Genomic DNA, 288,358 nt, shown 5'->3' with positions numbered 1-288,358 from the left:
AATGACGCCCCCTGCCGTGCTGAATACACGTTCAGACAAAACGCTGGCTGCCGGGCAGGCCAGCACCTCCAAGGCATAAAAGGCTAGCTCTGGCCACGTGGACAATTTAGAGACCCAGAAGTTGAATGGGGCCGAACCATCAGTCAGTACGTGGATTGGTGTGCACACGTACTGTTCCACCATGTTAGTGAAATGTTGCCTCCTGCTAACACGTTGCGTATCAGGTGGTGGTGCAGTTAGCTGTGGCGTGTTGACAAAAGTTTTCCACATCTCTGCCATGCTAACCCTGCCCTCACAGGAGCTGGCCGTGACACAGCTGCCTTGGCGACCTCTTGCTCCTCCTCTGCCTTGGCCTTGGGCTTCCACTTGTTCCCCTGTGACATTTGGGAATGCTCTCAGTAGCGCGTCTACCAACGTGCGCTTGTACTCGCGCATCTTCCTATCACGCTCCAGTGCAGGAAGTAAGGTGGGCACATTGTCTTTGTAGCGTGGATCCAGCAGGGTGGCAACCCAGTAGTCCGCACAGGTTAAAATGTGGGCAACTCTGCTGTCGTTGCGCAGGCACTGCAGCATGTAGTCGCTCATGTGTGCCAGGCTGCCCAGGGGTAAGGACAAGCTGTCCTCTGTGGGAGGCGTATCGTCATCGTCCTGCCTTTCCCCCCAGCCACGCACCAGTGATGGACCCGAGCTGCGTTGGGTGCCACCCCGCTGTGACCATGCTTCATCCTCATCCTCCTCCACCTCCTCCTCATCCTCGTCCTCCTCGTCCTCCAGTAGTGGGCCCTGGCTGGCCACATTTGTACCTGGCCTCTGCTGTTGCCAAAAACCTCCCTCTGAGTCACTTCGAAGAGACTGGCCTGAAAGTGCTAAAAATGACCCCTCTTCCTCCTCCTCCTCCTCCTCCTCCTGGGCCACCTCCTCTTCCATCATCGCCCTAAGTGTTTTCTCAAGGAGACATAGAAGTGGTATTGTAACGCTGATAACGGTGTCATCGCCACTGGCCATGTTGGTGGAGTACTCGAAACAGCGCAACAGGGCACACAGGTCTCGCATGGAGGCCCAGTCATTGGTGGTGAAGTGGTGCTGTTCTGTAGTGCGACTGACCCGTGCGTGCTGCAGCTGAAACTCCACTATGGCCTGCTGCTGCTCGCACAGTCTGTCCAGCATGTGCAAGGTGGAGTTCCACCTGGTGGGCACGTCGCATATGAGGCGGTGAGCGGGAAGGCCGAAGTTACGCTGTAGCGCAGACAGGCGAGCAGCAGCAGGATGTGAACGCCGGAAGCGCGAACAGACGGCCCGCACTTTATGCAGCAGCTCTGACATGTCGGGGTAGTTGTGAATGAACTTCTGCACCACCAAATTCAGCACATGCGCCAAGCAAGGGATGTGCGTCAAATTGGCTAGTCCCAGAGCTGCAACGAGATTTCGCCCATTATCACACACCACCAGGCCGGGCTTGAGGCTCACCGGCAGCAACCACTCGTCGGTCTGTTGTTCAATACCCCGCCACAACTCCTGTGCGGTGTGGGGCCTGTCCCCCAAACATATGAGTTTCAGAATGGCCTGCTGACGTTTACCCCGGGCTGTGCTGAAGTTGGTGGTGAAGGTGTGTGGCTGACTGGATGAGCAGGTGGAAGAAGAGGAGGAGGAAGCCGAGAAGGAGGAGGTGGCAACAGGAGGCAAAGAATGTTGCCCTGCGATCCTTGGCGGCGGAAGGACGTGCGCCAAACAGCTCTCCGCCTGGGGCCCAGCTGCCACTACATTTACCCAGTGTGCAGTTAGGGAGATATAGCGTCCCTGGCCGTGCTTACTGGTCCACGTATCTGTGGTTAGGTGGACCTTGCTACAGATGGCGTTGCGCAGTGCACACTTGATTTTATCGGATACTTGGTTGTGCAGGGAAGGCACGGCTCTCTTGGAGAAGTAGTGCCGGCTGGGAACAACATACTGTGGGACAGCAAGCGACATGAGCTGTTTGAAGCTGTCTGTGTCCACCAGCCTAAATGACAGCATTTCATAGGCCAGTAGTTTAGAAATGCTGGCATTCAGGGCCAGGGATCGAGGGTGGCTAGGTGGGAATTTACGCTTTCTATCAAATGTTTGTGAGATGGAGAGCTGAACGCTGGCGTGTGACATGGTTGAGACGCTTGGTGACGGAGGTGGTGGTGGTGGTGTTGGTGGTACATCCCCTGTTTGCTGGGCGGCAGGTGCCAACGTTCCTCCAGAGGCGGAGGAAGAGGCCGAGGCGGCAGCAGCAGAATAGGCCGAGGCGGCAGCAGCAGAAGAGGTAGCAGGGGGAGCCTGAGTGACTTCCTTGGTTTTAAGGTGTTTACTCCACTGCAGTTCATGCTTTGCATGCAGGTGCCTGGTCATGCAGGTTGTGCTCAGGTTCAGAACGTTAATGCCTCGCTTCAGGCTCTGATGGCACAGCGTGCAAACCACTCGGGTCTTGTCGTCAGCACATTGTTTGAAGAAGTGCCATGCCAGGGAACTCCTTGAAGCTGCCTTTGGGGTGCTCGGTCCCAGATGGCGGCGGTCAGTAGCAGGCGGAGTCTCTTGGCGGCGGGTGTTCTGCTTTTGCCCACTGCTCCCTCTTTTGCTACGCTGTTGGCTCGGTCTCACCACTGCCTCTTCCTCCGAACTGTGAAAGTCAGTGGCACGACCTTCATTCCATGTGGGGTCTAGGACCTCATCGTCCCCTGCATCGTCTTCCACCCAGTCTTGATCCCTGACCTCCTGTTCAGTCTGCACACTGCAGAAAGACGCAGCAGTTGGCACCTGTGTTTCGTCATCATCAGAGACATGCTGAGGTGGTATTCCCATGTCCTCATCATCAGGAAACATAAGTGGTTGTGCGTCAGTGCATTCTATGTCTTTCACCGCTGGGGAAGGGCTAGGTGGATGCCCTTGGGAAACCCTGCCAGCGGAGTCTTCAAACAGCATAAGAGACTGCTGCATAACTTGAGGCTGAGACAGTTTCCCTGGTATGCATGGGGGTGATGTGACAGACTGATGGGGTTGGTTTTCAGGCGCCATCTGTGCGCTTTCTGCAGAAGACTGGGTGGGAGATAATGTGAACGTGCTGGATCCACTGTCGGCCACCCAATTGACTAATGCCTGTACCTGCTCAGGCCTTACCATCCTTAGAACGGCATTGGGCCCCACCATATATCGCTGTAAATTCTGGCGGCTACTGGGACCTGAGGTAGTTGGTACACTAGGACGTGTGGATGTGGCAGAACGGCCACGTCCTCTCCCAGCACCAGAGGGTCCACTAACACCACCACGACCATGTCCACGTCCGCGTCCCTTACTAGATGTTTTTCTCATTGTTATGGTTCACCACAACAACAAATATATTATTTGGCCCAATGTATTGTATTCAAATTCAGCGGGATATAAATTTGAGGCCTAGTATTTAGGCGCTGGGTGACCGGTATGGATTTAGTGACAGAATTAGACTTGGAAATGCACAGAAGCGTGTGTGTGTGAAGTTATTCTGAATGACCCAATGTGCACCTTGAATATTATATACCCTTTTAGGGATAGATTTCAAATAGCTCTGATATAGCAGAAACCACTAAATTATGAAATTGCTAAATTGGGAATTGTATTTCAACCCAGAACAAAAAATGTGCTTTGACGGACACTAAATAACTTTCCCAGCCACAACAGGACAGCGTTAACGAGAGATTTAGCAGGATATAAATTTGAGGCCTAGTATTTAGGCGCTGGGTGACAGGTATGGGTTTAGTGACAGAATTAGACTTAGAAATACACAGTAGCGGGTGTGTGTGAAGTTATTCTGAATGACCCAATGTGCACCTTGAATATTATATACCCTTTTAGGGATAGATTTCAAATAGCTCTGATATAGCAGAAACCACTAAATTATGAAATTGCTAAATTGGGAATTGTATTTCAACCCAGAACAAAAAATGTGCTTTGACGGACACTAAATAACTTTCCCAGCCACAACAGGACAGCGTTAACGAGAGATTTAGCAGGATATAAATTTGAGGCCTAGTATTTAGGCGCTGGGTGACAGGTATGGGTTTAGTGACAGAATTAGACTTAGAAATACACAGTAGCGGGTGTGTGTGAAGTTATTCTGAATGACCCAATGTGCACCTTGAATATTATATACCCTTTTAGGGATAGATTTCAAATAGCTCTGATATAGCAGAAACCACTAAATTATGAAATTGCTAAATTGGGAATTGTATTTCAACCCAGAACAAAAAATGTGCTTTGACGGACACTAAATAACTTTCCCAGCCACAACAGGACAGCGTTAACGAGAGATTTAGCAGGATATAAATTTGAGGCCTAGTATTTAGGCGCTGGGTGACAGGTATGGGTTTAGTGACAGAATTAGACTTAGAAATACACAGTAGCGGGTGTGTGTGAAGTTATTCTGAATGACCCAATGTGCACCTTGAATATTATATACCCTTTTAGGGATAGATTTCAAATAGCTCTGATACAGCAGAAACCACTAAATTTTTAAATTGCTAAATTGGGAATTGTATTTCAACCCAGAACAAAAAATGTGCTTTGACGGACACTAAATAACTTTCCCAGCCACAACAGGACAGCGGTAACGAGAGATTTAGCGGGATATAAATTTGAGGCCTAGTATTTAGGCGCTGGGTGACCGGTATGGATTTAGTGACAGAATTAGACTGGGATATGGCCAAAAAATAACCACACTATTGCTGGTTAAATGCACTTGGTGATGGGCGCAGCTTGCCCCTGATGTAGTATATGGCCAAAAAATGAACAGACTATTGCTGGTTAAATGCACTTGGTGTCACAGCTTGACCAACCACACTACTGAGGGTTAAATGCACTTGGTGACGGGCGCAGCTTGCCCCTGATGTAGTATATGGCCAAAAAATGAACAGACTATTGCTGGTTAAATGCACTTGGTGACGGGCGCAGCTTGCCCCTGATTTAGTATATGGCCAAAAAATGAACAGACTATTGCTGGTTAAATGCACTTGGTGTGATAGCTTGACCAACCACACTACTGAGGGTTAAATGCACTTGGTGACGGGCGCAGCTTGCCCCTGATGTAGTATATGGCCAAAAAATAAACAGACTATTGCTGGTTAAATGCACTTGGTGTGACAGCTTCACCCTGATGTAGGCTTTAGCCAAAAAACAAACGCACCATTGAGGGTTAAATGCACTTGGTGACAGGCGCAGCTTGCCCCTGATGTAGTATATGGCCAAAAAATAAACAGACTATTGCTGGTTAAATGCACTTGGTGTGACAGCTTCACCCTGATGTAGGCTTTAGCCAAAAAACAACCACACCATTGAGGGTTAAATGCACTTGGTCGCAGCTTGTGCTGGCGCACCACAAGACACAAAATGGCCGCCGATCACCCCAGAAAAATGTGACTGACAAACGGTCTGGGCAGCCTAAAAACAGTGAGCAATTGAGGATCAGCAGCTCAATGATCCACAGCTGCAGATCGATCAGTTAATCAAGTCCTTTGGAGGAGTTAATCTGCCTAATCTCGCCCTACTGTCGCAGCCGCAACCTCTCCCTACGCTAATCAGAGCAGAGTGACGGGCGGCGCTATGTGACTCCAGCTTAAATAGAGGCTGGGTCACATGGTGCTCTGGCCAATCACAGCCATGCCAATAGTAGGCATGGCTGTGATGGCCTCTTGGGGCAAGTAGTATGACGCTTGTTGATTGGCTGCTTTGCAGCCTTTCAAAAAGCCCAAGAAAGCGTCACAAAAGCACGAAGAAAGCGACGAACACCGAACCCGAACCCGGACTTTTACGAAAATGTCCGGGTTCGGGTCCGTGTCACGGACACCCCAAAATTCGGTACGAACCCGAACTATACAGTTCGAGTTCGCTCATCCCTAAGTCTAGGTCTTTCTGCCATTTCTTTACGGCAAGCATTGTAATTGTTTTTCTTTTTTCCTCCATCAGGATCCTATATCTCTTTGCAGTTATTCCACCTCCTTCTCCTGCTACAATAAACTTGTCCAGCATATCTGATATTTCCCTTCTATACCTATCCTCCTGTACCACTGTCCGCAATGCATTCCTAAGCTGAAAATATTTATACAAGTCACTATAGGGGATCCCGAATTCCGACACCATTATATTAAAGTCCTTCAGCTTATCTCCCACGAAAATCTGTTCTAGATATTTCACTCCTTTTTTTTCCCAATCTATATAATCCCTTATTGTTTTCAGTTCCTTTAAATTAAGATTTTTCCATATCGGTGTATATTTCAAAAACCCTTTAATCCCCAATATCTTCTTAATTTCCCCCCATACGTATTCTAACAAGTTGAATATCCTATTACTAGTATTTTTTTTCCCAAAAAAGCCTGACTCCAACACCTCTAAGTGATTAAGTTTTTCTTTCCATCCCCATCTATTTAATTCTTGTCTACCCATCTGACTATCTAAACTATCCTTTATATTCCCGTATTGTGTTATTAAATAATAGAAAAATAGATTAGGAAGCGCTAATCCTCCTTCTTTCACTTGGAGCTGAAGGACTTCCTTCTTTATCCGAGGAATCGCACCTTTCCACATAAAATCCCCCATTAGTCTATCAAATAGTTTAAAAGTATTTTGTGGTATTCTTACTGGGGCGTTTTGCAATACATAAAGTATCTTTGGGAGGAAGACCATTTTTATTAAGTTTACCCTGCCCTGCATTGACAATGGTAATCTTTTCCATATGTGTATTTTAGTTCTTAATTCTTTTATTAAGGGGAGAACATTTCATTTTTCATATTCTTCTATGTTTCCGGAGATTTGTATACCGAGATATTAAAAATTTTCGTGCCTTTTTAAAACGTGCACCCGTGTGTCTCTCTATAGTTGCCCCTCTCCTAATAATAACATGTGTGATTTACCCCAATTAATGTTTAGGCCGGAAAAAAAACCAAACTTATCTATTATCTCTACTATTTTGTTAAACTGTTCCCCAGTGTTTTGCAAAAAAAGTAAAATATCATCTGCATACATCAGCAATTTTTCTTCTCCACCCACATATGTAAAACTTTTAATCTCCCTATCATTTCTTATTATATTTGCCTGGGGTTCAATTGCAATTGCAAATAGCAATGGGGAGAGAGGACATCCCTGCCTTGTGCCACGTGATAGGGCAAACGGGGGGGATAGGCTCCCATCCACAACCACTCTAGCCCTAGGGTTATGATAAATTAGCTGAATCCACCCTATAAATCCTTCTCCTATGCCAAATCTCCTTAATACTGCCCATAGATACTCCCATTCAACGCAATCAAACGCCTTTTGGGCATCCAATGAGAGTATCGCTTTTTCCCCTGCGTCTGATGTATTAGCTTCAATATTAAGGAATAGCCTTCTTATGTTGGAATATATTGTTCTACCCGGTATAAAACCTGTCTGGTCTTTATTTATTATTTCTTTAATAACCCTAGAGAGCCTGTCTGCTAAAACTTTTGCCAAAATTTTCGCATCCGTGTTCAATAGGGATATAGGCCTATATGAGCCGGGGTCTGTTTGTTCCTTCCCCTTTTTTAAGATTAATGTAATAATTGCTTCCTTCATAGAACTCGCAGAAACAAATGAGGAGAGAGCTCATATTTAGAGTTGAGCGAACACCTGGATGTTCGGGTTCGAGAAGTTCGGCCGAACATCCCGGAAATGTTCGGGTTCGGTATCCGAACCCGATCCGAACTTCGTCCCGAACCCGAACCCCATTGAAGTCAATGGGGACCCGAACTTTTCGGCACTAAAAAGGCTGTAAAACAGCCCAGGAAAGAGCTAGAGGGCTGCAAAAGGCAGCAACATGTAGGTAAATCCCCTGCAAACAAATGTGGATAGGGAAATGAATTAAAATAAAAATTAAATAAATAAAAATTAACCAAAATCAATTGGAGAGAGGTTCCATAGCAGAGAATCTGGCTTCCCGTCACCCACCACTGGAACAGTCCATTCTCAGATATTTAGGCCCCGGCACCCAGGCAGAGGAGAGAGGTCCCGTAACAGAGAATCTGTCTTCATGTCAGCAGAGAATTAGTCTGCATGTCATAGCAGAGAATGAGGCTTCACGTCAGCCACCACTGCAACAGTCCATTGGCATATATTTAGGCCCAGCACACACACAGGCAGAGGAGAGAGGTCCCGTAACAGACAATCTGGCTTCATGTCAGCAGAGAATCAGTCTGCATGTCATAGCAGAGAATCAGGCTTCACGTCAGCCACCACTGCAACAGTCCATTGGCATATATTTAGGCCCAGCACACACACAGGCAGAGGAGAGAGGTCCCGTAACAGACAATCTGGCTTCATGTCAGCAGAGAATCAGTCTGCATGTCATAGCAGAGAATCAGGCTTCACGTCACCCACCACTGCAACAGTACATTGGCATATATTTAGGCCTAGCACACAGGCAGAGCAGAGAGGTCCCGTAACAGACAATCTGGCTTCATGTCAGCAGAGAATCAGTCTGCATGTCATAGCAGAGAATCAGGCTTCACGTCAGCCACCACTGCAACAGTCCATTGGCATATATTTAGGCCTAGCACACAGGCAGAGCAGAGAGGTCCCGTAACAGACAATCTGGCTTCATGTCAGCAGAGAATCAGTCTGCATGTCATAGCAGAGAATGAGGCTTCACGTCAGCCACCACTGCAACAGTCCATTGGCATATATTTAGGCCTAGCACACAGGCAGAGCAGAGAGGTCCCGTAACAGAGAATCTGTCTTCATGTCAGCAGAGAATCAGTCTGCATGTCATAGCAGAGAATGAGGCTTCACGTCAGCCACCACTGCAACAGTCCATTGGCATATATTTAGGCCTAGCACACAGGCAGAGGAGAGGTTCATTCAACTTTGGGTAGCCTCGCAATATAATGGTAAAATGAAAATAAAAATAGGATTGAATGAGGAAGTGCCCTGGAGTCCAATAATATATGGTTATGGGGAGGTAGTTAATGTCTAATCTGGACAAGGGACGGACAGGTCCTGTGGGATCCATGCCTGGTTCATTTTTATGAACGTCAGCTTGTCCACATTGGCTGTAGACAGGCGGCTGCGTTTGTCTGTAATGACGCCCCCTGCCGTGCTGAATACACGTTCAGACAAAACGCTGGCTGCCGGGCAGGCCAGCACCTCCAAGGCATAAAAGGCTAGCTCTGGCCACGTGGACAATTTAGAGACCCAGAAGTTGAATGGGGCCGAACCATCAGTCAGTACGTGGAGGGGTGTGCACACGTACTGTTCCACCATGTTAGTGAAATGTTGCCTCCTGCTAACACGTTGCGTATCAGGTGGTGGTGCAGTTAGCTGTGGCGTGTTGACAAAAGTTTTCCACATCTCTGCCATGCTAACCCTGCCCTCACAGGAGCTGGCCGTGACACAGCTGCCTTGGCGACCTCTTGCTCCTCCTCTGCCTTGGCCTTGGGCTTCCACTTGTTCCCCTGTGACATTTGGGAATGCTCTCAGTAGCGCGTCTACCAACGTGCGCTTGTACTCGCGCATCTTCCTATCACGCTCCAGTGCAGGAAGTAAGGTGGGCACATTGTCTTTGTAGCGTGGATCCAGCAGGGTGGCAACCCAGTAGTCCGCACAGGTTAAAATGTGGGCAACTCTGCTGTCGTTGCGCAGGCACTGCAGCATGTAGTCGCTCATGTGTGCCAGGCTGCCCAGGGGTAAGGACAAGCTGTCCTCTGTGGGAGGCGTATCGTCATCGTCCTGCCTTTCCCCCCAGCCACGCACCAGTGATGGACCCGAGCTGCGTTGGGTGCCACCCCGCTGTGACCATGCTTCATCCTCATCCTCCTCCACCTCCTCCTCATCCTCGTCCTCCTCGTCCTCCAGTAGTGGGCCCTGGCTGGCCACATTTGTACCTGGCCTCTGCTGTTGCCAAAAACCTCCCTCTGAGTCACTTCGAAGAGACTGGCCTGAAAGTGCTAAAAATGACCCCTCTTCCTCCTCCTCCTCCTCCTGGGCCACCTCCTCTTCCATCATCGCCCTAAGTGTTTTCTCAAGGAGACATAGAAGTGGTATTGTAACGCTGATAACGGTGTCATCGCCACTGGCCATGTTGGTGGAGTACTCGAAACAGCGCAACAGGGCACACAGGTCTCGCATGGAGGCCCAGTCATTGGTGGTGAAGTGGTGCTGTTCTGTAGTGCGACTGACCCGTGCGTGCTGCAGCTGAAACTCCACTATGGCCTGCTGCTGCTCGCACAGTCTGTCCAGCATGTGCAAGGTGGAGTTCCACCTGGTGGGCACGTCGCATATGAGGCGGTGAGCGGGAAGGCCGAAGTTACGCTGTAGCGCAGACAGGCGAGCAGCAGCAGGATGTGAACGCCGGAAGCGCGAACAGACGGCCCGCACTTTATGCAGCAGCTCTGACATGTCGGGGTAGTTGTGAATGAACTTCTGCACCACCAAATTCAGCACATGCGCCAAGCAAGGGATGTGCGTCAAATTGGCTAGTCCCAGAGCTGCAACGAGATTTCGCCCATTATCACACACCACCAGGCCGGGCTTGAGGCTCACCGGCAGCAACCACTCGTCGGTCTGTTGTTCTATACCCCGCCACAACTCCTGTGCGGTGTGGGGCCTGTCCCCCAAACATATGAGTTTCAGAATGGCCTGCTGACGTTTACCCCGGGCTGTGCTGAAGTTGGTGGTGAAGGTGTGTGGCTGACTGGATGAGCAGGTGGAAGAAGAGGAGGAGGAAGCCGAGAAGGAGGAGGTGGCAACAGGAGGCAAAGAATGTTGCCCTGCGATCCTTGGCGGCGGAAGGACGTGCGCCAAACAGCTCTCCGCCTGGGGCCCAGCTGCCACTACATTTACCCAGTGTGCAGTTAGGGAGATATAGCGTCCCTGGCCGTGCTTACTGGTCCACGTATCTGTGGTTAGGTGGACCTTGCCACAGATGGCGTTGCGCAGTGCACACTTGATTTTATCGGATACTTGGTTGTGCAGGGAAGGCACGGCTCTCTTGGAGAAGTAGTGCCGGCTGGGAACAACATACTGTGGGACAGCAAGCGACATGAGCTGTTTGAAGCTGTCTGTGTCCACCAGCCTAAATGACAGCATTTCATAGGCCAGTAGTTTAGAAATGCTGGCATTCAGGGCCAGGGATCGAGGGTGGCTAGGTGGGAATTTACGCTTTCTATCAAATGTTTGTGAGATGGAGAGCTGAACGCTGGCGTGTGACATGGTTGAGACGCTTGGTGACGGAGGTGGTGGTGGTGGTGTTGGTGGTACATCCCCTGTTTGCTGGGCGGCAGGTGCCAACATTCCTCCAGAGGCGGAGGAAGAGGCCGAGGCGGCAGCAGCAGAATAGGCCGAGGCGGCAGCAGCAGAAGAGGTAGCAGGGGGAGCCTGAGTGACTTCCTTGGTTTTAAGGTGTTTACTCCACTGCAGTTCATGCTTTGCATGCAGGTGCCTGGTCATGCAGGTTGTGCTCAGGTTCAGAACGTTAATGCCTCGCTTCAGGCTCTGATGGCACAGCGTGCAAACCACTCGGGTCTTGTCGTCAGCACATTGTTTGAAGAAGTGCCATGCCAGGGAACTCCTTGAAGCTGCCTTTGGGGTGCTCGGTCCCAGATGGCGGCGGTCAGTAGCAGGCGGAGTCTCTTGGCGGCGGGTGTTCTGCTTTTGCCCACTGCTCCCTCTTTTGCTACGCTGTTGGCTCGGTCTCACCACTGCCTCTTCCTCCGAACTGTGAAAGTCAGTGGCACGACCTTCATTCCATGTGGGGTCTAGGACCTCATCGTCCCCTGCATCGTCTTCCACCCAGTCTTGATCCCTGACCTCCTGTTCAGTCTGCACACTGCAGAAAGACGCAGCAGTTGGCACCTGTGTTTCGTCATCATCAGAGACATGCTGAGGTGGTATTCCCATGTCCTCATCATCAGGAAACATAAGTGGTTGTGCGTCAGTGCATTCTATGTCTTTCACCGCTGGGGAAGGGCTAGGTGGATGCCCTTGGGAAACCCTGCCAGCGGAGTCTTCAAACAGCATAAGAGACTGCTGCATAACTTGAGGCTGAGACAGTTTCCCTGGTATGCATGGGGGTGATGTGACAGACTGATGGGGTTGGTTTTCAGGCGCCATCTGTGCGCTTTCTGCAGAAGACTGGGTGGGAGATAATGTGAACGTGCTGGATCCACTGTCGGCCACCCAATTGACTAATGCCTGTACCTGCTCAGGCCTTACCATCCTTAGAACGGCATTGGGCCCCACCATATATCGCTGTAAATTCTGGCGGCTACTGGGACCTGAGGTAGTTGGTACACTAGGACGTGTGGATGTGGCAGAACGGCCACGTCCTCTCCCAGCACCAGAGGGTCCACTAACACCACCACGACCATGTCCACGTCCGCGTCCCTTACTAGATGTTTTTCTCATTGTTATGGTTCACCACAACAACAAATATATTATTTGGCCCAATGTATTGTATTCAAATTCAGCGGGATATAAATTTGAGGCCTAGTATTTAGGCGCTGGGTGACCGGTATGGATTTAGTGACAGAATTAGACTTGGAAATGCACAGAAGCGTGTGTGTGAAGTTATTCTGAATGACCCTATGTGCACCTTCAATATGATCTACCCTTTTAGGGATAGATTTCAAATACAGACGTGGACAAAATTGTTGGTACCCTTTGGTCAATGAAAGAAAAAGTCACAATGGTCACAGAAATAACTTTAATCTGACAAAAGTAATAATAAATTAAAATTCTATAAATGTTAACCAATGAAAGTCAGACATTGTTTTTCAACCATGCTTCAACAGAATTATGTAAAAAAATAAACTCATGAAACAGGCATGGACAAAAATGATGGTACCCCTAACTTAATATTTTGTTGCGCAACCTTTTGAGGCAATCACTGCAATCAAACGCTTCCTGTAACTGTCAATGAGACATCTGCACCTCTCAGCAGGTATTTTGGCCCACTCCTCATGAGCAAACTGCTCCAGTTGTGTCCGGTTTGAAGGGTGCCTTTTCCAGACTGCATGTTTCAGCTCCTTCCAAAGATGCTCAATAGGATTGAGGTCAGGGCTCATAGAAGGCCACTTTAGAATAGTCCAATTTTTTCCTCTTAGCCATTCTTGGGTGTTTTTAGCGGTGTGTTTTGGGTCATTGTCCTGTTGCAAGACCCATGACCTGCGACTGAGACCAAGCTTTCTGACACTGGCTAGTACATTTCTCTCTAGAATTCCTTGATAGTCTTGAGATTTCATTGTACCCTGCACAGATTCAAGACACCCTGTGCCAGACGCAGCAAAGCAGCCCCAGAACATAACAGAGCCTCCTCCATGTTTCACAGTAGGGACAGTGTTCTTTTCTTGATATGCTTCATTTTTTCGTCTGTGAACATACAGCTGATGTGCCTTGGCAAAAACTTCGATTTTTGTCTCATCTGTCCACAGGACATTCTCCCAGAAGCTTTGTGGCTTGTCAACATGTAGTTTGGCATATTCCAGTCTTGCTTTTTTATGATTCGTTTTCAACAATGGTGTCCTCCTTGGTCGTCTCCCATGTAGTCCACTTTGGCTCAAACAACGACGGATGGTGCGATCTGACACTGATGTTCCTTGAGCATGAAGTTCACCTTGAATCTCTTTAGAAGTCTTTCTAGGCTCTTTTGTTACCATTCGGATTATCCGTCTCTTAGATTTGTCATCAATTTTCCTCCTGCGGCCACGTCCAGGGAGGTTGGCTACAGTCCCATGGATCTTAAACTTATGAATAATATGTGCAACTGTACTCACAGGAACATCTAGTTGCTTGGAGATGGTCTTATAGCCTTTACCTTTAACATGCTTGTCTATAATTTTCTTTCTGATCTCTTGAGACAGCTCTTTCCTTTGCTTCCTCTGGTCCATGTCGAGTGTGGTACACACCATATCACCAAACAACACAGTGATTACCTGGAGCCATATATATAGGCCCAATGGCTGATTACAAGGTTGTAGACACCTGTGATGCTAATTAGTGGACACACCTTGAATTAACATGTCCCTTTGGTCACATTATGTTCTGTGTTTTCTAGGGGTACCATCATTTTTGTCCATGCCTGTTTCATGAGTTTATTTTTTTACATAATTCTGTTGAAGCATGGTTGAAAAACAATGTCTGACTTTCATTGGTTAACATTTATAGAATTTTAATTTATTATTACTTTTGTCAGATTAAAGTTATTTCTGTGACCATTGTGACTTTTTCTTTCATTGACCAAAGGGTACCAACAATTTTGTCCACGTCTGTAGCTCTGATATAGCAGAAACGACTAAATTATGAAATTGCTAAATTGGGAATTGTATTTCAACCCAGAACAAAAAATGTGCTTTGACGGACACTAAATAACTTTCCCAGCCACAACAGGACAGCGGTAACGAGAGATTTAGCGGGATATAAATTTGAGGCCTAGTATTTAGGCGCTGGGTGACAGGTATGGGTTTAGTGACAGAATTAGATTTGGAAATGCACAGTAGCGGGTGTGTGAAGTTATTCTGAATGACCCTATGTGCACCTTGAATATTATATACCCTTTTAGGGATAGATTTCAAATAGCTCTGATATAGCAGAAACCACTAAATTATGAAATTGCTAAATTGGGAATTGTATTTCAACCCAGAACAAGAAATGTGCTTGAACGGACACTAAATAACTCGCCCAGCTACAGCACTAAGGACAGATTTAGCGGGATATAAATTTGAGGCCTAGTATTTAGGCGCTGGGTGACAGGTATGGGTTTAGTGCCAGAATTAGACTTGGAAATACACAGTAGCGGGTGTGTGTGAAGTTATTCTGAATGACCCAATGTGCACCTTGAATATTATATACCCTTTTAGGGATAGATTTCAAATAGCTCTGATATAGCAGAAACCACTAAATTATGAAATTGCTAAATTGGGAATTGTATTTCAACCCAGAACAAGAAATGTGCTTGAACGGACACTAAATAACTCGCCCAGCTACAGCACTAGGGACAGATTTAGCGGGATATAAATTTGAGGCCTAGTATTTAGGCGCTGGGTGACAGGTATGGGTTTAGTGCCAGAATTAGACTTGGAAATACACAGTAGCGGGTGTGTGTGAAGTTATTCTGAATGACCCAATGTGCACCTTGAATATTATATACCCTTTTAGGGATAGATTTCAAATAGCTCTGATATAGCAGAAACCACTAAATTATGAAATTGCTAAATTGGGAATTGTATTTCAACCCAGAACAAGAAATGTGCTTGAACGGACACTAAATAACTCGCCCAGCTACAGCACTAGGGACAGATTTAGCGGGATATAAATTTGAGGCCTAGTATTTAGGCGCTGGGTGACAGGTATGGGTTTAGTGCCAGAATTAGACTTGGAAATACACAGTAGCGGGTGTGTGTGAAGTTATTCTGAATGACCCAATGTGCACCTTGAATATTATATACCCTTTTAGGGATAGATTTCAAATAGCTCTGATATAGCAGAAACCACTAAATTATGAAATTGCTAAATTGGGAATTGTATTTCAACCCAGAACAAGAAATGTGCTTGAACGGACACTAAATAACTCGCCCAGCTACAGCACTAGGGACAGATTTAGCGGGATATAAATTTGAGGCCTAGTATTTAGGCGCTGGGTGACAGGTATGGGTTTAGTGCCAGAATTAGACTTGGAAATACACAGTAGCGGGTGTGTGTGAAGTTATTCTGAATGACCCAATGTGCACCTTGAATATTATATACCCTTTTAGGGATAGATTTCAAATAGCTCTGATATAGCAGAAACCACTAAATTATGAAATTGCTAAATTGGGAATTGTATTTCAACCCAGAACAAGAAATGTGCTTGAACGGACACTAAATAACTCGCCCAGCTACAGCACTAAGGACAGATTTAGCGGGATATAAATTTGAGGCCTAGTATTTAGGCGCTGGGTGACAGGTATGGGTTTAGTGCCAGAATTAGACTTGGAAATACACAGTAGCGGGCGTGTGTGAAGTTATTCTGAATGACCCAATGTGCACCTTGAATATTATATACCCTTTTAGGGATAGATTTCAAATAGCTCTGATATAGCAGAAACCACTAAATTATGAAATTGCTAAATTGGGAATTGTATTTCAACCCAGAACAAGAAATGTGCTTGAACGGACACTAAATAACTCGCCCAGCTACAGCACTAGGGACAGATTTAGCGGGATATAAATTTGAGGCCTAGTATTTAGGCGCTGGGTGACAGGTATGGGTTTAGTGCCAGAATTAGACTTGGAAATACACAGTAGCGGGTGTGTGTGAAGTTATTCTGAATGACCCAATGTGCACCTTGAATATTATATACCCTTTTAGGGATAGATTTCAAATAGCTCTGATATAGCAGAAACCACTAAATTATGAAATTGCTAAATTGGGAATTGTATTTCAACCCAGAACAAGAAATGTGCTTGAACGGACACTAAATAACTCGCCCAGCTACAGCACTAGGGACAGATTTAGCGGGATATAAATTTGAGGCCTAGTATTTAGGCGCTGGGTGACAGGTATGGGTTTAGTGCCAGAATTAGACTTGGAAATACACAGTAGCGGGTGTGTGTGAAGTTATTCTGAATGACCCAATGTGCACCTTGAATATTATATACCCTTTTAGGGATAGATTTCAAATAGCTCTGATATAGCAGAAACCACTAAATTATGAAATTGCTAAATTGGGAATTGTATTTCAACCCAGAACAAGAAATGTGCTTGAACGGACACTAAATAACTCGCCCAGCTACAGCACTAAGGACAGATTTAGCGGGATATAAATTTGAGGCCTAGTATTTAGGCGCTGGGTGACCGGTATGGATTTAGTGACAGAATTAGACTGGGATATGGCCAAAAAATAAACAGACTATTGCTGGTTAAATGCACTTGGTGTGACAGCTTCACCCTGATGTAGGCTTTAGCCAAAAAACAACCACACCATTGAGGGTTAAATGCACTTGGTGACAGGCGCAGCTTGCCCCTGATTTAGTATATGGCCAAAAAATGAACAGACTATTGCTGGTTAAATGCACTTGGTGTGACAGCTTCACCCTGATGTAGGCTTTAGCCAAAAAACAACCACACCATTGAGGGTTAAATGCACTTGGTGACAGGCGCAGCTTGCCCCTGATTTTGTATATGGCCAAAAAATGAACAGACTATTGCTGGTTAAATGCACTTGGTGTGACAGCTTCACCCTGATGTAGGCTTTAGCCAAAAAACAACCACACCATTGAGGGTTAAATGCACTTGGTCGCAGCTTGTGCTGGCGCACCACAAGACACAAAATGGCCGCCGATCACCCCAGAAAAATGTGACTGACAAACGGTCTGGGCAGCCTAAAAACAGTGAGCAATTGAGGATCAGCAGCTCAATGATCCACAGCTGCAGATCGATCAGTTAATCAAGTCCTTTGGAGGAGTTAATCTGCCTAATCTCGCCCTACTGTCGCAGCCGCAACCTCTCCCTACGCTAATCAGAGCAGAGTGACGGGCGGCGCTATGTGACTCCAGCTTAAATAGAGGCTGGGTCACATGGTGCTCTGGCCAATCACAGCCATGCCAATAGTAGGCATGGCTGTGATGGCCTCTTGGGGCAAGTAGTATGACGCTTGTTGATTGGCTGCTTTGCAGCCTTTCAAAAAGCGCCAAGAAAGCGTCACAAAAGCGCGAAGAAAGCGACGAACACCGAACCCGAACCCGGACTTTTACGAAAATGTCCGGGTTCGGGTCCGTGTCACGGACACCCCAAAATTCGGTACGAACCCGAACTATACAGTTCGAGTTCGCTCATCCCTACTCATATTACCAAAAATATATAAATTTTATTACAATATGTTAAAAATAACAGAGAAAGAAAGGTAGATTAGTACATAAGATGCCGTGAAGCAAGGTGATGAGAGCGGAGAACAAAAGAGCGCCACCCTGGGAGGAAAAGGCACACGGATATGAACATAAAGAGATCTAATATACATTAATGTCTGACATGGGAAAGAAGAGTCTTGGGTACAGTGCCCAACCCATGAAGTGAGTAGATAGATGATGAAACCATACAATATCAGGTAGAGCGAGGTCAACTCCTGTACCCCCACTGGGAACAATTGCGAACGCAAAAAGGTAGAAGTACATAGCATGAAAGGCAAAGTGCAGGTGGACACAAGTGACCACACAACCAGCGGGGGGCAGGGGGGACCGGAGCTCACCTGAATAAACCGTGTGCAAAGAGACCCAGGGTGGCGCTACCCCAACGCGCGTTTTGGCGTGCCTTCGTCAGGGGGTAGCGCCATCACTGTGAACCGGGTTTAAATAGGTTCTCTTAGCCAATGAAAATGAATACTTACTCGTCCCCCAGGTGTACATGTTACGAAGGCGCGCAGTAATCCTGGTGATCCGCATCCGGCCGCCCCACAGCCGGCGTCCCGCCGGCACGCCTACACCATGTGATAATGTCACATGATCGGGCGGCTTTGACGTAAGGACGCACGGGTGAGAGGCGCCGGAGGCAGCACCCAGGATGACGCGCGCACACATGACAGAGGGGGAGGAGCATAGAAAGACCAGCGGATAACCCAGGGAATGCCCTTCAGTTTTAAAGTCAGTAAACCAGGCCATATCAATAGATGTTACTATAAGTGTGCCGCATCAAAACATCAGTGCGGCATATGTAAATCTGTAACAATATATATATATGCATATACAAAAAAATGATACTAAGGTACGAATACAATATAATGCTTGATTGCAACCGAACATGATTGCAATCAAGTGTGATTAAAAAGCATTACTTATGATCTGAATCAATAAATAGATATATGGATAAACAAATAAATAAACAAATATATGTGATGGTGCAAGTAAGGAACTAATAAAGTTCATAAGAGCTGAGAAGGAGGTGTGAGACATGTATAGTGATTAATAATCAAGCCCTGGTGCAATGGGAGAAAAGGGGAAAAAAGGTGAAACAAAGAGTGGACCTCTAAAAAAAGGGGCCACTATAAATTGTGTATTATCATATCATCGCCAATGGTGTCAATGTAGGGGACAGCACTAGTGTCGACATGAAGGTAAATATGTATGGCTTATGCCCGGAAAAAGTGAAGTGCAAGCGAAGTGCTAGATGCGAGAAGGGAGAACAAATAAAGAGTGAGGACATGTGTAGAAGGAAAACAGCCAATATATATATGATGCAGAGATTGATCTTCTGCAGACACATTTATCCAACATCTGTAGTCCGGAACTTTTGAAGACCTTCCAGGAACAACTGGATACAAAATACCCCGTCTGGGAAAAAGACATTCAGGAGGTCAAAATCCAAAAGTTCTCCAGAGATAACAACGATGCACAACAGAATCGTATATACAAGTGGAAGGGTCGAGACTCCTACAGAACCGGATCCCGAAGCAGATCGTCCTCAGTCTCTTCCATGTCATCTATGGGGGAGTCCCAGTCACAGGGTACCTATCCTGCTCACCAGACTCGTAACAAAAACAACAAAAGAAAAATGGAGCAGGGCGGTGGACCAGGACGGAAGAAACAACCGGAACCAATCACCACCACAAAACATCTGGATAGGGAACCTAAGGTAATTAATCTATCTGATTATACCCTCTCTGGCACAGATATCTCTCTGCTGGAGAAGGGATTATCCTATGTACCTAGCTGTAGGTTCGATTGTTTCTCTGCCACTAAGGATTTGCACCTTTTTGGTCGCTCTCTAATGATGAAGAGATGGCACTGTAGGAGTGATTCCATTGGCTCTCTGAGCTCTGAGGAGGAACAGCGAGCCCTCCATATTTTGGAGGACCTCCTCTTAGAACAGGAGAGACCCACTGCCAGTATTGTCAATGAGATACCATCAGCTATTAAAAAGAGATCTAAGAAATTCCCCCCTTTGTCACTGTGTCCGGCAATCAACCTCTTTGTTAAGACGGTTAGCAAGGACTTTGAACGGATTTCTACATCAGTTCCATATGATAACCTAAATAAGGACCAACGACAGAGCCTTGACAAACTTAAAAACCTTCCGGATGTTATTTACAAACCAGCTGACAAGGGGGGGAATTTGGTGATGTGGCCCCGCAGCATGTATTTGGCGGAAGCCTATCGACAGTTAAGGGACCCCATTTGCTATCGGAAGCTAACCTTCAACCCTACTATTTCTTTCAGAGGTGAACTTCTGAAAATCTTGGATGCTGGACTGGAGGAAAATATTATATCGAAACAGATGTATGAATCTCTTATTATTCAGGAACCATCGATTCCTACACTATATTTACTACCAAAAGTCCATAAGAATTCTTCTGTACCTCCAGGTAGGCCTATTATATCCGGATGCAATAGTATGGTAGAGAATGTTTGTAAGCTTCTAGATTTTTATCTTAAACCCATCGTGGAGACTCTACCATCACATGTTAGAGATACATCTGATTTCCTGCAAAGGATACAGGGTATTACTCTTGAGGAGGATAATATCCTGGTAACATGTGATGTGGAGTCTCTCTATACGAGTATCCAACATGTAGATGGTCTACGGGCAGTGGAGTTCTTTCTTTCTGTCGGTAACTTACCCAGGGAGTTCTCCCTCTTCTTGCTGCAACTTCTCAAGTTTGTGCTGACGAAGAATTTCTTCTCGTTCAATGGGTCCTTCTTCCTACAGCTCCAGGGGACAGCTATGGGCGCGGCATGTGCGCCGGCTTATGCCAATCTGTTCCTGGGGCTGTGGGAGAGGGACCTTTTCCTGTCAGACAGACACGTCATCATGGACCGCGCCATTCTCTGGGCGCGGTACATAGATGACGTCTTTCTGATCTGGCAGGGTAATGAGGAACAACTTCACACTTTCTTTGAATTATTGAATACCAACTCTAGGAACATCAAATTGACTTATACTCACAGCAGGGAGAGGGTTGATTTCCTGGATGTCTCTGTATTCAGGGATGTTGGCGGCCTTCTCAGGACGGATGTTTTTCGGAAAGAGACGGCCGTCAATGCCTATCTACATGCTACATCGTTGCATCCGAGTAGTACTATTTCTGCCATCCCTGTGGGCCAGTTCGTCCGTCGAATTTGCTCGGACGATGCTACCTTTGAAAGACAGGCCAGTGAACTGAAGGATCGTTTTCTTGCCAGGGGCTACAGCCATCGGGCAATTAAAAAAGCCTATTGGCGAGCTAAAATTCAGGACCAAACTCTTTTGCTGCAAACTAAAGGAGATAAGATACCGGATAGCAAAATTAGATTTGTAAGCACATACCACTCACAGTGGACAAGAATGAGGGAGATCCTGGCCTCACATTGGTCCATTTTACTGACGGATCCCATCTTAGAAAAAATTCTATCTACACGACCTTTAGTCACGGCACGTAGGGCTAACACCTTACGGGATAGTCTAGTTCGAGGCTACCTTCAACCGACACCATCTCAACTTTGTATTGGACAAGGTAAGCCTTAAGGTTGGCTTTAGACCATGCGGCAGATGTGCTGCATGCCCAAATATGGAGCGTGCCTCTGACTTTGTGGATTCATCTGGAGCGAGATCCTTTAAAATTCTTCAGTCTCTCACGTGCTCCAGCACACGAATCGTCTATTACGCGGTGTGCCCATGTCCCAAGATTTACATTGGTTTGACGACCCGTGAGTTGAGGGTCCGTGTGCGGGAGCACGTGAGAGGTATTATTAATGCACAGGAGGTGAAGGAGATTGAGACCTTAAAACCCATCCCGAGGCATTTCAAGGAATTTCACTCATGTAATCCAAGATGCCTCAGAGTCAGAGGCATAGACTGCATCCAGGTAGATCTACGTGCAGGCAACACATCCAAGCGGCTTGCTCAAAAAGAGAGCCGCTGGATATGGACCCTTGGGACATTGCGCCCTAATGGCCTTAATGAGAATCTGGGCTTCTCTTCTTTTCTTTAACTGCTGGGCCCACTACTGTGGACCTTATTCCTTTTCTTTTAATTGTGGTCTATATATAATTTGACTGATTCGTATTCTTATGAGTCTTCCATATTTTCATATTTTATCATTGATTACTTTCCCTTCCTTCTCTCTTTAGCCCTCCAATTGATGGATACCCAGCGTTCTTATGTCTATCTGACTTCCTCAAGAATGGATTATTCCCAACATGATGCTATTATTGCTTCTTTTTTTGTGTGTTACGTCTGTGGGACTGACTTATGGACATAGCCATCATATATATATTGGCTGTTTTCCTTCTACACATGTCCTCACTCTTTATTTGTTCTCCCTTCTCGCATCTAGCACTTCGCTTGCACTTCACTTTTTCCGGGCATAAGCCATACATATTTACCTTCATGTCAACACTAGTGCTGTCCCCTACAGTGACACCATTGGCGATGATATGATAATACACAATTTATAGTGGCCCCTTTTTTTAGAGGTCCACTCTTTGTTTCACCTTTTTTCCCCTTTTCTCCCATTGCACCAGGGCTTGATTATTAATCACTATACATGTCTCACACCTCCTTCTCAGCTCTTATGAACTTTATTAGTTCCTTACTTGCACCATCACATATATTTGTTTATTTATTTATTTATCCATATATCTATTTATTGATTTAGATCATAAGTAATGCTTTTTAATCACACTTGATTGCAATCATGTTCGGTATTCTTAATCATGTTGCCATATGCATCTGTTATTGATGTCATTAATTTTATTACTATTTAGTTTATATGTATATAATATATATATAATTCTAATCATGCATTATATTGTATTCGTACCTTAGTATCATTTTTTTGTATATGCATATATATATATTGTTACAGATTTACATATGCCGCACTGATGTTTTGATGCGGCACACTTATAGTAACATCTATTGATATGGCCTGGTTTACTGACTTTAAAACTGAAGGGCATTCCCTGGGTTATCCGCTGGTCTTTCTATGCTCCTCCCCCTCTGTCATGTGTGCGCGCGTCATCCTGGGTGCTGCCTCCGGCGCCTCTCACCCGTGCGTCCTTACGTCAAAGCTGCCCGATCATGTGACATTATCACATGGTGTAGGCGTGCCGGCGGGACGCCGGCTGTGGGGCGGCCGGATGCGGATCACCAGGATTACTGCGCGCCTTCGTAACATGTACACCTGGGGGACGAGTAAGTATTCATTTTCATTGGCTAAGAGAGCCTATTTAAACCCGGTTCACAGTGATGGCGCTACCCCCTGACGAAGGCACGCCGAAACGCGCGTTGGGGTAGCGCCACCCTGGGTCTCTTTGCACACGGTTTATTCAGGTGAGCTCCGGTCCCCCCTGCCCCCCGCTGGTTGTGTGGTCACTTGTGTCCACCTGCACTTTGCCTTTCATGCTATGTACTTCTACCTTTTTGCGTTCGCAATTGTTCCCAGGGGGGGTACAGGAGTTGACCTCGCTCTACCTGATATTGTATGGTTTCATCATCTATCTACTCACTTCATGGGTTGGGCACTGTACCCAAGACTCTTCTTTCCCATGTCAGACATTATTGTATATTAGATCTCTTTATGTTCATATCCGTGTGCCTTTTCCTCCCAGGGTGGCGCTCTTTTGTTCTCCGCTCTCATCACCTTGCTTCACGGCATCTTATGTACTAATCTACCTTTCTTTCTCTGTTATTTTTAACATATTGTAAAAAATGTATATTTTTGGTAATATGAGCTCTCTCCTCATTTGTTTCTGCTATTTCACTCGGGAGCTTTTACCGAGTTAGACTTTAGGTGTATCCCCTGCGGCTATCAAGGGTGGGCACTGTTCCTTACCTGTCCTAGGGATACCCTGGGTCATTTTTGTTTATCTTCATAGAACTCGGTAGTTCACCTAATTTTCGAGCCTCGTCCAGTGTTATTTTTAATTCTGGAACTAATACCTGTGAGAAGGTTTTTTTATATTTCAAAGGGGAGCCCGTCTCCACCTGGTGTTTTCTTGAGTTTAACCTTACCCAGAGCTGAATTTATATCTGCCACCGTTATTTCTTTTTCCAAAAATTATTTTTGAACCTCAGATATCCTATTAAAATCAATCTTATCTAAATAGGAATCTAACTCTTGTTTTGAGTATTGTACTCTGGATTTATATAGCTCTTGGAAATAGTCCCCAAACACTTTTTTTTATATCTTCAGGTACGGTAAGTAATTTTCCCGTTTTATCTTTAATCGCGCAGATCCATGATTTCCCTTTTTGATTTCTCACTATATTTGCTAGTATTTTACCGACCTTTTCACCCTCCGAGGCCGACTTAATCCCCTGAAGGAGCAATTCTTTCCTACTTTTTTCTAACTGATATAACCTCAACTTTTCTTGTTCTTCCTCCCAAACTCTCTTATTGAGTACAGTAGGGTATGTCATACATATCATTCCAGCCTCTTGTAATTTTTTTTCCAATACTTTCCCGTTCTCTCTAGTATTTTTTTTCCAGTAGTTTACTTTTTTGAACAGTAATCCCCTCAAAAATGCCTTAGAAGTGTCCCAGACCACAAGTCTACCGGCAGAACCATTATTTTCTATGAAAAAAAGTTTTAACTCTTCTATTTTACTCTCTTTATCTGAGATTAATAATAGCCAATGGGGGTTAAACTTAAACAACGGCAAGGTTTTATTTTTATTCAGCTCCAACTCCATTACCATTGCACTATGGTCCGATAAAGCCATGGGTATATAGTTTATCCTAATCCTATTTTGAGATATTAGATTTTTATTTCCCAGAATCATATCTATTCTCGACCAGGTTTGGTGTGTTTTTGAGTAGCAAGAATAATTAATTTCATCCGGGTTCTGCACCCGCCAAACATCTACCCAATTAAATTCATACACTAATTTACATAACTCTACATTTTGTGCTCCTCCCCTTCCACTAGACATCCTATCCCTGAGTGGATCCATAACCGCGTTATAGTCGCCGACCGCAATCAACATACATTCCTGTTTGTTCAACATAAATCTATACAATTGGTACAAAACATCTGATTTATATGGTGGTGGAATATATTTGCAAGTACGGTTTTTTTCCCCTCTACATAGCAATGCAGAAAGAGGTACCTGCCACAATCGTCGGCCTCACATGCCAGAGCCTCAAATTTAATCCTATTATGTATCAGAATCGAGACCCCTCTAGAATAGGTAGTATATACCGAATGATATCCCGCCACCATCCATCTCCGCTCCAACCACCTTACTGATTCTTTATCTAAATGTGTCTCCTGGAGGCAGACGATGGCTGGCAGAAACCTCTTGATCCACTCAAGGATAGCAAAAAAAAAAAAAAATTCTCTCTCCACGCCCCGCCCCCCCAACCCCTCCATATACCCTCCCATCCAAGTAGTCCCCCCTTCTGCTGGTCGGCAGTCCGGGCGACTCCATATCTTAGCATATTGGCTCCTATCACCACCTCCCCCCCCAGCCTCAAAGACCCTCCCCGTCCGCCCATTCGCTAACTTCCTCCGGGGTCTGAAAGAAAACGAACTTGCCATTATGTTCCACCCTTAGTTTTGCTGGAAAAAATAGACTATACTTTATACCTGCCTCCCTTAGTCTTTTTTTTACCGATATAAACTCTCTTCTTTGTGCATTAGTACTAAATGAATAATCTGGAAAAAGTTGAATCTTTACCCCCTGTATATAGTATCTTTCCGAGGTTCTAGCGTCGGCTAATATTCCATCTCGGTCCTTGGATAGTAGGCATTTCACCAGTATCGGTCTAGGATAATCTCCTGGTACCCTGTTTTTTGTGGGGGCCCTATGTGCTCTTTCGATGGAAAACAGGGGGGAAAGAATGCCTTCTCTACTGTTTTCCCTTAACCATCTCTCCATAAAATCAGTACAGTTTTCTCCCTCCACCCGCTCAGGGATTCCCACACATCTTATATTTGACCTTCTTGATCTATCCTCCTGGTCTACCAATTTTTGTTCCATCTTAACGTTTATCTGTTTTAAAGATGTCACTTCCTTCTCTAATTTCTGAACGGATTTCTCTAGGGGGGGGATCTTTTTTTCCATCTCTTGCAACCGCTCCATATCCTGCACCATTTTTACATCTGTTTCTGTATATGTCACTGGGGTTCCCCTCTCTCCCTCTCCCCCTTCAACTGACGTCTCATGCCTAGGACCCTGCGGTCTAGAATCCAAAGTGTTTTCTTTTTGTGGAGATCTTGGCCCTGGTGAATTCGGGATCAGGTATTTATTTAGGCCCGATTGTTTAGACCCACTTTCCAAACCTACGGCTGATCTCCTAGCGATGCTTCCCGCAGGGCCACGCGGTTCTTCCCTTTTCTTAGACGGCATTTCAATTCTCCCTTTTTTTTATTTTTATTTTTTTATTTATTTATTTTTTTTTTTTTTTATTCCCTTCCCCTTCTCTTTTCTTTTTTTTTCCTTTTCTTTTCCTTTCCCTTTCTTTTCCTTTCCCTCCGCCTTTCCCCCTCCCCCCTTTTCTCTTCTTTGCCTTTTCCCTTCTCCCTCCCGCTCTCAATACCAGAGCGGTTTAAAAGCCCGAAGGAAACAGATATAGTCCCCCTTCTTAAATTAATCACAATCGGAATATAGACAGTAAATTATTTCCACATTTGAATCGTTTCCAACACGGAAAGTCAATCCGACAACGAGAAGATCAGCTCAAAATCCATCCAGTGGTGAAAAAATCAGTTCAAAAGGGAGAAACGTTAGTGATGTTAGCAATGTCCATCAAGACCCTGACCGGGAGAGGTGGATTCCTTGCAGAGCTGTGACACAGGGCATAAGGTTCAGGCGTATCGGAAGGTACAGGTAGTTAGTTCAAAGAGAGACAGTATCATTAATTATGCAAACTGGGTGAAGACAGGGTTATATATAGTTTTTCCTTCAGTCCGCAATAGCCTCAGACTGCATACCTATCCGCATACTCACAGTCACTGTGGAAAGACAAACCCTCTATCAGCTGCCGGGGGTATCACCCCCACTACTTATACACCTTCACAGTAGAGGCAGACCTAGGGGCAAAAACTAACGTGAGTTGCGGTCGGAGGCAATACAAACTGTACCCCCCGAGTTAATCACCCCTGATGATCCTGTGTCCAAGTTTAAAGGACCTGTCGCTCGACACTATGATCAGATGGTACAATCCAGGTCATCCGGGTCAACCTCTCCCACAAGGGCAACAGGAATCCACTACAGGCTTTGTGGCAGGAATCCACTACAGGCTCAACAGCAGGCTAAAATGGCAGCATCCTGAGCACCCCCTTTTTTTTCAGCACGCCAGCTCCTCCACTCATTACTCTCCTCCACAACACAACCGATGTGGCGAGGGGTCAGGATACAAGCGCCGGCATCAAAAATAGGGCGACCTCAACGTTGCGGCGTCTCGGACTCCCGGTGGATCAGCTGTTCACCTGTATTGTTATTTATTGTCACTACCTCCCCGCGTTGGGAGTGGGTAATTGCCGTGCGCTTGCTTCCTTCCTTCGATTTTTCTGATTTAATAATTTGACCCACATTGCCGCCCGATCACATTTCAGCCATTGACCTCCCTTGGATGTGGTATACCTTTCTCAAGCTCTCTCTCTGGCATCGAACCCTGATTCCTCGTTATCCATGATCACCTTGGTAGGCGCAGAAAAGAACATCGAAAGTTGATAGGTCAGACATCTAAATGGATCGTCGTCGTCACGGAGACGTGCAATAGCCCAGAGGTTATCTAGAGTCACCAATGCGGCAGCAGGTCTTCGCCCCTAAGGTTTTAGAAGGTCAGATCAGCAGGCCCTTGCTCCAAATGTTTTTGAGGGTCACCAGCAGGCCATCAATCATAATTTTTCAAGGGAGTGTATGATGCCCTCCTTTATGTGTAACAAAGGGTGTTTTGGAGTGGCGGTTCCTTGTAATTTTTGGCAGCCCTTTCACTTAGTGCATAAGCTTTATGAGTGTAAGAGTCCCACTACCTGAACAATTGTACCACAATGTGAATGAGGCCCTCCTTTATGTGTTATGCAGGCTGTTTAGGAGTGCCTCTTGCTTGTAATTTTTGCAGCACTTGCACTTTATATACAATTGAATATACAGAAAATAATGTTTCCTAACAATTTTTCTGTAAAATAGATTTTTGGGGGGGTTTTGTGCGTCATTTAGTCAGTCTGTAACAGTGGCGTACAACTCGGACAACATGGTTCCCAGCAGTGACCTGGGAGTCCAAGATGCGTCCAGACATCTTCCCATGGTGTTCCCGATCCATTTTGGTAGTGTTTCTGTCACTTTCTGACCTTTTCCAATGGACCAGGCATCCTCCCCTCTACAGAGCAGGGGGTGCTTGGTCGTCTCCAGTTGACTCCCATTCTGATCATCACCTAGCAACCATGTGTGAAAATCGCACCGCATCTGCACTTGCTTGTGGATGCCTGCGATTTTCACGCAGCCCCATTCAATTCTATGGGGACTGTGTCGTGAAAAACGCACAATATAAAGCATGCTGCGATTTTCACGCAACGCACAAGTGATGCGTAAAAATCACCATTCATGTGCACAGCCCCATTGAAATGAACGGGTCCAGATTCAGTGCGGGTGCAATGAGTGAGGTGAACGCATGCAAATGTGTGAGGTGTGGAAAACTCACCCGTGCGAAACAGGCCCAAATATTCAGTCATATGATGTATGACGGCACAACTACACTGCTACATGCATGGAGGGCAGGTGCCACTATTAAATGGGCGGGCACTGTGGAGTTCACTGATAAATGGGCGGGCACTGTGGAGTTCACTGTTAAAGGGGCGGGCACTGCGGAGGTAATTGTTAAAGAGGACCTTTCACTACAATAAAAAATCTAAACTAAGCATACAGACATGGAGAGCGCCGCTCAGGGATCTCCCTGCTCTTACTATTATCCGTTCTCCCGGTATAGGCTCCGGTATCTTCAACTGGGTGGAGCCTGCCAGTGTCTCCTTCTCCCAGGCTGTAACCCTGGCCAATGGCAGCGCTCAGCTCATAGCCTGAGAGTTTTTTTTTTTCTCTCAGGCTATGAGCTGAGTGCTGCGATTGGCCAGCACTCCAGACTGGGAGAAGGAGACGCCGGCAGGCTCCACCCAGTTGAGCCGAAAATATGAAGATAACAGAGCCTATACCGGGAGAAAAGAGCAGCGCCCAGGGATAATAGTAAGTGAAGGGAGATCCCTGGGCGATGCTCTCCATGTGTGTATGCTTTGTTTAGATTTTTTATTGTAGTGAAAGGTCCTCTTTAAAGGAGTGGGCACTGTTAAAGGAGCGAGTACTGTGGAGCTCACTGTTAAAGCTGGGGCCACTATTAAAGGGGCGGCCATTGTGGAGGTCACTGTTAAAGGGGCGTACACTGTGCAGGTTACTATTAAAGGGGAAGGCACTGTGGAGGTCACTGATGAAGGGAAGGTCACTGTTAAAGGGGAAGACACTGAGGAATTTACTGTTAAATGGGTGGGCACTCTGGAGGTCTCTGTTAAAGGGGCAGCTACTATGAAATTTGAATGTTAAAGGGATGGTCAATGTTAAAGGGGTTAATGGAGGTTATTGTTAAAGAGGCTGGCACTGTGGAGGTCACTGTTAAATGGGTGAGAACTGTGGAGGTCACTGTTAAAGGGGCAGACACTGTTGAGGTCACTGTTAAAGGGGGGGTCATTGTGGAGGTCACTGTTAAAGGGCGGTCACTATTAAAAGGACGGGCAATGTGGAGGCCACTGTTAAAGGGGCGGTTAATGTTAAAGGGGCGAGCACCGTGGAGGTCACTGTTAAAGAGCAGTCACTGTTAAAGGGAAGGGCATTGTGAAGGTCACTGTTAAAGGGGCAAGCAGTGAGGAGGTTACTGTTAAAGGGGTGGGCACTATAGAAGTCACTTTTAAAGGGGCAGGCACTGTGGAAGTCACTGTTAAAGGAGCGAGTACTGTGGAGCTCACTGTTAAAGCTGGGGCCACTATTAAAGGGGCGGCCATTGTGGAGGTCACTGTTAAAGGGGCGTACACTGTGCAGGTTACTATTAAAGGGGAAGGCACTGTGGAGGTCACTGATGAAGGGAAGGTCACTGTTAAAGGGGAAGACACTGAGGAATTTACTGTTAAATGGGTGGGCACTCTGGAGGTCTCTGTTAAAGGGGCAGCTACTATGAAATTTGAATGTTAAAGGGATGGTCAATGTTAAAGGGGTTAATGGAGGTTATTGTTAAAGAGGCTGGCACTGTGGAGGTCACTGTTAAATGGGTGAGAACTGTGGAGGTCACTGTTAAAGGGGCAGACACTGTTGAGGTCACTGTTAAAGGGGGGGTCATTGTGGAGGTCACTGTTAAAGGGCGGTCACTATTAAAAGGACGGGCAATGTGGAGGCCACTGTTAAAGGGGCGGTTAATGTTAAAGGGGCGAGCACCGTGGAGGTCACTGTTAAAGAGCAGTCACTGTTAAAGGGAAGGGCATTGTGAAGGTCACTGTTAAAGGGGCAAGCAGTGAGGAGGTTACTGTTAAAGGGGTGGGCACTATAGAAGTCACTTTTAAAGGGGCAGGCACTGTGGAAGTCACTGATAAAGGGGTGGGCACTGTGAAAGTCACTGTTAAAGGGGCGTGCATTGTGCAGGTTACTGTTAAAGATGCGGTCACTGTTAAAGGGGTGTTCACTGTGGAGGTCATTGTTAAAGAAGCGGGCACTGGGGAGATCACTGTTAAAGGGGTGGGCACTATGGAGGTCAATCTTATGTGGAAAACTGTTGATTTCTTTTTACGACCTAAAGTGAAATAGATAAAATATACCCGTGCGAAGCCGGATCCTTCTGCTAGTCTCTCATATAGGTGAAACTCGAAAAATTAGAATATCATGCAAAAGTCCATTTATATCAGTAATGAAAATTAAACGGAATTGCATCAATGCAGCTTAAAATTAGAATTTTGTGAAAAGGTTCAATATTCTAGGCTCAAAGTGTCACACTCTAGTCAGCTAATTAATCCAAACTTCCTGAGCAAAGGATACCGGTTTCATAAGCTGTAAACCATAATCATCCAAATTATAACAAATAAAGGCTTGATATCTCGCTTTGCATGTAATAAGTCTATATCATATGTTAGTTTCACCTTTTAAGTTGAATAACTGAAATAAATGAACTTTGTACAATATTCAAATTTTTCGAGTTTCACCTGTATATATAAAAATTAGTTTTCTGTCTGTCTGGCTGTCTAAACGTCTGTCTGGACGTTCTTTATGCGCGACCAAAGGACAGGACCGATCTTCACCAAATATGGCAGACAAGTACATCAGGTGTCCGGGAATGGTTTTAAACTGGGTCTCGGCTCTCTTGGACTTACTGTTCCTGAGATATTCCCACAAAATGACCCGCATTAGCCAATAAAAGTCAGCAAGCCTTTCACTTAAATCCAAACTGCCATTTACAAGGTTACATGTCCCTTATTAGCCAATAGAAGCTCGCAAGAAGATCGCAGGCCCTACTCTAGGTTGCCATAACAACTGATCACAGGTTTTAGTAGTTTGCAGGTCCTTAAATATTCAGTCATATGACATATGACGACACAACTACAGTGCTACATGCATGGGGAGCTAAGGGCACTATTAAATGGATGGGTGCTGTGGAGTACACTGGTAAAGGAGCAGGCACTGCGGAGGTCACTGTTAAAGGGGCGGGTACTATGAAGGCCACTGTTAAAGGATGGGCACTGTGGAGGTCACTGTTAAAGGGGCGGGCACTGAGGAGGTCACTGTGTGAGGTAGGTCACTGTTAAAAGTGAGGGCATTGTGGAGGTCACTGCTAAAGGGTCGGTCACTGTTATAGGGGCCGACACTGTGGAGATCACTATTAAAGGGGCGGGCACTGTGGAGGTCTCTGTTAAAGGGGTGGGCAATGTGGAAGTCATTGTTAACCACCTCCCGACCGCTGTACGCGTATATGCGTCCGGGAGGTGGTTGCTTTATTCCTCCTGGACGCATATACGCGTCTTCTCGCGAGACGCGAGATTTCCTGTGAACGGAAGGTAAGCGAGTGGATCTCCAGCCTGCCAGCGGCGATCGCTCGCTGGCAGGCTGGAGATCCGAATTTTTTAACCCCTAACAGGTATATTAGACGCTGTTTTCATAACAGCGTCTAATATACCTCCTACCTGGTCCTCTGGTGGTCCCTTTTGTTAGGATCGACCACCAGAGGACTCAGGTAGGTCAGTACAGTCCCACCAAACACCACACTACACTACACTACACCCCCCCCCAGGCACTTATTAACCCCTTATAAACCCCTGATCACCCATGATCACCCCATATAAACTCCCTGATCAGCCCCCTGTCATTGATCACCGCCCTGTCATTGATCACCCCCCTGTCAGGCTCCGTTCAGACGTCCGTATGATTTTTACGGATCCACGGATACATGGATCGGATCCGCAAAAAGCATACGGACGTCTGAATGGAGCCTTACAGGGGGGTGATCAATGACAGGCGGGTGATCACCCATATACACTCCCTGATCACCCCCTGTCATTGATCACCCCCCTGTCATTGATCACCCCCCTGTAAGGCTCCATTCAGACGTCCGCATGATTTTTACGGATCCGATCCATGTATCCATGGATCCGTAAAAATCATGCGGACGTCTGAATGGAGCCTTACAGGGGGGGTGATCAGTGACAGGGGGGTGATCACCCTGATTACCCTGATCACCCCCTGTCATTGATAACCCCCCTGTAAGGCTCCATTCAGACGTCCGCATGCGTTCTGTGGATCCGATCCATGTATCCATGGATCCGTAAAAAATCATGCGGATGTCTGAATGGAGCCTTACAGGGGGGGTGATCAGTGACAGGGGGGTGATCACCCTGATCATCCCCTGTCATTGATAACCCCCCTGTAAGGCTCCATTCAGACGTCCGCATGCGTTTTGTGGATCCGATCCATGTATCCATGGATCCGTAAAAAATCATGCGGATGTCTGAATGGAGCCTTACAGGGGGGGTGATCAGTGACAGGGGGGTGATCACCCTGATTACCCTGATCACCCCCTGTCATTGATAACCCCCCTGTAAGGCTCCATTCAGACGTCCGCATGCGTTCTGTGGATCCGATCCATGTATCCATGGATCCGTAAAAAATCATGCGGATGTCTGAATGGAGCCTTACAGGGGGGGTGATCAATGACAGGGGGGTGATCAGGGAGTCTATATGGGTGATCACCCCCCTGTCATTGATCACCCCCCTGTCATTGATCACCCCCCCCCCCCCTGGTAAGGCTCCATTCAGACATTTTTTTTGGCACAAGTTAGCGGAAATTTTTTGTTTGTTTTTGTTTTTGTTTTTTCTTACAAAGTCTCATATTCCACTAACTTGTGTCAAAAAATAAAATCTCACATGGACGCACCATACCCCTCACGGAATCCAAATGCGTAAACATTTTTAGACATTTATATTCCAGACTTCTTCTCACGCTTTAGGGCCCCTAAAAAGCCAGGGCAGTATAAATACCCCACATGTGACCCCATTTCGGAAAGAAGACACCCCAAGGTATTCACTGAGAGGCATATTGAGTCCATGAAAGATTGAAATTTTTGTCCTAAGTTAGCGGAAAGTGAGACTTTGTGAGAAAAAAAACAAAAAAAATCAATATCCGCTAACTTATGCAAAAAAAAATATTCTAGGAACTCGCCATGCCCCTCATTGAATACCTTGGGGTGTCTTCTTTCCAAAGTGGGGTCACATGTGGGGTATTTATACTGCCCTGGCTTTTTAGGGGCCCGAAAGTGTGAGAAGAAGTCTGGGATCCAAATGTCTAAAAATGCCCTCCTAAAAGGAATTTGGGCCCCTTTGCGCATCTAGGCTGCAAAAAAGTGTGACACATCTGGTATCGCCGTACTCAGGAGAAGTTGGGGAATGTGTTTTGGGGTGTCATTTTACATATACCCATGCTGGGTGAGAAAAATATCTTGGTCAAATGCCAACTTTGTATAAAAAAATGGGAAAAGTTGTCTTTTGCCAAGATATTTCTCTCACCCAGCATGGGTATATGTAAAATGACCCCCCAAAACACATTGCCCAACTTCTCCTGAGTACGGCGATACCACATGTGTGACACTTTTTTGCAGCCAAGGTGGGCAAAGGGGCACCTTTCGGATTTCGCAGGCCATTTTTTACACATTTTGATTGCAAGGTACTTCTTACACATTTGGGCCCCTAAATTGCCAGGGCAGTATAACTACGCCACAAGTGACCCCATTTTGGAAAGAAGACACCCCAAGGTATTCCGTGGGGGGCACGGCGAGTTCCTAGAATTTTTTATTTTTTATCACAATTTAGCGGAAAATGATGATTTTTCTTATTTTTTCTTTTTTCCTTACAAAGTCTCATATTCCACTAACTTGCGACAAAAAATAAAAAATTCTAGGAAATCGCCATGCCCCTCACGGAATACCTTGGGGTGTCTTCTTTCCAAAATGGGGTCACTTGTGGGGTAGTTATACTGCCCTGGCAATTTAGGGGCCCAAATGTGTGAGAAGAACTTTGCAATCAAAATGTGTAAAAAATGCCCTGCAAAATCCGAAAGGTGCACTTTGGAATATGTGCCCCTTTGCCCACCTTGGCAGCAAAAAAGTGTGACACATCTGGTATCGCCGTACTCAGGAGAAGTTGGGCAATGTGTTTTGGGGTGTCATTTTACATATACCCATGCTGGGTGAGAAAAATATCTTGGTCAAATGCCAACTTTGTATAAAAAAATGGGAAAAGTTGTCTTTTGCCAAGATATTTCTCTCACCCAGCATGGGTATATGTAAAATGACACCCCAAATCACATTCCCCAACTTCTCCTGAGTACGGCGATACCAGATGTGTGACACTTTTTTGATGCCAAGGTGGGCAAAGGGGCACATATTCCAAAGTGCACCTTTCGGATTTCACCGGGCATTTTTTACACATTTTGATTGCAAAGTACTTCTCACACATTTGGGCCCCTAAATTGCCAGGGCAGTATAACTACGCCACAAGTGACCCCATTTTGGAAAGAAGACACCCCAAGGTATTCCGTGAGGGGCATGGCGAGTTCCTAGAATTTTTTATTTTTTGTCGCAAGTTAGTGGAATATGAGACTTTGTAAGGAAAAAAGAGAAAAAAAAAAATCATCATTTTCCGCTAACTTGTGACAAAAATAAAAAATTCTAGGAACTCGCCATGCCCCTCACGGAATACCTTGGGGTGTCTTCTTTCCAAAATGGGGTCACTTGTGGCGTAGTTATACTGCCCTGGCAATTTAGGGGCCCAAATGTGTGAGAAGTACCTTGCAATCAAAATGTGTAAAAAATGGCCTGCAAAATCTGAAAGGTGCACTTTGGAATATGTGCCCCTTTGCCCACCTTGGCTGCAAAAAAGTGTCACACATCTGGTATCGCCGTACTCAGGAGAAGTTGGGGAATGTGTTTTGGGGTGTCATTTTACATATAACCATGCTGGATGAGAGAAATATCTTGGCAAAAGACAACTTTTCCAATTTTTTTATACAAAGTTGGCATTTGACCAAGATATTTTTCTCACCCAGCATGGGTATATGTAAAATGACACCCCAAAACACATTCCCCAACTTCTCCTGAGTACGGCGATACCAGATGTGTCACACTTTTTTGCTGCCAAGGTGGGCAAAGGGGCGCATATTCCAAAGTGCACCTTTTGGATTTCACCGGTCATTTTTTACACATTTTGATTGCAAAGTTCTTCTCACACATTTGGGCCCCTAAATTGCCAGGGCAGTATAACTACCCCACAAGTGACCCCATTTTGGAAAGAAGACACCCCAAGGTATTCTGTGAGGGGCATGGTGAGTTCCTAGAATTTTTTATTTTTTGTCGCAAGTTAGTGGAATATGAGACTTTGTAAGAAAAAAAAAATAAATAAAATCATCATCATTTTCCGCTAACTTGTGACAAAAAATAAAAAGTTCTATGAACTCACTATGCCCATCAGCAAATACCTTAGGGTGTCTACTTTCCGAAATGGGGTCATTTGTTGGGTTTTTCTACTGTTTGGGCATTGTAGAACCTCAGGAAACATGACAGGTGTTCAGAAAGTCAGAGCTGCTTCAAAAAGCGGAAATTCACATTTTTGTACCATAGTTTGTAAATGCTATAACTTTTACCCAAACAATTATTTTTTTGCCCAAACATTTTTTTTTTATCAAAGACATGTAGAACAATAAATTTGGCGAAAAGTTTATATATGGATGTCGTTTTTTTTGCAAAATTTTACAGCTGAAAGTGAAAAATGTCATTTTTTTGCAAAAAAATCATTACATTTTGATTAATAACAAAAAAAGTAAAAATGCCAGCAGCAACGAAATACCACCAAATGAAAGCTCTATTAGTGAGAAGAAAAGGAGGTAAAATTCATTTGGGTGGTAAGTTGCATGACCTAGCGCTAAACGGTGAAAGGAGTGTAGTGCCGAAGTGTAAAAAGTGCTCTGGTCATGAAGGGGGTTTCACCTAGCGGGGCTGAAGTGGTTAAAGGGGCGGACACTGTGGAGGTCATTGTTAAAGGGGCAGGCACTGTGAAGATCACTGTTAGAGGGTGGCCACTTTTTAAGTGACGGGCAAAGTGGAGGTCACTGTTAATGGGTCGGTTACTGTTATGGGGTGGACACTGTGGAGGTCAATATTAAAGGGGCGGTCACTGTGGAGGTCACTGTTAAAGGAGCGTGCACTGTTCAGGTTACTGTTAAAGATGCGGTCACTGTTAAAGGGGCGGCCACTGTGGAGGTTATTGTTACAGGAGCGAGCACTGTGGAGATCACTGTTAAAGGGGCGGGCACTATGGAGGTCATTGTTAAAGGGGCGGGTCCTGTAGAGGTCAATGTTATGGGGAAACTGTTGATATCTTTTTACGACTAATGGAAACCTAAAGTGAAATAGATGAAATATACCCGTGCGAAGCCGGGTCCTTTTGCTAGTCTCTTATACATTTTTCGAGTTTCACCTGTATAAAAATGAGTTTTCTGTCTGTCTGTCGGTCTAGACGTTTGTCTGGACGTTCTTTATGCGCGACCAAAGGACTGGACCAATCTTCACCACTTAACAGACAAGTACATCAGGTGTCTGGGAAGGTTCCTGAGATATTCCCCCAAAATGACATGCATTAGCCAATAGAAGTCAGCAAGCCTTTCACTTAAATCCGAACTGCCATTTACATGGTCACATGTCCCTTATTAGCCAATAGAAGCTCGCAGCTCCTACTCCAGGTTGCCATAACAACTGATCACAGGTTTTAGCAGTTTGCAGGTCCTTAAATATTCAGTCATATGACATATGACTGCACAACTACACTGCCACATGCATGGAGAGCTGGGGGCACTATTAAATGGATGGGTGCTGTGTAGTTCACTGGTAAAGGGGCAGGCATTGCGGAGGTCACTGTTAAAGAGACGGGCACTGTGGAGGTCACTGTTAAAGGGGCGGGCACTGTGGAGGTCTCTGTTAAAGGGGCGGGCATTGTGGAGTTCTCTGTTAAAGTCACTGTTAAAGGGCCGGACGGGGGCGTGGCCTGGCTGCTGAGCGAGATGGCCGCATGTTAGAGGAGCTCCTGCACCGCAGCGACTATTCCGCAGCCAGCCCATAACCATCAGCTTCTGTGTGGCCGTTCTTCCTCCCACCGCCATCGCTGCCGTCCCCTACAGCCATGGGAAAACCGAAGAAGTCCCTCCCGAAGCTACAGTACGGGTCAGTGGACTCTTTCTTCACAAGGGGGAGAGGGAAAGATGGCGCCGACCGCATGACGGAATCCCCGCCGGCATCCCCACTCAGCGCTCCGTCGCCCTCACCTGCAGTCCGCTCCCCGTCTCCACCGGACCATCTGGAGCTGACTCACCTCCTTCATGGCCCCCAGCCATCGCTCCCTCCGACTCCTGCAGACGTCGCAGATCCGGCACATGTTGGACAAGATGGCGCCCGATCCCCCTCAGTCAGCGCGGGCCTCTGCGAGTGGCCACAACTTAGAGGTTCCCAGCAGCTGAACCTGGACCTCGCCGAACCACATGCTGGGCAGGTCAGTGACTTTGTTAGCAAGTCTCCTGTTGCTGAGCAGCCAGAAGACCCGTTCCAGAGTTTCCCTGCTTCTAATAATTTAGTCACTGAGGATTCTCTAAAGAATATGCTGCTGGCCTTAAAATCCTCTCTTAGCACTGATATGGGGAAGCTCATTAACCCCGTGCTCGCCAGAGTACAGACAGCTGAAAGAAAAATTACCCATATTGAAACAAAAATGGGCGAGTTTGCAGCGTCCCAAAACGAGCTTATTGACGCTCATAATGAAATGGCGGATCAGATTGAAGCCATTAATTTAAAGATTGCTGACATGGAAGATCGCTCCAGGCGCAATAACATTAAATTTAGAGGCATCCCTGAAGAGGTGACCCCAGAGGACTTGCAACCATACTTGAAAGGCCTCATGAAAGTGCTCCTGCCTCAGATTCCGGGTCCAGACATGATTATAGATCGAGCTCACAGGATTCCAAAGCCCTCTCATCTAGGGTCCCATATCCCGCGTGACACCCTGGCTCGCATCCACTTTTTTCATACCAAGGAAGCCATGATGTCAGTGGCGCGAAGAAAGCATCCACTCCCAGCGCCGTATGAAACGGTGAAGCTTTTTACGGACTTGTCCCGATTTACGCTCCGCCGTCGCAGAGAATTAATACCTATAACTATGGCTCTTCAGGACAGTGATGTCCCCTACAAGTGGGGATACCCCCTGAAAATTCTTATTCGCAGGAACGGGCAAGTCCATGCGATCAAAAATCTGGATGAGGGGAAACATCTCCTCCAGCTCTGGGGTATCCCTTTATCTGCTAAGTCCACTGGAGATAATCCCCCTGTCTCATTATAACCTTATTCATTCTTCATAGGGACTGTGACGGCCCCTCCATTTGATATATAGCACTCCTGACAGGAATGGACACTTTGAATGTATGGAACCCACCGGATGACGGAACCAACACGGCATTTGGACTCTAATAAAGGGCTATTTTCTATTGCTCACACAGAACCGGTGCGATCTCCTACCTCCTTCTACTTGTTCTCTACCTCGCCAGCCCTGGCAGTGGACTTTCGCCCCTAGTTTGTCTAGGTGACTGGTTAGTCGCCTCCCATCCTATCCCGTCCTAACCCTCTTTCCTTCCTCCCTTTGTCGTCTAACCCTTCCTTCTCTGTCTAGGAAAGTTGTTTTTACATCTGTCATTTTAAGGAATATTTGTCTGATTTTATAGTTCCATTTTGTATTGCACTGAGCTGAAGTTGTATCTCCGTTGCTTTCCTAATATATAGGTGTCCTGCACTGGGTAGAGATGGGTCTCAAGATTATGAGCTTCAATGTCAAAGGCCTCAACTGTCCTCAAAAGCGTACCTATCTCTGGTCTGAAGCATTGGCTTCTCATGCCGATGTGCTGTGCATTCAGGAATCCCACCTACTCCAAGCAGACGCCTTTCGAATACATCATCGCCTCTTTTCAAACGTCTTTCACTCACACTTCTCCAGGAAAAAACGAGGTACTTTTATTGCAGTTAAAAACACAGTAGCTTTCACCCTAATTGCCTCCAAGACAGCCCCTTCTGGCCGATATGTGATCTTAGTGTGCTCCATCAATAATATAGTGTACACTCTCGTCAATATATATGCCCCTAATTCACATCAGTTGGCGTTCCTACATAAAGTCTTGCGCCAAGTTCACTCACTTAAGCAAGGTAAACTGATTATCTGTGGAGACTTTAATTCGGTCCTGCAACCTACCGTGGATTCTTCCTCCCCCTCCCGTAGAACAGATGTGGGTATAGCCCCCTTTTTGCAGTCAGAGGGATTGTATGATGTGTGGAGGGCCCAACATAGCCTGGAGAGAGACTATACCTTTTTCTCGGTCCCGCATCTCTCCTATTCCAGGATAGACCTTTTTATGGTAGACCATACCTCCCTACTTCATACTACTTCCTCAGAGATAGGCTTGATAAAGTGGTCTGACCATGCCCCCATCACTATCACTCTTGAAGAACAGTACCAATCCCACAGGGCCCCAGTGTGGAGAAACAACACTTTTCTTTTTAATAACCCTAAATACATTGAGGAATTGTCTGCCCATCTCTCAGAGTTCTTTCAGTTCAACGTTGGCTCTGTCTCGAGTGACTTTGTTTTATGGCAGGCCCATAAAGCCTTCATGAGAGGCTCCCTAATTAAATTGAATATTAACTTAAAGAAACACAGGGAGAGGGAGATAGCGTTGATCTTGAAAGAAATAGAGGATCTGGAAACTACCAACAAGTTATCCCCCACTCTACACGGCTCTAATTCCCTCCGAGTAGCGCGGAATAAATTGAGTGCTCTATTGATGCAAAACTATCATAAATCTCTTCTTAGACTGAAAGCAAAGTTCTACGCTCAGGGAAATAAGGCCGGCCGTCTCTTGGCCCAGCAGCTTAAAAAGCAACAAGCCAAATCCAAAATCCCATACTTACTTCACCCGGTTACAAAGGCGAAATTGATGGACCCAAGAGACATAGCCGATCAATTCAAACAATACTATCAAACCCTGTACAATTTAAAAGACCATACCCCTCTGCCGCAAGATTACCCGACACTGGTGGCGGACTTCCTTTCCAAAGCGTCCTTGCCCACTCTAAACGAAGCGCAACTTCTATCTCTCAACTCCCCTGTTTCCTCCCAAGAATTGACCAAAATAGTCATGTCATTACCCCAGGGTAAATCCCCGGGCCCCGACGGGTTGTCGAACGAATATTATCGTCATTTTTTACCCGCCCTTCTCCCTCACCTACTAAGTCTGTTTAATAGGGTAATGGCGGGTGACCCATTCCCGGCGGACATGTTGGAAGCTTTAGTGGTCACAATTCCTAAACCAGGCAAATCCCCTGATGTGCCCCAGAATTTCAGACCGATCTCCCTGTTAAATTCTGACATAAAACTTTTTGCCAAGCTCATTGCAAGCAGGCTCTCTCCCCTGATCCCTTCCTTGATCCATCCGGACCAGGCCGGCTTCGTGGCGGGAAGACAGGCTTCCGACAATACCAGACGCATTGTAGATTTGGTTAACTTTGCGGAGGTGCATTCTCTTCCAATGCTTGCAGTGACCTTGGACGCCGAAAAAGCGTTTGATCGCTTACATTGGGATTACGCTTTTTCCACTCTCCGAGGGATGGGGTTCTCAGGTCCGATTATTCATGCCATCTCCAGTCTGTACTCGCACCCCTCGGCGAGAGTGTGGGTTAATGGAATCCTGTCGGATCCGTTCATAATCACTAACGGGTCGAGACAGGGCTGTCCGTTGTCGCCGCTTCTATTTATTTTGGCATTGGAGCCACTGGCACAACACATCAGAAACCTGCCCACTATCTCTGGGATTGTAGTTGGCAATAGAGCCCACACAATTACCCTATACGCTGATGACATCATTCTCACGTTGACAAACCCCTCACAATCCCTCTCGGCCACATTCGATGTGATCTCTCACTATAGCTCCCTCTCGTATTACAAGATTAATAGCTCGAAATCTCAGGCCCTTCCTATCAACATTTCACCTGCAGATTTAGCCACTCTGAAAGCTTCCCACGACCTGGACTGGCAGTGTTCAGAGATTCCCTATTTAGGAATCAAGGTCACCTCGCCCTGTTCTTTATTATACACACAGAACTATGTCCCCCTTCTCAATACCTTGTCTACGGACTTCGCGAGCTTCTCTATGCAGACAATCTCTTGGGTGGGTAGGATTGCATCGTTCCAGATGATGACCTTGCCTAAGCTGATTTATATCTTTCGGGCCCTTCCAATCCCGATCCCAGCTGCATTTTTTCAGAAAGCCCAGGCATTATTGGGCAAGTACATATGGGGAGGTTCTAAGCCTAGGATAGCTCGCGAACTCTTGACCAGAAGGAGACGCGCTGGTGGAGCGGGTCTCCCAAACATTAGAGATTATTTTATAGCAATCGGCCTTTCCTTTGCTAGGGAATGGTGGGCGTCGAGTAATGAAAAAGCGTGGCAACAGATTGAGAGCCATGCGTTGAAACACGTTCCGGTTAGGGATTACTTAATCCACCTGTTGTGGGGTCCTGCTTCCCTCGCACCCACTCTGCTCACAATATCGCATGTGGGAGCCCTGTGGACCACCATACATAAGGCATCGAAAGATGATTCATCCCAGCTCTTCAAAATAGCCTCCACACGGGCTATTGAGTTGTCCATACCCGACATTAACTTAGCGCCTTGGCGAGATAAAGGGGTCATCACTATTTCCCAACTGATAGCTGACCACTCAATTCTCCCATTTCCTACCATTCAAAGTGCTTTTGCATTACCTCACTCTGAAATTTTCACATATTTAAGAATACGTCACTTCCTTTCAAAGACCCTTCAATCCCCTCCACAGATCAACTCATCCGTGATGCGATTATTCCAGTTTCCCTCCTTGTTCAGAAAACACTCCACAAGATCACTTTATGACATACTGGGGGATAAAGCTTCTTTTGTTAAATCCCCTCCTGTCCTCAGATGGGAAAGGGATCTAAATAGGACCTTTTCAGAGGACTCATGGACTGATGCTATTGGATTTGTAGCTTCAAATTTCAAGTGTGTCACTCACTATGAGGCAGGTCTAAAAACCATCCTACATTGGTACTTTACCCCCCAGAGACTTCATATAATTTATCCTTCTACATCGCCATACTGTTGGAGAAACTGTGGAGGAGGCGGATCCTTACTCCATGTCCTATGGTCATGTCCCATCCTAAACGACTATTGGAAGTCAGTCTTCCGTTTGGTTTCAAATTTAGCGAGGCGGAAAATAGACCCATCCCCTGAGTTGGCCTTGTTGTTCATTGGGATTAAGGAAATACCGCTCCCGAATAGACACATTGTAGGCCATGTTTTGCTCAGCGCCAAATTGGTAGTTACCCGGCACTGGAAAAGTCAGATCCCTCCTTCGATTTTCGAAGTTATACAAGAGATTAATCAGACTTGCAGGTATGAACATTCATTACCCCCATCAACCATACCCATTAAATTGAGACAGGCGACTTGGAGTGAGTGGATCAGTAGTCCCTTCTACTCCCCTTGAGGAGGGAGTCCGGGATACAGGCGGAAGCAGCGGAGATACAGCTGAAATACGATACGGGTATTTCTTAACCCTTCCTTATGTGTGTTCCTCCCCCATCCCTCCGTTATTTCCTCTTCCCTAGAGGAGGCCTTACCCTAGGTTGCTCTGTGGTAATCCACAGCTCTTGGTTTGATCTGTTTATACTGTTGGTGTATACGGCGGCATGGCCTATGCTGCGGAATGTGGATAACACCTGTAGGTGTTTTGGCGTTACACCTGGGTTACTGCTGATATGTACGGTTATGGTGTATTGTGCATTATTGTGTGGCAGTGGCTGCGCCCACTGATGTATTGTCATAACGCACCTTCTCATCTGACTACTGTGATGGTGTCTATGTCCGAATACTTCTTTGTTTTATTGATAAAATAAAAAACTATTGAAACTAAAGGGCCGGACACTGTGGAGGTCATTGTTAAAGGGGCAGGCACTGTGAAGATCACTGTTAAAGGGTGGCCACTATTTAAGTGACGGGCAAAGTGGAGCTCACTGTTAAAGGGTCGGTCACTGTTATAGGCACAGACACTGTGGAGGTCTCTGTTAAAACGGCGGGCACTGTGGAGCTCTCTGTTAAAGGGGCAAGCAATGTGGAAGTCACTGTTAAAGGGGCGGTCACTGTGGAGGTCATTGTTAAATGGGCGGGCACTGTTGAGGTCACTGTTAAAGGGGCTGGCACTCTGGAGGTCACTGTTAAAGGCGCGGTCACTATTAAAGGGACGGGCACTGTGGAGGTTATTGTTAATGGGGCGGACACTGTAAAGGTCTCTATTAAAGGGGTGGCCAATGTTAAAGGGACGGGCACTGTGGAGGCCACTGTTAAAGGTGCGAGCACTGTGGAAGTCACTGTGAAAGGGGCGGGCAATGTGGAAGTAACTGTTAAAGGGGTGGGCACTGTGGAAGTCAATGTTAAAGGGAGGACACTATGGAGGTCACTGTTAAAGGGGTGGGCACTGTTAAATGGGCAAGCACTGTGGAGGTCACTGTTAAAGGGACGTGCACTGTGGAGATAACTGTTAAAGGGACGTGCACTGTGGAGGTCACTGTTAATGGGGCAGATACTGTGGAGGACACTGTTAAAGGGGCAGGAACTGTATAGGTCACTGTTAAACGGGTGGCCACTGTGGAGGTCACTGTTAAAGATGCTGTGATTGTTAACAGGGCTGGGACTGTGGAGGTCACTATTAAAGGGGCGGCCACTGTGGAGGTCAATGTTAAAGGGGCGGCCACTGTGGAAGTCAATGTTAAAGGGGTATTTACTGTGGAGGTCACTGTTAAAGGGGAAGGCACTGTGGCGATCACTGTTAAAGGGGCGGGTACTGTAAAGGTCACTGTTATGGGGGATACTGTTGATATCTTTTTATGACACACGGAAACATGAAATTAAATAGATGAAATATACCCGTGAAAAGCCGGGTACTTCTGCTAATATATAGAGAAACTATGGCAGCACCGTCTTGGATAAAAATGGATGAAGGGTGCACCGGCCCAATGTAGATACAAGCCAATCCAGATAAACAAAAAATGTAAAAATGGGCAGCACTCCAAGGAATAAAAAAAAAAAAAAAATGTATTCACCCACAAGGATCATGCAATGTTTCGGCTCTACACAGGAGCCTTCCTCAAGCAATGTGCATAGACAAAACACTGAGCATATATAGCATTGTGCCAAATCATAACAATTTACATGTCAGGTGTGTTCACTTCATTACAATTAAAGTACAATCAAATATAAAACACATTATGGAAATATGCGTGAACTTTAGCCCAATCAAACAGTGCTGTATAATTAAAATACATATAATACATAACACAAAAAATATTTATATTTGCATAGTGTAGCGAAATACATACAAAAACATATAATTGATATCAATAAGCGTGCCAGCTGGAATCAATTTAGTAAAGTGTCAAGTGCTTACTGGATAGGTAATGATAACGGAGGATGAAGGAGGAAAGCCGACTGCCATCCATGTTGACACGTGTGGTCCGGCGCGCCTGAACCGCCACCGCGCATGTCTGAGTGACGTCTACTTCCTGTTTCTGAGTCTTTGCCACTATCGTCATGTCGCGCTTGTGCGGTGCAGTCATGAAGTTGAGTCGGCCATCTTGGAAAAGGGCAAAGTCCACTCATAGACAAGCGCAGGCGCACAGGATATCATTTCAGTCCAATGCATTGCAGGATCAGGGTGATCATGGCACATAACCGTGCCTTGTACTTAACTAGGTGGCTAAGCGGGATCGGTAGAACGCTACCACAGCACTACGGAGGTGGAGCCTCCAACCGTGACCACAGAGCAACTGCGCATCTGCATGTAAATTCGAGGCTGCCTTCGTGTATGAAGCGTAATTACGGCATGCTGAAATGGTCTATTTATTAAGTACGCTTTAGAATTTTATTATTTTCCGTTGCAGTCTGATATATGCATGGTGGGTGTTTTGGAGGAGAACCCTCTTAAAAGGGTGGTGATAGGTGGGTTTTGATCGCAGATGCGATGCGACCCTGCATTTACATGCAGATGCGCAGTTGCTCTGTGGTCACGGTTGGAGGCTCCACCTCCGTAGTGCTGTGGTAGCGTTCTACCGATTCCGCTTAGCCACCTAGTTAAGTACAAGGCACAGTTATGTGCCATGATCACCCTGATCCTGCAATGCATCGGACTGAACTGATATCCTGTGCGCCTGCGCTTGTCTATGAGTGGACTTTGCCCTTATCCAAGTTGGCCGACTCGACTTCATGACTGGACTGCACAAGCGCATGTTTTGTGACACTTTCCTTCACTTGGTTGCCCGTGGCAACGAGTGGTGTTGTGTGCATGTGGTGGCAGTGTCTCAGCCCTATGGCTGATCCCCAGGACATGATTGCCACGCATGCCGTTGCCCGCGGCAACAGGTGAAGTGTGTGTGTTTGTGTGTATTCCCCTTTAAGTGGCCGTCTTCCCTTGCCTTGTGTTGGAAGGGTTAATTCCCTTCTGTGTGTGTGAAGACTGGGTGTGTCTGTTGGGTGTGGCTACTTGGGCCTATAAAGCCTCAGTGAATATCACTAGTCTGAGGGGTACTTCAGCCATGGCTAGCTGGAGCAGCATCCTGTGTTATACAGTCTGCCAGTGGGGGCCACCCTTGTGGTCATAAGCTTCATGTATGGTGTTCATTAGATGTTTCTTTGGTCTTTATTTATTGCAGAATATGGTTTCCTGGGCTCCCGTGTGATGTCTGGTGTATGCTGTGTCCTTAGTGTTGTTGTGGACAGCAGCACTTGTACATGGGTTCCAGGTTGTGTGTCTGTGGCAAGTAGGTGTGGTACTAGTCTCACTTACCTGTCATTGCCATATGTCTGTTTATGTTCCCCTTTCTATGTAGCTTGGCCAGTGAGACTCCTGTTCCTCCGTGTCTAGGAGGAACAGGTCGTCTTATCCTGCTCCTAGTCCAGGGCCACCCTGAGGGCTAGCAGGAATATCAGGTTCCGGAGTATGAGCCCTCCTACCTTCAGGGTTGGCTCATACGGATAGGAGACAAGGTCAGAATTAGGGATGTGTAGGAGGTGACCTGCTCCCTGATTCCTGTCCTGGCCTGGCATTGACCATCCGCCTTCTGATACCGCACGGCTGAGGGTTTTCCCCATCCTCAGCCGTGACAGCGACATGATGATAGTGGCAAAGACTCAGAAACAGGAAGTAGACGTCACTCAGACATGCGCGGTGGCGGTTCAGGCGCGCCAGACCGCACGTGTCAACACGGATGGCAGCCGGCTTTCCTCCTTCATCCTCCGTTATCATTACCTATCCAGGAGGCACTTGACACTTTACTAAATTGATTCCAGCTGGCACGCTTATTGATATCAATTATATGTTTTTGTATGTATTTCGCTACACTATGCAAATATAAATATTTTTTGTGTTATGTATTATATGTATTTTAATTATACAGCACTGTTTGATTGGGCTAAAGTTCACACATATTTCCATAATGTGTTTTATATTTGATTGTACTTTAATTGTAATGAAGTGAACATGCCTGACATGTAAATTGTTAGGATTTGGCACAATGCTATATATGCTCAGTGTTTTGTCTATGCACATTGCTTGAGGAAGGCTCCTGTGTAGAGCCGAAACGTCGCATGATCCTTGTGGGTGAATAAAGTATTATAATTTTTTTTATTCCTTGTAGTGCTGCCCGTTTTTAATTATTATTATAAAAATATATATATATATATATATATATATATATATATATGTGTGTGTATTCTTTCACACTGGTCTGTAGACATAAATCTAAAAAATATATATATTCATGGGTCTCCAGAGTATGGCAACGCGACATTTAACGTCTTCTTTTATTTTAAAACAATTAAAACGCGTATTATGTATTCATACTAACCATTGAAATAAAGGTAATGTGTAAATCTTAATTTTACCACCCTGTGAATTGTATAAATAAGAAACCTGTAAACAGTGGCAGAAATGTGTATTTCCCCTCTTCTATATATTTTAGATTTCTTTTTCTAACATCAACACATTATATGAAATTAGAATATTGAATGGTATGATTACAAAGTACAGCCTGTCATGTAAAAAACAAGTCTCCATATGATTATGTAAACTGAAAAGTAAAAAAAGTTATGATTCTTAAAAAGAAGGGAGGAAAAATAACAATTAAAATTTGCTGTGTCATTAAGGGTTTAATATCAGTAAAAAGAAATATACACAGCACATCATTTACCTTGTATAATGTGGCCACCTAACGTAAAATAGCACTATAAGTCATAAAGAACAGTCAGTGCTCCTTTACGTTTCTTCTATTTTTCTTTTTTAAATATATAATTTTGTTTCCTTCTAAGACATCTTTGGTAAGAAAGCACACAAAATATTTGTGCAGTACAAAGTGAATTTTCTCTTTAGCATTCCTTTTCTGTGATAAAGTTATACCTTAAACTTTGTTCTCAATAACTGTTGGGTTTCGCTACTTACATCATTATCCTATTTTGTTTTCTGGCCGGAGACAAATGGGCAGACTGGCTCAGCCAGAGGAGATTAAATTAGTCTACCAGATGCTAAACATTGTAAATATGATTACTGATGTGTAGGTCTGTTGTCCTCTTGATTGCTGGCAAGATCTAATTCCCAGGATGTCAGCACTTGCCATACAACATACTGCAGACCATAGTTCAAATGTCACATGGGTCTACAAACCATTGGAGCATAGTGTGAGGAATTAAGATATAAAGACGGTGAAAGTATTGTTTGTTTGTTGAACAGTTCTGTGATTTAAGATTTGCATTCCATTATTTCCTTTGGCCCTATCAAGTCACCCTCAAGCCAGAAAACATGCTTACTTGGTTACAGATTTGTGGAAAAACACCTAAACTTACATTTCAAATGTGTTCAAGTATCATGAAAACATCTGCTAACATAGTTTGTGTTTTATCTAATTTTGATGAATTCATTGGCACATATCTAATTGTTGTGGATACAGCTGAGCTCCAGTTTGTCAATGTAACATAGTGAAGTTTTTTATTTTATGCAACTTATATAGTTATCTGATATTTGTAGATTTTCAGAATATTGCAAGTTAGTCACCAATATGCAAAAAATAAATAGTTCATTGTCAAACCTGCTACATCTTGGAATGCTTTTGACAATACAGGTTTTGGAGGGGTACTCTCTCTCTTCTTGGAGAGTGAGAGCCTTAATCGGCATGAGGAGGCTTGTAGGCCATAAATGCTCCTCTGAAATGTTGTCAATGTTCAACCTCAGCCTTCAGGCCTCTCATCCTGTTAAGCCAGTACTCTCTGCTCTGCACTGATTAGGGACAATCCCCCCAATACAGCTGTCTGCAGATGAGGTTCTGGCTTACTTATTATCCAAGTCATGTCTCAACGCCTATTTAAAGGGATGTACATTGACTTATAGGATAGCTGCCATACATATGGTGACATTAGAGGCAGCGCTTGCTAAGAGCTCTTTGCGTCCCTTTCCTCATAGAATTCCAGAGGATCATGTTTGGACTAGAAGCCTCCTCACGCTGATTAAGGTGCTCTCCCCAAGGAGATATAGTAACCCCCAAATCCTGACCTAGGCCTCTTACTCAGTAAAGCCAGTACTCTCTGCTCTGCACTGATAATGGGCCATCACCCTGAAACAGGGGAAGTGCTGGCTTATTTGTTTTTGTCCAAGTCATGTCTCAAGGCCTATTTAAAGGGTTGAACATTGACTTACATCTGGTGGCATTAGAGGCAGAGCTTGATAAGAGCCTTATTTGCATCCCCTTCTTCTTTAACAATACAATAATGCATTTTCATGAATCTGTCAAAATTTCTAACATTGTGTAGTGAATTGCCTTTAAATATAGCCAACAATATAACAGTACAACAGTTTCGCATTCACATATACAAATGTAAATCTGGACAAAAGCCTTTACAATAATAAAACCACCTCTAAATATTTCAAACTTGAAAATTTACAAATCACAAGCCACTGCATATGTATATTTTGCATATACATACATGATGACACGCATATACCATGGATATTAATTTGAATGATGATTTATATACCTAATATTTGCAGTCCAGATGCTACTTTTCTTAAAAGAAAATTAGACTAGCAGTCTCAAGCTTTAATGACCATAAACCCCCATTAACCTCTAAATGTCCCCCAGCAGAGAGATCCGACATAATTTTTTTACCCAATTATTCCTGTGAGTTAATTATAAAACATCTCTGCTCTTCGACCTCAGTATAGTAAATCTGAATAGTGAAAGATGTATCTATCATCCAATAAACCCCTACATCAAAGCTGCCAGCAGATTTTTTCTTTGGTACCTACACTCCTCAACATTGAAATTGCAAAACCAAGAAGGAAAAGTCATGGAAGTATGGTAATCAAAGGATTGCTAAACATGTTTATGGTATGCAAATGCTAATAAATGGAAGCAAATCTTTCGAAACATCTTAATGTTTTTAGCATAGAGTAATACACGCTACTTACAGTTTCTTACTATCAATGATACTATTATAGGTTGTCTGATTAAACTTCTGCCATGCTGAATGCACTTGGACACGCAAGTCATCGAGATCCGCTGCTGGCAACTTTCTTTGCAATTGCCGACCATCCCAGAGAAACTCCAGGTGATAACATGGTAGCTTGATTAGGTTTGCTAACAGTACCACAAGCAACATGTGGCCAGGCATTGTCCTGTTGAAAAACACTGTGTATAACTGGTTCCCAGACAAATCAATATAATGCTAAGCTGTTAGTGTACTGGAAATGAAGACTAGAGGGCCTTGGCTGACATACATTATACCACCTCACACCATAATCACGGGAGTAGGGCTAGTGTGGTATTCACTTGTTAAGGTCTCTTCATGTTGTTATACATGTGATTTATATTGTTAAGTCCACAAGTACCACAGATTAGAGCTAGGTGCTTTAAAATTTGATCATTGCAATTTTAATGTTGAAGAGCGCATTTTCTATGATAAGTAGGGAAAGCAATTTTTCAAGAAGATTTCCAAAACCGACTTTTTTAAGGACCAATTCAGTTCTAAAGTTACTTTGAGGGACATAATTAATAAAACCCACTCATAAAAGACCCCATTTTAGAAACTAAACTCCTCAAATTATTCAAAATTGATTTTTAAAACTGTGTTAGCCCTTTAGGTGTTCCACAAGAATTTGAGGAATATGGAGGTGAAATTTCTAAATTTAACTTATTTTGCAAATTTTCCATACTGTAACACAGTAAGGGTTAACAGTAAAACCAACCTCAATATTTATTACACTAATTCTGCAGTTTAAACAAACACCCCATATGTGAAGGGAAGACCGCCATATGGTTTTTGCAGAGACTTTGATGGAATGATTTTTGGGTGACATTTCACATTTGGAGAAACTATGAGCTACAGCTACAGTGGAAATTGTAAAGAAGTGACCCCATTTTGGAAGCTACACTCCCAAAGGAATTTTTCAATGGGTAGAGAAAGCACAGGCGTTTCATAGAACTTAGAAACACTTGGCCATGAAATTGTAAACTGACTTTTTTCACAATAAAATGTTAGATAGTTGCTAAGGTTGGAAAAAGACAAAAGTCCATCAAGTCCAACCTGTAATCCTGCTATATAGATCAATGGAACAAATCCCTGGATCAATGTCCATCTTTCTTTTAAAAAGGGGTTGGGCCAAAGGGAAAGGGTGTGTAGAACAAAATTTCTATACATTATCATAAGCCTCATTGTTATTTTGAAATAAAAAGTGAAATAAACCTTTTTTGAAGCCATCTACTGTATTTGCTGTGACCAGCTCCTGCGTCAGGCTATTCCTTACTATAAAGAATGCTTGTCATTTCTTATGACTGAATCTTTTTTTCTCCAGGCGTAGGGAGTGGGCCATTGTTTTTTTACGGGGTTTAACACCGAATATTTCATTTCTACAAAGGCCTAACAGGAGAAAATCACTCAACAATTTGCTACCTAATTTCTTCTGAATAAGATAATGCTCAATATGTGGCTATAAACTGTTGTATGTTCACATAGCAGGGTTCAGAAGAGAATGAACACCATATAGCATTTGGATGGACTCCGAGGTACCCCTATAGTGGAAATCCTCTAGAAATTACCCCATTTTTGAAAATACACCCCCAAGGAATTTTTCAAGGGGTGTAGTTAGCACTTTTCTAGAAATGATTATGTATTAAATGGTTAAAATGAAAACTGCAATTCTTCCACAGATATGCCATTTCAATGGCCATTATGTTGTGCCCAATTCGTGCCATTGTGAAAAGTCAGAACTTTTTTTTTTATTATACTGTGTTCCCTGGTTGCATAAACATCCTACATGTGGCTCTAAACTGTTGTCTGCAACGTGGCTCAAGATTAAAAAAGCACCATGTGCATTTGTGGCCTAATTCGCTGATTTACATAGTATTATCTGAGAATTCTGAGGCTCTGAGAAGTGACCCCAAACTTCAGCCCAAGTAAATTTTTTAAGGGATATAGTGAGCTCTTAGACTTCACAAGTGTTTCATAGAATTTAGAAACACCTGGCTATAAAAATGAAAAAAATACATTTTTTCAAATAAAAAGTTGCCTTAGACTCAAAACTTTTATTTTCACAAGGGGTAACAGGAGAAAGTCACCCCAAAATGTGTTACTCATTTTCTGTTAAATATGGCAACACCTCAAATGTTTTCATATACTTCTGTATGGGCACACTGTGTGGTTCACAAAGGAAGGATAGCAGAGCAGAATTTGTTGAGTTGGTTTTCATTAGCATTGAGCAAATCAAAGTATTCGAGGTGGACTTTGATTAAAATTTCAAGAAAAATTAGATTTGCCACAAAGCCAAATTTCCTCACGCTTCGTGGTAATGAATAAGAAAGGACAGCACTCCCAGCATGATCATGTGGTGACATCTTCACGCTTGCTGCAGGTCCTTAGGCAGGTTTTCTGCAATCAAGATGGGAGCAAATGGCCTCTCTGCTAGGAAGTGGATGAGGGGAGTATATTTTTTTTTTAAATCTCTGATAAATCCCTGAACAGGTTAATGTGAGTCATAGGTGTGACGATCAGCATTAAACATGGCATCTAAGGGTTTAATTCATGGGGGCGGTGCTATCACTGTTCCCCATCATTATGCAAGCTCCATACAATGGAAAGTGATTTCTTGTTGAAGTTGAAGATAAATTTGTTGTTTGGTAAAGCAGTGGTATCAAAATTTTCAAAACTTCGCTCATCTTTAGTTTTCAAGCACTATGTTGCATCTGAGGTCCTGTAATTACCAAGAAATTACCCCATTTTGGAAACTACACCCCACAAGGAATTTTTCAAGAGGTACAGTGATAATTTTGATCCAACAGGTGTTTTCCAGAAGTGAATGTGTAGTAGATAGTGAAAAGTGAATATGTAAGTTGTGCAGAATATATTACAGTGTAATAATGTGGTAAAATAATGGGTAAAATAACCCATACATGTGTTGTACAGTTTGATCAATTCTTTATGCAGAGGCAAGGTTTTTCAGAATAGATTTTGCAGTAATAAAGGATGTATTATCGTATCTCCCTTTTAGAACACACTCTGCAACTTTTTGTCCTTCCCTTCATTGCTGTTTAAGAGACTTCACCAGGGGAATGTTGCCCTACTACAACATGGCACCATCACTTCTAAAAGTAGTAGGGCCCCCTCCTTCCTGATTTTTACAAATTAAGGCCTTTCACCACCTCTTGAAACTAAGGGAATATTCTGTCTAGCCTGCAGATCGCTATAACATGATCTGTACAATGTGAACAGCCAGCTTTTTTCCATACGGCACTGGATAGCTTCAGAACTTTATTGTGTAAAACTGAAACAAAAATAAATAAAAATAATCATATTTGGTACTGCCACATCTGTAATGGCCTGCTCTCTAAAAATAACACATGATCTATCATGTCAATTGAAAACCATAAAAAAATATAGAAACTGCCAGAAAAGCCATTTTTTTGTTACCTTGCAAAAAGCATAACATAGGGCAATCAAAAATCATATGTACCCTAATATAGTATGAATAAAACTGTCCTTTTATCTTGTTGTTTCCAAAATGGGGTCGCTTTTTGGGAGTTTCTACTGTAGAGATGCATCAGGTGGTCTTCAAATGCGACATGGCAACTTAAAATGATTTTATGAACTTTGTTAATCCTTTAGGTGTTCCACAAGAATAAAAGGAAAATTTCACTTTTTTGGGGAGATTTTTCATTAGTCCAATTTTTCTGTAACACAGCAAGAGTAAACAGCCAAACAAAACTCAATATTTATTACCCTCATTCTGTAGTGTGCCGAAATACCTCATATGTGGTCATAAACTGCTTTACTTGCACAATGCAGGACCATATTGTTTTTGGAGGGCACATTTCACTAGGATAATTTTAAGTTGCTATGTTGCATTTCTGATGCATCCCTACTGTAAAACTCCCAAAAAGTGATCCTATTTTGGAAACTATAGGATAAGGGGACAGTGTCATTGGTACTATTTTGGGGTACACATTTTAGATTGCTCAATATTATGCTTTTTGTGAAGCAAGTTAACCATAAAATGGCAGTTTTGGCAGTTTTTATGTTTTGTTTTCTATGGTATTCAATTGACAGGATAGATCTGGGAGTTACAGATGCAACAATACCAAATATGTATTTTATTTTTTGTTTCAGTGTCACAAAATGAAAGCTGAAAGCTTTTTTGAAAAACAGTTTTTCTGAAAGCCATATTTTTTTTTATTTTTCTGCTAAACATCTTATTTAGGGGCTCATTTCTGTGGAAAGAGTTGATATTTTTTTGGGTACCATTTTTTGGTACAAATTATTTTGCAATTGTTCAGTATTACACTTTGAAGCAAGGTGACCGAGGTGACTATTTTGTAAAGTTTTTTTGCATTTTTTATGGCATTCTCCTGATGAGGTGAATGCCATTTTTCATCACCTTACATCACAAAAAGTGAAACAGCAAGCGATCAAAAAGTCGTATGCGCCCCAAAATAGTGCCAATCAAACTGTCATCTCATCCTTCAAAAAATAAGCGCCTACCTAAGACAATCGACCAAAAAATAAATAAAAATATGGATCTCAGACCATGGAGACACTAAAACATGATTTTTTTTTTTTTAAAACTGATATTATTGTGTAAAATAAAAATAAATAAAAAAAGTATACATATTAGGTATTGCTGCATCTGTACCAATGACCTGCTCTATAAAAATATCACATGACCTAACCCCTCAGATGAACACCGTAAAAAAAAGTTAAATAAAAACGGTGCAAAAAGCCATTTTTTGTCACCTTACATCACAAAAAGTGTAATAGCAAGCAATCAAAAAATCATACGCACCCCAAAATAGTGCCAATGAAACCGTCATCTCATACTGAAAAAAATGAGCCCCTACATAAGACAGTCGCCCAAAATGCAAAACTATGGCTTACAGAATATGGAGACAAAAAAAAAAAATCTGAAAAAATAAAAAATGCTTTATTCTGTAAAACTAAAGCAAAAAACAAATAAAAGTAGTCATATTTGGTATTGTCACATCCGTAAAAACCTGCTTTATAAAAAATACCACATGATCTGACCTGTTAGATGAAGACTGTAAATAACATACAAATGGTGCCAAAACAGTTATTTTTTGTTACCTTGCCTCACAAAAAGTGTAATATAGTGCAACCAAAAATCATATGTACCCTAAAATAGAACCCAAAAAACTTCCACCTAATCCTGTAGTTTCCAAACTGGGGTCTTTTTTTGGGAGTTTCTACACTAGGGGTGCATCAGGGGGTCCTCAAATGTGATCCGACAGTTTAAAATTATTCCAGTGAAATCTGCCTTCCAAAAACCATATGGCGTTCCTTTCCTTCTGCGCCCTACCGTGTGGCGGTACAGCAGTTTACGACCACATATGGGGTGTTTCTGTAAACTACAGAATCAGAGTAATAAATATTGAGTTGTGTTTGGCTGTAGACCCTTGCTTTGTTACTGGAAAAAATGGATTAAAATGAAAAATTTAAAAGAAAGTGAAAATTCGGAAATTTCCTCTCCATTTTCCATTAATTCTTGTGGAATACCTAAAGGGTTAACAAAATTTGTAAAATCAGTTTTGAATACCTTGAGGGGTGTAGTTTCTAAAATCATGTCATTTTTGGGTGGTTTCTATTATGTAAGCCTCACAAAGTGACTTCAGACCTGAACTGGTACTTAAAAAGGGGGTTTTGGAAATTTTCTGAAAAGTTTCAAGATTTGCTTCTAAACTTCTAAGCCTTCTAATGTCCCCAAAAATAAAATGGCATTCACAAAATGATCCTAACAGGAAGTAGAAATATGGGGAATGTAAAGTAATAACTATTTTTGGAGTTATTACTTTCTATTATAAAAGTAGAGAAATTGAAATGTGGAAAATTGCAACTTTTTCAACATTTTTGGTAAACTCAGTTTTACTAGTATCATGAAGTGCAATATGTGATGAGAAAACAATTTCAGAATGGCCAGGATAAGTAAAAGCGTTTTTAAAGTTATTACCACATAAAGTGACATGTCAGATTTGCAAAAAATGGCCTGATCATAAAGGTGAAAAATGGCAAGGTCCTTACGGTGTTAAGACTAGTGATGAGCGAGCATGCTCGGCCAAACTGCTGTTCGGCTCGAGCATCGCTATGCTCAGCAGATCCGAGTGCTCGAATACAATTTAATACAATGGAAGTCAATGGGAGAACCCCAGGCACCCCCTGCTTGGAAGAGAAGAGGGTGTCTGGTTCATAAAAGAAATTGGTGCAAACCCCATAAAAATGGTTTGGAAACAGCATTAAGAGGATAGCTGGATGTGTGTTAGTACGACATACCATAGGCAATCTATATGCCAAAAGTCAGGTATGTACATCAATCTATCCATAAGACAGAGATAACAGCCAGCATACCTTGCAATGGCAGCCTTGTGCACTATGAGATATTCCAAACCAGCTCTCATCTGACTGAGAACCAGTAAACCTCAAAGTTATTTAGCATCTGTTGGATGGCTCGGATGGACCTGCACACCTAGATCAATATCATTAGGGTGAAAAAAAGTTTTCTGATTGTCAATAACCTTTCTATACAGTTTTGTCATGTAAAAACTCATTTGCGTATTTATTTTCATTATCCCCGATACAAATTTAATCTCTACAACTATTGGTTCACCTTCCTTACATGTTACTTCTACAGTTCTACAGTTCACTTTAGCATCTCCCCTACTCGCTCGTTCGGGGAGTTCACACATGCGCGTCAACTCAGCGATATTTTCCTTCTTTAGTTCGTTGTGCACATGTGCCTGGATTTAGTCTGCAATTGCTTTCTCTTTCCTATGTAGGTGACAGGGACCTTCTCTCTTGTGCTTATTTTCTTTGCCTACTGACTATGATACCTTTAAATATGGACTGTCCAATTACCCATCTATTTTTCAGCAAGGTTATTTTAGTGAAGATTTTTATTATCAATTGGTGTATGACAAATTCATAAATTATAAATCATCTATACTCATATACAGTACAGACCAAAAGTTTGGACACACCTTCTCATTCAAAGAGTTTTCTTTATTTTCATGACTATGAAAATTGTAGATTCACACTGAAGGCATCAAAACTATGAATTAACACATATGGAATTATATACATGACAAACAAGTGTGAAACAACTGAAAATATGTCATATTCTAGGTTCTTCAAAGTAGCCACCTTTTGCTTTGATTACTGCTTTGCACGCTCTTGTCATTCTCTTGATGAGCTTCAAGAGGTAGTCACCTGAAATGGTTTTCACTTCACAGGTATGCCCTGTCAGGTTTAATAAGTGGGATTTCTTGCCTTATAAATGGGGTTGGGACCATCAGTTGCGTTGTGGAGAAGTCAGGTGGATACACAGCTGATAGTCCTACTGAATAGACTGTTAGAATTTGTATTATGGCAAGAATATTCAAAATTGAAGGCATACTGCTCCTGCATCTAAATCTTCAACCTGCGACATCCAGAAGATATATTAGCTAAAAGCTGAACCAAACAGGTCCGGCTGGATCACGAACATCATCTAGATCATTTTCAAACCTCTATCGGACATTTAAGAGTGCAAGGAGCCGGATTCCATTTGCGGCCTAGCTGGAGTGCCGAAGCCTCGGACTCGTGCGACAGCTTCCGCCCACACGGCAATCAGCGCCAACCCGACAACAGGGACCCTCACAAGGAGCACTCCTAACTTCAAACGGAGATAGCCTACCGGTAAGAAGAATCCTCTTCGCCAAACCGATACAGGCGTCGCACTGACTCCGGGCCCTGGGGACACCTTTTTATATTATATGGCGGCAATCAACTACATCAACGCTTTAAAACAGAGAAGCCTCCTTTTACATTGATCCAAGAGGAACACCTCACAGAATAACTTTCTGACCTGTTTGACACTTACCTACCTTATTATAGAGTGTTCTTCAAGTGTCGCAAAGAAGGTAGCAACACAGTCCGTGCACTGCATTCGCTGCGATTCGGCAGTGTTCGGAGTTCACGCTTCAAGTTTCCATTCCCTGAGAGCTCCACCGCAAAGTGTTGGGATTGATCCTTCTCGCAAATCTAGCCATACCCAGTCTTATTTTTCCTAGAAGGTCAGTGATCATTCCTCTTTCCCCCCACCTCCTCCCTTCTAATCACTACTCACTACTCATTCCCGGCAATTAAGTTATATGGGAGATGACCTGCTTCTACTATTTAAAGGGACAGTGACTATCCTTATAGGTGAAACAACATCATCTTCACTGTGTGATATCACACGATTACCAGATAATACTATAATACTATAAACTATAAGCAATACTATAACCTTCAGAAGCAAATAATACTTTTCATAGATCTACAACATCTTACCATCTTTAAGTTCAAAATTTATTTACCTTTTCCAAGTTTGTGGACTCTCAAGTAACTAAATAGAGGAACAGATGATGTATTAATTGCCATTTTACACCAGATAAGGACACAGGTGACAAAAGTTTATAAAGTGGTCTCAAACAATAGCACCTATGGTAAAGGTAGGAAGATTCAGAGGTACCAGCCAAGAATACCATAATCCTACTAAACCTCCACATTTGTCTCAACCCGGTTTGGACAAGTTCATAATGAAGAAATCACAGGTTCTCCCGGGAACACAAGTCTCCACTCCTAAAGGGGCCACACAGAGGTCTACTACACGCTCTCAAGAAGGAGACAGTGAATATGAAGATGTCACAGAGCCCACCACAGAACTACCACTGTCCATATCCTTTATATCCAGAGCTCTGTCAGACGCTTTGAACTCGGTACTTTAGGAGCTGTCTGAAATTAAAAGAGAAATTAGACAGATTGGCAATAGGGTCGAAACTCTGGAAACCACATAAACAGCTATTACTAACTACACTAAACAGGCTTCTGAAGCTTTCTCCAAATATCAACAACATATCAATTATCTTCATGACTATATTGAAGACCAAGATACCAGAGGCAGGAGGAACAATATCCGTTTTCGGGGCATCCCTGAATCAGTTGCAAACGAAGCAATCCCCAAAGCAGTGGAGGAAATATGCAAATCCTTACTGGCAGAAGATCCTCCTAGTCCTGTTGTTATTGAAAGGGCACACAGAGCCTTGCGTCCCAAACCGAAACCGGAGGACCCCCCAAGAGATGTAATCTGCAAGCTATTGAACTTTGCTCAGAAAGAAGCAATAATGGAAAAAAGCTAGAGAAATGGAGAGTATTGAATATGGAGATGCCAGAATTCAACTATTCCAATATATTGCACCTGTAACCCTAAACAAAAGACGCATGCTGAAACCACTAACAGACCATCTAAGACACAAGAGAATTGCTCTCAGATGGTTGTTCCCCTTTGGAATGCTTATAACCTGGAGAGAGAGAAGAAACACCAAAAGACCTAGAAATCATGGATATAGACATTCCGGACTGGTCTATTGCTACAGATGTCCTTATATCATCCGAAGTTCCACCTCCAACCACATGGGAGACTGTCCTCTCCAGTAAAGCCTTGAAGAACAAAAGAAGACAAGGGAAGATGACCCCTAGATGTCTCATGGCAGATGAGGACTGAAACTGCTTTAGATAGCTGACCTGTTCTCATACTTACAAAGAAGTTACTGAGTGTGCTCCACTAAATCTCTCCTCTATTATATTTTAGAGTGAGTTTATAATTCCCAAGAACTGGACGTGCAGCATGGGACCTCCTTCCCCCTCTTATCCCTAACCTCCCTCTTCACTCTCCCTTCCCTCCACCTACCTAGGATGGTTGCCCATGCTACATCTCTAGGTTAGCATCTAGAGCCACTCAGTAAAGCCTTTTACCTCACACTAGTTGTTGTATCACTGTTATCATTTGAATTAACAACAGTTAGAATATATAATACTTAATATCGCCTGTGCCGTACATGACTCGTACTGAAAAAAAAGAGAGTTTGTTTCAAAACCTGTTAAATTATCTTTCAGGTCCCCTTTAGGACCTATAATGTACATGTTCCCACCCATCTTCTCATTAGAGATGCTTCGGGAATGGTTACTGAGAATGTTGCTTATGTCTAACCTTTGCTTTGTTTTCTATGTACTTAGATTGGTTTTATTCCCCCCCCTCATCCTCATCCTCACTCACCCCAGTACCCCGAGTACCATTGAATGCCTACAGAAGATATGAATACCCCGTGGGAACAGATTGGAGCATCCCACCAGTGAGTAAACAGCATACAAAAGATCTCACACCCACTTCTCCTCATGGCAGAACTTAGAGTAGCTACTTACAATGTGATAGGCTTTAAGTCTCCTCTGAAGAGAAGTCAAACCATTTATCAGCTACACAGAGAAAAGACTAATATAATATTCCTACAAGAAACACATTTTAAGCACAACAAAATACCAGACCTTTCCAAGTCAAAATATAATCTTTGGTTCCATAACTCTTCGTCAGCCTCCAACAAGTCTGGAACTAGCATAGGAATACACAGTAACACTGATTTCCTACACACATTCACCATATCAGATGATGAAGGGAGATATCTAATGGTTAAAGGGAAAATCAACTCCCAAACATACACTTTGGTCAACATCTACGCTCCCAACACTGCACAAAAGAAATGGTTTCGACAAATTTTGGCCAGAATTCGAAGCCTTCAGAGAAGGACTAGTCATTGTAGCTAGAGATTTAAATGTGACGCTTAATCCCCGCATTGATTCCTTAACAGGCAAATCATCTCTTCCAAACAGTTCTTTAAATCTCATAAAAAGATCCTTACACAAAAACTCCTTGGTAGATGTCTGGAGAGCCCTCAATCCAAAAGAAAAGGACTTTACCCATTTCTATGCCCCACACAAATCTTATCAAAGATTAGATTAGATATTATTCCCTGCTAACAACCTTCATCTATGCACAGAAACCAAAATAGGCCCCATTTTACACTCAGATCATGCACCAGTCTATATCACTTTCAAGCCACCCAACTCATCACCCAAATATTTTAATTGGCGTCTGAACGAAACCTTACTCAGTTCTACAGATATATATTCAGCCATAAATAAGAAACTAAAGGACTATATTACGGATAATACACAGGGTGAAATGTCTACACAATTTATATGGGAAGCGCATAAAGCGGTAATTAGAGGGGAGTTTATTTCGCTTGCGGCAAACCTAAATAAAGCTAGGCAAAGAAAAACAAATTAACTATTCTCTAAAATATCCAAGCTAAAATGCTATCACAAACGTATTAGGAAAAATGACATTCTAGACAAACTTAATAGGGCTAGAGAAGAACTGAAAACCCATCTCAATACTCAATCAGCAAAGATATATTTAGCCTTAAAGCAAAAATTCTTTGCACATGGAAATAGATCCACCAAATTCATGATTGCAATGCTGCGCCAACAAAAACGCAAATCTAGGATAGTGGGTATCAAAACAGGTGGTCAGCCATTACACACAGATGACACTGCCATTGCTCAGGCTTTTCATGACTTCTATACAGCACTCTACAATATTAATGTAGTAGAGTCAGACACAGTCACGCAAGAGAAAAACAAACTTACCTCTGACTTCCTGAGTAAACTTGAACTACCAAAACTCAATGAAGATCGGAAACTCAAACTATGCACCCCAATCTCAAAGAAAGAAGTCATGGAAACCCTGAAAACAATTGCTAAAGGGAAATCTCCAGGACCAGATGGGCATCCAGCCATATATTATGCAACATTCAAAGACACCCTAGTCCCACATATGACCCAGGTGTATAATGCAGCTCTAAAAGGTTCACCCTTCACCCCTCAAACACTAAGTGCCCATATTACATTAATCCCCAAACCCCAAAAAGACCACACACTCTGTTCTAGCTACAGACCCATTTCTTTATTGAATCTTGATCTTAAAATTTACGCTAGAATCCTTTCGGCCAGAATTAAACCCCTTCTCCAAGACCTGATTAATCCTGACCAAACAGGCTTTGTTCTAGGCAGAGAAGGTAAAGATGGTATGTACAAAATTAGTAATACCATGTCCCTAGCTATAAAGAATAAAACATCTATTGTACTGCTCGGGACAGATGCTGAGAAGGCTTTTGATAGAGTGGCTTGGCCCTTTATCACCAGCACCCCAGAAAAATTTGGCTTTCCAAAAATATTCATCAAAGCCATCTTCTCAATGTACGCCTCCCCTTGTGCTTATATAAAAGTAAATGACATTCTGTCCCGGGCAGTACACATTAATAATGGAACCAGACAGGGCTGCCCATTATCCCCTTTATTATTTATTTTGTCAATGAAACCTCTGTTACAAGCTATAAGACAAAACCCTGTGGCATCAAAGGTTTAAGTTGCGGTGCCTTAGAGATAAAACAAGCAGCATATGCGGACGACCTCCTATTGGTTATTTCCAACCCTAGACAAGCTTTCCCCCTTATAATTGATACCTTAGATAGATTTGGAGAAATATCCAATTTCAAAATTAATATCTCAAAATCACAAGCGATGGGCATACTATACTCACATAATGCTCTAAAATATCTGGAGAAAGACTCCCCCTTCCAATGGACTAAAAGGTTACTGAAATTCCTGGGTGTTAACGTTCCGCCTGATCTCAATAGATTATTCAGTCTAAACTTTACTCCACTTATAAATTCCATACCAAATATGCTAAGTTCCTGGAAACCCACATTTATCTCTTGGCTAGGACAGAAAAAAATGTTCAACACCTTAATTTTGCCCAAAATTACATATCTCATACAGGTGCTCCCAATCAAACTCCCAAAATATTTCCTAACTTCCTTTAGGAAAATATGCTCCAATTATATATGGAGAAATATAAAACCAAGGATTTCATACAATATTCTTCAACTACCCATGACCAAAGGAGGAATTGGCCTACCTTCCTTAGACAAATATATTACAGCTGTTCATCTAAGCAGAATTATAGATTGGGTGAGACACCCAAAACACAAAACTTGGATTTCTTTGGAAAAAGAACTAACAAAATTCCCACTAAAAAGCCTAGTATTTGCTGATCCACAAAACACCCCAACTATAAATAAAGACAATATACTAGCTCAAGCCACTTTATCAATCTGGAAAACAAAACATATAAGAGATACATGCTAAAAATTCCCCTCTCACTTAAGCAACCTTAACGACCTCCTCATTATAACCGGAGAAGGATATACAACTCTACCAGCACAAATATACAACAGTGATTTAGCCCCTTCTGACCTCCTAGATCCGGACGGAGCAATATTAAAATTGCAAGCTATGAGGGAGTGTTCTGACACACCTAAACTGAATTGTCTACAGCACAACATCATATCAAAGTCACTGAAAAGGGCTATATCACAAGAATCTCAGACTAGGGAACCCTCTTGGTTTGAAAAATTAATATCTCAATCACAAACTCCCAAAAAACTCATACACACGATAAGCAGGAATTTACTCCAAAATAAGACACCAAAATCTCTCTATTTTTTGAGAGAATGGGAAAGAGACTTAAATACCCAATCCACAATAGAAGATACCAAAGATATACTACTCTCACCCAAATTATCCTCGAGATGCTCTAACATTCAAGAGAACACATACAAGGTAATATCCAGATGGTACCTTACACCCGTTAGATTAAGCCAAATGTATAGCACAACCTCTGATCTGTGTTGGAGATGCCTCAAAGAGAGAGGCACCTTCTTACATATTTGGTGGTCCTGCCCACTCTTACAAATATTCTGGGATAAAGTTTTGATACACATCAATTGCATCCTAGACAAGGAAGACACAAAGAAGATCGTCAGTTGCCTCAAGATTGCCTTGCTAAACATTTTGCCAAACTCAATGATCCTATCTGAGAAAAGTCTTCTTAGATCTCTTATAGCGGCAGCTAGACTTATCAAAGCTTCATATTGGAAAACACAAGGTCCTCTGTCTGAGACACTTTGGATGCATAAAGTTGCCTCTATTTCCAGACTAGAAGAGTTGTTTCACTGGGAATTGAGATCACATCACAAATACAAGAAAATTTGGTCCCCTTGGCTCAACTGGAGATCCTCAAAACCTTAATTCATATTTAGGCTATCTCATTCACTTACACTAATTCTCTATAAGCAGATGCTTCTCTCAGACCAGAAATAGATCTATCCTACTTACTGCTTCAGTCTCCCATAAACATGGTATCCACATATCTTGCTCTCAAACAGGTACTTATCACTCCCACTTCCTCACCCCAACCCCCCCTTTTTTTTTTTTTTTTTTTTTTGTATCTTTTCAATGTTGTTTGGTTCTATGATGTTACTATAATTGGTTACGCCACTACAATATCAGAACGGTGGCGTCTTAGCATATCATTGCTACTTCATTGGACATCCCTCCCTAAAGGAAATCTCAAAGGCCTGTGATGTAGTCATTATTTGGAGGTAGTTGTCTTAGAGACCCCCCCCCCCCCCCCAGGTTTCTATTGTCCTTTAATAGGAAAAGTAAAGAGCTTCCTTACATATTTATAGGTCTCGTGCTCTTGATTCTCCTGCGGCCTCACACACCATAAAGCACAGAGCACCCCCCCCCCCTTTACTTGCTTAATGCAGGCGTAAAAGTCCCCTATTATCTATCTTTGCTATGGAGATTGTTCACTATTCATGATTAAGCATTACTAGTGATTATGCATGATTATTGTATGTGGCAATCGCATCCTTGATTTGCTGATTGTTTTGTATTCCCCCTTTATTGAAAACAATAAAAAGATATTTAAAAGAAAAGAAAATTGAAGGCATACTGAACCAGCATGGCTACCACAGCATCTTGCAGCGGCATGCTATTCCATCTGGTTTGCGTTTAGTTGGACCATCATTTATTTTTCAACAGGACAATGACCCCAAACACACCTCCAGGCTGTGTAAGGGCTATTTGACCATGAAGGAGAGTGAAGGGGTGCAGCGCCAGATGACCTGGCCTCCACAGTCACCGGACCTGAACCCAATCGAGATGGTTTGGGGTGAGCTGGACCGCAGAGTGTCCAAACTTTTGGTCTGTACTGTATATAGTACAGACCAAAAGTTTGGACACACCTTCTCATTCAAAGAGTTTTCTTTATTTTCATGACTATTAAAATTGTAGATTTACACTGAAGGCATCAAAACTATGAATTAACACATGTGGAATTATATACATAACAAAAAAGTGTGAAACAACTGAAAATATGTCATATTCTAGGTTCTTCAAAGTAGCCACCTTTTGCTTTGATTACTGCTTTGCACACTCTTGGCATTCTCTTGATGAGCTTCAAGAGGTAGTCACCTGAAATGGTTTTCACTTCACAGGTGTGCCCTGTCAGGTTTAATAAGTGGTATTTCTTGCCTTATAAATGGGGTTGGGACCATCAGTTGCGTTGTGGAGAAGTCAGGTGGATACACAGCTGATAGTCCTACTGAAAAGACTGTTCGAATTTGTATTATGGCAAGAAAAAAGCAGCTAAGTAAAGAAAAATGAGTGGCCATCATTACTTTAAGAAATGAAAGTCAGTCAGTCCGAAAAATTGGGAAAACTTTGAAAGTGTCCCAAGTGCAGTCACAAAAACCATCAAGCGCTACAAAGAAACTGGCTCACATGCGGACCGCCCCAGGAAAGAAAGACCAAGAGTCACCTTTGCTGCGGAGGATAAGTTTATCAGAGTCACCAGCCTCAGAAATCGCAGGTTAACAGCAGCTCAGATTAGAGACCAGGTCAATGCCACACCAGTTCTAGCAGCAGACACATCTCTAGAACAACTGTTAATAGGAGACTGTGTGAATCAAGCCTTCATGGTGGAATATCTGCTAGGAAACCACTGCTAAGGACAGGCAACAAGCAGAAGAGACTTGTTTGGGCTAAAGAACACAAGGAATGGACATTAGACCAGTGGAAATCTGTGCTTTGATCTGATGAGTCCAAATTTGAGATCTTTGATTCCAACCACCGTGTCTTTGTGCGACGCAGAAAAGGTGAACGGATGGACTCTACATGCCTGGTTCCCACCGTGAAGCATGGAGGAGGAGGTGTGATGGTGTGGGGTGCTTTGCTGGTGACACTGTTGGGGATTTATTCAAAATTGAAGGCATACTAAACCAGCATGGCTACCACAGCATCTTGCAGCGGCATGCTATTCAATCCGGTTTGTGTTTAGTTGGACCATCATTTATTTTTCAACAGGACAATGACCCCAAACACACCTCCAGGCTGTGTAAGGGCTATTTGACCATGAAGGAGAGTGATGGGGTGCTGCGCCAGATGACCTGGCCTCCACAGTCACCAGACCTGAACCCAATCGAGATGGTTTGGGGTGAGCTGGACCGCAGAGTGAAGGCAAAAGGGCCAACAAGTGCGAAGCATCTCTGGGAACTCCTTCAAGACTGTTGGAAGACCATTTCAGGTGACTACCTTTTGAAAATCATCAAGAGAATGCCAAGAGTGTGCAAAGCAGTAATCAAAGCAAAAGGTGGCTACTTTGAAGAACCTAGAATATGACATATTTTCAGTTGTTTCACACTTTTTTGTTATGTACATAATTCCACATGTGTTAATTCATAGTTTTGATGCCTTCAGTGTGAATCTACAATTTTCATAGTCATGAAAATAAAGAAAACTCTTTGAATGAGAAGGTGTGTCCAAACTTTTGGTCTGTACTGTATATAAATCATTTTTTCCCTTTATATAGTAGACTTTTTACCACCTACAGCTCATGCTTGGATTAAATTATGCTATATTATTATGTTAGTTGCTATTGCAGACATGATGATTAAATTAATTTCTGTTTTTTAGAGCTTAGTGAGTCATAGAACATTCAATTTTTTTAAATATATTCTTTCATCCATTTTATCCCTATATTTGTTACTATAATTATTTTTATTATTATTCATTATTTTCTATTTCTTTTATTCATTATTTTACCTAGCTTTTTAATGATTTGTCCCAGTACAGTATTACTCGTCTCTCTTTTATTATATGGATTATAGTATAAATCTATACTCTTGAGGGCAGATTATGTTAAATGGCAATAAGGAGGAGGGATAAAAGGAGTCAGTTAGATGTAGAGAAATAAATGCACAGTTCATAACTTCATAACTTTCTCCATTGTATAAACTGTTATAGCTTGGTCCTACTCTGCAATTAAGATTAGTGAGGTACAGAAAATTGAGGGTATAACTGTTTCTTACTTTTTTCTTTGTCAAATAATTGCATATTATTTCTAATTTAGCACCATCACACTGGTCCCTTGTGTTATTACAGTTGTCTTTTCTATTAGTAATAAGTGATATTACTTGTGGTATATGTTTTTATACTCTAACTTGTTAATTGCCTTGTCAGTCTTGGCCAGATTTTATAGACCTATTATAAAAATGAGTCATATGCAAAGCCTTCATTTAGCCCCATTGGTGAGAGGGATTTGAGTCGATAAATCCACTTGGTATCCTCCTGTTGTAATCTTGTGTCTATATCGCCCTGTCTGGGGCCTGTTTTAATTCTTTGTATCCCCCATATTTTTAGCTCTGAGGGGTTCCCTTTATGATACTTTTTGATATGTTTAGAGTGGCGCTTCTTCTTTGATATTTAAGTTACTAAGGTGTTTAGACCTTGATGCTGTATATCATATGTCCCTATAAAATGTATTACTTTTTTATCTCTTGTTAGATCTTTTTGCTGAAATAAACTATTCCTATCTGTATTTCTGGCTCTATTGTATGCTCTATGGAGTACTTTCTTTGGGTACCCGCTGGCTAGGAATCTGCTATATAGAAAACTGCTTTGTTTTTCAAATGCTCGTTCATCCGTACAGTTTCATTTGGCTCTGAGGTATTGTCCTACTGGGATTCCTGATCTGAGTAATGGTGAGTGGAAACTTTCCCAATGAAGGAAATTATTTGTCACAGTAGATTTTCTGTACCTCAGTTGTGATATGCTTATCAGGTCTTAGAGTTATCTTCAAGTCAAGAAAGTTTAGACTCTCTTTTTGAATTTCCACTATAAATGACAGACCTATATCGTTTTCATTGAGGCTCTTTGCGAATTTAAAAAAATCTGTCTCCATGCCATCCCCAAAAATTTAAATAGCTATATACCAGGCCCAAAATAAAATGTGATCAATATAGTGTGAGTTGTGCTCTCTGAAAACATATTTGTTCTCCCACCACCCTTGAAATAAATTAGTGAATATTGGTGCGCAAACCGTACCCATTGCTATACCATTTATTTGTAAATAATATTGATCATCAAATAAAAAATAGTTGTAAGTGAGCAAAAAATTAGTAAAATTCCTATGGGTAAAAGATATCAATCTATTTGCTAGAAAATTTGCACTTCATAAAGAATTCAAAACTAGGGAACCATATAGTGGTGAGCTAGAAAAGAGAGAAGTAGAAGCTCTCAAGGCTCTTGAACATCTGTCTGAAAAGGGGCAGGAGAAGTAGTGAATCCTCAAGCACCTTTCAATAAAATGTGTCCCAAATCAAGATTTTCCTCTCCGTTCGCAGGCTATGCCAATGTATAGACATTTGTTGATTTGGTTACTGGAGACCATCAGAAAATAAAAACCAAAAGGAGTGAGGTGTAATAAAACTATTAGACGAAGGGGGGGACGTAGTGCTGATAAACAAAGAGGACTATGTCGCAATGGTGATGACAGAAAAATACAATGGAGAACTTAGGAGCCTATTATTAAAATCTAAAGAAAAACAATGAATTATTAATGAAGAACTAAAAGTTTTATATAAACCTCGTCCCACCATTGCAGCGTTTTATGCAATAACCAAGGTTCAAAAAAATCAACAGTCAATCCCTGGAAGGTCAAAAGTTTCCGGGAGCCAAAATCTATGTGAAGGGATCAGTACTTACATAGATGAAATGATTGCGCCATTTGTTCAAACGCTCCCCTCATACCTCAAACATACTAGGGATACTGTAATCAGACTGAGAGATATACATGTCAGTGAAAAAACCTTTATAGCCAGCATTGATGTTGAGGCTCTTTACACTAGTATACAACATGATATTGGCATTAAAGAAGTAGAATCATTTTTATACACTAAGGGCACTCAATTTCACGAGCACAATAATTTTGTTATCACACTTTTACATTTTCTGCTCACTCACAGCTATTTTCTATTTGATGGTCAATATTATTTGCTAATTTATTTAGCTAAATATGTTTTCACAGAGCACAACTCACACTATACCGATCACATTTTAATTTGGGGTCGGTATGGATGGAATGGAAGCATATTTTTTTTTAAATTCACAAAGAGCCTCAATGAAAACAATATAGGTCTGTCATTTATAGCCGAACTTCAAAAGGAGAGTCTAAACTTGACTTGTAGATTGTTCTTGGACCTGATGGCAGTATGACAACTGAGGTATACAGAAAATCTACTGCAACAAATAATTTCTTCAATTGGGAAAGTTTCCACCCGCCATCACTCAAATCAGGAATCCCAGTAGGAGAATAGCTCAGAGCCAAACAAAACTGTACGGATGAACAAGCATTTGAAAAAGAAAGCAGTTTACTATATAGCAGATTCCTAGCAAGAGGGTACCCAAAGAAAGTACTCTGAGAGCGTACAATACAGCCAGAAATACAGATAGTAACCGTTTATTTCAGCAAAAAGATCTAACAAGAGATAAGAAAGCAATGCGTTGTGTAGGGACATATGAGATACAGCATCAAGCAGTGTATAAAATTCTAATACGTCATTGGCATGTCCTGCGAGCGGACAGGGATCTGAGAGTAAGTAATTTCAGTGAATACCACAATAATGTATAGAAGAGGTAAAAACTTAAAAGAGATGATGGTACATAGCCATTTTCAAAGGAAACAAAAAATTACAAAAACTTGGTTGGTGGCAAAAGGATCACTTTCTGTAACTACACATCTCCCAAAAAAGAATTTACCAACCCAATCGATGGAAAAAGCTACACCATTAATGACTACATTAATTGTAGAACCATGGGATTAGTCTATGCCATCCAGTTTGAGTGTCCTAAATTATATATTGGAAGAAATGAGGAAACGGATATCTAAACACATTAGTAATATAAATACCAAAGAAGAAAAGCTTCAACAAGTATCATAAAGGGAACCCCCTATTGCTAAAAATATGGGGGATACAAAGAATTAAAACAGGCCCCAGACAGGGCGATATAGATAAAGATTACAACAGGAGGAGACCAAGTGGACTTATCGACTCAAATCCCTCTAACTAATGGGGCTAAAGGAAGGCTTTACATATGCCTCATATTTATAATAGGTCTATGAAATCTGGCCAAGACTGACAAGGCATCTAACAAGTTAGAGTATAAAAACATATACCACAAGTAATATCACTCATTACTAAATGAGGAGAACTATAATAACACTATGGGACCAGGGTGATGGTGCTAAATAGTAATGTGCAGCCGGGGTCATATTTGAATTTGCGATATTTTGTAGAATATTTGTAGAATATTTGCAAATTCAAATATTCGTTAGGAGTAGTGTTGAGAATTTTCGTAATGAGAATTTTTCATAATGAGAATTTTCGTAATAAGAATCAATGAAATCGTGAAAACTCAGATCCAATGGTATATTCTAACCTCCAGGCGTTCCCATGGTGATGGGGACGCTTGTCGGGGAGGAGTATGCCAAAGTGAAACAAATGTACAGATAAAAAAAAAAAAAAAAAGATGAATATTCTACAAAACGAATATTCGTTTTTTAGAATATTAATAATATTCAAAAACAAGAATATATAGCAATATAGCGAATATTTGAAAAAAAACAAATGCAGAACAATTTAGCTAATATAGTGCTATAATAATTTTTTTTAATAGTTGTCATTTTTTTCTAATCTGAACTTCAAATAAAAATAAAAATTACAACTATTAGACAAAGAAGATTATAGCACTATATTAGCTACATTTCTCTTGTAGGAAGGCACAGGGGTCTGTCATTGATGGAAGGTATGTGTCACCGAGGTTCCTGGCCTTGTTGAGATAAGAACCAGTCATTTTGTGTGTTAGCGGCAGCTAGTGCTCGCTGACACTATTGTACTTAGTATGGCTGTAAAGCCAATCCAGGCCGGTTCTTATTGGGAGCAGCCAAAGAGCAGGGTGGGTGGCTGTTCCCCACGTCCAGGCCAGGTTTTGGGCTGCGGTTTAAAAATCCAGCCAGCAGATCAGCTGGGTGTGGTGTGATTCTCCAATTGATACTGGAGCTGTGGAATCTCTGTGTTTTGGGAGCTGAGGAGACCCGCCATGCTGCCAGGCTGAGAGCCACATGAGAGCAGCCTGCTGTGGACTGCCAGGTGATTTGTGGAATCTAGCTGTGTAAATTAACACCAAGACCCTGTAAAGTATAGTTTTTTCTTTTCTGCTTGTTTTGGTTTGAATAAACACTGAACCTTTGTTTTTCAACCGTGGTTTTGCCTCTGTGTTGCGTCCGCTTACCCTGCCTACCAGAGCAAAGCCTTACACTCTACATTCTTTTTTTCCCCAATATTTGCTATATTGCTATATATTCTTGTTTTTGAATATTACAAATATTAAAAAAATACTATATTTGTTTTTTAGAATATTTTTTTTTTAAATCTGTACAGTTGTTCCACTTTGGCATACTACTCCCCGACAAGATTCCCCGTCATTATGGGAATGCCTGGGGGTTAGAATATACCATCGGATAAGAGTTTTCAACATCTTATTGAATGGAAAAGGTCATTAACTGTACATTTATTTCTTTACATCTAACTGACCTCCCCTTATCCCCCCTCCCGATTGCCATTTAACATAATCTGCCCTCAAGAGTATAGATTTATACTATAATCTATATACGAAAAGAGAGTAATACTGTACTGGGACAAATTAATGCAGACTAAAATCATTAAAAAGCTAGGTATAATAGCGAATAAAAGAAATAGAAAATAATGAATAATAATAAAAATAATGATAGTAACGAATATAGATTTAAAATGGATGAAAGAATATGTATAAAAAAAGAGAATGTTCTATGTCTCACTAAGATCTAAGAAACAGAAATGAATTCAAATCATGTCTGCAATAACAACTAACATAATAATATAGCATAATTTAATACAAGCATGAGCTATAGGTGGTAAAAAGTCTACTATATAAAGGGGAAAAAATATGATATTTTTCTGCGTCGTTTTAAAATAATAAAATGTATATACAGTACAGACCAAAAGTTTGGAAACACTTTCTCATTCAAAGAGTTTTCTTTATTTTCATGACTATGAAAATTGTAGATTCACACTGAAGGCATCAAAACTATGAATTAACACATGTGGAATTATATACATAACAAAAAAGTGTGAAACAACTGAAAATATGTCATATTCTAGGTTCTTCAAAGTAGCCACTTTTTGCTTTGACTATTGCTTGGCATTCTCTTGATGAGCTTCAAGAGGTAGTCACCTGAAATGGTCTTCCAACAGTCTTGAAGGAGTTCCTAGAGATGCTTAGCACTTGTTGGCCCTTTTGCCTTCACTCTGCGGTCCAGCTCACCCCAAACCATCTTGATTGGGTTCAGGTCCGGTGACTGTGGAGGCCAGGTCATCTGGCGCAGCACCCCATCACTCTCCTTCATGGTCAAATAGCCCTTACACAGCCTGGAGGTGTGTTTGGGGTCATTGTCCTGTTATAAAATAAATGATGGTCCAACTAAACGCAATGGAATAGCATGCCGCTGCAAGATGCTGTGGTAGCCATGCTGGTTCAGTATGCCTTCAATTTTGAATAAATCCTCAACAGTGTCACCAGCAAAGCACCCCCACACCATCACACCTCCTCCTCCATGCTTCACGGTGGGAACCAGGCATGTAGAGTCCATCCGTTCACCTTTTCTGCGTCGCACAAAGACACGGTGGTTGGAACCGAAGATCTCAAATTCGGACTCATCAGACCAAAGCACAGATTTCCACTGGTCTAATGTCCATTCCTTGTGTTCTTTAGCCCAAACAAGTCTCTTCTGCTTGTTGCCTGTCCTTAGCGGTGGTTTCCTAGCAGATATTCTACCATGAAGGCCTGATTCACACAGTCTCCTTTTAACAGTTGTTCTAGAGATGTGTCTGCTGCTAGAACTCTGTGTGACATTGACCTGGTCTCTAATCTGAGCTGCTGTTAACCTGCGATTTCTGAGGCTGGTGACTTGGAGGAACTTATCCTCCGCAGCAGAGGTGACTCTTGATCTTCCTTTCCTGGGGTGGTCCGCATGTGAGCCAGTTTCTTTGTAGCGCTTGATGGTTTTTGTGACTGCACTTGGGGACACTTTTAGGCTGGATACCAGAGTATCTAATTATTAAACACTGCTGTGCAGGAAGATAAACAGCGAGTGTATATTGATTTTTGAAGGAATAAGTATTCTTTGCTGTCTGCTTTATATCTACTGAAGGTTTTAGTGTAGGTACAGTATCTATGTTATAAGGAAGCCAGCAGGAGTCTGGATTTTTAAGTACTAAAAAATACAATTTAAGTTTTAAACATACATTTGCTCTGAATGGCGCTTTGTCAAGCCTTCTGTGATGCAGGGAGAGAGCGCAGTAAATACTTACCTCCCACACCTACGTCACAGCCGGACAGGTGAATCCATTACACATGTGAACTACTCGTACAAATACAGAAATTCACATTAAAAACAAAGTAATGATCAGATAAAAACAGCCAAGTCATTCTTGTCATTCAGCCCTAAAGCTTCCATTGCATTAGTTCTAATAATCCATTTGGCTTCTTTTTGTAACAAAATACGCTTCCTATCCCCTCCTCTAACTGGTAAGTTACCACTTCAATGCCTGCACATTTTAAAACCTGGACTTGGACTGGTTATTGCGTCCTCCTCTACATGGGATTCCCTCCTTTTTGGAGGACACCAGTGACTTTTTGGAGGTTCTGAAGGGCATTGAGTGGCAGGATGAATATATGCTGACATCAATTGATGTAGGAAGTTTATACACCAGAAACCCACAAGAGCTAGGAGTACAGATAGTTAGTGAACTATTAATATGGATTGGCACTGATTTTGTTACTGAAGCACTAATGTTTGTATTAACACACAATTCCTTCATGTTTGACCAACATGGTATAATCAAATATCCGGAACAGCCATGGAGACACCTGTCTCATGCACGTTTGCCAATCTTTTTCTGGCAGCATTTGAGGAAAAATACATCTTTACAGTTAATAACCCATTTGTGCAATACACAAGGGGTTTCTTTAGATACATCGATGATGTCTTCATAGTCTGGGCAGGTGATAAAAGTCTCTTTCACTTCTTTGTAGAGTATCTCAATAGAGTCAATGATATGAATATGCGCTTCACTAGCAGGATAGAAGAGACAGAGATAGAATTTCTAGACGTGCAAGTCAGGGTTAAAAATTTGAATATTGACACCACAGTATATATGAAACCTATCTCCACTAATGCCCTTTTACATTAAAATAGCTTCCACCCCCCACATGTAGCAACGGCAGTCCCCTTTGGTCAATTTGCACATCTAGCAAGGATAGTGAAAAATGATGAGAAATTTGAGAAACAATGCAAAGATTTAAAAATGCGGTTCCTACAGAGAGGATATCCCACTCATATCATTGATAAAGCATATAACAAAACTTGTGAATGGAGACAAAACACACAAAAAAACTGAGTAGACAATCCTCTGAAGACACAAGAGTTGTGTTCACATTCGATTATTGCCCTATGACAGAAACCATCAAGAAAGCGGTTTTGAAAAACTGTTAAATGTTACAAAGAGATGACCAACTGAGCGAGAAAACAAATAATATGCCAATTGTGAGTTTTAAACGGAGCAAAACCATAGGAGATGTGATTACCAATAGTAACCTACTTTGTACCAGAGAGAATTGGTTGGAGAGATGGCGTCCTGGGGGCAATTTCAAATGTGGACACTGCTCGATGTGCAACTTTGTGCACAAGGGCACACGTATACACATGGGCAATGTAGAACATACAGTTAACTAGTTTATCAATTGTAAAACAAAATGTGTGGTTTATGTTGTGCTTTGCCCATGTGGACGTTTTTATATTGGTAAAACCTATAGAGCCCTTTATGTGCGCTTCATAGAACACAAGAAGTCGATTGAAACTGGCATTGGAGCTACACGGCTTATTGAACACGTACACAACATGCATCAGGGAAAACAAGAGGTTTTAAAATGTGCAGGTATTGAAGTGGTAACTTACCAGTTAGAGGAGGGGATAGGAAGCGTATTTTGTTACAAAAAGAAGCCAAATGAATTATTAGAACTAATGCAATGGAAGCTTTAGGGCTGAATGACAGGAATGACTTGGCTGTTTTTATCTGATCATTACTTTGTTTTTAATGTGAATTTCTGTATTTGTACGAGTAGTTCACGTGTGTGATTGATTCACCTGTCCGGCTGTGACGTAGGTGTGGGAGGTAAGTATTTACTGCGCTCTCCCCCTGCATCACAGAAGGCTTGACAAAGTGCCATTCAGCGCAAAACGGCTGTTGCCTTGCGTCTCTGTGAAGTGACCCGCGTCTGCTGCGATTTCTAACATGGAATAAAGCTGAAAGTGACTTAATATTTTGGTGAGTGCCGCTATTCTTCTTTTCTTCAGTTGTGGCATTGCTACGGACATTTATTAGGCAGAGCACCATCGATTTTATCGCATGACGATCCCTATGAATGTGAATCCTGTTGTATACTAAGAGCACACTGGGCAGTGCTGACTTTTTCTATATACAGTATTTTTTTAAGTTTTAAACAGCAGCACAAGAAAAAGATGCAATATGGTTGAATGACAAATGTTTATTACAACTAGGCATAGGGCACATCATTTGTAAATTACTGAAAGGTTTATCCATAACTAAACAGTGTTTGAAGGAGTTTTCTTAACTATAGAGACAAATGTACATAATAATTCAGCCCCTTTGCTGATTTTGTTTTTGTTGGTCCTTCAAGCATTGAAATCTGCTAGATTTGTGAAGCTTAGGCCCCTTTCACATGGGCGAGTTTTCCGCGCGGGTGCGATGCGTGAGGTGAACGCATTGCACCCGCACTGAATCCTGACCCATTCATTTCTATGGGACGTTGTTTTTCACGCATCACTTGTGCGTTGCGTGAAAATCGCAGCATGCTCTATATTGTGTGTTTTTCACGCAACGCAGGCCCCATAGAAGTGAATGAAGCTTCAGTGAAAACGCATTGCATCCAGATTGTTGCGTTGCGTTGTAAACGCAAGTAACCTAGCAACAGGGAATGGATTTGAAAGACAGGAAGTGAACTTCAAAGGTGTCAGTCTGCAGGCACTGCAGGAGAGAGGTATTTACTTGTGAGACTTCTCTTGCGGAGCCAAAGTAAAGATGCCAAAGGCCCCAAAAGATATGGATATCCCCAAATTAATCAGCATGATGAAAGAGTGGCCATGTATTTGGGATAGTAGATCTGATGAATACCTGGACCGTTCCAAGAAAGAAGAAGCTTGGACAGAAATTGCGAAAGAAATGTTTTCCACAGTTTGGGACAGTAGGAATGCCTACAGACGGGAGAGGCTTGGTAAGTAAAAATTGGATAATGTATACATGTGTGATTATATCTGTCCTCCCTTTTAGCATAGCACATGGCATGGTATCCTCTGCAATTTGTTATTTTGTGGTAATTATTAATTTTTTTCCATTTTTATTAGAAGTTTCTGAAGTAAAGAGTCGCTGGAGGAGCTGCCGGGACCAATTCCGTAAGGGAATTCTGCAAGGATGCAGTGGCTCCGGCACTTCGAGGAAAAGGCCATACCGGTATAAGGACCAACTGATGTTCCTGCGGCCATTAATAGAGCAGTGTCCGTAAGAAAATTATAACCAATGAAGACAACCTATTTATCAGTACACACTGTATGTGTACTATGTGGGTAATGCAATTTGTACCAATGTGTGAATTAGAAATGTCATAGTTTGCCTTAGCAAGCAATCCGAAAATATTGCAAGTGCAATTGGATTATTTGCAAAGGCCATCTATAGCACTTCTAAGTTCCATAATGTAGCTGCATGATGACATATGTAATATGTTGCTTCATTAAACATGACCTGTCAGTACTCCTGACCTGGCGTTTAAAATTCTTGAGCATATATTCTTATAACTCTTTATGTAGTGGCGTTGATTTATTATTCCTTCTAGAAGTTATAAATAAATGGTTTCTACAGTTTTTTTTATAAATGATGATCTATCTTTTGTATAGATCCTCAGCATCTGATCGGCGGTGGTCCTGGGTGTTGGACCCCCACAGATCAGATGGTGCTGATCTATACAAAGGATAGATAATCAGTTTGAAATAACAGCAAAACCCCTTTAAATGGCTATTTTACACTTCAATAATTATTAAAGGGTACAGAGGGGTGTTACCAAGTAGTGGTGGTGTATCTGCACACACTCATTCTATCCAATCAGTGATGCCATGTTTAGGTGTGCATGTACATAACCCCAATGATAATAGCAATTCATTCATAAATTCTATTTTTCACATAATAAAGGAATGGCACAACATTGAGCATTTCACAATAGAAGATGTACTATTAAATGGGTAATACGTGAAGTAATGAAAGAACACATGTTCCGAGTGTTGATCGGTCCTGTTTAAACCAGTGTTATTTTGGCAAAGTAATTTGCTGATGCTAGTAATATTATAATTAGAGTTGAGCGGACACCTGGATGTTCGGGTTCGAGAAGTTCGGCCGAACTTCCCGAAAATGTTCGGGTTTGGGATCCGAACCCGATCCGAACTTCGTCCCGAACCCGAACCCCATTGAAGTCAATGGGGACCTGAACTTTTCGGCACTAAAAAGGCTGTAAAACAGCCCAGGAAAGGGCTAGAGGGCTGCAAAAGGCAGCAACATGTAGGTAAATCCCCTGCAAACAAATGTGAATAGGGAAATGAATTAAAATAAAAATTAAATAAATAAAAATTAACCAAAATCAATTGGAGAGAGGTCCCATAGCAGAGAATCTGGCTTCACGTCACCCACCACTGGAACAGTCCATTCTCAGATATTTAGGCCCCGGCACCCAGGCAGAGGAGAGAGGTCCCGTAACAGAGAATCTGTCTTCATGTCAGCAGAGAATCAGTCTGCATGTCATAGCAGAGAATCAGGTTTCACGTCAGCCACCACTGCAACAGTCCATTTTTTTTATAAATTTAGGCCAAGCACCCAGGCAGAGGAGAGAGGTTCCGTAACACAGAATCTGGCTTCATGTCACCAGAGAATCAGTCTTCATGTCATAGCAGAGAATGAGGCTTCAAGTCACCCACCACTGTAACAGTCCATTTTCATAAATTTAGGCCCAGCACCCAGGCAGAGGAGAGAGGTCCCGTAACAGACAATCTGGCTTCATGTCAGCAGAGAATCAGTCTTCATATCATAGCAGAGAATCAGGCTTCACGTCACCCACCACTGTGACTGTACATTTTCATAAATTTAGGCCCAGCACCCAGGCAGAGGAGAGAGGTCCCGTAACAGACAATCTGGCTTCATGTCAGCAGAGAATCAGTCTTCATGTCATAGCAGAGAATCAGGCTTCACGTCACCCACCACTGTAACAGTCCATTTTCATAAATTTAGGCCCAGCACCCAGGCAGAGGAGAGAGGTCCCGTAACAGACAATCTGGCTTCATGTCAGCAGAGAATCAGTCTTCATATCATAGCAGAGAATCAGGCTTCACGTCAGCCACCAATGCAACAGTCCATTGTCAGATATTTAGGCCCAGCACCCAGGCAGAGGAGAGAGGTCACGTAACAGACAATCTGGCTTCATGTCAGCAGAGAATCAGTCTTCATGTCATAGCAGAGAATGAGGCTTCAAGTCACCCACCACTGTAACAGTCCATTTTCATAAATTTAGGCCCAGCACCCAGGCAGAGGAGAGAGGTCCCGTAACAGACAATCTGGCTTCATGTCAGCAGAGGATCAGTCTTCATGTCATAGCAGAGAATCAGGCTTCACGTCAGCCACCAATGCAACAGTCCATTGTCAGATATTTAGGCCCAGCAACCAGGCAGAGGAGAGAGGTCCCGTAACAGACAATCTGGCTTCATGTCAGCAGAGAATCAGTCTTCATATCATAGCAGAGAATCAGGCTTCACGTCACCCACCACTGCAACAGTCCATTTTCATAAATTTAGGCCCAGTACCCAGGCAGAGGAGAGAGGTCCCGTAACAGACAATCTGGCTTCATGTCAGCAGAGAATCAGTCTTCATATCATAGCAGAGAATCAGGCTTCACGTCAGCCACCACTGTAACAGTCCATTGTCAGATATTTAGGCCCAGCACCCAGGCAGAGGAGAGAGGTCCCGTAACAGACAATCTGGCTTCATGTCAGCAGAGAATCAGTCTTCATATCATAGCAGAGAATTAGGCTTCAAGTCAGCCACCAATGCAACAGTCCATTGTCAGATATTTAGGCCCAGCACCCAGGGAGAAGAGAGAGGTCCCGTAACAGACAATCTGGCTTCATGTCAGCAGAGAATCAGTCTTCATATCATAGCAGAGAATCAGGCTTCACATCACCCACCACTGCAACAGTCCATTTTCATAAATTTAGGCCCAGCACCCAGGCAGAGGAGAGAGGTCCCGTAACAGACAATCTGGCTTCATGTCAGCAGAGAATCAGTCTTCATGTCATAGCAGAGAATCAGGCTTCACGTCACCCACCACTGCAACAGTCCATTTTCATAAATTTAGGCCCAGCACCCAGGCAGAGGAGAGAGGTCCCGTAACAGACAATCTGGCTTCATGTCAGCAGAGAATCAGTCTTCATATCATAGCAGAGAATCAGGCTTCACGTCAGCCACCAATGCAACAGTCCATTGTCAGATATTTAGGCCCAGCACCCAGGCAGAGGAGAGAGGTCCCCCCGTAACAGAGAATCTGGCTTCATGTCAGCAGAGAATCAGTCTGCATGTCATAGCAGAGAATCAGGCTTCACGTCACCCACCACTGCAACAGTCCATTGTCAGATATTTAGGCCCAGCAACCAGGCAGAGGAGAGAGGTCCCGTAACAGAGAATCTAGCTTCATGTCAGCAGAGAATTAGTCTGCATGTCATAGCAGAGAATCAGGCTTCACGTCACCCAACATTGGAACAGTCCATTGGCATATATTTAGGCCCCGGCACCCAGACAGAGGAGATGTTCATTCAACTTTGGGTAGCCTCGCAATATAATGGTAAAATGAAAATAAAAATAGGATTGAATGAGGAAGTGCCCTGGAGTACAATAATATATGGTTAAGGGGAGGTAGTTAATGTCTAATCTGGACAAGGGACGGACAGGTCCTGTGGGATCCATGCCTGGTTCATTTTTATGAACGTCAGCTTGTCCACATTGGCTGTAGACAGGCGGCTGCGTTTGTCTGTAATGACGCCCCCTGCCGTGCTGAATACACGTTCTGACAAAACGCTGGCCGCCGGGCAGGCCAGCACCTCCAAGGCATAAAAGGCTAGCTCTGGCCACGTGGACAATTTAGAGACCCAGAAGTTGAATGGGGCCGAACCATCAGTCAGTACGTGGAGGTGTGTGCACACGTACTGTTCCACCATGTTAGTGAAATGTTGCCTCCTGCTAACACATTGCGTATCAGGTGGTGGTGCAGTTAGCTGTGGCGAGTTTACAAAACTTTTCCACATCTCTGCCATGCTAACCCTGCCCTCAGAGGAGCTGGCCGTGACACAGCTGCCTTGGCGACCTCTTGCTCCTCCTCTGCCTTGGCCTTGGGCTTCCACTTGTTCCCCTGTGACATTTGGGAATGCTCTAAGTAGCGCGTCTACCAACGTGCGCTAGTACTCGCGTATCCTCCTATCACACTCCAGTGCAGGAAGTAAGGTGGGCACATTGTCTTTGTAGCGTGGATCCAGCAGGGTGGCAACCCAGTAGTCCGCACAGGTTAAAATGTGGGCAACTCTGCTGTCGTTGCGCAGGCACTGCAGCATGTAGTCGCTCATGTGTGCCAGGCTGCCCAGGGGAAAGGACAATCTGTCCTCTGTGGGAGGTGTATCATCATCGTCCTGCCTTTCCCCCCAGCCACCCCGCTGTGACCATTCTTCATCCTCATCCTCCTCCACCTCCTCCTCATCCTTGTCCTCCTCGTCCTCCAGTATTGGGCCCTGGCTGGCCACATTTGTACCTGGCCTCTGCTGTTGCCAAAAACCTCCCTCTGAGTCACTTCGAAGAGACTGGCCTGAAAGTGCTAAAAATGACCCCTCTTCCTCCTCCTCCTCCTCCTCCTGGGCCACATCCTCTTCCATCATCGCCCTAAGTGTTTTCTCAAGGAGACATAGAAGTGGTATTGTAACGCTGATAACTGCGTCATCGCCACTGGCCATGTTGGTGGAGTACTCGAAACAGCGCAACAGGGCACACAGGTCTCGCATGGAGGCCCAGTCATTGGTGGTGAAGTGGTGCTGTTCCGCAGTGCGACTGACCCGTGCGTGCTGCAGCTGAAACTCCACTATGGCCTGCTGCTGCTCGCACAGTCTGTCCAGCATGTGCAAGGTGGAGTTCCACCTGGTGGGCAAGTCGCATATGAGGCGGTGAGCGGGAAGGCCGAAGTTACGCTGTAGCGCAGACAGGCGAACAGAGGCAGGATGTGAACGCCGGAAGCGCGAACAGACGGCCCGCACTTTATGCAGCAGCTCTGACATGTCGGGGTAGTTGTGAATGAACTTCTGCACCACCAAATTCAGCACATGCGCCAGGCAAGGGATGTGCGTCAGACCGGCTAGTCCCAGAGCTGCAACGAGATTTCGCCCATTATCGCACACCACCAGGCCGGGCTTGATGCTCACCGGCAGCAACCACTCGTCAGTCTGTTGTTCTATACCCCGCCACAACTCCTGTGCGGTGTGGGGCCTGTCCCCCAAACATATGAGTTTCAGAATGGCCTGCTGACGTTTACCCCGGGCTGTGCTGAAGTTGGTGGTGAAGGTGTGTGGCTGACTGGATGAGCAGGTGGAAGAAGAGGAGGAGGAAGCCGAGAAGGAGGAGGTGGCAACAGGAGGCAAAGAATGTTGCCCTGCGATCCTTGGCGGCGGAAGGACGTGCGCCAAACAGCTCTCCGCCTGGGGCCCAGCTGCCACTACATTTACCCAGTGTGCAGTTAGGGAGATATAGCGTCCCTGGCCGTGCTTACTGGTCCACGTATCTGTGGTTAGGTGGACCTTGCTACAGATGGCGTTGCGCAGTGCACACTTGATTTTATCGGATACTTGGTTGTGCAGGGAAGGCACGGCTCTCTTGGAGAAGTAGTGGCGGCTGGGAACAACATACTGACAGCAAGCGACATGAGCTGTTTGAAGCTGTCTGTGTCCACCAGCCAAAATGACAGCATTTCATAGGCCAGTAGTTTAGAAATGCTGGAATTCAGGGCCAGGGATCGAGGGTGGCTAGGTGGGAATTTACGCTTTCTCTCAAATGTTTGTGAGATGGAGAGCTGAACGCTGCCGTGTGACATGGTTGAGACGCTTGGTGACGGAGGTGGTGGTGGTGTTGGTGGTACATCCCCTGTTTTCTGGGCGGCAGGTGCCAACGTTCCTCCAGAGGCGGAGGAAGAGGCCGAGGCGGCAGCAGCAGAAGAGGCCGAGGCGGCAGCAGCAGAAGAGGTAGCAGGGGGAGCCTGAGTGACTTCCTTGGTTTTAAGGTGTTTACTCCACTGCAATTCATGCTTTGCATGCAGGTGCCTGGTCATGCAGGTTGTGCTAAGGTTCAGAACGTTAATGCCTCGCTTCAGGCTCTGATGGCACAGCGTGCAAACCACTCGGGTCTTGTCGTCAGCACATTGTTTGAAGAAGTGCCATGCCAGGGAACTCCTTTAAGCTGCCTTTGGGGTGCTCGGTCCAAGATGGCGGCGGTCAGTAGCAGGCGGAGTCTCTTGGCGGCGGGTGTTCTGCTTTTGCCCACTGCTCCCTCTTTTGCTACGCTGTTGGCTTGGTGTCACCACTGCCTCTTCCTCCGAACTGTGAAAGTCAGTGGCACGACCTTCATTCCATGTGGGGTCTAGGACCTCATCGTCCCCTGCATCGTCTTCCACCCAGTCTTGATCCCTGACCTCCTGTTCAGTCTGCACACTGCAGAAAGACGCAGCAGTTGGCACCTGTGTTTCATCATCATCAGAGACATGCTGAGGTGGTATTCCCATGTCCTCATCATCAGGAAACATAAGTGGTTGTGCGTCAGTGCATTCTATGTCTTTCACTGCTGGGGAAGGGCTAGGTGGATGCCCTTTGGAAACCCTGCCAGCGGAGTCTTCAAACAGCATAAGAGACTGCTTCATAACTTGAGGCTGAGACAGTTTCCCTGGTATGCATGGGGGTGATGTGACAGACCGATGGGGTTGGTTTTCAGGCACCATCTGTGCGCTTTCTGCAGAAGACTGGGTGGGAGATAATGTGAACGTGCTGAATCCACTGTCGGCCACCCAATTGACTAATGCCTGTACCTGCTCAGGCCTTACCAACCTTAGAACGGCATTGGGCCCCACCATATATCGCTGTAAATTCTGGCGGCTACTGGGACCTGAGGTAGTTGGTACACTAGGACGTGTGGATGTGGCAGAACGGCCACGTCCTCTCCCAGCACCAGAGGGTCCACTAACACCACCACGACCATGTCCACGTCCGCGTCCCTTACTAGATGTTTTCCTCATTGTTATCGTTCACCACAACAACAAAAATATTATTTGGCCCAATGTATTGTATTCAAATTCAGCTGAATATAAATTTGAGGCCTAGTATTTAGGCGCTGGGTGACAGGTATGGGTTTACTGACAGAATTAGACTTGGAAATGCACAGTAGCGTGTGTGTGAAGTTATTCTGAATGACCCTATGTGCACCTTGAATATTATATACCCTTTTAGGGATAGATTTCAAATAGCTCTGATACAGCAGAAACCACAAAATTATGAAATTGCTAAATTGGGAATTGTATTTCAGCCCAGAACAAAAAATGTGCTTTGACGGACACTAAATAACTTGCCCAGCCACAACAGTACAGCAGTAACGACAGATTTAGCTGGATATAAATTTGAGGCCTAGTATTTAGGCGCTGGGTGACAGGTATAGATTTACTGACATATATAGACTTGGAAATGCACAGTAGCGTGTGTGTGAAGTTATTCTGAATGACCCTATGTGCACCTTGAATATTATATACCCTTTTAGGGATAGATTTCAAATAGCTCTGATACAGCAGAAACCACTAAATTAGGAAATTGCTAAATTGGGAATTGGATTTCAACCCAGAACAAAAAATGTGCTTTGACGGACACTAAATAACTTGCCCAGCCACAACAGTACAGCAGTAACGACAGATTTAGCGGGATATAAATTTGAGGCCTAGTATTTAGGCGCTGGGTGACAGATATAGATTTACTGACAGAATTAGACTTGGAAATGCACAGTAGCGTGTGTGTGAAGTTATTCTGAATGACCCTATGTGCACCTTGAATATTATATACCCTTTTAGGGATAGATTTCAAATAGCTCTGATAAAGCAGAAATCACTAAATTAGGAAATTGCTAAATTGGGAATTGGATTTCAACCCAGAACAAAAAATGTGCTTTGACGGACACCAAATAACTTGCCCAGCCACAACAGTACAACAGTAACGACAGATTTAGCGGGATATAAATTTGAGGCCTAGTATTTAGGCGCTGGGTGACAGATATAGATTTACTGACAGAATTAGACTTGGAAATGCACAGTAGCGTGTGTGTGAAGTTATTCTGAATGACCCTATGTGCACCTTGAATATTATATACCCTTTTAGGGATAGATTTCAAATAGCTCGGATACAGCAGAAACCACTAAATTAGGAAATTGCTAAATTGGGAATTGTATTTCAACCCAGAACAAAAACTGTGCTTTGTCGGACACTAAATAACTTGCCCAGCCACAACAGTACAGCAGTAACGACAGATTTAGCTGGATATAAACTTGAGGCCTAGTATTTAGGCGCTGGGTGACAGGTATACGTTTACTGACAGAATTAGACTGGGATATGGCCAAAAAATAAACAGACTATTGCTGGTTAAATGCACTTGGTGTGACAGCTTGACCAACCACACTACTGAGGGTTAAATGCACTTGGTGACAGGCGCAGCTTGCCCCTGATAAAGTATATGGCCAAAAAATAAACAGACTATTGCTGGTTAAATGCACTTGGTGTGACAGCTTGACCAACCACACTACTGAGGGTTAAATGCACTTGGTGACAGGCGCAGCTTGCCCCTGATGTAGTATATGGCCAAAAAATAAACAGACTATTGCTGGTTAAATGCACTTGGTGTGACAGCTTCACCCTGATGTAGGCTTTAGCCAAAAAACAACCACACCATTGAGGGTTAAATGCACTTGGTGACAGGCGCAGCTTGCCCCTGATGTAGTATATGGCCAAAAAATAAACAGACTATTGCTGGTTAAATGCACTTGGTGTGACAGCTTCACCCTGATGTAGGCTTTAGCCAAAAAACAACCACACCATTGAGGGTTAAATGCACTTGGTGACAGGCGCAGCTTGCCCCTGATGTAGTATATGGCCAAAAAATAAACAGACTATTGCTGGTTAAATGCACTTGGTGTGACAACTTCACCCTGATGTAGGCTTTAGCCAAAAAACAACCACACCATTGAGGGTTAAATGCACTTGGTGACAGGCGCAGCTTGCCCCTGATGTAGTATATGGCCAAAAAATAAACAGACTATTGCTGGTTAAATGCACTTGGTGTGACAGCTTCACCCTGATGTAGGCTTTAGCCAAAAAACAACCACACCATTGAGGGTTAAATGCACTTGGTGACAGGCGCAGCTTGCCCCTGATGTAGTATATGGCCAAAAAATAAACAGACTATTGCTGGTTAAATGCACTTGGTGTGACAGCTTCACCCTGATGTAGGCTTTAGCCAAAAAACAACCACACCATTGAGGGTTAAATGCACTTGGTCGCAGCTTGTGCTGGCGCACCACAAGACACAAAATGGCCACCGATCACCCCAGAAAAAAGTGACTGACAAACGGTCTGGGCAGCCTAAAAACAGTGAGCAATTGAGTATCAGCAGCTCAATGATCCACAGCTGCAGATCGATCACTGGATGGAGTCTTTTAGATTAGTTAATCAGCCTAATCTCGCCCTACTGTCGCAGCTGCAACCTCTCCCTACGCTAATCAGAGCAGAGTGACGGGCGGCGCTATGTGACTCCAGCTTAAATAGAGGCCGGGTCACATGGTGCTCTGGCCAATCACAGCCATGCCAATAGTAGGCATGACTGTGATGGCCTCTTAGGGCAAGTAGTATGACGCTTGTTGATTGGCTGCTTTGCAGCCTTTCAAAAAGCGCCAAGAAAGCGACGAACACCGAACCCGAACCCGGACTTTTTTACGAAAATGTCCGGGTTCGGGTCCGTGTCACGGACACCGCAAAATTCGGTACGAACCCGAACTATACAGTTCGGGTTCGCTCATCCCTAATTATAATATTTATTTTGGTACATATTGGTATGGTCATATATTAATTGGCTTTTTTTTTTTTTTTTAAAGAACGGAGGCCAACCTTGACGAGGAGCCTGAACATGGTAATGCTGAAGACTCCAAGACATGCGATGAGGAGCCTCCGGCATGTGAAGGTCCTGAACAAAGTGGTGAAGGGCTGACCAACTCCACCAGCTCTCAACCCCCAGACTCCGCTGGGCCGCCCCCAAGTTTGCCATTACGTGTCCGCCGCCACAGAACACTGCGTCCTGCTGAGGCAGTTACACATTCCCTGGAAGATCATTTTGATCTTTATGTTAGAAGCCTAGCCCCTTTCTTGCGGAGTCTGCCTCCAGAACGTATATTTAGAACCCAATCTGCTATTGGGATAGTTCGGGAGGCTGCCACGCCACCAAATGAACCTTGGGACTTTTTTGCTGCGCTAGAAATTTGGCGCAGCAATGTCTACATGTCTGGTCCCCGCCACATTCAGGGTCCACAGATGCCCCAACAAATGACACAAAATAGGCACAATCATGGGCCCCTAAATCGCTCATATGGGCAGCCTGGCCCATCATCCACAGTAGCTGGCCCCTCTCAGCTATCTGGAGCACTTGCCCAACCAACCTACCATGGGCAACAATTTCAGCCTCCCCCTTTTTCACCTAGGCGGTTTCTCAATTTGTAATGACTTGATTGTTTTTCTCTTTTACGTTTTAAAATGTTTTACATATGCAACCAAAAACAAAAAAACTCTGTTGTTAAAATAAACTGAGTTTTATTTTCTGCAAATTTATTGTTTTTTCTCTTTATTAAACACATTAAATATTAAAATTTAGGTATCACACACACATATAACACTTTAATAATTGTACTATTTTATTAATAATTAATATAAACTACATACACGTAATTATATCAAAAATATTTTTTAATCATTTACACACAAACATATAAATAGATGCAAACCAAATAAAATTAACATTGATTGGACATTTCGGATTTGATAAAACATACAGTGGGATGCGAAAGTTTGGGCAACCTTGTTAATCGTCATAATTTTCCTGTAGAAATCGTTGGTTGTTACAATAAAAAATGTCAGTTAAATATATCATATAGGAGACACAGTGATATTTGAGAAGTGAAATGAAGTTTATTAGATTTACAGAAAGTGTGCTATAATTGTTTAAACAAAATTAGGCAGGTGCATAAATTTGGGCACCACAAAAAAGAAATGAAATCAATATTTAGTAGATCCTCCTTTTGCAGAAATTTCAGCCTCTAAACACTTCCTGTAGGTTCCAATGAGAGTCTGGATTTTGGTTGAAGGTATTTTGGTCCATTCCACTTTACAAAACATCTTTAGTTCATTCAGGTTTGATGACTTCCGAGCATGGACAGCTCTTTAAGTCACACCACAGATTTTCAATTATATTCAGGTCTGGGGGCTGAGAAGGCCATTCCAGAACGTTGTACTTGTTCCTCTGCATAAATGCCTTAGTGGATTTTGAGCAGTGTTTAGGGTCGTCGTCTTGTTGAAAGATCCAGCCCCGGCGCAGCTTCAGCTTTGTCACTGATTCCTGGACATTGGTCTCCAGAATCTGCTGATACTGAGTGGAATCCATGCGTCCCTCAACTTTGACAAGCTTCCCAGTCCCTGCACTGGCCACACAGCCCCACAGCATGATGGAACCACCACCATATTTTACTATAGGTAGCAGGTGTTTTTCTTGGAATGCTTTGTTCTTTTTCCTCCATGCATAACGCCCCTTGTTATGGCCAAATAACTCAATTTTAGTTTCATCAGTCCACAGCACCTTATTCCAAAATGAAGCTGGCTTGTCCAAATGTGCTTTAGCCCACCTCAAGCGGCACTTTTTGTGCTGTGGGCGGAGAAAAGGCTTACTCTGCATCACTCTCGCATACAGCATCTCCTTGTGTAAAGTGCGCCGAATGGTTAAACGATGCGTAGTGACTCCATCTGAAGCAAGATGATGTTGTAGGTCTTTGGTGCTGGTCTGTGGGTTGACTCTGACTGTTCTCACCATTTGTCGCTTCTGTCTATCCGAGATTTTTCTTGGTCTGCCACTTCGAGCCTTAACTTGAACTGAGTCTGTGGTCTTCCATTTCCTCAATATGTTCCTAACTGTGGAAACAGACAGCTGAAATCTCTGAGACAGCTTTCTGTATCCTTCCCCTAAACCATGATGGTGAACAATCTTTGTCTTCAGGTAATTTGAGAGTTGTTTTGAGACCCCCATGTTGCTACTCTTCAGAGAAAATTAAAAGAGGAGGGAAACTTACAATTGGCTCCCTTAAATACTCTTTCTCATAATTGGATTCACTTGTGTATGTAGGTCAGGGGTCACTGAGCTTACCAAGCCAATTTGAGTTCCAGTAATTAGTTCTAAAGGTTTTGGAATCAATAAAATGACAACAGTGCCCAAATTTATGCACCTGCCTAATTTTGTTTAAACAATTATAGCACACTTTCTGTAAATCCAATAAACTTCATTTCCCTTCTCAAATATCACTGTGTGTGTCTCCTATATGATACATTTAACTGACATTTTTTATCATAACAACCAACAATTTATACAGGAAAATCATGACGATTAACAAGGTTGCCCAAACTTTCGCATCCCACTGTATCTTCATATACAAATTCTATTCAATTTTAGGTCCATATGCAAAAAACATTACATATTGAGCCTAAAAATAAAATAAAAACAACAACACAAGCAATTAAAAAAAAAAAAAAATTAGGACATTTCATTAAAATAATCTATGCTGGGGGTTTATATATCTGTTGGTATTAAAAAGGTGGATAAAGAGAATAGTTCAGGTTTTGTTCACGCACGTGAAAAACGCATGCCATCCTCATGTCACACGTGCATGAAGAATGCAACAATGCGACACAATCGTATACAAAACTGAAGCACTCGCAGGCAAAATCGCATGATTTTCCCTGAGCGTACCCTGAACGCATCCGGCCAAAAAACATGACGCTCGTGTGAAAGAGGCCTTAGACTTCCAAACTTTAAATAGAACTAAAAAGTCACTAGGACTTCTCAGTGATCACCTACACAGTAGCAGAGTGACATGGTTTCTGGTTATGAAGTTGGTTTACAGAGCTGGCAAACAACACTCCAGGCTCAAGTAGAATGCCAGTCTAAACTTATGCCACTCTAAATGCTGATTGGGAAAGCAGATGTAGCTGTGACTTCTTGTAATTAATCCCAGCACCTCTGTCAGTAGCCTGGAGAACATTTGTTGACTGATGCCTATAATTCATGAATAAACTGCCTGGAATGAGCTGATGCCAAGAATTTACAGAAGTGCCAGCAGTTTTACAAACATGGAATGGCATGGCTCACTCCAGTTATGTCAAGCTGCTGGCTGAATATGCAGCATAATCTGTTCATCTGACATCCTTACATTGTAATAATTTTAATATCTCTACTATATCATGACAATCACAACATATGTATACAAAGAAAAAAAAAAAAAAACAATATTCACATTCTCATTATTAGAATTATTAGAATATCCCTATTAGAGTTGAGCGAACACCTGGATGTTCGGGTTCGAGAAGTTCGGCCGAACATCCCGGAAATGTTCGGGTTCGGGATCCGAACCCGATCCGAACTTCGTCCCGAACCCGAACCCCATTGAAGTCAATGGGGACCCGAACTTTTCGGCACTAAAACGGCTGTAAAACAGCCCAGGAAAGGGCTAGAGGGCTGCAAAAGGCAGCAACATGTAGGTAAATCCCCTGCAAACAAATGTGGATAGGGAAATTAATTAAAATAAAAATTAAATAAATAAAAATTAACCAAAATCAATTGGAGAGAGGTTCCATAGCAGAGAATCTGGCTTCCCGTCACCCACCACTGGAACAGTCCATTCTCAGATATTTAGGCCCCGGCACCCAGGCAGAGGAGAGAGGTCCCGTAACAGAGGATCTGGCTTCATGTCAGCAGAGAATCAGTCTTCATGTCATAGCAGAGAATCAGGCTTCACGTCACCCACCACTGTAAGAGTCCATTTTCATAAATTTAGGCCCAGCACCCAGGCAGAGGAGAGAGGTCCCGTAACAGACAATCTGGCTTCATGTCAGCAGAGAATCAGTCTTCATATCATAGCAGAGAATCTGGCTTCCCGTTACCCACCACTGGAACAGTCCATTCTCAGATATTTAGGCCCCGGCACCCAGGCAGAGGAGAGAGGTCCCGTAACAGACAATCTGGCTTCATGTCAGCAGAGAATCAGTCTTCATATCATAGCAGAGAATCAGGCTTCACGTCAGCCACCACTGCAACAGTCCATTGTCATAAATTCAGGCCCAGCACCCAGGCAGAGGAGAGAGGTCCCGTAACAGACAATCTGGCTTCATGTCAGCAGAGAATCAGTCTGCATGTCATAGCAGAGAATGAGGCTTCACGTCACCCACCACTGCAACAGTCCATTTTCATAAATTTAGGCCCAGCACCCAGGCAGAGGAGAGAGGTCCCGTAACAGAGGATCTGGCTTCATGTCACCAGAGAATCAGTCTGCATGTCATAGCAGAGAATCAGGCTTCACGTCACCCACCACTGCAACAGTCCATTTTCATAAATTTAGGCCCAGCACCCAGGCAGAGGAGAGAGGTCCCGTAACAGAGGATCTGGCTTCATGTCACCAGAGAATCAGTCTGCATGTCATAGCAGAGAATCAGGCTTCACGTCAGCCACCACTGCAACAATCCATTGGCATATATTTAGGCCTAGCACACAGGCAGAGGAGAGAGGTCCCGTAACAGACAATCTGGCTTCATGTCAGCAGAGAATCAGTCTTCATATCATAGCAGAGAATCAGGCTTCACGTCAGCCACCAATGCAACAGTCCATTGTCAGATATTTAGGCCCAGCACCCAGGCAGAGGAGAGAGGTCCCGTAACAGAGGATCTGGCTTCATGTCAGCAGAGAATCAGTCTTCATGTCATAGCAGAGAATCAGGCTTCACGTCACCCACCACTGTAAGAGTCCATTTTCATAAATTTAGGCCCAGCACCCAGGCAGAGGAGAGAGGTCCCGTAACAGACGATCTGGCTTCATGTCAGCAGAGAATCAGTCTGCATGTCATAGCAGAGAATGAGGCTTCACGTCACCCACCACTGCAACAGTCCATTTTCATAAATTTAGGCCCAGCACCCAGGCAGAGGAGAGAGGTCCCGTAACAGAGGATCTGGCTTCATGTCACCAGAGAATCAGTCTGCATGTCATAGCAGAGAATCAGGCTTCACGTCACCCACCACTGCAACAGTCCATTTTCATAAATTTAGGCCCAGCACCCAGGCAGAGGAGAGAGGTCCCGTAACAGAGGATCTGGCTTCATGTCACCAGAGAATCAGTCTGCATGTCATAGCAGAGAATCAGGCTTCACGTCAGCCACCACTGCAACAATCCATTGGCATATATTTAGGCCTAGCACACAGGCAGAGGAGAGAGGTCCCGTAACAGACAATCTGGCTTCATGTCAGCAGAGAATCAGTCTTCATATCATAGCAGAGAATCAGGCTTCACGTCAGCCACCAATGCAACAGTCCATTGTCAGATATTTAGGCCCAGCACTCAGGCAGAGGAGAGAGGTCCCGTAACAGACAATCTGGCTTCATGTCAGCAGAGAATCAGTCTGCATGTCATAGCAGAGAATGAGGCTTCACGTCACCCACCACTGCAACAGTCCATTTTCATAAATTTAGGCCCAGCACCCAGGCAGAGGAGAGAGGTCCCGTAACAGAGGATCTGGCTTCATGTCAGCAGAGAATCAGTCTGCATGTCATAGCAGAGAATCAGGCTTCACGTCAGCCACCACTGCAACAGTCCATTGTCATAAATTCAGGCCCAGCACCCAGGCAGAGGAGAGAGGTCCCGTAACAGACAATCTGGCTTCATGTCACCAGAGAATCAGTCTGCATGTCATAGCAGAGAATGAGGCTTCACCTCAGCCACCACTGCAACAATCCATTGGCATATATTTAGGCCTAGCACACAGGCAGAGGAGAGGTTCATTCAACTTTGGGTAGCCTTGCAATATAATGGTAAAATGAAAATAAAAATAGGATTGAATGAGGAAGTGCCCTGGAGTCCAATAATATATGGTTATGGGGAGGTAGTTAATGTCTAATCTGGACAAGGGACGGACAGGTCCTGTGGGATCCATGCCTGGTTCATTTTTATGAACGTCAGCTTGTCCACATTGGCTGTAGACAGGCGGCTGCGTTTGTCTGTAATGACGCCCCCTGCCGTGCTGAATACACGTTCAGACAAAACGCTGGCTGCCGGGCAGGCCAGCACCTCCAAGGCATAAAAGGCTAGCTCTGGCCACGTGGACAATTTAGAGACCCAGAAGTTGAATGGGGCCGAACCATCAGTCAGTACGTGGAGGGGTGTGCACACGTACTGTTCCACCATGTTAGTGAAATGTTGCCTCCTGCTAACACGTTGCGTATCAGGTGGTGGTGCAGTTAGCTGTGGCGTGTTGACAAAAGTTTTCCACATCTCTGCCATGCTAACCCTGCCCTCAGAGGAGCTGGCCGTGACACAGCTGCCTTGGCGACCTCTTGCTCCTCCTCTGCCTTGGCCTTGGGCTTCCACTTGTTCCCCTGTGACATTTGGGAATGCTCTCAGTAGCGCGTCTACCAACGTGCGCTTGTACTCGCGCATCTTCCTATCACGCTCCAGTGCAGGAAGTAAGGTGGGCACATTGTCTTTGTAGCGTGGATCCAGCAGGGTGGCAACCCAGTAGTCCGCACAGGTTAAAATGTGGGCAACTCTGCTGTCGTTGCGCAGGCACTGCAGCATGTAGTCGCTCATGTGTGCCAGGCTGCCCAGGGGTAAGGACAAGCTGTCCTCTGTGGGAGGCGTATCGTCATCGTCCTGCCTTTCCCCCCAGCCACGCACCAGTGATGGACCCGAGCTGCGTTGGGTGCCACCCCGCTGTGACCATGCTTCATCCTCATCCTCCTCCACCTCCTCCTCATCCTCGTCCTCCTCGTCCTCCAGTAGTGGGCCCTGGCTGGCCACATTTGTACCTGGCCTCTGCTGTTGCCAAAAACCTCCCTCTGAGTCACTTCGAAGAGACTGGCCTGAAAGTGCTAAAAATGACCCCTCTTCCTCCTCCTCCTCCTCCTCCTGGGCCACCTCCTCTTCCATCATCGCCCTAAGTGTTTTCTCAAGGAGACATAGAAGTGGTATTGTAACGCTGATAACGGTGTCATCGCCACTGGCCATGTTGGTGGAGTACTCGAAACAGCGCAACAGGGCACACAGGTCTCGCATGGAGGCCCAGTCATTGGTGGTGAAGTGGTGCTGTTCTGTAGTGCGACTGACCCGTGCGTGCTGCAGCTGAAACTCCACTATGGCCTGCTGCTGCTCGCACAGTCTGTCCAGCATGTGCAAGGTGGAGTTCCACCTGGTGGGCACGTCGCATATGAGGCGGTGAGCGGGAAGGCCGAAGTTACGCTGTAGCGCAGACAGGCGAGCAGCGGCAGGATGTGAACGCCGGAAGCGCGAACAGACGGCCCGCACTTTATGCAGCAGCTCTGACATGTCGGGGTAGTTGTGAATGAACTTCTGCACCACCAAATTCAGCACATGCGCCAAGCAAGGGATGTGCGTCAAATTGGCTAGTCCCAGAGCTGCAACGAGATTTCGCCCATTATCACACACCACCAGGCCGGGCTTGAGGCTCACCGGCAGCAACCACTCGTCGGTCTGTTGTTCAATACCCCGCCACAACTCCTGTGCGGTGTGGGGCCTGTCCCCCAAACATATGAGTTTCAGAATGGCCTGCTGACGTTTACCCCGGGCTGTGCTGAAGTTGGTGGTGAAGGTGTGTGGCTGACTGGATGAGCAGGTGGAAGAAGAGGAGGAGGAAGCCGAGAAGGAGGAGGTGGCAACAGGAGGCAAAGAATGTTGCCCTGCGATCCTTGGCGGCGGCAGGACGTGCGCCAAACAGCTCTCCGCCTGGGGCCCAGCTGCCACTACATTTACCCAGTGTGCAGTTAGGGAGATATAGCGTCCCTGGCCGTGCTTACTGGTCCACGTATCTGTGGTTAGGTGGACCTTGCTACAGATGGCGTTGCGCAGTGCACACTTGATTTTATCGGATACTTGGTTGTGCAGGGAAGGCACGGCTCTCTTGGAGAAGTAGTGCCGGCTGGGAACAACATACTGTGGGACAGCAAGCGACATGAGCTGTTTGAAGCTGTCTGTGTCCACCAGCCTAAATGACAGCATTTCATAGGCCAGTAGTTTAGAAATGCTGGCATTCAGGGCCAGGGATCGAGGGTGGCTAGGTGGGAATTTACGCTTTCTATCAAATGTTTGTGAGATGGAGAGCTGAACGCTGGCGTGTGACATGGTTGAGACGCTTGGTGACGGAGGTGGTGGTGGTGGTGTTGGTGGTACATCCCCTGTTTGCTGGGCGGCAGGTGCCAACGTTCCTCCAGAGGCGGAGGAAGAGGCCGAGGCGGCAGCAGCAGAATAGGCCGAGGCGGCAGCAGCAGAAGAGGTAGCAGGGGGAGCCTGAGTGACTTCCTTGGTTTTAAGGTGTTTACTCCACTGCAGTTCATGCTTTGCATGCAGGTGCCTGGTCATGCAGGTTGTGCTCAGGTTCAGAACGTTAATGCCTCGCTTCAGGCTCTGATGGCACAGCGTGCAAACCACTCGGGTCTTGTCGTCAGCACATTGTTTGAAGAAGTGCCATGCCAGGGAACTCCTTGAAGCTGCCTTTGGGGTGCTCGGTCCCAGATGGCGGCGGTCAGTAGCAGGCGGAGTCTCTTGGCGGCGGGTGTTCTGCTTTTGCCCACTGCTCCCTCTTTTGCTACGCTGTTGGCTCGGTCTCACCACTGCCTCTTCCTCCGAACTGTGAAAGTCAGTGGCACGACCTTCATTCCATGTGGGGTCTAGGACCTCATCGTCCCCTGCATCGTCTTCCACCCAGTCTTGATCCCTGACCTCCTGTTCAGTCTGCACACTGCAGAAAGACGCAGCAGTTGGCACCTGTGTTTCGTCATCATCAGAGACATGCTGAGGTGGTATTCCCATGTCCTCATCATCAGGAAACATAAGTGGTTGTGCGTCAGTGCATTCTATGTCTTTCACCGCTGGGGAAGGGCTAGGTGGATGCCCTTGGGAAACCCTGCCAGCGGAGTCTTCAAACAGCATAAGAGACTGCTGCATAACTTGAGGCTGAGACAGTTTCCCTGGTATGCATGGGGGTGATGTGACAGACTGATGGGGTTGGTTTTCAGGCGCCATCTGTGCGCTTTCTGCAGAAGACTGGGTGGGAGATAATGTGAACGTGCTGGATCCACTGTCGGCCACCCAATTGACTAATGCCTGTACCTGCTCAGGCCTTACCATCCTTAGAACGGCATTGGGCCCCACCATATATCGCTGTAAATTCTGGCGGCTACTGGGACCTGAGGTAGTTGGTACACTAGGACGTGTGGATGTGGCAGAACGGCCACGTCCTCTCCCAGCACCAGAGGGTCCACTAACACCACCACGACCATGTCCACGTCCGCGTCCCTTACTAGATGTTTTTCTCATTGTTATGGTTCACCACAACAACAAATATATTATTTGGCCCAATGTATTGTATTCAAATTCAGCGGGATATAAATTTGAGGCCTAGTATTTAGGCGCTGGGTGACCGGTATGGATTTAGTGACAGAATTAGACTTGGAAATGCACAGAAGCGTGTGTGTGAAGTTATTCTGAATGACCCAATGTGCACCTTGAATATTATATACCCTTTTTGGGATAGATTTCAAATAGCTCTGATATAGCAGGAACCACTAAATTATGAAATTGCTAAATTGGGAATTGTACTTCAACCCAGAACAAAAAATGTGCTTTGACGGGCACTAAATAACTTTCCCAGCTACAACAGTACAGCGGTAACGAGAGATTTAGAGGGATTTAAATTTGAGGCCTAGTATTTAGGCGCTGGGTGACAGGTATGGGTTTAGTGACAGAATTAGACTTGGAAATACACAGTAGCGGGTGTGTGTGAAGTTATTCTGAATGACCCAATGTGCACCTTCAATATTATATACCCTTTTTGGGATAGATTTCAAATAGCTCTGATATAGCAGGAACCACTAAATTATGAAATTGCTAAATTGGGAATTGTACTTCAACCCAGAACAAAAAATGTGCTTTGACGGACACTAAATATCTTGCCCAGCAACAACAGTACAGCGGTGGGTAACGAGAGATTTAGAGGGATTTAAATTTGAGGCCTAGTATTTAGGCGCTGGGTCACCGGTATGGATTTAGTGACAGAATTAGACTTGGAAATGCACAGAAGCGTGTGTGTGAAGTTATTCTGAATGACCCTATGTGCACCTTCAATATTATATACCCTTTTAGGGATAGATTTCAAATAGCTCTGATATAGCAGAAACCACTAAATTATGAAATTGCTAAATTGGGAATTGTACTTCAACCCAGAACAAAAAATGTGCTTTGACGGACACTAAATATCTTGCCCAGCAACAACAGTACAGCGGTGGGTAACGAGAGATTTAGAGGGATTTAAATTTGAGGCCTAGTATTTAGGCGCTGGGTGACAGGTATGGGTTTAGTGACAGAATTAGACTTGGAAATACACAGTAGCGGGTGTGTGTGAAGTTATTCTGAATGACCCAATGTGCACCTTCAATATTATATACCCTTTTTGGGATAGATTTCAAATAGCTCTGATATAGCAGGAACCACTAAATTATGAAATTGCTAAATTGGGAATTGTACTTCAACCCAGAACAAAAAATGTGCTTTGACGGACACTAAATATCTTGCCCAGCAACAACAGTACAGTGGTGGGTAACGAGAGATTTAGAGGGATTTAAATTTGAGGCCTAGTATTTAGGCGCTGGGTCACCGGTATGGATTTAGTGACAGAATTAGACTTGGAAATGCACAGAAGCGTGTGTGTGAAGTTATTCTGAATGACCCTATGTGCACCTTCAATATTATATACCCTTTTAGGGATAGATTTCAAATAGCTCTGATATAGCAGAAACCACTAAATTATGAAATTGCTAAATTGGGAATTGTACTTCAACCCAGAACAAAAAATGTGCTTTGACGGACACTAAATATCTTGCCCAGCAACAACAGTACAGCGGTGGGTAACGAGAGATTTAGAGGGATTTAAATTTGAGGCCTAGTATTTAGGCGCTGGGTCACCGGTATGGATTTAGTGACAGAATTAGACTTGGAAATGCACAGAAGCGTGTGTGTGAAGTTATTCTGAATGACCCTATGTGCACCTTCAATATTATATACCCTTTTAGGGATAGATTTCAAATAGCTCTGATATAGCAGAAACCACTAAATTATGAAATTGCTAAATTGGGAATTGTACTTCAACCCAGAACAAAAAATGTGCTTTGACGGACACTAAATATCTTGCCCAGCAACAACAGTACAGCGGTGGGTAACGAGAGATTTAGAGGGATTTAAATTTGAGGCCTAGTATTTAGGCGCTGGGTGACAGGTATGGGTTTAGTGACAGAATTAGACTTGGAAATACACAGTAGCGGGTGTGTGTGAAGTTATTCTGAATGACCCAATGTGCACCTTCAATATTATATACCCTTTTTGGGATAGATTTCAAATAGCTCTGATATAGCAGGAACCACTAAATTATGAAATTGCTAAATTGGGAATTGTACTTCAACCCAGAACAAAAAATGTGCTTTGACGGACACTAAATATCTTGCCCAGCAACAACAGTACAGCGGTGGGTAACGAGAGATTTAGAGGGATTTAAATTTGAGGCCTAGTATTTAGGCGCTGGGTCACCGGTATGGATTTAGTGACAGAATTAGACTTGGAAATGCACAGAAGCGTGTGTGTGAAGTTATTCTGAATGACCCTATGTGCACCTTCAATATTATATACCCTTTTAGGGATAGATTTCAAATAGCTCTGATATAGCAGAAACCACTAAATTATGAAATTGCTAAATTGGGAATTGTACTTCAACCCAGAACAAAAAATGTGCTTTGACGGACACTAAATATCTTGCCCAGCAACAACAGTACAGCGGTGGGTAACGAGAGATTTAGAGGGATTTAAATTTGAGGCCTAGTATTTAGGCGCTGGGTCACCGGTATGGATTTAGTGACAGAATTAGACTTGGAAATGCACAGAAGCGTGTGTGTGAAGTTATTCTGAATGACCCTATGTGCACCTTCAATATTATATACCCTTTTAGGGATAGATTTCAAATAGCTCTGATATAGCAGAAACCACTAAATTATGAAATTGCTAAATTGGGAATTGTACTTCAACCCAGAACAAAAAATGTGCTTTGACGGACACTAAATATCTTGCCCAGCAACAACAGTACAGTGGTGGGTAACGAGAGATTTAGAGGGATTTAAATTTGAGGCCTAGTATTTAGGCGCTGGGTCACCGGTATGGATTTAGTGACAGAATTAGACTTGGAAATGCACAGAAGCGTGTGTGTGAAGTTATTCTGAATGACCCTATGTGCACCTTCAATATTATATACCCTTTTAGGGATAGATTTCAAATAGCTCTGATATAGCAGAAACCACTAAATTATGAAATTGCTAAATTGGGAATTGTACTTCAACCCAGAACAAAAAATGTGCTTTGACGGACACTAAATATCTTGCCTAGCAACAACAGTACAGCGGTGGGTAACGAGAGATTTAGAGGGATTTAAATTTGAGGCCTAGTATTTAGGCAATGGGTGACAGGTATGGGTTTAGTGACAGAATTAGACTTGGAAATACACAGTAGCGGGTGTGTGTGAAGTTATTCTGAATGACCCAATGTGCACCTTCAATATTATATACCCTTTTTGGGATAGATTTCAAATAGCTCTGATATAGCAGGAACCACTAAATTATGAAATTGCTAAATTGGGAATTGTATTTCAACCCAGAACAAGAAATGTGCTTGAACGGACACTAAATAACTCGCCCAGCTACAGCACTAGGGACAGATTTAGCTGGATATAAATTTGAGGCCTAGTATTTAGGCGCTGGGTGACCGGTATGGATTTAGTGACAGAATTAGACTGGGATATGGCCAAAAAATGAACAGACTATTGCTGGTTAAATGCACTTGGTGTGACAGCTTCACCCTGATGTAGGCTTTAGCCAAAAAACAACCACACCATTGAGGGTTAAATGCACTTGGTGACAGGCGCAGCTTGCCCCTGATTTTGTATATGGCCAAAAAATGAACAGACTATTGCTGGTTAAATGCACTTGGTGTGACAGCTTCACCCTGATGTAGGCTTTAGCCAAAAAACAACCACACCATTGAGGGTTAAATGCACTTGGTGACAGGCGCAGCTTGCCCCTGATTTTGTATATGGCCAAAAAATGAACAGACTATTGCTGGTTAAATGCACTTGGTGTGACAGCTTCACCCTGATGTAGGCTTTAGCCAAAAAACAACCACACCATTGAGGGTTAAATGCACTTGGTGACAGGCGCAGCTTGCCCCTGATTTTGTATATGGCCAAAAAATGAACAGACTATTGCTGGTTAAATGCACTTGGTGTGACAGCTTCACCCTGATGTAGGCTTTAGCCAAAAAACAACCACACCATTGAGGGTTAAATGCACTTGGTCGCAGCTTGTGCTGGCGCACCACAAGACACAAAATGGCCGCCGATCACCCCAGAAAAATGAGACTGACAAACGGTCTGTGCAGCCTAAAAACAGTGAGCAATTGAGGATCAGCAGCTCAATGATCCACAGCTGCAGATCGATCAGTTAATCAAGTCCTTTGGAGGAGTTAATCTGCCTAATCTCGCCCTACTGTCGCAGCCGCAACCTCTCCCTACGCTAATCAGAGCAGAGTGACGGGCGGCGCTATGTGACTCCAGCTTAAATAGAGGCTGGGTCACATGGTGCTCTGGCCAATCACAGCCATGCCAATAGTAGGCATGGCTGTGATGGCCTCTTGGGGCAAGTAGTATGACGCTTGTTGATTGGCTGCTTTGCAGCCTTTCAAAAAGCGCCAAGAAAGCGTCACAAAAGCGCGAAGAAAGCGACGAACACCGAACCCGAACCCGGACTTTTACGAAAATGTCCGGGTTCGGGTCCGTGTCACGGACACCCCAAAATTCGGTACGAACCCGAACTATACAGTTCGAGTTCGCTCATCCCTAATCCCTATGTATAAACAGTTGAGATAATTCCAAAGAGCATTTTAGTTTCATCCATAAACATATTGCAAGACGCAAAAAATAATTACCATAATTAATGTAATTTATTATAATAGGAATTTTGAACTCAGTTTTTCTTGAGTCTGTATTGCCATAATTCTGGCAAAATAAATAAGCAAAAACTGTACCAACTTGTGTTATACCATCAATGTAGCATAGCATATAGAGTACTAGTGAGAACTCTGTCAGGTCACATATTTAGTTTAAACACTCTTACTCCTGCCACCCGTTTTTTAGGTCAAAGCCCGGATCCATCCGGACCGAAAGAGGGGGCCGGAGACAACAGAGATGGCGGAAGAGAAAAACTGATGAGACCCCAAAAGAACATAAATCTACAAAATAAATAATAGTGATAAATATCTCATCTGTTCCCTTTAATTTCTTCACAAATGTCTATTTTAGAAAAAGGTCTGTCATTTTGTCCCTCAAAAAGGACTGAATGGTTCCAATTGGAACTAGATTTACAGAGGTTTATTAGAAGTTGAAAGTGTAGAAAAGGGGGTCAGTCAGCGCACCCCAATCTGCAGGTGCACGCTGCCATGGCTAAAAACAGAGAAAAAAAGACAATGCAATAGCACCCTGCATACTAGATAAAGTACAATAATGCCATAGTCACAAAAAATATTATAGTGCTAATGGTACGCTTATTTATAAAGTGAGATGCTTGACAAGTTCATTTCGTACAAAACCATCTGAGCCCGTCTGCCGAATGTCAAGGCGATCTCTGTAAGACGGGTCCTAACACTAAATACTACCTGTTATGCTCCATAATGGCCGCCATAAAGTTCAGGAGTGTTGGATCCACATGCATTCTGGGTCCAGTTTGCCTTTTAGCATTTTTGGTGCCATAATGGCCTCAATTACTTACAAGGGATGCAGGTACCAACATGCATGCCGGAGCTCACTCCATACCTATCCTTGTGCCCGACAGCTTCCAATAAATGTAGTGAGAACAGGCCACAGCTTTATACTGAAACTAATTAAAATCAGCCTATGGGGCAGACAGGCTAATCAGGAGTGCCCGACTCGCTGGAGTGCCACATCTCCAACACTGTAAATGGTTTTGAACAAAATGCATTTGCCAAGCATCTCACTTTATAAATAAGCGTAGCATTAGCGCTATAATATTTTTTGTGTCTATGGCATTATTGTACTTTATCTGGTATGCAGCGTGCTATTGCATTATCTCTTTTTCTCTTTGACAAACACCACAAATTTTGACAAACACCACACACCTTCTCATTCAAACAGTTTTCTTTATTTTCATGACTATGAAAATTGTAGATTCGCACTGAAGGCATCGAAACTATGAATTAACACATGTGGAATTATATACATAACAAAAAAGTGTGAAACAACTGAAAATATGTCATATTCTAGGTTCTTCAAAATAGCCACCTTTTGCTTTGATTACTGCTTTGCACACTCTTGACATTCTCTTGTTGTGCCTAACATGGTGAACGCTGGTAACGGGGAATCATTGTTAGATTTCGGAGAGGGAGCCTGATAAACGGCTATGGCAGCATGAGTCGTGAGCTGAACCAGTAAAAGATTTTAGGTGTGGGCCTGCTGGAGAGCTGAGGTGGAACCGACAAACCCAACTTGAATTTGATGGCTGCATTAATCTGTGGGTGAGTGTGATACAGCTCTACATATTGTTTCCATCTGCATCTTTCTAAGCTGTGGCCTCAGTCTTTTATCCAGACTCAGTCATTGTGCCACTAGGTGGCCTCCTCATGCTGCCATCTCCACACCATGTCACCTTGCTACTTATTTTTATCACGATGCTGATGCTGCTTATAAGGCCTTAAACTAATCACCAGGCCCACAATTTAATAAAGGTTTTGGAATCGATAAACCCAACTTGCTTTTTTGGGCTGCATCAGTGGCGTAGCTAGAATTGACTGGCCCCACAGCAAATTTTTTAATGGGGCTGCATCCCACAGTTATTTTTTAGCAACCCCTTCCTTTCATTCTGCCCCCATTCCTGTGGCTAGTAAAGATCGCTCTCTCAGATCAGGGCCGGCTGCTGTTCCATCAGTTTTATACACTCTCTATACTGTCACTGTATCTAATTTAATTGTGCTATACTGTTGAGGGGGCCCTGACCAAATCCTTTAGTCCTCCCCCTTCTGGGTCAGGGCCCCAAAGCTGCAGCTTCCCCTGCTTCCCCTATAGCTACGGCACTGGTCTGCATTAATCTGCAGGTGACAGTGATACAGCTCCACAGATTGATTCCATCTTCATCTTTCTAAGCAATCTGTGGCCTCAGTCTTTTATTCAGAATCAGTAATCGTGCCACTATGTGGCCTCCTCATGCTGCCATCCCCACACCATGTCAACTTGCCACTCATTTTTATCACCATGCTGCTGCTGATGATGCTGCTTAAAGAGCCCTAAAATGATCACCAGGCCCACAATCTAATTAAGGTTTTACGCACAAAACGAAAGTGAAAAATCGATTTTATAGGAAAAATATATTGAAAACATTCTTTCCTGTATATTTACTTGTATATAAAGTGCAAGTCCTGCCAAAAATTACAATGAAGAGGCATTCTGATACAACCTGTATATCACATAAAGGAGGGCCTTATTCACATTGAGTTGCGGGTCGACAGGTGAGCTGACCAAGTAAAAGATTTGAGGTGCGGGCCTGCTGGTGAGCTGACCCTGTAAAACTTTATATTCAAAGGCCTTCTGCGAACTGACCCTCTAAAACATTAGGGCCGAGGGCCTGCTGCTGAAACTGACCCTCTAAAACATTCCGGACGAGGGCGTGCTGCTGAGCTGACCCTCTAAAACATTAGGGGTGAGGGACTGCTGCTGAGGTGATGCTCTAAAACATTAGGGGCGAGGGCCTGCTGCTGACCCTATTAAAAAAAAAAATTTGAGTGGAAGGAATATAGACAATCTGGATGAGGAGAAGGAGGACGAGAAAACAAGATTCAACCATATACACTACAGTAGATTGAGTACATTATAAATCATAGATTGAAATTGCATTTATGTTCATCATCAGCTCTGCTCTCCTCTGGTGGAGTTGAGAAGTCAGGGGCAATCTAGGCCTTGTTCATTTTTATCTGAGTCAACCTGTCAGCATTGCTGGTAAACAAGCGGATACGCTTATCTGTTATAATGCTTTGACACCCAGTAGTTGTAAGGCATCATTTAAGATGCTATATATTCCTTCACCATCTTCCAAAAATGTTTCCTCCTTGAACCACTAGGCTGCGCTTCAGGGTGAGATTGCTGGCGGAGTGTTAAGAAAGTGTCCCATTTGTTGGAACCGCTGTGTGTTCCCCTTGTCTCCCTTCCTCGGTTGCCTAAGGCAGTGTTTCCCAACCAGTGTGCCTCCAGCCGTTACAAAACTACAACTCCCAGAATGCCCGCACAGCCAAATGCTGTCCGGGCATGCTGGGAGTTGTAGTTTTGCAACAGCTGGAGGCACACTGGTTGGGAAACACTGGCCTAAGGAAGTATGGACTCTGCAGCCAGCACTGTCAGATGGAAAATTTTGGAGCAATTTTCCAACAAGGATCTTTTGGTATTGCACCATTTTGCTTGTCCTCTCCACCAGAGGAATGAGAGATGAGAAGTTCTGTTTGTAGATTGAGAAGGGTGAACACCTAGTAATCCTTGTTATCCAAAATGCGTATAACGCGAGGGTCGCTGGGAAGGCAGCCTAACATGAAGTCAGCCATGTGTGCCAGAGGCAAGATGTCGATGTGGACATCAAGATGGCTCTCCATCTCCTCATCCTCCTCCTCCTCTTCTGCCCATCCACGCTAAACAAATGGAATTAAAGTTCCATGAGAACTACCCTCTGTAGCAGAGGCAACTGTCTCCAGCTACTCCTCCAACTCCTCCTCCTCTTCATGGTCTAATTGACGCTGAGAAGACAAACTGTGGGTGGGCTGGCTTTCACCCTGTGTAATGTCCTCCCACATTTCCTCGTCTGCCACATTCAGAGAGTTGTCCTTAATTGTGAGCAGCGATCGTTTGAGTAGACACAGCAGTGAAATGGTTACGCGTTATCACCACTAACCATCTGTGTAGATTCATCAAAGTTTTTTTAAAACCTCACAGAGGTCTGACAACAATGTCCACTCCTCGCTTGTGAATAGTGGCAATTGACTTGAAAGGTGACAACCATGTTGCAGCTGGTATTCCAGAACTGCCCACAAAGCCTGGCCAACATGTGGAACGTACAGTTTCAGTGAGTGCTCACGTCGCACAACAGTTGGTGAGCTGGAAGCCGCAAGCGCTGCTGCAGCGTTGATAGACCTTCTGAAGCTGTGGGCGACTTGCAGAAATGGGTAGAAGCGCGGCGCGCCTTCACTAGTAGCTCTGGCAAATTGGGGTAGGTTTTGATAAACCGCTGAACCACTAAGTTTAAGACGTGAACTAGATATGAAATGTATGTTAGGTTGCCGACCTCCAAAGCCGCCACATGCTGGTGTAAGGCGGGCACGTCATACCGTGAAAAGTAGTGGCAGCTGGGGACTGCGTACCGAGAGATGGCCGCCGACATCAGGCTGCAGAAGACCCCAGTGTCCACAAGCCTAAATGGCAACATTTCAAGGGCCAGTAATTTCAAAAGTTGTGCATTTAGTGCGGTGGCCTGTGTGTTGGTATTTGCGCTTGCGTTCACTTAACTGGGTTATGGACATTTGGACGCAGCGCTGGGAAAGGGAAGTGGATGTTGTTGCTGATGGTTCATGCGAAGGTCCAGGTGCAGGGTGAGGGGCATCCGGGCCTGCGCCTTCAACAGGGGATTGGTCAGCAGTGCATAACACAGGGGAAGAGGAGGCAGTGGTGTGATTCACAGACCCAGGAGTTCGGCCAACTTGTTAGGGTGCTTGGATGCCATGTTGCGGATCATGCTGGTGATGGGGATGTTGCTAGTGTTCACGCCCTTGCTCATTTTGATACAGCACAGGTTTCAAACTACCACTCTTTTGTCGTCTGCACTTTCTTCAAAAAAGCACCACACTGAGGCACACCTACCATTTGGCAAGGTAGATTTATGCATGGGGGTGCTCGCTGTAACGGTTGCGGGCCTGTTTGGTGTGGCCCGACTTCTCCCATTTGCAACCCCACTGCCTCTTCAAGCCTGTTGCAGTGTTGCGGTTCTCTCCCCCTTTGTACTGCTGTCTTGCTCGGCTTTTCACCTTCCCATGTTGGGTCAGTGACCTCATTGTCAACCATCTACTCTTCCACTTCCTGACTCTGCTCATCCTCCTGACTTGACCTAACCACAACCTAATTGATTGGTAACTGTGTCTCATTATCATCCACTTTGCGAACAAATTATTGCCATTCACCACCATCATCTTCTTAAGACTGTGAAAGCTCAAGAGGTTGGGAATCAGGGCACAATATTTCAGGTCCCTCTTCAAGCGTACTGGGTGCAAGTGCCAAATGTAATAGTGGCGCTGGATAGAGCTCCTCGGAATATCAGAGTATGGGATCACTCATTTGGCAAGTGTCTCCATTGTGGGAGGAAGGATGATCAGAGAGAGGATTCGGGTGACCAGACTCTTGGCTACAGAAACTGGACTTGGTGGAAGAGAGGGTGCTGCTTAACCGACTGGAAGCATTATCTTCAGCAATCAGGGCAGTGTTGTCCTGCACCGCCCAGCTGGACATGAAGCTGGGTACAGTGGATGTTTTTTTTTTTTTTTCTGGTGCACTGGCAGCACGCACAGTTTCATTGCGCCCAGTGCCCCAGTCTATGCGTGCACCATCAGCATCACACCCACTTCCCCGTCCCTTAGTGCTCACCTTTTTCATTTTAATTATTTTGTCACTAGATGTGGCCCAGATTGTTTTACAGTCTGCTAAAGACAGTTTTCTGGTGCAGGACAGTATATGTCACAGAAACACACAAAATATGGACACTAGATTAGGCCCAGATTTTTGGAACACAAGTCACTGCAGACAAATTTGAGTACTTTTTACTAATATAAATTGCTGCCAACCACACACAATAGTCCTTAAAAGGACTTTTGGGTTTTTGAAATGTTATTCACTTGAATAAAATACGATCACAAACTCCCTACACTATCTGTCCCTTCCTAAGCGTAGCTGTCCCTGACTCGCAATGAGCTGAACCCACGTCATCAGGTGCTATATACCCGATGATGCGTTCTGGCCAGCCAATCACTGTAATGCCAGCAGCCAACATGGCTACTGGCATTATAGTGATGGCAGTACTTACCTGCTCATTTATTGGCTGCTTAGCAGCTGCAAAATGTGTGGGGAGGAGACTCGAGCATGGCGCTTAAGCACATGTGGTACTCGGTAGAGAACCGCCATGTGCTGAGCATAGTGATGCTCGAGCCGAACAAGTATTCGGCCGAGCATGCTCGCTCATCACTACTATTGATTTATTGGCGGATGCTTTAGCAGATTCTTTAAGATTTTCTGCTAGAGCTTCTGCCGTATCCAACTCAGCAAGGAGAGCCATTTAGTTAAAGGATTGGAAGGGAGAATCTGCCTCCAAAGCCAAGCTGTGCACCATTCCATGTCAAGGAGAATTTTTGTTTGGGCCTGTCTTGGATGATTTGCTTGAGAAGGCCTCAGACAAAAAGAAAGGGTTTCCTTCCACCAGTCATCAACCCCCTAAAAAACCCTTCCGTTCTGTTTAATAAAAGTGGATATAGGATGAAGTAGGGGTCTAGGCAATTTTCGGGTCCTTCCAAAAAACAAGGGGAATCTTTTTTCCGGGGCAGAGGCCTCATAGAAGCAGCCTCAATGAACCCAGGGCCCCGTGGGAGGTCGGCTTTCTCACTTCACAGAACAATGGCAGAAGATATCAAACAGCCCATGGTTAATCTTCATCCTAAGAGAGGGCTACAAAATACATTTTGAGAGGTCGCCGTCAGAAAGGTTTATAGTAACAGATTATCGTTCAAGCCCTCAGAAACAGGCGGCCATAATTTTAGAGGTATCTTCCCTGTTAGAAAATAATGTTTTGATGAAGGTCCCAGTACAAGAAAGAACAAAGGGGTTTTATTCAACTCTCATTTTTGTAAAAGAAAAAGCCGAATGGCTCCTACCATAAAATAAGAAATTTAAAACTTCTGAACTTGTATCTAGTGTGCGAAAGGTTTCGTATGGAATCAATCAAGTCTGTGATTCTAAATCTGTTTCCAAACTGTTTTATGGCGTCTCTGGATCTCAGGGATGCCTACTACCATGTCTCTATACATCCCAGTCATCAGAAATACCTAAGGGTAGCAATTCAGTTGGAGGAGGGGATCCTACATGTGCAGTTTCGAGATCTCCCCTTTGGTTTGTCTCAGACCCCCCATGGTCTTTACAAAGATTATTGCGGAGATGATGGTCCATTTGAGAGAGAGGGATTTAGTGGTGATTACATATCTGGATGATTTTCTCCTTCTCTCTCAGTCATACAAGCAGCAAGAAGAACAGATTTCATGGTTCAGGGAGATGTTGGACAAGTTAAGGTGGGATCTAAACCTAGAAAAGTCCAGTTTGCTTCCGAGTCAGGTGTGCACCTTTTTGGGGATTATCCTAGACTCCACTTCTTGAATGTGTCTACTACCCCTACACAAAGCTTGTCTGATCAGATCCAGAGTTCAGTACCTTTTATAACATCAGTCAGTTTCCCTGACAGAGGCCATGTCACTTCTGGGGCTCATGACAACAGTCATTCTGGGTTAGAATGGGCCCAGTTTCACTCAAGGACACTACAGCTGCAGATTCTGAAGATTTGGGCAGAAATCTTTTCTCTCTGGACTCTCGGATTAGTCTATCATCTCAGACGCTTGTCTCACTGGAGTGGTAGATGAATCTATCGAACCTTCAGAAGGGGGCTCCGTGGCAGAGACAGGCAGTCATACCTTTGACCACAGATGCAAGTCCCTACGATTAGGGGGCTCATGTAGAATCTCTTCTTCAGGGATCTTCGGATCAGGGAGTTCAGTCACAGTCTCGCAGTTTCAGGGAACTAAACGCCATCTTGATGGCCTTAAGAAAAAAATCTCCAAATAATAAGAGGCAGAAATGTCATAATTTATTCAGACAACATGACAGCGGTTGCCTATATCAGCAGACAGGGAGGTACCAGATCTCTGAGCCTTATGTCCCTCATTCAGGAAATTTTTTGTCTAGCAGAGAATTTTCTCTTGTCAATTTCTGCAGTATATCTAAGAGGGAGGGACAATGTGACAGCAGACTTTTTAAGTCACCATCTTTTTCATCAGGGAGAATGGTCTTTGGATCAGCAGATCTTCAACAAAATAGTTGCCCTATTGGGTCTTCCAGAGATAGACCTCTTTGCCACCAGCAAGAAGGTAGATAGATTCTTCTCTCTTTGCCCAGGGGAGCATCCAACAGCTGTCGATGCTTTAGCTCAATCCTGGAGAGAAGGGCTTCTTTATGCATTTCCCCTGGTGAAGTTATTACCAAGAGTCCCTAAAGAAGATAAGGGAAGAGAGTGCTATAGTCATAGTGATAGCCCCTTCTGGCCCAGGAGAGTTTGGTTTTCTTGGCTCTGAAAAATGTTGAGTGCCTCCCCTTGGGTTCTTCCAGTCTTCCCGGGACTTCTAGCTCAAGGTCCAATCCTTCACCCAGAGGTAGATAATATGCATTTGACTGCCTGGCTTTTGAAAGGCAGATTTTAGAGAAAAAAGGCTTATCGGAGGAAGTAGTAAGAGGGTCTATTGGCAAGTTGTAAGAGGGTCACTTTGGAGATCTATTTACGCGTTTGGAAGGCCTTTTGTGTATTTGCAAATAGATGGATGTTCTAGAAAACCCTGATATCCCTCTGGTGTTAGATTTTCTGCACTAGGGCTGGAAGAGGAAGCTTAGGCCTAGTACTTTAAAAGTAAAGATATTGGCCTTAAGTGCTCTTTTTGAATTTAATCTGGCTGCTCATCCTTGGATAAAAAGATTTATTACTGCAGTTTCAAAATTATCTCCAGTCCATAGAGTTAAAATCCCACCTTGGGATCTAAACCTGGTACTTGCAGCCCATACATCAGATCCTTTTGAGCCTATCCAGGAAATCTCCCTAAGATTAATAACACTAAAACTGGCTTTTTTACTAGCCATTACATCTGCTAGGAGAGTGAGTGAGGGTTCTGCTCTTTCTATTGAAAGACTGCATTAAAATATTTTGGAGGATCGAGTGATGGTTTCGCCAGACCCTTTATTTTTGCCAAAGGTGTATTTTTATCGTTCTCAGGAGATAGTCTTATCCTCTTTCTGTGCTTCTCCTAAAAATAGTAGAGAAATCGGAATTACACTGTCGAGATGTTAGAAGATGTTTATTACAGTATCTAGAGATCACTCAGCCTTGGAGATCTTCCTCTAGACTACTTCCTACCTTTCAGGGCAAGAGAAAGGGTTTGGTTGCTTCATCTCAGACCATTGCCAGATGGATAAAACAGGCTATTCAGTTAGTGTATTCCTCCAAGGGAGTCTCCCTGCCTACTGGATTTGGAGCCCACTCTACCAGAGCGGTGTCCACGTCCTGGGCAGAAAGAGCCTCTGCCTCTATAGAACAGATTTGTAGAGCTGCCACCTGGAGTTCTCCTCACACGTTTTTCAGGCACCACAGACTTCAGTTACCCTCTAATGAGGGTCTAATATTTGGACATAAGGTTCTTCGGGCAGTTGTCCCACCCTGATTTAATCTTGTTTAGATCCAGTGGTGTCATAGGCGAGCGGAAAAAGTATGATTACAGTTACCGGTAATCTGTTTTCCTTGAGCCTATGACAGCACCTGGTTAATTCCCTTCCCAAATAAAAAAAAAAAAACATGAAGAAATAGTAAAAGTTGTTATTATTATTAGATGATTGTTTTTCCTTAGTTACTGAAATAGTACTGGTGTGAAGGGGGATGGTCCCTCCTTTTAAAGCGGTCGTGGTTCCTGTTTCCTGTCCTGAGGAGGAGGCGGTCACTATCCAGGGGTGCTGTCATAGGCGCAAGAAAAACAGATTACCGGTAAGTGTAATCACACTTTTTTATTTTTTTTTGGGTGAGGGGGTGTCACGGACGGTGTACAGGAAACAAGACAAAGCAACATGCATATATGACTCACTGGATCCAAAGCTAAGGAACCAAAAGGGAGACCCCTGCACAAGACCTAGCACTTTCCCTGGCTGCTCAGCCTATGCAAAGATCCCAAAGGTGGATGGTTGCATATCCACGTACCTTGACTATATAACCCCTGAACACCCTACAATAGTGAGGCGACACGACCGCCGGCTCCCTACACCAGACACGGAGGGAGTCAGGGTCACCTGGGATCCAGCAAACAGGAAATAACAGATAAATGTACAGCACTTAACTTTGTAGCAGACTGGGAAACAGGATCAGCATGCACACACACTCCAGGAAGAAGTATAAGCCGCCCAGTAAAGCATTATGGGGAGGAATTTAAAGGGAAGCAATCAGTCCAACTACATGACAGCTGAGAGAGGCTAACGAGATGAGGAACTGAATACCACAACAAAGAAAACTCAAGGAGGAGGTTCTGAAAGGCCTCTGTCAGAGCTTCTCAGCTGTCTGGTTGTGACAGTACCCCTCCCTCTACGAGTGGACTCCGGACACTCAGAACCCACCTTCTCAGGATGGGACCTATGGAAAGCCCTGATGAGATGAGAGGCTTTAATGTCCGTCACTGGGACCCACATCCTCTCCTCAGGACCATAACCCTCCCAATGAACAAGGTACTGAAGAGAACCGCGGACAAGACGAGAATCCACAATCCTAGAGACCTGAAATTCAAGATTCCCATCAACCATAATTGGAGGAGGAGGCAAAGGCGAGGGTACAATGGGTTGAACATAAGGTTTCAATAAGGACTTATGAAAAACATTATGGATCTTCCAAGTCTGAGGAAGATCAAGACGCTAGGCAACAGGATTGATGACAGACAGGATTTTGTAAGGCCCAATAAACCTAGGACCCAACTTCCAGGAGGGAACCTTCAATTTGATATTCTTGGTAGACAACCACACCAGATCACCAACATTCAGGTCCGGACCAAGCACACGTCTCTTATCTGCCACACGCTTATATCTCTCACTCATGCTCTTTAGATTATCCTGAATCTTTTGCCAAATAGATGACAAAGACGAGGAGAATCTGTCCTCATCAGGTAAACCAGAAGACCCCTCTCCCGAGAAAGTCCCAAACTGCGGATGAAACCCATATGCACCAAAAAATGGTGACTTATCAGAGGACTCCTGACGACGGTTATTTAAAGCAAACTCAGCAAGGGACAAAAAAGAACACCAATCCTCTTGATTCTCCGCCACAAAACAGCGCAGATATGTCTCCAGATTCTGATTGACGCGCTCTGTCTGGCCATTCGACTGCGGGTGGAAAGCAGAAGAGAATGACAACCGAACCCCCAAGCGAGAACAGAAAGCCTTCCAGAATCTGGAAACAAACTGCGTGCCCCTATCAGAGACTATGTCTGAAGGAATACCGTGCAATTTGACAATGTGATCAATAAATGCCTGCGCCAGCGTCTTAGCATTGGGCAAACCAGGAAAAGGGATGAAATGCACCATTTTGCTAAAACGGTCCACCACCATCAGAATCACAGTCTTCCCCGAGGAACGAGGCAGGTCCGTTATGAAGTCCATGGACAGATGTGTCCAAGGACGGGAAGGAATGGGTAAGGGAAGGAGAGGACCTGATGGCCGTGAATGAGGGACTTTGGCACGAGCGCAAGTCTCGCAGGCTGCCACAAAACCCTCAACCGACTTACGAAGCGCAGGCCACCAGAATCTCCGAGCGATGAGATCCAGTGTGGCTCTTGCCCCCGGGTGTCCAGCAAGGACCGTATCGTGGTGTTCCTTAAAAATCTTGTGTCTTAAAGCGAGAGGCACAAACAACCTCCCAGGAGGACAAAAATCAGGAGCCTCTGACTGGGCTGCCTGCACCTCTGCCTCCAATTCTGAAAAAAGAGCAGAGACCACCACACCTTCAGCCAAAATGGGACTCGGGTCTTCAAAATTCCCGCCTCCCGGAAAACAACGTGACAGGGCATCTGCCTTCACATTCTTAACTCCAGGGCGGAACGTGACAACAAAATTAAATCTTGAAAAGAACAAAGACCATCTGGCCTGTCTCGGGTTCAGACGCTTGGCTGACTCCAAGTAGGCCAGATTTTTATGGTCAGTAAACACGGTAATAGGGTGTCTGGCTCCCTCCAGCCAATGGCGCCATTCCTCAAAAGCCAACTTGATGGCCAACAATTCCCTATCTCCCACATCGTAATTTCTCTCTGCGGAGGAGAGTTTTTTTCGAGAAAAATGCACACGGTCGCCATTTGGCAGGAGAGGAACCCTGAGACAAGACCGCACCCACACCCACCTCAGAAGCATCAACCTCAACTATGAAGGGTAAAGAAATATCAGGTTGCACCAAGATGGGAGCGGAAGCAAAACTCTCCTTGATATTAGAAAAAGCCTTACGCGCCTCTACCGACCAAGAAGAAAAATCTACCCCCTTTCTGGTCAAATCAGTGAGTGGTTTAACAATATAGGAATAATTCAAAATAAACTTCCTGTAATAATTGGCAAAGCCCAAAAAACGCATCAGCGCCTTCTGATTCTCAGGAAGCGCCCACTCAAGCACAGCGCGGACCTTCTCGGGGTCCATGCGAAAACCAGAAGCGGAGAGAAGAAACCCCAGAAATTGAATTTCTGGAACCGCAAACACACATTTTCCCAGTTTCGCATATAATTTATTCTCCCGCAGAATGAGCAAGACCTGACGTAAATGTTCCTTATGAGTTTTGAAATCAGGAGAAAAAATCAAAATGTCATCCAAATACACTAATACAAATTTTCCCATCAAATGATAAAAAATGCTGTTCACGAAATGCTGAAAAACGGCTGGGGCATTCATCAAGCCAAAAGGCATAACCAAATTTTCAAAATGTCCCTCAGGGGTATTGAAGGCCGTCTTCTATTCGTCTCCATCTCTGACCCTGACCAGGTTATATGCCCCTCTTAGATCTAATTTGGAAAAGACTTTAGCCCCAACAACCTGGTAAAACAGGTCCGGGATTAGAGGAAGCGGAGAAGGGTCACAAATAGTGATACTGTTCAGCTCCCTGAAATCCAGACAAGGTCTTAACGAACCATCTTTTTTCTTAACAAAGAAAAAACCAGCGGCAACAGGTGACTTCGAGGGTCGTATGTGTCCTTTTCTCAGACTCTCAGAGATATAAGCACGCATAGCGATCCTTTCAGGTTGGGAAAGATTGTATAAACAAGATTTAGGCAGCTTGGCGCCTGGGATGAGATTAATAGGGCAATCGTACTCCCTGTGCGAGGGCAAATCCTGAACTCCACTCTCAGAGAAGACATCCGAAAATTCAGAGAGAAAAGATGGTACAGTCTTAGTAGCAACCTCAGAAACAGATGTCGTGAGGCAATTCTCTCTGCAAAAGTCACTCCAACCATTTATTTGCCTCGCTTGCCAATCAATGGTGGGATTATGTTTAGTGAGCCAGGGTAGCCCCAACACTAGAGGAGTAGGCAACCCGCTAAGGACGAAACATGACACATCCTCATCATAAGCATCACTCACAATTAAACGGATATTGTGAACTATGCCCTTTGATGATTTCTGAGAAAGTGGAGCGGAATCAATAGCAAAAACAGGAATATCCTTTCCCAAAGTGCACACCTGGAAACCATGAGTTATTGCAAATTGACTATCAATGAGATTGACCGCTGCTCCACTATCCACAAAAATCTCACAAAAAATGCTCTTGCTCTCTAGCGCCACCCTAGCAGGCAGGACAAAACGGGAACTACAAGCAAATGGAAAACCTTCAATTTCCGCCTCAACCCTGCCAATAGTAACAGACGGAACATTTTTAAAAGCTTTTTTCCTCTTTGTTTCTTTATTACTCCCAGAGAACTGCCTGAATCTCCTAGAGGGACAAACATTTGCCAAATGATTTATACCTCCACAACAAAAACAAACCCTCCCATGCGGGCTGAATCTTCCATTGTCAGAAGCAATCAACCCCAGCTGCATGGGCTCCTGCTCAGAAGGGGCTGAGAGCGACTGAGACCTGTGCGCACAGAATGGGACCGCTGCACTGTCCTGGGACTGAGTATGACAGGAAGGAGAGATCTCTCCTCTCTCTCTAAGACGCCTGTCAATACGAACGGCCTGAGACATAGCAGAGTCCAAGGAAATAGGCCTTTCATGAAAGGCAAATGCATCTTTCAATCCCTCTGAAAGACCATGGCAAAATTGACTTCGGAGTGCAGCATCATTCCAACCAGTATCAGCTGCCCATCTCCGAAATTCTGAGCAGTATATCTCTGCGGATTGTTTACCCTGGCATAATAGACGTAGTCTAGACTCAGCCAGAGCAATACGATCCGGAGCATCATATATCTGACCCAGGGCTAAAAAGAATTCATCCACTTAACGGAGGGGCCGTGCCCCCTCCGACAGCGAAAAGGCCCAGGACTGAGCGTTACCCCTGAGCAGCGATATAATCATCCCCACCCTCCATTCCTCATCACCAGAGGAATGGGGAAGAAGGTGAAAATGGAGTTTGCAAGCCTCTCTAAAACGCCCAAAATTCTCACTACCCCGGAAAACGTATCCGGGAGCGAGATCTTAGGCTCAGAACAAACTCCATGAACGCCAGCTGAACCGGTCACTTGAAGCTGAGAAAAAGTCCTGCGGAGATCAGCTACCTCCAATGAAAGACCCTGAAGGCGTTCAGCCAAAAGTGAAACCGGATCCATGATTGAGACGGTTTTGGCGGCTTATAATGTCACGGACGGTGTACAGGAAACAAGACAAAGCAACATGCATATATGACTCACTGGATTCAAAGCTAAGGAACCAAAAGGGAGACCCCTGCACAAGGCCTAGCACTTTCCCTGGCTGCTCAGCCTATGCAAAGATCCCAAAGGTGGATGGTTGCATATCCACGTACCTCGACTATATAACCCCTGAACACCCTACAATAGTGAGGGGACACGTCCACCGGCTCCCTACACCAGACACGGAGGGAGTCAGGGTCACCTGGGATCCAGCAAACAGGAAATAACAGATAAACGTACAGCACTTAACTTTGTAGCAGACTGGGAAACAGGATCAGCATGCACACACACTCCAGGAAGAAGTATAAGCCGCCCAGTAAAGCATTATGGGGAGGAATTTAAAGGGAAGCAATCAGTCCAACTACATGACAGCTGAGAGAGGCTAACGAGATGAGGAACTGAATACCACAACAAAGAAAACTCAAGGAGGAGGTTCTGAAAGGCCTCTGTCAGAGCTTCTCAGCTGTCTGGTTGTGACAGGGAGTAGTTATTGAATTAAATGAAACCAGCATATAGGTGATCAGTACACCAATACACACTAGGGTAACAATTTACCTGTGAGTGTTAACACAATATAAAAGAGGTTGTCCTATGTTTCCAACAGCCCCCCAATGTTTTGGGCCCCTCACAGGTAAGATACTTACCCCACTGAAAATGTTGGGGGGGGAGGGGGAGCAGCCAATGGCAGTGGATGATGGAAGTCAATTTTTTTTTTTAAACCTCTGATTATCCCCCAACAGGTTAATGTGAGTTGCATATGCCACAATCATATGTATTCGGCACCTGAGAGGTTAAATGATGGGTGTCGGGGGCCCTTATGTTGTTCCCTGTCATTTTGCTAGCTCCATACAATAGAAAGTGATTTGTTACAAAGTAGTTTGAAAACAATGGAATTTCTTGCTGAAGTTCGACAAAGCAGCTGAATTGAATTTTTCAAAACTTTGTTCATCTCTAACTATATTCAAACTAGCAGCAAACTACACCAATACCCAGGGTATCACAAAAAAGTATACAATTTTGGGCTACCAATACACAGAGTAATTTTGGTACACCAATACACAGAGTAGTGCACAACATTATTGCCCAATAATGTCTGGGCTATGGAAGGGTAACAAACGAAAGACCCAGAGCCAGAAGGTGGATAGTAGCAGCACCAACTATCTGGCCAGAAGTAGTAATAGTAGGACTCAGTTTTCCCTGCTGGCTTCTGAAAGGTGAAGCATTATAGTTGAGGAGAAATGGGATGAGAATTGTGGATTGAATGGCTCACTCCTCCTTTCAGTCACAGCAGGATGACATAGAGGTGATTTCAGAGTATGACAATGTTCTGTGGAGCCAGGACTCAAAGCATTCTCCTTCTCCTCCTCCTTGCAGCCCCAAAGAAGGCTTTCAGTGGAGCCCTCTCAGTCCTCACTGCCCCTTCCTACCAGGGTGCCTTGCTTTTTCCTAAGAAATGGCAAGAAAACCCCAACATGCTCATGGCAGATAGTCAAGAGATATTCCCTGTTGAGGACTTGTGTGAAATACAGTCGTGATCAAAAGTTTAAGACCACTTGAAAAATTGCAAAAAATCATATTTAGCATGGCTGGATCTTAACAAAGTTCCAAGTAGAGCTTCAACATGCAACAAGAAGAAATGGGAGTGAGTCAAAACATGTTTTGAGCATTCAATTTAATGAAAACAACGAATAAACTAAAACAGGCTGTTTTTCAGCTGATCAAAAGTTTAGGACCACACCTCCCAAAAAAAAATAAACCCCCCCAAAACAGAAATTTAACTTCCAAACATGAACTCTGTAATGAGTAGCTCCGCCGTTATTGTTTATCACTTCAAAAATTCATTTCGGCATGCTTGATGCAAGCTTTCCATGAGGTCAGTGGGAACATTTCTCCAAGTGGTGAAGACGGCAGCACGAAGGCCATCTACTGTCTGGAACTATTGTCCATTTTTGCAAACTTCGCTTGCCATCCATCCCCAAAGGTTCTCAATTGGATTTAGATCAGGGGAACATGCAGGATGGGCCAAAAGAGTGATGTTATTCTTTTCTTTTTAATTATCTTTTTATTTGTTTTTAAAATAAGAGACTGTTTACATTGTATCAATGTAGAAGAAATCAAGAACAATTATGACAAGTTGATATGAAACAGTGCTCATTCTATAAGTGCTCGTTAAGCTCGTTTTAGACTAGCTTAACCCCCACCTGGCCATGTTGCTGGCGGTGCTGTCACTGCAGTACAATTGTAGTAGTGACTTGTACTCTCATATTGTGGAAAATGCAGGCCACTCCTTGAGATTACAGCTGTGTGGCAAGCTGCACTCCACGGTGGACCCCTGGAGCAGCTGTTATGGGCAGGGGCAGTCCTAGTCTTTCATGGCCCACTGGGTCAATTTGCCTCCTCTACCTCTGCCTCCATGGACACGGTCCTTTCCCCAACAGCAGCAGGGCACAGCATCACTCACACTACCCCTCCTTCCTATGATGTGTGTCAAGTTAAGTGTTGCAAGCAAAGGAAAAAAAAACTGGTGTGGTGTTAAACAGGCAGGAAAGGGGTTAGGTCAAGAAATTGGTATAGGAGGGTGGTACAGTTTCAATTTTTGCCTCAGGCATCACGAAGGCTATGTACTTCTGTGCCCCTGGCCACAAATCTCTGAGGGAAGGGGGGACCAAGAGCCTTTAGCTATGACCCTGCTGAGTGACCCAGTATTATACCTCTTTGAATGAGACATGCAATTCAGTTGTCCTTCAACAAGGACAAGAGGTACTAAATGCCACAAAAAAAAAAAATGCCTTGCTGAGCTGCGTGGCCTTTGGAGTATTCGTAAGGGTGCTCTTTCTCATTAGGGAGTATGTATGAGGACTGGAGTATTGTAGTCAGGCCAACGCTGCTCTGCTAATTTAAATATATCTTTCCCAAAAAACACAATTATACAAACTAGTTTACCTTCCAAAAAAAATAAAAATAAACTAGGGGAGATTTATCAAAACTGGTGAAATGGAAAACTATGTTGGCCATAGTAACCAATTAGACCCCACCTTTAATTTTTAAGAGCATATTTGAAAAATGAAAGGCGGACTCTGGTTGCTAAGGACAACTAAGCCATTTTTCCTTTATACCAGTTTACTAAATTCCCCCCACTATGCTTTTCTGATGCCAGCAGATATAAGATACTAACATTTTCATACATATTTTTTTTTCTGAGAAAGGCTGAGCAGCATTGCTTGGCTTATAATACTCCTCATATAGACTTGGTTTCCTTAATGAGAAGGAACACCCTAGGAGTACCTCCAAGGTCATTCAGCTACAGTGCAATTTTCTCTTGAGACTCCCAGTACCCTTGTCCTTTTCAGAAGAGAACTAGATTGCACATCTTATTTCCAGCAGAGTATTATGTGTGGGTTTCTCTCTTCTTCTAGGATAATATTCTTTCTGAATCTTTTCAGAAAAAAAATATAAACCTGTTACATACCACTTTTGAGGGCAGTTGAAGCATATTTAATTTTGGCCTGAATATTTTATTTTATTTTTGCAACAAATTTATAAAATTTCACACTTCAATTGTTAACTTTGTTGCATGAACATTTTTCATTCTAAAGTCTAATCATATTTATGACAAACGCTCCATTAGTCTGTCCATAGTGACTTTTGCAAAAGGTCACAATTACTGTTGAGCGAATGGAGCTTTGAATCATCAATCTGAAGTTGATTCAGTCAAACACTTTGATTTTAATGCTGTACAGAAACCTGTCTCCATACATTGGAGCCAAACTTCGTTTCACCAGAAGTCATGCAAGACTTTGGTGAATTAATTTGGTATTCATTTCTACATCTTTAAAAACATTTAAAATTAGGAATCCGAAGTCGGGCTTGGTACCAGCTGGTATCTCGTATCAAACCAGACTTTGGATTTCTAATTTAAAATTTTGAAGTTTTTAACTAATAATACATTACCCTCAAAGTTTATGCTGCCTAAATATTAGAAAGGATAAGTACATTTGGCCCATTAAGTCAACAAATTGAAACCATGTTAGAAAAGTATTGAATCCATCAAAATTATGTTTTTTATTTACAACTCAATAAGAAATAAATAAAAGTATTAGAGTGCCCAACACTATGGCAATTATGTGAAAATATGGAATGCTACAAAACCTTCATAGCCTTTCATAACTTCACACAGCCATCAGACTTGGAGACATTTAAATTAAAAGGAAATGGGAAAATAAAATTCTGTTGAATACACATTAACATAAAAAAAAGTCTATATCATAGATACCAAAATAATGATCTATAAACAGACAATGTCCAAAAGATCTATTGCATTTGACTTATTGTCATAACTTTGTCATATTTGCTGAAATGTACCAGAAATAAAATTGTATCTGTTATAATGGGCTATCAAAACTGTCAAACAGTTTAAAGACAATGACGAATAGAATAAGATTGACTGTTTTTTGTAACTTCCTAAAAGTGAAATTGTTCCATCCAAGTGGCCATTAGCAATTCTCTACTTCAATTATCAAAAGCTGCTTGAAAAAAAAAATAATAATCTGTCAAGTAACGTATCGTGCACTGGTACTGTGCTGGAGGAAAAGATGAAGCGTTTACACAGAGAACAGAAGCAAAGAGGTTAGTAAACATGCTTTCAGAATATTTCCAGAAGTAATTGAAAGAAAAGTGTACTGTAGTGTATGGCATAGTATGGTACATATACATATAGGCATGTATATAGTTATGTAAGTATACCGTATATTCAAATGTCCAAACACAATAGAGTTTTTTTTCGCCTCATGTCCTTACTGTATGTCCCTTATAGCAGCACAAGGATGAGGAGTTTTCCGCATTGCGGGCTGATAGATAACTTGGTCCTTTTAATGAGTGGTAATCCTATAACGACTGTGCCTAAACTCTGCTCGTGTTTTTTTCTGTCCTAACTCTGGTAGGACAGGTGGACTAGCAGACAATCATATTTCCTTTATTTTTCAGGTCATTTCTAGACTCTGGATTACAGGAATAACTCAGGATTATCTACCTGCCACAATCTTTACTATTATTGCATTCATTCACTTTGTTTCTAGAGTAATGAGCAAATTCTGCTAAAATACACTGAACAAAAATATAAACGCAACACTTTCGGTTTTGCTGCCATTTTTCATGAGTTGAACTCAGAGATCTGAAACATTTTATATATACACAAAAGACCCATTACACTCAAATATTGTTCACAAATCTGTCTAAATCTTTGTTAGTGAGCACTTCTCCTTTGCCGAGATAATCCATCCCACCTCACAAGTGTGGCATATCAACGTGCTGATTAGACAGCATTAGTATTGCACAGGTGTGCCTTAGACTACCCACAATAAAAGCCACTCTGAAATGTGCAGTTTGATCACACAGCACAATGCCACAGATTTCCCAACAATTGAGGGAGCGTGCAATTGGCATGCTGACTGCAGGAATGTCTACCAGAGCTGTTGCCAGTGGAATGAATATTAATTTCTCTATCATAACCCGTCTCCAAAGGCGTTTCAGAGAATTTGGTAGTACATCCAACCGGCCTCACAACTGCAGACCACGTGTAACCACACCAGCCCAGGACCTCGACATCCAGCATGTGTCACGGAAGGTGTACAGGAAACAAGACAACACAAAATGCATATACGACTCACTGGATCCAAAACTAAGAAACAAAAAGGGAGACCCCTGCATCAGACCTGGCACTCTCCCTGACTGCTCAGCCTATGCGAAAATCCCAATGGTAGATGATCGCATATCCTCGTACCTCGACTGTATAACACCTGAACACCCTATAATAGTGAGGGGACACGACCACCGGCTCCCTACACTAGATACGGAGGAAGTCAGGGTCACCTGGGATCCAGCAAATAGAAAAACACAAATGAATGCACAACACTTATCTTGTAGAAGACTGAGAAGTAGGATCAGCACGCACACACACTCTAGGAAGTAATAGAAACCGCAAACTGATGCACTATGGGGAGGAATTTAAAGGGATGCAATCAGTACAACTACATGACAGCTGAGAGAGGCTAACGAGATGAGGAACTGAAAGCAAAACAAAGGAAGCTCAAGGAGGAGGTTCTGAAAGGCATCTGTCAGAGCTTCTCAGATGTCTGGTGGTGACAGCATGTTCATCTCCATTATCGTCTGAGACCAGCCACCCAGACAGCTAAAGCAACAATTGGTTTGCATAACCAACAAATTTCTCCACAAACTGTCAGAAACCATCTCAGGGAAGCTCATCTGCATGCTAGTCATCCTCATTGGGGTCTGGACCTGACTGCAGTATGACTTCATTACCAACTTGAGTGGGCAAATGCTCACATTCAATGGCGTCTGGCACGTTGGAGAGGCGTTCTGTTCATGGATGAGTCCCGGTTTTCACTGTTCAGGGCAGATGGCAGACAGCATGTGTGACGTCATGTAGGTGAGCAGTTTGCTGACCAAAACATTGTGGATCGAGTGGCCCATGGTGGCGATGAGGTTATGGTATGGGCAGGCGTATGTTATGGACAACGAACACAGGTGCATTTTATTGATGTCATTTTGAATGCACAGAGATACCGTGACGAGATCCTGAGGCTCATTGTTATGCCATTCATCCACAACCATCACCTCATGTTGAAGCATGATAATGCACAGCCCCATATTGCAAGGATCTGTACACAATTCCTGGAAAAAATCATCCCAGTTCTTGCATGGCCAGCATACTCACCGGACATGTCACCCATTGAGCATGTTTGGGATGCTCTGGATCAGCGTATACGATAGCGTGTTCCAGTTCCTGACAATATTCAGCAACTTCACACAGCTATTGAAGAGGAGTGGACCAACATTCCAAAGGCCACAATCAACAACCTGATCAACTCTATGCGGCGGAGATGTGTTGCACTGCGTGAGGCAAATGGTGGCCACATCAGATACTGACTGGTTTTCTGACCCCCAAAAGTAAGGCAAAACCGTGCACATTTTAGAGTGGACTTTTATTGTGGGAAGTCTAAGGCACACCTGTGCAATATTCATGCTGTCTAATCAGCACCTTGATATGTCACACCTGTGAGGTGGGTTGGATTATCTCGGCAAAGGAGAAGTGTTCACTAACAGATTTAGACAGATTTGTGAACAATATTTGAGAGTAATGGGTCTTTTGTGTATTTAAAAAATGTTTCAGATCTTTGAGTTCAGCTCATGCAAAATAGGAGCAAAACCGAAAGTGTTGCATTTATATTTTTGTTCAGTGTATAAGCAGCTTCATTGTTTATTTCCTCTTAAACAGCCTCATAGAAGTAAGAGTATCTTACATTGACTGTGTTTTGTCCTCTAATGTGGTAGCTATGTTTTGGACATGTTTGCAATATGCTGATTTATTCTGATAAACCTTATATACAGATCCTTCTAAAAAAATTAGCATATTGTGATAAAGTTCATTATTTTCTGTAATGTACTGATAAACATTAGACTTTTTATATATTTTAGATTCATTACACACAACTGAAGTAGTTCAAGCCTTTTATTGTTTTAATATTGATGATTTTGGCATACAGCTCATGAAAACCCAAAATTCCTATCAAAAAAAATTAGCATATCATTAAAAGGTTCTCTAAACGAGCTATTAACCTAATCATCTGAATCAACTAATTAACTCTAAACACCTGCAAAAGATTCCTGAGGCTTTTAAAAACTCCCAGCCTGGTTCATTACTCAAAACCGCAATCATGGGTAAGACTGCCGACCTGACTGCTGTCCAGAAGGCCATCATTGACACCCTCAAGCAAGACACAGAAAGAAATTTCTGAACGAATAGGCTGTTCCCAGAGTGCTGTATAAAGGCACCTCAGTGGGAAGTATGTGGGAAGGAAAAAGTGTGGCAGAAAACGCTGCACAACGAGAAGAGGTGACAGGACCCATAGGAAGATTGTGGAGAAGGACCGATTCCAGACCTTGGGGGACCTGCGGAAGCAGTGGACTGAGTCTGGAGTAGAAACATCCAGAGCCACCGTGTACAGGCGTGTGCAGGAAATGGGCTACAGGTGCTGCATTCCCTAGGTCAAGCCACTTTTGAACCAGAAACAGCGGCAGAAGCGCCTGACCTGGGCTACAGAGAAGCAGCACTGGACTGTTGCTCAGTAGTCCAAAGTACTTTTTTTGGATGAAAGCATATTTTGCATGTCATTCGGAAATCAAGGTGCCAGAGTCTGGAGGAAGACTGGGGAGAGGGAAATGCCAAAATGCCTGAAGTCCAGTGTCAAGTCCCCACAGTCAGTGATAGTCTGGGGTGCCATGTCAGCTGCTGGTGTTGGTCCACTGTGTTTTATCAAGGGCAGTGTCAATGCAGCTAGCTATCAGGAGATTTTGGAGCACTTCATGCTTCCATCTGCTGAAAAGCTTTATGAAGATGAAGATTTCATTTTTCAGCACGACCTGGCACCTGCTCACAGTGCCAAAACCACTGGTAAATGGTTTACTGACCATGGTATTACTGTGCTCAATTGGCCTGCCAACTCTCCTGACCTGAACCCCATAGAGAATATGTGGGATATTGGGAAGAGAAAGTTGAGAGACGCAAGACCCAACACTCTGGATGAGCTTAAGGCTGCTATCAAAGCATCCTGGGCCTCCATAACACCTCAGCAGTGCCACAGGCTGATTGCCTCCATGCCACGCCGCATTGAAGCAGTCATTTCTGCAAAAGGATTCCTGACCAAGTATTGAGTGCATAACTGAACATAATTATTTGAAGATTGACTTTTTTTGCATTAAAAACACTTTTCTTTTATTGGTCGGATGAAATATGCAAATTTTTTTAGATAGGAATTTTGGGTTTTCATGAGCTGTATGCCAAAATCATCAATATTAAAACAATAAAAGGCTTGAACTACTTCAGTTGTGTGTAATGAATCTAAAATATATGAAAGTCTAATGTTTATCAGTACATTACAGAAAATAATTAACTTTATCACAATATGCTATTTTTTTTTTAGAAGGACCTGTACATGGTTTCCTTGCTTTGGAATCTGCATTGAGCTATTGTCTCTCTTACCACCTTAAAGGTTATGAGATCCTTAGAGAGTTAGTGAACACCTTGTGCTACTGCCAACTCTTGGCTAGTTTCAAAATATAGATATAAATGTATTTCCTTTTATACAGTATATTCACTTGGTGAATATCTATAATATTTCCAATATTTCTTTCCATATATCCTGCAAGGTGTTCTAGCATAATATGTCTAAGGGCTCATGCACATGACCGCATGCTGGTCGGGCCTGTGCTGCGGACCACAAATTGCAGTCTTCAATGCATGGGCACCAAACGCGGGGCAGCCGCATGTAGATCGCAGACCCATTCACTTGAATGGGGTTCGCGATCCGCATCCGTCGGTCCGCAAGTAGTACATGGACTACTTTTTTGCAGTGCGGAGGCACGGAGAGAAAACCCACAGAAGCACTCCTTAGTGCTTTTTGTGGGCCTCCAATCCGTGCCTCTGTTCCGCATCTCCGTGATTACTACTTGAAATGTGGTTATTTTTGTGAAGTACTTCATCCATTGTTCTATTATAAATTAGAGATGACATTAAGATCCTTCGCAGAGGAACCACAAGTTCCATTCAGTAGTTCACAAGTTCCTTTGTAGCCAGCTGTATTCCTGGAAGTGACCTATCTGAGGCCTCACTGGTACTGGAAGTTTCAGTTGCTGGACATTGAGAAGCTACCTAAGCTTGTTTGGCCAACTGGTAAACTGCCCAGGGAATGGCTCAGACTCCACCTATAGGGGGCCCAGGACTTTTTACGTGGATGTCTCCCTCTCAGCTATTTTGTCCCTGGATTATAAGGCACCTAAAAAAATGTCACTTTTTAACAAATAGTTTAAAGGGATGTTAATTCTCTAGCAGAAACAGGTGCTAGCATGGCTGTTGCCCCCAAGATCCAGAGTGGTTAAAATGTAAAATAACCAATGGATAGAGAGCCAAGTGTGTCTTGACAAAAGTATACCGGTAAAGATGAGCAAAGTTATGAAAAATTCTATTTGGCTATTTGTAATTGTCTCCGTTGACTGAGACACCAGCGCCACTTCCTTTGGCTTACAGATGCTATCCTCAAACGTATGAACGAGTTTGGCCAGCATCTGAAGCCGTTTAGTGACCTTGTTTAACACCGTCCGTTTGTTCACACAAAGCTTGTCATAACTACAAGCCTGTGCCAACAAATTGGACCACAGCATTTCTGCTGACTTGTATGTGGTGGGGAGGATGGGGTTAAATGTGCTGTATTTGCAAAATAAGATAGGGGGCGGCACCACTCGCGGCGGCTCAGCGCACCAGGATCTAGTGCTGTACGTGGCTAAGGAGGACACACACAGGCGGCGGTGCTCAGCTATACAGATGCGATCAAAGTAGAAGGTAATGTAGAACAGAAGAAAGTAGCGGCACTCACCGGTGTGGTCAAAAAGGATTTGCATCTTTATTTAATCCACGATAAGATCAGGCAGGGGGTAGACAATTCACAGCACGCATTGATCAGCGGCGGCCGTTTCGCGCTAAGTGCGCTTCATCTGGCTGAACGTCAATGCGTGCTGGTGCACGACTCCTTTTTAAATGCTGGCGTGAACCGTTGTCATAGAAACTGACAACCCAGGTCACGTCAGCATAAAGGAGGTGTCTGAGACAACATACATATTAAAATCAATATAGAAACAATGCGGATGCAACATCCAAGGAATGCACACATATTGGGCAGAAAAGAACCCTACATATTTGAGATATTACAAAAACGGACTTAAATCATTTCTATCATTAAATCCTAATTCCCCTAGGGCTTGTGTACGTAATACCCATTTGGCTTCTCTCTGCAACAAGAGGCGGTGTCTATCTCCCCCTTGTGGGGGCGTGGATACAATTTCCAATCCACTTCTAATATGTTCTATCAGTCTGGGGCAGCCTTTGCCAGTTTTGATAGAATTAAAGTGTTCTCTTATTCGTTCAAAGAGACATCTGATAGTTTTACCGATGTAGAAACGTCCACATGTGCACAACAATAAATAAACTACGTGAGTACTACGGCAGTTAATAAAGGTACTGACTGTGTGCCGGATACCGGCAGGTTCAATAATCTTTTTCTGCGAATTATTGGTGCAAAGTGAACAGTTTCCACATCTGTAATTGCCTTTTGGTAGATTACTTTTAAGCCAGTTTTTCCTGCTATCTTTTTGGAGCCTACTCCTAACGAGTTTATCCTTGACAGTGTGACTCTTTCTAAAGGAGACGAGAGGTCTCTGTCCTGTCAGCTCATTTAGAGTTGCGTCCTTCCTTAAAACATCCCAGTTTTTAAATATGACTGATCGAATACGGTCAGCCATAGGGCTGTATTTAAAGGGGAATGCAAATCTAGTACCTCTAGATGGATCTGCATCTTTATCTTTTTTCTGGTTCTCGCCCCTCAAGAGATAATCCTGTGAGAAATTTTCCTCCACTCTTGCCATATCTCTATTGAGTGTGTACTCGGGATAGCCTCTTTTCACTAGACGTTGTTTAAGGTCATTAGCCTGTCTCCGATAACTGCTGTCTTTGCTATTTATACGTCTAAGTCTAATAAATTGTCCGTATGGTACGGCTTTTTTAACACTCCCTGGGTGGAAGCTGTCGTGGTGGAGCAAGGAGTTGGTTGCCGTGGGCTTACAAAAGCCCTCCGTGACCAACTCGTCGCCTTCCACCAGGACAGCCACATCCAGGAATTCCAACTTGTCTCCTCCAAAATTCATGGTGTAAGTCATGCCCATGTCATTTTTATTCATATAATCAACAAACTGATTGCACTCATCCTCTGTGCCTTCCCAGACTATGAATATATCATCCACAAAACGTAGATATGTCTTCAATTTAGACAGAAAAGGGTTATTAACAGAGTAAACATATCTGTCCTCTAGTCTGGAAAGGTACATATTGGCGAAAGTGCAGGAGACGGGGGTCCCCATAGCCGTGCCCAGCTTCTGCCTAAACCACTCGTCATCAAATTGGAATATGTTGTTGGTTAAGACAAACTTGAGCGCCTCCCCTACAAACTCACAATATATAGGGCTCTTACCCAGGTTCGCCACGATGTCAAGGATCGCCTCTACACCGGCATCATGAGGGATGCGGGTGTAGAGGCTCTCCACATCGAGGGATACCAACTGGTAATTATTTTGCCAACAGATTTCTTTCAGGGCCAATAAAAACTCATTGGTATCCCTGAGGTAGGCGGGGGCGCTACTGAGTACTGGTCTCAACAGCCAGTCCAAATACTCGGACAAAGGCTCAGTCACTGAGCCAATCCCCGCGACGATAGGACGTCCCAGGGGGTGGCTCAGCGACTTGTGGATCTTCGGAAGAAAATACCATGAGGGCTTGGCTGGTGATGGCGGGACAAGTTTTTCCAACATATTTTTAGGTAAAAAACCAATCTCTACATATTTCTTGACGAGGGATTGTAGCAGTCGCTGGGCATTCGGCAGGGGATCCCCCCGCAACCTTTCATAGACCCCGGTGTCACCCAATTGTCTATGGGCTTCGTTGACATAAAATTCCCTGGACATGAGGACTATATTGCCCCCTTTGTCCGCTGGTTTCACTATTATATCTTCCTGTGAACGTAGCCATTGTAGGGCTTTTTGTTCCTCAGTAGTGATGTTGGGTTGGGCGGTAGAATATATTACCGCTTTAATATCCCTCATGACTTGATATTGGAAGATATCAATGCTACTCCCAGCGGGCATAGGTGGGCAAAAGGTGGATCTAACTCCACCAATGAATGGTTCAACGGACACATCACAAGAGGATGTCTCAGTGGTATCCATTCCAGTTCGAAATTCTAGGCAAGCTTGTTCCTCTTCACTGAATTTATTAGATATTTGAAAGGCCCCAGAGTCCATCTGGAGTGGTGACTCTCCCAATGTTGTAGGTAGCTTCTGTGGGGTGTCCCTGAAAAGCTTATGCAGATAAAGTTTACGGGTGGCTTTGAACAAATCGACCTCAAAGGTTGCGGGATCAAACTTTTCAGTTAGGCTATTACCAAGTCCCTTATTCAGGATTTTAACACACCCAGTTGGTAACAGGTGGCCTGATAGATTAATCACTAGGCTTTCTTCGGGGTGAAGGAGGCTATCTACTTCCTCCAAGAGACTTGTTTCTTCTCTCTTCCCGATTTCCTGACCCCTGTTGTTTTTCCTGATCTTCCTCCCTCCTCTTCTAATCCTTTTCCTAAAGGGTCACATGGCTCTCTTGCGGGATCAACTGACGTATGGCCTGGATCATCCGAAATGCTGGAATCGGAGTCTGTTGTCCAGTAATCGTTATTTTGGCGTTGATGGATTTTCTTCCTTTGTTGTCTTTTGTTAAATCTTTTCCCGGTATTCCAGTTAAAAATGGTGCCGGTATCATAATCTTGTTTGTCTCTTACAAATTTATCTCTTTTTCGTTCTTTAACCTCTGCTTGTATGACAGTTAACTTCTTGCTTAGTTTCTTTTCAAAGGAGTCCATTAAGGTTTCAGACAGTCTGGATTCTAACTCTGTTCGTGCTTTATCGAGTTCGCCTTTGATGATGTCATATTCTTTTATATCTCTTTTCAATACCATTTCTAGTATTTGCAAAGAGAAGCCCATATGAAGTGATTGCCATTCTTTTAAAAACAAGTCATCATGTTCAAATTGTGCAGGAACTTTGTATATCCTTAAGCCCCTGGGCACTCTTCCACTTTCTTTATAAGATTTAAGTGACTTAACTGTCCAGGAGAGACGTATCTCCTTATCTGCCAGTTGCGCCACTTTAACTTCAAGTGCGCGAGTGCTCAAATTTTGCAGGGCGTCCTTGGCATTGCACTGTGTAAAAAAGTCTTCTGCCCCTTGTCTGCCTTCCAGTAGGGATTGGCTGGATGCCTCTGTAGCCATGCTGTGTAAACAGTTGCAAAGTAAGAATCTTCTGTGCTGATGAGCCGATACTATGTAGTGTGCTCAGGCCCCAAAGAAACAGTCCGAAACAGTAGTTGCAAAATAAGATAGGGGGCGGCACCACTCGCGGCGGCTCAGCGCACCAGGATCTAGTGCTGTACGTGCTGTCCAAGCATTTGGACTGGCTGTTGAGACCAGTACTCAGTAGCGCCCCCGCCTACCTCAGGGATACCAATGAGTTTTTATTGGCCCTGAAAGAAATCTGTTGGCAAAAAAATTACCAGTTGGTATCCCTCGATGTGGAGAGCCTCTACACCCGCATCCCTCATGATGCCGGTGTAGAGGCGATCCTTGACATCGTGGCGAACCTGGGTAAGAGCCCTATATATTGTGAGTTTGTAGGGGAGGTGCTCAAGTTTGTCTTAACCAACAACATATTCCAATTTGATGACGAGTGGTTTAGGCAGAAGCTGGGCACGGCTATGGGGACCCCCGTCTCCTGCACTTTCGCCAATATGTACCTTTCCAGACTAGAGGACAGATATGTTTACTCTGTTAATAACCCTTTTCTGTCTAAATTGAAGACATATCTACGTTTTGTGGATGATATATTCATAGTCTGGGAAGGCACAGAGGATGAGTGCAATCAGTTTGTTGATTATATGAATAAAAATGACGTGGGCATGACTTTCACCATGAATTTTGGAGGAGACAAGTTGGAATTCCTGGATGTGGCTGTCCTGGTGGAAGGCGACGAGTTGGTCACGGAGGGCTTTTGTAAGCCCACGGCGACCAACTCCTTGCTCCACCAAGACAGCTTCCACCCAGGGAGTGTTAAAATTTTTTTATTAGACTTAGACGTATAAATAGCAAAGACAGCGGTTATCGGAGACAGGCTAATGACCTTAAACAACGTCTAGTGAAAAGAGGCTATCCCGAGTACACACTCAATAGAGATATGGCAAGAGTGGAGGAAAATTTCTCACAGGATTATCTCTTGAGGGGCGAGAACCAGAAAAAAGATAAAGATGCAGATCCATCTAGAGGTACTAGATTTGCGTTCCCCTTTAAATACAGCCCTATGGCTGACCGTATTCGATCAGTCATATTTAAAAACTGGGATGTTTTAAGGAGGGACGCAACTCTAAATGAGCTGACAGGACAGAGACCTCTCGTCTCCTTTAGAAGGAGTCACACTGTCAAGGATAAACTCGTTAGGAGTAGGCTCCAAAAAGATAGCAGGAAAAACTGGCTTAAAAGTAATCTACCAAAAGGCAATTACAGATGTGGAAACTGTTCACTTTGCACCAATAATTCGCAGAAAAAGATGATTGAATTTGCCGGTATCCGGCACACAGTCAGTACCTTTATTAACTGCCGTAGTACTCACGTAGTTTATTTATTGTTGTGCACATGTGGACGTTTCTACATCGGTAAAACTATCAGATGTCTCTTTGAACGAATAAGAGAACACTTTAATTCTATCAAAACTGGCAAAGGCTGCCCCAGACTGATAGAACATATTAGAAGTGCTCATAATGGTGATACGAGTTGATCTCTTTTTCTGGATTGGAAATTGTATCCACGCCCCCACAAGGGGGAGATAGACACCACCTCTTGTTGCAGAGAGAAGCCAAATGGGTATTACGTACACAAGCCCTAGGGGAATTAGGACTTAATGATAGAAATGATTTAAGTCCGTTTTTGTAATATCTCAAATATGTAGGGTTCTTTTCTGCCCAATATATTTGCATTCCTTGGATGTTGCATCCGCATTGTTTCTATATTGTTTTTAATATGTATGTTGTCTCAGCCACCTCCTTTATGCTGACGTGACCTGGGTTGTCAGTTTCTATGACAACGGTTCACGCCAGCATTTAAAAAGGAGTCGTGCACCAGCACGCATTGACGTTCAGCCAGATGAAGCGCACTTAGCGCGAAACGGCCGCCGCTGATCAATGCGTGCTGTGAATTGTCTACCCCCTGCCTGATGTTATCGTGGATTAAATAAAGCTGCAAATCCTTTTTGACCACACCGGTGAGTGCCGCTACTTTCTTCTGTTCTACATTACCTTCTACTTAAATGTGCTGTGTCTGCTCAAGTGTTGCAGTGTGGGGAAGTCCATACTCACCGTTTGATGAGCGTCCATCTTCTCCTTGGGGCCGTACCTCTTCGTCCTAGCAGCTGCTTGGAAGAAGTCCATTTTCCCGGATTGCTTCTTCCGTGACCAGCTGGACTTCCGTGACCGTGTAAAGCAAATAGCAAAATATTAATTCACAGAACAATTATAGATTCTCTGATAAAGATTTTGATCTGCGCTTGGTGCTGTGAGGAAGAGTCGCGTTACCTGTCCGAATTATCAGGTCCTAGACGCTCAGACCGCTGACCGCGTCTCTCTTGCCTGATAATTTACAGTATAACCGACCTCTAACCTCAAAACCAAACACAGATTTCAAAATCTAAGCAGTGGGCCTGACTCGCCAATGTAAAGGGGGAATATTAATCACCAATATTATGTGAATATCAATAATTAATTTTGCTAAATAAGAGGAGCCGTCTAGTGATGACTCCACCTATTTATACCTTTATATAACAATAACACATACTTTCGCTATACTTTACACTAATCAATATACTAGCTGCATGTGCCTAACTAACTCACTACCGCTAACAAGTACACGCTACACAAAGGGTACAAATATAACAGTATTCATTAATACCTGACGCACACGATATACAGTAAATACACAGCCTAAACTACACTACACGTTCCCAGATTCCACCCATAAACTATCTATACAATTCACACATACAAGTATATAACAACCCACCCGTCTGACTGATCACTGTCCATACGGGGTACAAGGGGTTAAACACAACGATGGCTCTGCAGGGGTTAATACTAGAGTTGAGCGAACACCTGGATGTTCGGGTTCGAGAAGTTCGGCCGAACTTCCCGAAAATGTTCGGGTTCGGGATCCGAACCCGATCCGAACTTCGTCCCGAACCCGAACCCCATTGAAGTCAATGGGGACCCGAACTTTTCGGCACTAAAAAGGCTGTAAAACAGCCCAGGAAAGGGCTAGAGGGCTGCAAAAGGCAGCAACATGTAGGTAAATCCCCTGCAAACAAATGTGGATAGGGAAATGAATTAAAATTAAAATTAAATAAATAAAAATTAACCAAAATCAATTGGAGAGAGGTCCCATAGCAGAGAATCTGGCTTCACGTCACCCACCACTGGAACAGTCCATTCTCAGATATTTAGGCCCCGGAACCCAGGCAGAGGAGAGAGGTCCCGTAACAGAGAATCTGGCTTCATGTCAGCAGAGAATTAGTCTGCATGTCATAGCAGAGAATCAGGCTTCACGTCACCCAACATTGGAACAGTCCATTGGCATATATTTAGGCCCAGCACCCAGGCAGAGGAGAGAGGTCCCGTAACAGACAATCTGGCTTCATGTCAGCAGAGAATCAGTCTTCATGTCATAGCAGAGAATCAGGATTCACGTCACCCACCACTGTAAGAGTCCATTTTCATAAATTTAGGCCCAGCACCCAGGCAGAGGAGAGAGGTCCCGTAACAGAGGATCTGGCTTCATGTCAGCAGAGAATTAGTCTGCATGTCATAGCAGAGAATGAGGCTTCACGTCAGCCACCACTGCAACAGTCCATTGGCATATATTTAGGCCCAGCACACAGGCAGAGGAGAGAGGTCCCGTAACAGACAATCTGGCTTCATGTCAGCAGAGAATCAGTCTGCATGTCATAGCAGAGAATCAGGCTTCACGTCACCCACCACTGCAACAGTCCATTGTCATAAATTTAGGCCCAGCACCCAGGCAGAGGAGAGAGGTCCCGTAACAGACAATCTGGCTTCATGTCAGCAGAGAATTAGTCTGCATGTCATAGCAGAGAATCAGGCTTCACGTCACCCACCACTGTAAGAGTCCATTTTCATAAGTTTAGGCCCAGCACCCAGGCAGAGGAGAGAGGTCCCGTAACAGAGGATCTGGCTTCATGTCAGCAGAGAATCAGTCTTCATGTCATAGCAGAGAATCAGGCTTCACGTCAGCCACCACTGTAAGAGTCCATTTTCATAAATTTAGGCCCAGCACCCAGGCAGAGGAGAGAGCTCCCATAACAGAGGATCTGACTTCATGTCAGCAGAGAATTAGTCTGCATGTCATAGCAGAGAATGAGGCTTCACGTCAGCCACCACTGCAACAGTCCATTGGCATATATTTAGGCCCAGCACCCAGGCAGAGGAGAGAGGTCCCGTAACAGACAATCTGGCTTCATGTCAGCAGAGAATCAGTCTTCATATCATAGCAGAGAATCAGGCTTCACGTCACCCAACATTGGAACGGTCCATTAGCATATATTTAGGCCCCGGCACCCAGACAGAGGAGAGGTTCATTCAACTTTGGGTAGCCTCGCAATATAATGGTAAAATGAAAATAAAAATAGGATTGAATGAGGAAGTGCCCTGGAGTCCAATAATATATGGTTAAGGGGAGGTAGTTAATGTCTAATCTGGACAAGGGACGGACAGATCCTGTGGGATCCATGCCTGGTTCATTTTTATGAACGTCAGCTTGTCCACATTGGCTGTAGACAGGCGGCTGCGTTTGTCTGTAATGACGCCCCCTGCCGTGCTGAATACACGTTCAGACAAAACGCTGGCCGCCGGGCAGGCCAGCACCTCCAAGGCATAAAAGGCTAGCTCTGGCCACGTGGACAATTTAGAGACCCAGAAGTTGAATGGGGCCGAACCATCAGTCAGTACGTGGAGGGGTGTGCACATGTACTATTCCACCATGTTAGTGAAATGTTGCCTCCTGCTAACACGTTGCGTATCAGGTGGTGGTGCAGTTAGCTGTGGCGTGTTGACAAAAGTTTTCCTCATCTCTGCCATGCTAACCCTGCCCTCAAAGGAGCTGGCATTGACACAGCTGCCTTGGCGACCTCTTTCTCCTCCTCTGCCTTGGCCTTGGGCTTCCACTTGTTCCCCTGTGACATTTGGGAATGCTCTCAGTAGCGCGTCTACCAACGTGCGCTTGTACTCGCGCATCTTCCTATCACGCTCCAGTGCAGGAAGTAAGGTGGGCACATTGTCTTTGTAGCGTGGATCCAGCAGGGTGGCAACCCAGTAGTCCGCACAGGTTAAAATGTGGGCAACTCTGCTGTCGTTGCGCAGGCACTGCAGCATGTAGTCGCTCATGTGTGCCAGGCTGCCCAGGGGTAAGGACAAGCTGTCCTCTGTGGGAGGCGTATCGTCATCGTCCTGCCTTTCCCCCCAGCCACGCACCAGTGATGGACCCGAGCTGCGTTGGGTGCCACCCCGCTGTGACCATGCTTCATCCTCATCCTCCTCCACCTCCTCCTCATCCTCGTCCTCCTCGTCCTCCAGTAGTGGGCCCTGGCTGGCCACATTTGTACCTGGCCTCTGCTGTTGCCAAAAACCTCCCTCTGAGTCACTTCGAAGAGGCTGGCCTGAAAGTGCTAAAAATGACCCCTCTTCCTCCTCCTCCTCCTCCTCCTCCTCCTGGGCCACCTCCTCTTCCATCATCGCCCTAAGTGTTTTCTCAAGGAGACATAGAAGTGGTATTGTAACGCTGATAACGGCGTCATCGCCACTGGCCATGTTGGTGGAGTACTCGAAACAGCGCAACAGGGCACACAGGTCTCGCATGGAGGCCCAGTCATTGGTGGTGAAGTGGTGCTGTTCTGTAGTGCGACTGACCCGTGCGTGCTGCAGCTGAAACTCCACTATGGCCTGCTGCTGCTCGCACAGTCTGTCCAGCATGTGCAAGGTGGAGTTCCACCTGGTGGGCACGTCGCATATGAGGCGGTGAGCGGGAAGGCCGAAGTTACGCTGTAGCGCAGACAGGCGAGCAGCAGCAGGATGTGAACAGACGGCCCGCACTTTATGCAGCAGCTCTGACATGTCGGGGTAGTTGTGTATGAACTTCTGCACCACCAAATTCAGCACATGCGCCAAGCAAGGGATGTGCGTCAAATTGGCTAGTCCCAGAGCTGCAACGAGATTTCGCCCCTTATCACACACCACCAGGCCGGGCTTGAGGCTCAACGGCAGCAACCACTCGTCGGTCTGTTGTTCTATATCCCGCCACAACTCCTGTGCGGTGTGGGGCCTGTCCCCCAAACATATGAGTTTCAGAATGGCCTGCTGATGTTTACCCCGGGCTGTGCTGAAGTTGGTGGTGAAGGTGTGTGGCTGACTGGATGAGCAGGTGGAAGAAGAGGAGGAGGAAGCCGAGAAGGAGGAGGTGGCAACAGGAGGCAAAGAATGTTGCCCTGCGATCCTTGGCGGCGGAAGGACGTGCGCCAAACAGCTCTCCGTCTGGGGCCCAGCTGCCACTACATTTACCCAGTGTGCAGTTAGGGAGATATAGCGTCCCTGGCCGTGCTTACTGGTCCACGTATCTGTGGTTAGGTGGACCTTGCTACAGATGGCGTTGCGCAGTGCACACTTGATTTTATCGGATACTTGGTTGTGCAGGGAAGGCACGGCTCTCTTGGAGAAGTAGTGGCGGCTGGGAACAACATACTGTGGGACAGCAAGCGACATGAGCTGTTTGAAGCTGTCTGTGTCCACCAGCCTAAATGACAGCATTTCATAGGCCAGTAGTTTAGAAATGCTGGCATTCAGGGCCAGGGATCGAGGGTGGCTAGGTGGGAATTTACGCTTTCTCTCAAATGTTTGCGAGATGGAGAGCTGAACGCTGCCGTGTGACATGGTTGAGACGCTTGGTGACCGAGGTGGTGGTGGTGGTGTTGGTGGTACATCCCCTGTTTGCTGGGCGGCAGGTGCCAACGTTCCTCCAGAGGCGGAGGAAGAGGCCGAGGCGGCAGCAGCAGAAAAGGCCGAGGCGGCAGCAGCAGAAGAGGTAGCAGGGGGAGCCTGAGTGACTTCCTTGGTTTTAAGGTGTTTACTCCACTGCAGTTCATGCTTTGCATGCAGGTGCCTGGTCATGCAGGTTGTGCTCAGGTTCAGAACGTTAATGCCTCGCTTCAGGCTCTGATGGCACAGCGTGCAAACCACTCGGGTCTTGTCGTCAGCACATTGTTTGAAGAAGTGCCATGCCAGGGAACTCCTTGAAGCTGCCTTTGGGGTGCTCGGTCCCAGATGGCGGCGGTCAGTAGCAGGCGGAGTCTCTTGGCGGCGGGTGTTCTGCTTTTGCCCACTGCTCCCTCTTTTGCTACGCTGTTGGCTCGGTCTCACCACTGCCTCTTCCTCCGAACTGTGAAAGTCAGTGGCACGACCTTCATTCCATGTGGGGTCTAGGACCTCATCGTCCCCTGCATCGTCTTCCACCCAGTCTTGATCCCTGACCTCCTGTTCAGTCTGCACACTGCAAAAAGACGCAGCAGTTGGCACCTGTGTTTCGTCATCATCAGAGACATGCTGAGGTGGTATTCCCATGTCCTCATCATCAGGAAACATAAGTGGTTGTGCGTCAGTGCATTCTATGTCTTTCACCGCTGGGGAAGGGCTAGGTGGATGCCCTTGGGAAACCCTGCCAGCGGAGTCTTCAAACAGCATAAGAGACTGCTGCATAACTTGAGGCTGAGACACTTTCCCTGGTATGCATGGGGGTGATGTGACAGACTGATGGGGTTGGTTTTCAGGCGCCATCTGTGCGCTTTCTGCAGAAGACTGGGTGGGAGATAATGTGAACGTGCTGGATCCACTGTCGGCCACCCAATTGACTAATGCCTGTACCTGCTCAGGCCTTACCATCCTTAGAACGGCATTGGGCCCCACCATATATCGCTGTAAATTCTGGCGGCTACTGGGACCTGAGGTAGTTGGTACACTAGGACGTGTGGATGTGGCAGAACGGCCACATCCTCTCCCAGCACCAGAGGGTCCACTAACATCACCACGACCATGTCCACGTCCGCGTCCCTTACTAGATGTTTTCCTCATTGTTATGGTTCACCACAACAACAAAAATATTATTTGGCCCAATGTATTGTATTCAAATTCAGCGGGATATAAATTTGAGGCCTATTATTTAGGCGCTGGGTGACCGGTATGGATTTACTAACAGAATTGGACTTGGAAATGCACAGAAGCGTGTGTGTGAAGTTATTCTGAATGACCCTATGTGCACCTTGAATATTATATACCCTTTTAGGGATAGATTTCAAATAGCTCTGATACAGCAGAAACCACTAAATTATGAAATTGCTAAACTGGGAATTGTATTTCAACCCAGAACAAAAAATGTGCTTTGACGGACACTAAATAACTTTCCCAGCCACAACAGGACAGCGGTAACGAGAGATTTAGCGGGATATAAATTTGAGGCCTAGTATTTGGGCGCTGGGTGACCGGTATGGATTTACTAACAGAATTGGACTTGGAAATGCACAGTAGCGTGTGTGTGAAGTTATTCTGAATGACCCTATGTGCACCTTAATATTATATACCCTTTTAGGGATAGATTTCAAATAGCTCTGATATAGCAGAAACCACTAAATTATGAAATTGCTAAATTGGGAATTGTATTTCAACCCTGAACAAAAAATGTGCTTTGACGGACACTAAATAACTTGCCCAGCCACAACAGTAAAGCGGTAACCACAGATTTAGCGGGATATAAATTTGAGGCCTAGTATTTAGGCGCTGGGTGACCGGTATGGATTTAGTGACAGAATTAGACTGGGATATGGCCAAATAATAACCACACTATTGCTGGTTAAATGCACTTGGTGACGGGCGCAGCTTGCCCCTGATGTAGTATATGGCCAAAAAATGAACAGACTATTGCTGGTTAAATGCACTTGGTGTCACAGCTTGACCAACCACACTACTGAGGGTTAAATGCACTTGGTGACGGGCGCAGCTTGCCCCTGATGTAGTATATGGCCAAAAAATGAACAGACTATTGCTGGTTAAATGCACTTGGTGTGATAGCTTGACCAACCACACTACTGAGGGTTAAATGCACTTGGTGACGGGCGCAGCTTGCCCCTGATGTAGTATATGGCCAAAAAATGAACAGACTATTGCTGGTTAAATGCACTTGGTGACGGGCGCAGCTTGCCCCTGATTTAGTATATGGCCAAAACATGAACAGACTATTGCTGGTTAAATGCACTTGGTGTGACAGCTTGACCAACCACACTACTGAGGGTTAAATGCACTTGGTGACGGGCGCAGCTTGCCCCTGATGTAGTATATGGCCAAAAAATGAACAGACTATTGCTGGTTAAATGCACTTGGTGACAGGCGCAGCTTGCCCCTGATGTAGTATATGGCCAAAAAATGAACAGACTATTGCTGGTTAAATGCACTTGGTGTGATAGCTTGACCAACCACACTACTGAGGGTTAAATGCACTTGGTGACGGGCGCAGCTTGCCCCTGATGTAGTATATGGCCAAAAAATGAACAGACTATTGCTGGTTAAATGCACTTGGTGACGGGCGCAGCTTGCCCCTGATTTAGTATATGGCCAAAAAATGAACAGACTATTGCTGGTTAAATGCACTTGGTGTGATAGCTTGACCAACCACACTACTGAGGGTTAAATGCACTTGGTGACGGGCGCAGCTTGCCCCTGATGTAGTATATGGCCAAAAAATGAACAGACTATTGCTGTTTAAATGCACTTGGTGACGGGCGCAGCTTGCCCCTGATTTAGTATATGGCCAAAAAATGAACAGACTATTGCTGGTTAAATGCACTTGGTGTGATAGCTTGACCAACCACACTACTGAGGGTTAAATGCACTTGGTGACGGGCGCATCTTGCCCCTGATTTAGTATATGGCCAAAAAATGAACAGACTATTGCTGGTTAAATGCACTTGGTGTGACAGCTTCACCCTGATGTAGGCTTTATCCAAAAAACAACCACACCATTGAGGGTTAAATGCACTTGGTGACAGGCGCAGCTTGCCCCTGATGTAGTATATGGCCAAAAAATGAACAGACTATTGCTGGTTAAATGCACTTGGTGTGACAGCTTGACCAACCACACTACTGAGGGTTAAATGCACTTGGTGATGGGCGCAGCTTGCCCCTGATGTAGTATATGGCCAAAAAATGAACAGACTATTGCTGGTTAAATGCACTTGGTGTCACAGCTTGACCAACCACACTACTGAGGGTTAAATGCACTTGGTGACGGGCGCAGCTTGCCCCTGATGTAGTATTTGGCCAAAAAATGAACAGACTATTGCTGGTTAAATGCACTTGGTGACAGGCGCAGCTTGCCCCTGATGTAGTATATGGCCAAAAAATGAACATACTATTGCTGGTTAAATGCACTTGGTGTCACAGCTTGACCAACCACACTACTGAGGGTTAAATGCACTTGGTGACGGGCGCAGCTTGCCCCTGATGTAGTATATGGCCAAAAAATGAACAGACTATTGCTGGTTAAATGCACTTGGTGACGGGCGCAGCTTGCCCCTGATTTAGTATATGGCCAAAAAATGAACAGACTATTGCTGGTTAAATGCACTTGGTGTGATAGCTTGACCAACCACACTACTGAGGGTTAAATGCACTTGGTGACGGCGCAGCTTGCCCCTGATGTAGTATATGGCCAAAAAATAAACAGACTATTGCTGGTTAAATGCACTTGGTGTGACAGCTTCACCCTGATGTAGGCTTTAGCCAAAAAACAACCAAACCATTGAGGGTTAAATGCACTTGGTCGCAGCTTGTGCTGGCCCACCACAAGACACAAAATGGCCGCCGATCACCCCAGAAAAATGTGACTGACAAACGGTCTGGGCAGCCTAAAAACAGTGAGCAATTGAGTATCAGCAGCTCAATGATCCACAGCTGCAGATCGATCAATAATCAAGTACTTTGGAGGAGTTAATCTGCCTAATCTCGCCCTACTGTCGCAGCCGCAACCTCTCCCTACGCTAATCAGAGCAGAGTGACGGGTGGCGCTATGTGACTCCAGCTTAAATAGAGGCTGGGTCACATGGTGCTCTGGCCAATCACAGCCATGCCAATAGTAGGCATGGTTGTGATGGCCTCTTGGGGCAAGTAGTATGACGCTTGTTGATTGGCTGCTTTGCAGCCTTTCAAAAAGCGCCAAGAAAGCGCCACAAAAGCGCCAAGAAAGCGACGAACACCGAACCCGAACCCGGACTTTTACGAAAATGTCCGGGTTCGGGTCCGTGTCACGGACACCCCAAAATTCGGTACGAACCCGAACTATACAGTTCGAGTTCGCTCATCCCTAGTTAATACCTCCAGGCCAAGGAATACAGGGTTAGAGGGTTGTTTGCAGAGCAGTGGCATGCTCTACAGAGCACTGAAGGGGTTTACGCTCTGTACTGTGGCAGCAGGGTAGGGGTTAAGGACAGCAGCAATGCTGCTGAAGTACCAGGGTCCACAGAGGGGGGCGCTCTGTACTGTGGCAGCAGAGCAGGGGTTAAGGACAGCAGCAATGCTGCTGGGGTGCCAGTGTCCACAGGGGAGGTTTGCTGGGCACTGTAAGGGTTAACCAGGGGTGGAAGTCAGAGGCAAGGGTATCAGGGACACAGCAGAGACCAGGGTCAATGGTAGCAGGGATCAGGCATTGCTTATAATTATATATATATATCTATATCAAAAAATGGAAAAATGTGGCAGCACCAAAGCATAACAAAATGACGGGTGCTATGTCCAGGGTTATCACTGCTTACCCAACTTTTGTATGTAGAAATGGACAGCACATCCAATAGAGAATTATGTTCAAAAAATTTTATTCAGCCACAGTGGCACAAGAGGCGACGTTTCGGCTCAAAATCCTGAGCCTTTCTCAAGCATATATCAATAGAATAGATATATACATTTATAGCAGCACACTACAATATAAACAATATCGGGGATAATAAGGGGGTAGATCAGGGGTTATAGGGTTGATACTTAATCCTTCCAGAGGCCTTTCCAGGTGGTCATCATGTAGCTGCTCTCTCCCATGTGTGTCTGATTCTATCCTGGTTGCAAGAGCCCCACCGTTGTCCTGTTTGGGCTATTATAGCCCAAAGCAGCCCCCCTCTTCCTTCCACAGGCATGTGACATCATAGTGTGCCTTACTCAAATTCAAGAGTCCTCCCCCCTAGTCCTAAAATGCTGGAAGTAGGGGCATGGCCATGGGGCAGAGGTGTTGAACAGGATTATGATGTCTTTGAAAGCCCCCTGACAATGGTGCCAGAGAGTCTGATTGTTTGGGGCCTGAACAAAAGAGGACTAGATACTAATCAGCTGTTATATCAACCAGATTGCATCTGTGTGAATGTTTGGGGCACATTCACACCAATGCACCTGGTTTCAGGTATAGGGAGGGGGGGAATACACATATATGTCCTCCTGATAACATATATACACATATATAAGGGGGATTATAGATATATATATGTTATAAGGGGCCACAGCCATATATATATTATAAGGGGCACGGTCGAAAGGAGGCACATTTCTCACAGGGGCCACCATGAGTCCCTGGGGATCACCATGGGCAGACGTGCGCAGATGCTGGGCACATCTGCGCACATCGTCCCATGATGCTGTGGTTAATGTATGCACATATATACCATACATGCCCGCACGTGTTTGCAGGCATGCATGGATATATATGCATACGTCTCAACCCTTCCTCAACACTGGTAAACAGGCCTCTCCAAAACCCAGTGGCGAGGTTGGTTTCACCACACATCTCACCCTCCCAGGGAAGAAAAACCAGATACCTGACCTCACGGTTAGTACCTGAGTTAGTCTGGCAGTCCAACCACAACCCAATACTGGACCTGTTGAATCTTGGGGCCTGGCTCTGTTCTGTATGTCCCAAGCTGTTGAGTGGGCATCTGCTACTCCTTGCTTGCTTGTGGTTCTCCAGCTTGGAGCTGTAGGTGGGCAGAGGCCAACTGCGCTCTGCCCAGATGCCAGCTCTTCCGCTGGGGTAGCCAGTGGGGAGTCAGCCTCTGGACAAGAGGATAGGGGAGGGCAGAGGCCAACTGCGCTCTGCCCAGATGCCAGCTCTTCTGCTGGGGTGCATGGTGCCAACTCCCCCTCCTCGTGATACCCCATCTGCCTCTGGGGAGAGAGACCAACTGTCTCCTCTCCCTGTAGAGTATACTGCCGCTGGGTAGTGAGACCGGCTGTCTCCACTACCAGTGATTCTGGTTGTTGCAGAGATGAGGGACCGACAATCTCCTCTCCCTGTACTCCCAGTGGCAGTTGGGGATCTGGGCCGCCTTCCCAGCCACCCTGTTGGGACGGTGGAGTGACTACAGTGCCATATCCACCTGCCGACTGAGGTTCCTCCCAGTACCAGTCTATGAAGTCCCCTACCTCCACAGTTGGTGAGGACGTAGGGGATACCTCAGCTGTGACTTGCCAGGGGTAGGGCTGCAGGTCTGGGCCTGGTATCCAACTATCTTGTATCTGGCGCTGGGCTTGAATGGAGCGAAACAACTGTTGATAATCTTGCTCCAGCTCCCACTCCCTTTGGACCAGAAAGGTCAGATCTGCCCCCACCCCACTAGTTGTAGGCCAATTGTGCAAGTCCCACCTGTAGTCAGTAATGTCCCAAAATCTAGATTCTTCTGTGCTCCCAAAGTCAATGTCTTCAAAAGACTCCCTCAATAACCCAGGGCAATTATATTTCTCACCTTCGGGCTTGGCGTACTCCTCCATCCATGGAGACTGTCGCACTGTGTCCCACCATAGTGCTTGGTAAGCGTCATCCAGCCAGGTTTCCTGCCATACCAGTGTCTCAAGCTTTGACACCCACTCCGTCAATGGTTGCTCTCCTAGTAGAGGTAGTCGCAGCCACAATCGCATTCGTAATCTCTGCTCCTCACTGGGAAGACTCTCACCCCTCTGACGCTGCATGTCCTCCAAGGCCTTGTGCCATACGCCTTTCCGCTCGGCATCCCTGTAATCCGGGTGATCTTCCTCATTAAATGCTGTGCAGGAACCAACGGCATCCATATTGCTGTAGCCAGGGGCGCTGTACGGATACTAGCATTGCCCTCAATATACTCCACGAACGGTGTCTACGAGCTGCTTCTCCTCACATTAGGACGCCATCCCACTGCTTGCCACCAATGTAACGGAACGCCTAGCACCCCGACCGGGTACCTCCGTCGATAGATGCTCCTAGTGCTTCCAGAGGACTCCAAGCACTCCACTTGACACCGTCAGCACTGCAGACCCCACGAACCGCCGAAGCTTGGTTGGGGTCTCACCGTCCTCCACCCACGCTGGACCCAAGACCGTGCTTCAGCTTCCAGTGGGTGAACCTCTCCTACATCCAGAGAGCAGGAACCATGAACAAGCTCTTACAAAAGCTTGTTCATGAAGGTATAAAAGCAGCCTCTGACTGTACTTGCATGTACAGCCTCTTTGATTCACAAATCCACAAACATAGTACTGCCCACAAGGGTTTGAAATACAACCAATCAATATATTACAACACATACAATGTAAGTACAGCAACCAATCGGACACAATGGGACAATGGCACAATGGGACAATAGAAACACACCCAGCATATTCCTCCCCTCTGTCTAGGAGATAATTGAGTCAATTTCTGTATCTACTCAACTATCTCCTACGCTGAAAAGTTACACTTATAAATTGTTACAACTTTGTGAGTTTTCATTGTACATACATATAACTTATATCAATTAAACAGTATAACTTGGGGACAAACCTATCCAAAATTCACTTGAATAGGTTCAGGGGTTTAAAAGTTAGTAAAAGTATCTTAAAGGGCCGTAATCCTGAGGCAAGAGGCTGGTAAACAGGCCTCTCCAAAACCCAGTGACGAGGTTGGTTTCGCCACACTATTGTGCTAAATTTCACAAAGAAATTCAATTCATGACGAATTACTTTGTCACAAGGCACGTTTCTTTATATGTAGCAGGTGCAATATTGGGGCACCATCACGGCCATCTTGATTGAAGACGCCACACAAAGTCTTGTGCGGTGGTCATCATGCTGGCTGAGCGTGGTGACATCATACATCACCTCACAAGAGGGAAAATTGATTCGTTACCTCAAAGCACAAAGAGATTCGGCTTCGGGCTAATCAAATTTTTCCTGAAATTCCAGTAGGCACTACAAACAATAGCCCACCAAGTGTTTCATTTCTTAATTTTTGATCATTCAGATAAGTGATGTTAAACTAGTTTGTGCTCCGGCCTATGAACATGGACACATTTTTATACTGACCATTCACAGATGAGGTCCGTATCCTGACTGTTTTTCTTAGAGTCCCACTCACTTGAGTGAATGAGTCTTGAAAGAAAATCAGAGCTGGATGGTGCATGCTATGGTGTCTTCTAATCACAACACGCCCCATCCGCTGATGGCGATGCCTTTGAACTTGTGCATTTGGCTATATTTTACTGTTAGCTGTGTAAGGGTATATTTAGATTATAGGTTTTTAACCAAACAGTTAAAATTGCATTAAAGGGGCATTTAAAATTACACTCAGTTTTACACCGTATGCTGCTGTTTTGTGATGTGGTTATTTGCCATGCATTATTTCCAGGTTAAAAATGTGACATAAATGTACTTCACTTATGCAAACTGCATAGCCAACCATATTGCAAAACCAAAGCATTCTTTGTAAAACCAAGTGAGATTTCAACAGCGTTTTTTACCGCATGGTCAAAATCATTTTATATAGCTAATATATACCCTCAAGTCAATAGGCAGTCAATAGTGGGTGTGAGCACTAAATGTGCCTAGGGTAGCATATACTCTAAATACAACCCTGGCAACTTTAGTGTTTTTACACTATTCACTCCATTTTTTTACGCAATTGGAAAAGGGCATTGTTAGCTATGTTAATTAGTATCAATTTAGATGTATCACTGTAACTTATAAACTCCTTTAAGTTGAGAGATAGCTTAACAAATGTTCTAAACAAAAAAGTGTTAGGTCTAAAGATGCAACTAATTTTTCAAACCACATGTGACGTTGGATAAATTTAGTGCAAAGTTTTAATGGAAAAATTCTGCTCCATTGTTGATATTTCTGACATGTTAAGAGAGCTGAAATAACATTTTACCTGAATCTGTTTTTATGTTTTATCTACTGATATATAAGTTCCACTAGTAGTTTGATTTACAACTCAGTTAACACCTTAAGGACCCGGCTCATTTTCACATTTTTCCCCTTAAGGACCAGGCCATTTTTTGCTAATCTGAACAGTGTCACTTTAAGTGGTGATAACTTTAAAACGCTTTAACTTATCCAGGCCATCCTGAGATTGTTTTTTCGACACATATTGTACTTCATGACACTGGTAAAATCAAGTAAAAAAATAATAATTTTTATTCATAAAAAAATACCAAATTTACAAAAAAAAAAAAAATTTGCAAATTTCCAAGTTTCAATGTCTCTACTTCTATAATACATAGTAATACCTCCAAACATATATATTACTTTACATTCCCCATATGTCTACTTCATGTTTGCATCATTTTGGGAATGATATTTTATATTTTGGGGATGTTACAAGGCTTAGAAGTTTGGAAGCAAATCTTGAAATTGTTCTGAACTTTTCAAAAACCCAATTTTTAGGGACCAGTTCAGGTCTGAAGTCACTTTGTGAGGCTTATATAATAGAAACCACCCAAAAATGACACCATTCTAGAAACTACACCCCTCAAGGTATTCAAAACTGATTTTACAAACTTTTTTAACCCTTTAGGTGTTCCACAAGAATTAATGGAAAATACAGATACAATTTCAAAATTTCACTTTTTTGGCATATTTTCTATTTTTATATTTTTTTTTCTAGTTACAAAGCAAGGGTTAACAGCCAAACAAAACTCATTATTTATGGCCCTGATTCAGTAGTTTACAGAAACGCCCCATATGTGGTCGTGAACCACTGTACGGGCACACAGTAGGACACAGAAGGAAAGGAATGCCATACGGTTTTGGAAAGGCAGATTTTGCTAGACAGTTTTGTTGGACACCATGTCCCATTTGATGCCCCCCTAATGCACCCCTAGAGTAAAAACTCAAAAAAAGTGACCCCATTTTAGAAACTACGGGATAGGGTGGAAGTTTTGTTGGTACTAGTTTAGGGTACATATGATTTTTGGATGCTCTATATTACACTTTTTGTGAGGCAAGGTAACAAGAAATAGCTTTTTTGGCACCGTTTTTTGTTTTGTTATTTACAACATTCATCTGACAGGTTAGATCATGTGGTATTTTTATAGAGCAGGTTGTCACGGACGCAGCGATACCTAATATGTATACAATTTTTTTTATTTATGTAAGTTTTACACAATGATTTCACTTTTGAAACAAAAAAAATATTTTTTAGTGTCTCCATAGTCTGAGAGCCATAGTTTTTTCAGTTTTTGGGCGAATATCTAAAGTAGGGTCTCATTTTTTGTGGGATGAAATGATGGTTTTATTGGCACTATTTTGGGGTGCATATGACTTTTTGATCGCTTGCTATTACACTTTTTGTGACATAAGATGACAAAAAATGGCTTTTTTTACACCGTTTTTATTTTTATTTTTTTACGGTGTTCACCTGAGGGGTTAGGTCATGTGATATTTTTATAGAGCCGGTTCGATACGGACGCGGCGATACCTAACATGTATACTTTTTTTTATGTAAGTTTTACACAATGATTTCATTTTTGAAACAAAAAAAATCATGTTTTAGTGTTTCCATAGTCTAAGAGCCATAGTTTTTTTCAGTTTTTGAGCCATTATCTTTGGTAGGGTATGATTTTTGCGGGATGAGATGACGGTTTGATTGGCACTATTTTGGGGTGCATATGACTATTTGATCGCTTGCTATTACACTTTTTGTGATGTAAGGTGACAAAAAATGGTTTATTTAGCACAGTTTTTATTTTTTATTTTTTACGGTGTTCATCTGAGGGGTTAGCTCATGTGATATTATTATAGAGCTGGTCGATACGGACACGGCGATACCTAATATGTATACTTTTTTTTATTTATGTAAGTTTTACACAATAATATCATTTTTGAAACAAAAAAAAAATCATGTTATAGTGTCCCCATAGTTTCTTTTATTTTTTGGGCCATTGTCTCATGTAGGGGCTCATTTTTTGCGAGATGAGGTTACGGTTTGATTGGTAGTATTTCGGCGTACATGCAACTCTTTTGATCACTTTTATTACCTTTTTTGGGAAGTAAGGTGGGCAAAATTTCAATTTCCTGATAGTTTTTATTTTTATTTTTTTATAGAGTTCACCGTGTGGGGAAAGTAACATGACCGTTTTATAGATCAGGTCATTACGGATGCGGCGATACCTAATATGTGTAGTGTGTTTATTTATATATTTTTTTTATTCAGTGATAAATGTGTTTTTATTATCTTTACTTTTTTTAAACTTTTTTTTACATTTTTTGGACCCAGACCCACTTGGTTCTTGAAGATCCAGTGGGTCTGATGTCTGTATAATACAGTACAGTACAATATATATTGTACTGTACTGCATTTTACTTACACTGAACAGATCTATGTTTTTAGCATAGATCTGTTCAGCACCATGGACAGCAGGACGCCTGAGAAGGGGGAGCTCCCTGACTTAACCCTTTCCATACCACGGTCCGTACGGACCGCGGTATGGAAAGGGTGAAACGGCTAAACGGCTGACATCGCAGCGATGTCTGCCATTTATGCCAGAGTGTCAGCAAATTGCTGACACTCTGGTACCACTGACCCACCAATGAAAATTTAGCGGGAGGCAGGCGGGGGATTTCATCGCACCGCCCCGCACCGCCCACAAACCGCCCCCCTGCACACCGCCACATAAATGAATTCAGGGGTGCAGGAGGGGATCAGAAACTACATAAAGCGCTGCAAACCGCAGGTCTGAATTGACCTGCGGTTTGCAGCGATCGCCGATATGGGGGGTCACAGGACCCCCCTCGGCATTGAGCCTGAGTGCCTGGCTGTGTGTAACAGTCGGCACTCAGCGCTGTTACCATGTCTGCAGACATGGAGACAGTTTAATGCCAGGACGAGTATACTCGCCCTGGAGCGCTAAGTACAGTTGCTCCAGGACGAGTATACTCGTCCAAGGTCCTGAAGGGGTTAATGATGATGTCAATCTGTTATCTGCCATAACATGCACTTCCCTAGAAATATCTGGTTATTTGTTCCTCCTATACTACTAATGAGTAGTGTTGGGCGCGAATATTCAAATCTCAAATTTTAATCGTGAATATCCCCACTTCAAAAATTCACGAACATTTAGAATATAGTGCTTGTGGGCCAATGAGAAGGCTGCAATGTCTTTGTCTGAGCTTAGCAACATCCTTAGCAACGAATAGGAAAGTTGTCTACCCCTTACTATATAAGAAACTCCCCAGCAGCCATTCTCTGTAGTTTTATGGAGTTCTGAGAGAGACAGTGTCATTGCTGTACTCTGTGCTTTACTGTTTAATTGCATTAGATAGTTTGTTAGTATATATACTGTATATATATATATATATATATATATATATATATATATTACAGATAGTTAGTGGGAGATAGTTAGTGTAGGTTAGATAGTGATATAGTGTAACTGATAGGTTCCAGTGCAGGGTGTTAGGTAGTGTGATAGGAAATACTGTTTCTCTGCTGTCCATACATACATGCTACAGACATAGTGCTGTGATGTCACAACAATACTTAGTGCACCAATCAGTAATATCACAGAGTGGCAAGGTGACATGGTGTGGAGATGGCAGCAGCAGGAGGATACCACAGAGTGGCAAGGTGACATGGTGTGGAGATGGCAGCAGCAGGAGGATACCACAGAGTGGCAAGGTGACATAGTGTGAATATGGCAGCAGCAGGAGGATACTGTTGTGGAAATTTTATTAGGATGTGTATTTGATATATTGTGTATTGTCATCATGTCTCTCAGTGTCAGGGTAAACCATTGGAGTGGATATCTTCCTGTGAATGTCCTGTCACAGCTGCTGGGTGCAGAGGTCTCCGTCGGCGAATGGTCCATGTGCTAAGCACTGGTCTGTGGGCCGGGGAAGACTGATGTGTTCAGCAGAGCAGTGTTTTGTTGGCTGATGTATGGATGCCGGCTAGGGCCTCCGCGCAAGACGTGGATTTATTGGCTTGGCATGGATGCATTTGTTAAGAGAACAATATATGAAAGAAACATGCGTTTGTTTTCTCTAGTGAGCCTGATCAGCCGCTGGAGATAATTACGTTGTCCTTTAAATAAGCATGCATGTGGATCATAGTAACTTTATCTGGCATTGATCACTGAGCAAGGCTGGATAAAGTTCGCTCCAGTGGTTATAGGATACATGTGTTTGTTATCTGGCTATGTTATTCTAAATGATGGTGTCTTGTCTTCCTATGTCATCACTTCCTGTATGTCATCACTTCCTGCATCCTTGTTACATGAATATAAGTGGTTGAGTGATGGGCCAACCCATTTTCTATTGTTACACCTTTTGTGAGTAAATAAAAGAAACAGACTGGGTAGGGGGAAGGGGAGTGCTCAGCAAGATATCAAAATTGTAACACCTGTGTCTGACTCTGACTGCGGTTGAGAGATTTGCCTGTCCTTACACAAAATCTGATGAGAGCGGATTTCTAATATTAATATTTTGACAGCAATACCACAGAGTGGCATGAAGGTGGCTGAAAGAAGGAGCACTTGGCATCAGACATGTGGCATTAGGCGTGGCAGAATCAGAGTAGTAGCTGAGGCAGGTAGTCAGAAGAAACCTGTCTCTTTTATCAAAGTGTTGGTGTGGCACCATGGATAATCTAGTCTGATGCATCAGGAATTGGTGGTTGGAAATCCTGGCTGATCCACACCTGATCCATCTTGACAAAGGTCAGTCTCTTTCCACATTTTGGGTGGACAGGCAAGTTTTCCTTGGGGTAACTATGGCCCCCGCCGCAGCAAACACCCACTCTGATGCAACACTACTGGCCAGGCAGGACAGCTTTCCCAGGGCAAACTGCTAGTTGTGGCCACAAATCCACTTTGGCTGCCTAGTAGTCCAGAGGATCTTCAATGTAGGTTGGCAGGGTGCTGTCGAAGTATGCCACCACCTGCTGGTTCAGGTCCTGCTCCATGGCTACCTGCTGCTGCTGTTGGTGAGTAGTTTCTTTACTATGAGGGTAAAGAAAGCTACTCATCAGCGACTGTAGACTAAGGCTGCTGCTGATGGAGCTGGTACTGCTCCTGCCACACCACCCCTCCTCAGCAGCCATGGCATTGGAATGTTAGCTCAGAGGGCCCCCCGGTCACACCTGCGAAAGGATGGATGATGGCGCAGATAGGCAGCCTGTCAGTGAGTGCAAAAAAGGCCCCCATTCTGGACCGGTAGCAAGGGTACAACAAGGTGGAGAGCCAGAAGTCATCCCTCTGCCAAATGGTGACAATTTGACTGTCACAACTAGTGTTGATTGCAGATATTCTAATCACAAATTAAATCTAAAATATAGTGCTAAATATTCGTAATCGCAAATATTCTATTTTTTTTTTTTCATCAGTACTACTGCTTCTTGCTTGTGAGCCAATGAGAAGGCTGCAATATATTTGTCAGAGCTTGGCAACATCCCTAGCAATTAGTTGCCTATCCCTTACTATATAGGAAACTCCCCAGCAGCCATTTTCTGTAGTTTTTTTTGCGGTTCTTAGAGAGAGAGAGAAAGAGAGAGAGAGAGAGCAGTGACATTGCTGTGCTCTGTGCTTTGCAGGCTCATCTGGATCTTTATTTAATTACATTAGATAGTTAGCTCATATAAATATATATATATATATATATATATATATATATATATATATATTGCAGATAGTGGGAGATAGTCAGTGTAGGTTAGATAGTGATATGGTGTAGCTGTAGGTTCTGCTGTCCATACGTACATGCTACAGACATAGTGCTGTGATGTCACAACAATACTTAGTGCACCAATCAGTAATATGTAGTGTGAGATAGTGACTGGAAAAGTAGTAGAGAATCGCTATATTTTCCCTAGGTTTCTTTCATATACCATGTACTATGCTACAGGAGGTGGATATCTCAACTAGGAAACCTGGGTGAGATATCAGAAATCCAGGAAAAGATTGTCTGCCTTAGCAAAGCATAGTTTGCTGAGGACTTTGGTAAATTGTGTTGTCGGGCCTGGATTTTATTGGAATGAGGATGCAGATTGGTAGCGGGGCTCCTCATTCCCTTCCTGTTCAGAACGGGTTTCATATAGAGCTCTCAGCCAGGTGATGGAGCTCAGCTTATTTCTGGGCTATAAAGGTTTGCACTATGAGCATGTCTGGGTGGGGGACTGGTTGAACTGACTGGCTTTCACCATTGCTACAGAAATCTGCTAAAGCAACAAAAAGGACACTGAGTTTATTTTTGAATCGTGTCCTGTGGCTGGTAGTAGGCCTCCCGCATATAAAGGGTAATTTTATGTTTAGTTAGTGCTCAGCCAAGCAGGAATTTATTTTGTATCTTTGCCTGAATGTAAAGGCCTTATATTTTGTTTGTGGACAAGAATAAAGAAAACAGGCAAACCCCTGTGTGAACTGTGCCGTTGCGTCACTGTCTCTGACTGCTGTGCCTACTACTATTGAGCTAACCCCCACAGTAGCCAGACCTGCTAAAATGTGAAGTTGTACATATTGCTCAAAAATATGCACATTATTAATTGCCAGTTTGCACAATCACAAATATATTGGAGCACTCTATCTACATATAAAGCTATTGCAATGTTCTGCTGTGACAACCATTTTTTTCCAGTCTCAGGAAACATATAGCAGCTTGAAAAATGTAGCAACAGTGACCCACGCCTGTATTGCGTGCGCAATACGCACATATTACATTGCTGATTTTCGCAATCAAGAAAATAATCACAAATTCTCGAATTCGCAAATATATGACAAATATTCACCCAAATATTTGCAAAATATCACAAATTCAAATATTGCTTCTGACGCTCATCACTACTAATGAGCAACAGTATTATGAAGTATTATTGCAATAAACAGTACATGTAATAAAATGTAGTAAGGCTGTTCAATTTCTTCTCATGGTGCACCCCTGCTGTTTCTCCTGTAGCTTAAATTCAGGTTCACCTTTTCCTGTATTGAGTGGTGGACCCACATGAGCTCCCTTCTGCTCCCTTCTTCCTCTCAGTGACAGCATAATGATATTGAAACAGGTGAAGTGGCTCAAACACCTTTCATTCATTAATCTCTATTTCTAAATTCACACAAATATCTATTAACAGTGGAGAAGGAAACTATGGAAGGGTGCTGCATAGTATAGTTCGATTTATTAGTGGAATTGTTGTTGCTGTGCATGACGAGCTATTTTGTATGCAGCGCAGAAAGACATCAAAACAGAGTATCGGCAACAATGTGGATAGCAAGAACAGAAATCCAATGGACTTTTGAGAAATACAGTTGCCTCATGGTTAAAGGGGATGAGTTGCTGCCAACTGGCAAAAAGAAGAAACCTGAGCTGCTGAGAGGTGAGGAAAGAAGCTCAAAGGGATTACAATTATATTGGAGAGCAGCATTTTACAATTGTCTAGTTAATAGAGTTGAGCGGACACCTGGATGTTCTAGTTTGACGGGTTCGGCCGAACTTCAGAAAAATGTTGACCCTGAACCCAAACCCCATTGAAGTCAATGGGGACCCGAACTTTTGAGCACTAAAATAGCTATAAAAATTTCATGGAAAGGGCTAGAGGGCTGCAAATGTCATCAAAATGTGGTTACGAGCATGGCAAGTGCTCTGCAAACAAATGTGGATAGGGAAATTACTTTAAATAACATAAAATATGTAAAAATAAAAAATAATAATCTTGATCTAGGAGGAAGAGGTCCGTATGGAGTAGGAGGTTGAGGAGGCGGTGGATGTGGCGGTGTAGGAGGAGGAGGTAGCCTACACTGCTTTTTGGTTTAACATGTATTTTTTTTTTTTTTTATTAGGGTACACTCCAAAACATTGGGAAATATAACCCTCCAGTCGTGCTAAACACACGTTCAAACAATACACTGGCTGCAGGGCAGGCCAGCACCTTCAAGGGGTAAAACGCAAGCTCAGGCCATGTGTCCAATTTAGAGACCCAGAAGTTGCAGGGGCTGACCCCTGTCAGTCAGTTTGTGTAGGCGTGTGCAAACTTACTGCCCCACCATGTTGCATGTCCCCGTGATGTTCACGATCCAATTTGATATTTCAATGTTCTTTTATGCGCCTACCGTGGTGATCACGGTTGGCGTTGAATCAGGGTTCCAGGCCGGAGAGGGAGCATGAGAAAGAAAGACCACATCCAAGGGAGGATTATTATTTTCAAATATAAAATTATAGAGCAGAAATATGGGACAAAGTATTAAAGCGTAAAAGTGGGACAACTTTTTAAAGTTTAAGCATTAAATGAAAGGATGTGTCGCGCATAAATTAACAAAGATTCTTTTTAAATTTTATTCCCTGTCAACTATGCAGAGCAAGGGTTTCTATCCAGCAAAATTTAAAAAAAGGTCACCGGACAATGTAATTGAAGATTTTTTATTTATTTATGTTCCTGTCACCTATGTAGAGGTGCCGCAGTGACATCCAGCATCCATTTGGATATCTTCTCTATCAACTTTCGATGTTCTTTTCTGAGCCTACCATGTTGATCACGGTTATCGGCGAATCAGGGTTCCACACCGGAGAGGAACAAGAGAAAAAGAGAAAACATGAGAAAAGAGACCAAATTTAAAGGGGTTGTCCAGGTTCAGAGCTGAACCTGGACAGCCCTCCATTTTCACCCCAGCAGCCCCCCTGACATGAGCATCGGAGCAGTTCATGCTCCGATGCTCTCCTTTGCCCTGCGCTAAATCGCGCAGGGCAAAGGCATTTTTCAGAGTTCCGGTGACGTAGCGGGCTCTCCATGGGGCTGACAGGAACCCCGGTGACGTCACCGGCACTGATGGGTGGGATTTAGCGCTGCCCTAGCCAGTAAAACGGCTAGGGCAGAGCTAAAGCCCGCCCCTCAGAGCCGGTGACGTCACCGAACACACTGCTGGGCGGAAGTTACCGCCCGGCAGTGTGTTATTGAAAACACAAGAGCCTGTGCCCTGCGCGATCTAGCGCAGGGCACTGGAGCGCATCGGAGCATGAGATGCTCCGATGCTAGGCTCAGGGGGGCTGCCGGGGTGAAAATAACGGTATGTCCGGGTTCAGCTCTGAACCCGGACAACCCCTTTAAGGGAGATAAATTTATTTTAAAAATTGGGATCGTGCAGAAATGTGGGAAAAGCTATTGAGGCGCAAATGTGGGACAAATTACAGAAGCCCGAATGTGGGCCAAAAGAGTCAAGCGGTAATGTGGGAAAAGCTATTGAAGTGCAAATGTTGTACAATTTGTTTAAGTTTAAGAATTTAATCAAAGGAGGTGATGCACATCAATTAAAGAAGCATTTCAGAATTTTTATTCCCTGTCACCTATGCAGAGCAGGGGTTTATTCACGTCTAAAATGTTATGTCAACCCAAGAATGTAACAGAAAAATTACAGAAATTTATAAACCTATCTACTTGATAGAGCAGGGGTCTATGACAGAAAAAAATTGTTTGTCACCTGAAAATGTAAAATAAAAATTATTGAAATGTATTAAGCTGTCAACTAAGTAGGGAAGGTGTACAGTACAGACCAAAAGTTTGGACACACCTTCTCATTCAAAGAGTTTTCTTTATTTTCATGACTATTTTCATGAAAATTGTAGATTCACACTGAAGGCATCAAAACTATGAATTAACACATGTGGAATTATATACATAACACAAAAGTGGCTTCCTAGCAGATATTCTACCATGAAGGCCTGATTCACACAGTCTCCTCTTAACAGTTGTTCTAGAGATGTATCTGCTGCTAGAACTCTGTGTGGCATTGACCTGGTCTCTAATCTGAGCTGCTGTTAACCTGCGATTTCTGAGGTTGGTGACTCGGGTGAACTTATCCTCCGCAGCAGAGGTGACTCTTGGTCTTCCTTTCCTGGGGAGGTCCGCATGTGAGCCAGTTTCTTCATAGCGCTTGATGGTTTTTGTGACTGCACTTGGGGACACTTTCAAAGTTTTCCCAATTTTTCGGACTGACTGACCTTCATTTCTTAAAGTAATGATGGCCACTCGTTTTCCTTTACTTAGTTGCTTTTTTCTTGCCATAATACAAATTCTAACAGTCTATTCAGTAGGACTATCAGCTGTGTATCCACCTGACTTCTCGACAGCGCAACTGATGGTCCCAACCCCATTTATAAGGCAATAAATCCCACTTATTAAACCTGACAGGGCACACCTGTGAAGTGAAAACCATTTCAGGTGACTACCTCTTGAAGCTCAACAAGAGAATGCCCAGAGTGTGCAAAGCAGTAATCAAAGCAAAAGGTGGCTACTTTGAAGAACCTAGAATATGACATATTTTCAGTTGTTTCACACTTTTTTGTTATGTATATAAGTCCACATGTGTTAATTCATAGTTTTGATGCCTTCAGTGTGAATCTACAATTTTCATAGTCATGAAAATAAAGAAAACTCTTTGAATGAGAAGGTGTGTCCAAACTTTTGTTCTGTACTGTATAGTACACCCCAAAATTGGTGAATTTGACCCTAAAATAGAACTGACAAATGTTAAATGTTTTTTTTTTTTTTTTTTTAACTGGTCTTATAGGTATAGCAGTGGTAAATCACACCCAAAAATTGCTGCATTTCACCAGAAAATGTAACTGCCAATTTTTTTATTTTTTTTACCAGTTTACTAGGTATAGCAGTGGTACTTCACACCCAAAAATTTTGAATTTCACCCGAAAATGTAAATGATTTTTTTTTTTTACCTGTCTATTAGGTATAGCAGTGGTACTATATACCCAAAAATTGGTGAATTTCACCCGAAAAGGTAACTGACAAAGTAGTGAAATTATATAAAATAAAATACGTACAAATAAAAACAAAAATGTTGATTTATGAGGTGGAGTTCTATATGAAGTAGGAGTTTGAGGAGGCGGTGGACGCAGTTGTATAGGTGGAAGCGGCGGTGGAGGAGGACGAGGTAGCCAACACAGGTTTTTGGTTTTAATTTTATTTTAAAAAATTAGGGTACACTCTAAAAGAGTGTGAAATATCCAAAATGCAAGAATGAGCAATTGCGCTGCAGTATAACAATGGCTGGTTAATGCCGATATTCATGTCTAGTGTGCACAAGGTACGGACAAGTTCTAAGGGATCCATGCCTGGTTAATTTTAATGAACGTGAGCTTGTCCACATTGGCTGTGGACAGGCGGCTGCGCTTGTCTGTGATAACGCCAACTGCCGTGCTAAACACATGTTCAAATAATACACTGGCTGCAGGGCAGGCCAGCACCTCCAAGGCGTAAAATGGCAAGCTCAGGCCATGTGCACAATTTGGAGACCCATAAGTTGAAGGGGCAGATCCATTATTCAGTACATGTAGGCATGTGCACACATACTGCTCCACCAGGTTGGTGAAATGCTGCCTCCTGCTAAGACGTTCCATATCAGCTGGTGGTGCCAGTTGTCGTGGCATGCTGACAAAGCTTTTCCACATTTCAGCCATTCTAACTCTGCCTTCTGAGGTGCTGGCGGTGCCCCAGATGTGTTGGCAACCTCTTCCTCAGCCTCTTCCTTCGCCTTGTGCTTCCACTGTATCCCTGCTGTCAGGTGGGAATGCCACCAGCACCGCTCCAGTGAGGGAATTAAGGATGGTACGTTGTCCTTGTAACAGGGATCCAGCAGCGTGGCCACCCAGTAATCAGCACAAGTTAGAATGTGGGCAACTCGGTGGTCGTTGCAGAGACACTGCAGCATGTAATCGCTCATGTGTTCCAGGCTGCCAAGAGGCAACGAAAAGCTGTTCTCTGTGGGAGGTGTATCGTCTGTGTCCTCTGTATCCCCCCAGCCTCGCACCAGTGATGGCCATGAGCAGGTCTTGGTGCCACCCTGCTGTGAACATGGTTCCTCCTCCTCCATCTCCTCCTCATCATCCTCCAGAACTGTGCCCTGGCTGGACATTTGTGTACCTGGCGTTTGTGGGTGCAGGAACCCACCCTCAGAGCCAATTGTGAATGACTGGCTGGAAACCCTATGAAATGATCCCTCTTCCTTCTCCTCCTGTGCCACATCCTCTTCCGTCATCGCCAGGAGCATTTTTTCGAGGAGGCATAGAAGTGGGATAGTAACACTGAGAACGGTGTTATCGGCACTGGCCATGTTGGTGGAGTACTTGAAACAAGCGCAACAAGGAACACAGGTCTCGCATGGAGGCTCAGTCATTGGTGGTTAAGTGGTGCTGTTCTGCTGAGTGACTCACCCATGCGTACTGCAGCTGAAACTCCACTATCGGCCTGCTGCTGCTCGCACAATCTGGCCAGCATGTGCAAGGTGGAGTTCTACCTTGTGGGCACGTCGCATTTGAGGCGGTGAGCGGAAAGGCAGAAGTTATGCTGCAGCACTGACAGGCGAGCAGCAGCAGGGTGAGAATGCCGAAAGCGTGCACAGATGGCCCGCACTTTATGCAGCAGCTCTGACATATCGGGGTAATTGTTAAGGAATCTCTGCAGCACCAAATTCAGGACGTGCGCCAGGCAAGGGATGTGCGTCAAACCAGCTAGTCCCAGAGATGCTACGAGATTTTGACCATTATCGCACACCACCAGGTCGAGCTTGAGGCTGACTGGAACAAACCACTCATCGGTCTGTTGTTCAAGGCCCGGCCACAGCTCCTGCGCGGTGTGGGGTTTGTCCGCCAAACAGATAAGTTTTAAAACTGCCTGCTGTCGTTCACCCCTGGCTGTGCTGAAGTTGGTGGTGAAGATGTTAAGCTGACCGGATGAGCAGCTGGTAGAGGATGAGGAAGCAGAGTAGGAGGAGGAAGCAACAGGAGGCAAACTGAAGCGCCATGCAATCCTCGGTGGTGGAAGGACATGCCGCCACTGCTCTTACCCAGTGTGCTGTTGTGGAGTTATAATGTCTGACCGTGCTTACTGGTCCACGTATCCGTAGTGAGGTGCACTTTGTCACAGATGGCGTTGCGCAGTGCACACCTGATTTTGTCCCCTACTTGGTTGTGCAGGGAAGGGATGGCTCTCCTGGAAAAGTAGTGGCGGCTGGGCACAACATACTGTGGGACAGCCACCGCCATAAGGCCTTTAAAACTATCTGTCTCCACCATACGGAATGACATCATTTCAAAGGTCAGTAATTTAGAAATGCTGGCATTCAGGGCTAGGGATCGTGGGGGGGAAGGGGGGTGCTTCCTCTTCCTCTCCAGCATTTGGGAGATGCTGAACGCTTCCGTGGGACATTGTGGAGATGCTTGGTGACCCAGGTGTTGGTGTTGCTAGCAGATCCTCTTTTTGCGGGGTAGCAGGTGGCACTGTCACTCCAGAGGTGGATGAAGAGGCCGAGACTGCAGCAGAAGAGGAAGCAGGAGGAGCCAGAGACATTTCTTGGTTTTTGAGGTGTCTACTCCACTGCACCTCATGCTTTGCACTAAAATGCCTGGTCATGCAGGTTGTGCTCAGGTTGAGAACGTTTATGCCTCGCTTCAGGCTCTGATTGCACAGCGTGCAAACCACTCTTGTCTTGTCGTCAGCACATTGTCTGAAGAACTGCCACGCCAGGGAACTCCTTGGAGCTGGCTTTGGTGTGCTCAGTCCCTTGCTGCAGTGGGTAGTAGCAGGCGTACTGTATAGAGGACGGCCGCTCTGCTTTTGCACCCTGTTCCCTTTTCTGGTGTGCTGGTGGCTCTGTGTGACCACCGCCTCTTCCTCTGAACTACATAGGTCACTAGCATTACTTTGATTCCATGTGGGGTCGAGGACCTCATCGTCCTCCACCCAGTCGTCACCCCTGCCTTCCTTGTCGGTCTGCACACTTTCAAAGGCACCTGTGTTTCCTCATCATCCAAGACGTGCTGCTATGGTCCTCCCATGTACTCATCTTGAAAGATAAGTGGTTGGGCCTTGCCAAAGGAGCAATTGGATCTGACAATACACCGGCAACAACCTTCTACTATATTGGATTGAAAGCGCTTTCTGAAAGAACTATTATTATCGATCCAAAGAGGCAGAATATCTATCTACCTCAAGCAAAGAAATTGGACGTGGATCTGCAGCGTGACACAGCCAGCATTTCTGCTCACAGCCGGGTGGATACAGCATCGTTAGCAGCTAATTCAGCTGTGTTATCCAAAGGCGAGTCCTGTTTGCATCTACACCACGTGGGACGCCACGGTGGGAATAGGACGATATGTGAGTAAGAGCCATTCAGCTCCGTAATACTGCTGGATATATGTATATTGCTGCTCAAACATCTTGTTATATCATCTACATTGCTGATTGAATATTGCGTAACATTGCTGGACATACCATTGCTCAAGTATCCTGCCGCGTCCATTGCGGTTGTTCAAATATACAGCCTATTCAGGCAGATATCTGCTTAAATTGAATATATTTGTGGACAATTGTACGGACCAAGCCAGGATTCAGGTCACATGTCCTACCATTAAAGAAAGACTGCAGCATCAGTGGGATACAGCCACTTTATTGACTCTTCAGAAATATATATATTTATATATTCATTTATTTATTTATACACATTATCTCACCAATTGTTTTTCAATTATATATTGTTGATCCAGTGGATTTTATGTATCATTATATGCTGCATTTTATCCATTGGTCACCATTAGTCACTGTGCACTTATTATTTATCTATCTATTCACTCACTGATTTATTTATCTTTTTCTGGAGTATATTTGCTGTCAACCACTGTTGTAGATAATAGAAGACAAAAGCACTGTGTTACATCTGCTAATGTTAGACTGGACCTATTAACACTGGACTGGACACTTTGATCTTTTATCAGCTATAACAGTGGACAGTTGCATGTTCATTTTATCAATTTTATATAAGTTTTATCAATTTATGTCGATTTAGGGAACTTAGTTCTGTTTAGGGTATAACATTACTGTGTATTGCTCATATAAATTTGTTCAATTTATCGCTACCAATAAATTAATATATTATTTGAGTCGCTTTGCCTACCTTGTGATCTAGATATATGAGTGCCCATTTTACTTCATTTTAAATGTAAGATCAACAGTCAGAGCCGAGGTCAATCCAGGAGAGCAAATACGAACAAAGGATGAGACAAAGTCAAGGTCAAAGAACGAGCCGAGGTCAGCAGGTTGCCTGGATATATAGTGGGGAGTGAGGGTCATGTGACGTGGACAGCGTCACATGACCGACAGACAGACAAGTCGAGCACCGAGTTATCAGCTCAGCGCTCAAGGCAGACCTAGAAGCAGGGAGCCTCCCAGCTAGCAAAGCCGCCCAGGGAATGAGGCCGAACACAGATCCTCGCTCCCGAAGCTAAGCAGCAGGTCTGCGGCTGATGGGAGACCGAGTGTGCCTCTGGCGCCCCGTTACAACTGGGCTCAGGGCAGGATAAAAAAATTGTGCCCTGCACCCACAACACACAATGGATGTAGATTGCTGAGTTAGATTCAGATTTTGAGCAAAGATTCAGTCCTATTCTCTCCTTGAAATGACCAGCAGCGTCCTCTCCCTACACCAGGCATCCTCAAACTGCGGCCCTCCAGCTGTTGCAAAACTACAACTCCCAGCATGCCCGAACAGCCTACAGGTATCAGCCTACAGCAGGGAATTGTGGGAGTTGTAGTTTTACAACAGCTGGAGGGTCGCAGTTTGAGGATGCCTGTCCTACACTAAGCACAGCAGAGTGACGTGCAGCGTTACGTGAATCCAGCTTATATAGAGGCTGGGTCACATGCTACACTGGCCAATCACAGCCATGCCATTAGTAGGCATGGTTGTGATGGCTTCTAAGGTCAGACAGTTAACCGCTTGTTGATTGGCTGCTCTGCAGCCTTTCAAAAAGTGCCAAGAAAACACAAACCCGAACTTTTACTGAAATGTTCTGTCACGACCATGTTTATGGCCGTGACTCCTTGGGAGCCGCATACAGTTGCCCGCGGTTTGGGTTGTTGTGTCAACCGCAGCTGGAGACATAATGTTGTTTGCCTCAAGTGCGGTTGCCGCGGACAACAGGAGTGTGTGCGGTTGCCTTGGAGTTGTGTGCGTGTATGTATGCACTTTTTTATGTCTGTGTGCACTCTGTTTTATGTTTGGTGTGCACTGACATCTTCCCTTCACTGTGGTTGCCCGTGGCAACGTTTGGTTGTATTGTGTACATGTGGTGGCAGTGTCCCGGCCTTCGGGCTGACTCCCAGGACATGGTTGCCAGTCACGTCGTTGCCTACGGCAACAGCCACAGTGTGTTCTTGGGTTGGACACTTTCCCTTTAAGTTTGTGTCTCCCTTCCCTGGTGCTGGAAGGGTTAACTCCCTTCCCAGTGTGTGTGAGTCACGGGGTGTGTCTGACTGTTGGGTGTGGCTTCTTTGGCCTATATAGCCTCAGTGTTTAGCACATGTCTGAGGTTTGCTTCAGCCATGCTTAGCTGGAGCAGCCTCCTGTGTTTTCTATCTGCCAGTAGGGGCCACCCTTGTGGTCATAAAGATTATGTCACAATAAGATTTATGTCACATTAAGTTATGTCATGTCCATTTGATGTTCATTTGGGATTTTCCTTTTGTTGTTTGGTGCAGCTTATGGATCTGGATTCCTCTGTGCTCAGGGATCCAGTCAGCAAGGCTGTGGCAGGTAGGTGGAACTAGTTAGTTCACCTGCCATATCCGTAAGACTGTTTATGTTCCCCTTTTCCCTGCAGCTTGGCCAGTGAGACCCCTGTTCCTCCGTGTCCAGAAGGAACAGGCCGTCTTACCCTGACTCCTAGTCCAGGGACCGGTCGGAGGGTGAGTTAGGGATCCGAGGTTCCTGAGCATGGGTCCTCCTACCTTAAAGGTCGGCCCATGCAGCTAGGAGTTAGGGTCAGGTTAGGGACACTTTAGGAGGTGACCTGCTCCCTAATCCTGTCGTCCTGGCCGAGCAGACTAACATCATCTGGCCTCGCACGGCTGAGGATTTTCCCCGTCCTCAGCCGTGACAGTATGACCACAAGGGTGGCCCCCACTGGCAGGTTGAAAACACAGGAGGCTGCTCCAGCTAAGCATGGCTGAAGCAACCCTCAGACATGTGCTAAACACTGAGGCTATATAGGCCAAAGAAGCCACACCCAACAGTCAGACACACCCCGTGACTCACACACACTGGGAAGGGAGTTAACCCTTCCAGCACCAGGGAAGGGAGACACAAACTTAAAGGGAAAGTGTCCAACCCAAGAACACACTGTGGCTGTTGCCGTAGGCAACGACATGGGTGGCAACCATGTCCTGAGAGTCAGCCCGAAGGCCGGGACACTGCCACCACATGTACACAATACAACCAAACGTTGCCACGGGCAACCACAGTGAATGGAAGATGTCAGTGCACACCAAACATAAAACAGAGTGCACACAGACATAGAAAAAGTGCATACGTACACGCACACAACTCCAAGGCAACCGCACACGCTCCTGTTGTCCGCGGCAACCGCACTTGAGGTAAACAACATTATGCCTCCAGCTGCGGTTGACACAACAAACCGCGGGCAACTGTATGCGGCTCCCAAGGAGTCACGGCCATAAACATGGTCGTGACATGTTCGGGTTCGGGTCCTGGGTCCAAAAATCCTAAAGTTCGGTACAAACCCGAACTTTACAGTTCAGGTTTGCTCAATCCTACTAGTTAACATAAGACCATATTTTTGGTCCAGAGTCGATCCGCATTTTTTACTTGCATGCGGACCCATTTTTTGCTATAGAGGCCACAAAAAATGCAGACAGCACACAGATATCATCCGTGGACTGTCCGTATCCATGTGGCTGTTACACAAATCATATTACATTTTCTATTCTTGTATGTTTTGCGGATAGGAATAGTCATTTGTCTAATAGAGACAGAGGAAAGTGGGGAATGCCAGACTGGTATGAGGCCTAATTGTGTGTTACTTAGATTTTTCCTGCATTTGTGAAATAAGCCCCTTTGAAGGAATATTATGTAATCTGTTGTGGAAATCTTATGTCTATTTAATCAATGCATTGACAGAAATGTCTATCCAGGCTCTGTTCCATACACTATATAAATTCTGCAATAAGCCTCAGGAGTATTTTTTATGTATAGCCTTACCCCTGAGCAATTCATACCTGTCATACACTAAAGCTAACAACTGGAGGCGATTGCCAAGGAAAAGAGAATGCATGCGCTTCACCCAGTCTCAAACAACCTAACATCACTTTCCAACATCTATTTTCATTTTATTCAGACAACATCAATAAATTCACTTTATGTACGAGATACTTGTTATAATTATAGCTGAAAACACTTAAATCAATATTTTGCCATAGGGAATTTTTCACATTTAGGATTCTAACTACTAAGATTACAAATAAGAAAACAATTTCAGCACTTTAACATTGTATTAAAACCAAACTAATTTGCATAATTACATGAAAGTTTTTTTTTCTTTTTATATACCCAGAAGCATGTGAATATCTCTACATTTTGTCAGATCTAAAAGCAACTAACAGTATTTGCTTACTTTTTAGAAATGTAGAGTTGAGGAAACGTAAGTCTGTTTATGTACATTGTATTAATATTCTGCTGTCTATTGAAAAAGTCAGAGTCATTTTGTTAAAAAAAAAAAAAAGTGTTAGTAATACTGTATATTGACAAGAAGAACCTAGATCTGTAGTTTCTAAATACTGCCAGCTTTTTTTTTTCCATGCCAGGAATAGTAGTGCATACTATACCAAGAACACAATTCCAACTATTGGCAGTGTATTTCTCTCCCAGATAGCAGTGTATGGGTTTTGGTAAGGATGGGAGTCATGGCTGGCAATTATGATTGCGGTGTCCACTGCAAGATACAGTTGTTTTGGGGTACTGCATTTGCATCCTTTTCTAATGAGAAAAGTGGCAGAGATTATAAAAAAATGAGTCAAACTATATATTTAAACCAATATATTTAGAAGAGGAGCTTGGCTGCAGAGCAAGATGCACATGCTTGTGCATAGGCGTGCGCAGCCTATTGCATTAGGGTGTGCACCCTAAAGCACAAACACAGACGCAGCGCACGCACCTGTGTATGTATGTATATATATATATTATATACACATACACACTCATATATATACACAAATACACTCTGTATACATACAGACCTGCACTATCAATATAATGAAGGGAGAATAAATCATTTTTAAACTTACCGTATTTTTCGCCCTATAAGACGCTCTATTCGCCTTATAAGGTTTTAGAGAGGGACAATAAGAAAAAAAAAATCATTACACCTCAGGTCAGACCACCAATCAGACCCCCAATGTCAATAAGACCCCAATAAGACCTCAGATCAGACCCCAATGTGAATGACCCCCAATCAGACCTCAGATAAGAGCCCCAGTGCCTCATATCAGCCCCCAGAAAAACACTTTCCTGCTCCGGACGCTGCCGCTCCTCACCGCTCGCGCTCGGTAATCCTCTTGTACTGTATGCTGTGTGGGCACGCACAGTGTGAGGTCACAGCGCGGCCTCACACTGTGCGCAGCCTTCACAGTGGAGCGCATGAGGACCAGGAAGAGGTGAGTATAGCGCTTCCTGGCCCTCTGGTACTAATAACTTGATTAGTATTCGCCCCATAAGACGCAGGGGCATTTTCCCCCCACTTTTGGGGGAAAAAATGCATCTTATGGGGCGAAAAAGTGCAGCACGGGGGTGACAGAACCAGTGTTTCCTCTAAGCCTTGGCAGCTGCTGAGCGGGATCGGCTCAGAGCTGGGCACAGCGCCATCAAAGGTGGGCGATAGGAAAACCTAAGATAATTGTCACATCAAAGAGCATAAAAACCACTGCGCCATCCCGTACAATACAGTATAACCCCTGCACCATCCCGTACAATATACAGTATAACCCCTGCACCATCCCGTACAATATACAGTATAGTCCTCTCTGTTATCACTGGACATTGCTCTCCATATATAAACCATACGGGGGAAAAAATCTCATTGATCCAGAGAACTTACATAGAAAAACTAATAACCAAGAGGCTAAACAAAACCCTGTTTCTGACCCTTATGTTAAAACATAACTTTCATTTGATTGCTCTAATACCTAAAGGAAATTTTTTTTTTTTTAAAAGCTGCTGTTTCTCTAGATGACCTTATGTTGATAGTAGTGGTAATAGAGTCTCAAGGGTCTATAAGGCTGGGTTCACACTTGAGCGTTTTACAGCACATTCAAACGCGCTGTAAAACGCTCAACACATGAAAACCAATGCTTCCCTATGGCCCTGGTTCACACTTGAGCGTTTTACAGCGCGCTCAAACGCGATGAAAAACGCCCTACGCTCAAAAAAGTTCTTGAGCTTCTTTGGGGCGTTTTGACGCGCGTTTGTGGCCATAGGACACTGCAGTCAATCACACAAACGCGCGTCAAACGCGCGTTTACTATTGCAAAAAACGCGCGTAAAAACACGCGACAAAAACGCGCGTTAAACACGCATATAAAATGCGCTCAAGTGTGAACCCAGCCTAAAAGCAGCTACACTATTTTTGCAAACATTTGAGACTCTATTAACACTACTATCAACATAAGGTCATCTAAAGAAACAGTAGGTTTAAAAAAAAAATAATCCTTTAGGTGTTAAAACATAACTTTCATTAGATTGCTCTAACATCTAAACGGAAAAAAAATGAAAGAATAAAAAAAAAATGCTTTTTCTCTAGATGACCTTATGTTGATAGTAGTGTTAATAGACTCTCAAAGGTCTGTAAAAATAGTGTAGCTGCTTTTATAGACCCCTGAGACTCTATTACCACTACTATAAGGTCATCTAGAGAAACAGCAGCTTTTTAAAATGATTTTTTCCCATTAGGTGTTAAAGCAATCAAATGAAAGTTATGTTTTAACATAAGGGTCAGAAGCAGGTTTCTTTTAGCCTCTGTCTTGGCTATTAGTTTTTCAATTCATAAAGCTCCACATGGAGCTCCCACCCAGCAGTAGATAGAAGCCTGCAGGACACTTCACCTTGTCACTTCACCTGGGCACATGGTGATGGCTCCATTCCTAATGCTGTCCCTGGCACTTCATCAGCAGCAGGGGTGGCGCGCTTCCTGTCTTCATAATAACTGAAAAGGAAGCTACTGCTGCTGTGTTCAGCTCCCGAGAGGAGGGGGTGTGAGAGGATCAGCCAATAGCAGGGCAGCCAGCTGATACTGGCCAATCAGCAGCCTCCTCCCTTATAACAGAGCTCTGTAATGTACAGAGCTCTGTTATTGGAGATTTCAGGCATCAGCTGTATTGCTCTGCTGCCTGCAGTGCCGCACATTGTAAACCTCAAGTCGGCTTGATTAGGGTGTGCCAAGGCACACCCGGCACACCCCGTGCGCACGCCTATGTGCTTGTGTGAGCTCTGCTGCAGACACGGTGCAAACAAGCTAATTCAGCACACCAAGAGAGAAGATAATGGGTAAAATCAGGCGAGACAAGTCCAGAGACACCTCTGGATCACAGGGATCAAGCTAACGCCGGGTTCACACCTGAGCATTTTACAGCGCGTTCCTACGCGCTGTAAAACGCACAACAGGCAAGAACCAATGATTCCCTAAGGGAAGGGTTCACACCTGGGCGTTTTACAGCGCTTACGATCGCGCTGTAAAACGCCCGACGCTCAAACAAGTACAGGAGCTTTTTTTGGCGCGTTTGGGCCATAGACTCTTTGAACAACACTGCTGTCAATCACCAAAACGCGCGTCAAACGCGCGTTCACTATTAAAAAAAAGCGCATAGAAACGCGCGTTTGAGAAACTGTTTCAAGAGCTGTTTCAAGAGCTACTAGGCCCCGAGACTACGGATGACCTCACTATTGACCGGGCTCATAGGGCGACAAAAAAAGGGGTCATTCAGCACATACCAAACCGCAGGAGCACATTGCAATGGCAGGGAACAACATTAAAAGACAAAACATGCAATGCGACAACTCACTGCAATATAGAGTACAAAATTGCATAATAATTACAAGATGATTGGTTGGCTTCTCTCGACCTGCCCTCTCTCTCAGCAGAACAGTCCAAGCTTCTACTTAAACAATTTACAATCCAAGGACTAAATGAAATACTAAAAATTACCCGCCTTCATAAGAGTCCAGACCCGGATGGTCTGCCGTTGATATACTATCGTACCTTTTGTGATGCCCTATTGCCTAGGTTTCTAGACCTGTGCAACGGGGCATTAAATGTAGACCCCTTACCGTCCCAGATGTTGACGGCACATATCACAATTATACCTAAGGAGAGCAAAGATAAGTCTATTTGCGCCAACTACAGACCTATATCACTCCTTAATGCTGATCTCAAAATGTTTGCCAAACTCTTAGCCCTTCGGCTAAAACCGATTATACTCCATCTGATCCGCAACGAGCAGGTTGGATTTGTGGCTGAGAGAGAGGGCAGAATGAATACCACTAGACTAATGCATATGATAAATTACGCTAGTAGCCGTCGAGTGCCTTTAGTATTACTAGACACTGACGCCGAAAAGGCGTTCAACCGCATCGACTGGTTGTTCATGAAAAGGGCTCTTAGCAAATTTAGAATACCCAAACAATTTATATCTACCATCATGGCATTGTATAACAAACCCACAGCCAAGATCCTGGTAAATGGCACATTATCTCCCCCTGCAGATCAATAATGGGACTCGCCAGGGATGCCCCCTGTCGCCCCTATTTGTTCTCACTGTAGAATGTCTGTTTGAGGCGATTAGACAAGATGATAGAATAAAGGGTATTAATCTGCAGGGGGTACAACACCACCTTGCCGCATTCGCGGATGATCTCTTGGCAATAATAACAAACCCAGATACAGCATTCTCCGCCATTCAAAATATACACACTAATGCGGTGTTGGACCCCCTTTTGCCTTCAGAACTGCCTTAATTTTACGTGGCATTGATTCAACAAGGTGCTGATAGCATTCTATTGATAGGATAGCATCTTGCAGTTGATGGAGATTTGAGGCATGCACATCCAGGGGACAAAGCTCCCGTTCCACCACATCCCAAAGATGCTCTATTGCAGGCATGGCCAACATGTGGCTCTCCAGCTGTTGTAAAACTACAACTCCCACCATGCCCTGCTGTAGGCTGATAGCTGTAGACTGTCCGGGCATGATGAGAGTTGTAGTTTTGCAACAGCTGTAGAGCCTAAGGTTGGCCATCCCTGCTCTATTGGGTTGAGATCTTATGACTGTGGGGGCCATTTTAGTACAGTGAACTCATTGTCATGTTAAAGAAACCAATTTGAAATGATTTGAGCTTTGAGACATGGTGCATTATCCTGCTGGAAGTAGCCATCAGAGGATGGGTAAATGGTGGTCATGAAGGGATGGGCATGGTCAGAAACAATGCTCAGGTAGCCCGTGGCATTTAAACGATGGCCAATTGGCACTAAGGGGCCTAAAGTGTGCCCAGAAACCCCCCCCCCCCCACCATTACACCACCATCACCAGCCTGCACAGTGGTAACAAGGCATGATGGATACATGTACTCATTCTGTTTACGCCAAATTCGGACTCTACCATTTGAATGTCTCAACAGAAATCGAGACTCATCAGACCAGGCAACATTTTTCCATTTTTCAACAGTCCAATTTTGGGGAGCTCATGCAAATTGTAGCCTCTTTTTCCTATTTGTACTGAAGATGAGTGGTACTCGGGGGGGTCTTCTGCTGTTGTAGCCCATCCGCCTCAAGGTTGTGCGTGTTGTGGCTTCACAAATGCTTTGCTGCATACCTCGGTTGTAACGAGTGGTTATTTCAGTCAACGTTGCTCTTCTATCAGCTTGAATCAGTCAGCCCATTCTTCTCTGACCTCTAGCATCAACAAGGCATTTTCGCCCACAGGACTGCCGCATACTGGATATTTTTCCCTTTTCACACCATTCTTTGTAAACCCTAGAAATGGTTGTGCATGAAAATCCCAGTAACTGAGCAGATTGTGAAATACTCAGACCGGCCCGTCTGGCACCAACAACCATGCCACGCTTAAAATTGCTTAAATCGCCTTTCTTTCCCATTCTGACATTCAGTTTGGAGTTCAGGAGATTGTCTTGACCAGGACCACAACCCTACATGCATTGAAGCAACTGCCATGTGATTGGTTGACTAGATAATCACATTAATGAGAAATAGAACAGGTGTTCCTAATAATCCTTTAGGTGAGTGTATTTGACCTCTTCGGAAAGATATCTAATTTCCTGATAAACCCAACCAAATCTCAAGTTCTCAATGTGACTCTAGACTTGCAATCTCAAAAAAGATTGCAACTAATTACACCTTATCAATAGTCCAACATTTCTCAGAAATTTCTGGGAATTTGGTTAACAGCGGACCCAAATGATTTATACAAAGTAAACTTTCAGGAATTACCCAAATTACCCAAAGCCATAAGCCAAACTATTAATACGTGGGATATCCAATTCTCATCTTGGTTCGGTAGACGCTCATTAATTAAAACGGTAATACTACCTAAGATTCTATATTACCTACAGACCTTACCAATACCCCTCCCTCAAACTTTCTTTACACAATTTCAAACTATCTTCTTTAAATTCCTGTGGCATAAGAAAAAGCCTAGACTTAAAAAACACTACACCACATTACCTTCTTCGCAGGGTGGGATGGGTTTGACGGATGTACACAATTATCACTCAGCTAGTCAAAGAGTACGGTGTTTAGAATGGCTTCGCCACTCAGAATCCCGTCTAGACATACAAGTTGAACAAGCAATTAACTGCATCCCACTAAGGTCCCTCCTTTTATCGGACAAACATACGTCCCATACAAAACTTTTTAGCTCCCTAACAAAAAACATGGTCCATATATGGAACCACAACCATAAACACTTTCTGATCTCTACCCCACTATCTCCTCTTTTACAATTAAGAGATATATTGTGGGATGTGTCACCACAATTCCTCCAGACCCTCCCGAGATCTCTCAGACGTCTCACTTCCCCAATCATTGATTTGCTAGACTCGCAGGGTTACATGCTAGAAAACTGGGAGCAATCCATTCAATTACCTTCCCTGGCCTACCTCCATTTGACACATATTAAAACCTAGCTTAAATCATTACTACCAGTAAATACTACAGCTCCGACTCATTTTGAAACTAGAGTACAACATTTGAAAGAGCCTACTAAAAAGATAACTACTATATTTGCTGAAATACTTCAACATAATAAGCCAGAGAGTTTGTCGTTTATTAAAAAATGGGAGAGTGACTTACAGCTCACACTGACACAAACTTCCCATAATAAATGTTTTGCACTTACCCCAAAGATCTCCACCTGTGTTTGTTAACAGGAGAACTTGTACAAGATTCTTACAAGGTGGTACAACACCCCAGAGGTCTTACACAAAATATACCCAGATGTTAGTAACCTGTGCTGGCGTTGTAAACAGGAACACGGAACATTTATACACATATGGTGGCATTGTATATATATAGCTCCCTTTTGGAAGACAATATGCTCTACAATGATTAAGATTTATAAGTCTAAAATTCACCCTACACCACAACTTTGCCTACTGAACCTGAAGGATCTAATACCACTCCCTAGGCATGCAAAAAAGATTATGACATCCTTGTTGGCTTCAGCAAGGATACTCATTGCTTCTAAATGGAGATGTGACTCACCTCCTACTCTAGCCATGTGGTATAATAAATGCATTGATATTTATAGAATGGAGAAGATAGCTGGTTGGGAAACTAGATGTACCCCAGCTTTTCAGAGGACCTGGCATCCATGGGTGGCATTTAGAGGCTTTGAAACAATACAACTTAGTAAGGCTACTTTCACACTAGCGTTTCCGGCGCTGAGTTCCGTCCTAGGGGCTCAAATCCGGAAAAGAACTGATCAGTTTTATCCTAATGCATTCTGAATGGAGAGTCAGTCCTTCAGGATGCATCAGGATGTCTTCAGTTCAGTCTTTTTGACTGATCAGGCTTTTCAGAAAAACGTAGCATGCAGTATTTTTACCTCCGGCCAAAAAGCCTGAACACTTTGACTGAACGCCTGATCTGGCTTTTTTCCCATTGACTTGCATTAACGCCGGATCCGTTCCCGTGTGTTCAGTCAAAACGGATTCGGCTTTTGCATGTTAAACCAGAAAAATGTGAAAAAATAGTTAAAGTCCATAAATGGCGGATCCGTTTTTTCCAATGCATTTTTTCATTGTGATCAAAATCCTGATCAGGATTCAAATGTAATCCGTTTTCACACGTTTTTCCGGATCCGGCGGGCAGTTCCGGTGTCGGAATTGAACGCCGGATTAAAACAACGCTAGTGTGAAAGTAGCCTAACTCTAAAAATTAGTCTATGGTCGAATTCACTCCCCAGACATTATGTATTCCGGACTTGACGGTAAATCTTACTGCAATTTTCCCCCCTCACCTTATTCCCCCCCACCATCCATACCTTACTCAGTTTTTCTCCCTTTATTTTAAATGATAATACAACATCTATACCATATGTGAAAACACTATTGTATTTATGATCTTTAAAAAAGTCACTTTTTTTATGGAAACATGAAACACAATAGAGTACATTAAGTGAAATATACTCCTTAATAAAAAAATTTTTTTTATTAAACCTATATATTTAAATGTGGAAGAGACTTATACTTTTAGCAGATGAAAATGGGAAGTTTCTGAGGAATTACACAACCTCTTGCTAAAATATCTACTTTTGACTTACAAATGCACCAATAAAACAAATGGACAGGGGTTAACTTGAAGACACAAATCTTTTTATTAGGACTTGTGCACCCAGTTTCACACTCCTAAAAGTAGATTAAAGATAACAAAACAAATGACTCAAAAATATTATGCTTGGCCATTTATTTATTGAGGAAAAAGATCCAATATCAAATCTGTGAGTTGCACAAGTATGTGACCCTTTAGGATTAGCAGATAATTTGAAGCTGGAATTAGAGTCAGGTGTTTTCAATCAATGGGATAAGAAATAGGTGTGAGTGCGCAACTTGTTTTATTTAACCAACAGGGGTATACCAAAGTTTGATCTTAACAGCACATTTGAGTAATTTTATCATGGCACAAACAAAAGAGATTTCTGGGGGCTCAGAAGAAGGTTGTTGATGCTCATCAGGCTGGAAAAGGTTTTAAAACAACTTTAAAGAGTTTGGACTCAATTAATCCACAGTCAGATTGTGTAAAATAGAGTAAATGCAAGACCAGTGTCACCCTTACTAGGAATGGTTGACCAACAAAGATCATGCCAAGAACAAAGTATGCAATAGTCTGTGAGGTCACAAAGGAACTAGAGATGAACAAACCATTTGAGATTCAGTTTGTTTCAGGTTCACCCAATTTTTCAAAAAGTTTAGTTCAGACCTGAATCAATTTTACCCCCAAACCAAAGTTGCTCCAATTATTCTGGAAATTGTTATATAACATCCTCTAGTCTCCTAGGACTAGAATGTTTAGGACATTTCTTTCTGTCTTTTTTGTTTTTTTATAATTTTTATTTTTGTATTTTTATTGAATACAATGCCAGCAATATCAATTCTTGTCAGAATTGCACCTTTCCGAAGTCAAGAAGAACTGTAGCCTTCTACTAATACTACTACTACTACTTCTACTATGTACTTCTGGCCGAGTAGCTGGTTCTGCTGCTTCATACTATCCTGCTCTGGTAAAACAATGTACACATTCACACAAAGTATGGAAGGGATTGCAAGTCTGTTTTATAAAATTTAAAGACATAGAGGAGGCACAATTATAAGCCCTTTTCTATCCACAAACGCACCGAAGACACTGATACTGACAATTTACTTTGGAAATAATGCAGTATTGGCAGCAGTAACAGATTGATGCTTAATATCTTATGTGAGTTCAAATAATCAGATAAAAAGAAAAAAGGTTTCTCTAGTGTAAAACACAAGTTGTCAACCTACTATGAGATTACCCCCCTCCCCTCCACAAACACACACACACACCAACACTTAAATTGTCTAGAGATGCCCTGTAAAAGAGTTGGGCCTGTAAAACTTGCATTGCACATTTTTATTGCAATTATTCCCTCATCACCCCACACCAACACTTGAACTGATCAGGGAAGATGGTTTGATTTCTGTGTATTTTGTAATTTGCTTTTAATACAGATATGATAGATATTGCTCAGCAGCAACAGATTGCATTATTGATTTAAAATGCTTCTGCTATAATGCAACACGTTTTACATAGACAGATATAAAACATTGAACAAAATGTATAATAATTGCTCTGTAGGCAATAGGTCTATGTAGAAACTTTAAGTTTGGAAAACAAAAACACAACTGTCTTTCAAATGTGCAAATAAATGTTCTTGCAGATGGCCGCTTTTGAGGTTCTCTAGCAACTGCAGTTAGAAGGCACTACTTGTGCCAGCCACAGCTAATCACTCTTTGGAAGCTTTCCCTGCTCAAATTATCTATTCTATACTATTATTATTCTTTTTAGCCTTTTCCTCCCTGATACTAGAATAGAAGCTTGATTGTGATTTTACACTGTCGCTAAGATCATTTTCTGCCAGAGACTACTACACCCATGCACCCTCATTCACAGTTCAACACACAAAAATGTTGTGCTTGTTCTGCTAAGGCACCTCCCTGCTTGCTGTCCTACTGATTGGCTCATTGAGGCTGCCTGTCAGCTTGTGAGCCAATCAGGTGAAGCCCCCTCCCCACTTCTTCTCGGGGTCATATAGAGGTCCTTCTTGCTCCTTCAAGCTTTATCATGCCCAACATGTGCAGTAGAATGGTGATGAGTGCTGTTTTACTGGATTCATCTGAAGCAAGCCCAGTTTGTTACGATCTGATTTGCTCTTCCCTAAAGGAATAAAAAAAATAAAAAAAACTCTAAGCAACTGAAGGCCTTTCTCACATTAGTTAATTTTAATTGTTAATGTTCAGCAGTCCACCATCAGAAGAATTCTGAATAACAAAAGTGTGAATGCCAGGATTGCAAGGAGAAAGCCACTGCTCCCCCAAAAGAGCATTGTTGTCTATTGTGACAACTCTGGGTCACTTAGCTCTTCAGGATTGCTGTCTTCTCCACTTAGACAGTTGGCACACATCAAGAAGCCACTCCAACACTGCAGATTTGGGTGCAGACTGGCCACAACCAGCTTTATTGTCACTTTTACAGAAGTCCAAATAAATCATAAACACAAATCCTCGGACATCTTGGCACTGACTACACAGTATTTCTCCCTCTCTATTGTGATCTGGGTCTACCACCCAGCTCTCCAATACACAACTGTGTGCTTACCCTACACAGGGTTAGAGGGTCTTGGCTCCCACAGGCCTTCACGCAGCCTGCTCCTTCCCCAGACTGGGAGCCCTGATTGAGGAGCCAGCCCACATTTATACGAGCTCCTCAGCTGGCTGCTAATCACCAACCTAGCTGCTGCATACAGTGGAAAAAAAACTATTTTCCCAGCCTTTCTTGTTCTCACTCAGCTTCCTCTGGGTAAGATAGACCATTTTAACCACTTCAGCCCCGCTAGCTGAAACCCCCTTCATGACCAGAGCACTTTTTACACATCGGCACTACACTACTTTCACCGTTTATCGCTCGGTCATGCAACTTACCACCCAAATGAATTTTACCTCCTTTTCTTATCACTAATAGAGCTTTCATTTGGTGGTATTTTATTGCTGCTGACATTTTTACTTTTTTTGTTATTAATCGAAATGTAACGATTTTTTTGCAAAATAATGACATTTTTCACTTTCAGCTGTAAAATTTTGCAAAAAAAACGACATCCATATATAAATTTTTCGCTAAATTTATAGTTCTACATGTCTTTGATAAAAAAAATGTTTGGGCAAAAAAAAATGGTTTGAGTAAAAGTTATAGCGTTTACAAACTATGGTACAAAAATGTGAATTTCCGCTTTTTGAAGCAGCTCTGACTTTCTGAGCACCTGTCATGTTTCCTGAGGTTCTACAATGCCCAGACAGTAGAAAAACCCCACAAATGACCCCATTTCGGAAAGTAGACACCCTAAGGTATTCGCTGATGGGCATAGTGAGTTCATAGAACTTTTTATTTTTTGTCACAAGTTAGCGGAAAATGATTTTTTATTTTTATTTTTTTCTTACAAAGTCTCATATTCCACTAACTTGCGACAAAAAATAAAAAATTCTAGGAACTCGCCATGCCCCTCACGGAATACCTTGGGGTGTCTTCTTTCCAAAATGGGGTCACTTGTGGGGTAGTTATACTGCCCTGGCAATTTAGGGGCCCAAATGTGTGAAAAGAACTTTGTAATCGAAATGTGTAAAAAATGACCGGTGAAATCCGAAAGGTGCACTTTGGAATATGTGCCCCTTTGCCCACCTTGGCTGCAAAAAAGTGTCACACATCTGGTATCGCCGTACTCAGGAGAAGTTGGGGAATGTGTTTTGGGGTGTCATTTTACATATACCCATGCTGGGTGAGAGAAATATCTTGGCAAAAGACAACTTTTCCAATTTTTTTATACAAAGTTGGCATTTGACCAAGATATTTTTCTCACCCAGCATGGGTATATGTAAAATGACACCCCAAAACACATTCCCCAACTTCTCCTGAGTACGGCGATACCAGATGTGTGACACTTTTTTGCAGACAAGGTGGGCAAAGGGGCACATATTCCAAAGTTCTCCTTTCGGATTTCGCAGGCCATTTTTTACACATTTTGATTGCAAGGTACTTCTTACACATTTGGGCCCCTAAATTGCCAGGGCAGTATAACGACGCCACAAATGACCCCATTTTGGAAAGAAGACACCCCAAGGTATTCCGTGAGGGGCACGGCGAGTTCCTAGAATTTTTTATTTTTTGTCGCAAGTTAGTGGAATATGAGACTTTGTAAGGAAAAAAGAAAAAAAAAGAAAAATCATAATTTTCCGCTAACTTGTGACAAAAAATAAAAAATTCTAGGAACTCGCCATGCCCCTCACGGAATACCTTGGGGTGTCTTCTTTCCAAAATGGGGTCACTTGTGGCGTAGTTATACTGCCCTGGCAATTTAGGGGCCCAAATGTGTAAGAAGTACCTTGCAATCAAAATGTGTAAAAAATGGCCTGCGAAATCCGAAAGGTGCACTTTGGAATATGTGCCCCTTTGCCCACCTTGGCTGCAAAAAAGTGTCACACATCTGGTATCGCCATACTCAGGAGAAGTTGGGGAATGTGTTTTGGGGTGTCATTTTACATATAACCATGCTGGGTGAGAGAAATATCTTGGCAAAAGATAACTTTTCCCATTTTTTTATACAAAGTTGGCATTTGACCAAGATATTTTTCTCACCCAGCATGGGTATATGTAAAATGACACCCCAAAACACATTGCCCAACTTCTCCTGAGTACGGTGATACCAGATGTGTGACACTTTTTTGCAGCCTAGATGCGCAAAGGGGCCCAAATTCCTTTTAGGAGGGCATTTTTAGACATTTGGATCCCAGACGTCTTCTCACGCTTTAGGGCCCCTAAAAAGCCAGGGCAGTATAAATACCCCACATGTGACCCCACTTTGGAAAGAAGACACCCCAAGGTATTCAATGAGGGGCCTGGCGAGTTCCTAGAAATTTTATTTTTTTTGCATAAGTTGGCGGATATAGATTTTTTTTGTTTTTTTCTCACAAAGTCTCACTTTCCGCTAACTTAGGACAAAAATTTCAATCTTTCATGGACTCGCCATGCCCCTCACGGAATACCTTGGGGTGTCTTCTTTCCGAAATGGGGTCACATGTGGGGTATTTATACTGCCTTGGCTTTTTAGGGGCCCTAAAGCGTGAGAAGAAGTCTGGAATATAAATGTCTAAAAATGTTTACGCATTTGGATTCCGTGAGGGGTATGGTGAGTTCATGTGAGATTTTATTTTTTGACACAAGTTAGTGGAATATGAGACTTAGTAAGAAAAAACAAAAACAAAAACAAACAAAAAATTTCCGCTAACTTGTGCCAAAAAAATGTCTGAATGGAGCCTTACAGGGGGGGGTGATCAATGACAGCGGGGTGATCAATGACAGGGGGGTGATCAATGACAGGGGGGTGATCACCCATATAGACTCCCGGATCACCCCCCTGTCATTGATCACCCCCCTGGTAAGGCTCCATTCAGACGTCCGTATAATTTTTACGGATCCATGGATCGGATCCGCAAAACATATGCGGACGTCTGAATGGAGCCTTACAGGGGGGTGATCAATGACAGGGGGGTGATCAATGACAGGGGGTGATCAGGGAGTGTATATGGGTGATCACCTGCCTGTCATTGATCACCCCCCTGTAAGGCTCCATTCAGACGTCCGCATGTGTTTTGCGGATCCGATCCATGTATCCATGGATCCGTAAAAATCATACGGACGTCTGAATGGAGCTTTACAGGGGGGTGATCAATGACAGGGGGTGATCAGCGAGTGTATATGGGTGATCACCCCCCTGTCACTGATCACCCCCCCTGTAAGGCTCCATTCAGACGTCCGTATGATTTTTACGGATCCATGGATACATAGATCGGATCCGCAAAACACATGCGGACGTCTGAATGGAGCCTTACAGGGGGGTGATCAATGACAGGGGGGTGATCAGGGAGTGTATATGGGTGAACACCCGCCTGTCATTGATCACCCCCCTGTAAGGCTCCATTCAGACGTCCGCATGTGTTTTGCGGATCCGATCCATGTATCCATGGATCCGTAAAAATCATGCGGACGTCTGAATGGAGCCTTACAGGGGGGTGATCAATGACAGGGGGGTGATCAATGACAGGGGGTGATCAGGGAGTGTATATGGGTGATCACCTGCCTGTCATTGATCACCCCCCTGTAAGGCTCCATTCAGACGTCCGCATGTGTTTTGCGGATCCGATCCATGTATCCATGGATCCGTAAAAATCATACGGACGTCTGAATGGAGCCTTACAGGGGGGTGATCAATGACAGGGGGTGATCAGCGAGTGTATATGGGTGATCACCCGCCTGTCATTGATCACCCCCCTGTAAGGCTCCATTCAGACGTCCGCATGTGTTTTGCGGATCCGATCCGTGTATCCGTGGATCCGTAAAAATCATACGGACGTCTGAACGGAACCTGACAGGGGGGTGATCAATGACAAGGGGGTGATCAATGACAGGGGGGTGATCATGGAGTTTATATGGGGTGATCATGGGTGATCAGGGGTTCATAAAGGGTTAATAAGTGACGGGGGGGGGGTGTAGTGTAGTGTAGTGTTTGGTGCGACTTTACTGACCTACCTGTGTCCTCTGGTGGTCGATCCTAACAAAAGGTACCACCAGAGGACCAGGTAGGAGGTATATTAGACGCTGTTATCAAAACAGCGTCTAATATACCTGTTAGGGGTTAAAAAATTCGGATCTCCAGCCTGCCAGCTAGCGATCGCCGCTGGCAGGCTGGAGATCCACTCGCTTACCTTCCGTTCCTGTGAGCGCGCGCGCCTGTGTGCGCGCGTTCACATGAAATCCCGGCCCTCGCGAGATGACGCGTATATGCGTCGTCGTGCGCAGGGCTGCCACCTCCGGACCGCACATCTGCGTTAGGCGGTCCCGAGGCGATTAATGGCCCCCGTGTGGTTCTCTGGCAGCTCCCCTGCCACACTTTCTACAGTTTGCTAAAGATCACCTGGAAAAGCCAGAAGGCTATTGGAACAATGTATTGTGGACCAATGAGACCAAAATGGACATTTTTGTTTTAAATGAAAAGCATCATGTTTGGGTAAAGGAAAAGACTGCAATAAAACATAGTATTGTAACTTGGTTGATTCTGTTTTGCTGCATCTGGGTCAGAAAAGCCTCCCATCATAAATGGCTCAATAAATTCAGAATTATTCCAGCAACCATTCTAAAAGACAATGTCAAAACATCTGTCCATGAGCTGAATGTCAAGAGAAAATGGGTCATGCTCAAGACAACGACCTTAAGCACACAAGTCGTTCTCCCAAAGAATCGTTAAAGAACAATATAGGTAAAGTGGTTTTCAGAGACATATGCAGATAACCTATTCTCAACATCAGTATCTGATCAAAGGGACTGCCACTGATCAGCTGTTTGAGAAGGCATTGGTACTCATAGTAGCTCCATGGCCTTCTCTCAACTGACCAAGCACAGCACTGTACATGGTAGTGCAGCAGTGCTTGGTATCCCAGCTCATCCCCATTCACTTCAAACGACAATTACTGGATACGGTTAGTTGCTCTTATTGCTACACAAAGGAGTCACACCACAGACTAAAAGCAAAGATTCACATACTTTTTCCACTTACAGAAATGTCATACTGTATCATTTCACTTGATAAACAAATGCCTAAGCCTAATATGTTTGATTCATATGTTTTATTTCGTTATCTTTATCTACTTTTAGGACCTTGTAAAAATCTGATGAAGTTTAAGGTCAAATTCCTGCAGAAATAATTCTGACGTTTTTGCAAACTTTCATGAACCCCTGTACGTGTTTTTATAGTTACAGACTACAAACCAACCTCTTGTAATATGATCTGGTACTACTTTCAAATCAACCCCTACTTCTTGTCAAGTCTGCCAGGATGGGTGTCTGTAGAGAATTGGTTCTTTTCAGGATGAAACTCCTTTAAAAGGAAACCTTTCACCTAAAAAACGCCTCCCAAACCACCAACATAACCTTAAAGTAGCCAGCAGTATGTTTCTAAAGATCCTTTTCTTCCTCCGGCCAGATGCACCAAAATCATGAAAATGAACTTTAAAGGGCTTCTGTCACCCCACTAAAGTGATTTTTTTTTTGGGCTAGTGAAATTAGTTATATTGCGATATAGCACAATATAGTACGTCTTCTATTTCGGTGATGTCATCGGCGCAGGCGCACTGAGGGAGTGCTGAGGAGACGAGCCTCCTCATCTCAGAGCGCCTGCGCCGAATCAACAGAGGCGCGCGATTTTTGAAATGCCGACAGGGCTGGCCGGAGGAGGAGATCCCGGCTGGCCCTGTCAATCAACACGACGAGGGGGCGGATTTCTGCAGCAGCTAGCAGCAAGTAGCCGCTCTACTTGCTGTTAGAGACCGAATTTACATATTATAAAACTTTGTTTTTTGCAGAAACTGCTGGATCAAAGTAAGTGACACAATTATATTGTGATATATCGCAATATAACTAATTTCACCAGCCCAAAAAAAAAAAATCACTTTAGTGGGGCGACAGAAGCCCTTTAATCCCCTGCACGCGCCATGTAACAGCAGAGTTTGAAGTCAAGGGGGCAGCGGCCTCCTCCGCTTCAAGTCAAGATAACCGCGCCCGCTTTCCATGCGCCCTGACGTCTCTATTAACATGCCTGCACATTGCTATATACCGCAGTTAGGTAGTTTTCAGCGGCTCAATTCGCAGGCTCCTGGGTATGAGTGTGTGTCAAGATGTTCATGTGCGAGGCTGTCAATCAGAGGTGAAGAGGCAGGTAAAAGGGTGTGTGGTTATCCTGACTTGAAGTGAGGAGGCCGCTGCCCTCTTGACTTCAAACTCTGCTGTTACATAGCTCATACAGGGGATTAAAATTAGTTTTTCAAGATTTTGGTTCATCTGGCCGGAGGAAGAAAAGGATCTTTAGAAACATACTGTTGGCTACTTTAAAATAATGCTGGTGGTTTGGGAGGCGGTTTTTGGATGACAGTTTCCCTTTAAAGGGCTTCTACCACCAGAAATACTGTTATGTAGCTGACTGACATTAGCGATAACAGTATGTTTCTAACATTTGTCCCTGCAGCCGTTTTTGTAAAGAAAAACACTTTTATTATATGCTAATGAGCCTCTATGTGCTATGTAGGCGTAAAATCAGCACCTAGAGGCTCCGTCCACTCACGCTTTATCCCGCCCAGGTCCCCTGTTCTGCCCACCCAGCTCCTCTTGATTGATGCCACGGTCCACCGCATCGTTAACGAAATCCCGCGCCTGCGCTGTTCACTTCTGTCTTCGGCGCAGGCGCAGTGAGTGAATGATGCGCTCCTGGTGCCGGATTCCTCACTGCAACTGCGCCGACTACGTCACAGTGAGGAAGCCGGGATCAGGAGAGCTGCCTTCACTCACTGCGCCTGCGCTGAAGACAGAAGTGAATGGTGCAGGCGCGGCATCAATGGATGGACCGTGGCATCAATCAAGAGGAGCTGGGCGGGATAAAGCGTGAGTGGACGGAGCCTCTAGGTGCTGATTTTACGCCCATATAGCACCTAGAGGCGCATTAGCATATAATAAAAGTGTTTTTTTTTTTACAAAAACGGCTGCAGGGACAAATGTTAGAAACATACTGTTATGTAGTGCTGACATTAGCGCATTGCTAATGTCAGTCAGCTACATAACAGTATTTCTGGTGGTAGAAGCCCTTTAAGAGTGAATCAGGCAGAAAATGCCTGATTTCTAAAGCTAGTCCTTCATACCTTTATAAAGTGAAAATGTGCAGTAATAAAACATGCAATTTCAAAGAGTCGGGTGCAGATGTGTCTCCTCTTACCTTTGCTCTAACTTTGGTCAATGACTCCAATTTCATGATCATGAAAATCATGAAGCCAATTCAATACAAATCCACAACATTCCAGTAAAACCATTAACAAACTGAAATTCACTACACACATAGACACATATAGGATAGACATCTTGTGACACACTATCACTAAAGAATTTTGCTTTGAAGGTTGATTATCTCCTTACACACATATCCGATCATCTCCAGCCAAGATTAAATGGACAAATAATATTTCAGAATGACAGTATTAAAATATAAAGTCAGGTCCATAAATATTGGGACACCGACACAATTCTAACATTTTTGGCTCTATACATCACCACAATGGATTTGAAATGAAACAAACAAGATGTGCTTTAACTGCAGACTGTCAGCTTTAATTTAAGGGTATTCACATCCAATTCAGGTGAATGGTGTATGAATTGCAACAGTTTGCATATGTGCCTCCCACTTGTTAAGGAACCAAAAGTAATGGGACAATTGGCTTCTAAGCTGTTCCATGGCCAGGTGTGTGCTATTCCCTCATTATCCCAATTACAATGAGCAGATAAAAGGTCCAGAGTTCATTTCAAGTGTGCTATTTGCATTTGGAATCTGTTGCTGTCAACTCTCAAGATGAGATCCAAAGAGCTGTCACTATCAGTGAAGCAAGCCATCATTAGGCTGAAAAAACTAAACCATTCTTAAAAAGAAGGAATGCATCGGTGAGCTCAGCAACATCAAAAGACCCAGAAGACCACAGAAAACAACTGTGGTGGATGACCGAAGAATTATTTCCCTGGTGAAGAAAACACCCTTCACAACAGTTGGCCAGGTCAAGAACACTCTCCAGGAGGTAGGTGTATGTGTGTCAAAGTTAATAATCAAGAGAAGACTTCACCAGAGTGAATACAGAGGGTTCACCACAAGATGTAAACCATTGGTGAGCCTCAAAAACAGGAAGGCCAGATTAGAGTTTGCCAAACGACATCTAAAAGAGCCTTAACAGTTCTGGAACAACATCCTATGGACAGATGAGACCAAGATCAACTTGTACCAGAGTGATGTGAAGAGAAGAGTATGGAGAAGGAAAGGAACTGCTCATAATCCTAAGCATACCACCTCATCAGTAAAGCATGGTGGTGGTAGTGTCATGTATGGCTGCCAATGGAACTGGTTCTCTTGTATTTATTGATGATGTGAGTGCTGACAAAAGCAGCAGGATGAATTCTGAAGTGTTTTGGGCAATATTATCTGCTCATATTCAGCCAAATGTTTCAGAACTCATTGGACAGCGCTTCACAGTGCAGATGGACAATGACCAAAAGCATACTGCAAAAGTTTTTTAAGAGAACGAAGTGGAATGTTATGCAATGGCCAAGTCAATCACCTGACCTGAATCAGATTGAGCATGCATTTCACTTGCTAAAGACAAAACTGAAGGGAAAATTCCCCAAGAACAAGCAGAAACTGAAGACAGTTGCAGTAGAGGCCTGGCAGAGCATCACCAGGGATGAAACCCAGCGTCTGGTGATGTCTATGCAATCCAGACTTCAGGCTGCAATTGACTGCAAAGGATTTGCAACCAAGTATTGAAAAGTGAAAGTTTGATTTATGATTATTATTCTGTCTCATTACTTTTGGTTCCTTAACAAGTGGAAGGCACATATGCAAACTGTTGTAATTCCTGTAAATACCCTCAAATTCAAGCTGACAGTCTGCAGTTAAAGCACATCTTGTTCGTTTCATTTCAAATCCAATGTGGTTGTGTGTAGAGCCAAAAATGTTCGAATTGTGTCAATGTCCCAATATTTATGGACCTGACTGTATGTACAGGCATTAAAGTTATTCCTGGTACATATGTGCAAAGATTCTAAAGCTTGAAGTTGGTATTGAGTTACACTGTGACGATAGCATGCTAACCCACTGATTTTGGTGCTTGATAAATCTGTAAATTACTGACCTTGACCCCTTCAATTTACAGGGAAGGTTTAATAAGGTGAATTTTTTTATATTTTCTGTTGTCTAAACCTGGGGTGCATCTTATAGTCTAGAAAATGAGGTATATATATGTGGGCCAGTGGAGGATGACTTGAAACAGAATTTATACTGTAGAGGACACTGCACGCACGTATATGAGTGGGGGTTGAGGAACAATGTTTCACTACCCACTGACCAGTGTAACACAGAGAGGCTCCTGCGCTTGGAAATTTAAAAAAAAACATTTTTTTAAGGACCAGTTCAGGTTTGAAGTCACTTTATGAGGCTTACATAATAGAAACCACCCAGAAATGACCCCATTTTAGAAACTACACCCTTCAAGGTATTAAAAACTGATTTTACAAACATTGTTAAACCTTTAGGTGCTCCACAAGAGTTATTGGCAAATGGAGATGAAATTTCAGAATTTCATTGTTTTGCCAATTTTTCCATTTTAACTCAGTTTTTCCCACTAACATAGCAAAGGTTAACAGCCAAACAAGACTGTATCTTTATTGCCCTGACTCTGCCGTTTACAGAAACACTCCATATCTGGTCATACACTACTGTACGGCCACACGGCAGGGTGTAGAGGGAAAGGAGCGCCGTGTGGGTTTTGGGGGGCTGATTTTTATGGACCGGTTTATTTACACCATATCCTATTTCAAGACCTCCTGATGCACCCCTACAGTAGAAACTCCCTAAAAGTGACCCCATTATGGAAACTACGGGATAAGGTGGCAGGTTTTTTGGGACAATTTTTAGGGTACATATGTTTTTTGGTTGCTCTATATTACATTTTTGTGAGGTAAGGTTACCAAAAATTTTAATTCTGAAATTTCTTCTCCATTTGCCATAAACTGTTGAGGAACACCTAAAGGGTTAATAAAGTTTGTAAAATCAGTTTTGAATACCTTAAGGGGTGTAGTTTCTTAGATGGGGTCACTTTTAGGGAGTTTCTACTCTAGGGGGCATCAGGGGTCTTCTAAAGGGATATGGTGTCAATAAAAAAGGCAATCAAAATCTGCCTTCCAGAAACCATGTTGGTCCTTTCCTTTTGTGCCTCCTTTTTACTGATACAGCAGTTTACGACCACAAATGTGGTGTTTCTTTAAACTGCAGTATCAGGGTAATAAATATCACGTTTTCTTTGGCTGTTAACCCTTGGTTTTTACCGAAAACCACAGATTGAAATGGAAAAGTGCCAAAAATAGTTGTTTTGGCACCATTTAGAATATTTTTTTTTGGACCGTTTTAATCTGGGGGGTTGGGTCATGGGGTATTTTTACAGAGGAGATTATTACAGACACGGCAATACTTAATAAGTCTAATTTTTTTTACAATTATTTGGGTTTTAGACTATATTATCTTTTTGGATACAAAAAAATAAAAAAATTTGTATCTCTATAGTCTAAGAGTAATTTTTTTAGTTTTTTTAGCACAATATTATTAGGTAGGGGATCATTTTTTGCGGGATCAGGGGACGGTTTTATTGGCACTATTTTGGGGGCTATTTGACTTTTTGATTGCTTGCTTTTACACCTTTTTTTATGTAAGGTGACCAAAAAAATGTAATCGTGTTAATCTGGGAGGTTAGGGGTATATTTACAGAGGAGATTATTACCGACACGGCGCAACCTAGTAAGTCTATTTTATTTTCATTTTTTGTTCTACAAATTTTTTCTTTTTTGGGTGTCTCAAGTCTGAGAACCATAGTTTTTTTGAATAGTCAGTGGCTAAGTTGGTGAAGGGGATTATACATTTAGAACTCCATGGAAGTGTGGTACTCACTGAAGCAACCAATAACGCAGAGGACCGGATGATCGGGGCATATGTCACACTGAGTGGTGGTGTCCTTCCATATCCCCCTCCTGTGACACACCCTACATTTTTTGGGGTTCGTACCTTCTTTCCAGTATGGGGGACCACACCTGGAAAGTGTTGGCCAGGGACGATCCCGAGCCTCCAATTCCCGAGGTACTAACACCTGCTCTTTCCCGGTCAGAAAATATCAGGGTCTTGAGGACAGCCTCATAGAACTGGAGGAATTTCCCTGTGTTGCCAGCGCTCTGAAATAGTACAAAAGAGTTGTACATGGCAACCTGCACCAAGTAGACTGCAACTTTTTTGTACCATGCCTTGGTTTTGCGCATGGCGTTATATGGCTTGAGGACTTGATCAGGGAGCTCCACTCCTCCCATATACCGATTGTAGTCGACAATACAATTGGGCTGAGGACCGTTGCCACGGTACCTTGCACAGGGACAGGGGTGATGCCGTTACCGTGAATTGTGGACAATACAAGGACATCCATCTTGTCCTTATATCTGAACAGCAGCAGGTTTCCACTGGTAAGGGCACGAGTCTCACCCCTGGGGATAGATAGATTTTTTCGCACGGTCCCACACGCGAACGTGGATCTGTCGGCGAGGGACTGTAACAAGGGGATACTAGTATAAGTTATCCACGTATAGGTAACCCTTATCTAGCAGTGGGTGCATAAGGTCCCACACAATTTTCCTGCTAACACCCAGAGTGGGCGGACATTCTGGGGGTTGAATACGGGAATCTCGCCCCTAGTACACACTAAACTTGTAAGTGTACCCTGAGGTACTCTCACAAAGTTTGTACAGCTTCACGCCATACCTCGCTCGCTTAGAGGGAACATACTGGCGGAAAATGAGTCTCCCCTTGAACGCAATGAGAGACTCATCAACCGTGACCTCCCTTCCAGGTAAGTAGGCCTCCATGAATTTGGCCCCGAAGTGATCGATGACCGGCCTGATTTTGTACATGCTGCATTATCTGCATAATGTAGGCATGCTGCATTATCTGCATAATGTAGGCATGCTGCATTATCTGCATAATGCAGGCATTTCCGGATGGCCTCAAAGAGTGGGGTCTGGTAGAGGACATCCCCACTCCAGTACAGCCTGACACTGGGCTTTTTGACAAAGCAAATATGCAGCACGAGGCCCCAAAACGTCCTCATCTCGGCTGCACTGACCGGGGTCCAGCCACCGGGCCTAGCCAAAAACAAGCCCGGGTGTTGAGCGACCAACTGTTGGGCATATAGGTTTGTCTGCTCCACCATCACATTTTACAAGTTCCTCACTGAAAAAAAGACTGAAAAAGTTGCATTCAGTGAAGCCCACTGAGTAAATCTGGATTCCTGATTCACCAACAAAATGAGGAATCGCGGGCTCAAAGTTCTCTGGGGTACACCAGACAAGTCCACCTGCAGGGGGCTCAGGTGGACTGACCTGGTGGGCCGGAAAACTAGTACGAGCCCCAGAGCTGCTCGTACTAGGCTGGGCCACAGGGTCCCTAGCATGGGGGTCACCTCGATCTGCCTGGCGGTGTCCCCGCCGCCTTGGGGGCTCATCATTGCTTGATGATGAGGAGGATGCAGATGACAACAGGAACGTGGGGTCATCCTCACTGGGGCTCTCGGACTCTGAGGCAAGGAGGGCGAATGCCTCCTCGGCCGAGAACGTCTGCGGTCATCGAGGAGTGTGTGTCTGCTTGTGTGTGGGGCACGGGTGTTCACGCACTTACCCTATAGCTATAAAAAAAAAAAAAAAAAGATCCCCAACTAAAAAACATAAAAAAAAAGTGTAAAAAAAAATAAAAAATACAAATGTGCTGTGGGGCGGGGTGGGCGCACAGCTAACTGCTGTGGACCCCAGACACCCGATCAGGGGTCTCACAGACCAAAAAAAGTTAAAAAAAAAAATCTAATCTAACCCTAAACTTGCCCTAACTACCCCTTTCTACACCTCCCACTACCTGCCTGCCCCTGCCTGTCCCTGCCACCAAAAACTCGCAATGTTGGTGGGCAGCACGATCTCCTGCTGCTCTCCCCTCTCTACGGACCGGAATGAGCGAGGAGAGCAGCAGCGGAGATTCAAACTTGCCACGCTCCGCCCACATGCCGCATAGGGACCAATCACAGGCGATCCTGAGAGGTGGCGTGATCGCCACCTCACAGGATCGCAGGACGGTGATTGGTGGTGTATAATCACACCACCGATCCCCGTCTTTTCCAGGCTATCGGGTCATCAAAAACCTGAATAACCTGGAAGCTCAGAAAACCCGCAGGTCTGAATTGACCTGCGTTTTTCTGCGATCGCCGACATCGGGGGGTCACAAGACCCCCTTGGGCATTGGTACAGAGTGCCTGCCAAATGATTTCGCCAGGCATTTTGTTCTGATCACCGCAGGCGGCGCTGCTCTGATCGGAAATTCTCAGGACGTACCAGTATGCCCTATGTCCTTAAGTACCAAGACATCAGGGCGTACCGGTACGCCCTGTGTCCTTAAGAGGTTAAAAAAAATAAAAAATTGCTTCCCATTTAAAAGAATTGAAGGCTGTTTTGAACCATTTTTCTTTTTAGCTCATTTTGTGGCAGAAACACTCCAAAAACAGTAACAAAAAACTTAGTGTGAACATGCCCTCACAGTGTCCTGAGATGATCTATCTAATAGTATAAAATAATAATGAAAATAATAAGAACGCACAATTCATTTGGATCCTCAAGAAGATAATCATCATAAAAGTAAATAACAATAAAATGACTCTACAAAAACTGTATTTTCTTCATTTCAATAGATGCATCTGTCCCTGCAAGAACTTGTAAAGTGTATTCTAATTAAACTTAAACTGAAAATCAGCCTACACTTGCAAATTAGGTACTTGATAAAATTAATGATATTCTAATTGTTTTTAAGTAATATAAGATAATGAAGTAGTTTTTGCTGCTTATATGCCTTGTTGCACTCATCTGTTATTTATTATTTTTAGTTTCTTTATATTGGCTGAAACAGAGGATGCTAACAAGATAAAAATTTATGTGTTTACAAATTAAGGGGCAGACACACTAATATATCCATTAGAAATAAAACACATCTGTTTTATTTGCAATCAGTTTCAACACATCTTGGCAAACAAATGACATTCTAAGGTATAACACAGATTCATGAATGAGGGCATGCAAACATATTTAATTTCTGTGTCAGTACCGTTTTTTTTTTTTTGAACTGTATATATAACTAGGGATGAGCGAACTCGAACTGTATAGTTCGGGTTTGTACCGAATTTTGGGGTGTCCGTGACACGGACCCGAACCCGGACATTTTCGTAAAAGTCCGGGTTCGGGTTCGGTGTTCGACGCTTTCTTGGCGCTTTTGAGACGCTTTCTTGGCGCTTTTTCAAAGGCTGCAAAGCAGCCAATCAACAAGCGTCATACTACTTGCCCCAAGAGGCCGTAACAGCCATGCCTACTATTGGCATGGCTGTGATTGTCCAGAGCACCATGTGACCCAGCCTCTATTTAAGCTGGAGTCACATAGCGCCGCCCGTCACTCTGCTCTGATCAGCATAGGGGGAGGTTGTGGCTGCGACAGTAGGGCGAGATTAGGCAGATTAACTCCTCCAAAGGACTTGATTAATTGATCGATCTGCAGCTGTGGATCATTGAGCTGCTGATACTCAATTGCTCACTGTTTTTAGGCTGCCCAGACCATTTGTCAGTCACTTTTTTCTGGGGTGATCGGCGGCCATTTTGTGTCTTGTGGTGCGCCAGCACAAGCTGCGACCAAGTGCATTTAACCCTCAATGGTGTGGTTGTTTTTTGGCTAAAGCCTACATCAGGGTGAAGCTGTCACACCAAGTGGATTTAACCAGCAATAGTCTGTTTATTTTTTGGCCATATACTACATCAGGGGCAAGCTGCGCCTTTCACCAAGTGCATTTAACCCTCAATGGTGTGGTTGTTTTTTGGCTAAAGCCTACATCAGGGTGAAGCTGTCACACTAAGTGCATTTAACCAGCAATAGTCTGTTTATTTTTTGGCCATATACTACATCAGGGGCAAGCTGCGCCCGTCACCAAGTGCATTTAACCCTCAGTAGTGTGGTTGGTCAAGCTGTCACACCAAGTGCATTTAACCAGCAATAGTCTGTTCATTTTTTGGCCATATACTACATCAGGGGCAAGCTGCGCCTGTCACCAAGTGCATTTAACCCTCAATGGTGTGGTTGTTTTTTGGCTAAAGCCTACATCAGGGTGAAGCTGTCACACCAAGTGCATTTAACCAGCAATAGTCTGTTTATTTTTTGGCCATATACTACATCAGGGGCAAGCTGCGCCCGTCACCAAGTGCATTTAACCCTCAGTAGTGTGGTTGGTCAAGCTGTCACACCAAGTGCATTTAACCAGCAATAGTCTGTTCATTTTTTGGCCATATACTACATCAGGGGCAAGCTGCGCCCGTCACCAAGTGCATTTAACCCTCAGTAGTGTGGTTGGTCAAGCTGTCACACCAAGTGCATTTAACCAGCAATAGTCTGTTCATTTTTTGGCCATATACTACATCAGGGGCAAGCTGCGCCTGTCACCAAGTGCATTTAACCCTCAGTAGTGTGGTTGGTCAAGCTGTCACACCAAGTGCATTTAACCAGCAATAGTGTGGTTATTTTTTGGCCATATCCCAGTCTAATTCTGTCAGTAAATCCATACCGGTCACCCAGCACCTAAATACTAGGCCTCAAATTTATATCCCGCTAAATCTGTCGTTACCGCTGTACTGTTGTGGCTGGGCAAGTTATTTAGTGTCCGTCAAAGCACATTTTTTGTTCTGGGTTGAAAAACAATTCCCAATTTAGCAATTTCCTAATTTAGTGGTTTCTGCTGTATCAGAGCTATTTGAAATTTATCCCTAAAAGGGTATATAATATTCAAGGTGCACATAGGGTCATTCAGAATAACTTCACACACACGCTACTGTGCATTTCCAAGTCTAATTCTGTCAGTAAATCCATACCGGTCACCCAGCGCCTAAATACTAGGCCTCAAATTTATATCCTGCTAAATCTCTCGTTAACGCTGTACTGTTCTGGCTGGGCAAGTTATTTAGTGTCCGTCAAAGCACATTTTTTGTTCTGGGTTGAAAAACAATTCCCAATTTAGCAATTTCCTAATTTAGTGGTTTCTGCTGTATCAGAGCTATTTGAAATCTATCCCTAAAAGGGTATATAATATTCAAGGTGCACATAGGGTCATTCAAAATAACTTCACACACACGCTACTGTGCATTTCCAAGTCTAATTCTGTCAGTAAATCCATACCGGTCACCCAGCGCCTAAATACTAGGCCTCAAATTTATATCCCGCTAAATCTGTCGTTACCGCTGTACTGTTCTGGCTGGGCAAGTTATTTAGTGTCCGTCAAAGCACATTTTTTGTTCTGGGTTGAAATACAATTCCCAATTTAGCAATTTCATAATTTAGTGGTTTCTGCTATATCAGAGCTATTTGAAATCTATCCCTAAAAGGGTATATAATATTCAAGGTGCACATAGGGTCATTCAGAATAACTTCACACACACGCTACTGTGCATTTCCAAGTCTAATTCTGTCAGTAAATCCATACCGGTCACCCAGCGCCTAAATACTAGGCCTCAAATTTATATCCCGCTAAATCTGTCTTTACCGCTGTACTGTTGTGGCTGGGCAAGTTATTTAGTGTCCGTCAAAGCACATTTTTTGTTCTGGGTTGAAATACAATTCCCAATTTAGCAATTTCATAATTTAGTGGTTTCTGCTATATCAGAGCTATTTGAAATCTATCCCTAAAAGGGTATATAATATTCAAGGTGCACATAGGGTCATTCAGAATAACTTCACATACACGCTACTGTGCATTTCCAAGTCTAATTCTGTCAGTAAATCTATACCGGTCACCCAGCGCCTAAATACTAGGCCTCAAATTTATATTCAGCTGAATTTGAATACAATACATTGGGCCAAATAATATTTTTGTTGTTGTGGTGAACGATAACAATGAGGAAAACATCTAGTAAGGGACGCGGACGTGGACATGGTCGTGGTGGTGTTAGTGGACCCTCTGGTTCTGGGAGAGGACGTGGCTGTTCTGCCACATCCACACGTCCTAGTGTACCAACAACCTCAGGTCCCAGTTGCCGCCAGAATTTACAGCGATATATGGTGGGGCCCAATGCCGTTCTAAGGATGGTAAGGCCTGAGCAGGTACAGGCATTAGTCATTTGGGTGGCCGACAGTGGATCCAGCACGTTCACATTATCTCCCACCCAGTCTTCTGCAGAAAGCGCACAGATGGCGCCTGAAAACCAACCCCATCAGTCTGTCACATCACCCCCATGCATACCAGGGAAACTGTCTCAGCTTCAAGTTATGCAGCAGTCTCTTATGCTGTTTGAAGACTCCGCTGGCAGGGTTTCCCAAGGGCATCCACCTAGCCCTTCCCCAGCGGTGAAAGACATAGAATGCACTGACGCACAACCACTTATGTTTCCTGATGATGAGGACATGGGAATACCACCTCAGCATGTCTCTGATGATGACGAAACACAGGTGCCAACTGCTGCGTCTTTCTGCAGTGTGCAGACTGAACAGGAGGTCAGGGATCAAGACTGGGTGGAAGACGATGCAGGGGACGATGAGGTCCTAGACCCCACATGGAATGAAGGTCGTGCCACTGACTTTCACAGTTCGGAGGAAGAGGCAGTGGTGAGACCGAGCCAACAGTGTAGCAAAAGAGGGAGCAGTGGGCAAAAGCAGAACACCCGCCGCCAAGAGACTCCGCCTGCTACTGACCGCCGCCATCTGGGACCGAGCACCCCAAAGGCAGCTTCAAGGAGTTCCGTGGCATGGCACTTCTTCAAACAATGTGCTGACGACAAGACCCGAGTGGTTTGGACGCTGTGCTATCAGAGCCTGAAGCGAGGCATTAACGTTCTGAACCTGAGCACAACCTGCATGACCAGGCACCTGCATGCAAAGCATGAACTGCAGTGGAGTAAACACCTTAAAACCAAGGAAGTCACTCAGGCTCCCCCTGCTACCTCTTCTGCTGCTGCCGCCTCGGCCTCTTCTGCTGCTGCCGCCTCGGCCTTTTCCTCCGCCTCCGGAGGAACGTTGGCACCTGCCGCCCAGCAAACAGGGGATGTACCACCAACACCACCACCACCTCCGTCACCAAGCATCTCAACCATGTCACACTGCAGCGTTCAGCTCTCCATCTCACAACCATTTGAGAGAAAGCGTAAATTCCCACCTAGCCACCCTCGATCCCTGGCCCTGAATGCCAGCATTTCTAAACTACTGGCCTATGAAATGCTGTCATTTAGGCTGGTGGACACAGACAGCTTCAAACAGCTCATGTCGCTTGCTGTCCCACAGTATGTTGTTCCCAGCCGGCACTACTTCTCCAAGAGAGCCGTGCCTTCCCTGCACAACCAAGTATCCGATAAAATCAAGTGTGCACTGCGCAACGCCATCTGTGGCAAGGTCCACCTAACCACAGATACGTGGACCAGTAAGCACGGCCAGGGACGCTATATCTCCCTAACTGCACACTGGGTAAATGTAGTGGCAGCTGGGCCCCAGGCGGAGAGCTGTTTGGCGCACGTCCTTCCGCCGCCAAGGATCACAGGGCAACATTCTTTGCCTCCTGTTGCCACCTCCTCCTACTCGACTTCCTCCTCCTCTTCTTCCACCTGCTCATCTAGTCAGCCACACACCTTCACCACCAACTTCAGCACAGCCCGGGGTAAACGTCAGCAAGCCATTCTGAAACTCATATGTTTGGGGGACAGGCCCCACACCGCACAGGAGTTGTGGCAGGGTATAGAACAACAGACCGACGAGTGGTTGCTGCCGGTGAGCCTCAAGCCCGGCCTGGTGGTGTGTGATAATGGGCGAAATCTCGTTGCAGCTCTGGGACTAGCCAGTTTGACGCACATCCCTTGCTTGGCGCATGTGCTGCATTTGGTGGTTCAGAAGTTCATTCACAACTACCCCGACATGTCAGAGCTGCTGCATAAAGTGCGGGCCGTCTGTTCGCGCTTCCGGCGTTCACATCCTGCTGCTGCTCGCCTGTCTGCGCTACAGCGTAACTTCGGCCTTCCCGCTCACCGCCTCATATGCGACGTGCCCACCAGGTGGAACTCCACCTTGCACATGCTGGACAGACTGTGCGAGCAGCAGCAGGCCATAGTGGAGTTTCAGCTGCAGCATGCACGGGTCAGTCGCACTACAGAACAGCACCACTTCACCACCAATGACTGGGCCTCCATGCGAGACCTGTGTGCCCTGTTGCGCTGTTTCGAGTACTCCACCAACATGGCCAGTGGCGATGACGCCGTTATCAGCGTTACAATACCACTTCTATGTCTCCTTGAGAAAACACTTAGGGCGATGATGGAAGAGGAGGTGGCCCAGGAGGAGGAGGAGGAGGAGGAGGAAGAGGGGTCATTTTTAGCACTTTCAGGCCAGTCTCTTCGAAGTGACTCAGAGGGAGGTTTTTGGCAACAGCAGAGGCCAGGTACAAATGTGGCCAGCAAGGGCCCACTACTGGAGGACGAGGAGGACGAGGATGAGGAGGAGGTGGAGGAGGATGAGGATGAAGCATGGTCACAGCGGGGTGGCACCCAACGCAGCTCGGGTCCATCACTGGTGCGTGGCTGGGGGGAAAGGCAGGACGATGACGATACGCCTCCCACAGAGGACAGCTTGTCCTTACCCCTGGGCAGCCTGGCACACATGAGCGACTACATGCTGCAGTGCCTGCGCAACGACAGCAGAGTTGCCCACATTTTAATGTGTGCGGACTACTGGGTTGCCACCCTGCTGGATCCACGCTACAAAGACAATGTGCCCACCTTACTTCCTGCACTGGAGCGTGATAGGAAGATGCGCGAGTACAAGCGCACGTTGGTAGACGCGCTACTGAGAGAATTCCCAAATGTCACAGGGGAACAAGTGGAAGCCCAAGGCCAAGGCAGAGGAGGAGCAAGAGGTCGCCAAGGCAGCTGTGTCACGGCCAGCTCCTCTGAGGGCAGGGTTAGCATGGCAGAGATGTGGAAAAGTTTTGTCAACACGCCACAGCTAACTGCACCACCATCTGATACGGAACGTGTTAGCAGGAGGCAACATTTCACTAACATGGTGGAACAGTACGTGCGCGCACCCCTCCACGTACTGACTGATGGTTCGGCCCCATTCAACTACTGGGTCTCTAAATTGTCCACGTGGCCAGAGCTAGCCTTTTATGCCTTGGAGGTGCTGGCCTGCCCGGCGGCCAGCGTTTTGTCTGAACGTGTATTCAGCACGGCAGGGGGTGTCATTACAGACAAACGCAGCCGCCTGTCTACAGCCAATGTGGACAAGCTGACGTTCATAAAAATGAACCAGGCATGGATCCCACAGGACCTGTCCGTCCCTTGTCCAGATTAGACATTAACTACCTCCCCTTAACCATATATTATTGTACTCCAGGGCACTTCCTCATTCAATCCTATTTTTATTTTCATTTTACCATTCTATTGCGAGGCTACCCAAATTTGAATGAACCTCTCCTCTGTCTGGGTGCCGGGGCCGAAATATATGCCAATGGACTGTTCCAATGTTGGGTGACGTGAAGCCTGATTCTCTGCTATGACATGCAGACTAATTCTCTGCTGACATGAAGCCAGATTCTCTGTTACGGGACCTCTCTCCTCTGCCTGGGTGCTGGGCCTAAATTTATGACAATGGACTGTTCCAATGTTGGGTGACGTGAAGCCTGATTCTCTGCTATGACATGAAGACTGATTCTCTGCTGACATGAAGCCAGATTGTCTGTTACGGGACCTCTCTCCTCTGCCTGGGTGCTGGGCCTAAATTTATGACAATGGACTGTTGCAGTGGTGGCTGACGTGAAGCCTGTTTCTCTGCTATGACATGAATACTGATTCTCTGCTGACATGAAGCCAGATTGTCTGTTACGGGACCTCTCTCCTCTGCCTGGGTGCTGGGCCTAAATATATGCCAATGAACTGTTGCACTGGTGGCTGACGTGAAGCCTGATTGTCTGTTACGGGACCTGTCTCCTCTGCCTGGGTGCTGGGCCTAAATATCTGACAATGGACTGTTGCATTGGTGGCTGACGTGAAGCCTGATTCTCTGCTATGATATGAAGACTGATTCTCTGCTGACATGAAGCCAGATTGTCTGTTACGGGACCTCTCTCCTCTGCCTTGGTGCCTGGGCCTAAATATATGAAAATGGACTGTTGCAGTGGTGGGTGACGTGAAGCCTGATTCTCTGCTATGACATGCAGACTGATTCTCTGCAGACATGAAGCCAGATTGTCTGTTACGGGACCTCTCTCATCTGCCTGGGTGCTTGGCCTAAATTTATGACAATGGACTGTTGCAGTGGTGGCTGACGTGAAGCCTGATTCTCTGCTATGACATGCAGACTGATTCTCTGCTGACATGAAGCCAGATTGTCTGTTACGGGACCTCTCTCCTCTGCCTGGGTGCTTGGCCTAAATTCATGACAATGGACTGTTGCAGTGGTGGCTGACGTGAAGCCTGATTCTCTGCTATGACATGCAGACTGATTCTCTGCTGACATGAAGACAGATTCTCTGTTACGGGACCTCTCTCCTCTGCCTGGGTGCCGGGGCCTAAATATCTGAGAATGGACTGTTCCAGTGGTGGGTGACGGGAAGCCAGATTCTCTGCTATGGGACCTCTCTCCAATAGATTTTGGTTAATTTTTATTTATTAAATTTTTATTTTAATTAATTTCCCTATCCACATTTGTTTGCAGGGGATTTACCTACACGTTGCTGCCTTTTGCAGCCCTCTAGCCCTTTCCTGGGCTGTTTTACAGCCTTTTTAGTGCCGAAAAGTTCGGGTCCCCATTGACTTCAATGGGGTTCGGGACGAAGTTCGGATCGGGTTCGGATCCCGAACCCGAACATTTCCGGGAAGTTCGGCCGAACTTCTCGAACCCGAACATCCAGGTGTTCGCTCAACTCTATATATAACCATTCATTTGAAAGGGTCCGCAAAAAAAACTGAAGTTACGCCGCGTGCATTCCGTTTCCGTATATCCTTACTTCCGTTGCGCAAAATTAGGGGCCATCTGTGGACCGCAAAATACATACGGTAGTGTGCATGAGCCCTGAGACTATGGAAACTGACATCTCGGAAGTCAACCAAGTCAACTCCTTAAACCCGTTGTCATATTCTTTAAGCCATTCCTCAGCATTTTTTTTTTTAGAGTGGCATTTTTAGAGTGGCAATTTACATTATCCTGCTGAATGAGGTTACTGCTCTTAGGAGATATCTTGCCATGACAGGATAAACTTAGGCTACATAGCTCAAAAAAGAAAAAGAATACTGAGATAAGAGCCACACATCTAAAAATATATCAAATTTATTTAAGGCAACAGACACAACAGGAATCAGTTTAAAATCATTGTATACAATAATTTAAGGCCATGTGAATAAATCATATACACATGACACCCTGGCTCACTACAACAACATGAACATGCCCCCATAAGAATGAATATAATGTGAATTAAAGTGCATGAAATCCATCAACAAAAATGGATGACTAAAATACTTATCATTTAGATGACATAGTGGGGGTATGCGTGGTGGTCAGAAAGAAAGCCCAACGTGTAACGCCAGGCTCTGCTGGCTTCCTCAGGGGTGCCTATTCCTAAATGCCACATAGACTAATATATATATGCATAATAATCAAAAATATTCATTATCACCTGTATCATAGGCGTTCCATGTGCTGTGTTAAGCGAATAACCACCCTGGGGGGAGGAGAGGAGGAGGAAAGAGGAGAGGAAGGCATGCGTGCAGCCAAGCCGGCGCATCCTGCATTCCAAATAGCGGAAACAGCAGACCACACAGGCTCAGTAAGTACTGACTGCGTGCCAAATGCTGGAAGCTACACATCAAGGTGGAAGCGCTATCTGCGCTTGCAAGGAATACCCTGTAGGCGAGGGGACAGAGCGGAGGGAGAAAAAGAAAAAGAAAACTAACAAACCGGGATAAATAACCTATATAAACAATACTTAAATCCAAATAGAAAATTGAAACCCTATATTAATACATAATAAATTGTGCTCAGGGATTACAGAATATACATAATAAACAAAGAAAAATCTAAATATAGTAACATATTCCATACACATAAATTAGTAACCATGATTAATTAAATTAAAAAAGGGGGGGAGAGAAAAGGGGAGAGGGGACATAAATATATTAAATTAGCCCTACACACTAATTACACCATCAATTATGAGCAAAATTAGTTACTACTCATATTGTCTAACCTGTGTAAATTTAAACTACATTATTTACGTCTCTCATTTTGTGACTTAATAAATATCCCCCATTTAAGTGTTGTTTGGTTATTAATTGATATTGATTATGTGTGTTATTTTGTGTTTTTGTATTATATATTTTTATATTTATATTATTTATATTATAATTTTTTTTCATTTTTCTATCCTTCCTCCCATTTTATATTTTTTTAATATATATTTTTTTTATTCCCTTCTATTTTTTATTACATCTATATATTTTTTTATATTATTTATATACTAGTTTTTTCTTTTTTCATTGTTTTTCCTCTCCTTCCTTGCCATTTTTGTTTTTTTAAGTTTTCTATTTTTGATATCTGTATATTTTTTATATATTTTATTTATATTATAATTTTAACATATTTTTCTCTCCTTCCTCCCATTTATTTATTTTTATATATTTTTTTTATTTCCCTTCTATTTTTTATTATATCTATATATTTTTTACATTATTTAAATAATATTTTTTTATTTTTTAAATTTTTTTTTCCTCTCCTTCCTCGCCATTTATATATATATATTTTTTTTTAAGTTTTCAATATTTTACTTATTATATTTTTTGTATTTTTATAGATGTACCAAAAAAATAGAAATAAACTTAGGCTACATTCACATGACCGGTAAAAACAACCATGTGACAGCTATTTTTGTAATGGCCGTTTTCAGAGCCAATTATAGTCTATGAGGCTGTTCACTTGACCATTTTTTCTGACCAGTGAAGAGCATCAATCAAAACCACAGGATATATCATATTTTTGGCCATTTCCAGGGCCACACAGATCCTGCTGAAATCTATAGGCCCATTTTTAACGGTCATATAGAAAGAAGTTGACCCATCTCACAGCCATTAAAAACAGATACTAGGATCTCTCAGGAGTTAAAATAATAAAAAACAAAACTCACCTCATCCACTTGGATACGTGGGAACATTTGCTCCTCGAACCCTAGCTTGTCACTGAAATCAAGAGGAACTGCATTTCCAGCATTGTGACGTTACATGTCATGTCACAATGCTGGGAACATCAGGTCCTGCTGCATTTATGAAGAGTGTTGGTTTGTGGAGCGAGTGTTACCACGTGTTCCTGTGGATGAGGTGAGAATTATAGTTTTTTTTTATTAATGTTGGCACTAGCAGGGATGGGGGGAAGGGGGGATTTTACATGTGTGCACAAATTGGGGCCATTATATATTTATGGGGCACAACTATATACACACTTGGACAAAATTGTTGATACCCCTCCCTTAAAGAAAACAAAAAACAAAATAGTCACTGAATTAACTTGAAACTGACCAAAATGAAAATAAATTAAAAATTACTGAAAATCAGCTAATAAAAATTAGACATTGTTTTTGAATTGTGGTTCAACACAATAATACAAAATAAAAATAAAAATGACTAATGAAACTTGCCTGACCATAAATGATGATACCTCTAGAAAAGATTGAAAACAATTTGACCATACAGACGTGTTAAACTAAGTTATCTCCTGTGATTAGCATCATGGGTGTCTTCAAAATTGTAATAGGTCTGTCTGCCTATTTGAAGAGTGAAAAGTAGTCACATGGTGGGTATTACACTTAACATAGACCAATTAAAACAAAGGAGAGAATTGTCTCAGGAGATTAGAAAGAATTAAAGACAGACATGTTAAAGGTGAAGGCTATAAGACCATCTCCAAACAACTTGTTCCTGTTACTACAGTTGCACATATTATTCAGAAGTTTAAGGTCTACGGGACTGTAGCCAACCTCAGAGAACGTGACTGCAATAGGGAAACTGATGACAAATTTGAGATTATATTCTTGATTGCGAAAATCGGCAATGTATTATTCGTGTAATGGGCGCAAAATATTGGCGTGGCCCTGTGCTGCTCCACCTGTTTGATCTTGTGAGCGGCTGTCCGGCTCCTCTTCGCGGCTCCCGACCGGCTGGTTATTGGCCTGTTTGCTGCTTGCTGCCTCGCTGCTCTGTTTGACGCCGGATCGCTGGACTGCCTGCTTTTCCGGATTTTCGGTTTGCCGGTTTTCTCTCGCCTCCTGTCTGCTGGTGTGCCTGCTGCTGGACTCCTGGACTCCCTGCTATTTGCCTGCTACTGGACTCTCTGCCACCCGGACGGATATTTTACATCTATACTGCGGCTTGGACTTGCTGCTACAGCCACGGCGGATACTGGGACTACAACGTCGGCCACGTGAGAACTGAGATTTGATTTAGTTGTTGTACTCGCCGTACTGTTACTGTGCTGTGGAGATAGCTTCTGCCGAAAATTGCTTTTGCTTGTGGTCAAAAAAAAAAAAAAAAAAAAAAAAAAAAAAAAGGGGAAATAGAATTTAGAGGAAAAGGAGAGAAAAAGAAAAGAAGGAAACAAAATTAAAAATAAATAAATAAATAAATAAAGGGGAGGGGAAAGGAAAAAACAAGGAAAAAATAAAAGTAAGGGAAGGGGAGAAAGTGGAGAAAGAGAAAAAGAAAGAAAAAAAAAAAAAGAGAAAAAAATATATATAATACAAAGTGTGGGAAATGGCCCCAAAACGACGCTCAATTGATTCTTCCGCTATTAAGCTGGGGGCTAAGACTCCAGAGAACAAAATTGATAAATTTTTAAAATCGCCCTTCTTAGCTGAAAAAAACCCAGCCAAAATCAAACCCCCAGCCAAGATGAAAAAACTGGCGAATACTCGTCAAAATGTTGATCTCTCTGAGGATGGATCAGAGGACGCTGACCAGGAGGGAGGCGAGGAAGGCTCCTCCGCACAAATACGAACGGAATGCGATCCATTTGTTTTGGACAAAATCCTCTGCGCTGTGGAAAATAATGGCACTTTGGTGCAAGGAATGTCCACGCAATTGGGGTCAGTGCAGAGTGATATCTCCTTAATAAGAGAAGATCTAGGAAAGATAAGGGAGCGAGTCCTTAGCGTGGAAAAAAACGTTGACTCTTTGCAAACAGGCATGGGCACGCTAAAATCTAAAATGATAATTTTGGCCTCAGAAAATCAAGCACTTCAAAATAAGCTAGAGGACCTAGAAAACAGGTCAAGGCGTAACAATGTTCGTATAATCGGTTTTCCTGAAGGAGTTCAGGGCCGACAACTAGAGGAACAAATTAAAGATGTGGTCATGCATAGTTTTGGGAGCGAGAACTTTTCCCCTATGTTCCAAATAGAAAGAGCCCATCGAATACCAGGAGGGAAGCCCACACCAGGGAGACCGCCGCGTGCAATCTTAATCAAATTGCTACTGTCTGCTGATAGAGACATGATTTTGAAAAGAGCAAGAGAATGTATACCCGTTGAATATCAGGGCACTAAACTGCTCTTCTTTCCTGATTTTGCGCGGCAGACCCAGGAGAAAAGAAGAAATTTTATAGAGATAAAGAAACGCTTGGCGGCTAAGGAGATCAAATACTCTCTACAGTATCCAGCAAAATTGAGAGTAATCCATAATGGGACTTCACTTTATTTTGAGACACCACAGCAAGCGTTAAACTGGTTGGAGCAAATGGGCATCTGAAATCTTGCATCAGCAGGAATGAAGGGAAGGAAGGGAGGGAGGGGCGTCCAAGGATATTAAATATTCGCTATAGCACCCAGCGAACCAAGAGTGATCCATAAGGGAACTGCCCAATCCTGTCTAAAGAAAAAAAAAAAAAAAAAAAAAAAAAAAAAAGCACAACAAGCGTTAGAGTAGATGGAGAAAACGGATATATGGAAGTGTATAATATTATTATGGAAGGGAGGGGCTAGGGTAAGGGAGAACGGCCGGGGGCTTAGAGGTTCGCTGACCAGATCGGGCGGATCAATGGAGAGGGGAGTGGGGAGGGGGGGAACCCACCTTGCAGGTTTGGGGAGGTTTTTTTTTTTTTTTCCTTTTTTTTTTTTTTTTTTTTGTATAGTGAAGGATGTCCACTAGGATTGTAACTTGGAATATCAGAGGGCTTGGTGAAAGGGTCAAAAGGCAAGCTATTATGGATGCACTTAAACGATACCTTCCAGCAATTATTTGCATGGTAGAAACCCATCTTACTAAAGAAACCGTGTCCCGCTTGACAACGGGATGGTATTTGCAATCCTATCACTCTACTTTTAGTAGCTCCTCTAGGGGTGTTTCAGTTTTGATCCATAACTCTGTGGACTTCACCCTTATCAAATCCTATATAGATGACCAGGGTAGATTTATTTTTTTGCATGGTAAGCTGTATGGCCATAGCTACATCCTCGCTTTTTTTTATATACCTCCGCCATTCTCAATGTACCCATTGGTCCAGTTAATACTCTTTTTTGAAGGGAGACCAGAATGCCGGCTAGTTCTGATGGGGGACTTTAATGCAGTAATGGACCCCAAGAAAGACAGATTCACATTAGATGCAGAACGTGGGAGGAATTTATCTGCCTCCCCGTTGCCACAATTCTGCCGGGAAGTTGGACTGGTGGATATATGGGAACATCTTGGCGGAGGTAAGCGAGTATACTCTTGCGTTAGCAGGGGTGGCAGAGCTATGTCTAGAATTGATTTAGCATTTACTAATGAGTATAATCTCTGCAACATCAGTAAGATACGATATGGGGTAAGAACAATCTCGGATCATTCACCGGTACTGATTGAGGTTTGTACTGGGAAGAACAAGGATAATAGGGGGCTAGGATTTAAGTTGAACCCATATTGGTTTTCTATTATGGATAATTTTCAGCCCACTAAATCATTGATATCCTCCTTTTGGGAAGTGAATCGCCCCTCTGCTAACATCAATATAGTATGGGATGCCCTGAAAGCATATCTGAGGGGGGTCTTCATAAGTGAGATTGCTGCAGCAAAGAGAACATTTAAAAAAAAAGAGGAGGAATTGACCAGGGCTGTTGCATGTACAAGTGAGCGATTTATCGGCCAACCTACTGAGTATAATAGGGAGGAGATGCAGAAGGCCAGCTGCTCCTTGGATAAATACATAACAGAGAAAGCAAATCATAGAGTATTTTTTAAGGGTTTAAAATATTTTTCGGAGTCTGGACGTCCTGGCAGGCTGCTGGCTAGGATAATTTCACAACAAGGCAAGAAAAATCAGTCTATTGTTTCGATCCGCAATACAGCGGGGGAAATTATAACAGATTCAGAAGGAATTAGGGACACCTTCCTACAATATTTTACCCAGATATATAGTCCCTCTTCTGGCCTGCCGCCCGACCTAGCGACGCGGTTCCTCGAGAGGATCTCACTTCCTGCTTTAAACGAAGCCCAAATAGAACATCTGGAAGAGGAGTTATCCCTTTCGGAACTTCAGGAGGCTTTGGGATCTGTCACGGGGAACTCGTCGCCGGGGATGGATGGCCTTCCATATGAGGTTTACCGCAAGTATAGCGATGTGATTCTCCCTCAACTATTAGAGGTCTTTTCTCAGGCAATACAGGGAGGAAACTTACCATGCACTATGATGGAGGCTCTTATTGTTTTAATTCCCAAAAAGGATAAGGATCCGATAGAAATGAGCTCCTATAGACCAATCTCGTTACTAAACACAGATGCTAAGCTACTATCTAAAGTTTTGGCTAGGAGGCTTTCACAGGTTATATCAACTATTATTCACTCAGACCAAAATGGCTTTATGCCAAAAAGGGGCACTCACCATAATTTGCATAGGCTATTTATGAACATTCAGTCTCCGGGGTGTGGGGCCCGCTCCATCCTGTCGCTGGATGCCACCAAAGCCTTCGACAGGGTGGAGTGGACTTTTCTCTGGGCGGTAATGAAAAAAATGGGCTTTGGCCCTAGATTTATGGCGATGGTTCAGCTATTATATAGTTCCCCAGCTGCTAGGATCAGGATTAATGATACGATCACAGAGAGCTTTTCCCTAGGAAGAGGCACCCGTCAAGGCTGTCCTCTTTCACCCCTTCTTTTTAATATTTATATTGAACCTTTAGCAGCCAGCATAAGACAGGATCCGCAGGTGGCTGGCTTTGGTTTAATGGGGAAACATGACCGTGTATCCCTCTACGCAGATGATATCTTGGTTTTTCTTCAGCAAACAGAAACTACTCTCCCTCGCATAATGGATTTGGTTGGTTCTTTTTCTGCTCCGTCTGGCCTGGAGATCAATTGGGAGAAGACTGCTCTCCTTCCTATAGACGAGCTGCGAGGTAATTGGGATAATCAGTTAACTGTCTCTGAATCAATAAAGTACCTGGGGATCTCAGTTTCTGCCAAACCTTTGGAATATCTACAACTTAACTTGATTCCCCTGCTGATAAAGCTGAGGGTTAAATCCAAGATATGGCAAAAAATTCTGCACACAAGAGCTGATAGAATTTCTTTAATAAAAATGGTAGTGCTGCCTCAGGTTCTTTATGTCCTGCGCAACTCGCCTGTATGGATCGCAGATAAGTACTTTAGACTAATTGAGCGGATGCTTAACGATCTACTATGGGGGAGAAAGCGTGTCAGACTGAAGGCGCTCTACTTCTCTATGCCCTATAGTCAGGGAGGCCTTAACCTCCCTTACTTCAGGGGTTACTTCATGGCCTCTCAGCTTTGCCTTTTTAGCGACTGGGAAAATAGCCACTTCTGCAACAAAGTGGTGAAAGACTCAGGCTTTACGGATTTTTTTACTGTATTGGAGTCCGATTACCTACTAAATATACAGACCGGGTATACACTTTTTTGCAGAATGGCTACAAAGACCTGGCGGGTCATCAGGAGCTGGTGTGGAGTTAAGGCATCACTTATTTGCACCCCATTGTGGCATAATCTAAAGCTTGTGAATTTAAGGGACTTGAAGTGCTGCCAGTATTGGAGGACGAAGAAAGTTCAGTATTTACATCAGGTGGTTAGTGGCGGACAAATTCTGTCCTCAATGGAAATAGGGCAGAGGGCAGATTTGGGCGAGGTGGCTTGGTATGCATATTTCCAATTGAGGTCTGCACTCTCTAGCACTTTGAATAGTCACCTTCTTCTTATAGATACTCCTGAATTCCTACACGATCTTATTATTAAGAAAACTGCCACGAAAATTAAAATATCATATTGTTATAGACACTTAATGAAATACTTTTTTATGGGTCTTCTTTCTCCAGGACAGAAGTCCTGGTCTTTGTTACTTTCAGAGGTGGGTCCCCCAGATTGGGAGACTATAGGGGAAAGTTTAAAATATGTTTCACACAATTTCAATCACACTGTTGTACAATTTAACATTTTGCACAAAATATATGTGACACCTATGTGGTTATATAGAAGAGGACTTAGGGCCTCCTCTGATTGCCCACGTTGCGGCGACTCCGAGGCAGACCACCTACATCTGTTCTGGGATTGCCCAATGATGGGTAGTTATTGGAGATCAGTCCAGACCACCTTGGCTTGTAAATTGAACATGGTTGTTCCTCTGTCTCCCAGGATATGGGTCTTGGGAGACCTATCGGAGGTTAACTATCAGCCTCTAAAACGTCAATTACTGATTAAGGTTATGTTCTTGGCTAGGCTTATTGTCGCTAGACTATGGTTTAGCTCCTCCACTCCAGATTGCAGCAACTGGCTGGCTCTGGTTGAGAAAGTGAAAAACTATGAGAAGATTCTGCACAAACAAAGAGGAGCTTATTTAAAATGGAGTAGACTGTGGGAAGAGTGGGACATGGTTTAATAAATTTGGAAATTTTTTTTTTTTTTTTTTTTTTTTTTTTCCCCTGCAAGGATGGGAAGGGGGGGATAGGTGGGGTGGGTTGGGGATGATTTCAGCATTTATGATATTATAAATGTCATGTGGATATGTATTTTTGTATAAAAAAAAAAAAAAAAAAATATGTATTATTGTGTTTTTGTAATTCTTCCTTGTATAAAGAAAAAAATAAAAAATAAAAAAAAATATTGGCGTGGAGTAGGCAACCTTTCTATTGGTTACTAAGGATGTTGCTAAGCTGTGACAAAGCCTTCTCATTGGCCCACAATCTAGAAGAATGGAGGGATGATCACCTGAAATGTACTGTGTTAAAAAAACAAAAAAAAACAGAATAGTCGTCATTACGAATATATAGCACTATATTGTAAATATTCCCAAATTCTCGAAGTGCCGATATTCACAAAAAAAAAATTGCATTTCGAATATTCGCGCTCAACACTTATGGTAACCAAATAGCCCAGAGCAACTTCCAAAGATATTGGAGGTAAACTCCAAGATCAAGGTACATCAGTGTCAGATTGCACTGTCCTTTGCTGTCTTAGCCAAAGTGGACCTAATGGAAGATCACCGAGGAGCAAACCACTGTTGAAAGATAATCAATAAAAAAAGAAACTGTAATTTACCACAATGCATATTGACAAGTCACAAAGAATGTCTTTTAGGCCTCTTGCACACGACCACATGTATTTTGCAGTCCACAAAAAACGGATCTGCAAAAAATACAGATGACGTCCATGTGCATGCCGTAATGCAATCCATGTGCAATCCATAAATTACGGCATGCACATGGACTTCATCTGTATTTTTTGCAGATCCGTTTTTTGTGGACTGCAAAATACATGTGGTCGTGTGCAAAGACATTCTTTGTGACTTGTCAATATGCATTGTGGCAAATTACAGTTTCTTTTTTTATTGATTATCTTTCAACAGTGGTTTGCTGGCCCCTTATAGAACAGTACTATCCTTGTCTATTATGCGGACAATAATAGGACAAGTTCTATCTTTTAGCGGAACGGATATACGGAAACAGAATGCACACGGAGTACCTTCCTTTTTATTTGCGGACCCATTAAAATAAATGGTTCTGCATACGGTCCGCAAAAAAAACGGAACGGATGCGGAAATAAAATTGCTTTTTGGCAATTCACATCAAAACCATGTTCACAGACAAAAAATGAAGCATACAAAGGATAAGTGAACCAGTTTGGTTCAAACTTTACTATTCTTCAGACAGCAGACAAACCTGAATCGTTCCAGGTTTGTTTTGGATTAATCCACTAAAATAGTCCATAGTATCATTTCAGTGCACATATCAGTGGGGAAAAAATTACTAGTGAGGAAGAAAGAAGAAGAGGTCTCACAGTACCCTGAGAGGAAGCGTGTGTGGGGAGGGGTTAGACTTGCCCTGATTGGCTTCCAGATTCACAGACTGCATGAGCCAATAAATGCTGCAGCAGGCAGGGAGGTGCCCTAGCAGAATGAGAAGAACATTGAGTGAAAAAAGGAGAAAAAAAAAGTTTGGGTGCTACCCAAAATATGTGAGATTGGTACAGGAGGCCAAGGAGGTTAATAAAATTTAAAAGGCAAGAAAAACAGAGGCAGTATATGGAATAGTGTAGGCCGCACAAATGGTCAGAGTATAGTGGGAAAACTATGCATCAATTGGATAAATAAATAGTCAGGACAAGGTTGGATGGTATTTATTGGGCCTCTGGACAGAGACAGAGCCCACAAACCCTCGACATTGGCAGAAAAAAAAAGACTCACAAATAGGCAGCAAACCCAAGAACTGGTGAAATGTAAAATGTGAAGTGGTATACAATACAGAGATGAGGTGTAATGTAGTCAATGAATGCAGTAGTATCCAGGAGTGGTACTAAAGGAAGAGAAAAATAATAAGAGATCCAAAATTACAAAACTTTAAGTATATCAGCAGAGTAGGAGATGACAAGTGAATCAAATGGTATCAAAGTGAGATATGTAGATAAATCTCTTCTATATATAAAAATTTGTTTCTGTTTGTCTGTTCTCTATGCGCGACCAAACGACTGGACCGATTTTCACCAAATTTGGCACACAGGTGCATTAGGTGTCCGGGGAGGTTTTAGACCAGGTGTCCAGGAAGGCTTCAGCTCTCTAGGACAGTACCGTTCCTGATATATTCCCCAAAAATGACCTACATTAGCCAATAGAAGCTGGCAAGTCTTTCTCTTCATATCCCAACTGATATACACAATTTCACACACACATAATTTTACCCCAGGTTTCCATAACAACTTAGCCATTTTTCATCCCTGCTGCATGTGAGCTTTAGGCTAGGGCTACACGACGACATGTGTCACGCGACAAGTCTCGCGACAAATTACCTGCATTTTTTGCACAGCTGCTACAGCTTGTGCCACTAATGCCACTTGCCAACTGTCACATTCTGTACGGCTGCTGCCACTGCCACCATCATGCGACAGCTGTGACCTGCCAACCATCATCTTCCGTAATTCTGCTGCTGCCTCTATTAAGCTGCTTCCTGCCAGCCAACGTATACCCTATGGCTGCTGCTGCCACCGCTGCTACCTCAGCTACTGCTGCTTCTTACTGTTAATTCCCTACTGCCACCACCAGTAACGCAAAGCTTCTGCCACCACTATCACCACTAATACTTTTATTATTACTACCGATAGACAGCCTTGTTCCTGCTATACTACTTCTGATGCTGCCATTATTGCGGTCACATGCCACTATATCCATACCATATAATTTCCATTTTCATACTGCACTGCTGCTGCTCTCATTTAAAAGGGAGAATTTTTTCATGTTAATTCACAACAAGCCTTTTTTTCTGACAATCAACACTTGTGCGTGTCATTCGGGCAGGCATTCCAACCCTGTCAATGCATAATTTTTGGATGCTTGGTCCCGCCTAAGCTTTTTATTTTAAACCTATAACACCATGTGTGTTCAAACATCATTTGCCCTGCATGATACATGTGCCAGTGCGGTGTGTTTTCAAACACACCGTATGTTACTGCCATCAGCTGTGCATTTACCCATAGCCATATATGTCAGTGCCACTCAGACATCATTTACTATTGCTGTCATTGAGTGCCAGAGCTTGGTTAAGGGGGAAGCAAGAAAATCATAAAAAATAATTGAAAAGAGATACGTTTATCTAAAATTGTGAGTTCTAGGATGTTAGAGAGGGTAATATACCAACTTTCAGGGCAATTGGAGCAACTTCGGGTCAGCCCAAAAAACGATTCTGGTCCAAACCAAACTTTTTTTTTTTTTTTTTTTCAAACTGGACCTAAAATGAATATTAAGTGATTTGCTCATCTCTACTATCCAGGCATTCTGGAGAAAAATGTGTTACCCAGTGTCAGAAAGCTTGGTCTCCGTTGCAGGTCATGGGTCCTCCAACAGGATAATCGGAAAAAATAAGCGTGAGGACATCTCAACATACTCTACAGTGTAAGTTACTTATATTGTAATGTGAGGACCGTTGAAAGGTCCTATTCAAGCCATAGAACACAGTGATTTACCATAGGCAGGGCTTGATACAAACTTCATTATGGCATGTGTTGGTGCCTTTTGAAGGCCTGATGTTGCCATAGTAACTGAACAGCTCCCATAACCTTGACACAGTCACAACTGACCATCGTATCTGGTGGGTTAAAAGTCTGAGAACGGTGTAATCGGAAGTTATCAACTGCTGAGCAGGAGCCATAGTTAAAGACCCAACGTCCTTCATACACGTGCAGTGGATATTGTGATGTGATTAAAGAGGACCTTTCATGGGTTTATATGTTAGAAAATGGTATGCTTACCAGAGAAGGCGGCCCCTACAGATGGCAGCAGTTTTGTTTTTAACTAACATCCCCCTCCTTTCCGGCACTGTGTCGCTCACTGGTTGTCAAGCCCAGTATGTAAATTTAGTAAATTTAGAGTATCAGTACAGGGAGGAGGAGACGGCCAACTTTCTCCTTCTGTCTCCTTCTTTCTGGCTGTAGCACGGTCCACTCGCAGTGGAGAGTGTCACATCCAGGGTGAAGGTTAGCTGTTTTTTCGCCTTTCATTTTCCAAAGGAGCTGTCCAAAATGAAAGGTGGAATCTGATTGGTTTCTATGGGAAACTCAGACAGTTCTACTTTACACCAGTTGGATAAATGACCCCCCCCCCCCCCCCAAGTTTCTACAGTTTATTATTGTCAGCACAGCACCCCAATAGTGTTCTGCTGCAAACACTGAGCAATAACACTTTTATTTTTCAGTGTATTACATCCGTGCTATGAGACACCATTTTTATACCTCAGTGAATGGAGCTTAAACATCTGATCGGCAGGGGTCCCGGGTGTTTGACCCCCGCAGATTAGATTCTGATGATCTATCCAGAGGATGTGGCATATTTCATGCACGTGTTAGTACACAGCATCATTGATTACAATGATGCTGTGCACGTTGGGCCGAACGTGGGACTATTGTCCTACACTCATATGATCATATTATATTACTGCGGGACAATAGAACAGTGGGTGGCCTGACGTGCACAGCATCATTGTAATGTGTTCCCATGTGCAACTATCCGATCCAAATAGGGATGAGTGAACCTCAACTTGACCCCGAAATTAACTTACTTACTTTCCATAATAAAATGGTTATAAGTGAAAATTAGCATTCTTAATACAGATTGTTAACTGAAATGTCCATTGAGGGTTTTTATAAAAAAATTTGAAACTCACCTAATCCACTTGATAGCGCAGCTGGTCAACTCTTCTTTCTTCTTCCTGCACTACCTGCAAAAGGACCTGCTCTGACGTAATTGCGCTCACCACGTGGTGAGCGCTGTGACGTAATCGCAGGTCATGCTGAATGGAGATAGGACATTCTATCTTCATTCAGTTGAGTTTATTGTATTATTCTTAACCCTCAATGTAAATTTTAATTAGCATTCAGTAATATGAAAGCTATAATTTTCCTTTATAACCATGTTATAATGAAAGAAATAAAAGCAAATGAAGATCTAACCCAAACCTGAAATTCTGTGAAGTACAGATTCGTGTCTAGATAACCCCATTCTGTTTTTTTTTACTCACATGCAAAACACATTATAAAATTCTTAGAACTAGCGCCCCCAAAAAAAAACCATTACACAATCTCACTGACATTGCGTGCGGAATCGCTTGGGTTTACTTGAACTCGTCTGGACAGAATCAGTGGCACTCGTCTGCAAGGGGCCTAAGGCATTTCCATATCCTATACCTGGGATACTGAACCTGCGGCCCTCCAGCTGTTGGAAAACTACAACTCCCACCATACCCTTCTGTAGGCTGATTGCTGTAGGCTGTCCAGGAATGATGGAAATGGTAGTTTTGCAACAGCTGGAGGGCCGCAGTTTCAGCATGCCTGTCCTATGATATTCATTAAAAACCTATAGAAATGCAAATTTTTTGTATATTATATTTAAAAAACAAATTTTTATTATTTTTTTAAATATATTTATCGGGCTGTTGATAACCTGAGCATTGAGACAGAAGAATCTACCAATCAAGCTGCAGGACATCTGTGCAGGCTTCTGTCTAAAATCCAAATGCAGTCCCAGGACGAAAAGCGGTGATCAGATCTCCTGCAGACCTTATCCAGATCTACAACAGCCTCGAGATAGAGCTGCTAGATATCCAGGACTTGACCACCGTGAGGAATCTTACAGATCTTCCTGCTGTTCCTGCGTTGGCTGCTTGGACCCCTGCCTCATCCTCCAGACCTCAACGCCACAAGAGGAATTTACCTAGGATGACACCAAAGAGGTTATCGTCGCACCCAGATTGAGACTTTATGTTTATTTCTGATGCTGCGTTCACCATCTATGCAAAGGGGCAACGAGGGGCTTTAAGCAGATCTTGAGCTTAGATAGGAAAAAAAAAAAAAGAAGGGGTTCTGAAGATGTTTTTATGTTTTTGCATCTGTTCTCTATGCTAGGTAACGCTAAAGATGTTTTTCTAGATGTCTCACTAAAACATAGGAATCATAGGAATCGTATTCCTTTCCCCTTCTCCAAAATACCATTCATAAGTGTTACATGTCTAGAGATGTAATTGGATTTACTTACTAATGTTATTCTCTTTGTTTTTTTGGATTGCATTTTTCAACTCCCCCTCCCCCCATCCTATTCTATTCCCTGCAGCAGACGTTTCAACATTCTTCCCTCCTAGGCCGTAATGGCTGTTCACTGGACCTACAAGAAGAGATGAAATGGCTACCATAAAGATATGTTCCTTCAATGTCAGAGGGTTAAACTCCCCTGCAAAAAGAAGTCAGATAATTCAGCTTATGCGTAAACAAAAGGTGAGCGTCCTGATGCTTCAAGAAACATATTTTAAGAAGGACCACATACCGCGGTTGAGCCATCTTACTTATAATAGGTGGTACCACAATACATGGCCCTCCTTGGCCTCAAAAGGGGCTTCAATTGTTCTACACAAAAACTTCCCTTTAAATGTGAGCTCCACATTAGCAGATGCAGAAGGTAGATTCCTTTTCATTAAAGGAACTATAGGGAACTGTACCTATACATTTGGCAATCTGTACGCACCAAATACTGCACAAACCAAGTGGATATGTACTACTTTAGACCTTCTGAGACATTTTACTGAAGGTACTTTGATTCTGGACGGAGACCTAAATATCACATTACACCCATTACTAGACTCTTCGTCAGGCATCTCATCTACCTCGCAAATAGCCTTGAAACGTGTACATTCAGCTATCAGCTCTCTGGGACTGGTAGATGTTTGGAGGACACAAAATTCCACTGTTAAAGACTATTTTCACTACTCAGTAGCCCACAGGTCATATCAGAGACTTGATTATTTGTTTGTACCTACTCATAAACTGACCTCATGTACTAATGATTCTATTGGCACGTTGTTGCTGTCAGACCATGCTCTGGTATTTGTAGAGATGGGTTTTGGGTCAGTGCCTAAGCCTATGTCGAATTGGAGGCTCAATGAAACATTGCTAGACTCACCGAAACATGTTCAGAAAGCTGCAGAAAAGCTAGAAGAATATTTTCTGATTAATGCAACCCCAGATGTAGCTCAAGGCATGGTTTGGGAAGCTCATAAAGCTGTGATAAGGGGTTATTTTATCAGCTTAGGTTCCTTCCTTAAAAAAAAAAGAGGTAAGAACAGGTGGCAACCCTAACAAAAGAAATACAAGCTTTAGAAACTTCCCACAAAAAACCCGATCTGAGGATGTTCTGATACAATTGAATCAAACATGCTCCTCCCTCAAAAATTTCCTTAACCAAAGAACAGCTAAGCTTTTTCTTTCTGCGCGCTTTAAATATTATGCGCACGGAGATAAAGCTTCAAAATTCTTACTCGCACAGATAAAAAAGAGGAAAGCTAAATCATACATACAAAATATACGTACAACAACATCCTCACTAGTTAGAAATACGGAGATAGCGGTACGGTTCAAAGAATTCTATGAGTCACTTTATAATATCCGGTCAAACGATACACCACAAGATAGAGAAAAAAGATCTAAAAGGATCGATGAATGGTTAGCATCTCTGGATCTTCCCACACTTGGAGACCAACATCCCGCTTCTCTACTGAAACCATTTACATTACAGGAATTAATAGAAGTAGTTAAATCAATCCTGATGCATAAAAGTCCAGGCCCTGATGGCCTCCCAATGGTACCGTAAGTTTTTGTCACGGATGGTGTAACAGAAAACAAGAAGTTACAAATAAGCATCCGACTGGCTTGATCCGAAACTAAGGAACAAAAGGGTGACCCCTATTTAAGCCCTGAAACTCTCCCTGTCTTCTCAGCCCATGCAAAGATCTCTATGATAGAAAATTGCATGCCCTCGACTGTATGACACCTGAACACCCTATAATAGTGAGGGGACATGACCACCGGCTCCCTACACTTAATACGGAGGGAGTCAGGGTCACCTAGGATCAAGCAAACAGGAAAACACAAATCAATGAACAGACTTATCTGTAGAAGGATCAGTTGTAGCATCCAGCATGTACACACTCCAGGAAGTTGTATAAACCGCAAAGTGATGCAGTATGGGAAGGGATTTAAAGGGATGCAATCAGTGCAACTACATGACAGCTGAGAGAGGCTAACGAGATGACAAAACAAAAGCAAAACAAAAGAACCTCAAGCAGGAGGTTCTGAAGAACGTCTGTCAGAGCTTCTCAGATGTCTGGTGGTGACAGTTTTAAACAGTTCTTTTTCCCCAATTCTTAGCATTATGTAATGACACATTCAAAGGGAAACCTCTGCCGGAACAGATGTTGATGCTCACATCACTATTATCCCTAAAGAAAAGAAAGATGAAACGATCTGTGCCAGTTATAGGCCCATCTCTCTCTATAGGCCCGGGCTACTTGAGAAACCTTGTCGCGGTGCCCGGGCTTAGACATGTCCTACTCCGTAGGACATGTTGACTAATTTCTCAATTTTAAAACCAGTTTGAGGATTTAGTAATACCGCAGAGTGCACCTGTCCTTTGCCATTTTGTTATATTGTTATATTGATTATCACATCCACACAATTGTTACCTTGTGTAGGATGTCTATTGTGGTACTTGTGGTTCGCTGCGGGCATCCTCCACCGTATGCATGTTTGCTGGGGATTGCCATTAGCAACGGGCCACAAGTGCAGGATTTGCTCCCCTATATATATGCACGACTGCATGTGGGTTTGAGCACCTCCTGCTATACCACGTCATTCCATTCAATTTGTATATATAGAGATTCCTGGAGGTATATAAACTCCAATTTAAATGTGCCTGTTTTCCATCTACAGGCCACATTTAGGTGCACCTGTGAGGCCTGGGCCATACCAGACAGTCTTGAGTGGGACTTGCAGACTCCTCCCTCCTCCCATTGCAAGCATGGATACATGTTGGAGGTAACTGGTGAGTTGTTTGTGAGTCGGCCTTATGCTCCTGTAATTTGCCCACTGGCTCCTGGTATTTGCCCACTGGCACAGGTAGGAGAGTGTTAGGTCCCGGGCTACTTGAGAAACCTTGTCGCGGTGCCCGGGCTTAGACATGTCCTACTCCGTAGGACATGTTGACTAATTTCTCAATTTTAAAACCAGTTTGAGGATTTAGTAATACCGCAGAGTGCACCTGTCCTTTGCCATTTTGTTATATTGTTATATTGATTATCACATCCACACAATTGTTACCTTGTGTAGGATGTCTATTGTGGTACTTGTGGTTCGCTGCGGGCATCCTCCACCGTATGCATGTTTGCTGGGGATTGCCATTAGCAACGGGCCACAAGTGCAGGATTTGCTCCCCTATATATATGCACGACTGCATGTGGGTTTGAGCACCTCCTGCTATACCACGTCATTCCATTCAATTTGTATATATAGAGATTCCTGGAGGTATATAAACTCCAATTTAAATGTGCCTGTTTTCCATCTACAGGCCACATTTAGGTGCACCTGTGAGGCCTGGGCCATACCAGACAGTCTTGAGTGGGACTTGCAGACTCCTCCCTCCTCCCATTGCAAGCATGGATACATGTTGGAGGTAACTGGTGAGTTGTTTGTGAGTCGGCCTTATGCTCCTGTAATTTGCCCACTGGCTCCTGGTATTTGCCCACTGGCACAGGTAGGAGAGTGTTAGGTCCCGGGCTACTTGAGAAACCTTGTCGCGGTGCCCGGGCTTAGACATGACCTACTCCGTAGGACATGTTGACTAATTTCTCAATTTTAAAACCAGTTTGAGGATTTAGTAATACCGCAGAGTGCACCTGTCCTTTGCCATTTTGTTATATTGCCATCTCTCTCTTAAACAATGATTTAAAAATGTTTGCCAAACTCTTGGCGCTTAGGCTAAAACCACTATTGCCAAACCTTATAAATAGTGAACAAGTTGGGTTTGTAGCGGGAAGAGAAGGTAGAATGAACACCACTCGTCTTATAAACATCATTCAATACATACGTAGCCGTTCTGTACCTTTAGTACTGCTGGGGACAGATGCCGAAAAAGCGTTTGATTGCATTGATTGGCTGTTTATGCAAAAGGTCTTGACGAGATTCAGAATTCCTGTAGATTTCGTTAATGCTATCATGGCTATGTATTCCAAGCCCTCTGCTAAAGTGGTGGTCAATGGCACACTCTCTCCCCCTCTGCAGATTTCCAATGGAACACGACAGGGTTGTCCTTTGTCACCCTTGCTATTTGTCTTGACAGTTGAGTGTCTATTTCAGGCTGTGAGACAGGATGACAGAATACGGGGTATTGAGCTGCAGGGGGTTCACCACCAATTGGCAGTGTTTGCTGATGACCTATTGGTATTAATTAAAAACCCAGATGTAGCCTTTATGGCTATACAATCCTTATTTGATCTTTTTGGGGATCTATCTATCTTCTTGATTAACCCCACAAAGTCTCAAGTTTTAAATGTGACATTGGACACCCAGTGGCAGAAAAGACTGGAGCTCAATACTCCGTATTAGTGGTCGGCTTCAAGCCTGAAGTTTTTGGGCATTAATCTTACATCTGATCCTACCCAGCTTTATGATGAAAATTATCGAGGCCTATCTGATGACATTAGACGTACATTGGACTCTTGGGAAATACCATTCACATCCTGGTTCGGCAGACGTTCATTAATCAAGACCATTATATTACCCAAAGTTTTGTATCTTCTCCAAACTCTCCTTATTCCTTTATTCCTCTACCCTGGTCTTTTTTTTGACAAATTAGAGTCAATTCTCTCTAAATTTCTATGGAATAAGAAGAGACCTAGACTTACTAAACAATACACTACTTTACCTGTCAAGCAAGGAGGTATGGGGGTACCGGACTTTTATGGATATTACTTAAAGGTTCATGGGATGAGATGTTTAGAATGGCTACGCTATTAGGGAGATAGACTTGATATTCAATGCGAGTTTGCCATTTGTCAATTCACAATATGACCTTTACTTTTGCATGGAAAGTATGTCACCAAAACATCAATTGGAAACTAGAGATGTCACAAACATAAAATTTTCCGTTCGCGAACGGCGAATGCAAATTTTTGCAAATGTTCGAGAACCGGGCGAACCGCCATTGACTTCATTGACTTTCTGGCCACAATAGTGATGGAAAGGTTGTTTCAAGGGGACTAACTGTCACGGCTGAGGATGGGGGAAATCCTCAGCTGTGCGATGACGGAGGATGTCCGGTCGCTACTTGGCCAGGACCACAGAATTAGGGAGCAAGTCACCTCCTATTTCGTCCCTAACGCTGACCCTGTCTCCTGTCAGTATGAGCCGACCTTGATGGTAGGAGGGCTCATACGCTGGAACCTTATAGTCCCTACAAGCCCTCAAGTCGGCCCTGAACTAGAGAACAGAGTAAGACAACCCACTCCTCCAAGACACGGAGGAGCAGGAGTCTCACTGGCCAAGCACCATGAAGAAGGGAACATCAACAGGCCTATGGATATGGCAGGTGCTGCACTAGTTCCAGCCACCTGCCACAGCCTTGCTGACTGGGTCCATGTGCAGGCAAGCTGGAGTCCACAAACAATACAAATAGAACTCAGCACACGCACATCCACACACAGGAACCCAGATCCATAGCTGCACAGAATAGTAAAGGAAAACATAAACTGAACATCACACAAACTTAAACCTATGACCGGAAGGGTGGCCCTTACAAGAAGGAGGAAATCACAGGAGGCTGCTACAGCAAAGCATGACTGAAGCAACCTACTGAGCCATGGTAAAGTGAGATGCTTTAAAGGCCTAAGAGGCCACACCCAAGGGTCAGACACACCCAGTGCCTCACACACACACTGGGAAGGGAGTTAACCCTTCCAGCACCAGAGAAGGGAAACACCACTTAAAGGAAAAGTGTCCAACAGTACCAACACACTGTGGTTGTTGCCGCTGGCAACGACATGGGTGGCAAACGTGTCCTGGGAGATAGCCCAGAGGCCGGGACACTGCCACCACATGTACAGACAACCAAACGTTGCCACGGGCAACCACAGTGCAGGAAAAGTGTCAGTGCACACAACACACTACACAGAGTGCACACAGACAAACAACACAGTGAACACAATACACACACACACCTAACATAGAGGTTGCTAGGTGCAACCGCATGCACAGCAGGAAAGCTGCCACATACATAGCGTTGTCAGCGGCAACCACAGGTGAGGCAAATACCACTGCCCTCGCCTGTGATTGACAACAAAACCAAACCGCTGACAATCGCATACGGTTGAAGAGTCAGCGTCATAGCCGTGACACTAACACCTGGACTGTGGCATGCCGGAGGGGGATCCATGGCAAAAGTGCAATGGAGAATTACATAGTTGACGCAGAGTCGGGTTTTAATCCATGAAAGGCATAAATCACCTAACATTCCTAAATTGGTTGGAATCACGTGCTTTAAAACATCAGGTTTGATGTTGTATCGATTAGGTAGTGTAACGGTTAGGCCCGCTTCACAGTGACAGACCAAACTATGACAGACCAAACTCCCTGTTTAACGCACCGCAAACAGTCCATTTGCACAACTGCAAACTCCCCATTTGCACAAGGTTGGATACCAAGCTAGATATGTCCCGTTCCTTGTCCTCACTGATGTCATTGAAGGTCTCTTCCTCCACCCAGCCACGTACAACACCAAGGGTCCCCGAAAGGTGACAACAGGCCCCCTGGGATGCCTGCTGTGTTTGGTCTTCCACCTCCTCAAAGCTACCTTCCTCCTCTGACTCCTCTTCTTCAGACTCCTCTCTCTGCGTTGCCTATCTCTGTGTTATTATAAGGTGTGTTAAGTAGTACTATTCCTATCAGTTTAATACCTGTTACGTCCCCAATTAGGGACGTGTATGGAATAGATTTTAGGAACCAGGAGATGGAAAAAGATGCTTGGTTGGTCATTCTACTTCCAATTTGGGGCACTGCGCGTGCAATATACTGTGCCACCAGATAGGAGTGGTGTGTTAAGTAGTACTATTCTTATCAGTTTAATACCCGTTACGTCCCCTATCGGGGACATGTATATGGAATCGATTTTAGGAACCGGGAGAGGGAAGAAGATGCTTGGTCGGTCCTCCTACTTCCAATTTGTGCACTGCGCGTGCAATCGAATGTGCCACCAGATAGGAGTGGTGTGTTAAGTAGTATTATTCCTATCAGTTTAATCCCGGAACCGGGAGATGGAAAAAAATGCTTTAAATCAGTTTAATCCCTGTTACGTTCACTTGTATTATTACAAACCGGATTCCAAACAAGTTGGGGCATGATACAAATCGTGAATAAAAACTGAATGCAATGATGTGGAGGTGCCAACTTCTAATATTTTATTCAGAATAGAACATAAATCACGGAACAAAAGTTTAAACTGAGAAAATTTACCATTTTAAGGGAAAAATATGTTGAATCAGAATTTCATGGTGTCAACAAATCCCAAAACAGTTGGGACAAGGTCATTTTCACCACTGTGTGGCATCTCCCCTTCTTCTTACAACACTCAACAGACACCTGGGGACCAAGGAGACCAGTTTCTCAAGTTTAGAAATAGGAATGCTCTCCCATTCTTGTCTAATACAGGCCTCTAACTGATCAATCATCTTGGGCCTTCTTTGTTGCACCTTCCTCTTTATGATGTGCCAAATGTTCTCTATAGGTGAAAGATCTGGACTGCAAATTGGCCATTTCAGTACCCGGATCCTTCTCCTACGCAGACATGATGTTGTGATTGATGCAGAATGTGGTCTGGCATTATCTTGGAAAATGCAGGGTCTTCCCTGAAAGAGATGATGTCTGGATGGGAGCATCCAGAACCTGAATATATTTTTCTGCATTGATGGTGCCTTTCCAGACATGCAAGCTGCCCATGCCACATGCACTCATGCAACCCCATACCATCAGAGATGCAGGCTTCTGAACTGAGCGTTGGTAACAACTTGGGTTGTCCTTGTCCTCTTTGGTCCGGATCGTCGAATCGTGACTCGTCTGACCACAGAACAGTCTTTCATTTTGCCACACTCCATTTTAAATGATCCCTGGCCCAGTGAAAACGCCTGAGCTTGTGGATCTTGCTTAGAAATGGCTTCTTCTTTGCACTGTAGAGTTTCAGCTGGCAACGGCGGATGGCACGGTGGATTGTGTTCACTGACAATGGATTCTGGAAGTATTCCTAAGCCCATTCTGTGATTTCCTTTACAGTAGCATTCCTGTTTGTGGTGCAGTGTCGTTTAAGGGCCCGGAGATCACGGGCATCCAGTATGGTTTTACGGCCTTGACCCTTACGCACAGAGATTGTTCCAGATTCTCTGTTATGCACAGTTGATGATGATAGATGCAAAGTCTTTGCAATTTTTCGCTGGGTAACACCTTTCTGATATTGCTCCACTATCTTTCTGCGCAACATTGTGGGAATTGGTGATCTTCTACCCATCTTGGCTTCAGAGAGACACTGCCACTCTGAGAAGTAATTTTTATACCCAATCATGTTGCCAATTGACCTAATTAGTGTTAATTGGTCTTCCAGCTCTTCGTTATGCTCAAATTTACTTTTTCCAGCCTCTTATTGCTACTTGTCCCAACTTTTTTGGGATTTGTTTACACCGTGAAAATTAGAATCAACATATTTTTCCTTTAAAATGATACATTTACTCGGATTAAACGTTTGATCTGTCATCTACGTTCTATTACAAATAAAATATTGACATTTGCCATCTCCACATCATTGCATTCAGTTTTTATTCACAATTTGTTTAGTGTCCCAACTTTTTTGGAATCCGGTTTGTATTATTATAAGGTGTGTTAAGTAGTACTATTCCTATCAGTTTAATCCCTGTTACGTCCCCTATCAGGGGATGTGTAAGGAATAGATTTTAGACAATAGTTGACACACTCATGACATAAATTTTATTCCTCTATGCGTCAATCTTGGTGTAGTGATGACTGTGCTCGTGCGCACGTTTGGCAGACAATGTTTTTTTTTCAAAGCCTATGGTCATGCTGAGGTAGTTCAGTGACAGTAAAGTGACCCAGAAAACAATGATTCTGCAGTGTGGGCCCATTGTTGGCCTAGTAGGCTTTAATGATCGCTTTTGGTCTGTTCACAATGAAGCAACGACCTTATCATCTGGGGTGTGCCAACATTGCCATTGCCAACACACTCATAGAGGTGGTCGCTTCATTGTAATACGCAAGCCCCTTCACCACAACAAGGTAACGATCACAAAGGGGAATTGACACATGTATGTGCCTTTTTTTTGTTTGGTTTTTGAAGCCACAGTGCAGCACCAGAGGCCAGAAAAATTAGGCATGTACACATGACTGAAAAACTGGAGTCAGCCACTGATCCACCTGTGCGTTCAGGGCGGACAGGAGTGCTGCTCCGGTGTGACTCTCTGCTTTCAGGCAAGTCAACCCCAAGACGGCGTGACACTGTCGTATCCGGGATGTGGAATAGCCCCTGGGGAGCTGGGGGGGTGCCGTTGATGTGGAGCAAGACGCAGCAGCAGAAGAGGACTCAGCCGAGGAGGTTATGGAAGAGGATGGAGTAGGAGGAGTAGAGGAGGTGGCAGCAGGCCTGCCTGCAAGTCGTGGTGGTGTCACCAACTCCTCTGCAGAGCCACGCATTCCATGCTTGGCAGCCGTGAGCAGTTTTACCCAATGCGCAGTGTAGGTGATATACCTGCCCTGACCGTGCTTTGCAGACCAGGTATCAGTGGTCAGATGGACCCTTGCCCCAACACTGCGTGCCAGACATGCCATGACTTCCTTTTGCACAATCAAGTACAGGTTGGAGATTGCCTTTTGTGCAAATAAATTTTCGCCTGGTACCGTTCACTGCGGTGTCCAATAGCTGCAAATTTTTTGAAGGCCTCAGACTCCACCAGCTTGTATGGTAAAAGCTGGCGGGCTAAGAGTTCAGACAAGCCAGCTGTCAGACGCCGGGCAAGGGGGTGACTTTGTGACATTGGCTTCTTACGCTCAAACATGTCCTTGACAGACACCTGACTGTGGGCAAATGAGCAGGAACTGCTCAAGGCGAGAGGAGGAGTGGTGGGTGGTTGAGAGGGGGCAAGGAGGACAGCAGTGGTTGACGTGGCTGAAGATGCTGGACCAGGAGGAGGATGGTGGCTTTGAGTTTGTGTGCTGCTTTTACTCATGTGTTGATCCCATGGGCGTTTGTGTTGTGAGATCATGTGCCTTTGCAAAGCAGTTGTACCTAAGTGGGTGTTGGACTTTCCACAACTCAGTTTCTTTTGGCACAGGTTGCAAATGGCATCACTGTTATCAGAGGCAGACACACACAAAAAATACCACACTGCTGCGCTTTGTGATGACGGCATTCTGGTGGTGGCAACAGCATGCGTTGATTGGTGTGCTGTCTGGCTGACCACGGGTGCCGATACATGCTGTCTGACTGTGTCACTAGCTCCTTGTGATGACCTCCCCCTGCTTCCAACTCGTCTCCTCCTCCTCTCTGTCTCCCCATCTGAACTTTCCCCCTGTTCTTTTTCTCTTCGAGCGGGCACCCATGTGACATCCACGGACACATCGTCATCATCAACCGCTTCACTTGTATCTGACAACTCAGCAAAGGAAGCAGCAGCGGGTACAACATCATCATCATCACACCGTACGTCCATCTGTGTAATGCGAGTGGTAACTTGAGAGGTGCTTGAAGCTGAGCTGGAGGAGGATGATGCGTCAAGATTCTGAGTGGAAGCTGTAGAAGATTGGGTGTCCTGAGTTAGCCAGTCAACTATGTCCTCAGAACTTTTTGAGTTCAGGTTACGTGGCCTCTGAACACTGGGCATTATTCTAGGGCCAAAGAGAATCACAGCACCACAACCACGACGGCCCCTGCGGGGTGGCCTGCCTCTGCCTGTCATTTTTTTTAGATTCGTTAAGTTGTACTATGTGTGCAAGCTACTGTGACACCAGATATGAATGGCGCTGAAGTGACACTATGCACTTGCACTGGGCCTTAGACACGCAAACACATGCAGGCAACAGACTGCTAGTTATTCAGTCAAAATTGTTGCTTTTCTTTAAATGGAATTGAATGTGACACCAGATATGAGTTGCGCTGAAGTGACACTATGCACTGGCACTGGGCCTTTAACACACAAACACGTGTGTGCAACTGACTGCTATTTCTTAAGTCAAATTTTTTTTTTTTTATGGAATCGAATGTGACGCCAGATATGAGTTGTGCTGAAGTGACACTATGGACTTGCAGCTGGGCCTTTAACACACAAACACGTGTGTGCAATTGACTGCTATTTATTCACTGTCAAAATTGTTGACTTTCTTTAAATGGAATATATTGTGACACCAGATATGAGTTGTGCTGAAGTGACACTATGCATTGCACTGGGCCTTAAACACACAAACACGTGTGTGCAACTGACTGCTATTTATTCAGTCAAAATTGTTGTTTTTCTTTAAATGGAATCGAATGTGACACCAGATATGAATGGCGCTGAAGTGACACTATGCACTGGCACTGGGCCTTAGACACACAAACACGTGTGTGCAACTGACTGCTATTTATTCAGTCAAAATTGTTGTTTTTCTTTAAATGGAATCGAATGTGACACTAGATATAAATGGCGCTGAAGTGACACTATGCACTGGCACTGGGCCTTAGACACGCAAACACATGCAGGCAACAGACTGCTAGTTATTCAGTCAAAATTGTTGCTTTTCTTTAAATGGAATCGAATGTGACACCAGATCTGAGTTGCGCTGAAGTGACACTATGCACTGCACTGGACCTTTAACACACAAACACGTGTGCAACTGACTGCTATTTATTCAGTCAAAATTGTGTTTTTTCTTTAAATGGAATCAAATGTGACACCAGATATGAATGGTGCTGAAGTGACACTATGCGCTTGCAGCTGGGCCTTTAACACACAAAAACATGTGTGCAACTAACTGCTATTTATTCAGTCAAAATTGTTATTTTTCTTTAAATGGAATTTAATGTGACACCAGATATGTATGGCGCTGAAGTGACACTATGCACTGCACTGGGCCTTAGACACACAAACACGTGTGTGCAACTGACTGCTAGTTATTCAGACAAAATTGTTGTTTTTCTTTAAATGTAATCGAATGTGACACCAGATATGAGTTGCGCTGGTGACACTATGCACTTGCAGGGCTGTGAGCCTGACACGCAGGAAAAAAAAAAAAAGAAGCAGACTGATGTTCTAGCCCTAAAAAGGGCTTTTTGGGGTGCTGTACTTACAGCAGAGTTCAGATAATTCTTCAGGACTGTAGTGGACACTGAATACACTAGCCTAGCTATCGATTTCCCTATTAAATCAGCAGCAGTTACACTGTCCCTCCCAGTGGCGTAACTAGAAATTACTGGGCCCCACAGCATATTTTTGAATGGGGCCCCCCTCCCCCATTAATTTTTTCACAACCCCTTCCTTTTATGCCGCCCCCATTCCTGTGGCTAGTAAAGATCGCTCTCTTAGACCAGGCCCGGCAGCTGTTCCATCTATTTTGTACACTGTCTATACTGTCACTGTATATCATTTCATTGTGTAATACTGTTGAGGGGGCCCTGACAAAATCTTTTAGTCCTCCTCCTTCTGGATGGGCCCCTTGGGGGTCAGGGCCCCAAAGCAGCTGCTTCCCCTGCTTCCCCTATAGTTACGCCCCTGGTCCCTCCTCTCAATAAGAATGCAGCTTCCGAATGAATCTAAAATGGATGCTGTCCAGGAGGTGGGAGGGTCTGGGAGGCTCTGCTGCTGATTGGCTGGAATGTGTCTGCTGACTGTGATGTACAGGGTCAAAGTTTATTCAATGATGATGTATAGGGGGCGGACCCAACATCGTATATGTTCGCCCGCCACGGCGAACGCAAACAAGCTATGTTCGCCGGGAACTGTTTGCCGGTGAATAGTTTGGGACATCTCTATTGGAAACCCCATTACTAAAAATACGATACGAATATGGAAACAAAAGTTGAATACTCACTTTCTCACTACTACAATTTCCCCTCTGACACAACTGGGAGATATTCTACAAGACGCACCACTACAATTTATACAAACTCTACCCGAGAAGGCTAAACCATTTACTACACCAGTAGTCGATTTATTAGATCGTGGGGCACACTGAGAAATGTGTGGGATAAAGGGGATAATATTTCCTCTTTGTCTTTTCTGCAGAGATCGTATATAAGGGACTATTTAAAACCAATTACACCAATAAATAAGACAGACCCAACAAGGTTTGAAAAGATAGCTCTCCAGAAACAGTAACCTGTTTAAAAAGATCTCTACACTGTACTCTATGATACTTACACTTACAACCCCAGAAATGAACCCATATTTAGCAAAATGGGAATTGGATTTACATTTAGATAGAGATCAAAACTCCCTGCCCAGGTGTCTTTCACTGACCCCGAAGATTTCGACTTGTGTGAGATTACAAGAAAACTACTTTAAAATACTAACCAGATGGTATTACACACCAGATGTTTTGCATAAGATGTACCCCGAGGTCAGTGAGAGATGCTGGAGATGCAAAAGGGAAACAGGCCCCTTTTTTCACATTTGGCGGCAATGTGAGATAATTAAAAAATTCTGGGAACAGGCGCTTGATTTGCGATAGCCCGACACGTTGGAATTGAACACTCCTAATGTTTGACCGCCTGCTCCAACAAGAAAAAGCCGTCAACGAGTATTTGTATGACCAGGGTGCTAGGACAGCCTCTGTGGAGCTGGGAATTTTTTTGCCATGTTCCTGGACGCTCATGCGCAATGCCTGTAGGCTCATGCTTCCTTTTGAGGAGGTGACAAACCTAGTAAGTCGCACCAAAGGCGCCATCAGCGACATCATCCCATTTGTTTTCTTCCTGGAGCGTGCCCTGCGAAGAGTGCTGGATCAGGCCGTAGATGAACGTGAAGAGGAAGAGTTGTGGTCACCATCATCACCACCAGAAACAGCCTTATCAGCATCGCTTGCTGGACCTGCGGCAACGCTGGAGGAGGAGTCTGAGGAAGAGGAGTCAGAGGAGGAATGTGGCTTTGAGGAGGAGGAAGACCAACCACAGCAGGCATCCCAGGGTGCTCATTGTCACCTATCTGCTACCCATGGTGTTGTACGTGGCTGGGGGAAAGAACAGACCTTCAGTGAGATCAGTGAGGACGAGGAACGGGACATGAGGAGCTCGGCATCCAACCTTGTGCAAATGGGGTCTTTCATGCTGTAGTGCCTGTTGAGGGACCCTCATATAAAAAGGCTGAAGGAGAACGACCTGTACTGGGTGGCCACGCTACTAGACCCCCGGTATAAGCAGAAAGTGCCTGTAATGTTAACGAATTGCCCGAAGTCGGAAAGGATGCAGCAGATTCAAAATAAATTAAAAAAGTATGCTTTACACAGTGTATAAGGGTAATCTAATTGAATCAGAGAGAGTTTCCCATAGATAAGGAAGAATAAACCCCCTATATTTACAATAAAACTCATATGGAAGTCCATCCATTCCAGGAGAGGAATTGCCTGAGCAAGTTTTAATTGCTTCATCTAACTCTTGGAGACATAAATCCCTCTCCAGGCGTTCTTTTTGAATAGCTGTGAGAACTGGAAAGGAGATAGAATCCAAGTATGAGTCAATCGCATCCTCCGAGATAACACTCTGATTCATATAGATGACAAAAATAGTTTACAAATATTTTCATTATTCCCTCCTGATCCTGAATAATGGTCCCATCCAAGGCACGGGTACTACAAATCTCTTTCTTTGGATCCTTGCGGGGATGCATTTGGATTTTATGTTCAAACAATTTTTATTGTTTATTTTATCTCAGAAATGCAAGTACATGACAAGTAAATTTGCAATTGTCAGTGGAAGCGTAAATGACATCTTGAATATTATGAAACATCTTTTTACACTTGCGATCAAAAGTGAAGAAGCGTTATAACAACACAATAAAGGAAAATAAAGGGGGAAGGGGAGGGAAAGAAAAAAGGAGGGGGAGGGGGGAGTGGATGTTTGCAGCACACGTTTCAGCATTTCATTAAGAGTGGTTCATTTAACCTCCTAGGCCATAGAAGAAGAAGATGGAGAAATTCCCTTATGTAGGTTGAAAGTCTCTATAGGTTACCCAAGGACCCCATACTTTTTGGAACACAGGGGTGGATCTATTCTCTCATCCTGCTATTTGTTCCATCCTATATATATCATCACACTTGAGTTCCCAATTTCCCATTGAAGGAGGAGAAGTATCCCGCCATTTAACTGCAACTAACACCCGAGCAGCTGCAAGTAATTGCAAGATGAGACGCTTGGTGGTTGCCAAGCAACTTATCTGGTCTAATAAATAGTGATGAGCGGCAGGGGTCATATTCGAATTCGCGATATTTCGCGAATATTTTTTAGAATATTCGTCGAATATTCGAAAATTCGCAATTTTTTTCTAGAAAAAAATCGGCAAGGTAATGATTGTGTAATATGCGAATTTTCGTAATTCGAATTTTTGGATTCGAATTTTATTGCGAATTTTTCAACTTACAACTATTAGACAAAGAAGATTTTAGCACTATATTAGCTAAATTGCTCTATATTCTATTTTCTGAATATTCGCTATATTGCTATAACAGTTTTTTCGAATATTCGTAATATATAGCAATATAGCGAATATTCAAGAAAAACGAATATAGAGCAATTTAGCTAATATAGTGCTATAATCTTTTTTTTTTATTGTTGTAATTTTTTTCCAATCTGAACTTCAGATGAGAAAAAAATTACAACTATTAGACAAAGAAGATTATAGCACTATATTAGCTAAATTGCTCTATATTCGTTTTTTTTTTCGAATATTCGCTATATTGCTATAACTTAGTTTTTTCGAATATTTGTAATATTCTAAAACAAGAATATATAGCAATATAGCGAATATTCGAAAAAAAAACGAATATAGAGCAATTTAGCTAATATAGTGCTATAATCTTCTTTGTCTAGAAGTTGAAAAATTTGCAATAAAAATTCGAATCCGAAAATTCGAATTACAAAAATTTGCATATTACACAATCATTATCTTGCCGATTTTTTCAAGAAAAAAAAATCGTGCATTTTCGAATATGACCCCTGCCACTCATCACTACTCCTAAAGTCAAGTATATTGCAGCCTTCTTATTGGCCCACAAGCTAGAAGCAGGAAGGGATCATGTGTACTGATAAAAAAAATAAAAAAATCGGGGAAAAAAATCGGGAAAATTATTGAATATTCGAAATTACGAATATATAACTATATTTGAAATATTTGAGAATTTTCGAAGTACCTATATTCGCGATAAAAATTCGAAATTCAAATATTCGTGATCAACACTACTAATAAATTGAAAAGACAAATCTGTGGAGAAGGTTGTACTTGAATCTTACAGCTTCGTGACAGCTGAGCACATCTGTTCCCAGAATTTTTTAATTATCTCACATTGCCGCCAAATGTGAAAAAAGGGGCCTGTTTCCCTTTTGCATCTCCAGCATCTCTCGCTGACCTCGGGGTACATCTTATGCAAAACATCTGGTGTGTAATACCATCTAGTTAGTATTTTAAAGTAGTTTTCTTTCAAGTCGAAATCTTCGGGGTCAGTGAAAGACACCTGGGCAGGGAGTTTTGATCTCTATCTAAACGTAAATCCAATTCCCATTTTGCTAAATATGGGTTCATTTCTGGGGTTGTAAGTGTAAGTATCATAGAGTACAGTGTAGAGATCTTTTTAAACAGGTTACTGTTTCTGGAGAGCTATCTTTTCAAACCTTGTTGGGTCTGTCTTATTTATTCGTGTAATTGGTTTTAAATAGTCCCTTATATACGATCTCTGCAGAAAAGACAAAGAGGAAATATTATCCCCTTTATCCCACTCATTTCTCAGTGTGCCCCACGATCTAATAAATCCACTACTGGTGTAGTAAATGGTTTAGCCTTCTCGGGTAGAGTTTGTATAAATTGTAGTGGTGCGTCTTGTAGAATGTCTCCCAGTTGTGTCAGAGGGGAAATTGTAGTAGTGAGAAAGTGAGTATTCAACTTTTGTTTCCATATTCGTATCGTATTTTTAGTAATGGGGTTTCCAATAGAGATGTCCCAAACTATTTACCGTCAAACAGTTCCCGGCAAACATAGCTTGTTCGCGTTCGCCGCGGCGGGCGAACATATACGATGTTGGGTCCGCCCCCTATACATCATCATTGAATAAACTTTGACCCTGTACATCACAGTCAGCAGACACATTCCAGCCAATCAGCAGCAGAGCCTCCCAGACCCTCCCACCTCCTGGACAGCATCCATTTTAGATTAATTCGGAAGCTGCATTCTTATTGAGAGGAGTGTCTGCCTCTGTTTTTTGTGTGTGTCTGCCTCTGATAACAGTGATGCCATTTGCAACCTGTGCCAAAAGATGAGTTTTATTGTAAATATAGGGAGTTTATTCTTCCTTATCTATGGGAAACTCTCTCTGATTCAATAAAGGATGGATCCCTTCCAGAAACAATGACAGAAGCCGTCATTACATTGGTATTAAAGAAGGGTAAAGACCCTAATGATTTGGGGTCATATAGACCAACTTCCCTTCTCAATACAGATCTTTTCTAAGATAATGGCAATGAGGTTAACTAGCGTTATTACATCAATTATACATCCAGACCAAACCAGTTTTATGCCTAGTAAAAGGAACCATTATAATTTACACCGTCTCTTTACTAATTTACAGACGTCTGGAGGGGATTCACGTTCTATCTCGTCTATAGATGCTTGTAAGGCCTTCGATAGACGTCACATCTACAGGCCTTCGATAGACGTCACATCAGCCGCCACAGCGGCCGCCTCTCAGTGCGCCTGCGCCGATTAAAGACAGGTACGGCGCAGGCGCAATATTTTGAATTCAAACAGGGCCAGCAGAGAACGATCCCGTTCCCTGGCCCTGTCAATCAACATGCGGAGTGGGCGTCTTTAGGATCGGAGGATGCGGCTGCTACCAGCAAGTAGCTGCCCTACTCGCTGGTAGCAAGGTAATATGCATATTTTAAAATTACGTTTTTAACAAATTCTACTGGACCAAAATTATTATTTAGCTTATGTATGCAGAAATCACAGTGTAGGGATTATAAGTAAACCAGAAAAAAAAACGGTTTAGGCTACTTTCACACTAGGGTTCGGGTGTCCGCTTCTGAGCTCCGTTTGAAGGGGCTCACAAGCGGCCCCGAACGCATCTGTACTGCCCTAATGCATTCTGAGTGGATGTGGATCTGCTCAGAATGCATCAGTCTGTCAGCGTTCAGCCTCCGCTCCGCTCAGCAGGCGGACACCTGAACGCTGCTTGCAGCGTTCGGGTGTCCGCCTGGCCGTGCGGAGGCGTGCGGATCCGTCCAGACTTACAATGTAAGTCAATGGGGACGGATCCGTTTGAAGATGACACACTATGGCTCAATCTTCAAACGGATCCGTCCCCCATTGACTTTACATTGAAAGTCTGGACGGATCCGTCTGAGGCTACTTTCACACTTTTTTAACATTATAATGCAGACGGATCCGTACTGAACGGAGCCACCGTCTGCATTATATGAGCGGATCCGTCTCAGACGGATCCTCTCTGAACGCAAGTGTGAAAGTAGCCTTAGTGGGGTGACAGAAGTCCTTTAAGGTGGAGTCACATAGCGCAGCCCGTCACTCTGCTCGGATTAGTGTAGGGAGAGGCTGCAGCTGCTGTGAGGGAGAAATCAGGGAGAAATCTTATCAAGAACTGTTTTTTGTACTTGCGATGTACAGCAAATGTGTTTTGTGGGTGCAGTGCACATTTTTTTTAAGCCTGCACTGAGCCAACTACTACTGAAAACAAACTTTTTTTTCTTCAGTTAGTCAATATCAATACATAATCGGCAGCCATTTTATGCAACAATAGTGCACCAGCACAGGCTATCTGAATGTCTGCAAGTCCAGAAATACAGCTTTTTGCTTACTGGGGTTAAAAAAATGCATCTGTTAAATATAGTGCACATCTGGGATTACACATGCATAAGTGATTGTCACATTTAGGCCAGAAATACGGCTTTGGCATACTGGGGTGAAAAAAGCCTCTGATATACTGCACATCTGGGATTACACGTGCATAAGTGATTGTCACATTTAGGCCAGAAATACAGCTTTGGCATACTGGGGTGAAAAAAGCCTCTTATATACTGCACATCTGGGATTAGACATGCATAAGTGACTGTCACATTGAGGCCAGAAATACGGCTTTGGCGTACTGTGGTGAAAAAAGCCTCTAATATATTGCACATCTGGGATTACACATGCCTAAGTGATTGTCACATTTAGGCCAGAAATACGGCTTTGGCATACTGGGGTGAAAAAAGCCTCTGATATATTGCACATCTGGGATTACACAAGAATAAGTGACTGTCACATTTAGACCAGAAATAGGGCTTTTGGTTACTGGGATGAAAAAACCCTCTAATATACTGCACAACTGGGATAAGACGTGCATAAGTGACTGTCACATTTTGGCCAGAAATACGGCTTTTTGCTTACTGGGGTGAAAAAACCCTCTATTATACTGCACATCTAGGATAAGACGTGCATAAGTGAGTGTCACATTTAGGCCAGAAATACAGCTTTTTGGTTACTGGGGTGAAAAAACCCTCTGATATACTGCAAATCTCGGATGAGACGTGCATAAGTGATTGTCACATTTAGGCCAGAAATACGACTTTTTGGTTACTGGGGTGAAAAAATCTTCTAATATACTGCACATCTAGGATTAGACAAGCATAAGTGAGTTTCACATTTAGGCCACAAATACGGCTTTGGGGTGAAAAAAGCCTCTGATATACTGCACATCTGGGATTACACATGCATAAGTGATTGTCACATTTAGGCCAGAAATACGACTTTTTTGGCTACTGGGGTAAAAAAAACATTTAATATACTGCACATCTGGGATTACACATGCATAAGTGATTGTCACATTTAGGCCAGAAATACGGCTTTTTGATTACTGGGGTGAAAAAACCCTCTAATATATTGCACATCTGGGATGAGACATGCATAAGTGACTGTCACATTTAGGCCAGAAATACATCTTTTTGGTTACTGGGGTGAAAAAAACCTCTAATATACTGCACATCTGGGATAAGACATGCATAAGTGACTGTAACATTTAGGCCAGAAATACATCTTTTTGGTTACTGGGGCGAAAAAACCCTCTGATATACTGCACATCTGGGATAAGACATGCATAAGTGAGTTTCACATTTAGGCCACAAATACCGCTGTCATATAGAGTTAAAAAAAATTGAGTGCAATACCCTACATCAGGGTTTTTATTGGCGGTTAATTATTTTTAACAGGCTTAACCACTTTTTACTTTGATTTGTAAACGCTAACTATGAGGCAAATATCTAATAAGGGACGCGGTCATGGTCCTAGACCCCACATGGAATGAAGGTCGTGTCACTGACTTTCAGAGTTCGGAGGAAAAGGCAGTGGTGAGACCGAGCTCACAGCGTAGCAAAAGCAGGAGCAGTGGGCAAAAGCAGAACATCCGCCGCCAAGAGACTCCGCCTGCTACTGACCGCTGCCATCAGAGCCTGAAGCGAGGCATTAACGTTCTGAACCTTAGCACGACCTGCATGACCAGGCATCTATATGCGAGACACGGGCTGCAGTGGAGTAAGCACCTTCAAAACCAAGAAAGGGCTCAGGCCCCTCCTGCTCCCTCTTCTACTGCTGCCTCAGCCTCTTCCTCCACCTCTGGAGGAACGTTGGCACCTGCCGCCCAGCAAACAGAGGATGTGCCACCAACAACACCACCTCCATCACCAAGCATCTCCACCATGTCACACGGAAGCGTTCAGCTCTCCATCTCACAAACCTTTGGTAGAAAGCGTAAATTCCCACCTAGCCACCCTTGATCCCTGGCCCTGAATGCCAGCATTTCTAAACTATTGGCCTTTGAAATGCTGTCATTCAGGCTGGTGGAGACGGACAGCTTCAAACAGCTCATGTCGCTTGCTGTCCCACAGTACACACACTAACTGCACACTGTGTAAATGTAGTGGCGGCTGGGCCCCAGGCGGAGAGCTGTTTGGCACGCGTCCTTTTGCCTCCTGTTGCCTCCTCTTCCTACTCGGCTTCCTCCTCCTCTTTTACCACCTCCTCATCCGGTCAGCGACAGACCTTTACCACCATCTTCAGCACAGCCAGGGGTAAAAGTCAGCAGGCCGTTCGGAAACTAACGTGTTTGGGGGACAGGCCCCACACTGCGCAGGAGTTGTGGCGGGGTATAGAACAACAGACCGACGAGTGGTTGTTGCCAGTGACCCTCAAGCCTGGCCTGGTGGTGTGCAATAATGGGCGAAATCTTATTGCAGCTCTGGGACTAGTCAGTTTGACACACATCCCTTGCCTGGCGCATGTGCTGAATTTGGTGGTGCAGAAATGTATTCACAACTGCCCCGACATGTCTGAGCTGCTGCATAAAGTGCGGGCCGTCTGTGCACGCTTCAAGCGTTCTCATCCTTCAGCCACTCGGCTGTCTGCTCTACAGCGTAACTTCAGCCTTCCCGCTCACCACCTCGTATGCGACGTGCCCACCAGGTGGAACTCCACCTTGCACATGCTGGAGAGACTGTGCGAGCAGCAGCAGGCCATAGTGGAGTTTCAGCTCCAGCACGCACGGGTGAGTCGCACTGCCAAACATCACCACTTCACCACCAATGACTGGGTCTCCATGCGAGACCTGTGTGCCCTGTTGCGCTGTTTCGAGTACTCCACCAACATGGCCAGTGGCGATGACGCCGTTATCAGCGTTACAATACCACTTCTATGTCTCCTTGAGAAAACACTTAGGGCGATGATGGAAGAGGATGTGGCCCAGGACGAGAAGGAGGAGGAGGAAGAGGGGTCATCTCTAACACTTTCAGCCAGTCTTTTAGAAGTGGCTCAGAAATAGGATTTTTGCAACAGCAGAGGCCAGGTACAAATTTGACCAGCCTAGGGCCCACTACTGGAGGACGAGGAGGACGAGGATGAGGAGGAGGATAGGGATGAAGCATGTTCACAGCGGGGTGGCATCCAACGCAGCTCGGGCCCATCACTGTTGCGTGGCTGCGGGGATACGGAGGACGCAGACGACACGCCTCCCACAGAGGACAGCTTGTCCTTACCTCTGGGCAGCCTGGAACACATGACTACATACTGCAGGTCCTGTGCAACGACTGCAGTGTTGCCCACATTTTAACAGGTGCTGACTACTGGGTGGCCACCCTGCTTGATCCCCGTTGCAAAGACAATGTGCCGTCCTTAATTCCCTCACTGGAGCGTGATTGGAAGATGCGCGACTAAAGGCGTACACTGGTAGACACACTCCTGAGAGCATTCTCGACTGATGCCGGGGGACAAGTGGAAGCACAAGGCAAAGGCAGGGGAGGAGGAAGAGGTCACCAACACAGCTGTGTCAGCGCCAGCACCTCAGAAGGCACGGTTAGCATGGCCGACATGTGGAAAAGCTTTGTCACCTCGTCGCAACAACCGGCCCCAACTGCTGATAAGTAGCGTGTTAGCAGGAGGCAGCATTTGAATAACATGGTGGAACAGTACCTGTGCACACGACTACATGTACTGACTGATGGTTCTGCCCCATTCAACTTCTGGGTCTCCAAATTGTCCACATGACCAAAGCTTGCCCTGTATGCCTTGGAGGTGCTGGCCTGCCCTGCAGCCAGTGTACTCTCTGAACGTGTATTTAGCACAGCAGGAGGTGTCATTACAGACAGATGCAGCCGCCTGTCCACAGCCAACGTGGACATGCTCATGTTTATTCAAATGAACCAGGCTTGGATCCCTCAGGACTTGTCTGTACCTTGTGCAGAATAGACAGTTCTAACAGCCTCAACCATCCATCCGTGCACTTATTCCTTTTTTTTTATATGTCCCAATATTTTGGGGGCTACCCCTATGTAAAAATGCTAAATAACACACATCTGTGTTAACTACCTATTCCTCCTTCGCCACCGCTTCCACCTTCCTACGTGAGCCTATATGGCCACATCCACCCATTCACCGCCTCCTCAACCTCTTCCTCCTACATCATTCCTAATTTAATTTTTTTAACGTCTTTTATGTTTTTTAAATTCATTTCCCTATCCACATTTGTTTGCAGAGCATTTGCCATGCTCTTAAGCACATTTTGCTGCCTTTTGCAGCCCTCTAGTTCTTTCCATGAAATTTTGACAGCCATTTTAGGGCTCAAAAGTTCGGGTCCCCATTGACTTCAATGGGGTTCGGGTCAAGTTCGGATCCCAAACCCAATTTTTTTTTTCAAGTTCTGCCGCACCTGCCGAACCTGAACATCCAGGTGTCCGCTCAACTCTAGTCTTTAAGAATTCTCCAGTCTGGATTGGGGATAGATTTTTTAAATTGATAGAAAGAATTATTAGGGACTTATTGTGGGGGCAGAAACGCGTAGGACTATTGGTATAAGCCCTTGGAGAGAGAAGGAGTTAATCGCCCTTCCTTCAGGGGTTATTTCTTGGCCGCGCAGTTCTGTTTTCTCTGTGAGTGGATGGATAGTCCACTCTGTAAGCACTTAGTGAATAGATCTCCTTATGATAATTTTTTTACTCTGCTGGAGTCAGATCAATTAACCGCCCCCGACAGAGAATCTGCCAGGAATTTGTTTATGAAATCATGGTATTTGATTAGACTTTGGTATGGAGTGAAAGGGTCAATTGGATGTACGCTTTTGTGGTACAATAAGCACTTACAAACTTTAGTTGAATTAAGTAGAGATCTATATTGGCAAAAAGGTAATATTTTATATCTGACACAGGTAGTAGGAAGTGGGGTTGTTGTTTTGTTCACGGTATTATCACAAAGACAAAAATCACAGAAATTATCCTGGTTTCGGTATTTACAGTTAAGATTGGCACTTTTAAGTATTAAAGAAAAAAACGGTTTCAAATTTACACTGGTACACACTTTTATGAATTGATAGAGAACTTGGGGCAAACAATGAAGATTTCTTAACTTTATAAAAGCTTAATAATAGCACGATTTGGTGATATTTGGTCCCTGGGACAGAGGGCTTGGCAAAAAGAATGTTTAACGACACATTTGGAGGATCAGGGGAAGTTAGCTCAGGATTTAAAATTGATATCACATAATTTCAATCACGTTCTGGTGCAGTTTAATATTCTACATAGACTTTATGTCACTCCCTCCTGGCTTAATAAATGTGGTATTAGGGGGGGCGGAGCTAACCGCCGGCTGAGGAAGACGTCTCCTTTCCCAGCTCTGCTGAGACGGCCGCTATCTATCATCATCCTCAGTCAGACGAGCCTTGAAAGACCTCGTTCCAGACATCTTTGATCTGCAGGCACTGCCAGCTTCATTTTGAGCCCTGTCTCGGCTCACGAAACAGTTCCGGGCATAAGATACAGCCGCGGCCTAGCAGCCTGACACATCCACGGGCTAGATTTGCGCCGGACGCGACAATCTGCTGCGCTCCTCTGCCGCTACCACCCGGTACAATCCTAGCACGGCTACTGACCGAGCGGAGTCCCATAACCGGGCTACAGAAGCTGCCGTTGCAAACATCCAGGGTCAACGCCACACCGCAAGAGAAGCTACTCACAGCAAACAGGTGCCATCTTGGAGTGCCGTGCACCGGCCCAGTCGGCTACAGACCAGCGTTCACCCGACATCGGACTCTGAGATTAAGGTACCCCCCTTGTCTCCTTGTCTCCTGAGATATAATTCTCTATTGGGCCATAGGATCTTACCATACAGATCCCCACTGCTCTGCACAGGACTTCAGCCCCGACAACTGCGCTGTGCCCCTGTTTATCGGTGTCAGCCCTGATCCTGGTTCCTTTCATAGGACCAATTGGCAGTCACTCCCTCTTACTTACTGTTTTCTAATATTCTTCTGTCACATTCTGCACACAAGAATTTACCCTAAGACCAAACAGCAGATTTAAAGAGACAGTAACATATTTTTGCAATGTACTAAAAGAGGGGCGATTCTACCGTCTGAACATCATGAACATTTGAGGCTATAGCTCCGTTAATGAGATCACCACCATTGCTCTGTTAGCACAAACTGGCACTCAGACCATGGTAAAAATTGGATGCCCCAGACCTGGAGATCAAGCCACACAAGATAGGAAGAATCCTACCACTGGTGAGATGGATAGATTTATTAAAAAAGCTGCTATTCTTCACGTCTCTAAAGATCCCAAAATGGCGCAGACTCCAACCCGCGCCCCGCGCTCAAAACAAAATGAGCTGCTGGAACATGCCACCGGGGATGAAGATGATACAGATGACCTTCCAATCTCACGCTCCTTCCTGAAAGAATTGCTTTCATCTTCCCTAGCTTCCGCCCTGGAACCGTTAAGTTCCGACTAAGCCGCGATTAAGCAAGATATATCGCAGGTGGGAGGGCGTGTGGAGACCCTGGAAATCACCCAAGAAGCCATTATCCATCACCAATCTGAAGTGGCGCAGCGCTTCCAAGCTATTCAACAGAAGATGAACTGTCTTTGCAATTCCCTGGAAGACCAAGAAAATAGAGATAGACGCAACAATCTACGATTCCGCGGCGTCCCTGAAACCGTAGACACAGGAGATATTGCCAGCACAGTGGTGCAAATCTGCATGTCCCTTTTGGGCCCAGAATCCGCACATGAGGTAATTTTAGAAAGGGTGCATCGTGCACTAAGGCCCAAACCAGCTCCCTCAGCCCCACCAAGGGACATTATCTGCAAATTTCTTAGCTTTCCTGTCAAAGAAGCAGTTATCCTTAAAGCACGACAGTCTGGCAAAGTGTCCTGGGATGGCCAAGACATACAAATTTTTCAAGATCTAGCACAATCTACCCTAGATAAAAGAAGGTCCCTGAAACCTCTCACAAGCTGGCTTAGGGGACATAGGATCCCCTACAGATGGTCCTTCCCTTTTAGCCTATAATTCATGTACGAGGGCCACAGACTCTCTATTTCCAACTATGCTGACCTGGATCAAGTCTTCGACCATATACAGATTGAGCCCCTCCAGATAGATAACTGGGACCCTATCCAGGACTTATCCAACCTACCTGAATTACCACACCCAGGTATCTGGGAACGTCAACGCACCCCAAAACGCCAGAAAAGCCCCAGAAACTCCAGAAGAATCACGTCCAGAAGACTACCTATGGACAACTGATCAGATCCTTAAAAAGTCTACTATATAGGCCAGATCTTTAACACCTTGGTGATCTCTGTAACATGTTTTTTTCTTTTTCCCCCCAACACAACATAGGCATCTACATGCCTTTTTTCTTGCTAGCTACACTAGTAATGTTTGTTTCTAGTTTTGATGTTTTTTCTTGTGTTCCAGGATGTATTCCGCTTCGCGGATTCTTTAATTTCCTGAAATTGGGGAAGTTGCTATATGCTTGTCCGTTTTTCCAGATGATTCTTGGACGTGAGTTCCTAGTGGTGAAAGGCACTGAAACGGCCCCTCCTTTCTTTATAAAGTAACATGGCTAGCCTACAAATTACATCTTACAACGTGAAGGGTTTTAACGCCCCTTCCAAACGTTGTCAAATTTTTTCTGCGTTAAAGAAAATGGGATGCTCTGTCGTGCTCCTCCAGGAGACACATTTTAAATTCAATCATTACCCGAACCTTTCACACTCTTGCTTCCCTACCTGGTACCATTGTGAAGCCAACTCCTCCGCTTCTAGAGGAGTTAGCGTGGGCTTTAGCAAAACAACCCCTTTCGCCTACAGGGACCACGTCCAGGATCCAGAAGGGAGGTTTATCTTTTTAAAAGGTGATAATGCTAATCAGACCTATACGTTTGTCAATGTGTATGCCCCAAATGTCAACCAGGCTGCTTGGCTTCATAAAATGCTCCAGACTCTGGATCACTTCTGTGAAGGTGTGACCGTTATGGGAGGTGACTTCAACCTTACATTAGTCCCCCCTATAGACTCTTCCTCCAAAAAATCTTCGGTCTCTAATAAGGCCCTTAGTAAATTAAGGAAATATCTCCACGGTTGACATCTGGAGAACTCTGAACCCTGATGTTAAGGATTATACATTCTATTCCTAACCCCATAGATCTTACCAGCGCCTAGACTATCTTTTAGTCTCTTCCCAGCATATCCAGCTTTGTTCTAAGGCCCAAATTGGTTCCATTAGTCTTTCTGACCATGCTCCCATCTGGATCAATATATTTACTCCAGATAGACCTCCCAGAACATTTAGGTGGAAGCTTAATGAGCAACTAATTCAATCCCCTGACAATAAGGAAAAAGTCCTTACATGGCTAAGGGACTTTTTTTTCCTCCAATGATACCCCTGGTATTCACCCCTATACCCTGTGGGACACGCACAAAGCCTATATCCGTGGCCAACTTATCAGCTTAGGCTCCTACACAAAAAAATAGGCTAGCCCGTATTGAATCCCTTCTGAAGAACATTAGGGATATTGAAGCCCTTTATAAAAGATCCATGTTGGACACTCATTTAGCAAAATTAACACTCCTCAGGACAGACCTAAACAACCTTCTCTATTTCCAATCCGCCAAATACTTCCTCCATGCTCAATATAAGTATTTCGCCCATGGGGACAAAGTGACCAAGTTCATGATGTCTCGTATTAAAAAAAGGAAGACCCAAAACTTTATATGCAAAATACGTACTAACGAAGGAAACATGCTTACTGACACACAAAATATAGCCCAGAGATTCTCGGAATTTTACCACTCCCTTTACAATCTTCCCCCCCAGGGAAACATTGACCCGAATATCTCACATCAAGACTCAATAAAACTTTTCCTCCGTTCCATCAAAACTCCCCAAATCTCAGAAACTCAGATTAACTCCCTTAGTTCCCCTTTCACCAGCGAGGAACTCCTCTTAGCGATCAAACAGCTCCCGAAAGGGAAAGCTCCTGGCCCAGACAGGTTCCCTGCTCTATACTTTCGCTCTTTTAGCTCCGTCCTCCTGCCATACTTACTCAAAGTTTGCAACCAAACTCTACGGGTAGACCCCCTATCCCAAGAAATGACCAGAGTCAATATCACCATCATCCCTAAAGAGGGGAAAGACCCCACCGACTGTGGCAATTACCGGCCCATTTCTCTATTAAATTTGGATCTAAAACTACTAGCTAAACTCTTAGCTAACTGCTTAGCCCCTATACTTCCCCAACTTATCCATAGCGACCAGACGGGCTTCATTAAGGGTAGGGAGGGTAAAGACAACACTGCTAGGGTACTAAACGTCTTACTCCATGCCCCGAAATTCCATCTTCCCCTGGTCATGATCTGCACCGATGCCGAAAAAGCTTTTGATCGGGTTCCTGGAATTTCATGTACAGTACTTTAGAACATTTTGGTATCCCCAGCGCTTTTTTACGCTCGGTTCAAGCCATGTACACCAGTGCCTCGGCGTCGGTGCTGGTCAATGACACCATCTCACATCCTTTTCCCATAAAAAATGGGACTAGGCAGGGGTGCCCCCTTTCCCCCCTTATATTTGTTATTATATTAGAACCCCTTCTCATCTACATGCGCTCAGAGGAGGCTATCAAAGGTCTCAAGCTAGGCGATCAGGAACATAAAATTGCTGCCTTCGCTGACGACCTCCTGATAATATCCTCCAATCCTGAAACTTCTCTTCGGCACATATATCCCATTCTAGAAAAATTCAGTTACCTCTGCAACTTTAAAATAAATATGAAAAAATCACATATCCTCAGTATAGGGCTCAATCATAAACTCAGATCCAATTTAATCCTCTCTTCCCCCTTTAACTGGGACTCTCCCTATATAACGTACCTAGGTGTCAAGATCCACTCTGACACAACTGCATTATATAAACTAAACTATCTCCCCCTATTGAGCTCGATTAAATGCCAAATAGAAGCCCTTAACCCCCCCTTATTGTCCTGGTTTGGACGTAAAAATATGGTCTTGTCTCTCATCCTGCCAAGATTGAACTACCTCCTTCAAGTCCTTCCCATACCTATTCCCAACTCCTTTTTCCAAGCCCTGGGAAAACATATCCGCTCCTTTATTTGGAATGGCAAAAAAGCAAGAATTAACATTAACACCCTACAAAAGCCTAGAATTCAGGGGATCATTGGTCTCCCAAACCCCCTACTATATAACAAAGTTATACTCCTTTCCAGAGCCTTGGATTGGTTAAGAAAACCTGACCACAAGTCAGGGATTGGTATGGAAACCCCTCCCCATCTTACAACCCTCAGGGTCCTCTTAGTAGATCCCCACAACAATATACTCTCATCCTTTAAACACAATTTCTTGACATCAGCTACTGTCGAGGCTTGGAGGTGGTTTCAAAACTCGAAATGGGGCTTTCCATCTCCATCCCCTCTTATTCAGATCAGAGATATAGTCAGCTTAGCTCCCTTAGAACTCACACAAAGTGTTACCAAAGCCCTTTGCTCATCAGAAATTCCCATCCTCTCCTTATTACAAGGGAGCGTGGGAGGTGTATTAGACAGAGAGGTCCTTGTTTCATTCTTACCGAGGATCGAATCTTACCCCCATATGCTCTCCTTTTTGGTGACATATATAAACAAACACATCCCCATGTCCTCTCTTCTCAGACCCCTTACATGGTTTGAAAGCCTCATCCACAACCCTCCCCCCCCCCCCCCCGAAGAAACCTATATCCTCACTTTATAAATACCTCAGTACAACTATTCTACCTCCTAAACCTTCTTTCATAAACTTATGGGAAAGAGACCTAAATATACACTTCTCGCTTGAAGAGCTCTCTGCCTTATTCAAAACACCACATATTTCTTCAAGATGTATTAGAATCCAAGAGAATGGATATAAAGTGTTAACTAGGTGGTACAAAACACCTGACATTACGTGTCGATACGGAGACGGTAGCTCTGACACCTGTTGGAGATGCGAGAAGGACCACGGAACCATGCTCCACATTTGGTGGACCTGCCCCCTATTCTCGGAATGGTGGGGAAAGATTTTCAAAAAAAGTAATGAGATCTGCAACTCAAATATAACCCCATCACCTTTATTGGCCCTACTTGGTCTACCTCTGGACCATATGACAAAACCCCCCCTCCTCAAAATCCTACTTATATCTGCCCGACTTCTGATCCCGACACAATGGCTGGAAAAGGATCTCCCTTCCCTAGACCATTGGTTCAATAAAGTCGATTCTATATATAGATTCGAAGAGCTAGCAGCTTGGGAGAATAGGTCCCATCACAAATTTTTAATCATTTGGGAAAAATTTAGATCTTTTAGAGGCTTTCATTAAAGTGCCCATTCTACCCCCCCTCACCTGATCCAGGTCCATTCCCTCCCTCGGAACACGGACAAGAACTACTCAAGTGTTATTTAACATTTGCACTGTTAACATACATCCTTTAGTGTTGTTATGTTTTGAATGTTCTATACCAGCTACTGTTACCCAGACAATGTATGTACATTGGGGGCTTGCTCCTCCTTTCCTAAAGATCAGAATCATATGTAACAGATCTTTCTTATTCAATAAAGCTTTTGAAAAAAATAAATACAAAAAATAAAAATAAATGTGGTATTAGGGATCATTCTAATTGTCCTAGGGGTGATGTTTCTTATGCAGATTATTTGCATATGTTCTGGTCTTGCCCAGAGTTGAAACAATATTGGGAGACTATTCACGATCACATAGAGAGAAAACTGAATGTGCGTATTCCTTTTATTGCTGAATGCTGGGTATTGGGGGATCTTGCCAAGGTGGGCTGTCACCAATATAAAAAAAAAATCTTTTGTTTAAAAGAATGTTTTTGGCAAGACTCCTAATAGCACGCTCTTGGTATGCGCAAGATGTTCCTAGTATTAACACATGGTTAAATTTGGTAAAGATCAATAAGAGATATTAGCATATTTTGTATAAGCAAAGAGCTATAGAGATTTTTTTTTAGTAGAATTTGGGGAGAATGGAACCCATAGAGCTCCCTCTGCTCTCCATCTCTCTCCACAATTCCTTGGTCAAGTTACGGAGGGCTGGTAGAGAAGTAGGACCCATCATGGGATGGGAGAGGGAGGGAATCTGGGGGGGCTTCAGTTTGAAAAATGATGTTATTGATAAAAATCTGTTTTTTTATATTGAAATAATAATAAAGAAAGTTAATTTAAAAAATAAAAAAAAGAGTGTGCAAACATACTGCCCCACCATGTCGCACGTCCCCATGATGTTCACAATCCAATTGGATATCTGCTCTATTAACTATCTTTTCTGCGCCTACCATGGTGATCACGGTTATCGGCGAATCAGGGTTCCACCCCGGAGAGAGAGCGTGAGAAAGAGAGACCACATCCAAGGGAGATCAATGGATGACATTTAATTGTGATGAAATGTGGGAGAAACTATTAAAACGGAAGAATTTTAAGGAAATTAGGGGGCGCGCGGCAATTGCCCACTCCCGACTCGGGGAGGTAGTGACGATAAATAACAATACAGGACTCTTAAGATGCCCTGTTATTGGAATGATTAATAAAAAATTAGAGGGAATATCACTGTGGTATTTTGGATTTGGAAACGTTAGCCAGGAAAGGCCCTGCTGCAGCTTTGTTGACTCTAGATAACTTCTGCCTGATCGCACATCCCTGTGACGTCCACCATCCATTTGGATATCTTCTCTATCAACTTTCGATGTTCTTTTCTGAGCCTACCATGTTGATCACGGTTATCGGTGAATCAGGGTTCCACGCCGGAGTGTGAGCGTAAGAAAGAGAGACAACATCCAAGGGAGGGTAATTGTTTCAAATTAAATATGATAGAGTGGAAATATGGGTCAAAGTATAAAAGCTCAAATGTGGGACAACTTGTTAAAGTTTAAGCATTGAATGAAAGGATGTGGTGTGCATCAATTAATGAAGAATTTATAAAAATGTATTCCCTGTCAACTATGCAAAGCAGGGGTTTCTATCCGTAAAAATTTCACCTGACAATGTAACAGACGATTTTTTTAAATTTATGTTCCTGTCCCCTATGCAGAGGTGCCCCAGTGACATCCACCATCCATTTGGATATCTTCTCTATCAACTTTCGATGTTCTTTTCTGAGCCTACCATGTTGATCACGGTTATTGGAGAATCAGGGTTCCACGCCGGAGAGGGAGCGTGAGAAAGAGAGACCACATCGAAGGGAGATACAAGTATTTTTTTTGGATCCAGCGGAAATATGGGAAAAGTTATTGAGGCGCAAATGTAGGACAAATTACTGAAGCTCAAATGTGGGACAAATTATTAAAGCCAAATGTGGGACAACTTGTTAAAGTTTAAGCATTGAATGAAAGGAGGTGGCGTGCATCAATTGAAGAATTTCTGAAATTTTATTCCCTGTCACCTATGCAGAGCAGGGGTTTATTCACTTCCAAAATAGTGAAATGTCAACCCAATAATGTAACAGAAAAATTACAGAAATGTATTGACCTGTTTACTTGGTAGAGCAGGGGTCTATGTCAGAAAAAAAATTGTTTATTGTCACCCGAAAATGAAAAAGCTGTCAACTAGGTAGAGGAGGGGTATATTACACCCAAAAATTGGTGAATTTCACCCGAAAATGTAACAGACAATTTTTTTTTAACCTGTCTACTAGGTATAGCAGTGGTACATCAAACCCAAAAATTGGTTAATCTAATCTCACCTGAACATTAAACAGACAAAGTAATGAAATGACATAAAATAAAAATACGTACAAATAAATAAATAAAAAATTTGATTTATGAGGTGGAGTTCCATATGAAGTAGGAGTTTGAGGTGGCGGTGGACGTAGCAGTGTAGGTGGAAGCGGCAGTGGAGGAGGACGAGGTAGCCAACACTGTTTTTTGGTTTTAATTTATAATTTTTTTTATTTATTAGGGTACACTTTAAAAGAGTGTGAAATATCCAAAATACAAGAATGGGCAATTGTGCTGCAGTATAACAATGGCTGGTTAAGGCTGGTATACATGTCTATTCTAGACAAGGTACGGACAAGTCCTGAGGGATCCATGCCTGGTTCATATTAATGAACGTGAGCTTGTCCACATTGGCTGCCCACTGCCGTGCTAAACACACATTCTGATAATACACTGGCTGCAGGGCAGGCCAGCACCTGCAAGGAGTAAAGGGCAAGCTCAGGCCATGTGCCCAATTTGGAGACCCAGAAGTTGAAGGGGGCAGACCCGTCATTCAGTATGTGTAGGCGTGTGCACACATACTGCTCCACCATGTTGGTGAAATGCTGCCTCCTGCTAAGACGTTCTATATCAGCTGGTGGTGCTGGTTGTTGTGGCGCGCTGCCAAAGTTTTTACACATTTCGCCATGCTAACCCTGCCTTATGAGGTGCTGGCGGTGCCCCAGCTGCATTGGCGACCTCTTCCTCATCCTGTGTCATCGCCTTGTGCTTCCACTGTGCCCCCGCTGTCAGGTGGGAATGCCACCAGCAGCACATCTACCAGCGTACGCTGCAGTGAGGGAATTAAGGACTGTACGTTGTCCTTATAACGGGAATCCGGCAGCGTGGCCACCCAGTAATCAGCACAAGTCAGAATGTGGGCAACTCGGCGGTTGTTGCATAGACACTGCAGCATGTAATCGCTCATGTGTGCCAGGCTGCCCAGAGGCAACGAAAAGCTGTCCTCTGTGGGAGGTGTATCGTCTGTGTTCTCTGTATCCCCCCAGCCATGCACCAGTGATGGCCATGAGCTGGTCTGGGTGCCACCCTGCGGTGAACGTGGTTACTTCTCCTCCGTCTCCGCCTCCTCATCCTCCACCTCGTCATCTTCCAGAACTGTGCCCTGGCTGGACAATTGTGTACCTGGCATTTGTGGGTGCAGGAACCCCCCACTAGAGCCACTTGTCAATGACTGGCCGGAAACCCTACAAAATGATCCCTCAACCTCCTCCTCCTTCTGTACCACATCCTCTTCCATCATCGCCAGCAGCGTTTTTTCAAGGAGGCATAGAAGTTAGATAGTTACCCTGAGAACGGCGTTATCGGCACTGGCCATGTTGGTGGAGTACTCGAAACAGCGCAATAATGAACACAGGTCTTGCATGGAGGCCCAGTCATTGGTGGTGAAGTGGTGCTGTTCCGCAGAGCAACTCACCCGTGCGTGCTACAGCTGAAACTCCACTATTGCCTGCTGCTGCTCGCACAATCTGGCCAGCATGTACAAAGTGGAGTTTCACTTTGTGTGCACGTCGCATATGAGGCAGTGAGCGGGAAGGTCGAAGTTACGCTGCAGCACTGAGAGGCGAGCAGCAGCAGGTTGAGAATGCCAAAAGCGCGCACAGACGGCCCGCAGTTTATGCAGCAGCTCTGACATATCGGGGTAATTGTTAAGGAATCTCTGCATCACCAAATTCAGCACATGTGCCAGGCAAGGGATGTGCGTTGAACCGGCTAGTCCCAGAGCTGCTACGAGATTTCGCCCATTATTGCACACCACCAGGCCGGGCTTGAGGCTCACTGGCACCAACCACTCAACAGTCTGTTCAAGGCCTGGCCACAGCTTCTGCGCGGTGTGGGGTTTGTCCCCCAAACAGATACGTTTTAAAACTGCCTGCTGTCGTTTACCCCTGGCTGTGCTGAAGTTGGTGGTGAAGGTGTTATGCTGACCGGATGAGGAGCCGGTAGAGGATGAGGAAGCAGAGTAGGAGGAAAAAACAGCAGGAGGCAAACTGAAGCACCCTGCAATCCTCAGTGGTGGAAGGACATGCGCAAAACTGCTACCTGCCTCAGGCCCAGCCGCCACTGCATTTACCCAGTGTGCTGTTATGGAGATATAATGTCCCTGACCGTTCTTACGTGTCCAGGTATCCATAGTGAGGTGCACCTTGCCACAGATGGTGTTGCACAGTGCACACCTGATTTTGACCCCCACTTGGTTGTGCACGGAAGGCATGGCTTGCCTGGAAAAGTAGTGGCGGCTGGGCACGACGTACTGTGGTACAGGCACCGCCATAAGGCCTTTAAAACTATCCGTCTGCACCAGACGGAATTACAGCATTTCAAAGGCCAGTAATTTAGAAATGCTGGCATTCAGGGCTAGGGATCGCAGGTGGGTAGGGGGGTACTTCCTCTTCCTCTCCAGTGTTTGGGAAATGAAGAGCTGAACGCTTCCTTGGGACATTGTGGAGATGCTTGGTGACCCAGGTGGTGGTGTTGCTGGCAGATCCTCTGTTTGCGGGGTGGCAGGTGTCACTGTCACTCCAGAAGTGGATGAAGAGGCCGAGACTGCAGCAGAAGAGAAAGCAGGAGGAGCCAGAGACCTTTCTTGGTTTTTGAGGTGTCTACTCCACTGCAGCTTGTGCTTTGCACTTAGATGCCTGGTCATGCAGGTTGTGCTCAGGTTGAGAACGTTTATGCCTCGCTTCAGGCTCTGATTGCACAGCGTGCAAACCACTCGTGTCTTGTCATCAGCACATTGTCTGAATAACTGTCATGCCAGGGAACTCCTTGGAGCTGGCGTTGGTGTGCTCGGTCTCTTGCTGTGGTGGGCAGTAGCAGGCGTACTGTCTAGGGGATGGCCGCACCCTTCTCCCTCTTCTGCTGTGCTGGTGGCTCTGTGCGACCACCGCCTCTTCCTCGTCCTTCGTCCTTCACCTCATCCTCCACCCAGTCTTTACCCCTGCTCTACTTGCCGGTCTGCACACTTTCGAAAGCCCCAGCAGTTGGCACCAGTGTTTCTTCATCATTCCGAGACATGCTGCAATGGTCCTCCCATGTACTCATCTTGAAACATAAGTGGTTGGGCATCGGTGCACTCAATCTCTTCCATGTCTGGAGCAGGGATAGGTGGATGGCCCTGGGAAACCCTGCTAACAGAGTCATCAAAAAGCAGAAGAGACTGCTGCATGACTTGGGGCTCAGAATGCTTGGCTGATTTGCAAGGGGGTGAGGTGAAAGACTGATGGACATCGGCTGGAGGTGCCAACTCAGATCTTTCAGCAGTATACTGGGTAGGAGACAATGTGAAGTAACTGGAGGCACTGTCAGCAACCTAATCTACTATCGCCTGTACTTGTTCAGGCCTCACCATTCGTAGAGCCGCATTAGGCCCGACCAAATACCGCTGCAGGTTCTGTCACCTACTCGCACCTGAGGAAGGGGTTTCACTTGTGCATGTAGCTGGCACAGATTGACCACATCCTCTCCCTGCAGCAGGAGCTCCACCAGCAGCACCAGGTTCTGGGCCATGTCCCTTATTTGACGCTCTCCTCATATTTCTTAAATTAAGGATCTTGCCCTAAATGGGTGTTTAATTAATAGCAGAATAGAACGACAGTATATAAAGGTTGGATCTCACACGTACAGATGCAGACTAGTCCGCAATTAAAGTTTTTTGCCCAAAATGGGTGTTTGTTTAATAACTGAATAGAACCACAGTATGTAAACGGTGTATCACACGTCCTGATACAGACTAGGCCACAATTAAAGTTTGTTGACCAAAATGGGTGTTTTTCAAATAACTGAATAAAACCACAGTATCTAAAGAGTGCATCTCACACGCCCTGATCCAGACTAGGCCACAATTAAAGTTTTGGGCCAAAAATGGCTGTTTTTAAAATTATTGAATAGAACCACAGTATCTAAAGAGTGTATCTCACATGAAAATCACTGCAAAAAATGCACCAAAATGATACGCAACTGACAATACTAGCTAATTAACCAGATCGATGTTAAAATAATGTTACCAACAAATTAAAGTGGCACATTCCATACACAAAGACAAAAAACTCACTGAGGGGCTCCGATATGTTCCTGACTGGAAGATATTGGCAAAGTTCTCAGCTTTTAACATCAGCCTGAGGAATTAGCTAGTATTGTCAGTTGTGTATCATTTTGGTGCATTTTTTGCTGTGATTTTTATATGTTGTAGGAGAGTCCCCGGAATAATAATGGACGGACGATACGTGCCACCAGAGGTCCTGGCCTCGGTGGAGTAAGAACCGGATCGTTGCGGTTACAGCGGCGAATGCTGCTGGCGCAGCGTGTCCGGGCCGGTTCTTACTGGGAACAGGTAAAGAGTGGGGGTGTGCCTGTTCCCCACGGCCAGCCCAGGTTTTTGGTGGAGCTGGGCCTTTAAGAACCCAGCCTGCTGATGATGGGGGTGGGGTGTGTCTTGCTGTGCTGGAGATTTCCACAGACAGAGTGAGTGCTGGTGAAGGAGAGTCTGGGCGCAGCACACATTGAAGGATAGCCCTGGGACCTGTGGTGCTACGAGCCGAAGGGGCTCTGGCCTGAGGGAGACAAAGGCAGGTAGCTTACAAGCCTGCACGACCGCTGTGGCCTGTCCAAAACAAGGTGACTCAAACCTGCTGTTTATTTCCTATGGAAGGACTTTTGTTTTATGCACTATGTGAATATGCACCTGTGTGGTCTGCACATTGCCTGTTATGCCTTTGGTGTGAATAAAGTCACGGTGTATCACAAAGACTGTCTGTGGGTGCCTCAATACTGCCGCCGCTACCGTAGCCTACCATGAGCACATCCCCACAATTGGTGGCTTGGAGCGGGCATTCCTGCAGTGAGGCAGGCCTGAAGCAAAAGTTGTGTTGGACTGCATGTCATATATCAGGCCTGCAAGTTTTTTGGTTCCTGACAAGATGGAGGAGGCCATTAAGCACCTGATTCAGAGTAATGTACAGCAGCAGCAAACAAACAATCTCCTAATGCAGCAGCTGGCAGCCATGCAAGAGTCGGTGCGAACATCCCTGCAAGGAGTTTCAACTGCGACAACCCCGACTGTGTCTACCGCCAGGGACAAAGTCCGATCCGCCCTGAGGAAAATGGGTCCGGGAGATGATATAGAGGCATTCCTGATGGTGTTCGAAAGAACCGCGGAGCAAGAGAGGCTGCCGTTGGAGCAGTGGGCCGAGGTGGTGGCGCCTTTTCTGGTGGGGGACGCACAAAAGGCCTATTTTGACCTCAGCCGCGATGAGGCCAAGGACTATGAGAGGCTAAAAGCTGAGGTGTTGGCCAGGTTGGGGGTAAACACCTATGTACGAGCGCACAGGGTGTATCAGTGGGTGTTTGCCGAGTCCCGACCCGTCCGGTCACAAGCCTATGACTTACTTCACCTAGTAAAAAAATGGCTTCAGCCTGAAATATTGAGCACTTCTCAGATGGTTGAAAGGGTCGTGGTCGACAGGTTCGTGCGTACCCTCCCGAGAGCCATACAGCGCTGGGTGGGACAAGGCGATACAGGCAACCTGGAACAACTGGTTAGCCTGGTGGAGAGGTATATGGCCACTCAGGATTTGGTGCGGGACTCAGCGGTACTACCGAAGTCACGTCAGCCCCCGTTGCCGACCCGGGATCCTGAAAAAGGGATCCCACCACATAAGGAGGGGAGTGGATCTCCAGTTCGTGGGAGGAATACCCTGGGGAGGAGGGAGGCTGCGAGGATCAGATGTTGGCATTGTCAGGACTGGGGACATGTGGCATCCAACTGCCCTAGGGCGTCCGAACCCATGGACTGCGGGTTCGCTCGCCGGTCCTCTTTTTATGCCCAACTGGTGTATATAGCTGACCCCCTGCTGGCGGCGGACACCCCTCCGCTGTGTGATGTCGTTGTTAATGGACACTCCGTGCAGGCCCTGCTGGACTCTGGGAGCCTGGTAACTCTGGTCCATGAGTCGCTGGTAACGGAAAAACTCCCAGAAAGGCGAACCCTTACCATTGTCTGTATACATGGGGATCGCAGGGAGTATCCCACCACTAAGGTTACCCTGGCAGTGTGTGGAAAGGAGGTACCACATGTCGTCGGGGTGGGGAGACGGCTCCCTTATGCCGCAATATTGGGGAGGGACTTTCCCCTGTTCTGGACTTTGTGGAGGAACGGGTTGCCTACCTGTGGGGAAGGAAAATGTCCAGGTCCCGAGCCCGAGGACCCCGAGGCAGGGGCCCCAGCTGTAGGGGTCACCGTAGGGGAGGTAGAGTGTAACCCTGACCGGTTTCCCCTAGAAGTATTGGCGGGTGAGACAGTAGAAAGTTCGTCCGCCCTGGATCTGGAGGTACCCCGAGAAACCTTCGGGACCGCACAGCTCCAGGATTCGACGTTATTGCGGGCTAGAGAAGGGGTGTCGGTGATTAATGGTGTTGCCCAGCGTCCCGGCGTCGATACCGTATTTCCTCACCTGGCCTATAACCAGGACCTGTTATATAGGGTAGACAAGGTGAGGCAGGAGGTGGTGGAACAACTGGTGGTGCCCCAGCCTTACCGGCGAATGGTCTTGATTTAGCGCATGCGCATGTGTTGGGTGGTCATCTGGGGGTTAATAAAACGCTGGAGCGAATTCTACAATGGTTCTATTGGCCTGGGATATATGAGGAAGTCCGGAGGTTCTGTCAGTCCTGTCCAGTGTGTCAGCTGACTAGCCCCCAACCTCAGTATCGCAGTCCACTGGTACCTATGCCCATTATAGAGGTGCCCTTCGAAAGGGTCGCCATGGATCTGGTAGGCCCCATTATTAAGTCAGCCCGAGGTCACCAACACATCCTGGTAGTGTTAGACTATGCCACTCGCTATCCGGAGGCGGTCCCATTGCGCCATACGTCGGCCAAGGTAATAGCTAAAGAGCTCATGAGTATGTTTGCCCGGGTGGGGATACCAAAGGAGATTCTGACGGACCAGGGGACACCCTTTATGTCCAAAGTAACAAAGGAATTGTGTAAGCTATTAAATATTAAACACCTGCACACGTCCGTCTACCATCCCCAAACCGATGGGTTAGTAGAACGGTTTAATAAGACCCTGAAGTCCATGCTAAAAAGAGTTGTGGCTAAGGACGGGAGAGATTGGGACTTACTGTTGCCCTATGTTTTGTTTGCGGTACGGGAGGTGCCCCAGGCGTCCACGGGGTTCTCGCCCTTTGAGTTGTTATATGGGCGACATCCCCGTGGGCTACTGGATATCGCTAAGGAGGCATGGGAGCAACAGCCTACGCCTCATAAAAGTGTGATAGAGCACATAGGAAAAATGCAGGACCGAATAGGGGTCGTGTTGCCGATCGTCCGTGAGCACATGGAAGCGGCACAACTGGCCCAGAGTCGGGTATATAACCGAACCGCCCGGGTAAGGACATTTCACCCGGGTGACTGAGTTCTTGTACTCGTGCCCACGGTCGAGAGTAAATTCTTGGCCCGGTGGCAAGGACCCTATGAAGTTAAGGAGAAAGTGGGCCCAGTTGATTACAGGATATACCAGCCAGGGCGGCGGAAGCCCGAACAGGTATATCATGTGAATCTACTAAAGCCTTGGAGAGACAGAGAGAATTTGTTTGGAGACAGCCCCCCCTCTGTCGGGACGTCAGGGAGTGACCCGGGGTCACCAGGTGTTCCGGAGAGAGCCGCTGGGGTGACGATAGGGGACGGACTGTCGACCAAACAAGCCCAAGAGGTGAGAGAATTTGTTAGTCGGAATAGGGACGTATTCTCTGACCTTCCTGGACGTACCACCTTGATCGAGCATGACATTGTCACCGAGCCCCGGGTGAAAGTCCGCCTAAGACCATACCGAGTACAGGAGGCTCGGCGACAGGCCATTTCGCAGGAGGTAAGATCGATGCTACGTCTAGGGGTCATAGAAGAGTCAAAGAGCGAGTGGGCTAGCCCGATTGTCCTTATTCCCAAACCGGATGGTTCATTACGTTCTGTAATGATTTTAGGAAATTGAATGAGGTATCAAAATTTGACGCCTATCCCATGCCTCGGGTAGACGAGTTGATAGAGCGGCTGGGAAAAGCCCGGTATTTTTCGATCCTAGATCTCACGAAGGGCTACTGGCAGGTACCTCTGACGGAGGCAGCAAAGGAGAAGACGGCCTTTGTCACCCCGGAGGGGCTTTTTCAGTATAGGGTGTTGCCTTTTGGGTTGCATGGCTCTCCGGCTACGTTCCAGCGTCTGATGGATGTCGTCCTCAAGCCCCATCACCAGTATACCTCCGCGTATCTGGATGATATAGTCGTGTTTAGCCCAGACTGGGAGGGTAATTTGTCAAAACTTCAGGCAGTGATAGATTCTCTAAGGAAGGCGGGGTTAACTGCCAACCCAAAAAAATGCTCGGTGGGACTAGAGGAAGCTCGCTATTTGGGATATGTGATTGGACGCGGAGTCATTAGGCCCCAAGTGAATAAAGTTGAAGCAATCCGGAATTGGCCCAGGCCTCGTACGTCCAAGCAAGTACGGTCATTTTTGGGCCTGATTGGGTACTACATGAGGTTCATTCCCCATTTTGCCACCTTGGCAGCCCCGTTAACCGGCCTCTTGAAGGGTAGAAAGTCGGTGATGGTTCGCTGGGGGGAGCAGGAGGAGGAGGCGTTCTCCCGTTTGAAGTCGGCCCTATGTGAGTCCCCAGTTCTGGTGACGCCCGACTTCAAGCGGGAGTTTGTAGTTCAAACAGATGCCTCGGGAGTAGGACTAGGGGCTGTGCTTTCCCAAGAGCTCAACGGGGAAGAGCACCCTGTGGTTTTTCTAAGCCGCAAGCTTACCCCAGCAGAAACCCGGTATAGCATTGGGAGAGAGAGTGCCTCGCCATCAAGTGGGCACTCGAGTCTCTCAGATATTACCTTCTGGGGAGAAGGTTCCGTCTGGTGACCGACCACTCCCCTCTCCAGTGGATGAGTCGGGCTAAGGAGGGGAGCGCTCGGGTTACCAGGTGGTTCTTGTCCCTCCAGAACTTTAAGTTCACTGTTGAGCACAGGGCCGGCCGCTTACAGGGGAACGCAGATGCCCTGTCCCGGGTACACTGCTGTGCATGTGTTCACCCCCTCAGGCTTGAACAGTATGTTCAAGCCCTCAGGGGTGAACAAAGGGGGGGGATATGTAGGAGAGTCCCCGGAATAATAATGGACGGACGATACGTGCCACCAGAGGTCCTGGCCTCGGTGGAGTAAGAACCGGATCGTTGCGGTTACAGCGGCGAATGCTGCTGGCGCAGCGTGTCCGGGCCGGTTCTTACTGGGAACAGGTAAAGAGTGGGGGGGTGCCTGTTCCCCACGGCCAGCACAGGTTTTTGGTGGAGCTGGGCCTTTAAGAACCCAGCCTGCTGATGATGGGGGTGGGGTGTGTCTTGCTGTGCTGGAGATTTCCACAGACAGAGTGAGTGCTGGTGAAGGAGAGTCAGGGCGCAGCACACATTGAAGGATAGCCCTGGGACCTGTGGTGCTACGAGCCGAAGGGGCTCTGGCCTGAGGGAGACAAAGGCAGGTAGCTTACAAGCCTGCACGACCGCTGTGGCCTGTCCAAAACAAGGTGACTCAAACCTGCTGTTTATTTCCTATGGAAGGACTTTTGTTTTATGCACTATGTGAATATGCACCTGTGTGGTCTGCACATTGCCTGTTATGCCTTTGGTGTGAATAAAGTCACGGTGTATCACAAAGACTGTCTGTGGGTGCCTCAATACTGCCGCCGCTACCGTAGCCTACCACGAGCACATCCCCACAATGTATATTTGTTCATCTGCACAATGTATCATTTTGTGTAAGATGTTCTTGTGGTGCATGCGGTCCGCCCCGGCATCCTCCATTGTATGCATTTTTTGCTGGGGCTTTCCGTTGTCTGCGGACCGCATGCGGAGGAATTGCTCCCCTGGTTATAGCTACAGTGTCTGGGTTTGGAGCATTTTCACCCATTTAGGCCAGTGAGTTATTTTTTATCTTTATGTGTATGGAATGTGCCACTTTATTTTGTTAGTAACATTCTTTTGCACCTGGTAGCTTCTGTGTCACATGGTCTTGTTGTGGGTCCGGCTCACAGCTTTATCCTACCTCACAGTGCATTGGTGATACCACTATGGAAGCATGTGAGATTTCTAGCACTGATTCAGACCCTGTTCACACACCACGGGCAGTTGAGTGGTAGGACCCCATGCGTGCTGAGACACCATGACGTGGTGCATGAGGAGCTCCGATATGTTTCTGACTGTTCTGAGTTTTTTGTGTATTTCACACGCTCTGATCCAGACTAGGTCGCAATTAAAGTTTTTGGCCAAAAATTGCTGTTTTACAAATTATTGAATAGAACCACAGTATCTAAAGTGTGTATCTCACAATGACATATGCAGGAAAGGCTGCAAAATAAACTTTTTTGCAGAAAACAGGTGTTTGTTTAATAACTGAATATGACAGCAGTATATAACCCTTGAATTGTGCCGATGCTGCAAGGGCTGTAAAATTGTGTATTTTGGCAAAAATTGCATTTCTAGCTTAAATTGCACACTGACTAATCCAGATGTTTTATATTGCCCAAAAAGCTGGGGGGTTTTTGTAACAGAATATGAAAGCTGTATATTACGCTTGAATTTCACACGTGCAGATCTGTAAAATAGTGGATTTGCCAAAAAAGGGTGTTTTTAAAAACCCAGAAAATGATGGCTGTATTTCTAGCTTAAATTGCACACTGACTAATCCAGATGTTGGATATTGCCAAAAAAGTGTTGTTGTTTTTTACTAACAGAATATGAAAGCTGTATATAACCCTTGAATTTCACACGTGCTGATGCTGCAAGGGCTGCAAAATTGTGTATTTTGCCAAAAAAGGGTGTTTTTAAAAACCCAGAAAATTATGGCTATCTTTCTAGCTTAAATTGCACAGTGAGTAATCCTGCAAATGCAACAGATGTTGTATATTGCCAAAACAGGGTGATTTTTTAAAACCAGATTATTAGTGCAGTATTTCAAGCTTGGATTTGAATGTCACAAAAGCTCAGATGCAGTGCTGAGCTTGCATAAAATGGTCGCCACCGCCGCCCACCTAACAGACAGATAGAAGTTATTTTTTTCTGTCACTGGGCTCAGGGCAGGGTAAAAAGACTGTGCCCTGCACCCACACAACTAAATGTATGTAGATCGCTGAGTTAGATTCGAGTTGTGATCACAGATTCTGTCCTATTCTCTCCCTGAAATCACCAGCAGCATCCTCTCCCTACACTAGTAACAGCAGAGTGACATGCAGCGCTACGTGACTCCAGTTTATATAGAGGCTGTGTCACATGCTGCACTGGCCAATCACAGCCATGCCATTAGTAGTCATGGCTGTGATGGCTTCTAAGGTCAGACAGTTAAACGCTTGTTGATTTGCTGCTCTGCAGCCTTTCAAAAATCGCTAAGAAATCGACGAATACTGAACCCAAGCTTTTACTGAATTGTTCCGGGTCTGGGGTCCAAAAATCCTAAAGTTTGGTACGAACCCAAACTTTACAGTTCGGGTTCGCTCAACCATATTGTTGAAGGGTTCTGGAGTATCTAAACCAGAATCGTGGTGAGAGTCCCGATGAAACTTTGTTAAATAGTTTGGCCACATTATTTAAATGTATAACAGAAAGAACGAAAAGCTAGATGTATTTCAGCAATGGCACTTGTCCTGGACCTATTTGCAGGTCTGCAAGAACCTATAGATATGGTCCACAATTTAGAGCAAGCTCGGGATGCCATGCTAAATTGAAGGCCATTCAGACCTACTGTATCCCATAATCTGCCTCCTCATAGATATTATACTTCCGAAGCTTCTTCCCAGGGGAGTGCACAATACATATGGTCAATACCAAGGATCATCAGAGGGAAGTCCTCTCACCACTTCCAATCCTTCCCCTTTTAATAGGGAACTTTTTGATTTATAATTTAAGTTATTTTCTGATTTTGTTATTAATCTAATAAATGTTATTCTGTTTATTAATATAATGTCTCATAGTTTTTATTGGAAAAATTGTATATTCTGTGGAGTATTAGGCCGTGCTTCCACACAACAAAAATTGAGTGCATGCACTAATTTTTTGGGGAATGGACGGATCACAAACCCTTTCAAGTTGAATGGGTCTAGATTTGTATACGCCAGCTGGCTTGGAGGTTGCAAGTGCATTGGGGAACGCTGCTGCAGTTCCCAATGCACAAAACGGCAGGCACACATTCATATGCATGAGCCCTAACTAAGTGGCATTTATCCATGTAGATTAAATAAACACTTAATAATGTATTATTATAGTCCTTTTTGTTACTTTGCTGTCTGTAATAATTTTGCAATCACATTATACACTGCTCGTTTCCATGGTAATAGACCACCCTGCAATTCATCTGTGATGGCTATACTTGCACTATATAGGAAAATGCACTAGCCTAGGTACAGACACATGTTCTTGGCCATCAGAGCGGGTAAAGTTTTTTACTATTGTGTGCAAGCATGGCCACCACTGGTTTACAGAGTGGTCTTTTACCATGGAAATGAGAAGTGTATAATGTGATAGAAAAATGATTATACCCAGTAAAATAAGCAATATGGACTATGGAATCAGTAATGAGTCATAATTTTTTTTTATATATTTATTATCTAATAATTAGCAATTTTTTACAATACTTATATTGATTTTTTTATTAAAAGCATTTTCACATAAAAAATAATTTTTTCAAACATTGCTATTCTCTTTTCTATATTGATGTAAAACACTGTAATAAACATAGTGCGGGTACAATTGTGTCTTAAAAAAATCGAGTAATGATTATTACTCTTTTTTAAGATGTCATTTGTAATGAAGTATTAGAAGGTATTTAAACAAATTTCAACAAAAAAATATATAATTCACTATCAATATATTAATTTAATTTGATAGTTGAATTTGGAAATTACAAAATACCTCAGCCCGCAAGCCCACGTCTAGGGTCTTCATTCTCTTGCAAGTCCTTAAGTTAAACTAACAACAGGGGTTCTAACTAAACTAAGAAAATTTTAATTTATATAGTAATTTGGAAACCAGAATCAAGCGGAAATCAACGACTTCCACAGATGGCTTCCAACTGCCATGGCAATGTCCCCTCTGGACTGCAGAAAAAGTCGGCATAGACTTCCTGAACAGCTAGTCCAGCTAGTCCTCCAGTCTGGCTCTGATCAAAAATGACAGAAGATGTCATATTTTGAACAATATCTACATCAGCGGAGGCATCATGTATCCTGGTGAAGTTGTGTAGCAGTACACAAGCCTGTATCACCAGAGTGGCATTGTCTGGATTCATCTGTATGGATGACATGAATACTCTCCACTTAGTGGACAGTATTCCAAAAGCGCACTCCACATACCGAAAGACGCGAGTCAAATCGATAGTTGAAGATGCGCTTCCGTTCATCCAGATCGCGTCTAGGGAATGGCAGCATCAGGTGGGGGGACAATGCAAATCCTTCATCTGCCACAATCACAAATGGACCCGGCGGACCTGCAGATCTGGGTAGTGTTCTTGGCTCTTGCAGGGGAAGCCGTTCACCCATTCTGGAAACTCTAAAAATGCGGCTGTCAGAAGTGCTCCCGTAGGCCCCAATATCCACAATTACACACCTGTAATTACTGTCAGACAAAGCCATCAGCACTACAGAAAAATAATTGAAGTACCGGGACACTGATTGAGGCGGCTTCTTTACACGGATGTGTTTTACGTCCAGTGCCCCAATGCAGTTAGGAAACTGCGCTGATTGGTAAAATCCCTTGGCGATATGAAGCCAATCTTCGGCCTTGGGGCTGGACATCACCGCTTCTCTAAATAGCTGCCATATGACTTTACACATATGATAGACGATCCCAGAGATTGTTGAGATCCCAAGCAAAAACTCAAAGTGCAGCAATGCCAACGAAATTCCAGTCGCAAGGAATCTGTGAAAACAAAACAAAAATGCAGTTAATATATAATTGTTTTTAAATAAACTTACCAAAACATACATTATTAATTTTTCTTACCTCAACGTGACTATAAGCCTTTGCTCTGCAGAGATGCTGAACTGCATGCTTATGTCCACGAAGTTCAGGTTGGGATGTAGAGACAACAGATTATCAAAGCACTCCATAAACATATGGCAGTAATTATGGAATTTGAAGGGGTCCTGATGCAGGTCATTATACATAGTGTGGAATTGTCCCTTCTGATAACGCTGAGCCACAATGGGATGAATCCACTGTCTCCTTCTCCTCCTCTCCGGTTCCTCATCCAGCATCCCTACTTGCTGTCCAAATAACCGAAATAGGAGCCAATGGAAAAGAACTCCATTTATAGAAATTTTTACATGTTTCAATTTTTTTTGCAGATCCGCAAAAAACTGACATACGGAAATATTTTCAGGAACAACGGATCCGCAAGAAAGGGACCGCAATTCGGGATATGGAAAAATACTGACGTGTTAATGGACCCTTAAAAAGCAATTCTTGCTGCACATCAATCTGAGAAAGGTTATAAGGTAATTTCCAAACAATTTGAAGTCCGTCATTCTATAGTGAGAAAGATTATTCATAAGTGGAAAAAAATTATGACAGTTGACAGTCTTCAAAAATGTAGTACTCCAGCTCACCTGACTCTTGAACTCCACTCAGGGCATGGAAGGGTTCGACCAGACCTTGTAATCATTATTTCCACATAATGTAGCAATACAAATTTGGGGAACATGACCCCCTAGACAAACGTTGACGTGCTTCAGAATAAATCCTTAATCGCAATGACAGTCTTCCCAGGAGTGGATGTCCCAGCAAATTCATCTCAAGGTCAGATCTTACAATGTTCAGATAAACAGCAAAAAATTTTGGGGTAGATTGTGAAGGACACTTCTTCCAGAATCTGTGAAGTGCAGTTGATGATGCGTGACTGGATTACACTGAGTATGCCTTGGATGCTTCCATAGAGCCTGTGCAGTGATATGAAGTACAAGAGCACACAATGACAAATGTATGGGTGGGTGAGGCTAGCCATCCACCGTATGATGTCATAAGAGTGTGCAGCAATGCCGAAAACCAGCACAGCCACTAATTTTAATTGGGTGTATGGAATTGCATGAACTCTGCCTACACAGACCTCAGCTTCTCCAAGACTATGGTTTCGCCTGTCTTCATTGTGTTTCAGACCAGTGTATCTTTTCCCCCGTGGAAGTCTACTGAACATAGACAACTCCAGAAAATCATCAAGAGAAAAATGCATACACTGCGTGCAGAATTATTAGGCAAATGAGTATTTTGACCACATCATCCTCTTTATGCATGTTGTCTTACTCCAAGCTGTATAGGCTCGAAAGCCTACTACCAATTAAGCATATTAGGTGATGTGCATCTCTGTAATGAGAAGGGGTGTGGTCTAATGACATCAACACCCTATATCAGGTGTGCATAATTATTAGGCAACTTCCTTTCCTTTGGCAAAATGGGTCAAAAGAAGGACTTGACAGGCTCAGAAAAGTCAAAAATAGTGAGATATCTTGCAGAGGGATACAGCACTCTTAAAATTGCAAAGCTTCTGAAGCGTTATCATCGAACAATCAAGCGTTTCATTCAAAATAGTCAACAGGGTCGCAAGAAGCGTGTGGAAAGACCAAGGCGCAAAATAACTGCCCATGAACTGAGAAAAGTCAAGCGTGCAGCTGCCAAGATGCCACTTGCCACCAGTTTGGCCATATTTCAGAGCTGCAACATCACTGGAGTGCCCAAAAGCACAAGGTGTGCAATACTCAGAGACACGGCCAAGGTAAGAAAGGCTGAAAGACGACCACCACTGAACAAGACACACAAGCTGAAACGTCAAGACTGGGCCAAGAAATATCTCAAGACTGATTTTTCTAAGGTTTTATGGACTGATGAAATGAGAGTGAGTCTTGATGGGCCCGTGGCTGGATTGGCAAAGGGCAGAGAGCACCAGTCCGACTCAGATGCCAGCAAGGTGGAGGTGGAGTACTGGTTTGGGCTGGTATCATCAAAGATGAGCTTGTGGGGCCTTTTCGGGTTGAGGATGGAGTCAAGCTCAACTCCCAGTCCTACTGCCAGTTTCTGGAAGACACCTTCTTCAAGCAGTGGTACAGGAAGAAGTCTGCATCCTTCAAGAAAAACATGATTTTCATGCAGGACAATGCTCCATCACACGCGTCCAAGTACTCCACAGCGTGGCTGGCAAGAAAGGGTATAAAAGAAGAAAATCTAATGAGTTGGCCTCCTTGTTCACCTGATCTGAACCCCATTGAGAACCTGTGGTCCATCATCAAATGTGAGATTTACAAGGAGGGAAAACAGTACACCTCTCTGAACAGTGTCTGGGAGGCTGTGGGTGCTGCTGCACGCAATGTTGATGGTGAACAGATCAAAAAACTGACAGAATCCATGGATGGCAGGCTTTTGAGTGTCCTTGCAAAGAAAGGTGGCTATATTGGTCACTGATTTGTTTTTGTTTTGTTTTTGAATGTCAGAAATGTATATTTGTGAATGTTGAGATGTTATATTGGTTTCACTGGTAAAAATAAATAATTGAAATGGGTATATATTTGTTTTTTGTTAAGTTGCCTAATAATTATGCACAGTAATAGTCACCTGCACACACAGATATCCCCCTAAAATAGCTAAAACTAAAAACAAACTAAAAACTACTTCCAAAAATATTCAGCTTTGATATTAATGAGTTTTTTGGGTTCATTGAGAACATGGTTGTTGTTCAATAATAAAATTAATCCTCAAAAATACAATTTGCCTAATAATTCTGCACTCCCTGTATAGGATAAAGTAACACTTAAAAGTGAATTATTATAATAATAATAATAATTATTATTATTATTATTATTATTATTATTATTATTATTATGACCGTATTTAGTATTATGTAGTATGGGGGTTAAAGGGCGAAGGCCAGGGGGCTGCTAGGATATTCCCATTAGGAGAATCTACACAGCAGAATGAAGTACGAGAGCATGCAATGCTAAATGGATGGGTGGGTGAGGCTAGGCATCCACTGTATGACATGAACATGCTGTAGTGCCAAAGACCAATACAGCCATTGTTTACAGCACCAGGTAGCACCAAACAAAAAATCTGCAAAACAGGAATCAAGAATAAAAATAACTTAAACAATATATAACCATACAGTGAAAAACAGAAAATGATAAACAGACACTGAGCAGGTCAGGCAGGGAAGGGTCAAATCTACTGCAGCGGTGAGTACATGGGCAAATATCAAGATAAAAGCACACCTTTTCAGGACACTATAGAACTAGAATATATGTCTCAAGCACTTTCATACAGGGGAATGTACCCAAAATACCCTAAGGTGAGCATGTGCACTGGCTATTCAAGTGTTGGAGAGAGTGCAAGCCTGCCCTATGAGCAGAGACAAGAAACAAGCAGGCCTTAGCTTACCAAGAGTTATCAGCACAGTCACCCGGATAGAGAGGAAGGATGCTAGCAGATGCAATCCACCAGAGAAAGAGGAGGGTCAAAGCCATGGCAGCTGTGCCCACCGAGATGAGCGAGACAGCAGTGAGCAGGGGCCACTGCCACATCACTATGAATTTCAATATGTTTATATATTTTGTTTTCTACAGTACATGATATGTTGCAATTACATCTCTATTATTTCCTAAATAATATACACATGCTGCAAAACACATTAGGGTTAAACAAACAAACAAAGATTTTTATTTGCATGTTCCAAGAGGATCATAAAATGAAAATACATAATAATTAACAGTAACATATTTCTTTACACAGTGCAGCAATAAATGTATTCATAGTTCTCATAGAGTGCGTATCTTGTGCCAGCGTTACAGACACTCCTTTAGTCATTACCATGATGCATCAAATAAAAAGTAAGAAATGTAATTAAAAGTGTAGAATTTAACACTGAAGCATATGTCTGCCTTTGTCACCTACAAGTTGTTCTTAATTTCTACAAATAATGAATCTGTTCACAGTAGAAATCTTGCTATAAAATAACACCAGCTATAGCCTATGTCAACAATTTGAAGGATAGCATCCAAATAAATAAACTTTTCTGAACTATCTAGGATAAAGGTATAAAGAAGTCAAACAATACTTTATAGGATAAACCTTGGCTATAACAAGCCTTTATAAGAAAAGCGATAAGCACAGTTTAACCCTATTATTATCATGAATGTAGCACAAAGTTAGCTGATAGTGACCCTCCAGTTCCTAATAGAAAATTTGAAATAAATGCATGATGCATAGTTCGAATGTCCTCTGTTTTAAAATGTATATTGCAGTTTTTCCGATTATCAGGCCACTATTCATTTCTGTAAATGAGCAGGTGATAGTACACATAGGGTAATTTAAGATGCTGGTGGTCATTTTACAAAAATGAAGAGGGGACTGGAAATCAAAGGAAACGTTTTTAGAAAAAATCCAGAGAAAAAAAATGCAGACTGGTTTAAGAGCTCCATTTATACAAGCAAGCAAATAACGCAAGTTCGTGAGCGTTCGTGTGTTTGATTTCAAGTGGGTTTGTATTAATTGTGTGACTTTAGATTATGTGAGGGAGTATATGTGAGAGCTAAATTATTTGTGTGCATTACTTTTGCTGTCAGGTTTATTGCAAAGCAGCTGAGAGTATACTGTGTTTAAATTTCTTATTTTTTTTCTTCTTCCTTGTTTAGGGTCTTGCAAAGGTGAGTAATTAGGGTGTGGTTGTCTAATTAGGAGAAGTTAAATATCCAGACTTGAGGGCAGCTCAGTCTTTTGAATCCAGAGAAAAAAAAGCAGACTGGTTTAAGCGCTCCATTTATACAAGCAGGCAAATAACGCGAGTTCATGAGCGTTCGCGTGTGTGATTTGAAGTGTGTTTGTATTAAGTGTGTGACTTTAGATTATGTGAGGGAGTATCTGAGAGCAAAATTTTTTGTGTGCATTGCTGTTGCTGCCAGGTTTATTGCAAAGCAGCTGAGAGTATACTGCATTTAATTATTATTATTTTCTTTTCTCCCTTGTCCAGGGTTTGGCAAGTAGTAGTAGGTGAGTAATTAGGGTGTGGCTATCTAATTAGAAGTTAAATATCCAGTCTTGAGATCAGCTCAGTCCTTTGAATCCAGAAGAAAAAAAGCAGTCTGGTTTAAGAGCTCCATTTATACAAGCAGGCAAATAACACAAGTTTGTGAGCGTTCACGTGTTTGATTTGAAGTGTGTTTGAATTAAGTGTGTGACTTTAGATTACGTGACTTCAGATTCAGGGACTTTAGGAGGGGGACTACAGTAAGTTATATACTTATCACTGCTAGAGTTGAGCGAACACCTGGATGTTCGGGTTCAAGAAGTTCGGCCGAACTTCCCGGAAATGTTCAGGTTCGGGATCCGAAACCGACCCGAACTTCGTCCCGAACCCGAACCCCATAGAAGTCAATGGGGACCCGAACTTTTCGACGCTAAAAAGGCTGTAAAATAGCCCAGGAAAGGGATAAAAGGCTGCAAAAGGCAGCAACATGTAGGTAAATCCCCTGCAAACAAATGTGGATAGGGAAATGAATAAAAATAAAAATAAAATAAATAAAAATTAACCAATATCAATTGGAGAGAGGTCCCATAGCAGAGAATATGGCTTCACGTCACCCACCACTGTAACAGTCCATTGTCATATATTTAGGCCCAGGCACCCAGGCAGAGGAGAGAGGTCCCATAACAGAGAATCTGGCTTCATGTCAGCAGAGAATCAGTCTTCTTGTCATAGCAGAGAATCATGCTTCACGTCACCCAACACTGTAACAGTCCATTGTCAGATATTTAGGCCCAGGCACCCAGGCAGAAGAGAGAGGTCCCGTAACAGAGAATCTGGCTTCATGTCAGCAGAGAATCAGTCTTCATGTCATAGCAGAGAATCAGGCTTCACGTCACCCAACACTGGAACAGTCCATTGTCAGATATTTAGGCCCAGGCACCCAGGCAGAGGAGAGAGGTCCCGTAACAGAGAATCTGGCTTCATGTCAGCAGAGAATCAGTCTTCATATCATAGCAGAGAATCATGCTTCACGTAACCCACCACTGTAACAGTCAATTGTCATAAATGTAGGCCCCGGCACCCAGGCAGAGGAGAGAGGTTCCGTAACAGAGAATCTGGCTTCATGTCAGCAGAGAATCAGTTTTCATGTCATAGCAGAGAATCATGCTTCACGTCAACCAACACTGGAACAGTCCATTGTCAGATATTTAGGCCCAGGCACCCAGGCAGAGGAGAGAGGTCCCGTAACAGAGAATCTGGCTTCATGTCAGCAGAGAATCAGTCTTCATATCATAGCAGAGAATCATGCTTCACGTCACCCAACACTGGAACAGTCCATTGTCAGATATTTAAGCCCCGGCACACAGACAGAGGAGAGGTTCATTCAACTTTGGGTAGCCCTGCAATATAATGGTAAAATGAAAATAAAAATAGGATTGAATGAGGAAGTGCCCTGGAGTACAATAATATATGGTTAAGGGGAGGTAGTTAATTTCTAATCTGCACAAGGGATGGACAGGTCCTGTGGGATCCATGCCTGGTTCATTTTTATGAACGTCAGCTTGTCCACATTGGCTGTAGACAGACGGCTGCGTTTGTCTGTAATGACGCCCCCTGCCGTGCTGAATACACGTTCAGACAAAACGCTGGCCGCCAGGGAAGGCCAGCACCTCCAAGGCATAAAAGGCTAACTCTCGTCACGTGGACAATTTAGAGATCCAGAAGTTGAATGGGGCCGAACCATCAGTCAGTACGTGGAGGGGTGTGCACACGTACTGTTCCACCATGTTAGTGAAATGTTGCCTCCTGCTAACACGTTGCGTATCAGGTGGTGGTGCAGTTAGCTGTGGCGTGTTGACAAAACTTTTCCACATCTCTGCCATGCTAACCCTGCCCTCAGAGGAGCTGGCCGTGACACAGCTGCCTTGGCGACCTCTTGCTCCTCCTCTGCCTTGGCCTTGGGCTTCCACTTGTTCTCCTGCGACATTTGGGAATGCTCTCAGTAGCGCGTCTACCAACGTGCTCTTGTACTCGCGCATCTTCCTATCACGCTCCAGTGCAGGAAGTAAGGTGGGCACATTGTCTTGTACCGTGGATCCAGCAGGGTGGCAACCCAGTAGTCCGCACACGTTATAATGTGGGCAACTCTGCTGTCGTTGCGCAGGCACTGCAATATGTAGTCGCTCATGTGTGCCAAGCTGCCCAGAGGTAAGGACAAGCTGTCCTTTGTGGGAGGCGTATCGTCATCGTCCTGCGTTTCCCCCCAGCCACACACCAGTGATGGGCCCGAGCTGCGTTGGTTGTCACCCTGCTGTGACCATGCTTCATCCTCATCCTCCTCCACCTCATCCTCGTCCTCCTCGTCCTCCAGTAGTGGGCCCTGGCTGGCCACATTTGTACCTGGCCTCTGCTGTTGCAAAAAAACTTCCTCTGAGTCACTTCAAAGAGACTGGCCTGAAAGTGCTAAAAATGACCCCTCTTCCTCCTCCTCCTCCTCCTGAGCCACCTCCTCTTCCATCATCGCCCCAAGTGTTTTCTCAAGGAGACATAGAAGTGGTATTGTAACAATGATAACGGTGTCATCGCCACTGGCCATGTTGGTGGAGTACTCGAAACAGCGCAACAGGGCACACAGGTCTCGCATGGAGGCCCAGTCATTGGTGGTGAAGTGGTGCTGTTCCGCAGTGCGACTGACCCGTGCGTGCTGCAGCTGAAACTCCACTATGGCCTGCTGCTGCTCGCACAGTCTGTCCAGCATGTGCAAGGTGGAGTTCCACCTGGTGGGCACGTTGCATATGAGGCGGTGAGCGGAAAGGCCAAAGTTACGCTGTAGCGCAGACAGGCGAGCAGCGGCAGGATGTGAACGCCGGAAGCGCGAACAGACGGCCCGCACTTTATGCAGCAGCTCTGACATGTCGGGGTAGTTGTGAATGAACTTCTGCACCTCCAAAATCAACACATGCGCCAGGCAAGGGATGTGCGTCAAACCGGCTAGTCCCAGAGCTGCAACGAGATTTCGCCCATTATCGCACACCACCAGGCCGGGCGTGAGGCTCACCGGCAGCAACCACTCGTCGGTCTGTTGTTCTATACCCCACCACAACTCCTGTGCGGTGTAGGGCCTGTCCCCCAAACATATGAGTTTTAGAATGGCCTGCTGACGTTTACCCCGGGCTGTGCTGAAGTTGGTGGTGAAGGTGTGTGGCTGACTGGATGAGCAGGTGGAAGAAGAGGAGGAGGAAGCCGGGTAGGAGGAGGAGGCAACAGGAGGCAAAGAATGTTGCCCTGCGATCCTTATCGGTGGAAGGACGTGCGCCAAACAGCTCTCCGCCTGGGGCCCAGCTGCCACTACATTTACCCAGTGTGCAGTTAGGGAGACATAGCGTCCCTGGCCGTGCTTACTGGTCCACGTATCTGTGGTTAGGTGGACCTTGCCACAGATGGCGTTGCGCAGTGAACACTTGATTTTATCGGATACTCGGTTGTGCAGGGAAGGCACGTCTCTCTTGGAGAAGTAGTGGCGGCTGGGAACAACATACTGTGGGACAGCAAGCGGCTTGAGCTGTTTGAAGCTGTCTGTGTCCACCAGCCTGAATGACAGCATTTCATAGGCCAGTAGTTTAGAAATGCTGGCATTCAGGGCCAGGGATCGAGGGTGGCTAGGTGGGAATTTACGCTTTCTCTCTTGGGGCAAGTAGTATGACGCTTGTTGATTGGCTGCTTTGCAGCCTTTCAAAAAGCGCCAAGAAAGCGACGAACACCGAACCCGAACCCGGACTTTTACTAAAATGTTCGGGTTCGGGTCCGTGTCACGGACACCCCAAAATTCGGTACGAACCTGAACTATACAGTTCGGGTTCGCTCATCCCTAATCACTGCACTATATTGTATATTTCTCTTTCTTGCTTAATCCCCATTTAGTTTGTGTTCCATTATTGACAGCGCAGTCCAGTGCACATCGTGTCTAATGTATGCAGTCCTGGAATAGCCGTTTGAGGGTGCATATTTTTGTTCAAAATGTATGCAAATTTCCCATTTGGAATTGCACATCGAGTATCTAAACGGGCGAGTTTCAACACTGAGAGTCATTGATAATTTGGAAAAGAGTTTGCTGCTCACTGAGCAAGCACTCTTTGGGGTAGATGGGGGAGGGTGGTAGCAAGGAGTGAGGTAGCTAGCTGGGTAACAGAAAGCGGGTTATAGGGAAGAGTGCCAGGGAGGCTAGCCCTGATCTGACACACCCCAACAAGTTTGCAAGGTTGGCAGATGAGGGGGATGTCAGTTCAGGGATAGCACTGCTGCAACCGGATACTTCCTTTGCCAGTCAGGGGAATGTCGGCTCCGTAAGCAGGGGACCAGGATAGCAGGGCAGGCCAGACAGGTGCTGGTAGTGGAGACTCAATTATTAGGGGTACAGATAGGGCAATCTCTCACAAAGACCGGGATCGTTGAACAATATGTTGTCTTCCCAGTGCTCGAGTTCAACACATCACACATCAAGTTGACAGATTACTGGGAGGGGCTGGAGACTATCCAGCAGTTATGGTCCATATAGGAACCAATGACAAAGTTAGAAGTAGGTGGAGCGTCCTTAAAAAATATTTTAGGGATTTATATCAAAAGCTTAGGGCAAGGACCTCAAAGGTACTATTTTTCAAAATTCTGCCGGTACCATGAGCCGCACAAGAAAGGCACCGGGAGATTAGTGAGGTAAACAAGTAGCTCAAGAACTGGTGTAGGAAGGAGGGGTTTAGATTCCTGAAGAACTGGGCCGACTTCTCTGTCAGCTACAGGCTCTATTGTAGGAATTGGCTGCACCTCAATGTTGAAGGTGCAGCTATGTTGGGGGAGATGATGGCTAGAAGGTTGGAGGAGTGTTTAAACAAGGGACTTGGGGGAGGGTAATTACGTTATTGGAGGGGAAGATAGTGCAGATAGAGATTGGAGGCAAGGTAATGGGACTGGAGGAGGAATGGATGGAGGGACTAGAACAGTTCAGAAGGAAAGGTGTAGGGTAAAAAATATACATAAACCTCTTAAATGTATGTATACTGCAGAAAGGAACAAGGGGCCATCATTGATGGTTGGTTCGTGTCACCGAGGTTCCTGGCCTCGATAAGGTAAGATCAGTTTTTTTCCTGAAGTGTCATTATTTGCTTTGCAGTCTGACACTTCAGCTGTTTAGTATGGCTGTAAAGCCGATACGGGACCGCTCTTACTGGAAGTAGCCAAAGTGCTGGGTGAGTGGCTACTCCCCATGTTCCAGGCCGGGACTTGGGAGGCTTATTAAAAACAGTCAGCTTTATTAGGTGATGTGGATTTTAATCCATCTGACAGAAAAGTGAAGTACTCTGTGCTAGGGAACTGGAATTAGTGATGTGTGAGGAGGACTATGACATAGTGGGAATAACTTAGACATGGCTGGATGATAGCTATGACTGGGTGGTTAATGTACAGGGTTACAGTCTGTTTAGATAGGCTCGCCAAAAAAAAACCCGTCTAAAGCCTACAGTCCGAGAAGATGTAAGTGAGGGACATGAACATGTGCAGTCACTGTGGGTAGAAATATATGGAGGCAAAAACTATAATAAATTATTAATAGGAGTTATAAACCACCTAATATACCAGAGTCCACAGAAAATCTACTACTAAACGAGATGCACAAGGCGGCAAATCATAATGAGGTTGTTATTATGTGGGACTTTAACTACCCACATATAGTAGACTGGGAAACAGAAACCTGTACATCTCATAAAGGAAACAGGTTCTTGGCAATAACCAAAGACAATAACTTTTCCCAACTGGTTCAGGGCCCGACTAGAGGGATGGCCATACTAGACTTAGTATTAACTTGTTTTGAGCGCAAATAATCAAATCGCAAATATTAATCGTGAATATCGCCACTTTGAGAATTTGGGAATATTTACAATCTAGTGCTATATATTTGTATTCGCAAATAGCGTTGATCATGAATATTCTAATCGCAAATTTATTGCGAATTTATCACGAATATCGGCACTTAGCAACATCTCTAGCAACCAATAGGAAAGTTGCCTACCCCTTAGTGTTGATCGCAAATATTCTAATTGCAAATTTTTATCGCAAATATATTACTTTGCCGATTTTCGCAATCAAGTAAATAATGACTGGAGATCACGAATTCTCAAATTTGCTACTTTATGGCAAAATATCAAGAATTTGGATATTGCCTATGCTGCTCATCACTAGTATTAACCAATAGACCTGACAAAACAACAGATGTGCAGGTTGGGGGACACCTGGGAAATAGTTACCACAAAGTAATAACTTTATAATTATCATTCAAAAAAGTGTTTCTTCAGGGAGGAACAAAAATACAAAACTTCAAAAAAGCTAAATTTAGCCAACTAAGAGAGGCCATAGTCCTAACTAACTTGGACATAGTCCTCAAAAATTAAAATACAGCCACAAAATCTAATTGTAAGAGGTACATACCTCATGGGAATAAAAGGTTAAGGAACAAGAAAAAATGTAGATAAATATAACTGTAAAGAAGGCAATAAATGACAAAAAGGAAGCATTTTAATAACAGGAGGGTAGTGAGGAAGCATTGAAAAACTATAAGGAAAAAAAATAGAATATGTAAAAAACAAATAAAAGCGGCCAAACTAGAGACCGAAAGTTTAACACTAACTTAAGAGAGTAAAACTAACCCTAAAATGTTCTTCAATTCCATAAATGGTAAAAAGTATCTGAAGGTGTCGGCCCTTTACAAAGTGATGAGGGGGGAGTTGCAGAGAGCGATGAGAAAGCAAAGCTATAAAAAAAAAAAAAATTCTCCACTGTATTCACTTAACAAAATAAACTGTCAGATGAAATGCAGAATGTAAAAGTAAATTCCCCATTAAAAGTGCCGTGTCTGAATCAGGAAGAAGTACAGCGGCGTCTTAAAAATATTAAAATAGACAAATCGCCAGGACCGGAAGGTACACACCCCCGTATCCTAAGAGAATTAAGTAATGTCATAGCCAGATCCTTATTTCTGATATTTAACCGCCTCCGGACCGCCTAACGCAGCTGCAGGCAGACTGACGCATATACGCGTCATCTCGCGAGACGCGAGATGATGCGATTAGCCGGCCCGTGCATGCGTAATGCGGGCCGGCATTTCTTCAAGGGGGGTCGCGTCATCAGCTTGCCAGCCAATGATCGCGGCTGGCAAGCTGATGATTTTTTAAAAAGCCAATCAAATGCCAGATAACACATCATATTAGTAAATATGATGTGTTATATGGCTGCCCTGCTCCTCTGCTGGTCCTTTTATGTCGGTTGGATCCAGCAGAGGAGTAGGCTTCACAGTAAGTAGCACCAACACTACACTTTAGCCCCAGATCACCCCAATTAACCCTTTGATCACCCCTTTGATCGCCCCTGTCAATCACTAGTGAAAGGAAAAAAGTGATCAGTGTAAACTGTCACTTTTTTTTTCACTGGTATTGACTGTTAGGTTTTAGGATAGTTTAGCACCCTTGTTTAGGTAGTTTAGAGATCATTTAGCGCTGATTAGCGTATCGCTAATCAGCATTTGTACTTTTATAGTATCTGGAAGTGATCAAAACTGATCACGGTCAGATCTATAATTGTATTAGTGTCACTTTAGTTCGCCCTCCACCCAAAACGCAGTGTTTGCCCGATCAGGCCTGATCGGTCGCCCACACGTGCGTTCGCCCACACCCGCCCCACCGCAGTGACAAATTTTTTTATTTTTTTTATCACTGCACATTCACTTTACACGCGCTGCGGCGATAAAAAAATCTGTTTTGATATTTTTTATCAACCACAGCAGCCTCTGGTACTTCACTAGCCTCCCATTTGTAAGACAGGCTTGCTTTTTTTCTTGGGTAGTCTCAGGGAATACCCCTAAATTTAGTTGCCCAAATGTCAAACAGGGAGTATTCTTCTGAAGAGGCCTACAGGCTTCTGACCCAGTCGGATGAGAAATAGGAACCCTCATCTGACGAATCTAGCGGGTCAGAATATGAACCTGTAGAAAGCAGTGGCACTCTGACCCAAAGTTCAGACGAGGAGGCTGAGGTCCCTGATAGCACCAGGCGTACCCGGCCCCGTGTCGCTAGACCACAGGTTGCGCAGGATCCGCTTCAAGGGCAGCAGAGTGGGGCTGGCGCTGTCGGATTACGTGGTGAGGCATACACCAGCAGAGCAGCCCTCCCTGGACCTAGTACCAGCACTGCCGTACAACCTGGTGAAGTGGCGAGCACCAGAAGGGCAGTTGAAGCTGGTACGGTGGCACGTGCATTAGTTACCCCGTCGCAGCCACCGCAAAGACGGGCCCGTAGACCCCCTAGAATCCCTGAGGTGCTGGCAAACCCTGATTGGCAGTCCCCAACTTCAGCCGCACCTGTAGTTCCCCCTTTCACCGCCCAGTCTGGAGTTCGGGTTGAGACAGCTCAGATCGGTTTGGCCCTGGGATTTTTTGAGCTGTTCTTGACTGCGGAGCTCTTAGACATAGTCGTGGCCGAAACAAACCGGTATGCCATACAATTTATAACCGCCAACCCGGGAAGCTATTATGCCCAGCCTTTCCGGTGGAAACCAGTGCAAGTTTCCGAAATTAAAATTTTTCTGGGCCTTCTCCTCAACATGGGTCTAACTAAAAAGCATGAATTGCGGTCATATTGGTCCACGAACCCAATTCATCACATGCCCATGTTCTCTGCTGCTATGTCCAGGGCACGTTTTGAGGCCATCCTGCGTTTCCTGCACTTTAGCGACAACACCACCTCCCGTCCCAGAGGCCACCCAGCTTTTGACCGGCTCCACAAAATTCGGCCCCTCATAGACCATTTCAACCAGAAATTTGCAGATTTGTATACCCCAGAGAAAAACATCTGCGTAGACGAGTCCCTAATACATTTTATCAGGCGCCTTGGCTTCAAACAATATATCCCAAGCAAGAGCGCCCGGTATGGGGTCAAATTGTATAAGCTCTGTGAAAGGGCCACAGGCTATACCCACAAATTTCGTGTCTATGAGGGAAAAGATCAGACCCTGGAGCCGGTTGGTTGCCCTGACTACCTGGGGAGCAGTGGGAAGACAGTCTGGGACTTGGTGTCACCCTTATTCGGCAAGGGGTACCATCTTTATGTGGACAATTTCTACACAAGTGTGGCCCTCTTCAGGCATTTGTTTCTAGAACAGATTGGCGCCTGTGGCACCACGCGAACTAGTCGCGTGGGCTTCCCCCAATGGCTCGTTACCACCCGTCTTGGCTAGGGGGGAGAGGGCTGCCTTGTGTAACGAAGAACTGCTCGAGGTGAAATGGAGAGACAAGCGTGACGTTTACATGCTCTCCTCCATTCACGCAGACACGACAATACAAATTGAGGGAGCAACCCGTGTCATTGAAAAGCCTCTCTCAGTCCACGACTATAACCTTCACATGGGAGGGGTGGACTTCAATGACCAGATGTTGTCTCCGTATTTAGTTTCCCGCAGAACCAGACGCTGGTATAAGAAGGTGTCTGTATATTTGATTCAATTGGCTCTGTATAATAGTTTTATTCTCTAGGGTAAGGCTGGGAGAACACAATCCTTCCTCAAATTTCAGGAAGAGATCATCGAGAACTTCCTGTACCCAGGAGGTTCCGTGGCCCCATCCACCAGTGTAGTTAGCCGTCTACACGAGCGACATTTCCCCAATGTCGTTGCCGGTACCTCAACCCAACCGTCACCCCGAAAAAGATGTCGTGTCTGTAGCAGGAGTGGAATAAGGCGTGACACCCGCTATTTCTGTCCTGACTGCCCTCACCACCCTGTCCTATGCTTAGGGGAGTGTTTCCGGAAGTACCACACACAGGTACACCTAGCATAGGGATCACATCTCACCAGGACAGGCACACAGGGCTATTAGGGCCCATTCACACAGAGCTGCTGCAAACGTCTCCTTTCACCTGGGACAAAGTGCATAACGCACTGTTCTGTAAAAGGTAAAAAAAACAAAAAAAAAAACACCAGTAAGCAAAAAGGTTAATGTTCAGTTCAAAAAGTTAAAGTTTATATGTTCTGTTCCAAAGTTAATAAAATTATTGCGTTGTGGCTTTTTTTTTTTTTTTTACCTTCCAGGTGGACCAACCGATCGACTAGCTGCAGCACTGATGTGCATTCTGACAGAAGTATTGTGCTGCTGTCAGATTACACATAAGTCGGTGTATGCGGCGCTGCAAGACGAGATTTCTCCTCTGCAGTAAAAGATACGTTTGCCGAGGCATATGAGCTAAGGAGGAGGTGGTGTTCCTATGCTTTGGCAAACACTTTGTATATATATTTAAAAAATAAATAAATCCCGGCAATGATTTATTCATCCACATCGATTGATGTGAATGGAGAAATCTGGTTTGCCAGGGCATACGAGCTAAGTGGGTATGGATGTTGGGCGGAGCTCCTATGTCCTGGCAGACGCCTTTCCCCTCCTTTTTTTTTTTTGGCAGAGATTTTTTCATCCACATTGATTGATGCGAATGAAGAAATCTGTGCCGTTCATTTTTTTCTTTCAGCCCAGAGGCTGAACGGAAAAAAAAAATCGCATTACCTGTATGCTCAATATAAGGAGAATAGCAGAAACTCCTAATGCTGGCCATACATGTAATGATTGCGGAGACCCTCAAATGCCAGGGCAGTACAAACACCCCACAACTGACCCCATTTTGGAAAGAAGACACCCCAAGGTATTCGCTGAGGGGCATATTGAGTCCATGAAAGATTTAAATTTTTGTTCCAAGTTAGCGGAAAGTGAGACTTTGTGAGAAAAAAAAAAAAAAAAAAAAATTTCCGCTAACTTATGCCAAAAAAAAATAATCTATGAACATTGAATACCTTGGGGTGTCTTCTTTCCAAAGTGGGGTAACATGTGGGGTATTTATACTGCACTGGCTTTTTAGGGGCCCTAAAGCGTGAGAAGAAGTCTGGGATCCAAATGTCTAAAAATGCCCTCCTAAAAGGAATTTGGGCACCTTTGCGCATCTAGGCTGCAAAAAAGTGTCACACATGTGGTATCCCCGTACTCAGAAGAAGTTGGGGAATGTGTTTTGGGGTGTCATTTTACATATACCCATGCTGGGTGAGAGAAATATCTTGGCAAAAGACAACTTTTCCCATTTTTTTATACAAAGTTGGCATTTGACCAAGATATTTATCTCACCCAGCATGGGTATATGTAAAATGACACCCCAAAACACATTCCCCAACTTCTCCTGAGTACGGTGTGACACTTTTCCGCTAACTTGTGACAAAAAATAAAAAGTTCTATGAACTCACTATGCCCATCAGCGAATACCTTAGGGTGTCTACTTTCCGAAATGGGGTCATTTGTGGGGGTTTTCTACTGTCTGGGCATTGTAGAACCTCAGGAAACATGACAGGTGCTCAGAAAGTCAGAGCTGCTTCAAACAGCGGAAATTCACATTTTTGTACCATAGTTTGTAAACGCTATAACTTTTACCCAAACCATTTCTTTTTTTGCCCAAACATTTTTTTATTTATCAAAGACATGTAGAACAATAAATTTAGCGAAAAGTTTATATATGGATGTTGTTGTTTTTTGCAAAATTTTACAGCTGAAAGTGAAAAATGTCATTTTTTTGCAAAAAAATCGTTACATTTTGATTAATAACAAAACAAGTAAAAATGTCAGCAGCAATGAAATACCACCAAATTAAAGCTCTATTAGTGAGAAGAAAAGGAGGTAAAATTCATTTGGGTGGTAAGTTGCATGACCGAGCAATAAACGGTGAAAGTAGTTTAGTGCAGAAGTGTAAAAAGTGGCCTGGTCATTAAGGGGGTTTCAGCTAGCGGGGTTGAAGTGGTTAAGGACTTTATACTGACAGGGAGTGTTCCACAGGATTGGCACATAGCAAATGTGGTGCCAATATTTAAAAAGGGTCCAAAAACAGAGCCCAGAAACTATAGGCTGGAAATTTTAAAATCTGTTGTGGGTAAACTGTTTGAAGGTTTTCTAAGGGTACTTTGACACTAGCATTTTTCTTTTCCAGGACTGAGTACTGTCAAAAGTGATCAATCCCAGAAAAGAACAGATCAGGTATATCCCCATGCATTCTGAATGGAGAGTAATCCGTTCAGGATGCATCAGGATGTCTTTAGTTCATTTTGACTGATCAGGCAATAGATAAAACCGCAGCATGCTACAGTTTTATCTCCGGTGAAAAAAACTGAAGACTATTTTTTCCCCATAGGAATATATTAGTGCCCGATCTGGCGTTCAAAATACCGGAATGCCAGATCCATCCTTCCAATCTGCGCATGCGCAGACCGAAAAAAAGGTGACAAGAAAAATAAATGCCAGATACGTTTTGCCGGATGACACTGGAAAGACGGATCTGGCATTTCAATGCATTTTCTGACTGATCAGGCATTTTTAAGACTGATCAGGATCCTGATCAGTCTTACTAATGCCATCAGTTGGCATATGTTTTGCTGGATCCAGCAGGAAGTTCCGGCAACGGAACTGCTTGCCGGATCACTCAGCCTAAGTGATGCTATTTTGGAGCACTTCAATGAAAATAAGCAAATAACGCCATATCAGCATGGTTTCATGAGAAATCGGTCATGTCAAACTAATTTAATTAGTTTCTATGAGGAGGTAAGTTCTAGACTTGACAGCGGCGAATCAATGGATTGCGTATATCTGGACTTCTTCAAAGCATTTGACACTGTACCGCATAAAAGGTTAGTATATAAAATGAGAATGCTTGGACTGGGAGAAAATGTCTGTATGTGGGTAAGTAACTGGCTCAGTGATAGAAAACAGAGGGTGGTTATTAATGGTACACACTCAGATTGGTTCACTGTCACTAGAGGAGTACCTCAGGGGTCAGTACTGGGCCATATTCTCTTCAATATATGTTTATTAATGATCTTGTAGAAGGCTTGTGGATGTATTTCTGGAGTGTAATAATCTACATACTATAGCTAGTAGAGAGGGGTCCTTGATAGGGATGAGCGAACTCGAACTGTATAGTTCGGGTTCGTACCGAATTTTGGGGTGTCCGTGACACGGACCCGAACCCGGACATTTTCGTAAAAGTCCGGGTTCGGGTTCGGTGTTCGTCGCTTTCTTCGCGCTTTTGTGACGCTTTCTTGGCGCTTTTTGAAAGGCTGCAAAGCAGCCAATCAACAAGCGTCATACTACTTGCCCCAAGAGGCCATCACAGCCATGCCTACTATTGGCATGGCTGTGATTGGCCAGAGCACCATGTGACCCAGCCTCTATTTAAGCTGGAGTCACATAGCGCCGCCCGTCACTCTGCTCTGATTAGCGTAGGGAGAGGTTGCGGCTGCGACAGTAGGGCGAGATTAGGCAGATTAACTCCTCCAAAGGACTTGATTAACTGATCGATCTGCAGCTGTGGATCATTGAGCTGCTGATCCTCAATTGCTCACTGTTTTTAGGCTGCACAGACCGTTTGTCAGTCTCATTTTTCTGGGGTGATCGGCGGCCATTTTGTGTCTTGTGGTGCGCCAGCACAAGCTGCGACCAAGTGCATTTAACCCTCAATGGTGTGGTTGTTTTTTGGCTAAAGCCTACATCAGGGTGAAGCTGTCACACCAAGTGCATTTAACCAGCAATAGTCTGTTCATTTTTTGGCCATATACAAAATCAGGGGCAAGCTGCGCCTGTCACCAAGTGCATTTAACCCTCAATGGTGTGGTTGTTTTTTGGCTAAAGCCTACATCAGGGTGAAGCTGTCACACCAAGTGCATTTAACCAGCAATAGTCTGTTCATTTTTTGGCCATATACAAAATCAGGGGCAAGCTGCGCCTGTCACCAAGTGCATTTAACCCTCAATGGTGTGGTTGTTTTTTGGCTAAAGCCTACATCAGGGTGAAGCTGTCACACCAAGTGCATTTAACCAGCAATAGTCTGTTCATTTTTTGGCCATATACAAAATCAGGGGCAAGCTGCGCCTGTCACCAAGTGCATTTAACCCTCAATGGTGTGGTTGTTTTTTGGCTAAAGCCTACATCAGGGTGAAGCTGTCACACCAAGTGCATTTAACCAGCAATAGTCTGTTCATTTTTTGGCCATATCCCAGTCTAATTCTGTCACTAAATCCATACCGGTCACCCAGCGCCTAAATACTAGGCCTCAAATTTATATCCAGCTAAATCTGTCCCTAGTGCTGTAGCTGGGCGAGTTATTTAGTGTCCGTTCAAGCACATTTCTTGTTCTGGGTTGAAATACAATTCCCAATTTAGCAATTTCATAATTTAGTGGTTCCTGCTATATCAGAGCTATTTGAAATCTATCCCAAAAAGGGTATATAATATTGAAGGTGCACATTGGGTCATTCAGAATAACTTCACACACACCCGCTACTGTGTATTTCCAAGTCTAATTCTGTCACTAAACCCATACCTGTCACCCAGCGCCTAAATACTAGGCCTCAAATTTAAATCCCTCTAAATCTCTCGTTACCCACCGCTGTACTGTTGTTGCTGGGCAAGATATTTAGTGTCCGTCAAAGCACATTTTTTGTTCTGGGTTGAAGTACAATTCCCAATTTAGCAATTTCATAATTTAGTGGTTTCTGCTATATCAGAGCTATTTGAAATCTATCCCTAAAAGGGTATATAATATTGAAGGTGCACATAGGGTCATTCAGAATAACTTCACACACACGCTTCTGTGCATTTCCAAGTCTAATTCTGTCACTAAATCCATACCGGTGACCCAGCGCCTAAATACTAGGCCTCAAATTTAAATCCCTCTAAATCTCTCGTTACCCACCGCTGTACTGTTGTTGCTGGGCAAGATATTTAGTGTCCGTCAAAGCACATTTTTTGTTCTGGGTTGAAGTACAATTCCCAATTTAGCAATTTCATAATTTAGTGGTTTCTGCTATATCAGAGCTATTTGAAATCTATCCCTAAAAGGGTATATAATATTGAAGGTGCACATAGGGTCATTCAGAATAACTTCACACACACGCTTCTGTGCATTTCCAAGTCTAATTCTGTCACTAAATCCATACCGGTGACCCAGCGCCTAAATACTAGGCCTCAAATTTAAATCCCTCTAAATCTCTCGTTACCCACCGCTGTACTGTTGTTGCTGGGCAAGATATTTAGTGTCCGTCAAAGCACATTTTTTGTTCTGGGTTGAAGTACAATTCCCAATTTAGCAATTTCATAATTTAGTGGTTTCTGCTATATCAGAGCTATTTGAAATCTATCCCTAAAAGGGTATATAATATTGAAGGTGCACATAGGGTCATTCAGAATAACTTCACACACACGCTTCTGTGCATTTCCAAGTCTAATTCTGTCACTAAATCCATACCGGTGACCCAGCGCCTAAATACTAGGCCTCAAATTTAAATCCCTCTAAATCTCTCGTTACCCACCGCTGTACTGTTGTTGCTGGGCAAGATATTTAGTGTCCGTCAAAGCACATTTTTTGTTCTGGGTTGAAGTACAATTCCCAATTTAGCAATTTCATAATTTAGTGGTTCCTGCTATATCAGAGCTATTTGAAATCTATCCCAAAAAGGGTATATAATATTGAAGGTGCACATTGGGTCATTCAGAATAACTTCACACACACCCGCTACTGTGTATTTCCAAGTCTAATTCTGTCACTAAACCCATACCTGTCACCCAGCGCCTAAATACTAGGCCTCAAATTTAAATCCCTCTAAATCTCTCGTTACCCACCGCTGTACTGTTGTTGCTGGGCAAGATATTTAGTGTCCGTCAAAGCACATTTTTTGTTCTGGGTTGAAGTACAATTCCCAATTTAGCAATTTCATAATTTAGTGGTTCCTGCTATATCAGAGCTATTTGAAATCTATCCCAAAAAGGGTATATAATATTGAAGGTGCACATTGGGTCATTCAGAATAACTTCACACACACCCGCTACTGTGTATTTCCAAGTCTAATTCTGTCACTAAACCCATACCTGTCACCCAGCGCCTAAATACTAGGCCTCAAATTTAAATCCCTCTAAATCTCTCGTTACCCACCGCTGTACTGTTGTTGCTGGGCAAGATATTTAGTGTCCGTCAAAGCACATTTTTTGTTCTGGGTTGAAGTACAATTCCCAATTTAGCAATTTCATAATTTAGTGGTTTCTGCTATATCAGAGCTATTTGAAATCTATCCCTAAAAGGGTATATAATATTGAAGGTGCACATAGGGTCATTCAGAATAACTTCACACACACGCTTCTGTGCATTTCCAAGTCTAATTCTGTCACTAAATCCATACCGGTGACCCAGCGCCTAAATACTAGGCCTCAAATTTAAATCCCTCTAAATCTCTCGTTACCCACCGCTGTACTGTTGTTGCTGGGCAAGATATTTAGTGTCCGTCAAAGCACATTTTTTGTTCTGGGTTGAAGTACAATTCCCAATTTAGCAATTTCATAATTTAGTGGTTCCTGCTATATCAGAGCTATTTGAAATCTATCCCAAAAAGGGTATATAATATTGAAGGTGCACATTGGGTCATTCAGAATAACTTCACACACACCCGCTACTGTGTATTTCCAAGTCTAATTCTGTCACTAAACCCATACCTGTCACCCAGCGCCTAAATACTAGGCCTCAAATTTAAATCCCTCTAAATCTCTCGTTACCGCTGTACTGTTGTAGCTGGGAAAGTTATTTAGTGCCCGTCAAAGCACATTTTTTGTTCTGGGTTGAAGTACAATTCCCAATTTAGCAATTTCATAATTTAGTGGTTCCTGCTATATCAGAGCTATTTGAAATCTATCCCAAAAAGGGTATATAATATTCAAGGTGCACATTGGGTCATTCAGAATAACTTCACACACACGCTTCTGTGCATTTCCAAGTCTAATTCTGTCACTAAATCCATACCGGTCACCCAGCGCCTAAATACTAGGCCTCAAATTTATATCCCGCTGAATTTGAATACAATACATTGGGCCAAATAATATATTTGTTGTTGTGGTGAACCATAACAATGAGAAAAACATCTAGTAAGGGACGCGGACGTGGACATGGTCGTGGTGGTGTTAGTGGACCCTCTGGTGCTGGGAGAGGACGTGGCCGTTCTGCCACATCCACACGTCCTAGTGTACCAACTACCTCAGGTCCCAGTAGCCGCCAGAATTTACAGCGATATATGGTGGGGCCCAATGCCGTTCTAAGGATGGTAAGGCCTGAGCAGGTACAGGCATTAGTCAATTGGGTGGCCGACAGTGGATCCAGCACGTTCACATTATCTCCCACCCAGTCTTCTGCAGAAAGCGCACAGATGGCGCCTGAAAACCAACCCCATCAGTCTGTCACATCACCCCCATGCATACCAGGGAAACTGTCTCAGCCTCAAGTTATGCAGCAGTCTCTTATGCTGTTTGAAGACTCCGCTGGCAGGGTTTCCCAAGGGCATCCACCTAGCCCTTCCCCAGCGGTGAAAGACATAGAATGCACTGACGCACAACCACTTATGTTTCCTGATGATGAGGACATGGGAATACCACCTCAGCATGTCTCTGATGATGACGAAACACAGGTGCCAACTGCTGCGTCTTTCTGCAGTGTGCAGACTGAACAGGAGGTCAGGGATCAAGACTGGGTGGAAGACGATGCAGGGGACGATGAGGTCCTAGACCCCACATGGAATGAAGGTCGTGCCACTGACTTTCACAGTTCGGAGGAAGAGGCAGTGGTGAGACCGAGCCAACAGCGTAGCAAAAGAGGGAGCAGTGGGCAAAAGCAGAACACCCGCCGCCAAGAGACTCCGCCTGCTACTGACCGCCGCCATCTGGGACCGAGCACCCCAAAGGCAGCTTCAAGGAGTTCCCTGGCATGGCACTTCTTCAAACAATGTGCTGACGACAAGACCCGAGTGGTTTGCACGCTGTGCCATCAGAGCCTGAAGCGAGGCATTAACGTTCTGAACCTGAGCACAACCTGCATGACCAGGCACCTGCATGCAAAGCATGAACTGCAGTGGAGTAAACACCTTAAAACCAAGGAAGTCACTCAGGCTCCCCCTGCTACCTCTTCTGCTGCTGCCGCCTCGGCCTATTCTGCTGCTGCCGCCTCGGCCTCTTCCTCCGCCTCTGGAGGAACGTTGGCACCTGCCGCCCAGCAAACAGGGGATGTACCACCAACACCACCACCACCACCTCCGTCACCAAGCGTCTCAACCATGTCACACGCCAGCGTTCAGCTCTCCATCTCACAAACATTTGATAGAAAGCGTAAATTCCCACCTAGCCACCCTCGATCCCTGGCCCTGAATGCCAGCATTTCTAAACTACTGGCCTATGAAATGCTGTCATTTAGGCTGGTGGACACAGACAGCTTCAAACAGCTCATGTCGCTTGCTGTCCCACAGTATGTTGTTCCCAGCCGGCACTACTTCTCCAAGAGAGCCGTGCCTTCCCTGCACAACCAAGTATCCGATAAAATCAAGTGTGCACTGCGCAACGCCATCTGTAGCAAGGTCCACCTAACCACAGATACGTGGACCAGTAAGCACGGCCAGGGACGCTATATCTCCCTAACTGCACACTGGGTAAATGTAGTGGCAGCTGGGCCCCAGGCGGAGAGCTGTTTGGCGCACGTCCTGCCGCCGCCAAGGATCGCAGGGCAACATTCTTTGCCTCCTGTTGCCACCTCCTCCTTCTCGGCTTCCTCCTCCTCTTCTTCCACCTGCTCATCCAGTCAGCCACACACCTTCACCACCAACTTCAGCACAGCCCGGGGTAAACGTCAGCAGGCCATTCTGAAACTTATATGTTTGGGGGACAGGCCCCACACCGCACAGGAGTTGTGGCGGGGTATTGAACAACAGACCGACGAGTGGTTGCTGCCGGTGAGCCTCAAGCCCGGCCTGGTGGTGTGTGATAATGGGCGAAATCTCGTTGCAGCTCTGGGACTAGCCAATTTGACGCACATCCCTTGCTTGGCGCATGTGCTGAATTTGGTGGTGCAGAAGTTCATTCACAACTACCCCGACATGTCAGAGCTGCTGCATAAAGTGCGGGCCGTCTGTTCGCGCTTCCGGCGTTCACATCCTGCCGCTGCTCGCCTGTCTGCGCTACAGCGTAACTTCGGCCTTCCCGCTCACCGCCTCATATGCGACGTGCCCACCAGGTGGAACTCCACCTTGCACATGCTGGACAGACTGTGCGAGCAGCAGCAGGCCATAGTGGAGTTTCAGCTGCAGCACGCACGGGTCAGTCGCACTACAGAACAGCACCACTTCACCACCAATGACTGGGCCTCCATGCGAGACCTGTGTGCCCTGTTGCGCTGTTTCGAGTACTCCACCAACATGGCCAGTGGCGATGACACCGTTATCAGCGTTACAATACCACTTCTATGTCTCCTTGAGAAAACACTTAGGGCGATGATGGAACAGGAGGTGGCCCAGGAGGAGGAGGAGGAGGATGAGGAAGAGGGGTCATTTTTAGCACTTTCAGGCCAGTCTCTTCGAAGTGACTCAGAGGGAGGTTTTTTGCAACAGCAGAGGCCAGGTACAAATGTGGCCAGCCAGGGCCCACTACTGGAGGACGAGGAGGACGAGGATGAGGAGGAGGTGGAGGAGGATGAGGATGAAGCATGGTCACAGCGGGGTGGCACCCAACGCAGCTCGGGTCCATCACTGGTGCGTGGCTGGGGGGAAAGGCAGGACGATGACGATACGCCTCCCACAGAGGACAGCTTGTCCTTACCCCTGGGCAGCCTGGCACACATGAGCTACTACATGCTGCAGTGCCTGCGCAACGACAGCAGAGTTGCCCACATTTTAACCTGTGCGGACTACTGGGTTGCCACCCTGCTGGATCCACGCTACAAAGACAATGTGCCCACCTTACTTCCTGCACTGGAGCGTGATAGGAAGATGCGCGAGTACAAGCGCACGTTGGTAGACGCGCTACTGAGAGCATTCCCAAATGTCACAGGGGAACAAGTGGAAGCCCAAGGCCAAGGCAGAGGAGGAGCAAGAGGTCGCCAAGGCAGCTGTGTCACGGCCAGCTCCTCTGAGGGCAGGGTTAGCATGGCAGAGATGTGGAAAACTTTTGTCAACACGCCACAGCTAACTGCACCACCACCTGATACGCAACGTGTTAGCAGGAGGCAACATTTCACTAACATGGTGGAACAGTACGTGTGCACACCCCTCCACGTACTGACTGATGGTTCGGCCCCATTCAACTTCTGGGTCTCTAAATTGTCCACGTGGCCAGAGCTAGCCTTTTATGCCTTGGAGGTGCTGGCCTGCCCGGCAGCCAGCGTTTTGTCTGAACGTGTATTCAGCACGGCAGGGGGCGTCATTACAGACAAACGCAGCCGCCTGTCTACAGCCAATGTGGACAAGCTGACGTTCATAAAAATGAACCAGGCATGGATCCCACAGGACCTGTCCGTCCCTTGTCCAGATTAGACATTAACTACCTCCCCATAACCATATATTATTGGACTCCAGGGCACTTCCTCATTCAATCCTATTTTTATTTTCATTTTACCATTATATTGCGATGCTACCCAAAGTTGAATGAACCTCTCCTCTGCCTGTGTGCTAGGCCTAAATATATGCCAATGGACTGTTGCAGTGGTGGCTGACATGAAGCCTGATTCTCTGCTATGACATGCAGACTAATTCTCTGCTGACATGAAGCCAGATTGTCTGTTACGGGACCTCTCTCCTCTGCCTGGGTGCTGGGCCTAAATTTATGACAATGGACTGTTGCAGTGGTGGCTGACGTGAAGCCTGATTCTCTGCTATGACATGCAGACTGATTCTCTGCTGACATGAAGCCAGATCGTCTGTTACGGGACCTCTCTGCTCTGCCTGTGTGCTAGGCCTAAATATATGCCAATGGACTGTTGCAGTGGTGGGTGACGTGAAGCCTCATTCTCTGCTATGACATGCAGACTGATTCTCTGCTGACATGAAGCCAGATTGTCTGTTACGGGACCTCTCTGCTCTGCCTGTGTGCTAGGCCTAAATATATGCCAATGGACTGTTGCAGTGGTGGGTGACGTGAAGCCTCATTCTCTGCTATGACATGCAGACTGATTCTCTGCTGTCATGAAGCCAGATTGTCTGTTACGGGACCTCTCTGCTCTGCCTGTGTGCTAGGCCTAAATATATGCCAATGGACTGTTGCAGTGGTGGGTGACGTGAAGCCTCATTCTCTGCTATGACATGCAGACTGATTCTCTGCTGACATGAAGCCAGATTGTCTGTTACGGGACCTCTCTGCTCTGCCTGTGTGCTAGGCCTAAATATATGCCAATGGACTGTTGCAGTGGTGGGTGACGTGAAGCCTCATTCTCTGCTATGACATGCAGACTAATTCTCTGCTGACATGAAGACAGATTCTCTGTTACGGGACCTCTCTCCTCTGCCTGTGTGTGTGCTGGGCCTAAATATATGCCAATGGACTGTTGCAGTGGTGGCTGACGTGAAGCCTCATTCTCTGCTATGACATGCAGACTGATTCTCTGCTGACATGAAGCCAGATTCTCTGTTACGGGACCTCTCTCCTCTGCCTGTGTGTGTGCTGGGCCTAAATATATGCCAATGGACTGTTGCAGTGGTGGCTGACGTGAAGCCTCATTCTCTGCTATGACATGCAGACTGATTCTCTGCTGACATGAAGCCAGATTCTCTGTTACGGGACCTCTCTCCTCTGCCTGTGTGTGTGCTGGGCCTAAATATATGCCAATGGACTGTTGCAGTGGTGGCTGACGTGAAGCCTCATTCTCTGCTATGACATGCAGACTGATTCTCTGCTGACATGAAGCCAGATTCTCTGTTACGGGACCTCTCTCCTCTGCCTGTGTGTGTGCTGGGCCTAAATATATGCCAATGGACTGTTGCAGTGGTGGCTGACGTGAAGCCTCATTCTCTGCTATGACATGCAGACTGATTCTCTGCTGACATGAAGCCAGATTCTCTGTTACGGGACCTCTCTCCTCTGCCTGTGTGCTAGGCCTAAATATATGCCAATGGACTGTTGCAGTGGTGGCTGACGTGAAGCCTCATTCTCTGCTATGACATGCAGACTAATTCTCTGCTGACATGAAGACAGATTCTCTGTTACGGGACCTCTCTCCTCTGCCTGGGTGCCGGGGCCTAAATATCTGAGAATGGACTGTTCCAGTGGTGGGTGACGGGAAGCCAGATTCTCTGCTATGGAACCTCTCTCCAATTGATTTTGGTTAATTTTTATTTATTTAATTTTTATTTTAATTAATTTCCCTATCCACATTTGTTTGCAGGGGATTTACCTACATGTTGCTGCCTTTTGCAGCCCTCTAGCCCTTTCCTGGGCTGTTTTACAGCCGTTTTAGTGCCGAAAAGTTCGGGTCCCCATTGACTTCAATGGGGTTCGGGTTCGGGACGAAGTTCGGATCGGGTTCGGATCCCGAACCCGAACATTTCCGGGATGTTCGGCCGAACTTCTCGAACCCGAACATCCAGGTGTTCGCTCAACTCTAGTCCTTGATCCAGGGAGTTATCTGATTGCCTGAATGGAGTCGGGAAGGAATTTTTTTCCCCTAAAGTGGGGAAAATTGGCTTCTACCTCACATATTGTTTTTTTTCCTTCCTCTGGAACAATTTGCTGGATAACAGGCCGAAGTGGATGGACAAATGTCTTTTTTAGGCCTTATATACTATCTTACTATGTATGTTACTATCTAATATTTTAGCTGTGTATTTACTATGAAAGTTTTTTATATGAACCAGAGTGCAGCTTGAAGCTATGTTTCTAAAACGTTAAGATACTGTAAAGGCCATGTCATCCTACATATTTTATATACATGAGATAAAGGGTATCCTTGCCAAAATACACATTCTTGTTCTTTTAACGTTTTAATTCTTTATTGAGGATAAAAAATAAACATACAAGCGTTTAAGAACAATAAGGTTCACAGGTACCGAATAATAAGCTGAAAAATAAGCTGAAAGACAGGTTTGAGTCATTGATTGACAGATGTCGGGTTTATGATCCCCAAAGGGGTAGTCTCAAAACAACCTGATAAATGTCTTAATATTTCCGAAAAGGAAAGCTTGTCATCAACTATTATAATTGCTGATAGTTTGGTTCTCCCACGCAGAGATCTCTTCAAATCTATAGATTTGATCAACTTTCCCCACCCACTGAGTTATAGATGGGAGGTCAGCGGAGAGCCAATAATGCGGGTTTAGGAGGCAGGGTGCACTGAGGAGGAATTTGAAAAGAGGTGAAGGAGCCTGAACACAGTTGGTAGGCGAGATTCCAAGCAAGGCCAATTGAGGCTAAATTGGAACAGACATATTGCAAATATTATTGCATGTGCTAAAAATCTCAGATCACCAAGTCTTGATCTGTGGACAGGTCCACGAGATACTGGAAAAGTTGTTTTAGGCACCTCCAACAGGTATCCAACCCACTAGCACTCTATATATATATGTAATATCAAGGGTTTTATACCATCAAGTAAGAATTTTATAACCGTTCTTCTATGTTTGGACACATCTGGAGGTCTTATGAAGCGTTGAAAAAAGCTGTGATGTTTCTGACGGGGTAAAGGAAACTCCCAAATCTCTCTCCCAGGGTCCTATGAAATCTGGTTTTGGCATGAGCACTGGGGTACATAACCTTCTGTAAATCCGAGAGATCAGTTTCGTGGGTGGCCCTTGGTCTGTGAGTAATCCCCTTTAAACCAAGTCAATGGACGCATCAAAGCTTGTTTAGGAACATGTTTGGAGATAAAAGAGCGAAGGAATAAGATCAAAGGGGGGGTAGAACCTGCTATCGGGTAAAAGTTGGGATATGTCGTCTCCCTCCAGATCCCCACCCTCCTCGCTGAATAGACCTAATACTGATAATGTAGAGTTAAAGATGGAGCTTGGTAGGCTCTCAAGCAAAGCTAATGGTGCTAAGGCTAAGATGTCTCATATTCAAATCAGAGGTAAGGTTAGGGGGATGGCACAGTAGGACATCTGAAACCATTCCCATGCCAAGAGTGTGGCTTTAACCATTGGGTTGAGGAATGTCATCCACTCCCACTAGAAGGCATGTAAAGGGAGATCTGAAATGTGTCTGCTCCATAGACACCCAAGTTCTGCATGGAGGCCAAGCAAACCAGTTCATGACTCTCAACAAAAGAATGGCTTTTCCATAAAGTTCCAGATCAGGTAATCCAATCCCTCCATAGGGCTTGGGTTTATTAAGAGTGGAATATGCTATACGTGCCCTCTTTCCAGCCTATCTAAATACCCGGATTCACTGTTTCAATGTAGAGTAATACGATTTTTTAATTAGGATGGGTAAGACTTGTTGCAGATATGTCAGTCTAGGCAGTATGAGGGATGTGACAATATTCTTCCTGCCAAACCAGGATAGCATAGGGATTTGTAGTGTGGAGAGCTGATCCGTTATTGATTTCAAGAGAGGGATATAATTTTGATGAAAAAGTGAGGAGGGGTGAAGCTCTAGT

This window comes from Bufo gargarizans, chromosome 1 (genome assembly GCF_014858855.1).
Source record: "Bufo gargarizans isolate SCDJY-AF-19 chromosome 1, ASM1485885v1, whole genome shotgun sequence".
Classification (NCBI taxonomy): Eukaryota; Metazoa; Chordata; class Amphibia; order Anura; family Bufonidae; genus Bufo; species Bufo gargarizans.
This window is presented reverse-complemented; position numbering follows the sequence as displayed.